The 238,084-nt window shown below is 39.4% G+C and overlaps 1 protein-coding gene and 1 long non-coding RNA gene across 7 annotated transcripts; one reads left to right on the top strand and one right to left on the bottom strand.

Annotated features, from left to right (window-relative positions):
• Nucleotides 1–26,596: 26,596 nt before the first annotated feature.
• On the bottom strand, nt 26,597–28,244 carry LOC118909907 (uncharacterized). The gene is made up of 3 exons (XR_005023768.2): nt 28,155–28,244; nt 27,846–28,047; nt 26,597–27,557 (listed from the first exon to the last, which is right to left on the bottom strand). It is a non-coding gene; the product is annotated as an uncharacterized LOC118909907 (long non-coding RNA).
• A 95-nt stretch (nt 28,245–28,339) lies between these two features.
• On the top strand, nt 28,340–211,923 carry ARHGAP28 (Rho GTPase activating protein 28). Of its 6 annotated transcripts, XM_036880677.2 has the most exons (21): nt 28,556–28,648; nt 131,693–131,810; nt 144,388–144,623; nt 150,427–150,644; nt 155,998–156,090; nt 160,071–160,163; nt 166,390–166,476; nt 169,661–169,745; nt 171,768–171,910; nt 174,220–174,385; nt 174,494–174,585; nt 177,229–177,306; nt 182,619–182,781; nt 187,146–187,228; nt 192,502–192,699; nt 193,041–193,154; nt 200,139–200,195; nt 201,831–201,955; nt 206,216–206,280; nt 208,226–210,818; nt 211,485–211,923. In XM_036880677.2, the coding sequence occupies exons 2-20, from the start codon at nt 131,803–131,805 to the stop codon at nt 208,318–208,320; spliced, it is 2,199 nt and encodes a 732-aa protein (XP_036736572.2). In that variant the 5' UTR covers nt 28,556–28,648; nt 131,693–131,802; the 3' UTR covers nt 208,321–210,818; nt 211,485–211,923. The 6 variants fall into 6 exon arrangements, with proteins under 6 accessions (XP_036736570.2, XP_036736569.2, XP_036736571.2 ...); XM_036880674.2 differs by lacking the exon at nt 131,693–131,810 and having other exon boundaries at nt 28,341–28,648; XM_036880679.2 differs by lacking the exons at nt 28,556–28,648; nt 131,693–131,810 and adding an exon at nt 87,786–89,503.
• Nucleotides 211,924–238,084: the final 26,161 nt, after the last annotated feature.

The following is a 238,084-nucleotide window of genomic DNA, read 5'->3' as shown; positions in this document are numbered from 1 at the left end:
GTCTTCTGGAAGTTGAAAGTTGCAAGGAAAGAGAAGACTGAGGGATGAGCCCCTCATTTACTAAGATGGAGAATACTAGGGAGTCAGCAGATTTGAGGTGTTGGAATGAATTTCTTTCCATGTTAACTTTGAGAGGTCCATTTGGTTGTCAAAAACAATTGTATCTGAGTCCAAATCTCAGTGGAAAAATCAGGCTTAGAGGTATGTATTTGACAGTTACGTCATAAGTGGAATCAAGGTATGGGACTGGGTGACATCTCCTAAAGATACAGACACAGAGAAGTTAAAGGGCCTAGAAGCCAACCCTGGTTCCACTATGAGTCAAGTAAAAGAAAGGTCTGCAAAGTAGACTGAGAAGGTGAGAAGAGGTTGTTTCCAGCTTTTTCAAGAGGGGAGGAGGATGAGTAGCAGTGTGAATGCCAGTGAGAGATTAAATGGATGACAGAGAAGTGCCTGTTAGATTTGCAGTATGGTGGCTGTGCGGACCAAAAACAGCACAAGTAGCATGGTGGAAATGGGCACCTTACTGACGAGTGCTGAAGAGAGAAGTGGAGGTGGCTGGTATAGACAAGTCTTCTACATTCTCCAGTGTGCTATGCTCCAGCCCATTGTGAGGCCATTGCCCAAGATTTCCTCTGCCTGGTATCTCCTTCCTCCTTACTATGCCCTCCCCCACCATTGGTCCTTGTTAATTCAGCATTAAACTCTTTTACTCAACTCATTCATTGAATGAATTAATAAATTAATGTCATCTTTTAATACCTTGAATGAATGATATGGTCTTGTGTTTTTTTGGGTTTTTTTTCTATAGTTCATTGTCTACATGTGATGTTTCGCAGCCATTCATGAAATAATACAAACCTCTATCAAAAACACTTCAATTAATAGGTAATAAACATTTTGACTTGAGAAGTAATTCAGTATCTTTTGCAACACATTATTGGTGAAGAGCTTTCTAAGTCAATTCATTGTTGACACTGAGGAGCTACATGCTGTTCCCAAAAGCTAGCATTCCCCAAAGCTAACAAAAAAGCTATTCTGAAAGTCTGAAATACATTCTTTGTGGTTCTTATTATTTACTGGTTGGGTCACATTGGGAGACCCCCTAAACTCTCTAGGTCTCAGTGTCTTTATCTATAAAATAGAGGTCATTGCCCTTATTTTGCCCACCAAACAGGATTGTTAGAGTCAAATGAAATTAAATATGTGAGAACCCTTTGAAAATTCTAAAGCACTAAGAAAATCTAAAGTATTATTACCATTATGATTCCTTTTCAACACAAATCCTGTTACTGAAATGGAAAGATGAAAATACCCTCGCTTGCTTTCCTCCCTTTTAAACTTGGTATCCTCTTAAGGCACTTGCAGTAAGAGTAGATGGCATTAAGCCTCTTATCACTGTTTCAGGAGCCAAGCTTTCTAATATTTTTACTTGGATCCTGTTTGTACTGTAAGGCATTATCTGTTCCCTTCGTTTACCTCTCATGGGAAGAAAACAAGTCATTTGTGGACTTGGATTCTGTAGACAGAAAATGTGCCCTTCTTGTCTGATCAGAAATAGAGAATCTAAAAACATGAAACTTGAGGTGTTTCTTCAAAGTGTTGTGGGATTTGAGATGAAGAATTTGAGAAATACCAGTATGTCACCTAACAAAGATCTGTAAATATGGAAATGTGTTTGTGCTGTAAGAAATTTTCTAATATATTTATATGGTATAGTAAATGTAGAGTGATTTTCACACACCATACAGAAGAATCCGTGTCATCACAGCTGTCCATTTCTAAGTGTATATACATATTAATACAGTACCTGGTGCAGTGATTAGAGGACAGACTGCAGAGATTCAAAGACCTTGGTGCAAGTTTCAGCTTTGCTGCTTGCTAACGTGTGGTTGTGTGCACGTTATTAACCTCTCTAATTTGTGATTTCTCCACTTTAAATGGGAATTTTCTCATATGATGTTATGAGGAATAAATGAAATAACACAGAAAACATAATTTAGCTTATGTTAAGTGGTCAGTGAAGATTTGTGTTATCATACCAGTATTATATATTTAATCATAAGATATTTATAATATATTTAGTTTAGTATAATTTTATTAGTCATATGTAATTATATCAATTAATATACATGTATTATATTTTAGCATTATTAAAATATAATTAATATATTCACATATTATTATGTATTTGTCTTATCTTGCTGTTGGGGTTGAATTGTGTCCCCAGTTCCTTGGTTGAAGTCCTAACATTCAATACCTCAGAATATGACTTTATTTGGAGATAATGTCTTTGCAGAGGTAATCAAGGTAAAATGAGATCAATTCAGTAGGACTGGTGTCTGTACAAAAAGGGGAAGTCAGAAGAATGGCACGCACACAGGGAGAAAACCGTGTGAAGAAGAAGGCAGAGATCAAGGTGGCGCCTCTACAAGCCTTGGATGAGGATGTGACCAGCAAGCCCCCAGGAGCTGGGCACGAGGCCTGAGCGGACTCTCCCTCGCAGCCCCTGGAAGGATCCAGGCCTGACAGGAGCCTCGATCTAGGACGTCTGGCCTCCAGAACCAGGAGACAATAAATTTCTGTTGCTTAAGCCATTTGTTCGTGGTACTTTGTTACGACATTACTAATACCCTTCCCACTGGGAAAGGAGTGAACAGTCAGATAGATTTTAGAGGCAGCCACTTGGAAGGACCAGGATGCTCTCCTGTCCTTTCTGTCACTGTCCCCTAGTGAAACCCTGCTTCCCATGCAGGTCCCCTCCAAAGCCATTTCCATCACAGCCTGTCCAAGCCCTCTGGTCAGAAACGATGGCCTCCCTTTTGTCTTCACAACACAGAGAGGCAAGTATATTCCCTTAGTTCAGCCTTTCCCTCTGCAGTTCATCCTGCCAGTAAAACCAGATTATCTCACGTAAGAATCCTGACAACCTAGTTAATTTTTCACGCCTGTCTCCTACCCTTTCAATTTGAAGGGTTTTGAGAAAAGGGTTGTCTTACTTATTTGGGGTATGTCAGTTGCATCCCCTACCAGCACAATGCCAGCATAGAATGTTTGTAGTGGATGCTCAGTAAATATTTGATAAATTGAACTGCTTTTCCCATTACTATTTCCTCATTTTAACTGCACTGTGAGAGGACCTTTCAGATAGGGAGGAACTGAAGTTCACTGGTGGCCAAAGGTAAGTACCTAAAATATGTTTGTTGAGGTTTGTGGAAAGGGAACCTGTGGCCAAAAAGCAGCCAGGGAATAGAGTTTAGGGCACAGAGCCAAGCAAACTAATTTAGTCCAGTTGAAGTCACAGATGGAATTGGATGTACAGCCTTGAGACAGTTCAGGGCTGGAGACTAAAGGTGGGTCAGGCTGGGAATCCTGGCTGTCACAGGGAAAGGAAGGTAAGGTCATGGTGCCAGAACAGACAAGGACTGGGGCTGCTCGGGTGTGCAGGAGGGTATGGGGGAAAGAACAGGGAACCAAAGGGTCACTTTCATGCAGCTCCTGGTCTGGAGGGAGGAACTGGGACCTCAGCAGGAGAGACCTGAGGCCTGGGTACAAATAAGTCTGATGACGTTTTTGAAGCCAAAAGTCAGAATATGTGATAAATGCAAATGAATATATCTTAATAATAATATAGAATACTTGAAACTGGAATGATTCAACTTCCATATATTCTCTATGGCTGCAACTGTTACAGAAATGATTGTTGGAGGAGGCCTGCTGATGGTCTTTCCTTTTTCCCAGCTTCTGCCCTCTTTTTCTGTGTAGCCTGAATACTGAACTGAAATACATTTTCATTATGTTTTTGTCTTTACAGCAGGTGAATTGCTTTTCTTTTTCTCTTTCTTAAAATGTTGATTAAATTAATTGGTTGTCCATACCTCGATGGACTTCTTTCCCACACTGCTTAAAATTTTCCTCCTTGCTCTAAGATTTCCTTTTTTTCTTTTTTTAACTTTAGTGTAAAAATCAATTTATTATACAGCAATTATATAGAATGCTTTTTATCTATCTACAAAGAAAAATGACTTCTCCTCTCTCCCTGTCCATCCCAGTCATGACATTATGTTCTTAAGATGTAAGTACTTTCAAAGGAAAACCAAGGAGTGGTATCTCTATTTTTCAAATGAGGAATCCCTTAGAAACATCATGAAATTATATAGAAATGTTGGAAAGTATTAAAATAAGTCTTTTACACACAAAGTACTGCTCTGTCCATCATAGTAAACATGATTTTGCCTTAAAAACAAGAAACACCTCTTCTGATGGGGGCGGAGAGAACCTTATCTCCCAATACGCCATGTAGTTCAATATATAATTTAGATGGGTTGAAATTTCTGTCTAATTCCATTAAAAATTCCTTTTGTTAGTTTAAAAAATTTGAGTTATTAACAGATATGCTTACAATATTAAGTGTGTTTTCATTTCTGTGAATGGGGATATTTGGGGAAAAATTACAATTTTTTTTTTTAGAAGATCATTCAGTAGTTTCTCTTTTACATTTTTTTTTTAGGAAAATCACATTTAAGTAAACATTTTGTTTTTTAAAATTGTAACACTTAATGTCAGGTTAAAATATTTACCTAATTCAGTTTTTATGGTTAGATTACATAGCTCTTCATATTTCTGCCAGCCCTTGAATGGTTTATGGTTATAAGTATTTTATTAAACTTCACTGGAATTACAGACCAGACTGGAAACAGGGATCCTGACATTTCTAACTCAATTGGGCTTATAAGTGTAAACTATCCAAGTTTTTCCCTTTGATCTGAGAGGTTGCAAGCTGCCTTGTACGTACAGCTGTTCATCTTTGACATTCTACTGAAGGATGGCTTCCCTCTTTGCTCTGCAGGTATGAAGCCCATGGAGGGACAGTGTTGAGCAGTGAGACTTCAGGGCCTCATTGACAATTACAAAAAAGCCAAGTACAGTGAATGACCAGTGATGTCTGTCTGCTCTGAATCTCATTTTTACCTGGAATGCACTTTGATAACAAATTTTAGCCCATGTTTGACACCTAAGACTAGAGTCTAGTTGTTCCAAGGGGCTTTCATCTTAGTCCAACTAGTGTTTTGTCTAACGGTGATCCTGGAACCTAGCTCTTATTTTAAAATGAGTTTCTGGGAGAGAACAATACTTATAACAACACAATTACAATGTTATAATGTGATGGGAGTGGTGGGTAAGCACCCTAGCACATGTCAGTTTTAGAAAACTATTTAGAAAAATAAGACCAAGGGTAAGGGCATCAGACAGATGTCTTTTCATAAAAACGGTTCGGCTAGTAGACAAGGGGATGTTCTTTACAGGGCACACACAGTCACTGTGCAGCTAGACTAGACCAGTCACCTTTCCAAAAGCGGACGGATCCTGAGGGGCAGTTCCAGGAAAGAAAAGTTAGGAAAAAGGGGGTGTGGCGTTAGTACAGTGTCAGCTCACAGGTTGTGGGTCTTTTTGAATAGGGAAAATAATTTTAAAAGTAGAGCTCAGGAAAAATGGTGAAAAGGAGGACAGAAAGGCACTGCCGACCAGACTGTAATGTGCTGGGGCCACGGTGACAATTTAAATTTCTTTTTATTATTTCTCAAGATCAAAAGAACGTCTACATTGCTTGGGAAACCCAAATCTATATTAATGTCTTAAGGAACTTTGCTCACCTCTTCTATTATTCTCAGAATGTCTGAATGAACAGGATTTGCAAAGACATTTTTTCACTGGATACTTCTATCTAATACAAGAATACGTATTTCTCTAATCCCCTGAGTTTAAATGAACTTCAATATATTTTTATTGTTAGGTAGTGCTGGTTGTCAGGAGTGAGGAGGAGAGCAGTACACAGGAAGAGGAGTGTGGGTCAGCCACAAAAAAGTGTCAGATACTGGCATTGTCACTGGGCCATTTTCTCAAACTGACTGTAAAATGGGCTAACCATAAGCATTAATTATATAGCTATATAACTTTGTCTCTAACATAATCTGTCTTCAAATGTATAGACTACAGTCATGTTATGTTTCACAGAATTTCGGCTATGGCATATTCACTGGCTTCCACATGTGTCACCTATGGGCACATACTGGCTGCGGGCTGGTTTCCACCTATGCACTTCCAAGACTGTCTGGAAGCAGAACTCCTTTAATACTCCAGAAGCCCACTGTGTGCTGTATCGAGGGTGGGAGAGTTTTTGCCAAACAAAGTGATATTCAGTCACCTTAATGGAAGAGAAAAGCAGGTAAATTTACAACTTTTTCTTTTAAACTAACGAGCATTTGCTATTATAATATGTAGTAGATTGAGAAATGTTTCCATTTTCCCCCTATATATTTTTTAGTAAATGAACATTTAGGGATCCATCTGTGAGCCATTGGAAAGTGCTATATATTTAATTCAAAGTACTTTTTATTCATAACTTCCCCTTGACCCTTGTTCTTGAAAACTGTCTTCTTTTTTGTGGATTTTAAGAACATGTTCAAAGATATTTTTACGACTGCCATATGCTTGAGTTGATTGATAGTTTAAAACAGTGACGTCTGTTGTATAGACAAAGCCTTTTCTGTGAGCTGTAGCTCAGCTGAAGTGTTGGATGAGTTTAATAGAGAGGCGGTGGAGTAGAGGGGTTAAACAGTCCAAGCCCACCAGTGCTGCCATTTACTAGCTGCAGGCCCCTGGACAATTTGTTTAATCTCCCTGTCCCTCTGTTTCTTCTTTGATGAAACTGGTAACATTAAACTACCTTATAGGTTTATGAGGTTAAATGAGTTAATATTTACAAAGTAATGAGAATAATGTCTAACATAGTGGATATCATATAAATATTAAGTAAAATTCTTCCCATAATTGGCAATAGAAACATTTTTGATGGAATTCAGCTGTGCATTTCCTTGGTTAGTTATTACTTAACTTCATTATCGTGTGGGTCCTTCTTAGGAAAATCTCTGGACCTTGTTTTTGGGCCTGGTCAATCGGAGATTATGAACCTGAGTAATGCACTTGGTCTGACAAGCTCTTTACATTCCCCAGGTCGGGTTTCAGCCAACAGCTGAGTGCTGCAGACCCTTGTTGCCTGAGAAGTTAGCTGAGAATTACTAGGAAAATTCTGACTGAGGGCAGTGGTAGAAGAACATTTCATTTCTGCTTTGGTGACTCAGAGTGAATCAAGGCATCAAGCTGTACTGCCCCTGAAGTTATGTGGTGTTGGGATGTGTGTATATATGGTAGGGAGGTGGATACAAGAAAAACGAAGATTTCAAAAAAAAACAGCAGATACAGCTTGATGCACTTTTCTCCACTCTGCTGTTTTCAGTTAAAATCTACCGTAGAGTTCTCTGCGTAGTGCTGTATGGAAGTCACCTTTCTTCGTTTTGCAGCTGCAGAGTTCTCCATATGGTTCAACCGGACAGCTGCTGAGGAACGCTGGAGTTGCACCTGTCCTTTGCTATTTCAAATAGTAGTATAAAGAATAGCCCTCTGCATGTATCATTCCATACTTTTGCCAGTTTATCTTTAGTTAGATTGTTAGATGTCAAATTGCTGAATTATGAGATAAATGCATATACAGTTCTGCTAGAATTGCCAAATTCTCCTCCAGAAGGGTTGTACCATTTTGAATTCACATTGGCAGTGTAGGAATACCTGTTTCTCCAAGGTCTTGTTAACATATTTCAGATTTTTTCAATTGTACATCTATTAGATAAGAGAGATCTGACTGTAGTTTAATTTGCATTTCTCTTATTATGGGTGAGAATGAGCATCTTTTTATGTAGTTAAGAACTATTTACATTACTTTCTGTGGTTTATCTGTTAATAGCTTTAGCTCATTTTTTGGAAAGGTGTTGGCTTATTTCCTCCCTATGTTTAGAAACTCTTTGTTTCAGACTATTATCCTGTTTTCTGTGCTAGAAATTGCAAATATTTCTTTCTCAGTTTGTCATCTGTCCTTTTACTTTATTCATGGTACATTTCCTATTTAAAAGTTTTCATTTTTAAGGTTTTATGTAATCAAATTTATTAATGTTTTCTCTTATTCATTCTGGATTTTGAATTATATTTAGGAATGTTTTTATCAACTAGATTAGAAAGGGATTCACACATTTTTTTCAAGTACATGTGTTGTTTAATTTTTTATGTTCAATGTCTGATCATTTTGGAACTTATCTCACACTGTAAGCCCCATACTGTGCTTTGGGCTGGCTGGGGAGTGGTAGGGGTGGACTACAGGTGGGCAACTGAGGGAAATGAAATGCAAGATTGTGTTATATCACCTCGCATTAAAGTGCTCTTACCAGAGGAATCAAAATGGCTCTTCAGATGAACTGAATAAATGGGCTCCAGGGGAATAAGTTAAGATAGAATGGTAAAGAAATCAGTTCTGTCTGTCCAAACGAATATAGTGATGTGCTTGAGGACACAAGGATATTCTTAGAAGAGAATGAGACAAATTCTGACAAATGCATTTACAGAATAAGGTGATACAAAAGAGCTTTATTTCATGGGATACTCAAGAAAAGAATCTCAGTGACATGGCACTGTAGCTGGATCTGAAAGGATGAGTAGGAAGTCACCAAGTGAAGGGAAAGAAGGAGGGGTCATAGTAAAGGGGACATTTGCATGGCATGAAAATACTTGTCATGTTCTTGAAAAGGTGGGCGAGTTCCCTTGACTTGGTCATCCGCTGCATATGTGGTGAGGAGCAAGAGATGAAAGAGAGGACTCAGCGATCCTGTTAGATCTCAGGTCAGGAAATGTTTTGTCAAAGGGCCATGCTGTAATATTTCAGGCTTGCAGACCTCTGCCACAATCACTGAATTCTTCTGATGTAGCCTGAAAGCTGCCATAGACAACATGAAAACAAGTGAGTCTGGCTGTATTTCAGCCGAATTTTATTTACAAAAACAGGTGGCAATCTGGATTTAGCCCATATGCCATGGTTTGTCTTTTCCTAGATTAAAAGATTAGGATTGGAGAGCAAGTGAGAATATGGGGTGTTGGAAGCACAGCAAAGCCTACGAAGTATAGGGAGAAAGTCAAAGCAACATCATTGTCTCTTTATTTTAGAAACCTCAAAGGGCTAAGACTTCATGCAGCTGTTATTCTGATTTATGGAAATTGTATATAAATTTTAAGTCAGAATTTTCTTGACCTTCTATATTGAAAAACATGAATTGTGCAAATCAGATAAGAATGATGATCTCATTTTGCCTTGCCCGAGTGGGAGCAGTAAAACCTAAATCTTCCAGAAACTAAGGTAATCTTACTCCAGTTACAAGCAAGTACAACCCTGTGCCAGAACTCTCAAAGTGGAGGAATTTTGACATTGGAAATCTGCCTCTAAGTGTGGTGATTAGGCAAGTGTGTCATTTTGATGATTAAACTTACAGAAAATTTGAAGTTTATTCAAGCATTATGTAAAATTCTGATGAATTAGATCTAAGAGCAAAAGGAAAACCTCTTGATTTCAGTGGGATGCCTACATTTGGGGATCTGAAGGTTTAGATGGTTTAGATGGTTTCCAAATGCTTTTCAGATTTGCAGATTCTACAGCTATAGGCAGCTCAATAACAGAACCTATAAGAGCATTTGTTTCTGACCAGCTGTTGAAAAATGGAGTTCATTTGTATAAATGCATTCCATTTTGGTAGTAGTACAAATCAATATTATGTATTTCAAATAAGCCATCAGTTTAAGTACAAATTTTATTAAGTCACAATGGTGATGAGTACACAAAAATTCTTATGAAGATTAAAAAAATCAGCTCTACATTTCTGAAGGAAAAAAATCTAATAATTATTAAAGTGAAAATGACAACTTTCATCAAGGAGCCAATGATGTTTCCGTAATTACTAGTTTACATACATGTTTAAGTCAATCATTATGTAAAGACTTTTTCATTTTTAGAATTCACTAGAGTGAAGACAGTTACTGAGCAGGATCATTATCAAGAATGCCAGTGGGAAAAGCAAATTACCTTTCAACAAGATGGAAGTTTCATGTCAATACTAAACGGAATTCTCCAGTGTATCACCATACATTATGACATATACTTTTGAAATATAAATATCTTGGACATTCACATGATTTCTTCTTGTTTGCTTGATTTGTCAGGAAGAAGCAGGCATGAAACGTGTTTTCCCTTTTTTTCCCTACTATTGCTCACTCTGCTTCCTGGGCTCTTCTGTCTTTTCCTCTCTTTACTACTCTCAACAAGGCTTTTCCATTGCAACAATACATATTTAAGCTCCTCAGTAATCAGTGGTCTGTGACCTAGATAATGACTTTGAAAGTGATCTCTTGCTTAAACCACCCATTATATTTGAAAGTTTGAATTTCACCTCCTGGGCTTCTACCTTGGGACTTACGATGATGGGGGTAGGGTTTGTGGAGGCAAGATTCAAGCAAAGGGATAGAAAGTGATTGTAAATTAAATATACACTATGTCCCAGGCACTATGTTAAATGTTTTCCACGTATGATTTCATTTAAGGAGGTCAGAGTCCTGTGGACATCGGAGGAATCATATTAAGATGTGTCTGACAAAACTATATAAATTGTTTACCCCCCTTGTTTTAATGCGTTGACCAGGACATCCAGGAAGATGTTGAACCTGTTTTATATCTCATTAAAAATGACTAAAGAGTTTATAAACAAAGTGATCATTTCCTACTATTGCCCAGGTCTTCCTCTCCATTCTCCACCACTCGCAGCCCCCACCACAACTGAATACCTAATAAAATGTGCTTACTGAAATTTCTTTACATCACTTCAAAAGCTAGCATATAAAAGGAGAGGAGAGGAGGCTGGACCTCTAAGTAGTGTCCAAGCTGCGGTGGAGGGGAAGGATGGGCCATGCCAATGAGCTTGTCAATAGGGACCAAGGGAAGGGCCTTTCTCAGGAGAGCAGCATGATCTGACCTGTGCTTCAGACACGTAGGGGTCGGATTCTGGGGAGCCAAGACTAGTGGCCAGCGAGAGTGGTGTGAAAGCTTTTGTAACGTTCACATCAGGAATGGTGTGGATTGCGGTAATTGAAACAATGGAGACGAGGATAGATTTGAGAATGGTTTAACCATTATTGTCTGTGGGGAAGAAAAAGAGAAAAGAGTCAACAATACCACCTAGATTTATGGATTGGATGACTAAGTAGAAGAAAGTGCCCTTAACTGAGGCAAAGAACACTTCCTGATTTATTAAACAAAGCAGTATTTTCAGAGTTCGACATGAGGCTTAATCTTGCATAGAGCAACACTGTCCAATATAAATACAATTCAAACCACAAATGTGAGCCACATATGTAATTTTAGGTTTCCTACAAGCCATAGAAAATAAAAAGAAACAGGTGAAGTTAATTTTAATAATATATTTTGTTTAACCCAATATATTAAAAATATTATCATTTAAATCTTAACTAATATAAAGTGAGCATCTTATATTTTATTTTCATAGAATTCTTCAAAATCTGGTGTGTATTTCACACTTACATATTCCATTTCACCCTAGAAACACGTCAAATGCTTAACAGCCACATGTGACTAGTGGCTACCGTACTGGACAATTCACCGGCAGGGCACCTGCGTATACTTAAATAAAGTGTTCTCTTCCATAAAGGAACCATCCAATTTCTGGAAAGTGACTAATAAACTAGTTCAGATAAACACTCAAACACAGCTCAAAAAGAAGGCGTTTCAGTTACAAGATAATAGAGAGATTAGCAGGAGATGTGATCTACTCTGGGTTCTAAAAGTGAAAGTTGTGTGATCTTTGGTAAGTCAATTTTTCTGCACCAGAGTGAATCTGTGTAGGACTCTTTACAGTTGACATTCTATACCTGAGTCAAGAAACTGACTATTTTGTCCTGCAGCAGCAATTATAGCAATCACAGCAGTGGTATGATCACAGCAGACTTTCCAGTGTGTGCCAGGTACTGTATTAAATACTTTGCACATATGTAACAACGAATCTCATGATCGCAACTACCCTGTGCAGTAGGTTCTATTGTCCTGTTCATTTCACAGGTGAGGAAACTGAAGTACCGAGAGGTTATCTAAACACACAACAGAGCCAGTGGGTTGCAGTTTTGGGTTTAAAATGCAGCTACTCTCATTCTCAGGGCCATATGTTTAACCACTGCATATGCGGTTTCCTTAAAAAGTAAAAAAATAAAAAAGCTGTTATTTGCTTTCAAACATCCATCTTTTTTAAGCTTCTAAAAATAATTTCAAAAGCAACGTTTGGGGTTGGCTTGGTTGGCACAGATAATGCAGTGCACGTCCTCATTCTTAAAAGCCACAGTAATTGAAAAGAAAATAGAAAGGTAATTATTGCCTTCTCTTTTATCATAATAGCCCTTAAGCCAAACTCCTTTCACACTACAGGAAATAACTGAGGACAACAGGCAGAGATCTGAAGTTGTATATTTCTCTATGTAAAAAGATAACTGTCCTCTCCAAGAGTAAAAACAAAATTAACAAAGTAATGAAAACTGGACCAATCCCTCTTTCCCTGAGAAACAGTCACAAGCAGTGGTATGTTGACAAATGTTTAACAACTGTCTCTCTGGAAAAAATGTATGTGTTCTATAAATAAATTTCTTATACATTTTATATATGGGATGTGTACCACACAGTTCATAAATAGTAAATACTCTATACTCTTTATTGTAAAGTCCATATGGTCCACTGATTCCCCTAAAATGCTTTTTTTTTTTTTTGCTGAACCTTTGCATCCATTGGTAACCTATTGTAGCAATTGATGAGTGAATATAGTTCAGAATCTTGGTTGATATTTTCATTTATGTTAACCAGGAAGAGAACAATGAAATGATCAAGACATATGTCAGAGCATCAGTCTTCTGTAGACTTGGGTTTTTGAACAATGGAAGATTATTTCCTCACTTATTTGTGTTATTGCAATGTAATGTTTTATTTACAACAACATACTTTTCAGTTTCATCTGTACCATGAACATTTTCTCCTTCGCTTTTTAAATTCAGGGCAATCAACAAACCAATCAAGCCATCATTTGTAGTAGTTTGCGAACTTGCGTAAATATCCCCAATTCCAGCTATTGACAGGATGTAACTGACTCCTGAGGGGGAAGAGATTCAGAGCACACACAATTCATCATATTGTATTTTTACTATACAGGAACAACAGATGTAAATAGCCTCAAAGGCATAAAAATAGTAAAATGTAATAAAATAATTAGGAAGTGTTTCTTACCTTTGTTTTAAATTTAACTTACTTGATTGAAAGTTTATATAACCTTAATAACAGCTGCGTCAAACAACTAGCTCACAAAATTCCTTAAAAGTTAATAACCAGTTTTTATGAGCCAGTACAAATCAGCCCCAGCACAGCACTGATACAAGTCCCAAGACCTTACATGCTGACTTACAAAGGAGAGTATGGAGGAAATCACATCCCCCAGCCTAGATACACAAGGGATTCAAAATCCCCATGAGCTGCTGCAGTTTGGAAAGATGATAGGGGACAGGAACTGGAGAAGCATAAATAAGTATAGTCCATTCAGTGTACTCATCCAAAAAAACCCCACAACAACCCCTTGCTACAATTTACCAGAATCTTGATTTTAATAACCAGTCAGGATCCTTGCAGAAAGGGATATTTAACTTAGATTTTCATGGAAATATCAAAAGCGTTTGTCAAGAATGACTAAGGCCATACTCTGTAATAAGATCTCTGTACAATTTAGAGTGTGTAAAAGTAACTACACAGAAATCAGAGTAATTTTTGTACAGGTGTCTGGTTCATCCTTGCTCAGGAATTGAGGACAGTGCTGTATCTGTCGTGACTGAATGGCTTGCCTGCCCCTCCACCTCTTCTGCTCCATGCCCCAAACAGCTGCCATAACTCAGATTTGCTCTGTCCTGAGATGTCTGCTTCTTGCTGCAAAGTCCTGGGTACAAAGTCAAGTCATTTCTCATGCATCTGCCTGAAGCCCACTCTGGGCTGTGAGGCTCATGTTTTCTGTCTTAGGAGCGACCGTGCAAGTCTCCAGCTCTTTGAGCCTTGCCCGAGGTGCTCCACGTGAACAGGGCCCCGTGCCTGGGATCTCACTAGGGCATGAGCATTCTCCTACATTGCAACTAGTTCTCAATGTCCAGTCTTAGAGTGTTTGAGAAGAAAATCCCTTCTTTTTTTTTTTTTTTTTTTAGATAATTATTTTTTATTGAAGGGTAGTTGACGCACAGTATTACATTACATTAGTTTCAAGTGTACAACACAGTGATAAAACATTTATATACATAATTCTAGGTTCCAGCTATCACCCTACCAAGCTGTTACAATATCTTGACTATATTCCTTATGCTATACATTACATATTACATCCCGGTTACTTATTTATTTTAACATTGGAAGTCTGCCCTTTTTTTTTTTTTTTGTGAGGGCATCTCTCATATTTATTGATCAATGGTTGTTAACGACAATAAAATTCTGTATAGGGGAGTCAATGCTCAATGCACAATCATTAATCCACCCCAAGCCTAATTTTCGTCAGTCTCCAATCTTCTGAGGCATAACAAACAAGTTCTTACATGGAGAACAAATTCTTACATAATGAATAAGTTACATAGTGAACAGTACAAGGGCAGTCATCACAGAAACTTTCGGTTTTGCTCATGCATTATGAACTATAAACAGTCAGTTCAAATATGAATACTCATTTGGTTTTTATACTTGATTTATATGTGGATACCACATTTCTCTCTTTATTATTATTATTTTTAATAAAATGCTGAAGTGGTAGGTAGATACAAGATAAAGGTAGAAAACATAGTTTAGTGTTGTAAGAGAGCAAATGTAGATGATCAGGTGTGTGCCTGTAGACTATGTGTTAATCCAAGCTAGACAAGGGCAATAAAACATCCACGTATGCAGAAGATTTCTCTCAGAACGGGGGGTGAGGTTCTAAGCCTCACCTCTGTTGATCCCCAATTTCTCACCTGATGGCCCCCCTGCGACTGTGCCTGTCTTAGGTTGTTCCTCCCTTGAGGAATCTTACCCGTCTCTGGCTAACCAGTCATCTTCTGGGGCCATACAGGGAAATGTGAAGTTGGTAAGTGAGAGGGAAGCCTTATTGTTTGAAAAGGTTAGCTTTTTACTTCTTTGCATATTTATGCCCTGTGGCTTCTATGCCCAGCATTTGTCTTGAGGTATCTTTACCACTTGGAAGAATTGGAAAATCCCTTCTTGACTGGGTTTGCTCTGACCACATATCAGCTACTGCTGGGAAAATTCCTGGGCAAAACCAACAAATGTACTATTTGAACCTTGCCCACCTCCATAACACATAAAATATAAATATGTAAAATACAAAGTAAAAATACAAATACATCATGTCATCACGTCATTACTGATATCAGGTGGGGTTTACTGGGTTAAAATATTACTGCAGTGCATCAGACATCAGTACTATTTAATTCATTTATTTATTTAATTTTGGAGTGGGATTTGGAGTAAGGCTATGATGATTTCAATATTATTTTAAAAACTTGTGAGACTTCGGTTTGCTCCCCCTCCTCATTTGTATTTCTTGACTGGCTTACCATCTTAGTATTTCTTTTCATAATGCTTCTTCCTCAGACTGGTTAATTATTTAGATTGTCTTTTGCTGGGCTTTCCTCCAGCTCTATTCTGTTTTTCTCAATTAACATCGTATTTCTACAGTAGGACATTAGCTCTTCTGGCCCCAGGCTTGATCCATTCTCACTTGAGCCCCCTCCCCTCCATTGGCCCAGTTTACAAGCAGGGGATGTGTTCATTCAAAAAATGTCTAGAACAGTCACATACAAAATTATAAGAGAGAAAACTCCTGGCTTTAATGCCTTGCCTTATAACACACCCTAGATTACAAGCTTCTTAAGGCAGGCATTTTATCTCATTCATCCACATGCAGTGGGTTTCACTTTTGTAATGTAGTCGCAATTGAGATGTACAGAAAGTGTACCTTTATTAATCTGTCTTTGAACTCAATTTAGCTCTTTTCTACCCCTTTAAAGACACTCAGTGTCTTCTGATTTAAAGAAGTCTTTTCCAGGAAATCCCTTAAGTTCAAGATTGAAGCTCAGACCATCAGAATCCCAGCTCCCCACCATGGTTCCTCTCGTTGGTGGCTGGTTCTTGGCTTCGGCCTGGTATCCTGAGACTGTATCCAGGCACAGGAGGCGTTATGTAACATTGGGTTGGGGAGCACTGTCTTCCAGACTGGGCTCCTCTGTTCTGCTCTTTGGGGTGGCTGTCCACATTGTTCACACTGCTTGTGGAGCTCCTTATTCACTCTGTGGGTGTTGGGGATGCTCCTCAGGAGCTCCCCATTTCCCCTGCTCATTAGGATCTCCCTGCTCCTGGGGACCCCTTGTGACCTGGCTTACCTACTCTCTCTGACTCTCCAGCTTGTTTTATCAGCCCTGAGGCCCTCTGCCACAAGGGTATTTCCTCTCAGCAGTCGTGATTCCTCTGAGAGCCTGCCAGTGACTTCTCTGGGGGACATGAGATTTTGTTGATCCCCTCCATGCCCTCCATGGTGGTTTCTGGGAGGCGTGGGTCATCTCAGGCTCTCTGCAGGGCTGTCTCATTCAGTTTCAGGTGAAGGTGGCATGTGAGCTTCTCCACCCTCAAATACTCAAGCCTATGGTTCATATTACCCTACATCCCAGAGATGTAACCCAGGAAGGGACAGATTAAATGGTACAGCTCCTCATGGGTAGGATTCTCTTCTCCCTCTCTTCCAGTGCCCTCTTTGTGGAAGCAATGCTCCTCTTCTGTCTGCATCACTATCTGCAGCTTTACTTGTCATGGTTTAAAAATCTCCACTTTCAGTCTTCTGAATCTTGTTTTTCATATTAATGAGAAGCTTTTAGAATTTAGGAAAGTCAAGTGCTGAGCTTCAATCATGGAAAACCTAGTTTTCTTGACTAATATATCTGGAATGTCTTTCAAGAGCCAATCTTGAAAGTGAAAAATTTTGAACTTTAAAGCTCAAGCCATTTCTCAACTCCAACTACAACAGGCTCTATCAATTTCTACACTTGCAAATGTAAAATGTAGTGCAGGACTGTTACCTTACTGTGACTCCCTCTAAAAAGTAGGAGGACTCAAAAGTCATAGATGAGCTATGCCAATGGGCCTCAGAACTTGAGAATGGGTGCTGTGTTACTTATGCCCTGGGAGCTGTGCCATGCAGCCCTGTTAGAGCGGATTCATAGATAGAGTGTAAGAATAAATTAAACAGTAGTTGTTGTAATAAAATTGGACAGAGAGGCCAATTCTGATCTCTGCTCTGTCACCTGCCTTGAGACAATGTCACACTTCTTTGGTCTGTTTGTGATTTTGCAATGGAGAATCCGCACGGATGCAGTTGTGACCTCTGGCTGAATGGGAGGAATATCGTGTTGGTGGATACAATAAAGTAGGCATATGAACAAATTTCTTGATGCTATTTCATTATGTTTGTAACCTCAGAACCCAGAATGGTGTTTGGCATATATACCCTTAATTTACCTTAAATTTATACGTTTATGTTTAATATGTAAATTGGGGAATAAATATATGACTGAATAGAACAACTGGAACTATATATAGTATCTAATCCACCCCAAATACTATAGTTTTATGGTTGGGGAAATAACTGGGGTGCTTTCCCCTTTGATAACTCCCTTGGAGGGACTCCACCCTGGAAGGCTCAGCCCCGGCATTCCTCTTCAGCAGGGGGACCTGGAGAAGCAAGCCTGCCAAGAAGAGGCAGCTTGTCCTGTGTCTGCAGAGAACAGATCCAAATAAGAATGGGGAAGCTGCAGGGGGAAAAAATCAAAGAAGCAGATTCTAGTGACTGCAGTTATCTGAAGGTGAATTGCTACTAATCAAATTACCCTTAGAATTACATGTCATTTGGATGAGATTTGTGATCTGTAGATAACAGGAACTCATCTAATTTAGGAAATATACCCCTTTTCTACCATTAGCAGTTGAAATGAGTTCATAACAAAGGGAGTCTAAATTCTTTGAAGCACTGTGGCAAAGGGCATAATAATTCTCTCAAGTATCTCATCATCTTCTGCCTCTTTTCAGTCACTTTGAGAGGATTTTTTAAAAAACAGCCAAGCCTCAAGTAACCATTTATTCCAACATATGATGGTGACAGGGACAGAACATAAGTCATCAGGGCCTAACTGTGGCTCATTCTTTCTTTGTGGAAAGGAACAAATTGTTACTTGTTTTTACGGAACGGACTATCATGATTCTTAGAACCCAGCTTTTATCCGAAATCCTCAAAGCCATTTGTAAGCATAAACTCATTTATTCCCACCCACCAAGCACTACTCAGAATGAAGGAAATGGAGGCAGTAGTGAAAGAATTACAAATACCACACTCGCTGCCATTTCCTGGGAGCAAACCTGATAAAATGCTGCATATTGACTCATTACACTGGAGGCTCAGACATGTTGAGTTGCTTGCCCAGGTTCAGTCTTAGTTAGTTGCCGGTGATAAGGAGGTAGCATGGTGAGGTTGCTCTATTCCTGGCCCCTGGTGCCAGCTTCCCTGGACTGAAACCCACCTGCACCACCACTCCTCAGGTTTGTGACCTTGGATGAGTCAACCTCCTTGGGTTCCCATTTCCCCTTTGCAAAGTGGAGAGGATGATAATAATGGCCTCTATTTCATGGGGGCTGTTGTGAGGATTGAGTCAGGGGCTTAGAACAGCGCATGACACCTAGTAAATGCCATGGAGTGCTGGCTGTTGTGATTAGTCTGTGGTGGCAAGTAATGAGAACCCAACCCCCAGTAGCTTAAGCAGCAAAAGATGGCAGTGACAGTATTTACTTCAGTCACGCCTTAGAAATGAGGTTCAAATGGTGCTGTCAGGAAGCTCCCTAGCACCTCAGCTGCTTCTCCTGGGCTTCAAGGTACGTCAAACCAGCTATGTGGTGGCAAGATGGCTGTCGGCAGCAGCAGGGCTGCATTATCCCTCCAGTGAAAGAAAAAATTGTTAGGAAAATCTGGCAGAGGTCACAGGGAAGTGACCCAGCTTTGGTCAAATACCCTCAGGCATGAGACAAGCACTGAGGCAGGAGGGCTGGTTGTGTCCAGCCCACATGGCCTGAGGAGGGCTCCTGGGTAAAGGCCCCCAGGGTGATGCCCAAAGGAAGGGATCAGGGAGCAACATCAGTGAATATTACATATATATATATATATTCTCAGGACCAGCAGGCGACATGACAGAGTGGAGATCAGAATCAGCCTGTCCCTCTAGCACAAGTTTTATTACAACAACTCTTGTTTAATTTAGCCTTACACTCCTGTCTTTGAAGCTGTTCGAACAGGGCTGCACAGCTCCCGGGGCATAAGTAACACGGCGCCCGTTCTTGAGTTCTGAGACCCGCAGCACTGCTCTCCTATGCCTTTGAAGTTGTCCCACTTTTGCTGAGAAAGGCTCAAGAAGGTAGTAGCCCTGGAATTCCTTTTACATTTGCGGTTGCAAAACAGGACCAAGCAGAAGATGTCTAATCCTACTTCTTACCAGATGCCACTCTAACTGTGCTAGCAGCCTTCTGAGAAACCAACCAGAAACGGCTGGTCTGCAATACCTGTGCTGTGAGTCAAGGCTTCCTCTTCCGGAGGCATGCCGATGTCCCGGCCGATGGACGCCAAGGCACTTAGGCCTTCTGTGACATTTTGGAGCTGGACAATAATCAGTAATAAGTAGGTTCATCACTGAAATGTGTTTCACCTGACAAGCATCAATTTCCTGCTGTCTACCTGTGCCTGCTCAGTTTCAAAGCAGGGCTCTGTTAACACAATCATGACCCCTTTTTGCAGAAATATTTATAGTCTTCAAAGTATTGAAATGTCTTTATTAGCTGACTAATAATGGTGGCTAGAGTTTATTGAATTCCCCTGGAACCTCAATAGGTATCAGTAATAAAGTAGAAGACCAAATAACAATTTCAGGAAAGCATAGCATAATAAAAGGAACATGTGTTTAGTTAGTATTATGTACACAGCAATTTTGGAAGTTATCCTTTCTAAATCCTGGCAAAAAAAATTGAAAAAATAAACTCTTTGTGGTTGATATTAGCATCTCATTTTATAGATGAGAAAAATTAGATCCAGAGAGATTAAGTAAAGGTGCACGAGTCCTACGGCATTAAATGGAAGAAACGGGGTTCACTTGTATGTCTGTCCTGCTTCGAACCCTGCCTTCCTTCCACCATTTTAACCCTTCCTTGCATAAACTTACTTTGAAGTTATGCTTTCAGTTTATACTTCTCTAGGCCCAGATTACTCAGCTCAGGTCCTGTAAGTCTTACTGAATGATGTGGTCTGAGCTGTATTTGAGGGCTGATTAGCCAATATGGATTTGAACCTTCCCAATCTCACAAAATCACAGGTCCGTTTGATTGCAAACTTCAGAAAATAAGACTTGCCTTATTCAGGGTCACATCTAGGCTAAACAGCAAGGCGGGCAAGTGTATCCTTTCTCAGAAGACCAGTTCTTCATTTTGCTCTAAGAGACCCTTCCCTTCCCAGTTCTTGGGTATCACTCACATTCATGACCCCACTGTGTTCCCTGGCCAGTGCTTTCCTGCCAACCCTGCCTCCCCAAAGCTTCACCAAACCTCGCTGTAGTGAACACTCAGCACTCCTTGACATCTCGGCATCCTCTCCTGCTGCCTAGCACCCAGATGTTAATTTAGGGACTTGCCCCCAGCACGGTGTGTGATCTCAGGGCCTGCCTTATCCTTACAGAAGGCAGGTGGTTGCCTGAATGCCTTGCCCATGAGACCATTTCTTTAACACCCAGGGACTGACAAGTGGAAGGTAAGCATGCAGATCAAGCACAACCAACCTGAGGCAAAGCTCTGGTGCTTTGCATCCTGAGGATGAGGCAAAGACACTTGAGAAGTTAAAATTGGTTCACTCTATAGGAAGCACCCTAGCCAGACAGCATCTGGTGGGATTGTGCTCTCCTTCCTGTTCTCATCTTTCTTCTTCAGCTTTGACCTTCAACCCTGTGATATTCCCACAATCTTTTTGAAATATTCTTCCTTGTTTCAGAATCAGAAAGTTTTGTTTTGAAACCAAAGAACTCTCATCATAAACCTTCCCTCCTTGCCAGTGGCCTTTCGTGGTACACCTCTCCCCGCTTTACTGTTTTTTCACAGCTCACTGCCATGTTTTTCGTTAACCAACTCAGGGGAATCCTAAGGTCTTCATTCACCCTTTTCTGGCTCACGTGGTCTGTACTGCTGGGCATGACTGTTGAAGAAGGGGGTAATTGATATGTTATGATGAGCTAGTGACAGAGAGAAGGGATGGGTAAGGTCCTTTTCTTGGCTTCCTTTTTGAGGAACTTTGCAGTTCATTAAGATGAACCCCTTCTCAACAGCTATTTGAAATCTATCTTGGACTTTGTCTTTGGATTCTATTTGGGGCTTAGCATCTGGCCATTTATAATTGGCTTTCTTCTTTCCCAGGCTCCAGTGGACACTCTTCTCAAAAGGAGACTAGGAAGCATAAGAGATGCAGCTCAGAAGAGCTGAATGCAGTACAGGTTGTGCAGAGCCTGGGGGTCCATCTAAAAGCACAAGTAGATCCAGGTTCTGCCCTGTTTGAGACCTACAGGGAATTTCCCATGTGAACTCAAGGATTGTTTAAACCCTTCATGTGACGGAAGTTCAGACCCCCCAGCTTCATCTCCAGTATCCTCGCCTTTGCGCCATATTCCCCAGCAAAGATAAACTAAGGATCCTTCCCTGTATGTGCCACTTTTTGTCTTTCCTCTGTGCCTTTTGTTTGGAATGCCCTTCCTCTCATCCCCTCCACTGCCCCCACCTACTCCTGAGCTAGCCAATTGTTACTCATCTTTTAAGATCCATTCCTACCATTATCTCTTCTGGGAAGTGTTCTTTGATGACCTACTCCAATGCCTTACTCCTACCCTTTTACAGAGACTGTTTTTTCAAATTCTCATTTATTTTTATATTCCTGGTGTTCAGCATTTTAAAGCTAATGATGATTATGAGGTCCTTAGGATGGATGGATGGTTGAATATAGCCCTTCTATAGTTGAAAAACATGGCAGCATAGGAAGTATTCCATGTGCATGTCTTTTTAGATCAAAGCTCCCTGTCTGTGGCTGATCTATTCCCTTCCCCCAGTCTGTCGGGGTCTATTAGTAGTGATTCATTTCCAATCAATCATGATTCAATTTATTTGTAGAAGTCACTTAAGTCACCCAGTTAGGTCACTTAAATGACTCAGTTACGCCCATGTAAATAACACCAGACTTGACCTTGCTGACAGGCTCTCATTGTGACATAGTCTACTTAACCTGATTACCAAATTGATTATCAAGCACAGAACAATTACTGAAGAAAAACAGGACCTGATATCTCTTTAAAAATAGATGCTAAGGAAGCCAAAGGAAAATTAGAGTAGTCTGAAATTTCTGTGTCATAATGACAGCGCTCATAAAATAAATTTGTATGATTTAATTAGTACCAGTAAGTTTTAAAAAACATTCCAGGGTAGCAATTGAAGATTTATCAGCTGACACAGTGATGGAGTTACACATATCTTTTTCATACTTTAAAAATACATGTCTCATTAAAGTATTTCCTCTTCATATAAATGCAATTTTGCATTCATTGCCCCGAATTCTACCCAATCTTTCTAGAGGATTTTGTAGAAGTGGTGAATGTATATACTATATAGTTTCAACAGAATTAACATGTTTCCTTAGGAAGGTAATAATTGTGCCTTCGTTTCCTGCAAGACAGGGCCAGTGACTAAGGGGCTTCAAGCCCTCTTGCCGAGAGAATGGCAGTCAGTGGCTGCACAGACACAGCTGCAGCTGTTTTCCTGTTCTGCTATGAAACCATTATCCCAGCAGCAGTTGGGCCAGATAAGCAGCCAAGGCCACCAAAGGCACTTTTTTTTTACATGTTAAGGTTTTTCGTAAATGCTTTGTTTTCTTGCCTTTCCTGGTGGATTGAATATGTTGGAATATCTCCATACTTTGTAACATTTACTGCTGTGTCCCTTACACAAGCAGTCCAGAATTTGTGAGACTTCCCCGGGTAAGTTTCATTTTATGAACTGAATTGGACTCATCTTTCAGTAAAGGTTACGAAATGCCTTTGGAATTCTTGAGGTCAAGTTGTTTACCCTTGAGGAGTAAACTCAAATGATGCTTCTAGAAGGGCTAAGGAAGAAGACAGGTGACAGGGAATAGTAAAAAAAAAAGACAAAGGAACCAAGATCTAGTGAGCATCTACAATATGCATGGCACTATGACTGTCTTTAAAGATGCTATCTCATTTTACCTTCCCATCGACCCTTTGAGGAGAGTCCCCACTTGTCAAATCAGGACACTGGAATAAAGAGAAATTAAGGTAACACAGACAACTACCAAAGTCGCAGTTGAGATTCAAACTCAACTCTGTTCAACCTTCTCTGGGCTATCAGTCTGCCTCCTCTCTTTATTTGGAAGAGGCAGAGTCTTTGTGCCCCTGCACTGCATAGATGTCGCTGGTCTCCAATGCCTTACTTATGTGCATCCACTGATAAATGTACAAGGCAGAATGTAATAATCAGTCTTCAATACATTCTAAGGGCAGTTAATGAACTATGAACTCTTGAACTACCTTAGTATTATGCATTGAAAATACGTGTAATTCCTTCTTCACTTCTTAATAGTTTCATCATCATTATATGCTAGTGTTCTCTCTCCTCTAATATGCTAAATAAGTTTGTGGAAAGCTGCCACAAAGAAACATAAATCTTACCCATGTCATTACCTTATGAATGAGGACTGTGTTTTGAATTTCAACAAACCTTTTATGAAAGAGTAATACACTACTTAAGAGCCTGGGTTCAGGAGCCAGATTCCCTGGGTTGTAATCCCAGCTTTGCCGTTTCCTGGCCTGTCACCTTGGGCAAGATGCAACAGCCAGTTTCTTTAACCATAAAATGAAGATGCTAACAGTAATTCTTATCTCAGAAGGCTGTGGTGAACATTTCATAAATTTGAGTTCCCATGCCTAGAACCAAACCAGGCACATGGTAAGTACTCAATAAATGCAGGCTGTTTCATTTCTTCTACACGTGAAGAAACAGGTTTGCAGCTCTAATTTCCTCGGGGCCCATGTTCTGTTGGTGACTGAGCTGCTGACACCTGGGTGCCCAGGACACTGCAGTGACATTCGGAGAAGTACTAGAACTTTCCCTCTACTGTTCTGCCTACTCCAAATAAACAGCCATTGCTACTTCTGTGCTCTGAATGTCCACTGTCTACTGAAGGCATGGGTGGAGAATTCTTTTCCCAGATGGGGAATCTTCCTCAGAGTCCCTGGTTCTCTGCTGCCAAGCCAGCTGTCCCTGTCTTGGCCATTCACACCAGCCCAGGGGCTCTCAGCACACCAAAATGTTATCAGACTCCACCAGGTCCATTATCTCACATCTATAATTCTGAAATCCAAAATGCTTTCAAATCTGAAAGCTCTTCTGTAACTCTTATGACTATAAACCTTGTTCAGACTTGAACCTATTTAGCAACAGGTCACCTGAATTGACATGATGCTGTTTATCCTTTGTATTTACTGCTCATGGTGTGTGTATTCACGGTGTACCGCAAACATACTAATGCTTTTGCTTACAGGATCCTGTCCCAGATCTCGGTGGGGATGCCTCTCAGTCAGGGTCTTGGCAAGAAGAGATGGGGCGCTCAGTCCAGGTGAATGACAGCTTAGTAAGGGAACTTCTGTGAAGGTGTGGGTGAGGGGAGGGGCCAACAGAGATGGTGCAAGAGGGATCACTGCTGCACCAGGAACCATCACCACCCCTAGTTCTGAAGGGCTAGATAGAGTTCCTGGAATCCAGAGAGAGTAGCCTGGGGCAGAGTGGCAGTGAGGAGCAATGGTCTTAGGTAGAAGGGGCCAGCTGGTAGCAAAGTAGCAAAGTCTGGGAAAGAAATCCTCAACCTGGATTTCCCCCCTGCCCCAGATCTCCTGCTGGTGCCTTTCTTTGGTAGCACCTACCTGAATCCAGAGGCAAGGGAGCTCATAGATGCAGACCAGAGGTGGGCCACCAGGACACTGAGCAGGGTGTTCGGGTGCAAGGAATACAGGAGGGCAAAAGAAAAGTATCCTGTGTGACATGTTCTGTAACACCCCATAGACATCACCTACTGTTCTTCTAAAACCTGAACACTCAAGGATGCTTGGCTCTATTTTATGAAATCAACAGCATGTCTACATTAAAAAAAAATTAATACATACACATGAAACCTTATTTAGTTTGCAGTTTTAGAGTGCCCCACAGACTTATGAACCATTTATAATTCCTTGGCTACTCTGAAAGATTGGAATTACTGCACTGAATAGTGCTATCTCATTCATTCACCTATTTATTCATTCATTCATTCACATGTTCGTTCATTCAGCAGTTATTCCTTACTGATTGCCTACTCTGCAAAACACTATGGGCTCTGGGGTACAGAGGCAAAAAGTGACACAAGCCCTTCCAGTAGTTTATGACTTAGTGAGAGGCATGAATTTGTTGGAAAACAGTAATACAATCCTAGGTTAGCAAACAGTTTGATCTCAAAGCTACCTTGCTCTTGCAGATTCTGTTTTGAGAAGGGTTTCTTGGACACAACTGGACTCAGAAAAAACCATTTGATCTATTAGCTGCACGTGACATGGGCCTAGAAGTGACCCCAGGACAGGGTGCAGTTTTGGCTGACTGCTTTCACTCCATGGCAGAATGAGCTTGTCCTTTAACAGAAGTAAGAGCAACTTCCAGAGGAGGGCAGAAAGAGGGGTTACTTTGAGTTAGGAACACCTGAGGCATCTCCATGGGGGTAGGTGGAGGGTTGTTAAGGATTTCCAGACAGGAAAATGGCAGGTAGGAGCAGAGGCAACGTCAATGTGCAGGACAGGCCAGTTGAAGTGGGCCACAGTGTCTTGGGACTGAAAAGGTATTAGGTGGCCAAAACAGTTTAATGAGAACCTAGTCTAAGGAGTTGGGATTTCATTTTATAGCAAGCGGGTCACAACTGAGGGCTGCTGAGAAAGGGAAGTGTTGTGTTTCAGGAAAACCACTCTACCAGCACTTTGAAGAGGGGAAGGATTTAAGAGGAAGGTGATCAAAAATAATCCATGTCAAGGAAGAGTTGCCATCACCTAGGCAAGAGATGGTGGTGTGAGACCAAAGACAATAGCTGTGGGAAGAGAAGGTGTTTTTGGCAGATATTTGGGGAAAGAAATGACAGATTTGGAAACTGATTGGAGGGAACAGTCCAAGTGACTTCAGGGTGATAAACATGTGAATGAATATACCAGAGAAGGAGGATGGCCACTGATGCTGGCCTGAGGGTACCCTACTGCAATTTTGGACCTCCTGAAGCAGTAGGGCCAAAACATTTACAAGTGGTATTTAAAATTGTTTATCTATAGCTTAGAAAAAAAGTGCTGATAAGAAATTCCATACCCAGAAAAAAATTCCAATACTAAAATTCCTTATGGTAATTCCAAAATTCATAAAGGTATAAAAATTACATATTTTTAAAAAGTTTGGTACCAAAATTTATTTGGTGACAAGTACTTGACCTGAATAAATGTGAGGCTATTCATAGATTTTATTTACCTCACTTAGAGTCCATTTTTTTTTGCTGAAGAATTGATGTGTTTGAATACAGAGTGCTGTCCCAAACTGTGCTGGATTGAGTGTGTTCTATATTAAATGAAGCATGCACCAAACTACCTTTTAAAAATTAAAAAACTTACAAATTTGGAAACATGTCTGGCTGGCCCTAAAATATTAGGTAAGGCATTGTGGACATGTATCAATGCCTACATCATTAAAGCACATTTTATGAATGTGGTATCTCAGTTTTGATGCATTTGGAATAAAACACAGTAGGTGCACAGATGCATCTTTGTATCTGAAATTTTTGGAGAGGCAGCCTTCTTTGTATGTGCCTTTTCCACACAGTTGCTTGATACGTTTTTTTATTCACAAAATTGGGAGAATACGACGACGGACCTCATACAGTTGTTTAAAGAGTTAATGTACAGGATCCAACACATAGAAAATATTTTAGTAAATGTTAGTCATTATAATTCTACCCTTTAATCTACACAATGTTTTCTAAAAAGCATTTTGGATGAAAATGATTTTGCTGTCCCAACCTCGGAAAGGGCTGAGAAGACAAACGTCTCCCTTCTTGATGAACGTGAAACAAGTAGCTTAGAGAACCAGTATTTCTTGAGAACCTGGCATGGACTTTTAACTCCACGAGGAAAATATCATTTCCCAGATGCAGCAACGGATTCTGAGATGTCAAGCAGTGTGACCCAGGTCACCCCTCACTGAGGGGTGCACTGACCTCTCTGGCCACTCCTAGCTCCTAGGGGAGCACAGCAGGTGAAACCCGGTGTCAGGGTGTGTAAGTGGGCCGGTGTGGTCCCCTTCTAGCACACTCCTGCTTCCCTTTTTAATTGGTGAAAACAATGCTGCCGGTCTTTCCATTTGCGCTCTTAGTTTTCTGTAGGTAAAGACATACTTCAGACTCAGAATCTCCGATTATGGCCCGTTTTACCTGCCTGCCTGGCACACTCTCCCCGCTAAATGAAGAACCTCTGGCTAGGGCACACATTCAGCCCATGATAATCACGGCTAACTCTCAGGCGACCCGAAAGCGCTATCTGTTCATGTGATCAGGATGGGGGGGAGGAAAGGGACTGGAGTGAGGTCAGAGTCTGGCTGCTGGGGCTTGTGGGGGGGCGGGTGGGGGGGGGGAGGAAGCGGTCTGCTTACTGTGAGGGGCGATTACCTGCCCCAAAGGAAACCAAGTTTATTGTAACTTGACCAAGTACACAGCGACGCAATCCGGCTCCTCGGTTCTTGATGTGGGGGCTTTGAATGAGACGGCGTCACAGTCTCTTCCCCTCTTCCCCAGACCCCACACTTAGCCCCGGCTCCCCTCCTTGCAGCCTCCTCTCCTTCCAGCCGGGCTCCCAGGCACGTTTCTTCTGCTGCCAGGCTGGAAAAGTTCCGGGCGACGGGATAAGCCTCCCGTTTGTGGGGGAGGCGGAGAGATGTGAAAAGGAAAAGAAACAGAAACAAAGCAAGAAAACTTTACCGGAGGAGTGAGCCCGAGCCCCGACGCTCCGCGGCCGGTGCCCAGCTTCCCGGAATCAGGGTCCTCCGCCCCCGCGTCCTCCTCGCCCCCATTCCTCCTCAGTACCCCCAGCCGCCCACTCTTCCCCCACCCCCGACCCCCATTCTTCCTCAGGCTCCCCGCCCCCCCGCGCCCGTGGGCGTGTCCTCCGTCCGGCGGTGGGGGTGGGGGCCGGCCGCGGGCGGGGCCGCCTCCCCGGGCGCTCCTGACAGCCGCGGGCGCGGGCCCCGGGCGCAGGACGGGCCGTGCCTCCGCGCGGGTGACGGGCCGGGGCGCCGGCCCAGCCTGGTCGCCGCCTTTGTTCTCCGGCCGGAGCGGAGCCATGCGCGGCTGACGATGGAGGTGGAGGACTCGGGCGGCGTGGTGCTGACCGCCTACCACTCGTACGCGCGCTCCCAGCCGCCCAGCTCCGAGCCGCGCTGCGCGCCCCGCGCCGCCAGCCACCCGGGCAGCAGGTACCCAGACGCTCCGGCGCGTGCGGGCGAGTCCCGGGCTGGGGCTCCTCTGTCAGCTGTGCCTCCGACAGGGCGTAAGAACCCCCATCTCTCGATTGCAGCCCCAGGTTTTGGTGGACAGGATGAGGGAGCTCCCGTTCTTTGTGTCGTGCTTGCCTGGAAGTGGGAAGTGCCCGAAGTCTCACCCGGCAGTGGCCAGAGGGGTTGGCCAGCGGAGGTTGGCTGCGGAGCTATGTTCTTGATGAATAGCCCTGTGCCTCATTTTTGCCAAATTCAACCCTTGAAATATTGGAGAATTAAAAAATACATGTATTTAAAATGAAGTTCAAGGAGAAAATGAAAAAAGAATTGAAGTACATTGTCCTAAATCCTGCAATACCGCCGACAGTTTCTTTGGTAACTGCTTGCCACCTGAGTTCAAATGTAGATGGAGCGATCCTCTAACAAGTAAATCTCAGTAGACTTAAAAACAATTTTATTTCCAGGTTTTAAAGACCTTTAACTGTATAAATACATTGGCATCATTATTTTATTATTACTAATGTTGACTCAGTGCTGTAAATGAAATTATACTTCATGTCTTTTGGGTCAAAAGAAACCGATAGCCATCTCATTGTGCATTTAGATTTAATAAATCAGGGATCTATGTAAATTAGTCTGTATCTCTGTGTCCATCTAGCTGATGCAAGATCAAGGCCAATGAGACTTCCATTAACTAAATGAAAATTCGTAGACGCTTAGGAAGTTTCCTTGGTGTATTACAGTAACAAACAGGATGGTTTGATATCTGACACATATTTGGGGGAAGTATTTTTATTTAAGTGTGGTTATTTATCTGCTATGGATCCGTTAATGAATGGTTTTCTTTATAAGTGGGGACTTGGAGGGGTGTGCTTTTTTGCATTGAGTTTATCATTTATTTTTTGTCATACTTTTATCTTTAGTTGTTTTATAATGATTATCTGTTTCCTAACTTAATTGATTTGTGAGGTTTTCAACAGATTGTGATTTTATTTCAAGGAGTACTCTTTTGGCTAGTATCCATCAGAAGAACAAACTTGGCATGAGATCTGTGTTAGGCTTGGCTAACAAAGACAATATTGTTTCTTCCAAAGAGAGCAAGTTGAGTGAAATCTTATTTCTATGTACAGACAGTGAGAAAATTAACATTTGTTTTCTAGCTTTAGAAACTGTGTATGTAATTTTAAAAAGCTATGTGAAGATAACTTGCATTTGTCTTTAGGTTATTTTCTAAACATAATCCTTAACTATCGTCACTCAGATTGTGAGTAATTAAATAGATGTAAGTGATTTGACGAGAAGCAGGGGCCTGGTTTGTACATTTTTAGATGGTCCTGGTTTAGCTGTCCTGTCTGTAATTCTCAGCAGCTGTCTAGGAGCAGTAGCTAGATTGTGCCATTTGGGCTCTCTGAAACGACATCCGTTTCCAAAGCAAACTGGAGGAGAAGTTCCATTAACTCAGCATGTGGGCTTGTGGAATGATACTACACTAGAGCAAAAGAGTTGGGCGGTGTCTTAGCTCGTGTTTTTTACCATATGGTTGCCAATTAGATTTATGTTGCACCAAGCTTGTATTTCTTGGTGACTGCCCTCCATCCTCTCTGTAGGAAACTTTGTGCCACTCACCCTCTGATGCAGGAGATCATTCCCCCAAAGTAAATCATGAGAGAATAGCTTAATTCCTTGGTTCCAGTAACTGCAATAAAAAAGAAGTTCCTGTGTTTACCAGGAGCCAGAGGACACCATCAATCATGAGTCTGATAACAGAAATAATCAGGCCCTGAGTTATTAACCTTTGACTCACTAACCTCTGATCAATACTTCCTTTCAAGCTAAGGAACCAGATCGCATTGTTCTCCTTATGAAGAAAGCACTCTCTCTTTTGAGAATAGCCTTTCCTTTAAATTGCTTACGTATGTGTAACACATTTGTGAAGTAGTGCCCAGCATGGCTCTAGGAAGCGTGGACTATTGTATCTGACTTTCTAAGGGTCATCACTCTGTAGCCCCGGTAGCATAGGTTCAATTCAAAGCAAGCTGTCCCCCTGTTTGCAAGTCTCCACTCCATCTGACCTTACGTGCTTTTGATTTTTTTTTTCAGCCTATTTATCCCACTAAAATATAATTTCTCCATCTCTTTTTCTCTCTCTGAAAGGAAAGGAGCGACACACAGCAGCAATTCACCGGAGAATTCCGCTTTATTGGGGAAAGGTGCTGGTTATATAGGAAGGGGCATGAGCTGATTGAAGTGTCACTTCTACGGGGCTGGTGGCTATTGGCTAGGTGCTGGGATTAGGGGGGCGAGGGGTGATTGGGCTTCAGATGGCACCGGTGGGAACCGAGGACCCGGAAGAGAAGCAGGAAGTTCGCCATCTTATTGGTGGGGGCCCTTCATTCCCCCCTTTCTCCTCTATGGGGTTGTGGATGTTGCTTTCTCTCTGACTGCTTCCTGCTGAATGGGGGTGGAGAAGGGAGTGAGGGCTTGAGGACTGGGAGGAAAGGGTTGATAGGACTCCCCACAGTAAGGACGAGTAGATGTGGACTTCTTCAGGTTGGAAATCAATGAAGGTTCCTTGTAACTATAGGTGGAGGACTTGTTGATTCCAATGGTGCCAAGAGGATACGGGTGCCAGGAGCCAGGCGTCTGCGGCCATTGTTTCCAAGAACAGTTTCCAGCGGAGAGAGGGGTCCATCTCAGCGTGTGGTGAGGAGGTTATGTGAGGGTGAGGGATCTTCTGTGGCTAAAAGCTGGTAGTTCCTGAGTAAAAGCTGGTTGAAAGTTTGATTAGAGATTTTACCAACTTGGGATTTGATAAACTTTACAAGGCAAGAAGAGACAGGCGAGAATGATTATTATAGGGCCTGCAATGGGCCAAAGCCAGGTAAGGAAGGGGTTTGTTAGTATTGAAGAGAATGGGTTGGAGGAGTAATACTGTGGGTACCGGGAGTTACCCATGTAGTGAATGATGCAAGACCTGTAGGGACATCCCCCATAGGTGTCTGGCCATCGCCTGCAACAGGCTTGTTTTTGGTCATAGAGGAAGCAGAGGTAGGGAGAGTAAAGGTAGCTGCTAGTGAACACTTCGGTGGAGGGAGGAAAGTGGAGGTATAAAGGCTCAGAGCAGCCTTTCAGAGGGCAGTCTGATGTGGCAACGAGGGCAGTAATTTTTGTTTGATGCTGTGTGTAAGTCTGTCTGACTTTGAATCGCCATACAAAGGAGGCTGGGGTGGCGGGGAAGACAATAGGAATGAGGGGAAAAAGCGAGAGAGAGCGAGAGAGCAGTAAAGGAGGAAAAAGTTATGATTCGGGTATGGATGGCAAAGGGGGTGAACGGGATTTTGGAAGAAAGAGGACAGTAAGGTCAGGAGTCTGGAGGGAGGGAGAGTCTGTAAACTTTTGTAGGTCAAGAGATCCTTTAGGTGATGTGGGGACAGAATGGTAAGGGGCGCCCCGAATGTCAGTTTATGAGCTTCCTTCTGCAAGAGCTGTCCAGCGGGTAATGCCCGTAGGCAGGGGGCCCATCCCCGAACTGTGGGGTCTAATTGCTTGGAAAGATAAGCTACTGGGGCAAAGGATGGGCCATAATGTTGACCTAGGACTCCTAGAGCTTGACTGGACCTCTCATGAATGTATAATGAGAAGGGCTTCGACAAATCAGGAAGATGGAGAGCTGGGGCTTCCACAAGGGCTCGACGGAGCTTAATGAAGGAGTGTCAGGGTGAGGAGGATAATGGTTCTTCAGGGGGGCCCTTGCTGAGGTCGTATAGGGGTCTTGCCAACCGGGAGAAGTTAGGGATCCACGCTTTAAAATACCCAGCAAGGCCTAGAAAGGAAAGGATTTCTGTCTTGGTTTTGGGAACGGGCAGGTCAGAGAGGAGCCATTGTCTGTAAAAAATCTTGGGAGGAGGGGTCCAGAGGGATAGAAAAAAAAATGTGTCCTTGAGATCTAGGACTGAGAACTGGGAGGCCGAGGCAGGGATCTGCGATAAAAGAGTGTATGGATTTGGAACTAAGGGATGGATAGGGACGATAGCCATGTTGATGAGGCAAAGGTCTTGGACGAGGCGGAAAGATCCGTTGGTTTTTTTAACAGCTAATATGGGGGTATTAAATGGGGAGTGAGTGGGTCTGAGGTAATTTTTGTTTAAAAGATCTTGAATGATAGGTTGGAGGCGTATGAGGGCTGAAGTGGTTAGGGGGTATTGGGCCTGACAGATATACTGAGAGGGGTCACGTAATTTGATAGAGGCAGGAGGACATAGAGCCGCAGAGGGGCTTGTAATGTCCCAAACTTTGGGATTTACAGGGTGTATGAGGGCGGAACTGGAGCTTTCATTGGGTAGAGGGGGGTCGTTGGCTATGAGGGCCATTAGAAAGGGAGTACTGGGGGCTGTGGGGGTGGATATAGTTATGGAAACATGGAGGAGAGAAAGGATGTCCCGTCCTAGTAAGGGGATGGGACACTGGGGCATAACCAGGAAGGAGTGGGAGAAAGGTATGGGATTGTCTTGGATTGTGCATAAAAAGGGGGGGTTTTAATGGGAAAATCTGTTTACCTCCTACCCCGACTATAGGAGTAATGGCAGGCATGGTAGGGCCCCGGTATTCCCGCCAAGACTGAGAAGGTGGCTCCTGTGTCTAGGAGGAAGGAGATGGGGCGACCGTCTACTATTAAAGTAACCCTGGGCTCCTGTTTGGTGATGGAAATGGTCAGGTGAGAAGTCCCCGGGCCCCGTCAATCTTCTTCTGCCAGCCCCACTACGGCGGGCTTAGGATGGGGGTTGTTCGTCCAGCCTCCCCTTTGGGGAGGCATCTGGACCATGGGGTGGTAGGAGATCTGGGGGAGGGGCATGCCCTTGACCAATGTCCTTCTTTTCCGCACTTGAAACAAGCTCCTGTGGGGGGCTTGTTTGTAGAAGGGCGCCCAGGTTGTGGTTTTATCAGCTGGGCCAACATTTGGAAATTGGCTTGATCAGCCTTTTGTTTACGGCGTTCTTTCTCCTCCTCCCGGTTATGGAAGACTTTAAAGGCCACTGTTAGAATCTCAGTCTGTGGGGTAGCGGGGCCCTGTTCTAACTTTTTGAGTTTAGCTTTAATGTCGGGGTAGCTTTGAGCCAGGAAGTATGTCATGAGGACATGTCTTCCGTCAGGCGTTTCTGGGTCCAGGCTGGTAAACTGTAATAGGGCTTGAGTGAGTCTGTCTAAGAACTCGGAGGGAGTTTCCTCCCTCCTTTGAATTATGTCTTGGAGCTTTTGAAAATTGACTACTTTACGAGCTGCCTTTTTCAGACCTGCTATTAAGCAGCAGGCGAAGATATCTCGAGAGCGGAGACCCACGGCGGTGGGAGACTGAAGGGTTCTGGCTCAGTCTGTGGGGGAGAAACAGGTGATGGGGGCAAAGACGGAGGAGGCTCCTGGGACTTAGTTAGAGGGGGGCTGAAAGGCTCAGGCTTGATCTGCAGGGGGGTGAGGTGGGGGAGGAGATGGTGGTGGAGGAAGGGGGAGGGGCTGTTGCAGGAGAGGAGGGGGAAGGGAGTGGGCGGGAGGCTTCTGCGGGAGAGACGGCTTGCAGGCTAGGAGAACTTGGGGTGAGGTGGGGGGAGGAGGAGGCAGCGGCGGCGAGGGGGGCGGAAGGAGGAGTTGGAAAGCTTCGGTATAGGGAATCTCCTTCCATTTTTTCAGGCGCTGGCAGTAGTTAAAGAGATCGTGAGTGATGTTAGGATCAAGAGTTCCCCCTGAGGGCCATTGGTTGTTATTGTCTAGGGGGTATGTCGGCCAATCTTGGGAGTAGTATTTACGGAGAAGTTTTGGTTTTATATCAGGCATTAGGGAGAGGGTGGCTAGATGCTTGAGCAGGCATTCAAGAGGTGAACCTCCAGGGAGGGTTGAGGAGGCTCCCATGGCTGAAGGACAGAGAAGGAGACAAACAGGGGAAGACGAACGGAGACCCTCGGACTGGGAGCAGACGGCAAGGAGACAAAGGGCGTCCCCGGTGATCCTTGGTGGTCTGCGGAAACTCGTATACGAGTCGGTTTCTTAGGAAGTGTGGGTCGTCACCCAGACTTCTCTAAGAAGGCAGAGTGCCGGAGTCCGAGGTACCTAGTACTAGGGATTTTAGGCGGAAGGAATTTTTGGCAGAAGGAACAGAAGGAGGGGGGGGAAGGGAGCGTTCTCATCCGCAAAGGAGCCACCTCGTTTATGGCTGTTGGAGGAGGGGCCTGAGAGTCCGCCGCAGCCGTGAAGGCCTAAGGTGGGGAGAGTTCCCTCCTCGTCCCCGAGCGTCAGGGCCTTGCCGGACGATCACGGTCAATGGCGCTGCTGGTGTCGGGGGAAGACAGGGCCCAGTTGAGGTGTCCCGTCTCCCGGGTTTCGGCACCAATGAAAGGAAAGGAGCGACACACAGCAGCAATTCACCGGAGAATTCCGCTTTATTAGGGAAAGGTGCTGGGTTATATAGGAAGGGGCATGAGCTGATTGAGGTGTCACTTCTACGGGGCTGGTGGCTATTGGCTAGGTGCTGGGATTAGGAGGGCGAGGGGTGATTGGGGTTCATGTGGCGCTGGCGGGAACCGAGGACCCGGAAGAGAAGCAGGAAGTTTGCCATCTTATGGGTGGGGGCCCTTCACTCTCTTCACTGTTCTCTTTTCTTTACTATTGTAATCCAAGAGCCTAGAGTAGTGTTTGGTAGGTTGTAGTAACTCAATATTTGTTAAATAAATTAATGAATTCCTACCAAGATTATAAAATGGCTAAGATAAAACGGCAGGAATTTCAGCAGCAGAAGTCAGCCTGTTTGCCGCACTACGTACGTGCCAGCAACATGTTAGCCATGAGGGACGCAAAGGTGAATCAGACAAAGTCCTTGCCTTGAGATGTGGCTCTTCACCTCTCAGACCAATAGGATTTTTAGGAAAAGCTTGAAGAAAGTAGCAATATTTTGAAATCAGGAGGCTTCAGATATAAATCTGGACTTCTGGCTTTCTAGTAAAAAGAAAAATGAAAGGATCCGGCAACTTGGACCCTGCTGCTGGCTACCAGCCCTGGCTGAAGCAGGGTAATGGCTGCCCCTTTACACGCCTCTCCCTGTAACTCTCCCACACTGAAGCTGCTGTCCTTGGCAATTTCTCTTGGGTCCTGCCCATTTTATTTTATGTTAAGTCGCCAGGATAAAGTGTACCTGCCAGTTACTCAGGCTTGGTGTCAGACATCTGGACTCCGCCCATCCCCTGCACTTACACCACGTATTACCACGTGTCTGGGCAACTTGCTTCAGCTTAGTCTTCCACGCCAAGGAAGCATCCGGTAATTGTTAGCTGTCTTATTCCTGCTTTCACTTTTAATCACCATTGTTGTTGATGTGAAGAGGCAAATAAAACATTTTTGGTACTTATCCCCAAAACTTACTCAGGCAGGGAAGAGACTTAAGAGTACTGTTTGTTGGGAGGAGGGAAAGTAATTCCTTATTTCACAGACCACTCTGTATTTACATTCTATTGCAAAGGATAGAAGACAATGAAGGATCATAAATTCTCAGTTCTGTTAAACCAATGACTTGAATTGTCTTTAGAATCATGTGATTTTTAGAGAGGCTAAGCCCCTAGACCCTTCTTCAAATCCCAGAGTGAAAATGGTGACGTACATATGAAATAATTTCATTTACGAAATGAGAGGTACTGAAGATAGATCTGGATATTGTGTTTTTCAAAGATTTCATATGAATAGTATGGACATTTTTTGGTGAAGATATAGTATAAAATGGCCGTGAGTGTTTCTGATGTTTGTCTCGTTATACCATAAACTTCCTGAGAAAGGAAATAAACAGAAGAAGAAAAGAACCAATTCTTCCTCAAAAACAAAGAAGCTAACCAAGGTTATCCTAGGAATTCTAATTCTACAGCAATGTTAAAGCTTTTGTAAAGGGAATATTGTTCCCTAATATTAAAACTGTTCATTCCAGTGGGAATGGCTTGATTAAAATGGAATTAATGATGATTACAAAGGAAAGATTTTATTTTCAGAAAAGGCTAAATTTAGCAACTTTCAGGGACATATTTATTGGTACCTTCCTGGACTGAAATTAATTAATTAGAAAGACATTTATTTCAGTGTGCTGACTCTTGCTCAGTTAAGCACTTATGTACACACATGTACACCCGATTCTGGGGCATAGTAGTTATACTTTATTTCCAGAGGACTTAGAAATAGTAATGAAGTAGGATTCTTAAAGAGAGCGTAAGATATTTATAAATCATTTTTTATGTAATGGTTGAAACCAGATTTGGTGTCTCTGGTTTCTTTTTACAGTGGGGGCCCTGCTGAGTGTAGGTGCCTCCATATGTAGAGCTGTTTGAGAACATCTGGCACATTTCCTTTGATCATGTCATTTGGCTAAACATTTGGCCATTTGCTCTGTCCATTTTAACGGGCTCAGTCCTCCCTGATCATTAATCCTTTAAGTATCTACAATAATTCAGGAAACTTTATAGAGTGTTGTAGAGTCACTTTCATGTGAATAAGGATAACTTTTTTATATTGATATAATACTAGACTTAGGGAAAACGTGGGAACGTAGTATGGAGAGCTCCCTGTAACCTTCACCCAGCTCCCCTTCATGTTGACATTTTGTATAACCAGCGTTCCATTATCAAAACTGAAGAATTAACACTGGTATGGTACTATGAACTAAACTGTACACTTTATCCTGATTGCAGCAGTTTTTCCCCAGCATTGGCATTTTTCTGTTGTCCAGTTGAATTTGGAATGCCACACTGACTTGAATCATGCCTCCCCTACCTCCTCCAGTCTGTGACTGTCTGCCCTTGTCTTTTATGACCGTGGCTCTTTTGAAGTACTGTTTTGTAGGAAGCCCCTCAGTTTGGGTTGGTCTGATGTCTTCGCATTATTAGTTTGAAGTTATGCATTTTGAGTGAGAATTCTACAGAATGATGTCAGTCCCTTCTCAGTGCATACATTATACAAGGAGTATGTGATGTCAGTATGTCTCATTAATGTTGACATTAGTCCCGATCACCTGGTTAAGGTAGTTCCTGCCAGTTGTCCCTGCTGTAAAATAACCCTTTGCCCCTGTTTAATTAATAAGTATCTTGGGGGAGGTACTTTGTAACTATGAAATACCCTGTTTCTCTTCAAGTTTTCTTTTTCCTCCAGGGTTTTTAGCATCCATTTATTAATCTTGCCAGGAATATTTACCATGATGTTCTAATGGTGATTTTCTTTTTTTCTCAATCCTTCTATGTTGATGTATTTTACATATAAAAAGTCACGTTGAGTACTCTCACTGATTTTATCATTTTTACCTCCTTTACCCTTAAAAAGCCAACCAACTATAAATATGTATCAATAGTCTATTTAACCTACTGTTCTCTTAACAATTTTGCTACAAATATGTAAAATGGTTTAATTTTATCTGAGTTCATGAAACCTATAATGATAAATTCCTTAATTTTCAACGTTACATGATTTCTTGGAAGCAGAAATTTTTATAGGCTTAAAACCAATCAGAAAGTTGCTAAATTAAATTCTGCATGAAGAGAAGGTAGTTGTTAAATCCCACTTTGCCTGAAGAGTGTTAGCAAGGCTCTGTTTTTATTTTCTTAGAACTATGTTTATATCTGACGGAAAACATTTTTCCCTTACCAGTGTTCCTGGGATGTTCCTTCAACATTTGCAAATGTATCGTAGCTTAAGTGAACATGCTAGTTTGCATATAAACAAATTTTCTTCTCAGTGCATCCTTAAACCAACCTTTTTCACTTTTGAAGTAATTGCCATCCTCAGGTTTCCTCAATCTGTGGTCCCTGAATATCTGCTCCAGCAAAGTAAAATGTTCCCTAGCAAAGCACAGGAAGGGAATAAAGTGTTTCTCAGAAGAAAATTTTGGAAATAAAATGTATCCATTTAAACAATAGACTTTGTTTTGTGTTTAAGTCTCTTTGGATACAACTATAAAGTCAAACATACCCTTAAGTAGTGCAGAAATGAAACTTCTTAATGACTCACCATTAAAACATTCTGATTATCCTGCTGTAGTAAAGACAGTCACTGAGGAGGGAGAATTTGCTTGCCTTCATAGTGAACGTTTTCAGGCAGCCCTGAAAGCCTTTAGCAGTACTTCCGTTCTTTCTAATACCGTTATTTTAACATGCTTTGTAATTTGCTTTTGATTAGGTAATCAAGCTTGTGAAAACTATAAAAAGAAAATGCTGTTCGAAGGGCTAAAATGTATAATCTAACAAAAGATTCTGATAGCATTTATTTGGGTTTCTTTGGTTTACTGTTTGCTTTCATCTTCTGGCTGTGTTCTGGTTTCCTGAGCTAATGGATTTTATATGAAGTATTATTCTTTATCACACAAAGTTCGTGTATCCATTTCTTTGTGCTTGTTAGAGGCTGTATGTCGGAACAAAATAATAATGTGCCCAAAAGCTTCAAGCTGCATTATTCTCTAAAGTGGGAACTAAAGGAGTAGATTGCTTTCTTCTCTATTAATCTTAATATTTGGGGTTTATGACACATTCTTTGGGTATCAAATCTATTACGGCACTGTTCAATAAATGCTCATTATAGATAAAACTATCCATGTGATGGACATTAAGAGCCAAGCCATCCCAGGGATGGGAGAACATACCTTAGTACACACTTATGTCACTTAGAGAACCAGCTGTGCTGTCTCATCTTACTCTGAAAATTAATTAAATCTGTGCATTCCATTCTGATCCTTAGATGAATAGATGATGACTGCATACAAACACTCAATACAGAGGACAGGAATGGGAAACTGGAAACCAAAGACGACTGAGTATGCAGGCTTTCTTTTAAATCGTCAGACACTTGAGATTGATTTCAGGGATTCCAAGTTGTGGTGATGACTGTCTTTTATGGATAAAAGATAAATCTTTATATTTAGGTGAAATTTTGTGGTAAGCCACGAAGTTTACTTCTGTATGTCTGTAATGTATACAGAACCTAATCCCTTTGAAGTTTTCTGTTAAGTATTCATTTATTAAAATCAACTTAGAAAACACTGGTTGGTCCATTTGCCTTTATACAAAGGTTCATCAGTATATTTATGGTTTATTATTTATGTTGACAGAGCTGTAGAGAAATCTGACAGGTGTTCAGAAAAAATGGTGAACATACAAAATGACATTATAACTGATGATATGATATTCGATCTCTTCCTCCTCCACTTTTCCCTACCCCTGTTATTACCACTCCTAAAAATTCATGAGTAGCCTAAGTTAACATGTCAGTGTTTGGGACTAAACCCATGTTTAAGTGGCAGGAGATTAAAAGCTAAACCAAGGCGAATAAATGTAGATAAAGAAGTAAGGACTAGATTTCCTTTCTGAAGATTTCCTTGATACTGGTAGCCCGATTTTCACCTGTCATAGTAATAACAGTCATTTGGTAATTAATCACTCACTGTCCTTTGATATCAGCCATTAAAAGAAAAGTCTAGTTTTATTGACCCTTATTTAGTTTGACATGCCTTACCTTGTCTAATCCTTGTAACAGTCCTATGACATAGGAAGAAACTGAGGCACAGAGAAGCAGCCCATGAACATAGTGAGTAATGACAGAGCCTGGATTCCCACCTGGTCTTTCCCAAACTGGTACTGTTAACCTGTTGTTTAAATCTTGAAACATTATTTAATATGTTGTGGCTTTTGTGTCTTTCTGCCTTAGTTTGGTTATAGGTTTTTTGAGAGCAGGGACAATATTAATTTATCTCCCTTAGCAAACCAAAAGTAGCAACTTTCAACATAGATGTTATACAAATATTCAGTTTGATATAGTCTTTCCTTTTGCAGTATTTTCTATTCTGTTTTAGTGAAATAAACATAGAGTGGGTTTGATGTGAATGGGTGCAAATAGTTTGAGAAATTTTGTTATCATTTGAAGGTAGTACAATATTAGGATTTTAAAATTTTAATTTAAAAGCTATATTCTTGCTCTTCATGCAGTTTTACTTAGGTAACAATATTTTAAAATAGACAGAATGTGCTGGAAAAGTCACTTAGCTTGACCAAGAAGGTTAAGTCCAAACAATCAGTAGCAGGAAATCCTCCTATGGTTTGTTTGGGCAAAGGGGGGCGGGCAATTTTTAATCCTTTATCCTTAGGATTATGTTCTTAGTAATTAGCTCTCAGAATTTTTCATTTCAATTTTGTCAATTGCTTTCTTGAACTACTAAGACAGATTTCTATGGTTAAAAACATATTTTTCACTGCATTCGTCGCACTATGGCTTAAAGCATAAGAGTTCCTAATGCAAATTGAGAACCGTGCTGCAGGAGAGACTTCAGGGGGCTTTCTCTTTTCTCTCCCCGTGTTCAGTCAAGTTTTCCCGTTATCCTGATTTGAAAACAACCGAGGGACCAATCTAGGTCTTGGACCATGCTTTTGTGAAGTTCAGTGCTGTTCTAAATCTTGCTGAAAAATTTAGGATAAGGTAAGATAGATTGTAGCAATTCAGACACCGAACGGGCCATCCCTAGACTTCCATAGCCTGGGAACAGCCCTTATCCATTAGCTACCTTGGAACAGACAATACTGGCCTAAATTGGGCTGCAAGGTTGTCTAATTCAAAAATGAACCCAGGGCCCATTGTAGTCTGGACTTGAGTCTTCTGGAGAGATCAGAATTAAAATGGTTTTCAGGCTCTTTATTTATTCTTCAAGGTATTCATTTTTATACCCTTTGATTCTTAAGACACCAGACTACAGAGACTGGACAGTCATTTTAGTTATATATGAACTGTGTGATCTTCACCCCTCTGTTAACTGCCATACCTTAAGTCTCCTCTAACTATTCTTAACCAGCCAGGGAGTTGAGAGTGTGTTACTAACAGGAGCTAAGCTTCTTGAAAGACTGGTGATGAGTAAGGACTACATGGAACAATCTCTGTGATACAACTGGAGAGCAAATTATGGCAAAGTATCTGGCCGAGATTCTCATAAGGAATTACCAGCGTGTTGAGCCAGACTCGATTTCATTCTGCTGACCCCTTGCCTCCCACTCAGACCACAACATGGACTAATGTGTTAGGGGAGTGGTCCAGTCAACAGCAAGGAAATCATGGAAGAGGGGAAATTGGCTCCCTGATGGGGAAACATGAGGGTATAGAACTAGGGAAAAGGTGGCCATGATTATGAGAATGGCATTTCCTTAGCTTCCTTTCAAACATGATTACAACTACTCATGTACCTTATCTCACTCGGTGTAACTTGGAGAGTCTCAAAACCATACTTGCTGCAACTTTTCATTGGCATCTTAAAGGAAAACATTTGCTGACCTCAATAGCATGAGCAATTAAATGGGGAAAGAGCTGACTTTTAAGCTTCCTCAGATTCTGTTTTGAAAAACAGAGGATAGGACGACTAGCCCTTGTGATTTATAACATACCACAATTTAACTTCTGTCCCTCCTCATTTAAAAAGCTCGGTGATTACAAGGGCAGCTTAGCCACTGTTTTTGTAAAGTGAATTGTGCTTAGTTGCAGAAAGCTCTGCTCTAGAGGACTCCCACCTCTGCCAGTTGCTGGAAACATGTAATTGGAAAAAGCAGGCGATGTTCTGTCTGTTTAAATCTGTGTCATCCTTTGTGGGGTAATGAGTCAACACCAGCTAAAACAACATGAGTCATTGCTCAGAGGAAGCCCAAATGAAACTGATTTTGGTTATATCCCTCCTAAACAAACATGATACTTCTCTTATCCAGACTTGAAAAAAGTTCCTATTATGAAAGTTCAAAAAAAAAATTTCAGTTAACTGAATTTTACCCTGGTTTATTCTCTCCTGCCTCTTCTTCTCCCATCCCCATCTTGCTCAGACCCAATTCAGATCATTGCTCTTTTAACCTGGTTGCAGAACTTTTGGGTTAAAATGCACAAAATCAAAATTGTACTCTCATAACTGCTTTTTCTGTTCCAGGTTCCCCCAATCTTTTGGGCTGGAGTATAAAAGATGGTTTTAAGGAGGACTGTGACTATGGGTAGAGAAATAATCTAGAAGGTGAATGCTGTTCTTCAAGTAGAGAAGAAAAGGGCCTAGACTAGGGTTATGGGAGTTCGGATGAAGGGGAGTAATGGGTTCTGTGGAGAAAAGCATGAAGTTGGTATGATTTGGTAATTAAAATTTTGCAGACCAGGAAAAAATAATTTGGGTTTCTGTTTTGAAGGGTTATGAACTTGAAATTGAAAATTCTAGTGAATGAGCTGATTGTGGGTGGGGAGGTGAGTTTAGCATATGAAATTTTGAGCTAATTGTGTATATGCCTGGCTGCTAGTTGGCTATACAAGTTGGAAACTTGGCAGGAGACCAGGGCTGAAAGTTCCAACCTATTTATTCTTCGGAGTCTTCAGCGTTTGGGGGATAGTGAAAAATGGGACTTAATGAGATCGGGCAGGAGGGAAGGGAGTGTCTGTAGGGACAACAGTGCCACAAAGATAGGAACCCGAGGAGCAAAGCCAGTAAGGAAAGGGAAGAGTACGGGGAGGCTCTGATGAAGAGCAGCAGGGTGAGTCCGTTCTGGAAGCCAGGGCGTCAGGCTCAGAATGAGCTCACTGCCACAGCAGCAAACACTAAATGACCAACAGAGACTGAAAACCGACCCCTGGATTCATCATGTGGCTCGCAAGGAAGATCTTTGCTGTGGCAGGTTTAGTGGCGTCATGGAGGTGGAAACCAGTTCGCTGCAGGCTGAGGAGTGAATGTGAGCTAAGAAATAAGAGGCAGCAAGTAGAACCTATTATGAAAGCCTAGCTTCTGGGATGGTGAAGAGAGAAAAGGCACACTAAAGGGGGGAGCTTTTAAAATTTACCAAAAATACTTGAAAATCTGGTCAAAGTCAAGAAGGAAACCTAATATTTCTAAAATGGAAGACTTAAACATATTAACCTCCTACTTAAAATCCTTTGATAATGATGTTTTTGCATATAGGATGAAACTTTATCCCTAACCCCATAATAATATATAAACACGGTTATGACAAAAACACTATTTTCTTAATAGCTGAGTCCTTAACTCCCTTCCCCGTCTCCCACCCAGGCCCTGGGACTCAGTAGTGTCTTAACAAATGGTTGCTGCACAAACATAGTGGAGGCTGAAATGTGGAAACATGACCTTTCCTTGGGGTGAGGATCACTACCTTTCAGAGGTCTTCCCTCGTTGCCCTCCGCCTCAAGCCAGGCTGGTCATATCTGTCTTCATGCCTTCTCTTTCTTGTACATTCTTCTTCTATTGCATCTATCCTACTAGTTATTAATAGTACTTATATTGTCCATCTTTTTAAAGCTCAGTTGCTTGTCGATGCCCAGGACCATACCTTACTCATCTCAGTATTCCTGTCCTAGTGCAGTGCAAGGTACATGTATGCTTACTGAGTAAATGAACAATTCATTCATTAAATAGTAGTGAAGGTAATAATCCTGTGAACTATATTGTATATTTTTCATAGTTTGCTAATATTTTTTGACCCTAGAAGTGTTAGAACTGTTATTGCTAGGGAATATACTGTTCTGACCCTACATACCTTACATACTACCTTTCCCAGAATCTGCTAAATTCACCTTTATTCATAGGATAACATAAACATTTGATAATATGCTATGACATGAAGAATAATTAATAAAAATAAAAGTTGGCAGCAATTGTAAATGAGCATGCTTGACACATAGAACTGAGAGCAGCATGGATAATTAATAAATAGGAGGTAAATATACCCTCCATTATTTTAAAGATTAAGTTTTGCTTAAGGGTCATTTTACTTATCAAAACAAGGAGAATTTAAACTCTGATTCTCACAGTAAAAATGAATTGAACAAATATCCTCTGTGCCTCTGTAGGCCATGCACTGGATCAGGTTGGGAGTGCTGGGGTTCTGTTCCCTGACCTCTGGAGTCTCTTCCAGCACTTGAATTCTGTTGTTCTTTAGCATGAAGTTGGAAATGAAGGTAATTAAGTAATCCAGGATCCTTAATCCAAACATAGTTTCTGCCCTGTACTAATTTTATAATGACACCTTTCCCCTTCTCATTTGCCTTTACTTGTTTACTCGGTCCCTCAGCTGTTGTCCTGTGTGGTGAGCACAAACTGTTGCCCAGTTATGTTATAATACCTTCAGTTACTCAAAGTGTGGTTTGGTTTCTTTCAGCCAGGCTGCCTAAATCAGGATAATAAGTCACTAAGGTGTGTTTGTCTTTCAGCTTTTCTTTGAAAAAGATAACCTATCCAATAACCTACCCATTATAATCTTTATGTTTCAGATGATTGTAAACTGGTGGCCTAATTAATAGGGATGTTGGTTGCTGTTTAAGAATGCCTCAGCCCTTCATTAATTTTTTTGGTTCAAGTTTGAAGTTAGCATTCATTAACAACATTTTTTTTTGAAAAATTAATTTTTTCAGTATCATTTATTCTAGATTTAATACTTCTATCATATTCATACAAAATTAGAATAAACTTAATATAATTTAAATAAAGCTGAGAATTCTAAGGGAAAAGGGAACATGCTCTTGAATATTTTCTCTGTTTTTTAAATAGCCCAACACACACACACACACACACACACACACACACACACACACACTCTAAGGGGAAAAAATCTATTTCATGTGTTCCCCTATTTTCTGCTTTTGAATTTTTTTTGAAAGACCAGGTCCCCAAACTGAGATAGCTGATGCCCTAAAGGAGGAATGTGTCTGTGCGAGGAGATGGACTTGGAGTCTTAGTAGGCATTTCCCCTCCACCAGGAAGCCCCCTCTCCCTCACTTTCTCCTTATCCATTACTGTGGAGAAAAAACTCTGTAATGGCAATGGTCCTAAAAATCTCCAATATTTGTGTAGACGTGTCCCAAACAAATTTTTTAAATCCTTTGTTTAGTTATTATAATAGTTACTTAAAAAAAAAAGAGGTATATTCAATATACAGTAAAAAAAAAAAAATCAATTCAGTGTTAAGGTGAACTTTGACCCCTGTAACTACCATCCAAAACAAGATATGGAACATTTTCATCACCCGAGAAATGCCCTTCATGCCCTTTTTTCTTCAGTTATCTCCTTCCTGCCAGTTTCTGCCTTCTATCACTGTTAGTATTGCCTATTCTTGGAAGTCATATAAGCAGAATACTACTGTATATATTATTTTGTGCCTGCCTTCCTTTGCTCAGAATAATGGCTTTTGAGATTCAAACATTGTTTCATCAGCATCCAAAAGCGGTAAGAATGTGGGTAGAGCCTTTGGCTGCTTTATATTCTTGTCCTACCTGATTGCCATCCAGCTGTCTTACAGGCATTGGCCTCTGCACAGAAGCGGGCCAGGGAGCAGCGAGCAGGTTTAGGTTAAAACCCATCACAGTATCAGAATCTAAACAGTGTCTCCATGGTGGATCCGGGCACAACTGGGATGTAAGAAGGCTTATTTTGGTGTCTGCTGGGTTCGCTTTGTCTTCCTGGAGCCTTCCATTTCCCCATGTAGGGATCGTGTGAATTCCTACCAAGGGACTACCTGCTTAACTTAAGGTGTGTTACTTTTCCAAAGCACATGTACAATTTTTAAGTCTTTAATGGTGAAATTCAAGATCTCATTCAGAAAACAGGATAATTCTTCAGGTGGGAAGTCACATACCTAAATACATGTCATTTAGACCACAGACTGGCAGAGTTTTTCTGCAAAGAGTCAATATTGTGGGCTTTTCTGGCCGTGTAATCTTTGTTGCAGCTCTGCTGTTCTTAGCACTAAAACAGCAATAGATAAACCATTAGACATGGCTGTGTTATGAAGCTTTATTTTATAACAGACAGTGGGCTGGACTGAGGCCTGTGGGGCATATTGCTCAGAACCCTGATGTCAATAGCTTCTTCTGTCTACCCACAAGCCTTCATAGTAAAATGCAGGGAATTAGTTCTCCAGAACATGCAAAGCTGGAGGGAACTGTTAAAACTTCTCATTTCTTGGTGAAGACACTGAATCCCAGAGTAGTAACTTTTCAGTGTCCCAAAGAGTCAGTGGAAGAGCCTGGACAATTCAGAACTCACAAGTCTGAACAACTAATATTCTTTGCCTGTTCAGTGTGGGGTGGATATGAGTCACATTACCTCTAACACACTATGTGATTGACATTTGGGGAACTATCTCAGCTCACATATTTTAAAGGAATAAAAGAGAGAAAAACAGGAATTTGGGCAGTAGTAGCCTTCTCAATACTGAAGCAAGGATTGGCCAGGAAAGGATGAGAGTTATACATTTAACAAAAGATTAACTAATGAAAAAAACCCCAGTATATTGAATACTTTATCAAAGCAATTGCTTTAACATTTTAAATATGTGCGAAAAGAAAAGAAACAGTTAACTGAGAAAATAGAGACCTCTAGATTCTCTGTTACTCAGTTCACCTATAGAGCTCTTCTTTTTCAGCAAACGTACTTTTTGAGTTCCTTCTCTTGAAGGCGCTGGGAGGAATCAAAGCTGAACAAGGTGCAGTTCTGTGCTGAGGGGCTTATAAGGGAGGCCGAGACAATTGGAGACCATGTCTTGTTTGCTTTGAAGCTCTGAAGAGAACCGAGGCTTGGTTCTTAGAAATGGTGTTTGAGTTAGGCACACGGATGTACTGTGTGATGTGAGTAAATTTTTGTATGTAGGAAGCCTGAGGCAAACAGAGGGCGTAAGAAGGGGCTAATAATGTAGTTTGAGTGTATTGAGGATTGGTGAGTGAACTAGCAGTAGATTCTAAACACCGATTTATAGGATTTTATTTGTGAGATGGATTGGCTCAATGAACAAGATGTCAGAAAGCAATTGTTCCAGCCAAATCAATGAAAATAAATTAATAAAAGTACCTTTCTTTGAGAGGGTGTCTTCAACTCTTTATAGATAATATTGTGGATTGATGTAAAACATTAATCTTGAAAGAATCAAACTCAGTCATAAACTCAGTTCTCTTAGAACTCTTGAAAAGTTTAAGTGGTCCCACCAAAGCAAAATAAAAGCAAATAATTGCTACAAACTAGCTTACACATTGGAAGTAGCTGGCTAAACAGTAATCATAAACATGTGCTAGAATCCTGGTAGTTTGGCCAAAGTCCCAGCAGCCTTGAGACCATACCAGGGCCACACATAGTTCTTGCCCTGTTACCTTGGCGTGCAGTTGGATGACACGGCAGGATATTGTGGAAGACAGTTTTCCTGGGGTGGTGTACCCAAGGGGTACAGAGCAGGCTGAGGGAGAAGCCTTCAGTGCAACACTAAAGAAACCCTGAACCTCACAGGCATTCAGGTAATTCCATGTAGGCAAGGGTGTTACTGATAGCAACAGATTTTAGAGGTCATCTCAAACTTGGTCAGCTGCAGTTAAGCCCATGGGCTGCCGGGGTTATGGAATACACCTCGATTGTTTTGGGGAAGTAGTGAAAGAGATTCAGTTACAGGTTTTTTGCCTTCCTGAAATGACCCTACTCCTAGAATAGAATTTTCCACATACCCAAGCATGACTAGACCTCAGATTCAGCAAATATTCTATTAAGTGATTCATTTTTACTGCATCAGTACCAATTTGGGGAAACTCTATTACATTCAGAATATATTTTTGTCTTTCCTGCTTTAGGATGAATTTATTTAAAGCCATATTACAAATTGTAATTATTTGTTGAACTGAATTATTGTTGAGTAATTTATAGCAATTGTCAAACTAAAAATTATTTGAACTATTGAAGCAAGATAACTTTTCACAAAGTGAACATGTACAGCAGATACTGTCTTTTATTTTGGAATTTATGTTCATTACTCCAAGGTACCCAAATGAAGGCAAAAAGTTACGTATTTTATATTTTATTGGTACTTGTAGCTTGGGGACCTGAGTTGTATTTTTACATACTGAAACAAGAAGATTGTTTTTCATCACGTAGTTCTCAGCTTTTTCGAGTCACAGAACTCTTTGGCAATCTAGTAAAAAAAGCTTTGGTGCTCTTAAAAAATATAAATTATTCATATGTATTTAAGTGTAAGTGTATGCATAATATATTTTATGCATAAATCAATATTTATGTTGTACAAATTAGCCTGCTTTTTCAGGTGATTCATGGACTACAGGTTAAGAAAATGTTGGTCAGCTTAGTATTTAAAATGTCCTCTTCTTTTTTCTCCATCTAGTATAGCTTCACATTTATAGCTACCATGACCATTTTATATGCCTTGAATTAAGAGTGTTTCCCTAGTACCTAGAAATTAGTTTTGAACAAATGTGGGACAAGTTCAAGGCTAGAATGCCTGCTGTGTTTGGAGGCTGCCATTCCGCTTTGTCTCCTTGTAAGCCGGACGCTTCTTGGAGGCCTTGCCATGATGAGTGACGTCTGTAACTCAGGCATTTCTGGTTAATGTGAGAGAGCTGACAGGCAGAGGCCAGGAGTGGCCTGGGCTAACGTGATAATACCTGTATGAATAGGATATTTCTGTTCTCAGAAGTGAAAAATGTTGGCAGTCGACATTTACAGAGATCAGAGCACAAGAACGTATTGAATTTAGCCACTTCTCAAGGAAGGTGTAGAGGAGACGGAAGCCTTTCAGTATTTCACACACGAGGGGTGGGAATTATGTGAATTGTTGTCTAATAGGAAGACTAGGGAAATTAATCCTCTTAACTCCACACCCACCATCCATGGCCCTTTTCCTTTCTGGGAGACTGCCCTGTGTTTCTAGTGCTTTCTTCAGGTCCCCATGCAGGTGTGCGACCCGTGCATGAGACCGCTGGTCCCTAGTCTTGTGCATCAAGACAGAAAGAAAAATGTTTGTTTATGCAAATGAGGTGTTTCTTAGATTAGGGATGAAGCTTCTAACGCATCTCCGACCAAAATAACCAGAACCACATGAGGCAAAAATGTTTGAACCAAAAGTCAACCTGAGCAAACAACTGATCTGACTGATCCATTGGCATGTTTTCCATTCAGGAGGCTGTAAACCATTGCAAATAGAGATTCAAGAAAAGTTGGCTGAAGTCTTGAGTACCTAGTAGCCTATCTTTATAGGAAAGGTAGAACTATAAAAGCCAGATACTGCTCTCTCCTTCAAACATTCCTTAGTAACATTATCTGACAAATTTCTGGATGGGACAGAAAACCTTCCTTGAGATCTTATATTCTGCCTGGATCCCACACAGCCTGTTCATTGAGCAGTCCTCACAGGACAGGCAGGAAATATAGCCTTATTTTTCCAGTGAGGAAACTAAGACGTTAAGGAAATTAAGCCTCCAATATTCCAGTATTTTTGTATGATTTATTTGTTGGAAGGATTCATCATACTTTCTGAGATTGTCCTCTTGTGGTTTCTTCATATAGCACGTGGCATCACGACATAACATTTCTCTGTCCACAGACTGACATGTGGTGTGTATGTGTGTGGCAGACGTGGGCTTCTGTAGGGATGTGTGGCACCAATGGCGTAGGAGCACAACCTCCGGTCCTGGGATAGGAGGCTCGTTTGGAGCAGTGTCATCAGCTTACCCTTTGAAAAGGGGAGGAAGGCAATTATTTTGCATTGTCAGGTTATTCTCAAGCAGTAGTTAAAGTGGAGGTGGCTTAAAGGACACACCCTTAGTGCATATTAAGGTTCAGGGAGGAAAACGTGACCTTCAGAATGTCATCTGTTTTCTTTTTATGTAATTATTTTTTTCCAGTTTTATTGAGATATGGTTGACATACAGCACTGTCTAAGCTTCAGGTGTCTAGCATAGTGATTAGGTTAACATATATATATATTGTGAAATGGTTACCTCTGTAAGTTCAGTTAACATCCATCATCTCACAGAGATACAGAAAAAGAAAAGAAAAGGCAGAAATGTTTTTTTTTAAATGTCATTTGTGATAACTTTCAGTGCAGTTCTCTTTTCTGGGTTCCTTTTTCTGTGTCCTGGACTTTTCCTCTGGGAGAAGGCAGCTTAGCCTGACCATGCCCTTTAAAGGTAGCCTGCCCTCCCTCACCCCTGGATCTGTATACTCACTCATCCCTGGGTCTGGATATACAGTAATAAATGCTAACACGTATTTAGCTCTTGCTATAAAGCAGGCATAAGTCCAAGTGCTTTCATGTGCATTAAACCCCACAAGTTTCTCCTAAGAGCTAGGTACTGTTTTGCTTCTCATTTTACAGATTGGGAAGTGATACAGTGGGTAAGTCATTTGTCCAAATGAGTAAAGCAGCCGCACTCCAAAACTATGCTGCTGCTTTTTAAAAATTATAGTAAAATATATGTAATATAAGAGTTGGGCTTTTTCACTGCCACATTTTGTGCCCTTTCTATGCATCCTACTTCCTTTGCCTGAAGAGCCTTGTCCTCAGTCTTCACCGGGTTAAGGCCCATTGTTCTTACGGATTAGGCCACAGTTTCTGTTGTCTAGAAAGCCTGCCCCAGCACCTCTTGTTCTTCTCTTCCAGTCTGTCTCCAGTTTACCTCCTCGTGTTCTCAGTGAACCCTGGGCAGCCCGCAGCCCAGTGATAATAGTGATGTTACTCTGTAGTTGCTCCCTGTCCCCACACTAGGCTGCAACCTCCCTAAGAGGATTTATCTTTGTATGTGAGTACCCAGCAACATGCCCTATAAATGTTTATGGAATGGAGGGAAATGGGCAATGTATGAATTTTGTTTTCCAAAATTGGAAAACTAAATAATTGACACTGGTGAAAATTTATCACAGAAGACAGTGTTGTACAATAAGAAATAGAAAAAGAAACATTGAAACACAAGGAAATGCTAATCAGGGTTAACTTCCACATGGTCAGTTACTTATATTTTCACTTTGTCAGATTTTATCTCTTATAAAGAAAAAAAGTCCCTGGGAGATGAATGAGAAAGGAAATGCTTTTGTTTTCAAACTGTAAAACTAGTTTCCATGACCTCACTGTGAGGTTGTCCCTCTTGGAGATAATACGTCCTCTATTAAAAGCAGCATTTAATTTATGGCTTGATAACTTGGGATAATTCAGAGAATGTCAGGGATAGCCATGAGGAATATACATGGGCATTGATATTTTGGGGGGTTGGAGCATAGAAAGGCAAAATGAGTTATGCCTACTGACTCAGCAAGAAGAAATATCCAACTGGTGGGTGCACACATCCTGTACTGGGGTGTCTGGTGCCTTCTGGTTCTCTGCTGGGGTGCTCCACCCCCAGATGCAGGAAGAGCAACAGCAGTAACATTCTAGCTTTTCTGTCCTTGACACTCTCTAGGGTTATGAAGTTAATTGACAATTGCTAAGACAAGAAACCAATTTTCCTATTATAAAAAAATAGCAAAGTCTTTTCCATTTTGAAGACACGCCTCCAAAACTTAAAAAAAAAAAAATCCAAGCATCTGGGAGAACCAACTTCATAAAATTGCATTTAATTAGAAAGAAAGGAAGCTACATTTGTAGAACAGACCAATTTGATTAAACTACTAGGTAGATTCATTTTCAGGGCAGTCAAACTTTATTATATTCATTTAATTGACATTAAATTATTCGAATTTAATTCTAGCTCCTTTTACAGATTGGCCAATGCCCATTCATCCTTGGCAGACTAGCAGATTTCTACTCAGCCATGCTTGTCATTAATTCTCATCACTACTCCTGAAGGAAAACGAGTGGGGCCAAATGGAATGCTTTTCCCTACTGAGTTCAACAGCCATAGTTTCTGGAACTGTTTCATAAGATTATCCTAAGTCACTGGGTCCTCAGACCCAAATTCAAACAATGAAGCAAAGCAGACCTTCCTACCTATTCTTATGGTATTATTGACATCTGAAGTCAATAAAGAACTAGTGCTTAACTTTCAAATTTCCATACGTGCTTCCCTGGATCCTCTTTCTCCAACTCTGTCTCTCACAATCTTCTCTGTCTATATCCGAGACCATCTGTGTTCACTTAATACAGACCTTATGCAGTTATAACAAAAGTTCCAGGCTCAGCAAAACAATTGCTAAGTTCACTTCAGCTGCCACACAAAGAGGAGACCATATGTCACCAGAAAGGACTGCTGTGAAATGGGCTCTAGAAGCTTCTCTTTGGGCATGAGGTCAGTTCTTAGCCTGGGATTGCTGTGTGGTGGCATGCAGGCTTTACTGCTTCTCAGCTACAGAGCACAGACAGGTAACAATGAGGACTTGTTCTTCTCAACCCTTCTTAATCATCTCTGGTCACAGTTCAGGAATGCAGACGTCAGGCTCCTAAGAAATGCAGTCAGTAACGTTGCACCAAGTTACGGGTTTATTTTTCCCTCTTTCTGTGCTCATAATCATTCTCTTTGCTTTTGCCTTTGATCCACTGGTTAACGATGATTTTTTCCCCCTGTTATTGCTATTAACACTATATAGAGGAATATTAGATGAGGTAAAAATAGAGCATCAAACTCTTCTAATAAATCAATAGTTTTTGTGTCTCACAGAAATGTTGCTTTTGTCAAGACTGAGTCTAGCCTATAATTTGGAAGGGGGCAGAGAAATAAGGGCTTCTAATATCTAGGGGCCCCGTGGGAAATGGTACCAGTGGGCTTATTTGGTAGGTATTTATTTTAAGGACAAATTCTTTGAAAGAGACTTTAAATATTTCTTAAATGCTTTTTAAAAAGGTATTCCTATTTGATCTAATGCAAAGTGACGGTAAAAACAGGTGTTGCATTTTCAATGAGACCAAATTGAAATCAACTATATATATTTTTTGTTTTCTGTCTCCTATCCGTATATGTGGTTCATGGGGATAATGCAATATTATGATTTCCTCTAGAACATATAATAAAGTTTCAGCTTATCCTACAATTGTAGTCCACATTTGGAAGAACAAACATAATATATAAAACCTCACATAGGATGGGGTTTGATTTGAGATTGACTTTTAAAAATTATTCTTAATAAAATGGATGTTTTAAAATTCAATGAAAGGATCATATTAAGAGAAATGGAACTGAGTTGAGACATCCTATTTTTGTTGCTGTTTTGAGTTTGATGGTGTAACCATGGGCATGGCCGCTGTACGTTTCTAACTCTTTAGTAGAGTTTCATCTTGAAACATTTCACGCTACGTTATACTGATTTTTGTCTTAGTAAATGTGGTCTCTGTCCATAACAGACAAACAGGTTGCCAGTATTCTTATAGGAGTATACTTGTTAAGCTGATACACAGAACAGTGCTCACTTTTCATAATTCGACAGGTCGAATTCTGGTCTTTATTAGCAAACTTATTGATGTGAATCAATAGCTCTAAAATATATGATTCAATTGCTTTTCTGTTTGCAATTATTTCATCTTTGTTCTAAATGTCTGCTTATCTCAAATAAGACCATTTTCATGAAGGAACAAGGTATCAGGTAATTAGGAAGAAACTACTATTTAAAACACTATTATAGAATGAAATATATAATTTAGCTTTGGTCATGTGACTCTGAAGCTGTAATTACTTCCCTTACATCTTTAATGAAGTTCAGTTCTTTCTATTAAATGTGACCTTCACACCTTATTGCAGTTCTTCCAAAAAGGTGCCACACATCCAAGCAGCTTTTACAGGGAACCCTTTAATGATGTGTCATTATCATAGTGAAATTAAACATGTCTTTGGATAACTGAGACCATCTAGTCATGCTACATCATGGTAGGAGAAGGTCTGTGATAGGGAAATTAAAGATGGGTACAGTTCTGTATTAGGTGTCATAATCAGGATATGTTTAAAGACTAAGATCTGAAGAACCATACTGGCTACGAAAGAGAGAACATTGTCAAAACTTTCAAATCACCAAGCAGGAGACATTGGGCAGGTGTCTGCCTCATGCTAATCCCATTGGCATGGAGAGCATTTCCAGAACTAGTGACTGACTGTACGCTCCAGCATCTGTAGTTCTGTGACTGAGACCAGAGTAAAGCGGCAAAATCTCCTGCTTCAGGACTTTGGGAAACTGGTCTACAAATTGAGGGCAGGGATTTCCTCCCTTGCCTCTGCAGGTTAGTTTCCAAAGGGACTTCACAAGCAATATGGTGAATGAGGCACGGGAGCTGAGAAGCTTTATTTGCCTGCTGTGTTTCCCAAGTAGACCCATATGTACATGTCAGTGGATGGACGAATGTGATCCAAGGGTAAGGAGGCCAGGGAGTTTGTGAAGGAGACTCAAAGAAAGGAGTTTCCCAGAACAATTACAAAGCAATATGGAGAAAGCACAGGTCTACCAAGGTAATGGCTGGGTTGGGGATATTATCAGAAGCTTAGTGTCAGACAGTGAAATTGAATTGTGGCTTTTTGCCAAAAAGTGACAGCGTAATTCCTTAAGCATAGAAATATCCTTAGACTGGTGGTTACTGACAAGGAAGACACCATGATTTGGCAAAAGGACTGGAGGGAAATGAAGTGATTGAAATGAGAGAAATGGGGAAAGGCACCACTGAGCTCATGATGGTAAAAACGACTGATTTTAGGATGAGGGAAATGAGAGTCAGAATTATTAAAACCAAATGGAGCACTTACCAGCTTTTATACAGATATTGATTCCAAGCAGATGATAAACGATCATTTAAAATTCACATCTGATGTACCAAATTCTGTAAAATGCTTGAGAAGGAAGATCAATAGAATGTTCACTTTTATGAGCATCTGTGATTATAAACTAGAATTTATGGAGACAACTTTATGTAGCTTTAGCTGCACAGGACGTTTTTTGTTATATATATTTTGAGGTAGGAGAGGTTGGTGTTTGTTTTATATTGATTTTGCCTTGTAGGAGTGATAGAGTTAATCAAAGGCACTAATGGATTTTATAGGTAGAAAAAAATGAAGTGAAAGATTCTTGTTAATAGAAAGCTTGGGGATGGGACCACACAAATGCTGGACAGAGAACAGCTATTGGTGGTGGTTGTCATAACCAGTGGTTTCTGGAGTTGCTGTAAAGAATGTCCTGAAACGAATTTGATAAAGAGATGGGAGCTAAATTTCATGCAATTTGGCTTGTGCCAGTTACACTGGTTGTGCATGTGAGATGAGTATTATATGTTACTATCCAAAATGGGACACCTTTTAAAGCAAAATGAGGTGCTATGCATTTATGCTTGAACAACAGGTATAAACTGAGATTCTTCTGAGCAAACCAGCATATGTGGTCACCCTATGCCTGAGTCCAAATACTATAAATTGCATTCCTAAAATGATTATCATTCCTGGACATTTGAGCCATTTCTTTATATTGTCAGTAAACATTAAGAATATCAGGTAAATTAGTTTATGTCTGAACTGCTACAGTTCATATATTGGTCACAAAAGAATCAGAGCATTTTGGTACTAAGTCACTGCTAATTTCACGTTCAGCCTCACCCATCGTAAAATGATAAACTTTGTTGGCTTTGAAAGAAGCAGATCAATGGTGAAGGGCAAGATTTCTGGAGCCAGACTCCTGGACTGGAATCCTGGCTCTTCTACAGGCTATGGAATACCAAGCATAAAATATTCTTTCTGACTTTTTGCAAAGAATATGTACTGTTTAACAGTTATCACAAATGAAAAATAGCCATATTTTTGGGGATCATGGAAACTCTTCAATGCAATGAGCTGTTCCTCTTTAACATGGGGAAGTTTGGGAAACAGGAGAAAGCCCTCTTCTGTATTCTGTGGAGCTGTGCAGAATGGGGAGTAGAGCAGGACTGAAAGACAGGAAGGGAAACAAATGGAGTAAAACCTAGAGAAGCAAAATGTCCCTAGAGAGATGGGTCAGAGGTAAACCTATGGAGAATAGAAACTTGGCCAGCATTACATTTGGGGGGACTGTATTTGAATTAGAAATTATAGGGACATACTGATGGTTAATACTAAGCTTGAGTTTACAACTATCTAGGAAAATATAATTCATACAGATTTAGTAAAGGAACATTTAAGTAGATGTTCATGTCCTACTTAACTAACCTATTGAATTAAGAATTCATTAATGACCAGGATATATGTTATTTTCCAAAATTTTGTGACTTCTCTCAAGTTTCTTCTCTCCATCATTTCGAAGTTGGTGAGATCTGTGACATATGAGACACAGGTACAGACTGAATAGACAATATTTTTGGCACCTTGAGCAAATTCTTTAAAATTAAATCTAGTTTTCACACTACAGTGCCCCAGAAGAAAAATTATGAGCTCTGCCTGTATCACCTGTCAAGTCAGGAGGCTTTGAGGTGGTTTCCTTGGACTAGTGATTCAGTGCCTGAGCTGTGAATTTTTGACCCTGAGGGCTATTTTCCAAGTACCTTTAGTCTGTCCTTTTTTCTTTTTTCCGAAGTTTTTCAGAAAAGGAGTTTGGAAACAAACTGTAGTTTGAGGAACTCTTCCTTTTTACATAGGTCACTGCATGGAATTACAGATTTTCTAGGAATATTATCTAGAAGATTCAAAGTAAGCAATTCCTGTGGCAGTCATACCATCCTTGCATCAGATGAGAGTGGGGAGAGTACTGGTTTAAAATCCAGGCAGCATCAAAAAGATGCTGTGTTCTTTGCTTTAGTGCATAGAGTCTGCTGTTGAGTCTGTTGCTTGCTTACAATATTGCACCAGAGAGCAGGAAGGGAAGGAAATGTAAATGTGAATTATCTAATTTTCCTCCTAGGTGGTTGGTCTAGTAAATGTTTGTAGCATATAGATCTGAAATTGAGATTTTACGGTATTGGTGACTTTTTTTTCCACTCTACGTATCCATATGTCCACTTATTTACCTTAAATAAATGAGAGTTGTGGTGTTTATTTATTTATTTATTTATTTATTTTTCACGTAAAAGTGATGTTTGTAACTTTTTTTATTTTGGTATCATTAATGTACAGTTAAATGAGCAACATTATGATTACTAGACTTCTCCAATTATCAATTCCCCACCACATACCCCCTTAGAGTCACTGTCCATCAGCGTAGTAATTGCTATTGCGTCACTACTTGTCTTCTCTGTGTTGTACTGCCTTCCTCATGCCACCCACTTACATTATGTGTGCTAATTGTAATGCCCCTTTTTCCCCCTTATCCCTCCCTTCCCACACATCCTCCCCAGTCTCTTTCCCTTTAGTAACTGTTAGTCCATTCTTGGGTTCTGTGAGTCTGTTGCTGTTTTGTTCCTTCAGTTTTTCCTTTGTTCTTATACTGCACAGATGAATGAAATCATTGGATACTTGTCTTTCTCTGCCTCGCTTATTTCACTGAGCATAATACTCTCTAGCTCCACCCATGTTGTTGCAAATGGTAGGATTTGTTTTCTTCTTATGGCTGAATAATACTTCATTGTGTATATGTACCACATATTCTTTATCCATTCATCTACAGATGGACACTTAGGTTGCTTCCATTTCTAGGCTGTTGTAAATTGTGCTGCGACAAACATAGGGGTGCATGTGTCTTTTTTCAAACTGGGCTTCTGCATTCTTAGGGTAAATACCTAGGACTGGAATTCCTGGGTCAAATGGTATTTCTATTTTGAATTTTTTGAGGAACCTCCATACTGCTTTCCACAATGGTCCAACTAATTTACATTCCCACCAGCAGTGTAGGAGGGGTCCCCTTTCTCCACATCCTCGCTAACATTTCTTGTTTGTCTTTTGAATGGTGGCCATCCTAACTGGTGTGAGGTGATATCTCAATGTGGTTTTAGTTTGCATTTCTCTGATGGTTAGCGATGTGGAGCATCTTTTCATGTGTCTGTTGCCCATCTGAATTTCTTCTTTGGAGAAGTGTCTGTTCAGATCCTCTGCCCACTTTTTAATTGGATTATTTGCTTTTATTTTGTTGAGGTGCGTGAACTCTTTATGTATTTTGGATGTCAACTCCATATTGGATCTGTCATTTATGAATATATTCTCCCATACTGTAGGATACCTTTTTGTTCTGTTGATGGTGTCCTTTGCTGTACAGAAACTTTTCAGCTTGATATAGTCCCACCTGTTCATTTTTGCTTTTGTTTCCCTTTCCCGGGGAGAAATGTTCATGAAGAAGTTGCTCATGTTTATGTCCAGAAGATTTTTGCCTATGTTTTTTCCTAAGAGTTTTATGGTTTCATTACTTACATTCAGGTCTTTGATCCATTCATAAATTACTTTTGTGTATGGGGTTAGACAGTGATCCAGTTTCATTCTCTTACATGTAGCTGTCCAGTTTTGCCAACACCAGCTGTTGAAGAGGCTGTCATTTCCCTGTTGTATATCCATGACTCTTTATCATATATTAATTGACCATATATGTTTGGGTTAATATCTGGACTTTCTATTCTGTTCCACTGGTCTGTGGGTCTGTTCTTGTGCCAGTACCAAATTGCCTTGATTACTGTGGCTTTGTAGTAGAGCTTGATGTTGGGAAACGAGATCCCCCCAGCTTTATTCTTCCTTCTCAGGATTGTTTTGGCTATTCGGGATCTTTTTTGGTTCCATATGAATTTTAGAACTATTTGTTCCAGTTCATTGAAGAATGCTGTTGGTATTGTGATAGGGATTGGATTGAAACTGTAGATTGCTTTAGGCAGGATGGCCATTTTGACAATATTATTTCTTCCTCCTCAAGAGCACGGGATGAATTTCCATTTATTACTGTCCTATTTAATTTCTTGTAAGAGTGTTTTGTACTTTTCAGGGTATGTGTCTTTCACTTCCTTGGTTAGGTTTATTCCTAGGTATTTTTTTCTTTTTGATGCAATTGGGAATGAAATTATTTTCCTGATTTCTCTTTCTGGTAGTTCATCATTAGTGTATAGGAAAGCAACAGATTTCAGTGTATTAATTTTGTATCCTGCAACTTTGCTGAATTCAGATATTAGTTCTAGTAGTTTTGGAATGCACACTTTAGGGTTTTTTATGTACAATATCATGTCATCCGCAAATAGTGACAGTTTGACTTCTTCCTTACCAGTCTGCATGCCTTGTATTTCTTTGTTTTGTCTGCTTGCCATGGCTAGTACTATGTTAAATAAAAGTGGGGAAAGTGGGCATCCCTGCTTTGTTCCTGATCTTAGGTGAAAAGCTTTCAGCTTCTTGCTGTTAAGTATGATGTTGGCTGTGGGTTTGTCATATATGGCCTTTATTATGTTGAGGTACTTGCCCTCTATGCCCATTTTGTTGAGAGTTTTTATCATGTATGGATGTTGAATTTTGTCAAATGCTTCTTCAACATCTATGGAGATGATCATGTGGTTTTTGTCCTTCTTTTTGTTGATGTGGGGAGTGATGTTGATGGATTTTCGAATGTTGTGCCATCCTTACATCCCTGAGATGAATCCCACTGGATCATCATGTATGATCCTCTTGATGTATTTTTGAATTTGGTTTGCTTCTATTTTGTTGAGTATTTTTGCATCTACGTTCATCAGGGATATAAGTCCATAATTCTTTTTTTGTGGTGTTTTTGCCTGGTTTTGTTATTAGAGTGATGCTGGCTTCATAGAATGAGTTTGGAAGTATTTCCTCTTCTGCTTTTTGGAAAACTTTAAGGAGAATGGGTATTATGTCTTCTTGAAATGTCTGATAAAATTCAGCAGTGAATCCATCTGGCCCGGGAATTTTGTTCTTGGATAGTTTTTTGATTACCAGTTCAATTTCATTGCTGGTAATTGGTCTGTTTAGGTTTCCTGTTTCTTCCTTGGTCAGTCTTGGAAGGTTGAATTTTTCTAGAAAGTTGTCCATTTCTTCTAGGTTATCCAGTTTGTTAGCATATAGATTTTCATAGTATTCTCTAATAATTCTTTGTATTTTTGTGGTGTCCGTCGTGATTTATTTTTTCTCATTTCTGCTTCTGTTTATGCATTTAGATTCTCTTTTTTTCTTAATAAGTCTGGCTAAGGGTTTAGCTATTTTGTTTATTTTCTCCAAGAACCAGATCTTGTTTTCATTGATTTTTTCTATTGTTTTATTCTTCTCAATTTTATTAATTTCTTCTCTGATCTTTATTATGTTCCTCCTTCTGCTAACTTGGAGCTTCCTTTGTTGTTCTTTTTCCAGTTTCAATAATTGTGACTTTAGAGTATTCATTTGGGATTGTTCTTCCTTCTTTAAAAAGCCTGGATTGCTATATACTTTACTCCTAGAACTGACTTTTGCTGCGTCCCACAGAAGTTGGGGCTTTGTACTGTTTTTTTAAATTTGTGTCCATATATTGCTTGATCTCTGTTTTAATTGGGTCATTGATCCATTGATTATTTAGGTGCATGTTGTTAAGCCTCCATGTGTTTGTGAGCCTTTTTGTTTTCTATGTGCAATCTATTTGTAGTTTTATACCTTTGTGATCTGAGAAGTTGGTTGGTATAATTTCAGTCTTTTTGAATTTGCTGAGGCTCTTTTTATGGCCTAGTATGTGGTCTATTCTAGAAAATCTTCTATGTGCACTTGAGAAGAATGTGTGTCCTGCTGCTTTTGGGTGTCGAGTTCTGTAGATGTCTGTTAGATCCATGTGTTCTAGTGTGTTGTTCAGTGCCTCTGTGTCCTTACTTGTTTTCTGTCTTGTTGATCTGTCCTTTGGTGTGAGTTTTGTGCTGCAGTCTCCTAAAATGAGTGCATTGCATTCTATTTTCTCCTTTAATTGTGTTAGTATTTGTTTCACATATGTCGGTGCTCCTGTGTTGAGTGCATAGATAGTTATAATGGTTATATCCTCTTGTTGGACTGACTCCTTTATCATTACGTAATGTCCTTTATCTCTTGTTACTTTCTTGGTTTGGAGTCTATTTTATTTGATACAAGTCCTGCAACCCCTGCTTTTTTCTCCCTATTGTTTGCATGAAATAACTTTTTCCATCCCTTCACGTTTAGTCTGTATGTCTTTGGTTTTGAGGTGAGTCTCTTGTAAGCAGCATATAGATGGGTCTTGCTTTTTTATCCATTCTAATACTCTGTGTCTTTTGATTGGTACATTCTGTCCATTTACATTTAAGGTGATTATTGATAGATATGTACTTACTACCATTGCAGGCTTTGGATTCATGGTTACCAGAGGTTCAAGGGTAGCTTCTTTACTATCTGTCTAGCTTTAACTCACTTATTACACTATTATAAACACAGTCTGATGATTCTTTATTTTTCTCCCTTCTTATTCTTCCTCCTCCAGTCTTTATATGTTAGGTGTTTTATTCTGTACTCTTTTGTGTTTCCCTTGACTGCTTTTGTGGATAGCTGATTTGATTTTTTGCCTTTAGTTAGTATTTGTTTGGTCTGCTTTCTTGGTGTGATTTTTTTCTCTGGTGACATCTATTTTGCCTTAGGAATACTTCCATCTAGAGCAGTCCCTTTAAAATACCCTGTAGAAGTGGTTTGTGGGAGGTAAATTCCCTCAGCTTTAGCTTATCTGGACATTGTTCAATCCCTCCTTCAAAGTTAAATGATAATATTGCTGGATGTAGTATTCTTATTTCAAGGCCCTCCTTTTCCTTTGCATTAAATATAACATACCATTCACTTCTGCCCTATAAGGTTTCAGTTGAGAAGTTTCATGATAGCCTGATGGGTTTTCCTTTGTAGGTGACCTTTTTTATCCTCTCTAGCTGCTTTTAATACCCTGTCCTTGTCTTTGATCTTTGCCATTTAATTATTATGTCTTGGTGTTTTCCTCCTTTGCTCCCTTGTTTTGGGAGATCTGTGGGCTTCCATAGTCTGAGAGACTATTTCTTCCCCAGTTTGGAAAAGTTTTCAGCAATTATTTCTTCAAAGACACTTTCTATCCCTTTTTCTCTCTCTTCTTCTTCTGGTACCCCTATTATGCGACTGTTGTTCCATTTGGATTGGTCACAGAGTTCTCTTAATATTCTTTCATTCCATAGATCCTTTTATCTCTCTCTGCCTCAGCTTTCTGTATTCCTGTTCTCTGTTTTCTATTCCATTAACACTCTCCTCACCTCATCCAGTCTGCTCTTAAGTCCTTCTATTGATTGTTTCATTTCTTTTATCTCCCTCCGGACTTCATCCCTTAGCTCTTACATATTTCTCTGCAAATCCATCAGCATGGTTATGACTTTTATTTTGAATTCTTTTTCAGGAAGATTGGTTATATCTCTCTCAGCAGGCCCTCTCTCTGTCATGATTTGAGTGATTTGGAGTGGAGCAGGTTCTTCTGCCTTTTCATTGCGATAGAAGTGATCGCCGGCAAGTGGCTTGTGTGTCAGCTGGTAGAGCAACGTCCCTCCCTGCTTGCTGGTTGCCTTGCTCTTCTCCACCTCCTGTGCTTATTACCCGCACACCCTGAGCTGCTGTGGGCAGGGCGGCCCTCAGAATGTCCTAGGGCACTGCAGAGGCTTGCCGGTGTGCCAAGTATGTTCTCCTGTGAGAATGGGGCCCCTTCATGCCTTTCGGATTTTGCCCCAGCTTCCTCTGACTGTGCCAGGCAGCTACGTGCTGGAGGCATCCTCTGGGTGTGGTCCAGTTAGCTGTGGGCTTGGAGAGGACTCCGCGTGGTTGCTGTGGGCGGAGTTGCTCTCTGGCTGCTCCGCAGCAACAGCAGGTCAGCCAGCTTGATCATAGTGCCCTTGGGGGGCGGGGGAATAAACGGCAGGCTGCCTGTCGCTGTGAGGGGCCTTGGAGGTGTGCCACCACCTGGGGGTTCAGGGTGCCTGAAGTTCCCCAAGATTCCTAGCCTGCTGGGCTGAGTGTATTGGGATGATTTTGTTCACCTGTTAAACCCTTGTCCCTTTAAGACTTTTAAAGCAGTGGCTTTTCTTTTGTCCCAGGGGAGCCGGCTGTGGGGACCTGCTTGCAGTCTCCGTTTCAGATTTTACTTTTCCATTTCTCTAATATCCACTACACCATGCAATGTGTGTCTGTGCTCCCACTGCAGATTACTAGGGCTGGTTATTTAGCAGTCCTGTGCTTCCACTCCCTCCCCACTCTGATTCTTTTCCTCCTGCCTGTGAGCTGGGGTGGGGGGAGTGCTCAGGTCCCGCTGGATCATGGTTTGTATCTTACCCTTTTCATGAGATGCTGAGTTCTCGCAGATGTAGATGTAGCCTAGCTGTTGTACTGCATCTTCTGGTCTCTCTTTTAGGAATAGTTGTATGTTGTATTTTCAAAAATATATATGGTTTTGGGAGGAGATTTATTCTGCCCTACTTATGCCACCATCTTGAGCGCCTCCTCAAGTTGTAGTTTTTAATCAGAGAAGATAAAAGGCAAAATAGGAAATAAGATTTTTTTATTGTAAGAGTGAGGTAAGGACATAAAACTGTCTCAGATTTGTTCTAAAGTAATGTGGAACTTGCTTTATTAAGTGGACTTTTATTAATGAGATCATTTTTTATCATACTCATTGCCCATATGCACTGTGTAATGTAAATTTGAATAAATACTGGTTAAAATCAGTTAAAATTTAATACTTAACAAGGTTGGGTTGGCTTTTACTTTTAAGTGCCTCTCTCTTTTCTTCTAATCTTTATTTCACCATTGATGCTTTGTAAAGAAACAAATTTAGATATCCTTGCATCTGGTGATCTAGTACTTACACTAATTAGTTTAGACACAATTAGCCAAGTTTCAGAAAGTTTTGTTGAAGACTTGGAGGCGAACTTGGAACCAAAGCAAGTTTTTTGAAAAGAAAAGCTTAGAAATGATTAAGGAAATTCTATTTCTTATTTAAAACATCTTATTAGTGATCAAAGCCCCATTTTGGGTAAAGTCTTTATTGTTTTGTGTAATAAATATAAAATTGGAATGGTCATCTTAATTCTGTAGTTCCCTAATTTATTACTAAAATGTTACTAATTTTTGCAAAGTTATTCTGCATGGTTGGTTAACATAAAAAAATATATATTTAGACCTTGAACTCAGCACCCAACAAGTTTAAAAATTGTAAAATAATGTAGAAATGCTGTGGATAAGTTTTAAATGAATGAAGGAGCTGACACCTGTAATTCATCTATGACAGGAAATAAATGCAGAGATTACATGAGCAGGAACAAAAAGTAAAGAGTATCTCTAGTTTGAACTTTCACAGATTCTTATCAATCTGACCTGGAAAAAGAATTAAAAATATAACAGAGAAACTAGGCTGTCACACCCAGCTGCAGAGTTGCCCTGCTAAAAAGTAGCCTCACTTTAAATTTCACAGAGAAGTGGCTACTTCCCACTGAGTGTAATGGCAGAGTGTCCTGCAGTCAAAATTTTGGTCACAGGTGGTTGAATCTTTTCTCAAAAGGAGATTGATTAAGGTTGTAATCAGTACCTTGTTTGGTTTAATGAGAAGGCTCTGCTAATTGTTAGCCCTTTTCTAGGAGAGAGACATGAAAATAAAATCAGGAATTTTGGGGGTTTAAGAGGAACTTATGATACAAACATTTGCAGTAGGAGTTCATACAAAGAATTCACTATGCTAAAAAATGATGTGAATCTTCTCTGAAATGGAATTACTTCCTAATCATGCATGCTTGCATAAGTCCAATCAAACAAAACTATTTTGGAGAACTACAATGAATAAATAAGTTTTCTTTTCCCCTTTACAAATGTTGGGCAACATTAAAAGTTTGATGGCAGGAATTTTGCAAACATGATTGTTTTTATCTTCCAGGAAAAATTGTTCCAGTTTTTTATACTGTGATTGAAAGCTAAAGTAATATAATTCATAGAAGAACTATCAGAGCCAAGATCCTCTTCTTCTAAAACTTAAACTATAATTCCCATCCCACTAAGGAATTCTTAGGTCCAAGTAAGAAACAAATAGGAATTCATCAAGTGCCATGTAAAAAATAGTATAATGAACATACCATAAAATATTGAAAGTTAAATGCACAACTTCTATGAAAACTGTTTTAGAAAATAATGTTTCGCACTAGTAAAAAAATTTATTTTTTACTGACATTTTTATTGTTTTAAAAACACTTCCTAAAGTCACTTTGAGTTCATTAGGAATGTGAAAGATTCTCAACTAGGAAAAGGGATTACTTTGATAAAGCAATAATTAGGATAGATTTCAAATTTATTATATCCACAGCTTATCTTAACTTGAAGCTACTGCAATAGAATTTGCCCTGTAAAACCTGTCTCACCATTACTATGGCTTTACACTGTAATCTTAAATTCATATGGAGGGATTTGTTACAGGTAGTCTGGGTGATTCAATCTGTTTAAAAGGAGGCAACACTGAAATGGGCCTGTTCCTTCCGGTATTGATTTCATGTTGCCCATTTTACCTGGGAAGACCTATGGATAGGTGCTATATATCCGTGTCAGGGATTGTACTTATGTCTCTGTTGACAACAATCCTTTCCTCCCTTGAGTTAAATTGCGGACTTGAAATGCATGCAGCCATACACAAAAGAGTGCATATACTGTACAATTCCATTCATATACTGTACAATAGTAGCCGAAATGAATCTATGGAATTAGAGTTAAAGACAGTGGTGCCCCTAGGGGTGGCGGTGGGGGTGGTTAGGGTGTGGAAGGGACCTGGCACCATGGCTAAGTTACAGTATTTCATTAGGGCTCAGCTTCCTTGTCTGTAGAAAGGGGTGTATATATAGTGTTCCTAGCAAACACTGTGTTAAATGGTAAGGGTTTAATAAGCAACAGATACTCTCAGTAACCAGTGGTCTACAGACAGCCCCATAGGTTTCTCAGATTCTGAAGGCCCAATTCTGACTGGTCACCTTCCTTCCCCATTATCCACCCACTCGCTGGTGACCTGGGAATCATTCTCCGTCCCCTGCCTCCCCTCCCCCATCAGTCACAGGGCCCACTAGCTAGCTTGCCAGCATGTATCAGCATCTTGCCTCCCCATGGCCTGACTCAAGCCATCAGCCTTTCTTACTTGTCTTCCTCCAAACTGCCTTCAAAAAACTTAACAATGCAGTTTTTTTTCTACAGGGGACTTCAGTTCACGCCACATATGTTCCCTATTTGAAATTCTACAGTAGTTTCCCTCTTCCCTTAGGATAAACTCCCAACTGCTTATTAATATTTAAACTACCTTACTAGGCCTTACGTGACCTGATTTGCCTCTCCTTCCCTCCCTAGCTTCAACTCTTGCTATTCCTCCTTTACAGTCTGTACTGCAAAAGGGTTAAATTTCATTCAGTTTCTCTTCAGCATGCGACACCCGACCCTTTCAGTTCACACATGTCATTAGCATGGCAATAGTAATAGGTGCAGTGAGGAAGCAAATTCTAATCTCTAATAGTAATAATAAATATAAATATGTATATAGCAATAATAAACAGGAATATTTCTGTTAGAAATTGTCCTCTCTCTGTGCCTTTCCCTTCCTCTCCCACTGTTATGGGCTGAATTGTGTTCCCCCAAAATTCCAGTGCTGAGGTCCCAACACCCAGTACCTCAGAGTGACTGTATTTGGAGATAGGGCCTTTAAAGGGTTAATTATGTTAAAGTGGGGTCATTAGGGTGGGCCCTAATCCCATCTGACTGATCTTATAAAAGGAGGAAATCAGGACCCATAGTGGCCCCAAGGGAAGACCTGTGAGGACACAGTGAGAAGAGAGCTGCCCACACGCCAAGGAGAGAGGCCTCAGAATGAAACCAAGCCAGCTGACCGACACCTCCGTCTCGGACTTCCAGCCTCTGGAACTGAGAAAATATGTTTCTGTGTTTAAGACATTTAGTCCATGGTGCACTGTTATGGCAGCTCTAGCGAACTAACACACCCACGGGGAATCCATCCCCGTTCTTCAGGCCTGAGACTCGACATCTCCGTCTGGGACGCTGGTGCCCCTCCGCAGGCACAGGCACGTCAGAGCTGCGCCCACCATTCCCCATGGGCCAGGCCCTGGCCACAGCGCGCTGCCGTCCATCATCTCACTTCATTCTCATAAAACCTTTATGAGGGAGGTAGTTTCAGCATCCTAAATTTGCTGATCATAAAACTGGGGAAAGAGAGGTTGCTAACCATACAATCCTGTACAATTGTCAAGGTAGAATGTTCTTCGACAAGTATTAGTGCTTGACTTCAGACTCGCCTTATGCACCTGACCATAGCATTCTTCCAAAGTGGTTGCAAATACTTGTTTGTCTCCTCTGCTCCTCTCTAAGCTCCGGGAGCCCAAAGTCTGTCCGGACTTTTCCCCAGCGATCTATCGGCTAGTGTCCAGTGCAGTGTGTGGCCCACAAATATCTGTTGGATGGTCCCAGCTCCAGTGCTGAGGCTGGCTGAGTCCTGGTTGCCTGCAGGTGGGGAAGGAGAGCAACACTGGGTGATCTTAAAGAAGAGAGGATGGAAGAGCAGGAGCATGGCTGGGAGGGCTCTGCCACCGTGGCCTCTCTTCTCTTCTCTCACATTGATTGTAGTTCTGTTTATTGCAGTCAGGGATGGAAAGAATTAAAGCAGACAAGTAACCATCAAGAAGTATGACATATCCAGTCTATATCCCTACATCTGGTTGGTCCTGTCTTGGATATTGTGTTCTACTGGAAATTTAAACAAAGACAGTTTTCTTTAGAAATTTAGGATATGGATAATAAAAATCTAATTCTGCACAATTTAAGTTGTTCATGGAAAGAATCCTCAGAGACATACAAGAATAAGACTGAATAAGTCAGTGAAACAAAGGGCAAACAACTCTATTGTTGCATTGCTGGATGATAGAAAAAAAAGAATGCAAGTTGGCACATTTTCTAGAATTTCACATGTACTTTTTATAATCCAGGCTCCATTAACATTGGCACACAGTCCCATGTCAAGATTGGGTGGCCACAGTGAGAGCTGGGCCAGGCTACTTCAGAATTAAAATTTTGAACTCAGAGAAGCTCTTAATTCATTAAATTTTTTGTGAGTTTTTATTAAGCACTTTATGTGTGCTGGACATTGCGGATATGAAGGTAATGGGACAATCTCTACCCTCAAAGGATTTTCTGTCTGGTGGAAGAGACAGACATGAGAGCAAATAAATGCAATGTAGGAGACAGGGTCTGGGGCAGAAATATGTTCAAGACCTGGGGACACAAAGGAGGCCATGGCCATCCCAGGGGGACAGGAGAACTTCATAGGAGCAGGCCAGTTCTGTGAGAGAAACCCTTGGAACAAATATCACTCCACTTAGAAATAAAACTAATTTTTTCAGACAAGTCTTCTGGCATATTACACAGAACTTTTCAGAAAAAAAGGATCATCACCAGAAGTGACTTTCAAAAAAATATGATACAGCCATAAATCACTAACTCTAGAGTTCTTTTTGTTTTGTACTTCGTGTGAGTCCATTATTAGCAGCATATATTTGGAATCCATTCAGAAATTCAATTCAACATTTACTGAACACTTAACTTTGTTCTAGGCACTGTTCTAGGCTCTGGCATACACAGATATGTCAGCAGTTCACAGTCTCATAAGGAGGCACATACAGAAATAAGTATTTTAGAATACCATTGTTAATGGCCTCCAGTAGTAAGTGTTCAACTCTTGAATTGTGAGGGGACTTGGTAAGATATCTTGGAGGTGGTACATCTGGATAGGGTTTTGGAAGATAAGTAAGATTTGGAATTTTCAGAAGAAACTGAAAATATGAGGACTGAGCATTACTTTTAAATGCAGTGTTATGGAGGATTTTCTGTGTATCATATCAAATGTAATTAATAAGTGTGTGTGCCGACCTTCTGTACTTATGTGCACTGCAACATATATGACAAAGGACATGCATATTTTATGTTTATAAAGAAACTGCAAAGAGCATAGTTTATTAATATTATCAGTATCATCTTAATCCAGATGTATGCAGATGAATAAAATGACAATTTCAGAAAGGCAATTAAGATTTTTTAATTTCCTGGGCCTGGGAGTGGGTTAACATCGCTGGTCAAAGTAGTTTTGTGTACCCACTGTTACACTGAATTTTGGTAGGACTTCATCACAGCACAGAAAATTGGTTCTTCCCATCAGGAATTTAGGATTAGAAAGCCACGACAGAGTATCATACTTTTGCTGATAAAAAAAAAAGACATGTAGTGTAGGTGAAATGCAGAGCAAATCTAAGTGTCAGGCAAAGAGAAAGCTTAACAGTATTTCCTTAACATGTGTGTTTGTAAAAGAAAGACTAATATCTTTTCATTTCCTATAAGACAGAGATAACTTCCTTTCCTTTCTAGGAATATAGATGCAATAAGGGAATTGAAATTCTAGTTTAACTTACCTACAAAGTGAGTGGCTTTCTAGAAAAAGAGCTTTTATACCTTTTTATTAACATCAATTATATGAACATTACCCAAGTCCTCTTATTATATTCCTGGCATGTATCACCAAGTATTTTTATATTCAGACTCCCACAATATTGAAATAATGATCTTTAATAAATTCAGGGCTTATATGCACCCACTACTCAACAAATATTTATTGAACCTATTAAGCATCAGGCCCTTCTCTCAGTATGGAGGGTATGTAAGTATACAGAACAAAACAAAATAATTTCTGCCCTCATGAAGTTTACATTCTAGTGGGTAGAAAAGAAAAGAAAAGAAATGAAATTTTTAGTTAGTATGTAGTGCATTGTGTTCGGTGTTATGGGGAACATAAATCTCTAGGGGTGCCAGAAAACTGGTTGAGGGGTTGCTGCAATTTTAAAATGGGGTGGGAAGGACTGATTCACCAAGAAAAGGATGCTTGAACTTAGACCTGAAGAAGACCTCTTCTGCTGGGGGAACAGCAAATGCAAAGGCCCTGGGGTCTCTATTGTTTCAAGAAACAGCAAGAAGACTGATGTTGCCGTAATGGAGAGACTAAGACAGGGGGTAGGAGGAGATGATGCAGGAGAGGTAGTGGCAGGTCAGATAACACTGGGTCTAGTCAACCATTTTAAGAACTTTTATTTATAAAACTTTAGTCTAGATAATCATCTGTTTATCAGACTGTATAGAATATCTAGTTTGTATCATGCATTATATGAAGTGCTGGATATATAATAGGCTTTACTACTTGCCTTCTGATGTACTACTTGCTTTCAAGTAGTTTATATTATAGCAGAGAGTTTTCTTAAAAGTAATATAAATCAAACGTGTTGGGCCCTTATGTGCCAGGCATTACCCTAAGGCTCCTCTCTGTGATGCTGTTACTATCACATGTGGCTGGGGACACCCGACACAACAAGGTCAAGTAGCTGGCACAGTTTGTATGGTTAGCCGTCAGCAGAGCTAGGCGTCAAAGGCAGGGAGTCTCAGCTCAGACCTCTGCCCTTGACCATGCTGCAGTCCAGCCTCTCAGAGCAGCCTGCCCCGTACAAGGATGCCCGTCTGAGGTTGGGTTGCCAGGCGAGCCATGCAGATGTGGCATGAGCTTTGAGGCCGACAGATCCAACGTGACACTCTGTTCTCCCTTTGAATTTGCTCGGGCAGTTTATATTGCTTGTACTTCAGTTTTTCTAATCCTTAGAAACAGGGGCAATAACATGTAACACCATAAATGCACCTAGAAGACATGTTGTCAAGATTTAATTAGATGAGATGGAAACAACATAGCACAATGTTTGACCCACCCTCAGGAAACATTTAGTTTTTCCCTCTCCCTTTCCACAGGTCCATAAACATCACCCGGCGATTGAATTTTCCTTGCAGGTCTTCTGTTTAGGTGAATACTTGAGCAAGTATGATTTTTTCTTGTCTCAGGGACAGGTTCTTTAGATAGATGTAGTATCCTTTTCTTGTTCCAAGACCTGGGGGTTAGGTTTGTTTTTAGAGCTGAACTGACTCTGTTTCCTTTGGGCCAGTGGAAGACAGGCATCTCTGCTGGGCACAGCTGTACCCTGCTTACCTTTCAATATAACACCTTCTCCAGCACTGTTACTAAGCTGTTTGCAAATGCTCTTGCAGCCTTTGCAGTGTGCTACTGTATTATTGAAAAGGCTTCGCTTCCTGACAAGCTGACCTGCTATTGCAAAGCTCACAGAGCCATATTATTGTTTCTATATTGTGCTATATTTTTCCTGATTCAGCTTAGTGTATCCATAGAGACAAAAAAATGTCATTCCCAGAAGTAGAGGACTTGTAAAAGTGTAAACGCCTGCAATGTGAAAGCAAAGGTAGTAACTGGCACACAGGAATTACTCTTCAGCTCATATAGCATCAGAGGCTAGCTCTGCGATCCTGGGCAAGCTGCTTAACCTCTCTGTGCCTCATACAGCATCCGAAGCCTAGCTGTGTAATCCTGGGTAATTCACTTAACCTTTGTGCCTCCATTTCTTCTTCTCCAAAATGGTGGTAATCATGGTACAACCTCATAAGGTGGTATTGAGGATGAGATTAGTTAATGTAAGTAAAGAGCTTAGAACACTAATAGGCACCTAGCAAACGTCTACCATGTTTTACCATTATTATTTCAAGCCTGGCATGACATCTTCATTGTATATGCCTCTCTATGAAAATATTAACTGCTGTTTGGCTTCCTAATATAAGAAACATAAACACTTGAGAAAAATAAAATGTTTTCATTTATTAATGATTACCGATGATCACATTTAAAGACATAACCTATCAGGTGAGGCAAATAACTTGTTTGACCTATACGTGGAGAATCACGCTTGATTTTGTTATTCTTCCCTTGTTGAGGGTGCATATGATTAGATAATTAAGGCTAAATAATACTCACAGGCTGCATAGTTTATTTCCTGTAGAAGAATTACCAAAGTTTATTATTGATAACCCAAGCTTAAGAGCTATTGGAAATGGACAGTAAGATCAAGTTTTAGAAGAAGAACAGCATAAAAGCAAGTTACCCTCTGACTTAATGCCCTTTGTATGCAGCTCAGTTAATCACTGGCACATAGCGGCTAATAGTCAAAGTGGTCTGTTCACAGCTTACCATAAACAAGAATTATTTGCTATCCTGGATTCAGAGCACATTTCCTCCATTTGCTTCTTTTATTCCCAGTAATCATTTGGGAACCATTTATGTTGTCAAGGAAGCAATAGTTTCACTTCAGACTTTTTTTATTGCAAAAAAGGGATGGGTTAAGACCTTGACATGTATTAAAAACCTGTTTGAAAACTTGCTTGTAAACGAAGGTATTAGCTAAGTATAATTTTTCCCTTATTATCCAAGTACTGTAACTTTAGTAATATATATTCACCCTTCATTTCCCCCTCCTGCTGTATGTGTTACTCTGAGATACTTTTTGGGTTTTTTACCCTTCCTGGCATAAGCACTTTTGAAAATAAAATTCTGTGAGCATTTTCCAGCTGAAAGAAGCTCGAGTTATAACACTGGTGAAGCTGATTTTTCTTTTGCCCATGAATAAATTACTGCCACATGGAAAGCACAATAAAATCATCAGTCAATATTCAAAATGTTATTAGAAGGACTTTACAAGAAGACAGAAAAGATTAAAGTGGTAAGTTTTGAGCAACAGCTAAATTTCCTTTGATCTCTTTGTCTCAGATGTTAAACTTGAAGTATGTTTAGAAATGACACTAGAATAATTATTTTCAGCAGAAACTGTCAAAATTTAATGATCAACCAAAATTGTACACATTTCTTCTTAGAACTGATGCCTTAACTGCCTCGTTTCCGATGGTAACTTGCTTCTTCCCTCTCCTGCTCCCTCCTTAATGTCACTTATTTTTTCTCATTTCCATGACACTTCTTATCTTCTTAAATTCCACATTATTTGCTTTTTTATTATCTTTATTATTATCTCCATCACTAGAATGAGGGTAAGGGTCTTTGTCTTGTTGCTTGATGAATCCCAAGTGCTGAGAATTGCGTCTGGCATATGGTAGAGTTAAATACCTGTCTGATGAATGAAAACTGTGACTAAGTTTTCTGTTTGTCCTGAGTGCAGACATTATTCCTGAACGTTCAGAGGGACTGTTCGAAATGTATACCGTATTGGAAGGCTCCCTGGGAGCCTTCCTGTTTTCATTCAGATTTCTTAGTATACTTTGTACAAGTAAAATTTTGAGGAGGGAATAATGAAATTGTGCTTAGAATGATCTTTAATGGCTTCTCATTGTTTACAGACAAGGACCAGAGGCCTGCACATGGCTCAAGGTCGGCATCTCCTGTCCTTTGTTCCACCTGTGCAAATACCCCTTTGTAACTGTCGTTATGTGACTGTTGTCCCTTCCAGGTGGTCATCTTGATAAGGGCCAAGAATGTCTGTCTTTGCTTCTCATTGCATCTCTCGTCTCCAACATGGGGCCTAGTACACCTGGTAGTTTCTCAAAAACATTTGTTGAATGAAGGAATTGCCTTTTTTAGGTCAAGATGAAGTGTGCTGTTTGCTGGCAGGCTCAGGATGAGTTTTCTTCCCCTCCAATGTCCCGTCTTAGCCTCTCTCTCTCTGCCTCTTGCCATCCATACCCTCATTGCTTAAAGCTTACTGAAAAATAGTATTATTTAGCTATTATTACCACTTAATAGACAGAGAGAGCAAAAAATATGGAAATCAATTGATTCAGAATTTCTGAAAAAAGGCACTTTATAAATTAAAGACTTGTATATTTTACATTTAACAAATGGGTCTTAGCCTCATTGGACAAGTGCAGGATCCTGATATTGAGATAAAAGCCTCCACAGTGTGGCAGTGACTTATACAGATAAAGTTCATTATTGAATCACTACAGTCTGGAATTGTTGCCACTATAGGAAGATTTTCCTTGTGCATAGCAACAAATGCCGTGGATAAAATAATTGGAATGGTGACTGGTTTTACCTTGATGTTCGTCATGATCAGTAACACTATTCTCCTTTAGTATTTTTCTTTTTAAAATACCCACTGTGTAGAAATCTAAATTGGCATTTATGGATTTAACCCATTTTGGCTTCACTGTGTTGACAGTTCTATGCAGGAGGTATTTTTTCATTTTGCAGGACCTCCATCATGCACACCTGACTAAGAGTGCAGAGAATAAAAGTAAAGAGAAAGTCAAGTTGTTCTCAGGAAATATTCTGGATAAATAAAGAGCTAGAGAGTCAAATCCTATGTTACTTTATATATATGTAGTGTAAACATGCCCACTCTGATATTTATAATGAACAGTGATGCTTAATCATTTCAGTAACTTTTTCATTAAGTGAAAAAAAGTAGGTGAAACTTGAAAGTGCAGCTAATTTGTGATACAAGCATAAGTAGAAGTGTAAGCTGCAAGGCAGCCATCCACCTGCGAGGCATTTTTGTATTCATGTAGATCTAAAGAAAGGTCTGCTATATAATCTATTATCTAATCTCCCACTGCTTCAACTGAATAGGAAAACAAAATTATTATTGACTATTATTAGCCATAAAGTGAGTTTGACTCACTGCAATAGCCATGTTTACTACTGTGCAAAGGGAAAATTGAAAATGATAGCAAGACTTCCACCATATATACAGATATGATAAAGAAGTCATTTTTATCCTCAAACTATCCCTAGTCACCACAAGAGTAGCTCAAGACAATAAACTTTATGTCTTAAGAGAGGCCTGTATGGCTGTGAGTTACAAGGAAGATGTCTTCTCTCTTTGCTGCAGTCCAGGGATGCCTCAGGCAGGGCTAAGTTGGCCTTGGCATTGCAGTAGCCCATCTTCAGGAGCATAAAGGCTCCACCTTCTGAGTCTGCTGTCTGCTGTTTGCCCTGTTGGATGTGAATGCTGTTGTAGCTAAGACCCTGAGACTCCATTTTCCATTTCTAAGCCTATCTTGGAACACAAATCAATTAAAACTTTTTGTAAGGTCATTCTGCATCCTCTCTCACCAGATTTTCTGTATTCTCAACAGGGCTAATTAAAGAATTCACTTTCAAAGAATCTCTTTGCTTAATCCTAGTCTGAGAATAGTTATGTGACTCATTGCACATTACACTTTGACCTAGGTGCTAAAAATATGGTAGCAGTAGAAACTGTAGTCAGTTGCTTTGTACCATTTTATTGCATCACCTTAGATAGTATAACAATGGGCTTAACCGGGAAGGCCGGCCTGTATTACTGAATTTAAATTAATGACCACTGCAAACATCAATCTTCATCACCTATAGAGGATATGAGAAAATATGACTCAATGGTAATTATTGCTATAGACTTTAGCAGTCAGACACAAGATGTCATCAGCTAGTACTGGACTTGATTTACTAATATTTTTGATTACTAATATTTTGTTGGGGGTTTATTGTCTTTCTTTTATTGATTTCTAAATGAATCCCCTGTAAACGTTTATGTTGATGAACAATGTTGGTCTGTAGGGTTTGTTCTTGTAATGTCTGTATGGTTTTCATATCATAGTAATTCTGATTGCTTACAATAAATCGACACGATTTCCCTCTACCTCGATTTTCTGTGCAGGTTTGATATTTTTTCATCCTTAAAGGTTTGATAGCATATCAGTGAGGCCATCTGGGCCTGCAGTTTTCTTAGTGGCAAAGTTTTAAATTATGGATTCAGTTTCTCTAGTAAACATGAGTAGATTCCATTTCTTTTGCTGTCATTTTTGGTAGTTACGACTTCTTGAGGAATTTGTCCATTTCATATAGGCTGCTGAACTTCTCAACATAGGTTGTTTATAATATTCCATTATTGTCCATTTGCTATCTATAGGATTTTTAGGAATGATCATCTTTTTTCTTTCTGAATACTGGTAATTTTGTCTTTTCTTGATGAAATAGCAACATATATATATATCAGTTTTATTCAACTTTTCCAAAACCCAGGTTTTAAAAAACTTACTTTCTCTGTTTTTCACCTGCTTACTCTTTCATTATTTTTCATTCTTATTTCTTTGATTTATTTTGAGCTTAAGTTGTTCTTCTTTTATTAGCTTCCTAAGATGGAGCTTAGATCATTGGTTATTCATCTCTCTTCTATTTTAATGTGTTGAATTCCCTTTAAGGATGCCTTAACAGCATTCCACAAATATTGATGTGTTGTTGTTTTCTTACTATTCAGTAAAAAATACTTTCTAATTTCCTTTAGGATTCCTTCTTTGATCTCTGGGCTATTTAAAATGTGTTGTTTATTTTCCAATATTTGGGGATTTTCTAGTTGTCTTTCTTTTATTGATTTCTAAATGAATCCCCTATGATCATACAATATACTTTTGTGGATAAAATTGCAACATTTCCAGAATATCTAGCCTGGCTTTGGTGCATTTGCATATCCTCAGGGGTGGAGAGAAGTTCATCTTCATGTCAATGAGTAATTACCTGGGCAACTGAGGGCGTGTCTGAACCTGAGAGGTTAAGGGGAGAGGCTTGCTTGCTTGCTTGTTTCTTTCAGAGCAGGGGAGGGAAATGGTGCTGGACTGCAGTTTGTAAGCAATAAAGGCATTTTAAACTTTATTTCTCCCTTTGACTGATTTTGGTTTTTAGAGGTATTTCACCCTGGGATTTCCTGTCCCTGGACTTACATCTGGCATAGTTGGCAGGATTCCTCTAAATTCGAAATCTGTCATAATGGGTGTGACCTTTGGGAGGGCTGCTCCTGCAGAGGGTGCTGCTTCACCTGTTACTCCCCCCCCACACACTGTGGGGCTTCCAATTTGGGAATGCCTGATGGGGAATTCGTCTAGGGTCAAGTACCTCCTAGAGGGGTGGGGCCTTCCCCAGAGCTGGGGAAGGGTGGAAACACCGAAAGCTGCAGAATTAGCCCTCTGTGAGTTGGAAGACTGCTTGGAGACCTTAGGGGGTCATGTAGCTGCTGGCATTGTAGGGTCTCTTTTCATCAAGGTAGTGGAAAATGTTATACAGCAGAGAGAGGGGGAGAGAGACGCACTTCAGCAATGATTGGAGGAGCTGGGTGATAACCTATGGGATGCTGTTAAAAAAGAGAGAGTTACTGAAAAGACAGGTTGTGTTTCTAGAAGACTCCTTAGTGGCAAGGGGGGAGGCAGCAAGAAAAGCTGTGTTGCAGGAGGCTGTGGGCGAGGCGGAGGAAAAAGTGGTGCCTTCAGCCCTGGAAATGGTGGAGGAGGAGCCGCTGGTAGAGGAGCCTGAGGGAGAAGAGGAGGAGGCGGGGCCATTGGTGCATCTGCTACCCAGGCCACTGCCAGAGGTACCATCTTCTCCTGTTTTAAATGCCTGTCCAGCCCAGCTGTAATTAAGAAAAACTAAACAACTGCGGGCTCCTCAGGGGGAGGGGCAGCCCCCTCCCCAGGTTGTGGAGCACTCCATGCTCTTCCCCTATACCCAGGATGAGCTGGTGGACATGAGTGTCTGGTATAGGCAGAGGCCATCAGAATCTTTGCCTACATGGCTTTTATGCCTCGGGGATATGGGGGTGGAGAAGGTTGTTATCTCGGATACTGAGATGAGCAGAATGGTTTCCCTGAAGACTCACCCTTCCCTCCAGCAGCAGTTGCAAAATGCCCATCACACCTCAGGGCATCAGACACTCCTGGAATGGCTGACAGCTGCCCTCAGGGTAGTTTGGCCTAATCAGGGCTGGTAGTTTTCCCAGTAGTTGGAAAACGTATGCAGAGCTTCAACAGGTACTGCGGGAATTGGGTATGAAAAATATCATCTATAATATGGACCCCCAGGGCCCTGATGAGGAGGTGTTCACTATAAGAATGAGAAACCTGGTGCTGCATACAGCTCCCACATCTCTCTTTGGGTCCCTAGTGAATACTCTTGTCCCCCACATAGGGCAACCCATAAGTGAGTCTACTTGTACTTTTGAAGATCTGGGGGAGGTTGAAACAATAAGGGCCCAGAGGGAAGTACGGGCCACGACTGAAAGGAGAAGTTTAGAAGGCCCATGACAGTCTTGAGGACCAGATGTGGGTTGATTTGATAAAGGCCGGGGTAGTGAAAGAAAAACTCGATGGGCAGCACAATAGAATCTTGTTAGAACTGTGGCACCAATTAAAGCCAGAGCAGCAGTTGCAGTCACTGAGGTCCAGGACACAGAAACCAGAGTCAAGGCCTCATGCCCGGCCTGTGTCCCTGCAAATCTTCGTGGGAGACAGTACTCAGGATTCGCCTGAGCCCTCACCTCCACAGCAGGACGATTGGGCATCATGGTTCAACTGAGGGGGTGTTCAAAGTCCCCACCTTGGGGGACATGGTGGGGACCAGAGGCCACATGTAGGATTAGCAACTCATTGATCCCCTGTGAATGTACAATGTGTCCTGGCGCTGGTGGACACAGGAGCTGAGTGTTCTCTGATTCCTGGCAACCATGAGTGGTTTCCTGGGACCCCTGCTGTGATGTATGGTTATGGGGTAAGGCAATTAGAGTGAAGAAAGCCCAAATCTCATTAGGGATAGTGTGTTTACCCCCAACGTAGTACTCCATGTACATTTCTCCCATCTCTGAATATACTTTGGGGTTAGATACCCTTCAGGGCCTGTGGTTATAGACCACTGCAGGTGAGTTCAGACTGAGAGTATGTGTGGTAAAGGCAGTTCTGAAGGGACATGCTAAGCACCCACTTATAGCTCTGCCTGTACCTTGGTGGGTGACAAATACTAAGCAGTATAAATTGCCCGGGGGGAACGAAGAAATTGGAGAAACTCTACAGAATTTGGAGAAGGTGGGCATCATGAAGCCCTCTCATAGTCCTTTTAATTCCCCAGTGTGGCCAGTGAGAAAGCCAGACAGCTCCTGGCATATGACTATAGATACAGGGAATTGAATAAAGTCACACACTCTGCATGCTGCTGTGCCCTCTATCGCAGATATTCTGGACACCCACGGCCATGAACTTGGAATGTATCATTATGTAGTAGACCTTGCTAATGCTCTCTTCTCTACTGACATAGCACAGGAGAGCCAGGAACCGTTTACCTTCACGTGGGAAGGCTGGCAGTGGACATTCACTGTCTTTCCACAGGGATACCTCCACAGTCCCACCATCTGTCATGGACTTGTAGCCCAGGACTTGGCCACATGGAAGAAACTGCCAACAGTGGGGTTGTATCACTGCATTGATGACATTATGCTCACATCTGATTGTTTTTCAGATTTAGAAGGGGCAGTTCCTAGACTGTTGCAACATCTACGGGAAAAAGCATGGGCTGTGAACAGCACCAAGGTTCAGGGACCTGGTTTGTCTGTGAAATTCTTGGGGGTTGTCTGGTTGGGTGAAGCTAAAGTTGTTCCTGAAGCAGTTACAGACAAGGTTCAGGCTTTCCCCACCCCTACCACTGGTGGCAGAATTATAAGAGTTTCTGGGTCTTTTGCACTACTGGCGAGTGTTTATCCCACACTTGGCACAGATTCTGAAGCCCTTATTCGGGTTGGTATGAAAGGGCATCAGGTGGGACTGGGATGAGACATGTGCAGCTGCTTCTACTGCTGCTAAGCAGGCAGTCAAGGCTGTACAGTCCTTGAATGTAATGGATTCATTAAGGCCCTGTGAGCTAGATGTTCATGTAGCCAAAGATGGTTATGGATGGGGTCTTGGGCAACAGCTTGAATGGACAAGCCAACCTATTGGATTCTGGTCACAACTGTGGAAAGGAGCAGAGGTCCAATACACCTTGCTTGATAGAGAAGCAACTGGCTGCTGTGTACCACACCTTGCTGGCTACAGAGCCCATTGCCAGAACAGCTCCAACTAAGGTAATAAGCACCTATCTCATCGCAGGGTGAGTGCGAGACTGGACCCAAAGGCCACGGAATGGCGTGGCACAGACACCTACACTGGCCAAAAGGGGTGCATATGTACAGCAGCTCAATGCCCTCTGTACTAGCCCCTTAAGTGGAGAACTCCAATGCTTATTGGATCCAGTGACCTATACCAGTGGAAAGCAGGAATAACTTGCTTTTGAGCCAATGGTAGCCAAGACAACTTATCAGGAGGGAAAAGCCCCTATACCTGAAGATGCTTGGTACACAGACAGCTCTAGTCATGGGCAGCCCGAGGGCTGTGGCTTTCCATCCTAAGACTGAGACAATATGGATGGAGGATGGAGAGGGAAAGAGCAGTTAATGGGCTGAGTTGCAGGCAGTATGGCTCATGATTACCGTGGAGCCTTCCCACACAGTCGTCAGCATTGTCAACTGAGCCGTCTATTGGGGCTTGACTCTGTGGCTACTGATATGATATCATGCCAACTGGCTGGTTGGTCACCAGCCCCCTTGGGGGCAAGAGTTGGGGCAAGACCTATGGGCCTCTGGTCAGACTAAGACTGTTACCGTATATAATGTGACTGGCCATTTGTCTTTGGCATCCCCAGGGAGTGATGAAGCAGACACATTGGCCCAGGTACACTGCCTAGAAGGAAAGCCTGCCTCTGATGTGGCCCGTTGACTACACCAGCGTTTATTGCATGTGGGGCAAAAGAAAATTGGGGCTGTAGCCTGTCAGTGGGGCTTGCCATTGACCTTTGAAGAAACAGCATCTCCCAGCAGGAGTGCCTTGTGTGCTCTAAGAGGGACTTACACTGAGTCCCACAGCAACGTGGGACAATAGTAAGGGGCAATACCCCTTGTCAGGTGGCAAAAGGACTATATTGGGCCTCTGCCTGTATCAGAAGGATATTGGTATGCCATGACTTGTGTGGACATGGTTGCTGGACTATTGGTTGCTTTTCATGCATGTTGTGCAGATCAGCAAACCACCAAGAGGTGCCTGGAGTGTCTCTTTGCAGCCTATGGCTGGCCACAGGTGACTGAGAGTGATCAAGGCACCCACTTTACTGGACATGTATTACAGGAATGGGTGGAGCAATCAGGAATAAAGTGGAAATTTCATGTACCATATAACCCTACCGGGGTAGGTATAATAGAGAGGTACAATGGTTTGTTGAAATCTGGCCTGAAGTCAGATACCAATAGTCTTTGGGGGTGGTCAGTTCCCCTATGGATAGTCCTTAGACGTTTGAATGAGAAGCCACATAAAGGAGTTTTGAGCCCTGTGGATATGCTCACACACCTTGCTGCCTCTCCTATACAATTGTACGTCCAAACCAAAGAAGAGCTATTGAAGCCAGGATATGGCCAGCAGAGCAATATCCTGCTGCGAGCCCCTACTGCACTGAGCCCTGGAGACACTGTTGAATGGATCTGGCCCTGGACATTTTGACACATGCACCAGTGATGGCTGGCCCTTCTGGCACCTTGGGGGAAAGGCCTGGAAGCTGGCCTCCTGTGTATTCCTGGAATAACAGCTGAATTGGCCTCCAAAGTTCCCGGTAGTGTATCCAAAACTTCCAGGAGGTAAGAGTGTCTTGCGGGGAAGTTTTGTTTTATCTTTATGGCCAGTGCATGTACCTCCCATAGCCCTATATATTGACCCATGTCTAACTCCCACAGGGAGTGGGGTGAAAGTCTGGCATACTAGACCAGGATGAGATCTCATTCCTGCCACTGTTTTATCACAGGACCACTCTCTTGAATGTATCCTACCTGATGGACAAGATTTGCTTATGCTGGTGTCATTAAAACATGTATCTTATCACTCTTAAGGTTATTTTCTCCTACAGTCCTTGTGGCCTGAATGTGCCCCGTGGCTGCAGCTCCCGCATGATGATTGCTCTGAACCCTCAGCTACTGCCTGCCTATGGAATGGGCGAGCTATGGACTTAATGTGCATAAGACTTTGAACCGAGCTGAATCTGGTTTGAGGATGGTCATGATTTTATTGCTGTTGCTATTGTTATGTCATTAGCATGGCCACCATGCTGTTTTCTCACCCAGGGACCATTGCGGAAGAAGGGGAACGAGTAGATTATAAGGCGATCTTTCTGAAGGGGTGGCCTGTGGGTAAAATTGTAACATTTCCAGAGAATATTTCACCTGGATTTGGTGCATTTGCATATCCTCAGGGATGGAGAGAAGTTCATCTCCATGTCAATGGGTAATTACCTGGGTAACCAAGGGCGTGTCTGACCCTGAGAAGTTAAGTGGAGGGGCTTGCTTGCTTCTTCTGGAGTCCAGCAGACGGCTCTAGACGGCAGTTTGTAAGCAATAAACGAGTTTTAAACTTTATTTCTCCCTTTGACTGATTTCGGTTTTTAGAGGTATTTTGTACCAGGATTTTCTTTCCCCAAGTTTACAACTTTGTATGAGTTAAATCCTTTAAAATTTATTGAGATTTGTTTTATGGCCAGGCATATGATTTATCTTGGTTATGTTCCCTGTGTACTTAAAAAGAATGTGCATTCTGGTCTTTTAGGTGGAAATATTCTTAAATATCCATTAAATTAATTAAGTTGATGCTGTTGAGTTTTCTGTATTTCCTGATTTTCTGTCTGCTTGTTCTCTCTATTGCTGAGAGAGGAGTGTTGACATCTCCAACTATAACTAGGAATTGTCCGTTCCTCCTTTAAGTTCTGAGAGTTTTAAAGTATTTTGAAGACGTGGTTCAGTGTATATACATATACATAGGTTCTTTTTATGAAATTAAACTTTTATCATTAATAAATTAATTTTTGTCCTTGGTCACATCCCTTCTTCTAAAGTTAGAGCAGCCAGAGTTGTCCTATTCAGACCTTCTTTTCAAAAAGTAGTATGCTTAGTTACACTATGAACTGCCACGCTTTTGGGATTGTGGCACATTCCCACTGTGTCTGTGCTCTCCCAGGGTGTTGCCAGCCCATAATTGAGGACAATGTGATACTAGAACTGGGCCATTTCTGCCCAATGCCGGGTCTTCTGATGGGCAGTGCCTGCTGGGGACTGGCCATCAGCCTGGCTGAGACTTTCCTGCACCTGCGCTGAAGTCTGAGGCTCTTCTGACTCAAATTTTTCTCTTCCTCTTCTTTACAGGTCTTCTGTCTTAAGGGCTTTCCCTGCCCAGCTCTGTTTCCTCTTGCCTTTATCTTTCACAAGTATTTCCCCCAATAAATCTCCTGAACCTCTGATTCAGTCTTGACATCTGATCTGCTTCCCTCAGGATCCAAACTGACACGGAAGTCTGCTTTGTCTGAATTAACGTGGCCATCCAAGCTTTTTTATGATTAATGTTTACATAGTAAACTTAGTCCATCCTTTTATTTTTACTATGTTCTTTACAATTAAAGTGTGTTTCTTGTTGGTAGCTTAGAGCTACAAAGCCTGCGGTTGGGTTTAATCTACTATCTTGCCACATGGTTTCTATTTATCCCATCTTCCCTCCTCCCGTTCTTCCTCTTACATGGCCTTCTTTTGGATAACCTCAGTATTTGTTTTTGCGTTCCATTTTTTTCTTTACTCTTGTATAATACAGCTGTTTGTTCACTATTTTTAGTGGTCACTCCAGAGTTAACAGGATGCCTCTTTATCTTATCCCATCCCACCTTCGAATAATATTGTATCACTTCATGTGTAATGTAAGAACCTTATGACTTTATGTTTTTATTTTCTCCTTCCTGTCCTTTGTGATATTGTTGTCACACATTTTATTTACTACATGTCAACAACTTTACAATACATACATTGTTTTTATTTTTATTTTAAATAAATTTAAAAAAAGGAAATGCTCTCTTTGTATGTACCCACATATTTACAGATTCTCACACTTTATTCTTCTGTGCAGGCCCAAGTTTCCATCTGTATTATTTTCTTTCTTCTTGAAAAGTTTGTGATGCTGATCTTCTGACTGTGAATTCTTTGTGATTTCATTCATTGATGATAGTATTTACTTAGTCTGCATTTGTGGAGGATATTTTCGCTGCATGTAGGCTTCTAAGATGACCTTTTTTTTCTTTCAGCACTTAAAAATGTCGTTCTGTTGCTTTTTGCTTGTGTTATTTTGATTAGAAGTTTACCGTCATTCATATTATTCTTCTTTTGTACATAATACCTGTTTTTTCCACTCTGGTGCTTTTGATATTTCCTGTTTATCTCTAGTTTTCAGCCATTGCATCATAATATGTATACCTGGCTGTAGGTTTCGCTGTATTATCTTTGTTGGGGTTCATTGAGTTTTTGGATTTCTGGTTGTTTGTTTTCATCAAATCTGGAAAAATTCAAATCCTACTTTCATTATTATTTTTACCCCTGAGCCTTATCCCAGGACTCCAACATGTATGTAGACTTCTTGTTACTGCCCACAAGTCCCCAATGCTCTATTGATTTTTTCAGTCTTTTTTCTCTCTTTCAGCTTGAGTATTTTCTGTATTCTCTTCAGATTTACTGATTGGTTCTTTTATAGTCAGTCAGTGTCCTGATAACCATAACCTCATCTAACGTGTTTTCCATTTTAAATATTTCAAATTTCATTTAAGATATTTCAAAAAAATTCAGATTTTTCATTTAATATTTTTGTTTCAAAGAATATCAAATTAGTCATTTCAAAATTTTCAAATAGTTCATTTCCAATTTTTTTATTTCAAAGTTTCCATTTCCATAGTGTCATTGTTTTTTAAATATTTCATTTGTCTCATATCTTTCTTTTAGAATCCTTAAGTACATGGAGCATATTTATAATTGGGTGTTAATTCCTCAGCTGTGTCATTTCTGAGTCTATTTCTGTCTCATTTTTCTCCTTCTTTGCATGTGTAGTAATTTTTATTGAATGCTAGATTTGTTATTTGTTTTTGTTTTGTTCAGTGCAAAGTTTTGTTGTCTTTCTCCTAAAAGGTGTGTTAGGGCAGATCTGAAGTAGTCTTTCCTCCAGGGCTGACTTAGCCCTACTGCTAAATTGGTACTTTAAAGTGTCATACTATCTGGAGTTGTGACCTAAAGCTCTAGGTGCTCAACAAAGACTTTGAATTTTGTCTAGTAAAAAACTCTCTTAGCTCTTTGCATGATCTGGAATCTGCTCATTTGTTTCTTGCCCAGCATTGTGAAGTTGACCCTGAGCATGTATAACTTACTATTCAGCAACAGACTGAAGGACAACCTTACAGGATTTTGTCAGCTCTTTGTCTGTATAGCTCCTTCCTCTCTAGTACTTTTCCTAGAAAATCCGTCTGCCTTAGCATCTGTGACCCCAGTGTTCTTGGGTTTCTGTTTTCACTGCTAGTCTGGAATGTGCATCCAGGCTGAAAACTGGGATAATTCTAAGATTCGCACTGGTTGTTCCCCTTCTCTCAAGGATCACATCTTGTGCTTCCTTTTGTTGAACACTTGTAAACAATTTTTTCACATATTTTATCCAGTTTTCCAATTGTTGAAGGTGGTAAGGCCAATCCAGTTCCAGTTAATCCATTGTGGACAGCAATACAAGTTTTAGTTTTTATGAATATTCTCCTAAATATTAAGGTAGGCTTTGAGACTATCTCTGTTACTGAGAGAGAAGCAACTTTGGGGGAAGGAGAAAAGAGACTCTAAGCCCATTTCCTGTGCCCTGGATTGGCACAGGCTGACATTAGACAAAGGACCATGGTTGGGTATCCCAGAAAAGAAAGGAGTATGACAACAGGGAGAAGAGGGGTGGCTGTAACACCTCTTCTTTCTCCAATCTTCTTTCACACTTAAGGGATATAAGTCAAGGAAATTCAGAGTATTCCAAGAAAGCGTTTCTTGGCTGAAAAATTCTGTATCCCTTACTTAATTTATGAGTGAAATTTTCTTCTCTTTTGAATGTCCATGGCAATTTAAGTATTTCTTTTAATCTTTTTCTTCTGCATCAGTGCTGTTTATTTATTGAGGACTTCCAAAAGTCAGGCACTCTGTTAAGGATTTGTATTCATAAAATCATCTAATTTTCACCTTGACCTAGGGAGTCAGGTACAATTATGATCTGTTTTATTCACAGGGAAAGCAAGGCTTAGAAGGACTAAGAAATGTGCCTATGGTCACACAGTGTGGAAGTGGCAAAGCCAGTTGAGCCTATGTTCTTCTCACCTCATGCCCTGCATTCTTGGTGTTAGGCTACATTTGCATTATACTTCTGGACTCGTCTTGCCAGTTCCTGATCTGAGAAGAGGCACCAAATGCTTACTCATCTTGTGTCTTCAAAGCACTTAGCAGAGCCCTTGCCTGTAGCAAGTTGTGAGGGATAAAAGGAGGGAGAAATACTATCTCCTTCATGTCTCATTTTGGGAAAGCAATAGCCCTCACCTCTTAGAATTAACTTGCTATCAAATTGCTTCCTTATTATTGAGATAAATCTTGTAATATAACTTTGCTTTACTTATTTTATTCCTAACAAATCAGAATTGCTAGAGACAGGAAATCAGCTGTCGTGTAAAACAACAGATGGCAAAAAGGAAAAATTCATTATTATTCTGTTGTGCATTGTACATACCTAAGTAATGGCAGACTTTGAGATAACGTGGTCTATGATATTTACTCCTTTTAGTCATGCCTATAAGTTACCTTCCCTTATGAGATTGATTTTTATGTTTTCTGTAGCATTAGGTAAACGTTTATTAAAATAAGATACATGGTCAAATAACGATAGGAGGAGCATAACCAGATAGTGGAATCAGTAACTTGAAGTCACCTTTTTATTTGCTGACCAAATGCACAGTGATATCTTGATCAAAGCCACCGGACAGGAAGTCAGCATCCCCAGGGGAGGATGTCAGAGCTTCTGGAGGGGTGCTTCCAAGGGTTCTTACATTAAGTGAAAAAGAAACTTGATGGAATGGCAGTTTCCACAGTTCATTTCCCCTCCTCCAGGGTCAAATGTGCATGTTCTGAGAGAGGCATTTAAGCCGCTTCTGATAACCCTCCTAGTTGAACTCACAAGCTCTGTGTCGACTGGTATTTGTCAGGCCAGAGGCTACAGTGTAAGGCGAGAAAGTCTTGTGGCTGGTAGCTGTCAAAAATCTATCTCAGAAACCTCTTTAGAATCTTAAGTTATTCACTTAAAAATGCCTCCAGCACTGGGGAAGCTGAACGAGAAGAGAAGGAATGTGCAGAACAACATTGTTACAATGTCTGAAACTTTGAGCTCAGAAAAAACAGAATAAATACTTGTAAGGCAATAAATTCTGTTTTTATTTGACCAGCATTCTCTTGTTCTTCAGAAATTCTTTTTTGTTGGCCAAAAGCTATAAAGCTTTCAGGTTCAATGATTATGAAATGCTTCCTCATATTTTGGAAGTAAAATGACTTCATTCAGAGTCAGCAACTTGAAATCTTTATCTTCCATTGTTAACACTTGTGAAAAGATCTGTAGTTGGAGAGCTCCTGTTTTGTCTGTAAAGTGGGAAGCTGAGAGAGAGGGCAGACGGGAAAGGAAGAGACATAGAAGGTCCTATTTATCAAGTGAAACAAGAAAAATCATTAGAAGTAAATTATTTTTCACATGATCTTTTAAGATTCGGGATCTTCCTTTCTTAGTAATTTTATAAAATGGACAAATATCCACTAAAGGCTCTTTCTTCTTTACACATCAGATTAATGAGCAGCCATCAAAGAATTGATTTTTAGTCTCTAGTGGCTTGAGCTTGCCTGAACTGCATTCAGGCAATGGTGTGAAGGCTCAAAACTAAATCAGTTGTTTCAGTTCCTAAGACTATCCTGTCTCCTGGCACATTGTTACGTTATATTAAACATGAGTAGTTGGATCTTAACAACCACAAGAGACCACCCATCTCTATCCGTCTTGTCTGGGTAATGTTCTTAGAAAAAAAATCAATGAGTCCTTATCAAATCCCAGTGCCAGCTTGCTGGCACTTAAAGGGCAACAGAGGAAAGAAAATTTCCATTTTTAACAGAAACAGGCTGAGATAAGATTTTAGGTACATTCTAAACTAAGCCAAATTTTTTTCAGTGAATTAATTCATATTGAATATTGTTCCTAATATCCATGCTGTAAGGAGTTTGTGTGCATTAACTATCTTAAAAATTGAACAAGGTGATCTAACAAAACATATAGTCATATTTATCTCAAATGTTTTTAAGAGGTCCATCTTGTCTTAAGATTCTAGTACATTGTATTTGCCTGGAATGTTTTTATATAGTAAAAGTTGTGGCTCACTCACTAATTCAATGAAGTATTTGTTACAGGCTTACTGTGTGTGGAACATTATGGGTGATTTTGTCTGAAATTATACATCTATCCATTTATTTATTGCATGTTAATATGTGCCAAGAACTGTTCTTGGTACTGGAAGTGTTGTTAAAGCAACATTACCAGTGAGGTCTCTGGCCCTCCTGCAACCTGGCTGTCAATGGGGAAGTAAGGCAATATACAAGCAAACAAGTGCAAATATAATATAATCTTGGAAAGGAGAGCACATGTATTGTCCAATATTATGTAATGGCAGCTGGGAAATTGGATCCCATGACATAATGCCAGCATGATCTTACTTTCCTATAGGGCAAAGTATGGAGTCATCTACAGTCATCTTAGTAACCTAAACACGTGAAGTATATATTCTTAGTCCCTTTTCTTCAGATGAAGAAACTGGGGCCCAAAGAGATTGGGTAGAATTTCTTTACCTCAAGCTAGTAAATGGCAAAGGTTTTGCAAATAAAAACTGTGCCTCTGACCTGAGGTCACATGGGTCACGTGGTTTTTCTCTGCATTATTACATGGTGTGTTTCAGATTATTCATCCAAAAATTCTTTCTTTCCTGCATTTCAATTTTAGGTTAAAAATCTTTAAGGAGTAGAAAACCTTTTACCAGATCCTGACAGTTACAGCTTTTGCTTTTGAATTGGAAAGTACTTTTGATAAAACCTCTTATCTGCCTAGTGGAGAACAGAAGGAAAGGGAGAAATTGTTATTAAAAACTATCCTTTCACACTGCATGGGTTTTCACAAATCTCAGCCTTCTCAAGGCTGATTACGCTCTGCAGTCTTCCTTAGGAAGTGGATGAAAATTTGAGCTGGTAACACAAACAGGAAGGCTCAGAGGCAGCGTTTGTCCTGCAGGCACCACCTCTTTAAATAGCTACTCTGCAGTGGGAATTAGCCCTCCACTTAGACAAGAAACTCCAAGGCCCTTTGTTTCTCTGGCCCCGCAGGGCTAGTGGCAGCCAGCACTGTCCTATCCCCGAGGGGGAGGCCCTGCTCAGCGGGTGCAAGGTGTGGAGCTGGGAGCTGGTGGATGTGGGCTCAGGGTGGCCTCCCCATCTCTGGGCCAGGAGGACACACAGTCACACAGATGTTTTGTGCTTCTCTCTTATGAATATCATCCTTAAGACGTTTAACTGCTGTAAGGTAAGGTTCAGAGCACTTTCTAAATCAATTACTTAGGCTCTGGGCTGCTTTCTGAAGACTGGTTCTTTTATTTAAAATAGGAAAGAAGAGAGCAAATAGTTGCTATAGCTTTTTAAAAAAATCCATTTTTAAGTGAGTTCATATCTGCGATATCGCATAGTTTTATTAGTAGGTTATAGATACATTATGTAAAGTGATAGTCAACTATAAATCTACTAACCTTTCAAAGAAGTTTTTGTTACTGCATGTAAGTTTTTAAAGCTGAAATGCAGAAGGAAAGTAGATAAGCCCTGTTACTAATATGGGGAAAGTAGTTAAAATGGGATCATTAATTAATAGATGCATAAAAATGAATGACTTAGAGATCTTTTTTTTCCAATTTTTGTTTTTGAGCAGGAGCCTTTAAACTGTCTAATCCAAGTTTTCCAGATAATCATCTGATTTTAGATACATCTACTGAGGTAGACTCTTTACCCAAGCAAGCGCTTCCACTCTTTAATGGCATTCATGTATTTCTCTGGTCAGGCTAGCAAGCCTTTCCTCTGATTTTCACAGGGTGCCAACCAGAAATGGCTGTGTTTACTGCCCTAGTGCTAGAGAAAACAGGTGAATAGGGAGAGAGTTCTCATTGTGTGTTGCCCTGCAGAAACATATTCTGCCTGGGATTTGTGTGACCTGCATCTGTGCATTTCTTCTCATCTTTTCCTGGCCCCTACCTCTCTTTTGCATCTTCAAGAAATTGAAGAAATCAAAGCCAAGGATTAACTTATTAGCAAGCAGAAGGTCTACAAACACAAATGCTTGCTCTTCCCAGAAAGGTTTCCATTAATACCTATTAAACTCCATTCATATTTAATTCTTAGAGCGCTGGTATCCGTACAGCCACTTTGGTAATGGCTCCTTAATTGTCTTTTGTTTTCTTCTTAGTCCTGTTCTTATCATTTGTGTTATCTTTCAGAGGCAAATGGATGTGTTAGGAAAGGGGTTTTGTTGTTTATTTGAATTTCGTTTCCTTTAAATTAGATTAAAAATTGTTTGGGGTTCTTCTTATTTAAGTAGGGTCATCTTTATATTTTTCAAGTATATTTATAATTTATTTATTGTTTTTAAGTTGTCTTACTAGTATAGTTTATAATCAAAGGTAAAATCTGCTCTGATCCCTGAGCTTTAAGAGTGTGGGGAGAAAGCCTGCTTAGAAGAAATACTGCTTTTCTTGTGTCATGTGTGGGGGCAGGGTTAGCATTGTGTTTATTTATTGTTTTGTGTGTGTATGTGTGTGTGTTTAGTTTCAGAGTGTGGTAAGCAAAACCAAGGTCGGTGATAGGGGATATTTCCATCGTAGTGTCTAGGATGTGGGAATAGTTCATGTGCTTTTTGTGAAAATAATTTTTCACATTTGTGCTTTGTAGATGATTACTAATAGGGATCTATCTTTATCTTTAAATGTTGTAAGTAATAAGGAATCCGCATTCTATTTAGAAATTGTTTTAGAGTTTCCCATTCTCTGGTTTCAGATGCTAGCCCCTCTAGCTCTGCATATATACCTGCCCCCTGCCCCACCCCCTCCATGCAGGTTCTTTTATCAACTTTGCAAGGCCCTTGTGAAACTCTAAGCCAAGATTAATTAAATATAGCAACTGGGCTAACCAAAGGTAAGTTAAACAAGAGAAGACTTGTGTTTAGATTGAAAATATAAACAAATGACGTTATTTTTATGATATGAAAGCCAAAGGGAAAAAAATTAACTTACCTAAGCAAGCAGAATCTTTACGGATAAGAAATTTCAAAGACAATGGGATAATAATGGAAGGCTTTATTAGCCAAGGTCCTGGCAGAAATTATAGGAAAAATAGCAAAATAGCTTGAGAGATGAGCTAAAAGGAAATCACTGCCCCCGCTGCAATAATGTAGAATGACAAAGCAAAGTAACATTTACTGGAAGGCCTCCTACTAACCCAGGTTGAGCTGAGCTCAGGAATGTGTTTCAGAACCTGTTTAAAACTCCAGCGGTGGTGTTTTGATTCAGTCTTGCTGACGTAAACACAGACTCTGCCTGGAAATTTTCCAAAAGCAGAGAGTGAAGGAGATGCGCAGTGTTATTACAGTGAAAACCTGGGGAAGCGATTCACCACCGCCTTGGGAGCAGAGCGCGACGTTTCTGCTCTCTCGGAAGGTGTACTGCGACCTGGCCATACGTCCGTTCCTGAAGAGAAGACTGAGACAGGGACTGTGCGTGTAGTCAGGGCAGGGTGAGGGCCTCTGGAAAAAGCAAGGCAGGATATTTATAGTCAGAGCAATGTAAGGAAACCCCCTATCAAAACTCTGTTAAACATACAGCTCTAGAGTCATTCTTCAGTGAGATTAGTTAATATTCCCCAGATAAAGAAGAGTAGCACATGTTTTTATTATGCTAATCATTTATAATCATGTGTAAGATTCACTTTAGCATGCTAAAAGGCCCAGGCCTATGTGCTGTCTTTCCTCCTTCAGATCTGATGAGGTGATTTGCAAACTGGGCAACTAATTTAGCATGCAGGCCCAGCCATAAACAACACCGTAAAAGGCAAGAAGGATTTCACCGTAAAGATAAGATTACATTTTAATACCCAAGAAGTTAAGAAGTTAGAAATTCCTAACTTACTCTTTAGCAAACAATACCTCAGCCAACCTTGGGGGCTGGGCAGGTGGCCGTGTTTCATATACCCCCAGACCAAGATGCTGGTATCTCAGGGAGAAATCATCAGAGCAGGAAGTTGCTTGTGTTAATTCTAAATATTCTGGGACCACTTAACAAGTCCACACCCCTAAGCTTTTTTACATATTCTCGAAAAATCCCCACCTGCCTATAAAACCTCTAGACTACACACCACCCCTGGACTGTCTTGTCCCCTCCTGGCATGAGCCAGGAGCTCTGTCCTTTTACTTTATCTCTAAATAAAAGCCTGTACCTTACTCTCCTACTTAAAGTGTTTGTGGAGCTCGTTCTTCGGTTTTGTGAACAAGAACCCCGGCATCAGTTGCACCAGGAACAATCTCCCCAGGTGCTTAGCCAAACAGAAGGAAGGGGAGATTGAGAACAAGGGAATTGTTTCTTAGTGATAGAGAAGCCTGTGGATTATTAGACTGGGGAAAAAAAAACAATCCAAAGGAGTGTTTGGACAACATTGAGTGCTGATGAGATGGACACTCATTGTTAGGTGACTTTAGTAACAAATAAATGATGGGTTTACACAGCTCAGGTACTAGACAAACTCAGGGTTTGTAACAGCAGAGTAAATAGCTATGAAGCTGAGTGCCATTCTCCATTTGTTAGATGTATTTATTTAGATGAACATAAAGACTTAAACATGTTTCTTTCTCTTATGAACATACATAGTAAAATGGGAGCCAGATATGTGAAATATACTTCCTGCTTAGGTCACCCTAGTTTAGATTTTCCAAGAATCCACCTTGGTATATCACAAAAATCACCATTTGGAACATGAAAAGTCCATTATTTTGCATGAAAGACTAGTCGAAGGAACACTATTTCAGTTATTTGTGAACTGAAGTGGTATTTAACTCTCTGAAACTTCCAAAGTAAGTAGATGACAATAGAGATGTTTTCACCCTGTTTTTTTCCCCTGTTCCACAACTTGCAGAGCACCTTCCACATAGTGCTTCCATAAACTTCGAAAACACTCCTGTGCATTACAGTCCTGCCTTGCCAGAGGGCAAGAGTTTCTAGAAAAAGCCGAAGTGGTTGACCAGAAGTCTTGGACACTAGGTTAGGACATCCACGGGAGTGGTGTGAATACCCAAGACGAAAAAAGAGCAAAAAATAAAGCATCATAATTAAAATGGAGGCCAACAGACCATTCACCTACTTCAAAATTTTTAAATAATAGAATATTATTTACAAGTTATTAATAAAACTTATTTTAAAATGATTAATGAAAATCAATTACATTAATATTTTAATAATCAAAATTGATCTAATATTAATAAAAATTGTTTAAAAATTAATTGCCTTTCATTCTTTGCCAACTGTAAATTACTCAGTAGGTATGAATCTTCTAGTATATTTTCAGTAAAGTGGGGCAGGACTTGTTCTATCTCTGGTGGTTGCTGCTAGTGCTCCCCCTTCTCCTTTTTTACCGAACACCCTAAAGCATAGTCTCTTTGAATTAAACAAGTCTGTGGATATCTCTTACCAATAAGCCAGTGCAATCCCTTCAAAACTACTTTCTAATCTATGAAACAGAAGAAACCAGAAAGGAATATTAGACAAGCCCATCCTGACCTTTTCCAGAAGTGGTATAATTTCCAAAGTATCAGAAGGGTCTGAGCTATCCACACATGTACCCCTAGAAATCTGTAGGTTTTGGTGGGAATGGCAGGCATGGAATTACAGAATGTGTGCAAGCATTTTACAAATACTGTTTCATTAATCTTTAAAAAACTCCATGCAGAAGTGGTTGTCCACTATTTACAGATAAGGAAAGTGAGGCACAGTGAGGCTAAGTGTCTTGTCCAAGGTTTTTATACAGCTGAGAAGTGTCAGGACAAGAATGTGAACCAAAGTTTGTTTGGCCCTGAGGCCTAGGTATTTCTGCCACACAATGCTGAGTGAGTGACACAGTTTCTTATCTGTGTTTTTCAGTCTGGTGGTAGTAGAAAAACTGAGATTTTATGGAAGTAGCGGCAGAATTTTGAACGATCCAGGGAGGAACAATTCATGTTCTCTATTCTCTGACTGTTTTTACTTCCTTTTCTGACCTACTCTCTTGAAGGAGAAGATTGTGTATCCATTCCTCTTTTCCAGTAATATGTAAATCTTGTGTGCATGCGTGTGTGTGTGTGTGTGTGTGTGTGTGTAGCAGGAAGTGAATCACATTATCCCTTACAAACTGCAAAACCTTGAGAAGGAATGTTATTGTGGAGAATTATTGTATGTTCTTAAACCCAATGTGGACTCACTGAGTATATGCAGCAATCTGTTTACAGTTCTGACTATTTACTGAAGATTTGTCTTTTTGGCAGTTACTTGACCACTTTGGATTTGTAAACTGGTTCATCTGTCAAAGTCCAGTTCAGATCTTCACCCTCTGCCCCCAGTTCCTTAAAGTATTCTCACCACTCCCCTTTCTGATATCTGCTCCAAATTCCCAAAGCCTAGGTTACCAGTATCTTTCCTTTAATATCTATATACGCCCATACTCAGCAAGGGGAGTATTCTTTCTGAAAGTGTTATCTTGTGTCTCTGGCTAGCCTGTAAGCCCCCGTTGAATACTGATTGTTTCCTTTACTCAGAAACATTCCTTCTTCCCATAACCAATACAGGGCTGCCTTTAGTAATAGTGGATTCATTGGTTAAATTATCCTCCTACTGGTTCTATTTTTGTATTGTGACTCTACACAGATTGTTCCTCCCAAGTCAGTTCTTAAAATATTTGAAGACAGTGATCAGGCTTCCCTGGAACCTTCTAGATAGCCTCAGTGTGTTCAACATTTTCACAAGTAGCGTGGCTTCTTGAGTCTCTTCATCCTTCCCTCTCTGAATTCAGTCTTGGCTCTCAGCATCCTTAATGTGGTGTCCAGAGCTGAATTCCAGTTCTGTTGCATTTGGGATAATAATCTTCCTTTTCTGTATGACATACTTCTATACTCCTATGCCACTTAAGATCCAGTTAGTGTGTTTGGCATCCATTTGATGTTGTTGGCTTGTACTGGCCTTGCATTTGACCAAAATATCTTCATCTTTTTCTCATGAACTGTCCTCATGCCAGGAAGTAATCATCCTAAACATGTACAGCTGAAATTTTTGAACATCATCCTCATTCCTATTAAATTTCATCCTGTTAGTTTTAGTCTGTTAGTCTTTCCAATGGAGATTTACTTTGTTTTTTGGATTACTGTCCAAAATAGACTATTAGACAAGTAAGGAAAATGATCTGAGAAAAAAAATTCCTAAGCTTTTAACTATTCTGGTTAAGTCTTTCCAAAGAATGTCTCTACTCAGGTTACCTCCTTGAGAAAACTTTTGAGGCTTTTCATCGCCTAGTGGTTAAAACCCAAAAGTGTCTTCTTGTGGTCGCTGAAGAATCATTACAACTCTGCCTTCTATTGCATCACTAGCCAAACCAGTTCTGCGCTGTTCCCTGACCCTCCCTGGCTGGGTGGCTTTCTCCACCCAGCACCTAAAATGCCTTCCATGCCTGTTCTTTCTCTGCCAGCTAGAATCCTGCACATCCTTCCTCTTGAGGTCTTCCCTGAACTTTAGTAAGGAGTAAATAATCTTTCTTTTGAGTTCCCAAAGCATCTTCTAAAATTCTCAGCATTTATGGAATTCTGCTTTATGTGAGCAGCATGGCATGGTGGTTGAGAGCAGAAACTCTGGGAATTGATAGCCTGTGTGCAAATCCAGGCTATACACTTAGTAATGATATAATCATAGGTTATGTGATTATACATATAACTGAGCCTAAGCCTCAGTTGTCACATCTGTACAATGGAAGTAGTAATACCTTTTAGGGTTACTGTGAGGACTGAACCAGTTAGTATATGTAAAGGGCTTAAAATTGTGTGTGGCACATAGTAACTCATAATAATTGTTTGCCATTTCTACAGGTACTTGTTAAATATGAATTTTACTGAGAAAGCTCAGAATTACTTATGGTCATGATTTTTTTGAATCCTCAAAGCATGGCTGTCAGAGGAGACATTCATGAATTTATGGAGAGAGACTATTGAAGAGTCGTAACATTTTCTTAAGGAGGCATTGTGATGTGGTCTCCAATGGAGGCCAGACTGACATGCTTTCTAATTTACAGGCAACATATTCATAAGCATTCTTCATGTTTACTCATATATGTAGGTAACCTGGAGAAATATGTCCTCCATGTTATAAACTGTGTTTATCAACATTGTAATTTCAGCACTTAATTGCTCAAAGCCTAATTGTCCATTGTGTGCCTCTGGAAACTTGTATTTTGTTTTGTATAGAGTGACAAAAGAAAAAATGATAAAACACTTTTTTCTCTTTCATGAAGTACAGATGACTGTTGAACAACGCAGGAGTTGAGAGTACCAACCCCCAGTGGGGTTGAGAATCCATGTATAACTTTTGACTCCCCAAAAACCAGACTACTGATAGCCTACTATTTAATTTTATGGTAGTAAATAATAAAGTAGACTAGTATCTACATATATTTTATGCATTGATGATATACTTGCCTTTCTCTTAATTTTTTTTGATATTTCTGGATTATGTGGTTCATCAGTTTTTTCAGATTGTTGCAAAATTTTCCAATATTTATTGGAAAAATATCTGTGTATAAGTGGACCCAAGCGGTTCAAACCCACATCAATCAAGGGTCAACTGTATTATCTTTTTTCCTTGAAAGAAATCTCATGGTCAGGCAATGTCAGAAACTCATGTTTATAACTTTTGGCATTTATCATGGAGATTAGCAATCTTTAGCCTGATAACACCCTCTGGCCTCAATATTTATTGAAGGTCTACCAATGATTTTGTGTTAGGCAATGTAGTGTTGAGCAGTTAAGAAATATAAGATGAAATTTCTGTACTTAGGCTTATTTGGAGATATAACACAGTAAATAAAGTAATAATATAAGGCACATGATATGAGAGTTCTGTACTCAGAATTACTAGAATTACTAAGTCAGTGGCATTAAAAAGTAGGTATTTACTGTAAGAGGCTCAATAAGAGTAGTTCTTAATTGCTGCCAACTATTTCAATTTCCTTTCCAAACTCTCACTTCAAGAACCTCTAGAGACTAAAGACTAAAACAATAATATATTTCTTCTCTAAAAATTTGCTCTACATTAAATAGTAGATATGGATATACCTAATGAAGAGGAGGTTGTAATGGCTAACACATTATCTTAATTAGTTTTGAAGCTAACCTTATGTTATTATCCCATTTTTTGAGACAAGGGGAAATCAGGTCTCAGTGGACGCATAAGTTATTATATCAGTAAAAGGTAAATATGTGATTTAATGACATTAGTCCAACTGAAAAAGAGCCTGTCTTAACCACTTGTCCCCAGTGATGCCTATTCAGCAGCCTACTGAAGGGATCTGTGATGAAATCATTATGAATGAACTTTATTGTGTATGATTAGAGTGGGGGATAGAGATGAGTCTGAAAGGTGAGCTAAGATAGGCTGTAAAGAAACTTTCGTACAAGCTAATGAGTTTAAATGATCCTGCCAACTATTAAAGATACCTTATCCACTCATTACTAAGAAGAGAATGGCATTATATAATTTTTGTTTGGTAGCATAATTCTTGCAAGTATGTGTAAAGGGATTAAATGGGAGGAGACAAGATAATGGGAGACAAGTTAAGTGGTGCAGTAGCCTAGATGTATCAGAGATTTGTACCCTGGACATACAATAAAATAAAAAAATATAGATTTGAGAGATGAGTCTGAGGTGGACTGGCCCAGATTTGTAGAACTGTCTGATAGGGAGGGCAGAGAAGGGGGAGGAGTGACAAGTGGCAGGTGTGTAGTGATGCTATTCTGAGGCAGGGGAAAAAGAGTGATTACAATTCAGAGGCAGCTGTGTTTGGGATATGAGGAGTTTCAGGTGAAGGAGAACATACTGAAGGCAATTTGACATCCTGAAGAGTCAGTTCCAGAGCAAGCAGGTCAAAGATTAGAGGCTCCTCACCCTGTCAGTGAAGCCATAGCAGTGGATAAGATCACGGGGAGGAGCTGGGGTACTCCGAGTAGAGTGAGACCGAAAGAGGAGGAAGGACAAAGCCAGGAAAGCCAGCAGCCCTGAAGGTATGGCCCTCCTGAGCACTGTTCCAGTCTGATGGCTACACTGTGGACTCTTTGGAAGTAGGTGTTTCCCAAGCTTCTGTCAACATGATTACAAGCTGTCCTTTAAAGTAGCTTCCTTAGACAGTGGCTAACCCATTAGCCATTGATTTTTATAAGTATCACTCTCAGGATTGACTCCACACCTGGGAAATAGTTTGCTCTCTGTAAATTAAGTAAGGGTTGATCTAGTGTCTTGCCAATGGGTTTCAGCCCCAGGCAATTTCGCTATGGATTCAATGTGTCCAAAGAAATTGACAGCAAAACGTTCTTTGGGGTGAAAGGGTTTATTACCCGGTTTTTTCTCCTTGTGGTAGGTGGAGCACTAGCGTCTCTGCCTCCACCCAGAGCACTGGGCCGAGCTCTCTATATAGCACAATAATAGCTTATTGCCTGAAGGTGTGGAAGCAGTAGCCTAGCAACAGGCCAGTTACATCATCAGGTGGTTTAAGTTCAGTGGGAATCCTGGCCTAGGAACCTCAACTTCCCCACATCTAGTCTGGAGTTATGTATAACTGACTCATAAATCAGCTATTAGGTGGCCCAGCTTTTCCTTAGGATATTTTTTTCATTAAGTTTGTGTGTTATATTTCTAGTTTTTAAGTAAAGTAGTTCAGTGATGGAATCCACACGAAGTGATTGTCAGTCCCTTAATGAGCTCCAGGTATCTTGTGAAATATCTTGGAAAATTTACTGACAGCTTTCTAGGTCTTAAATATGTATGAATTCTTTGATTTGACCAAGGTATGCTCTTTAAATAATGAGCAGAAACCTTTCTAAAAATTGGCCATGTTGTCCTTAAATGGCTGTTTAGCAATGACTAGTGAGAAGTAACAACCCTGTAAGTAGCCTATGGGATATACCCAAGGCACAGGGCAAAGAGTTCTGACTCTGAGGTCCTACCTACAGCATGAGTTGGAATCCTAAATCTTCTTACCAGCTGTGGGTCCTTGGGCCAGTGGCAGACTGTCTTACCTGAGGGGGATTGCCCCCGTGCAAGTTCACTCTGGATTCAGTGAGACTGAATAACAACAATAGAATGCTGGGAGTGAAAGGGTTTACACCAAATTTTATTCTCATGGTGGCAGGTCAAATGCTGGAATCACATCTGCCTCGGTTAAGTCCCCAATTTGTCTCCATCACTGGAAGGAACTCTTTATATAGTAACACCTGATAATAATGGCTCATTGCCAACAGATGTGTAAGCATTAGCCTACACAGTAGGCCAATTACACCATCAAGTAGATTAGGGTCAGGTGAGGATCCTGGCTGTAGGAACTTCATTTTTCCCACACAGATTCTCTTTAAGGCTTAGTTTCCTTGTCTCTAAAAAGAAATTGTAGTTGTATCTATAAATGTTTTCATAGAATTACTGAGGTAGTTTACCTAATGTTGGATTTTAGAGGGTGTTATGTATAATTACTAAGTATTAATGTGCATCAACTAGGGTCAATTTCTCACTTTTACTCTGTTTTAAATACCTTTATGAGTGCTTCATTATCTGGAAATGTTTTATCTGACTTTCCTGAATGTAACCTAGTTCCTAGCCACCTGGTACTGTGAATGAATAGATTCTCTGATGTTTGGGGATATATTGGACTATCATAGCAGTTCATTCTAATGGGTTTTGGAAGACTATACTTGTTCAGGGTATCCCTCCCTTCCTCTTACAGAATCATCATTTCACATCTGTAAGCAGAGAACTGGCCTAACTCTGCAGTTTAAGCAGGGGTCAGAACATCTGAAGCAACTGCTGCTGGTACTCTGGTATGTTCATTTCCTTTTTGCTCCAGTCTGGATGTCAGACAATGCTTGCTTGGATATCACGTCAGAAGTTTTTCCTTTCATCTCCATGGCATAGAATCGTGTGGACACAGAGCCCAGGCTTTTTTGTCAGCCATTAGAAAAATCAAAGTTAGTTCTGGTCCAGGTACTACTGAAGAGTGCACTGTGTACTGCATATAAAAACAGCCCTACGTCATGCTAGCTGGGAAATCCCCCCAAACTGCAGGATTAAGATAGATACAGAAGTTCTGCAGAGCAAGCAGAGTTGTCCCCCTTGGACTGTTGATCAGGGCTGTGGAATTTGCATGATAGAAAATGACTAATAGTGCTGGCACTCTAGACATTTGTAGGAATTGTGTACGTTTATCACGTTTCCCAGGGCAGAAGAAGATTGCAAGCAGCTTTATCACTGTGCCCACTCGGTTTTCACAAACTGAATGTGAACATTGGGTTAATATTCCAGGTCCTCCATATTATTTTCACCAGAATTTCATATAGCATCAGTGCATAACTCCTGGGGTACAGGTGTAACGTTATCCCCCAAATAGCTGTTTATGAGCAGTCGTTGCTCTGGTTCAAAGGCAAACGTCGCATGCAGTTGCTCATTAGTCCTTGTGGAGAGCAGAAACATTTGACTAAATATGCATAGCAATTTATACATCATCCTCATTATCAGAAAAGATGTGTTACTTAATTGTGAAAACCCACTTGTCAAGACTTGGTGCAGACCTCTGGCAATATTTTATTGCTTCAAAATTACTCTGGCCTTTGGAAGTCTTTCTAACAAATGTCTGGCAGAAATTCAGGCATCCTGCCACAAAAATAAATTGAACAGAACACAAAATGTCACTGAACTGAAACCCAGGAGTCCCTAGCTTATATAAAAGAGATCCTTATGAACTGAAATAGTTTGGGAAACTTCAGGGGAAGTAGGAAGCTGTAGCAAGATGCTGGCAAGTGGGAATGAGCAGCAGGGTTCCTGAGAGCAGCCGAGCTGGTAGCCTTGCTGAATGTGTGCGAGCAGGACTTGCCTGCACATGTCACCTCTCAGGTAGAAGAAGTGAGTTCCTGCATAGGCTTAGGTGCTCCAAGCAGGGCTTCTGCTCGAAGAACATGGGCTGGATCTGTCAGGCCATCCTAGCTCTGAATCAGAGCTCCTGTAAGATCAAGGTCAACCAGTTGGCCAACCAAAATTTGCTTCTCCGTCATTTGCAGAAGTCAGACCACTGCACCGCTGCTTCTGTGTAGAATTTGACTTTAACTGAATATTCACATAAAACATTTAAGCAATGGAAGCTGAGAAAAATCAATCAGTCTTGTAATGCACATGAATTTCACAGTCACAGAATATAATTTTCTACATTTCTGGCAGCAAAATTTATATTCTAACTCTAATCCCCATTTCTGACAGACAGCCATAGGCAGTCTGCTCTTCCAGTTTAGGGCTTTCTGAGTTGCTTCTTAGTTAAGATTTGGGAATATTTAGGATTCTTGCCTCCACCCTCCTCTTTTCCTTCCCTGTTGTTGCTTTAAGGAATGTCCCCGTACGGCAGTCCGGGGACTGAGTTCTGGACTCAGCCTCCTCTCCCCCAACTTCTCAGCGTTCCAAAAGACCAGTTACCACAGTGGGGTTTGATGCTCTGCTCCTGGGAAGCAAAGGTGGATCTGTGGGCATGCTTGTGGTTCTCCCAGGCTCCCTGCTCTGAACTACCCACTTGGCAGCCCTGGCTTTCAGGACCCTTACCTCCAGCCATGATTGTCTGTCAGGGAGAAATCAATTTATGTCCTTCTCTTTCTCTCTCTCAACTGAAATCAGCCCCTCTGAGGCAAGGCAGGGAACTCCTGACCCCCTGTGCCGTAGCCCACCAAGCTCATCTCTACCCATTCTTCCAGCCATACCCCTTCCAGACATGGGATGTCTCTGCAGCTGCTTCCCTTAATAATTAAAAAAGAGAAGCAGGAAGCAAGCATCCTCCCAGAGTCTCCCAAACATCTTGGGGAAATCTGTGTGGACCCCAACTCCCATCCTGATACCTCAGGCTTTCCTCTGGGGGTGGGACACTGAATGCTTGGCCTCTAATCACTTTATAATGCTTTTTCCTCTCCACATTTTTACCCTTCTTCCCAGTTTGGAATGGAGTGGTAAAAAAAACTCGTTCTGCCAGTTCATCTCTTTTCAGAACTATTTTTGTCTCTCATTTGAACTAGAGCCAAGAATGTAGAATCTTTGTTTGCTGGGTTGTATTTGTTCCCCTGACAGTTCCTCCTGAGGCAGGGGTGTACTGGTTAGCCTGCACCATTTGGAATATGGACTGAGGGATGTGGTGGAGGTGGTGAAGAGAGGACACATCAGGCAGCATTACAGCACATCGTCTTGTTAAAGGTCTCCAAATCCAACTCGCTGGTCAAGGCCCAGATTGGGTTCTCACTGCCCTGACATTCCTGCCATTTTTGGCTGCCTTCCAGCCCTGGTAAGGTTGCTTAGCACTGCTTCCACTGTTGCTGATGAAGAGCATGGCACATCCCTCAGGGTGGTGAGGTGATACTATTTCTAGGGTGAAAGATACTTGTTTATAAGATGTTGACAACTCAAATATGAGGATTTTGCTCTTTTGATTTTGATGTTTTCCTAAGAGCCTCGATTAGAGTTCTAATGAGGAGTCTAATGTGGTTGTGTACACACACACACAATTATGATCATGTTTTTCTAGCCAACTCTGGTGTAACTCCAGGGGGGATAATATGTTCCCAGCCTGGGGCAAGTTATCTTTGAAGCCGAAATCAGTCAAAGGAAGAAATAAAGTGGAAGAAACCCATTTATTGCTTACAAGCAGTCATCCACTTCTGCTCTCCTGTGTCTCTTGTGACTCAGCTTACTCGGGTCCAGATATGCCCTTGGTTCCCCCTTGTAATCACCTACTGATATGGACATGGACTACTTTTCTCCACTCCTTGGAAACACCTGTTGTCAGGAAGATGCACTGAGGCCAGGAGAGAGACTCTGGAAATATTGCAACTTTACCCACATCTGGGTAGGTATTTTAAGATTTGGTGCTCACTGTGTCTAGGTTTCCTTGGGTCTGCTTTGTTCCCCAAATCTTGGAAACCCACCAGTGATGATAGTGCATTTAAATTCTGAAAAGAAGTTGGAAGGCTTTAGGCAAAATACTTCTGAGATGGAAGTGAAGGCTGATCTTGCCTGCTCCCAGCCTGACCTGTAGGCCTGTTCCTCCAAAAGATCCATGGGGGCCACTCTGCTGAACTTCCCCTACTGGTGTTTTACTGGCCTCCCAGCATTTCCTGTGCCTTTGCCTCAAGCATTCAGCTTGTTTTTCTTTTATCATTAAAGCTGCCCCTACCTACCAAACCCCTTGGGGTTCCTTTCTTCTTAAAGATTGCCTTAAAGAAACAACACAGATGCATGGCATCTTTTTGCATTTAGCTCCCTTAGACAAGTTCAGGATCTTTCTGTTTTAAGCGTATTTACTTTTGACCACAGGAAATAGTAAATTGCTAAATTGGTCACAATTTGACTGTTGGATAGCTCCCACACCCTCAGGGTCTCCTTCTGTCTTGTGTGCTCTGGCTCTCGGGCTCCTGGGGAAGCTCCCTTGCCCTCCAGGTCTCAGCTGGGGGTGGCAAATGGAAGGCACTGGAGGGGAGCAGTAGGTGGGAAGGCAGTGAGCCTGGGGTATTCTTCCATCCCCCAGCCCTTCTTAGGACCTGCCTGTGTACCTCTCCTCAGGATCCCAGACATACATCTCTTTTCACAACCCTGTCCTGATGTTCCTGTTCAGCTGCAGAGTTCTTTGGTTCTGGTGACCTCTCCCTCCTCTTGCCCCTTTTGGTCTGAGTCTGGTGATGGCTCACCTCCCCTAGGTGCTAGCCGTAAGGTCCTTAATGGCTTTCTTTCTGGCGTCCCCTAATGGTGGCCTGAGTTTGCCGCCTGCTTCCTCACAGGACCCCCGTGGAGTCTAGGCGGACACAGATACATTGAGAACAGGTCCAGGGGCAGTCTTCTACTCGAAGTGTATCTAACTGTGGACCAGCAGTATTTGTAACCCCTGAGATATTTGTTGGAAATGCACACTCTTCGATTATGCCCCAGACGTCCTGAATCAGAAGCTGACGTTTAATAAGATTCCCAGGTGATCCCTGTGTACCTTAAAGGTTGAGAAGCTCTGCTCTCAAGGTCAGCTTCCTTCTCTGGGAGTCAGGGCCCAGAAGCCCTTTGGGTTAAACTTGCTTCTCTGAAGGTAATCTCTTTCATTTCTAGGGAAAGCCCACACCTCCCTTTGCTTCTCAGGCCCTGCTTCCAACTGCACCCCCATTCCACCCTCCTCCCAAGAACAAACCTCACAGCCCTCTCACCCCTCTCTTATGTGTCAACACGATGGATTACTGAATGCATTCTAAAACCCCTATCCTGTTGTACGTGTTAGGGAAACAGAGAGTAAGGCTACATGTCCTCCGCTGGATTTAGTGAAGGTATGACAACAGGTCCATAGTCAGTGTCCAGTCAGCAGGAGGTACATGCTCTAACAGGGATAGGGACAAAATGAAAAGGAAACAAAGGCCAAAGTTATCAGAATCAAAGTTACTTTCCTTGATGAATGTGAGGAGGCTCCTTTGTAAAGTCCTGTGAAAAACATTATGTTTTCATTGCGCAGTCACATTTGAAAGTCTTGAATATAAAGAGACCTGACTGTAGTCCCCTGGCTTCAGGCCTCATCCTAACATCACATTTAACAAATCGTGTCTCCCCCAGGAACAGCTGGCTGCCTGGAGTCAGAGCTGTTCACTTTGAGGCAGCTGCTGAGCAGCCCAGCACCTATGGCAGCCAGAGCCCTAAAGAAATTCAGGAGCTGATTTTTTCTGAAAGGTAATGGGTGGAGGAAAAAAACCACTCATCACTTCCTAAACTCTTTGAAAATGATTTCAGTGCCTGTTAAAGAATCTAAAGCCCTCCTCCAGAAAGGCTCTCATCTGAGTCCTGGTTAGGCTCCCATCTTTTGTCCCCTGTAAGCAACACTCCCATTCAAGTCTCTGCAGAGTTCACGTAAGTGAAAGAACACGGATTTGAAAATACCCAAGCAAAATTGGTGAGGGGTGGCAGTTTTACATACTGTTATAATTAAAAAAAATAGGGCTATGAATATTGATTTAACCATTCATTCATTCATTCATTTGGACCAAATGTGTCATTGAAAACGTACTCTGCTCACAGTTCTGCTGCCTCTCCCTGGCACTAGAACTGAGTGTTAGAGAAAGATGTCTTCATCATTCTGGTTTCTTGAGTGTCACCTCTCCCTTCTTTGGCTCAGATGATGCCTTAGACCAGCATGTGTTGCATCCTCTGCTTCCTCTGCTTGCGAGCAGCTGGAACCTGGGTTAACTTCTGTCAATACTCCTAGAAGGTGATGCCCTGACTGTGACTGTTATTCTTATACCCCTGGCATGTCATGGTTCTTACTGTAAGGGAAATGACTGAACCAATCTGCAGGTTCTGAGAATTCCAGAGAAGTGGAGAGTGTTAAAAACCTGAGGAAGGGCGTTAGTGTCTAGAATCTATAAATGAGCTCTCATGTAGTGTGTGCATGAGGCTGAGATGGGAACCTGCATCATTTTCCAACTACTAATACTATGGAGTAGTAGGTTATGAAGTCAGTTTAGTAGGTCACTATCAGCATTTGAAAAGCTAGAATAGAAGAGGAATACATCACAGTATATCACACACAATGAGACTTTCTTTAAATGTGTTGGATATATGATTTATGTGTCTATCAGATAGAGGCATAAATTGTATTTCTTAATATGGTTGAAGGTGAAACCTTTTTGTAAAACACTCCCCTTGGAGATACACAGTGTTTGAAATAAGGAGAAGTTTCAGTAGAGTGGGGGAGGATTGGGCGGAAGGTGCTTATCTTTAAATGGAGGGATGAAAAGTTGAACAAAACAGTATTTTGAAACCAAGTGACCCAGATAATGGTTTTTAAGCACTGTTCATTTATGCCAGCTAAGTCGCGCTATTCACCACTATTGCCCACATGCTTATGAATTACCATGTTTACCATTTCATTTTCTCTGCCCCACTTTTCTTTTAGTTCTTAGTAGAGTATTTTTTGAAAAATTATCCTGTTGTATATACCTAAGGGAAATTTAAGAGACTCTTCCTAACTATCCCAGAGTCTAAAATGGTGAGGTGAGCGCATATACCCAAGTCGGGGTTCAGCTGGACAATGAGGGTAAAGGTGTGAGACCCCCAAAGGAGGACAGCAGCCCCGGGAATGGAGAGGTGGACCTCAGCTCACCTGGCTGGTCTCATTTGCCAGCTCGGTGTCCACAGTGACCTTCCCACTGCACACTCACCAGGGTGCCTTCTCAGGGTGACTGAAGTAATTCTTCATTCCTTAAAACCATAATCCCAATGTTCCTGCTCTTGATAGGTGAAGCCCTGAAAAATTATGTAAGAGTGTACCATTTAAAATGTGATTAAAAGGATTAAAATGAGTTCTCCCCACAGCAAAAACAGCCATTCAAGCTATTAAAATTGCTCTCTGGGGGAAAACGTTCTGTAAAATTGCAGATTTTCTTTTTAGAGCTCAGTTACTTACCATAAAATTTTTTATTCTCCAGGTTTTTTCTTTTGACCTAAATACACTGAAATATGATATTGGAATATAGTAATCCAATATGATCATTCAGATTTGAATTTTGTATTGAAATGTATTTTGATAATAGGAAAAAAGATAATTTGAAGTAAAACTTAGTATCGCTCGAGTGAAGAAACTTCTTTAAGCCACATCATTCTTCTTTGATATTAAAAGCATATCATTTTCTCTCACTTTCTAGGAATAGCAATTAACAATGACAGTCATTAACAATCACAATGACAAAGATTCACAATGACAATAATCATGAAGATGCCTATTTCTTTCTTGGAATGCTGTCTACAATTGGGGAAAACTTTTTTTCATGTAAATCAGTGATTCTCAACAGTGGGAGCTTTTAAAAATTACTAATACCTGGGCCCCACTTCCTGAGATTCTGATTCAGTTGATGCAGAATGTGGCCCAGGCATGAAGATTTTAAAAACTTGTGATGTGCAAACTGTTGGTACCTTGAATATTAATCTGGTGTCTCAGCTTCCCATAGGTATTCCTTTGGGCACCTTGTTCTGCTACTTAAAAACACAGTTTTAACCAAAGTTCTGATTCTTTATTCAAAGTGTTAGACATAATTCTCAAAGACGTCTATGTTTTAAATACACAGGCACAAGAGATTTGTCTTTTCTAATAATCTCCAACAGTTATCAATCACTGCTTAATCCAGCTGTCATTTCCTCTTTAACTTGAGTAGTTGAGCTTCTTTCAATACATTCTGGTTCCTTCTGCCTTTTGTCTGGTCAGAAACTACTGTTCAGCTTCAGTTTCTCCAAGCCAGCTGTGTATCTGGGGTGCTTGCTGATTTTCTTTCTACAACTTTGGGCCCCATACATTAATTTGGTCATTCATCAAATAATTTCTGAGTGCCTTGTTGTACACCAGACTTTGTATCATAACTCAGAATACAAAGATGACTAAGACATGGTGTTTTCCAGAAAGAGGAATTCTTGGGGCAATTTCTCTCTATGCCAAGAGATAAGTGTGAACAGAATATCCACAGAAGTATTTGGAAGGAGAGTGTAAATGTCTCTCAGCACTGTCAGCAAAAGCTTCAGAGATGTAATGGAATTTGGATTAAGTCTTAAAGGATAAATATGTTACTTGACCTAGCAGCAAAAGGGAAAAAGAACATTCTTGTCAAAGAAAACAGCCTTGCAAAAAATGCCACAGTCCACAGTTTGTTTTAGCAAAGGTTGTTGGGAAGGAATTGCAGGGGATGAAGCTGAGAAAACATTTGAAAGGCTATCTGACCTTTTCATGGTGTGCTTATGCCTTTGCCCCTCAACCTTTGCACGGGAGGGAGCTGGCAGAAAGGCAATTCGATGAACAGATCCATCTTTGAAAAGATTCATCTCATAGCAGCATGAAGGATGGACTGAAGGGAACCGATCAGGAGGCAGGGGAGGTCCAGTAAGAGGCTGAGGTCTCATACAGGCACTATTAACAAGATTTGAAAAGGACTTAAATAATGACTATTAGTCTGGAAGAAAACAGAAAAAAATGTTGAGTAAAATATGAATGATCTAGAATCTTTTCACCAGAGATAACCACCATGAATGATTTGGTCTGTTTTCCCTGCATATTTTATATGGTTAAGATAATTTTAGGTCCTGATTTTTTATTTGAAAGTATGAAAACCATTTCTTCTTATAATAAGATGCTCCATTAGCATATTTTTAATGACTACAAATCACTCTTGCATACATGCACAATAAAAATACCAAACCACTCTCTTTTGGTTGTTTCTAAATATTCACAAATAACATCTTTGTGCATAAAGTTGTCTAAAACTAGTATTTTCATAGGCTATGTGAAGAGAATTAATGAGTTAAACTACAGTTAACAGTAAGACTAAGGCTGCCTACTGTATTTTAGAAAAAGTGTAAAAACTTGTGCTTTTGATTTTAAAAAGATTAAAATATAGGATAATTTGTTTGGATTTGCTGAATAATTGCTTTGGGAGAGTCAGAAATGATGAACTGGTTTAAAATGATTTCAGTTTTCTTATCTGGCTGACTTAGTAAATCTTATCACCACTGACCAAGGGAAAGAAGAACATAGGAGGAGCAGACTTTGCAGGGAAGATAATGAGTTTTGGACTTGCTGCGTTTGACATACTGCACTGGTGGAAAATCTAAGTCATGCACCATGGGCAAGTGAAAATGTGGTGTGAAATTCTGCAGAAGAGGGGAACTCAAGGTCTGGATTGGAGAGCAGTTTGGCAAGAAAGTGTTAGTTGAAATCCTAGAAGCAGGAAGGAAAGGGAAATCAGGCAGTGTGGAGGGCTGGGACATGGAACTCTGGGGGCACTGCTGCCTTTCAGAGTTGGGAACAAGAGGAGCCAGTGAATAGACTGAGTGTTCGGGAGAACCAGCAGGTAGCATTGTCATGGCAGCCAGGAGTGAGAGATGTTCCAGAGAAGAAAGAGTGGCCCACAGCCCTGGCTGTCAGTCCGATCAGACACATTGTCTCTGTTACCATCCCAAAATGATATTTATAGATATATAACTACAGCCTATCTATATATATAATTAAAAATATATATAATGCCCCAATTGTAATACAAAGGGAAAAAATACAAAGAAAGTATATTTTATAGACTAAATATTTCAGTATATAAACATTGGGACAGGACTGAATGATATGACATGGTGAAGATCAGATGGCTGCTCTACTGTGTGGAATTACCATGGATTGGGGGCTGCAAGTGGAGGCTGGTCCACGTGAGCTGTATCATGACTTGAATTTCCAGAATGGTGACTGTTGTGTAACAAAACAAAGTATGATTTTCCTGAAACTTGCATTGTAATCATGTTGCTGGAAAATTCAGTGTATATAAAAAATACTTTGTATTAAGTCTAAAATCAAATCAGTCTCTAGATTACAAGAGGTATGAACAGGTTGCTGACTGCTGGTGAATATGCAGCAGGCTATTTGAAACTGTGTGGCACAGGACAATTCTTTCTTGGTCCAGTACTGTCCACTCTGTTGTAGTACCCCTAGCATTACTGGTCCTGCTGATTCAATACCAGCAAGGCACCCTGGTCATCAGGACGATCAAGAGCATTCTCAGAGCATTGCAGAGGAGTCCTGTGGAGTGACACGCTGCAAGAGGAAAGCACGGACTCACAGGGTCAAATGCCCCTCCTTAGTCTTTAGTGTTCTTGAGCCTTCAGAGCTCTGGCCAACCAAGAAATGGAAGGGAGATGACAGAATGGTGTGGTAATTGTGACCTCTGCAGAATTCTGCAGTTCTCCCTCCCTATTCAGAGAATAAGAGTTTTTCCTCTGTCTACATAAATTGTTCCAATCCCTTCCTTACTCCCTCAACCATAGGGTTCTTACGTTAATGCATTAGACACACAAATATTGCAATTCTGCTTAGCAATGGTTGTAGTCTAGTCAGTTTCCAGCCCACTTACAAATAAAATCTGTTTCTTAAAGCTGCTTCCAGGCTGATAGTTACAATGACCTAGTTCAAAATTGTATTTTAAATATTAAACCACATAATGATCTTGAAAGTAATGCCTCAGTTATTCTAGGTGAGCTGTGTGGCATTTATACTGATCAGATTGGGTATTATCGCATTTGCGCCTTGTGGCGGTGACGACAGCGATACGTACACAGACCTGGTTCACTTCAGTTCTTTATTGTTGCTCGGAAGGTCAGGAGAAGGTGAGTGAGAAGAAGCAGCAGCCGAGGGAGCGAGTGAGAGGAAGAACGAATGAGAGGAGAGAGAGAGAGCTTCTCTTTCCTGCTTATGCCTTATGTAAAGGAAGCTGGCCTGTGGTGATCAAGATCATGTGTGACCTTTAAGCTGATTGGTAGCATGCCTTCTGCATGAGTTGAGCACGAGCGCAGAGGCATGGGGCAAGCCTATAGGAGCAACTTCCTTATGCTAATGCCACCAAACCAGGAAGGGTGGCGCCCAGAAAGCGGGCGCCATCTTAGGGCGTTGGTCAGCTACAGTGGAAGGGTGGTGTTCAGCCATAGTGGGACTCAGCCTCGGCCGTAGGCCGGCCCCTACAGGGTATAAAAGCTTTTCACATTTCTTCCCCAAAAGACCAGTCTACTTCAAGTCATGTGACCTTAGACAAGTCACTTACACATCTGGAACTTCAATTGCTTCATAATTAAAAAGCTTATGAGATAATGATAAATGTGAAACCCTAAAATGCTGTGAGGCATGTGGTATATGGTTGTTATGGACCATAGTTAAACATAGAAGACCTTGTCATGTAAGAGTAGGTAAGGTCTTTTTATGCTCAGAATAAGGACAAATGAGGAAAACTGCTTCTCCAGTATTTCTTTAAACTGTAGTTTTTAAGTATTCGGACCGTGGTTGCTCTCCTTCCATACACCTGTTTCATTTCATCTTCATTTTTCCCTCTTCTTTTCTCCCTGCCCAAAGGAAATGGGCACATTTGAGGTGGAGAGTAACAGTGTGAAAGAAAGGAATTAAATACAGTGCTCTGGAGGTTATGTCCAAGCGGGAGAGAATGAAGACTTGCAGTTGGTTTTCAGGGGACTGTTAGCATGTCTTTCCCGACTCCCCTTCCTCCCCCACTGCAGTTCCGTGAGTGAGGTCAAACCGTGAACTGAAAGCGCCGTGTGTGTTTCTTGGCAGTGACATTTAAAAGCTGGTAGGTTACCCTCTGTTTGCTTTACCTGGAAGGGATGTATATTGGCTTCCAATATGCTGAGGATTTGATTTAGACTCGTCATTCGTTCCAGGAGACCCATGAAGGTCAAGAGTAATCAAGAAAGACATCAGAAGACGTAATTCACAATATGAATGTAAAGTTTTACACCCAAACTCATCCATCAATATGAGAGTGTTCTGGACTACTTGCTCAAGGCTTTATTCAATCATTCCTGCAACAAGAATGAAGGGGAAAGAGAGGTTATACTTTGTAAATTCTATACAATGATGAAAGTAATTTTATTAACCCTTCATGCATTTTCAGTTAGGAAAAGCAAAAATATTAGATAACAGCCCAAAACAATACACAGATTTGATGCAATCCCTATTGAATTACCAACAGCATTCTTCAATGAACTACAACAAATAGTTCAAAAATTCATATGGAAACACCAAAGACCCTGAATAGCTAAAGCAATCCTGAGAAGGAAAAATAAAGTGGGGGGGATCTCACTCCCCAACTTCAAGCTCTACTACAAAGCCACAGTAATTAAGACAATTTGGTACTGGCACAAGAACAGAGCCACAGACCAGAGGAACAGAATAGAGACTCCAAACATTAACCCAAACATATATGATCAATTAATATTCGATAAAGGAGCCATGGACATATAATGGGGAAATGACAGTCTCTTCAACAGATGGTGCTGCAAAACTGGACAGCTATATGTAAGAGAATGAAATTGGATCACTGTCTAACCCCATACACAAAAGTAAATTCGAAATGGATCAAAGACTTGAATGTAAGTCATGAAACCATAAAACTCTTAGAAAAAAACATAGGCAAAAATCTCTTAGACATAAACATGAGTGACCTCTTCTTGAACATATCTTCCCAGGCAAGGGAAACAAAAGCAAAAATGAATAAGTGGGACTATATCAAGCTGAAAAAGCTTCTGTACAGCAAAGGACAACATCAATAGAACAAAAAGGTATCCTACAGTATGGGAGAACATATTCATAAATGACAGATCTGATAAAGGATTGACATCCAAAATATATAAAGAGCTCACATGCCTTAACAAAAAGAAAGCAAATAATCCAATTAAAAAATGGGCAGAGGTGCTGAATTGACAGTTCTCTAAAGAAGAAATCCAGATGGCCAACAGGCACATGAAATGATGCTCCACATCGCTGATCATCAGAGAAATGCAAATTAAAACCACAATGAGATATCACCTCACACCAGTAAGGATCGCCATCATCAAAAAGACAAACAACGACAAATGCTGGCGAGGTTGTGGAGAAAGGGGAACCCTCCTACACTGCTGGTGGGAATGTAAACTAGTTCAACCATTGTGGAAAGCAGTATGGAGGTTCCTCAGAATGCTCAAAATAGAAATACCATTTGACCCAGGAATTCCACTTCTAGAAATTTACCCTAAGAATGCAGGAGCCCAGTTTGAAAAAGATGCACCCCTATGTTTATCGCAGCATTATTTACAATAGCCAAGAAATGGAAGCAACCTAAGTGTCCATCCGTAGATGAATGGATAAAGAAGATGTGGTACATATACATAATGAAATAATATTCAGCCATAAGAAGAAAACAAATCCTACCATTTGCAACAACATGGGTGGAGCTAGAGAGTATTATGTTCAGTGAAATAAGCCAGGCAGAGAAAAACAAGTACCAAATGATTTCACTCATCTGTGGAGTAAAGAAAAACTGAAGGAACAAAACAGCAGCAGAATCACAGAACCCAAGAATGGACTAACAGTTACCAAAAGGAAAGGGACTGGGGAGGATGGGTGGGAAGGGAGGGATAAGGGTGGGGAAAAAGGGGGCATCACGATTAGCATGTATAGTGTTGTGGGGCAGGGGTGCGGGGAGGGCTGTGCAACACAGAGAAGACAGGAGGTGATTATACAGCATCTTGCTACGCTGATGGACAATGACTGTAGTGGGGTGTTGGGGGGGGACTTGGTGAGGGGGGAGCCTGGTAAACAGTGTTCTTCATGTTATTTTAGATTAATGATAGCAAAAATAAAATAAATTAAAAAAAATAAAAAGATCTGAGCATTAATATATATATATATATATATATATATATATATTAGATAACAAACACTGTTAAGCTGTTTTTCCATTTACAGTTCACCAGTATTTCTGTTTAAGAGAATACACACAATATGCAATCTTAGACTTAAGGTGTTATAAAATAGATACACAGAAAATTGTGCTTAAAAGAGTTGCCAAATTTGTTCAGTGTTTCTGCAGCGTATCTCAGATAAATGCTCCTCTCCCAACCCCTTCTGATCCTCCCCACAAATTCAGATTCATAATAGACTAACAAGTTTTCTTTGACTTTTCCATAATCCTTTTTTTCCTGCATGATGTGATAATTGCATTGGCTTTTGTTTGATGTGTTTGCATGACTTCAAAAACACTGGAGAAATTTGTCACTTTTTAAAATGGGCTCATGACCTTGGGTATATCATAGTAAAGTGTAGCAACTATCCTGTGAATTGCAGAAAGGTCTGGGAACTGGCTGCTTCTGCCAGGAGGCACTTGACCTTCCCTGGCCAGTGACATCATGGTGCTCTGATAATTTTGTGTTAAAGTGCATTGTCTTCCTTAACTTGTGATGTGAAAAAGTCCCTGTGGTTTTCAGTTTTTCTAATACATTCTTTAGATTCCCTAGTAGTTTTAAAGCTTTTATTTTAGATCTTGCTTTGTGTTTATCCAACTGAACTTGAGCCTTTGAATTTTAAATTCACGTGATCAATGTAACTCTTCAATTACAGCTTTCCCTGGATGCACAAAGGAACATTACACAGGGTTAAACAGGCTTTCTGAAGAAATCAATGGAAATATTGGCATTTTATTTTTATAGGCTGCTATTAGAGTATTTTCCTGCATATTTGTTTTATCGAAGACTAGTTTTCTAAATCCAAGAGTGGAATTCAGAGCACTATGTTCTCTAGATGAGTGGACGTTTGTACAGATACACAAGCAGGTTGCAGTTGAGCAGCATCCCATTCTGCCTGAGGTCCAGCAAGGAGAGGCGAGTCTTCGAGTTTCTCGGTGCTGCAGGAAGGTTGTGCTCCTGGGGGAGACATGGGAGAGGTGATGTTCTAACAGCCATATGCTCCTCTGGTAGGTGTTTGTTCTCTTAATCTGGAAAAGGGAGAGGATTGCCGTGCATGTGTCCTAGGCAGGCATGCAGTAGCAGCCTGTGTCCCACACACATTCTTTTCCTCTGGGTCAGCAAACCTCCTTTAGAAGACCTGCTGTAAGTATTTTCGGCTCTGTGGTCTGTAAGATCTCTGTCGCAACTATTCGGCTCCCCCATTGCAGTACGAACGCAGTGTAGACTGGCCTTAAACAAGTGGGGGAGGCTATCAGGAAAGCAGTATTTGCAAAAAGCCAGCCACAGACTGGATTTGTTCACCTGTAGTTCGCTGACACTTGCTCTAGCTCACGTCCCATCTTCTTACTGGGTTAACTGCGTTTAGCCCCACCGTTAATGTGAGAGAAGGCACCCAGAGGCCTGGCTCCCATAGCATAAACAGTGACCAGGTATTTAGAGATTAAGCCTTCCTAAGCATCTGTGATACCCAGGCCACTGCCTAGAGCATACCAAGGAACATTTTAAAACATACAGCTAAATAATAGTTATACCCTTGCATTGTACATTGGAGTCTAAACTCAAACTATAGCAGGTGGCAGAGCCAGACTGTCCTATTGAAGGCCTACAGTTTTTTCCTGGGTTTGGGGACAGTGTGGTCAATGGATGGAAAGAAGCATTGAACAGAATGTATAGCAGCATGCAAGGGGCATTCTGAATATTTCATAACTCTTAGAAAGACCCAGGTACCTACCAAGAGCAACAGGCCCTACTGGTAGCCAGCCAGGCTCTACAGGCAAGCACTCACTGGAAAGTTCTCAAATGGTAGCAGAGCACTTACCTGCACATATCCATGTGTATGTGAAAATATGTACACATACATGCACACATTTTTTCAGAGGATATCAAGACCACATGGGCTTGCCTTTGTCCATTACAAATCTTTATCTTCTTTTTATTCCTGATTGAGAAAGCAGGACTTCTGCTGAGCTTGAACCCCTACCTTCCTGCCTCTTGGTGGTCCTGATCAGGCCCCACTGTCCCCTCCCTTCAGATCAATCTTTCCTTTGCTAAAAGCTTCCTGTCTCTCCTCCAAAGATGCTCACATCTTCCTCAGTCTAAATTAATCACCACTTACTTGAATATAACATTTTCTATTTGACTCATTAGTCGTTTTCTTCAGAAAAAGTAACTGGTCACGCAGGCTAAGAAATTCAGCGGGAACCAATTTACTGCACTCTTTTAAAAAGCTGATCTTGCTGTCTCTTTCTCTCTTTTTCCCCTCTGAATTCTAAGTTCAGCTTTGTTGTGGTGTTCCAGAAATACTACATGACAGCATCCTATAGGTCTTATAAATAATGCAATTGGCAATTTAACCTATTTAACCAAGTCCCATCAAACCTCCAGGGAACAAAAGGAGCTAAGTCCTGTGTTAGTCTAAAACTACCTATCTCTGTTTCTCCTTTTTATGAGTATATAGACAGACACACACACACACACACACACACACACACAACACACACACACTCTTCTGTGATTTTATATTTCATTCAAAATGAATTAAAAGTTTAAATTAACAAAGGAGAAGTGGAAAATGAGAAATAAACATTAGGGTGGCTGGTTGGTAAAGAGCTCTGGAAATTGGTGGTGGTGATAAAACAAGTTTTATCTAGGTTAACTTCAGAGCTCCCCAGAGGGGGGGAATTTATTTCTGTGTTCAGTAAAATTTATTGATAACAAATAGACTTTGCTGTTTGTCTGTTCCTGCTCAGGTGTTATGTAAGGGTAACTTTCTATTATTAGATGTATGCACTTTCTGAGTCTGTCCTTGAAAGCAGCCTTTAATCTTCCCCTTTGGCATCAGTAGGCCCACCTGAAGCAAGATGCTAGAAATGGAAAAAAACCTAGATCATTCTGGTGTTTTTTTGGGGTTTGTTCCCTGTCATGTTGAGACTGGGAAAGCAAAGATGGCTGTCAACCAGCAGACTCCTGCCCTCTGGAAGCTATTGTAGCCGAGGCATCTGCCTTTGCTTCAGAATGTTGTCTGAGGCCAGAATCATCCCGGCAGTTGTCTCTGGGTCAATATGTACAACTTAAGGACTCTGGATTTCCACGGGAGTTTCTGTGGTATTTCTTCTGCCTCCCTCTCCCCAGTCTCTGTTTTCCTTTTTTCTTCCATAATAGCATAGTTTTATTATCTTTTGGAGCTGGTGCTGCCTGGAACAGATTTCTACCAACTTGGAGATCTATGAGAGAATGGAAATTAGAGAAGAGTGATTAACTTCAGATAATGGTTTTTAAAAACAAGTTTGTGTGTTTTTTAAAAAAATTAAATCTTGAGTTTAAAAGAAAAGCATTAAACTTGGAAGGAAGAGAAAGATAGGTATTTATTTAATAATATTCAAATTTTTCTAGATATGTAAAAAAGAACAAAAAAGAAATTATGAAATGATTACACCTGAAACATATTTCTTTAATACAATATTCACTTAAAAAGAATTTCTATATGTATTTACAATTCATCTATCTTTATGCATTTAATATTTAGTCCTGTGACATCATGCAGGACCTGTAATAGCCTGAGGGATGTCAAAATAAGTATAATATAATTTCTAATTTCAAGTAGTTTAAAATCTAATAGTTGAGGTGAGTCATATCTTCAAGTCGTTGTAATACAATATGGTCAGTGGCATATATAGTAAGGTTATTTTGATCTGGTAAGATCAGGGTCAATATCTTAGAGACAGTGGTACTTTAATTCTTGGTTTGTACAATATCTCATTTTTCTCTCAACATGTGTTACTTTTCTTCTTTGGTAAAGTGTTCAAATCTGTAGCCCACTTAAAAAATTCAGTTGTTTGTTTTATTATTGAATTTTGAAAGTTCTTTAAATATTCTGGGTATAAGGACTTAATTGTATATATGATTTTCAAATATTGTCTTGTAGTCTATGGCTTACCTTGTCATTCTTTTAGTGGTGTTTTTGAAGGGCAGATTTTTAAGTCCACTTTATAAATATTTTATTTTATGGGTCATGTTTTTTGTGTCCCATCTTTGAAGCCTTTGCCTAACCCAAGGTTACAAAGATTTTCTCTTATGTTTTTCTTTTAGAGATTTTAAAAGGTTTTAGGTATTACACTTAGGTCAATGACCCATTTTGAGTTAACTTTTGTATATGGTATAAGATAGGGACAGAAGCTCTTGGTGTTTTACATTTTATTTTCTGCATATGGATCTTCAGTTGTTCCAGCGCTACTTAAAAAAAGAGGTTATTCTTTCCCTACAGAATTGCCTTTGCACCTTTGTTGAAAACCAGTTGACAGCATATGTGTTGGGTATATTTTTGGACCTTATTCAGTTGATCTGTGTGTCTATTTGATGGCAATACTATATTGCTTTCTACTGCAGCTTTATAGTAAGTCTTGAACTTGGATAATATAAGTGTTCTGATTTTCTTTTTTTCCCCCACAGTTGTTTTGACTATTCTAGGTTCTTTGTATTTCCATATGAACTTTAGAAAGCTTGTGAGTTTCTACAAAGAAAGTCTGCTGGGATTTTGATTGAGATAACATTAACTCTATAGATAAATTTGGGGAGAATTGACATCTTAAAGTATTCAATCTTCCAATCCATATATAAGTTATATTTTTCCATTTATTTAGGTTTTCTTTAATTTCTCTTTGCAGTATTTGTACTTTGTAGTGTACAGGTCTTGCCCATCTTTTGTCACATTTATTTCCCTAAGTAGTTCACATGTTTAATGCTATTTTAAACAGTGCTTTTAAATGTTGATTTCTTATTTCTCACTGTTAGCATATAGGAATACAACTGTTCTTTGTATATTGATCTTTATCTTCTAACCTTGTTAAACATACTTACTACTTTTAGTAGCTTTTTGTCTTTATTCTATAGGACTTTCTACATAGACAATCAATCATGATGTCTGCACATAAAGATAGTTCATTTCTCTCTTTCTAATCTGGATGCCTTTCTTCTTGCTTGATTGCACTGGTTAGACTCTCCAATATAATACTGAGTAAAAGTGGTGAGAGCTGCCATCCAAGTCTTGTTCTTGATCTTAAAGGGGAAACCTCAGTATTTCACCGTTAAATATATGAGCTGATTCTCCTAGATGTCCTTTAGAAGGTGAGATAGTTCTATTCCTAATTTTCTAAGAGGTTTTTTTTTTACAGGAATGGATGCTTGATTTTGTCAAATACTTTTTCCTCATATTTCAGTGATCATGTGGTTTTTATTTTTTACTCTGTTAATGTGGTAAATTAAATAATAATAATTAAATATGGTGAATTAGAATTAACAATTTTCAAATGTTTAATTATCCCTGCTGTCCCAGGATCAACCCCATTTAGTCATGATATATTATCCTTTTTAGATGCTCTTGGATCTGCTTTGCTACAGTTTGTTAAGAATGTTTGTATGTAAAGTAGAGACTCTGTGGCATCTGACTACACTGATGAACAGTGACTGAAATGGGGTGTGGGAGGGACTTTGATAATAAGGGTGAATGTAATAACCACATTGTTTTTCTTGTGAAACCTTCATAAGAGTGTATATCAATGATACCTTAATAAAAATAAGTAAATAAAATAATTAATATAAGAAAAATAATATTTGTATATATGTACATGGGGACATTGAGCTGTGATGTTTTCCTTGCCATGCCTGTCTCATTTTAGAATTTGGGTAATGCTGGCCTCAGAATGAGTTAGTAAATATTCTATTTAATTTTCTGTAATAATTTGTGTAAAATTGGTATTATTTTTTCTTTAGGTGTTTGCTGCAATTCTTTGGTGAAGGCATCTGAAGTTTCCCTTGTAGGAAGGTGTTTAACTATAAATTCAATTTCTTTAACAGATAAAGGGCTACTGATGCTGTCTATTTCTACTTGAGTGAGCTTTTGGTATTCTGGTATTTTATAAGAAATTTCTCTTTTACATATGTGTTGTTGAACATATTGGCATAAAGTTGTGTATAATATTCCCGTACTATTCTTTTAATATCTGTAAAACTTGCAGGGATGTTGCCCTGTTCATTACTGATATTGTTAATTTGTGTTTTCTCTCTTTTTTCCCTAATCTGTCTAGATAGTTTATTATTTTTATTGATTTCTTTTTTAAAGAACAAGCATGTGTTTTCATTGATTTGCTCTATCGTTTTTCTGTTTTCTATTTCATTGTTTTTAGTTATGATATTTGTTATTTATTGTTTTCTGCTTGCTTGGGTTTAATTTGCTCTTTTTCTGGTTATTTATTTATTTATTTGTCATTAATATACAATTACATGAGCAATATTGTGGTTACTGTATTCCCCCCATTATCAAGTCCCCACTGCCATACCCCATTACAGTCACTGTCAATCAGTGTAGTAAGATGCTGTAGAGTCACTGCTTGTCTTCTCTGTGTTATACTGCTTTCCCCGTGGCCCCCTCTGCATCATGTGTGCTAATCGTGATGCTCCTTTTCCTCTTATCCCTCCCTTCCACCCACCCTCCCCAGTCCCTTTCCCTTTGGTAACTGTTAGTCCATTCTTGGGTTCTGTGAGTCTGTTGCTGTTTTGTTCCTTCAGTTTTTCCTTTGTTCTTATACTCCACAGATGAGTGAAATCATTTGGTACTTGTCTTTCTCTGCCTGGCTTATTTCACTGAGCATAATACTCTCTAGCTCCACCCATGTTGTTGCAAATGGTAGGATTTGTTTTCTTCTTATGGGTGAATAACACTTCATTGTGTATATGTACCACATATTCTTTATCCATTCATCTACGGATGGACACTTAGGTTGCTTCCATTTCTTGGCTATTGTAAATAGTGCTGTGATAAGCATAGGGATGCATATGTCTTTTTCAAACTGGGCTCCTGCATTCTTAGGGTAAATTCCTAGAAGTGGAATTCCTGGGTCAAATGGTATTTCTATTTTGAACTTTTTGAGGAACCTCCATACTGCTTTCCACAATGGTTGAACTAATTTACATTCCCACCAGCAGTGTAGAAGGGTTCCCCTTTCTCCACAACCTCACCAACATTTGTTGTTGTTTGTCTTTTGGACATTGGCCATTCTAACTAGTGTGAGGTGATATCTCATTGTGGTTTTAATTTCCATTTCTCCGATGATTAGTGATGTGGAGCATCTTCTCACGTGTCTGTTGGCCATCTGAATTTCTTCTTTGGAGAAGAGTCTGTTCAACTCTGCACATTTTTGATTGGCTTATTTGCTTTTTGTTTGTTGAGGCACGTGAGCTCTTTTATATATTTTGGATGTAAACCCCATATCGGATATGTCATTTATGAACATATTCTCCCATACTGTAGAATGCCTTTTTCTTCTACTGATGGTGTCCTTTGCTGTACACAAGGTTTTTAGTTTGATAGAGTCTCACTTATTCGTTTTTGCTTTTGTTTCCCTTGCCTGGGGAGATATGTTCATGAAGAAGTTGCTCATGTTTATATTCAAGAGAATTTTGCCAATGTTTTCTTCTAAGAGTTTTATGGTTTCATGACTTACATTCAGGTCTTTGATCTACTTAGAGTTTACTTTTGTGTATGGAGTTAGATAGTAATCCAGTTTCATTCTCTTACAAGTAGCTGTCCAGTTTTGCCAACACCAACTGTTGAAGAGACTGTCATTTTCCCATTGTATATCCACGGCTCCTTTATCATATATTAATTGACCATGTATGCTTGGGTTAATATCTGGACTCTCTAGTTTGTTCCACTGGTCTATGAGTCTGTTCTTGTGCCAGTACCAAATTCTCTTGATTACTATGGCTTTGTAATAGAGCTTGAAGTTGGAAAGTGAAATCCCCCCTGCTTTATTCTTCCTTCTCAGGATTGCTTTGGCTATTTGTGGTCTTTTGTGGTTCCATATGAATTTTAGAACTATTTTTTCCAGTTTGTGGAAGAATGCTATTGGTATTATGATAGGGACTGCATTGAATCTGTAGATTGCTTTAGGCAGAATGGCCTTTTTGGCAATATTAATTCTTCCTACCCAAGAGCATGGGATGAATTTCTATTATGAGTGTCCTCTTTGATTTCTCTTAAGAATGTCTTGTAGTTTTCAGGGTATAGGTCTTTCACTTCTTTGGTTAGGTTTATTCCTAGGTATTTTATTCTTTTTGATGCAATTGTGGATAGAATTGTTTTCCTGATTTCTCTTTCTGCTAGTTCATCATTAGTGTATAGGAAAGCAACAGATTTCTGTGTATTAATGTTGTATCCTGCAACTTTGCTTAATTCAGATATTAATTCTAATAGTTTGGGAGTGGATTCTTTAGGGATTTTTATGTACAATATCATGGCATCTGCAAACAGTGACAGTTTGACTTCTTCCTTACCAATTTGGATGCCTTTTATTTCTTTGTGTTGTCCGATTGCTGTGGCTAGGACCTCCATTACTATGTTGAGTAAAAGCTGGAGAGTGGGCATCCTTGTCTTATTACTGATCTTAGAGGAAAAGGTTTCAGCTTTTCACTGTTAAGTATAATGTTGACTTTAGGTTTTTCATGTATGGCCTTTATTCTGTTGAGGTACTTGCCCTCTATACCCATTCTGTTGAGAGTTTTTATCATGAATGGATGTTGAATTTTGTTGAGTGCTTTTTCAGCATCTATGGAGATGATCATGTGGTGTTTTTCCTTCTTTTTGTTGATGTGGTGGATGATGTTGATGGATTTTCGAATGTTGTACCATCCTTGCATCCCTGGCATAAATCCTACTTGATCATGATGGATGATCTTTTTTATGTATTTTTGAATTCGGTTTGCTAATATTTTGTTGAGCATTTTTGCATCTATGTTCATCAGGGATATTGGTCTGTAGTCTTCCTTTTTTGTGCTGTCTTTGCCTGGTTTTGGTACTAGAGTGATGCTGGCTTCATAGAATAAGTTTGGAAGTATTCCCTCCTCTTCTATTTTTTGGAGAACTTTAAGGAGAATGGGTATTATGTGTTCTCTGAATGTCTGATAAAATTTAGTGGTGAATCTCTCTGGTCTGGGGGTTTTGTTCTTGGGTAGTTTTTGTTTACCAATTCAATTTCATTGCTGGTAATTGGTCTGTTTAAATTTTCTGTTTCTTTCTGGGTAAGTCTTGGAAGGTTGTATTTTTCTAGAAAGTTGTCCATTTCTTCAAGGTTATCCAGTTTGCTAGCATGTAGTTTTTCATAGTAGTCTCTAATAATTCTTTGTATTTCTGTGGTGTCTGTAGTGATTTTTCCTTTCTCATTCTGATTATGTTGATGTGTGTAGATTCTCTTTTTCTCTTCATAAGATTGGCTAGGGGCTTATCTATTTTGTTTATTTTCTCAAAGAACCAGCTCTTGGTTTCATTGATTTTTTTTCCATTGTTTTATTCTTCTCAATTTTATTTATTTCTAACCTGATCTTTATTATATCCCTCCTTCTGCTGACTTTGGGCTTCCTTTGTTCTTCTTTATCCAGTTTCAATAATTGTGAATTTACACTATTCATTTGGGGATTGTTTTTCATTCTTTAAATAGGCCTATATTGCTATATACTTTCCTCTTAAAACTGCCTTTGCTGCGTCCCAGAGAAGATGGGGCATGGTGCTGTTGTTTTCATTTGTCTCCATATATTGCTTGATCTCTGTTTTAATTTGGTCATTGATCTATTGATTATTTAGGAGCATGTTGTTAAGCCTCTGTGTGTTTGTGAGCCTTTCTGTTATCTTTGTACAGTCTATTTCTAGTTTTATACCTTTGTGATCTGAGAAGTTAGTTGGTACAATTTCAATGTTTTTTCAATTTACTGAGGCTCTTTTTGTGGCCTAGTATGTGGTCTGTTCTGGAAAATATTTCATGTGCACTTGAGAAGAATGTGCATCCTGCTGCTTTTGGGAGGAATGTTCTATAGATGTCTGTTAGGTCCATCTGTTCTAGTGTGTTGTTCAGTGCCTCTGTGTCCTTACTTATTTTCTGTCTGGTTGATCTGCCCTTTGGAGTGAGTGTTGTGTTGAAGTCTCCTAAAATGAATGCATTGTATTCTATTTCCTCCTTTAATTCTGTTAGTATTTTTCTGGTTTCTTAAGGTGACAGCTGAACTGATTTGTTGGATGGCTTTCTTCTTCACTAATTAAGGTGGTTAGTGCTATAATTTTCTCTCCAACCAACACTTTGTCTGTATCCCACAGCTTTTTCATACTGTATTTTTAATGCTTTCATACTTTCTAATTTCATCTTGCTTTCTTTTTTGGCCCATTGTTTATTTAGAAGTGTGTTATTTAGTATCACAATTTTCCAAAATTTTCCACATATGTTTTTGCTATAGATTTATTTTAATCCCATTGTAATCAGTGAAAATGTTCCTATGATTTTAGTTCTTTTAAATTTGGCACTTGTATCAGCCAAATATTATCTATATTGGTAAATATTCTGTGTACACTTGAAAAGAATATGCATTCTGCTATTTGTGGGTGATGTGTCCTGTAAATGTGAAGTAAACTGTCCTTTATATATTTACTGACTTACTGTCTTCTTGTTCTATAAATTCTTGAAGAAGGATTTTGAAATATCTTACTATAACTATAATTTTTGTCTGTTTTCTCTTGTCAGTTTTTGCTTTCTATGTTTTGAAGTTCTGTTGTTTGTTGTATAAAAGTTTGATCGTTATTTCTTCTTGATTCACCTTTTTGTTATTATAAAATGATTTTATTAATCACTAGTGATTGTTTTGCTCTGTAATCAACTTTTTCTGATATTAATATAGCCACACATTTTATTTATTTTTTGCATGGCATGTTTTTCTTTTTTCTTTTTACCTACTTATGTCTTCAGACTTAATGTGGATTTCTTGTTAAAGGTGCTTTTTTGGTGTTTTGCTTTTTAATCTAATCTAACAATCTGCCTTTTAATTGGGAGGTTTAAACTATTTATACTTAAATGTGATATGATTGGGTGGAAACATACTGTTTAGAGGTATATATTTACTAAATATGTGGTATTTGTCTTTGTTGATCCTCTTTGTCTTCCTCTTTGGGGGATTCTTTTAGACAAGTTGAATATTTTTCACTTAAAAGTTTTGTTGTGCTACTTAGTGATTGCTTTATGCTGCATATTTTCATCTTTACTTCATTGTAGTCTACCTTCAAGTAATAAATATTATTACCTAATAATATACATAATAGAGTAACAATATTATTATATGAAGTAATAGTTTCATTTTAAATAATCATTTATCCTTTAAGGACTTAAGTAATAAGATAAAGCTTTTATCTTATGTAGTTGCCATTTCATATGCTCTTCATTCCTTTTTATAGATCTGTATTCCATCTGGTGTCATTTTCCTTTGCTTTAAGGATTTATTTTACCAATTCTTGTATGAAGTGTCTGTTGCTAATGAATCTTTCAATGTTATTATGACTGAAAAAAACTTTATTTCTCTTCATTTTTGAAAGATGTTTTCACTGAGTATGTAATTCCAGGTTGATAGGTTTTTCTTAAGGTATTTAAAAGATTTTGCTCTATGTTTTGTATTTCATTGTTTTTGACATGAGATCTGATATACTTTTATTTGTTCCTCTGTACATAAGGTTTTTGTGTTTTCCTGTGACTGATTTTTTAGGATTTTTTTCTTTATCACTGGTTTAATAATTTGATTATGTGTCACAGTATAATTTTCCAAGTGTTTCTCATTCTTTGAGTTTATTGAGCTCCTTGAAACTAGTTTTAGGGTTTTCATTAACTTTGGGTATTCTGTTTGGTCTTCTAAAAATCTTCCATGTGTTTACTTAAGTTGTCACTTTTTCCTCTAGCTTTTTGAATATACAGAATAAAGGTGTAATAACTATTTTAGTGTCCTATTAATGCTATAGAATAGGTATGGTACTATAGAATATTATAGTGTGTCATTTCTAGGTCTTTGTGTTGATTGAGTTTTCTCATTAATCCTTTGTTTGCCTGGCAAATTGTTTTTTAGAATTAATGTGGGGCTGGAAATTTTATCTTGTTGGGGCTGGAAATTTTTTATTTAGAAATACTTTTGAATTATTTTTTGAGAGTTTGGTTTGACCCTGTTGTGTCTTGCTTTTAAGAGTTAGTGGGTATGACCAGAGTAGCATTTAGTAACATTTAGGAAAAGTCTTCCCTACTCTAAAGGTAAAATGCTCTGAAATACTTTTTCTGAGGTCCTTTAAATTGTGAGCTTTTCCACTTTGGCTGGTGGAAACAAATTATTCCTGGCCCTATGTGATTACCGGGGATCATTTTCTTTAACCTTCTGGTGAGTTTCCCCTGGCCTAGGATAATTTCCATATGAGTTTGCGTATCAGTACTCACCTGAAGACTTGAAAGGATCCTCTGAGAATCTCCAGCATGCTCTCTCCTTGGCGATGTCTGCTGTTCAGTGCCCTGCTCTGTGAGCTCCATAGCTTCCTTGGCTTCCATCTGCATCTCTTAAACTCAGAGAGATGCACAGGCTCAGCTGGGTTCCCTGTCACTGCACCATGGCCTGGAAGCTCTCTCTAGGCCTTAAGGTGGGGCCATTGTAGGACTGACTTGTTTGTTTTCTCTCTCTCTCAAGGATCACACTTTTTAGTCTCCTGTCATTCAGTAATCTTGAGAGTATTTTAATTTTAATATAATGTGTGTGTGTGTGTGTGTGTGTGTGTGTGTGTTTATTTCAGGTGGGAGGTAAATCTGGTTCCTGTTACTTCATCTTAGTTGGAAGTTGACACATTTATTAGACCAACTGACAAGCTCCTATTGGTCACAGAGGCTCTGTTTATTATGTTTCAATCTTTTAAAAATCTATGTACTTCTTTTTATGCTGTTGATATTAATGTGCCTTCAAGTTCACTGATTTTTCTCTCCTGTGTCTAATCTGCTATTAGTTCTACCCAGTGAATGCTTTATTTCACATATTATGTAATTTATGAATGCTTTATTTCACATATTATGTAACTTATATTTAGAAATTTCATCTTTTATAGCTGTTATTTCTTTCTGTGTTATATTCACGTTTTAAGTCCTTAAATATTTTAAGTATTTTCATTAAAGCTGTTAAAAAATTTTTTTTGCTAAATTCCCCAATTCCATGTCCATTCCTGGAGCATGTTTAGATCCTGCCATTTTGGTACTGTGACCAGCAAATTATAGCAGTCTCAACCTTCCTGAGATTTGATGTCTGCTACTTCACCTCAGTGAGAATGCTGGGTTCTGTTCACAGTCTCTTTCTCTGTGTTCTATTCTGGAAATTGCCTCCAAGTAAATAGCCATGTCCATTGGAAGACTTGCCTCATTTGTTTCCTTTTTCCCTGGCATCACAGTCCTGCACTACCTGCTAAGTTTAAAAATAGTTGCTTCCTTTATTTATCCAGATTTCTAGTTGTTTACGGTGGGAGGATAATTCTGAGCCCTGTTGGTCTCTCACTGTGGGAAACAGAAAGTCATTTGATTAATTTTTAATTACGTATCTGCATGCATGAATATATACAATATTTGTCTTGGTTCTATTTGCTCTTATTAGAATGAAAGCTCAGTAAAGTCTAAGCTATGTTTACAGTACCTAGAATAGTGTCTGGTTCTGTTCCTAGAGCCTTGAACCTCAGACCTACCACTAGTAGGTACTCAGTAAATATTTATGAAATTCTTCAATGTCATTATCATCATATTGTAGTCAGTAAGTTTCTTCAGAAATAGATTTCTATCCTTTTTTGCACATGATTCCTAATTCACCTTTACATCTAAATGCCCTCAGATTAAGTTCTTAGCTGCAGATACTTTGCAGAAATCTAGTTTTCTCTTTTTTAAAAGCTACAAAGCCAAAATTTTGGCTGATTATTGAGAAAGTTGGAGCTGAGTAGAGGAAGTATGTGCATTTAATGGCCTATTATCTTCATGCAGATTCTAAAATATTCACATACAAATTGATTTTATGTCTTTAATGGAGATACCAGTAAGTGCATTGGCAGAAGTATGATCAAAATTCCATCAGCCCATGTTGAAAGGAATGCAGAATAAGTATGAGGAGTTCTTTCTTTTAGGAGAGTCCACCTAAATGGGATCTCAAATTAAGTCAGAATGGGAGGGAAGATTCCAAGCACAGGAAAGCATGAGCAAAGGCATCCAGTCTTTCATCTGCGGAATGTTGAGGAACTGCATGCATTCTCTTGAAGTCTCATTGCAGCATCCAGATAGACATGTCCAGTGTGCTGTTGGATGAGTCATAGGGATTAGTCAAGAAGGCAGCTAAGGACTGGGCCAGCATATAGGTTAAAGCTAAACTCTGACATAGGAAGAGCTTTTTTGTGTGTGGAGGGGGTCTGTGTAGATATAGAGAGAGAGAGTATGAAGAGCTGTATGCTAAAAGTGGATCCTTGAGAGAGACACTAATCTATAAGGGTTGGTGGGTAAAGAGGATTCAAAAAGCAGACCTAGAAGCACTGGTCAGAGAGGTTTAGTGAGAATCAGGGGAGAGTGGACTATTGTTAAAAGACATATTGTTGGTCTCAAAGCATGATTCACAAATAAGTGGCCCTAGAATTACTTGGCATAGGCAATAAGTAGTGCTTATAAAAAGACATGTATTTGGGCCTTCACCAAATCTTCTGGAGTGTAAAGTTTCTGTGAGTAGGAACCAAGGAATTTTTCAGAAAAATAAAATTATTAGCCCTGGATAAGAGTTTCAAGAAGAAAACTTATCAACTCAGTTAAATATAAAAGAAAGCACTAGTTTAATTGGACTGTAAAAGTATGTCCAATTCTGGACATTCCAAGGATATTCCTAGATCTTCTTTCTGTTGCAACTAGGGTTGCCTTTTGCCAAATTTCTTCAAAACTCATTAATATGTTAACATAATGAACATTCATTGAATGAGTGAATAAATCATTTTAAAAATGAAAGATTCTGAATATTATAATAACTAATTTGATATATTAGGAAGAAGAAAAAGCTTAAAGGAAGGAGAGAGAGAGGGGCAAGAACCATCTTTGGGCCAGCTCATTTTCATTCTTTGAATTTGCTGATGATCATGCAGTCACTCCTCAAAAGTAGAAATGAACCTGGCCTCCATTCCTTTGCAAAATCTGTTCAGTTCATTCAGTAAACATTTTCTAAGGGTTTTCTATGTGTAGAAATTAGTCTTTATAATTATTATTATAAAGTCTACTAATTATTAGTCTTTTAATATTGTCTATTAAGTATATCCAAGTATACTTCTAAATACAGTAGAATTTACCTATCTGTGCTTATTATGTTCAGAAGTTCAGAGGTGTGTAGGAGACGCTCAGGGGTATTACACTTACTATCCTCCTGGAGGTTTTAACACTGCAGATCTATTTTTTTTTTTCTATTACACTATATATTTTTTCTGTCAAGGATAATAAAAACCAATAAATATTTTGGGAAAGAGCATATTTCTCATAAGGTTACTCAAATAACCATAGATAATATTCATAACCTTTCCCATATTTTCTCTTTAATGAATTAGTATAAATCCACACTTACTAAATAATTAATAAAACTTATTTTTTTTGTAAAATGTGTGATTTCAAAAGTTTGGCTGGAAACTGACATTTTCCTAGAATAATTCTATACTGGAAATAAATGGGAAACTTTGAGTCGTTTAGTAGAATTCAGTGTCAACAGATTTAGTTGTATAGGTTGTTTATGGACTAAGAATACCAAAGGGTCAAGTTGGGGTACAGATTTAACCTTGCTCCTTTACCCAAACCGCATTTATCCAGCAGAAATTTCCTTTATTGAATTCATACAAAGATGCTATACAGGCTAGCTATCTGTCACCATACTAAGTTATATAATATTATTAATAAATGGACAGACATACCATGTTCATGGATTGAAATAATTAATATTATTTAATGTCCACAGTACCCAAAGCAACCATTAGATTCAGTGCAGTCTCTATCAAAATATCAAGCATTTTTTGTTGAACTAGAACAAATAATCCTAAATTGTGTATGGAACCACGAAAGATAATGAATCACCAAAAAAGTCTTGAGAAAGAAGAACCAAGTTGGAGGTATCACACTCTCATGAATCAAATTATACTGCAATGCTGTAATAATCAAAATAGCATGACACAGGCACCAAAATAGACACATAGATCAATGGAATGGTTATTTGATTCTCTTTTGATGGAATTTATAGCTTTTGTATTCCCAAAGTTCACATTTAACATAGGCATTCAGGTTACTGGTCCATAGCTTTCTTTGTCTTCCTGTGAGAGGGATTTTGAGTTCCCTAATTCTGACAGTTGCTTTTTATGGCATTTTTAGAGTGTGAAGCAGCAGTCTGACTGCTAACTCTTATGGTTTGCTTAAGGAATTTATCTGAGAATGAACAGTGTTTCAAGTAAGTTGGAGAGGGTGATGTTGAGAACTAATTTAAAATACCTTCAATTTAATGATCATGATGATGATGACTGCCAATAGCAACAGTAACAAAAAATGAATTTATAGTTCATTATTTTATTTTAATCTGGCTATGATCCTTGGCTCTACATAACATAAGGAATATTGAGTAAAATGGAATTCTTAGCTTCTATTCTCTTGGATGGTTATAAAATAGAAGACATGAATTGCTGGTGTTATTTCAAGAAATTCGAAAACATTATACTCTGCCAACTGTGGATAAATTAAAAATGTGATTTATGTTTTATAGTGCTAATAGATCTGATAAATAGCAGTTGTTTTTTTTTTGAGAGGGCATCTCTCATATTTATTGATCAAATGGTTGTTAACAACAATAAAATTCTGTATAGGGGACTCAATGCACAATCATTAATCAACTCCAAGCCTAATTCTCAACAGTCTCCAAATTTCTGAAGCATAACGAACAAGTTCTTACATGGTGAACAGTGCAAGGGGAGCCATCACAGAAACTTTCGGTTTTGATCATGCATTACGAACTATAAACAATCAGGTCAAATATGAATATTCGTTTGATTTTTATACTTGATTTATATGTGAATCCCACATTTCTCCCTTATTATTATTATTATTATTTTTTTTAAATAAAATGCTGAAGTGGTAGGTAGATGCAAGATAAAGGTAGAAAACATAGTTTAGTGCTGTAAGAGAGCAAATGTAGATGATCAGGTGTGTGCCTGTAGACTATGTGTTAATCCAAGCTAGACAAGGGCAACAAAACATCCACGGATGCAGAAGATTTCTCTCAAAACAGGGGGGGTGAGGTTCTAAGCCTCACCTCTGTTGATCCCCAATTTCTCACCTGATGGCCCCCCTGTGACTGTGCCTGTCTTAGGTTGTTCCTCCCTTGAGAAATCTTACCTGTCTCTGGCTAACCAGCAGTTGTTTTTTAATATGAAGTATTTGTCTACATTTTATATACAACTTGTATAGCCAGTGGTTTTTGTCAGCTACACTTGCCAATTTTATTAGTTCATTTTAGGATTTTTGGAGAACTTTGTATTAAAAAAATATGTACGTTGGGGGATAGTTTTGCATATACCTTTCTTTGTTATTTAATGAAAACTTGCCTAGGGATGTAAGTTCCAACATACATTATTATAAAAATATGATCCATTTGATTATTTCAACATGAGCTTTTTAAGAAATAAATTAAGGGAAAAAAGAGGATAATCTCTAGTGCAGAAGTTTGAAGCTTCATATTTTTGGGTGAGTGAGGGAAGGATATAAAATGTAAATGGATCAGGAGACTGGTGAGCCAGGGGAAAAAGAATATGGAATTAGGCATCAGGAGACCAAGTTCATAGTTCTGGTTCTCAGTAACTAGCCATGTGACCTTAGATGAGTCACTTAACTTCTCTGAGCTTCATTTTTCTTATCTGTAAAATGTGGTGATTTATTTGGGCATTTCTCAGCTCTCCAATTCTAGAATCCTGTGTTTCACTGGAAATCCTAGTTACGGCTTTCCAGTTCAAAGCTGTTTGTGTGGCAGCTAGGAAGCAGCCATCTTAAAGTTAGCCAATGAAAACTAATGGAATAAAAGATGGTTGTTGCTCAAGTGGACCCTCCAGATTTAAAACTATCATGAAATAAGTGTGACTGTGGAAAAAGTATATTGTGAGAAAAGAAAAATCAAGGAATGTTGATATTTATTCATCCAAATGGCCCACTTACTCCTGTCAGGATTTAATAAGTTGTAATTTTATTTCATTTTAGATTTCATACTGCATAGTTTAAAGCTGAGCTGATGGCATTTCCTTGTGAGAAAGAAGGGGAATGCCTTGACAGGATGGACCAAGGACCTTTTTAAGGCCCGTCATGTGAGAATGACCAGGTGGAACAGCAGGCGGAGACATTGCCTGGCAATCCCTTTGCTTTTCTTTCTGATTCTGTCCTGCTATTATTGCATTTTTGGAGCTAAAGATGGGCAACAGAGAAAACAAATCAAAAAGCAAGACAAGGATGCAATAGAAGAGGTTTTCACATTTCCTGGCTCAGCATTTAATGACTGGGTAATAATGACAATAAAAAGACCAGAGATGGGAAGAAACAGGATACATGGCTGCATTCCAACAAATCATCACAGCACCAGACAGGCAGACATGGAGCTAGAAAACCAAGGCAAACCCTCAGATGACACTAGAATGGGGAACTCATCTGGTTAGTTACTTTGAAAGTCATGCATAGCTATAACAGCCACAGCAAGCCCCTCAAAACCACATAATAAAAAATACACTGCAACTTGGTACTAAACAGTAGACAGAATATGTAACTTACATTTGAAATAAAAGACAATCTTTTAAAAATGATTTTTTCAGATTACTTGAAGAAGAAGAATTTCAGAAGTACCAAACGTAGATCACCAACACTTTTAAAGTAACTTGTGTCACTGAATAGATAAAGGATATAATTCTACTAAAGTACAAGAGAAAGCTGCTTTTTGCTCACATTCTCTGTTACAGATTCTCTCCTGGGTATATCCTAACTGAATAAAAAGTATGAGCAATCAGTAGGTGTCACAAAACTAGTTTTCCATCATAGTTTTAATGTATCTTTGGGGGTAGTGTGTTGGGTGACTTGTAGAATTGACTGAGCCATGTCAAAATCATGTACTTGGTCTAGCTCATAAGCTGCATGTTAGTATTAGGACAGACAGAACATAAAATACTCACACTTGGTAATATCTTTTGCCTGCAAAGCAAACATTTGGCCTGTCACATGTTTAGATGATTTTTAGTTGAGCAGGTAAGACCATTTCCCATCTGTGACTGTTACCATTTGCTCAGAGCAGTCAGTAGCCTATCAATGAAGTAGCTATCTTTCTAAATCCATGCCCCATTTTGAAAATTTGATTATTTTTTTGCCTTTTCTTAAGTTATTTGAAATCCTAAAGTGCTTTTCTAAAAAAAGATTTTATCTTTTAGAGCTGAGTTAGGTTCAGCAAAATTGAGGGCAAGGTCCATGGATTTCCCATATACCTCTTGCCGTTCCCTCCCCCACAGCCTTCCCCCATTATCAGCATCCCCCACCACAGTAGTACATTTGTTACAGTGATGACCTTACATTAACACGTCATAATCAACAAACTTCATAGTTTACATTAGGGTTCAGCCTTCATATTGTACATTCTGTGGGTTTGGACAAATGTGTAATGATACGGTGTTACACAAAATAGTTTCACTGCCCTTAAAATTCTCTATGTGCTCTACCCCTTTCTTCCCCTTCTTCAGCCGCTGATCTTTTTGCTATCTCCATAGTTTTGCTTTTTCCAGCATATCATATAGTTACCCTTATGTACAGGAGTCAAACAGCATGTTGCCTTTTCAAATTGGCTTCTCTCACTTAGTAATAAGCATTTAAGTTTCCTCTGTGTCTTTTCATGGCTTGATAATTCATTTCTTTTTAGTGATGAATAATATTACATTGTCTGGATGTACCAGTTTATTTATCCATTCACCTAACTAAAGGACATCTTGGTTGCTTCCAAGTTTTGGAAATTACTAATAAAGCTGCTATAAATATCCATGTGCAGGTTTTTGTGTAGACCTAAGTTTTCAACTCCTTTTGGTAAAGGCTGAGGACAGTGATTGCTAGATTGCATGTTAAGGGTGTATTTAGTTTAATAAGCTGCCAAAACTGTCTTCCAAAGTAGCTGTACCGTTTTTCAAACCCTCCAGCAATGAATGAGAATTCTTGCTTCACTCCCTCACCAGCATTTGGGTGTCATCAGTGTCAAAGCACTTTTAATTGTAAAAAAAAAAAAAAGAAAAAGAAAACTAAAGAAAGGCAATTTTCTTCTCATACAATTTTTAATGAAATATAATTGGCATAATAAAATTCACCCTTTTAAAGTGTGCAATTCGGTTTTTAGTATATTCACATTAATTCCAGAACATTTTCATCATTTCAGAAAGAACCCCCCTACCTATTAGCAATCTCTCTCCATTTCAATGTCCCCTCAGTCAAAGTAGGGGAAATTTAAGAAACAGATATTTTGATTTTATCTTGTGGGTATTTATGCATACTCATGTAAGTGCTGTATTTTAATGACATGGTAACTATACAAGCATTGATTCTGTTTAGTGGCCCTTTCCAGGTAGAGCAGTAGGGAGACATAGCATAGATTACCTTCAATGTCAGTAAGATGAGTTGTTTTTATTTCATTACTATATGTACAAAAAACATGCCAACTCCCTTCTCCGACCCTCAGAAAAAGAGTGTGTCATTCTGACTGTCAGCAGAGCTTGCTGCCCCATTTGAGCCCCCTTCTTTGTGTAAATTGCTGGGGTTCAGTGTATATGGTTGGAAATTGTTCTTTTCTCATTGCCACCTTTTCCATTTCTGGCCCAGTGCTTTTGCTTGGAGGTGATAACACAAATGCAGTAAGAATTTAACTGATGATTAAATTTCACCTCAATTGGTGAGAAAAAAATCCAGCTTTCAAAACTATTTTGAATATTCCCTGTTGAGTGACTGAGATCTGTTTGGTGCTTTAAGCCTCCCCTAAGCTACACATTTTTCTGTATCTTTTTCAGCCAACAGAAAGGTTCAGACAGATGTGTTTACCTTTTGGTGGAATAGCTTCATTAGCTTTCTCCTTGTTCTCCTAAGAGGGGTGGTGCAGGCCAGGAAAGGGACAGAGAAGATTAGGATGCCAGGATGCCAGGATGATACTGCAAGCCGGAGCTGAGGAACCTGGGAAAGAGAGTGGGAAACCTCCTCTGTGTGCTTGCTTCTGCTAGTCTGAAACTATAGCTTCTTTTAGTCACCATTGCCTTTCAAGTGCTTTTTGTGAGACAGATGATCTGAGTTAAGCTTGTTTATAAGCATGTTAGAGCCCAAGATTACTGAGAAGCTGAGCATAAAAACAAGGGATTTATCCTCTACTTTATCTGAATGGCCTCCTGAGGAAGTTAAGAGGGCAAACAGCTGCGTTACTGGGGCTGGGCCCAGGGGCCCCACAGAGAACTATTTATCTTGCAAAAGCCCTGCTACAGATGTCCACTGTGGTCAGGGTCTGAGATGATCTCTCTAAAAGGCCACACTGTGCTACCACCAGCATCATTCAAAGACAGCGGCAATAGGGGATTCAGTCCTTCCCTTCTTTCAGAAAAAGAAGGGAGATCTTTGACTTTTGGTATATTTTTCTTAAAACTCTTGGAATGTGTTTGAGAGCAATGTGAATATATCACCTGTATATTTAGGCAGGAATGTCTTTAGCAGGAAAATGTTTAACTCCGGTAGCTGATGAAGACTGACTAAGATATGGGGTGAAGCTAATAATTTGGCAGCCCTTAAAGTTGAAAACATTAAGTAGACCCCACATTCCTTTAAAAGACAGGTAATTGACTAGGTCTATTCTTACTTTGATATTCCTTTTTTAGAGGGTATCTCACCCTACCCCAAATGACTTATTAAAGTATTCCTTACAATTATGTCAGTTAGGAATCATTTGGGATGCAGGTAACAACAACAACAAAAATTAGAGTAGGGTTTTTTAAAATAGGAGTTTATTGTTCTTACATTTCTGGAAGTCCAAAGATAGGCAGCTTCTGATGTTATTTCTGAGACTCAATAGTATCAAAGCTGATCACTGCAATATTTTTGGCTTTTCTCTCATGCTTGCAAGATGGCTGCTAAAGCACCAGACATCTTATCTATATTCTAAGATGAGAGAGGAAGGAAAAGAAAGGGATAGCACCTATATCAGGAAAACAAAAGATTTCACTGATACCACAGAGAGGAATTTTTCTTACTGACTTTGGTTAGAATTGTGTCAGATGACTATTTCTGACATAAAGGAGTTGGGAAAATGGCGTGGAAATGGGGTTGTGTCAGAGAGGATAAATGCAGTTTTATTTATCTCCTTACATTTCTAGTGATATTTTAGTGCCCCAATGATAATTAGCAACTATTGTAGTCTAACCCTACATGCTAACTAACAAATTAGCTGTGGGCATGCTAACAAATTAGTTAAATTATAGTTTACTATGGGTTTATTATATGCCATGCATTTTACATGTATTAACTCACTTAATCTTCATTATAACCCCAGGATATTATTTGATTAATATTTCCATTTTACAGATTGGGAAATGGAGGCACAGAGGTTCAGTAACTTGCTCAAAGTCATAGATCTAGGAAGTGGCAGAGCCCACATTCAAACCTGGGCCACCTGGCTTCAGTTTTTTTCTAAATCACCATGTTTTATTTCTTTTGTGATATGAAAATATGTATAGCTTTAAACAGATACATAAATACCTGAGGGGACTTCTGAAATCAGAAAGATTACTGTAGGGAAAGCATATGGACAGAATTGAAGAGGTTTGAGTTCATATTGTTGCTCTCCTGTCACTAGCCATTCATTCAGCAAATATTTCAGAGTTCCTGTTATTGGCTGGATACTGTGTAAACCAGAAAGACAGGGTTCCTCTATATTCTGGTGGAGAGAATAGTTCTTAAAAAATGAAGTAAGTGAGTAGATGAAGTGTGTATTGTTGATGAAAGAGAAGAAGGAAATGCAGACGCTGAGATGGTGGACAACTAGTGGAATGTTTGGGTGGCCAGAAGATGCCCTGAGGAGATGACATTTACGCTGGGTGATGAATGATGAGAAGCATCTCGCTGTGCAAACAGCAGGAGAATGTTCCTGGCGGAAAAAAAACAGAAAAATTCCTAAGGAAGAAAGAGTTGGCTTTTTAAAGAAACCGAGAAAAGATTAGCATGCCAATCTCACACCAGGACAGAGTGATATAAGGTACAGCTGGAGAAGTTTGAGGACCAGCTGGGGGCATAAAGTCACAGGGAAGAGCTTGCATCTTACTGGACCTGCAGTGGAAAACTCCGGGTCCCACTTTGTTCTCAGGACCCATTATCCCTCTTTGTGCCATGAGATGTTTAACACTTGCTTTGGCTACTTTATGGGGTTAATATAAGGAGCAAATGATGTAATGTGTGTGATAATAACTTGTTATATAGAAATTCTTCATAAAATAATAAGTAATAAAGGCCCATAGAGTAAATATTTCTTAGCAAGAAGTATGTTTTAAAAACAGTATTCTATGGAATGTCCTCAGAACAGTTGAACTTGTGATTAGACAGAATAAGCAGTTCATTAGCAAATACAATGTTAAAAAACAGCATGAGGTGTTTACAGGGTTCTGTGGGAGTTTCACTTCCAGTTCCAGCTTTGACTAGGTTGTGGCCAACAATCTTTTCCTCTGTAACAACTGGAGAAAAGTGGATAAGTGTAAAAATCACATGGTCTAAAAACCATAGTGGAAAGCTATAGATACAAGGGAATCTAAAGGACCTAAATTTCCAGGGAGGGGAGAACTCTTCCTAGGTGAGCAGAGCCCAGTGGTTGTCTCCCTCCCTGGCCATTCAGCCCTCCCTGAGTCTGTGCTCTGCCTGGCAGAAGATCACACCTGGCTGGACAGAGGACCCTGCTGGGCGAGGAAACACCGCTGGAGCTGTTGATGGCCGCCTGCACTAGCACAACAGATTAGAAACTGCTGAAGGCCCACATACAGAGCTAATTCTCTGCAACTGACAATTCTTTTTTTTGGGTGGGGGCGTGATTTTTGTTGAGAGCCCAACAATGTAGGAGGCTGGGGACAAGGCTCTAAAGCAGAGAGATTTCTGTAGTTCCATGGTGTTTATCCCAAGCCCTCCTTAAGGGAGAGACCTGTAATATACACAGGACAGACCACCCCTTAAAGCATTTGGAACCTGAGGTAACCCCCAAATCTAATTGAAGTTGCAACCCAGACCAGATCCAGCTCACCCCTGAGTGGATTAAAGTGATATGTGCCTCGCCCTTACTACTAGATAGAGGAAAAGGCTTTTCCTTCTGGGAGAAATTACTATTTACTCCAGTTTTCTAGAGTTCTTTCAGAAAAAGTGTCTGCCATATAACAAAAAATGTTACAATATTTATAAAAGAAAATGAAAATGTGACCCATAAACAATTGACTGCTTTTTGATGAACATTACCAGACACAGTGATGGCAGAGTTTTTGGTATTAAGAGATAAGAACTTTCAAATAACAATGATAAATATGTTAAAGAAATTGAGGAAAAGAAGGACAGAATGGATAAAGGATGAAAAAATGTCAACAAAGAAATGAAATTCCTAAAAAGAAATAATTGGACGTTCTTGATATGAAAAGACACAATATCAGAATTGAAGTATTCCTTGGACAGACTTAACAACAGATTAGACACATCGAAGAAATCAAGAGTGAACCTGAAGACAGGGTAATAGAAATTATTTAAACTGAAGCAAAAAGAAAAACATGACAGTGGTAGGCAAAGCAGACATTTGAGACAATATTAAATGGTCCAACAGTTGTGTTATTGGAGTTCCAGAAGAGAGAGAGAGAGAACAGGACAGAAGAAATATTTGATGAGAAAATGGATAAGATTGGTGAATTACATTGACTCATAAATTCAAGAAGCTCAGTAAACCTCAAACAGGATAAAAACAAAGAAAGCCACAATCTAGACATTTCATAATGAAACTACTAAAAGCAGAACATATAGAGAAAAATCTATTAACAGTGGCTAGTGAAAAAGGACATTATATTTAGAAGAATGTCAATAAGAATTTTAATTTACTTCTTATCAGAATCAAGAGCCCAGAAGACAATAGAATGACATATTTAAAAACATTAAAAACTGCCACCTTAGGTGCTGGCAAAACTGGACAGCTATGTGTAAGAGAATGAAACTGGATCACTGTCTAACCCCATACACAAAAGTAAATTCGAAATGGATCAAAGACTTGAATGTAAGTCATGAAACCATAAAACTCTTAGAAAAAAGCATAGGCAAAAATCTCTTAGACATAAACATGAGTGACCTCTTCTTGAACATATCTCCCCGGGCAAGAGAAACAAACGCAAAAATGAACAAATGGGACTATATCAAGCTGAAAAGCTTCTGTACAGCAAAGGACACCATCAATAGAACAAAAAGGTATCCTACAGTATGGGAGAATATATTCGTAAATGACAGATCCGATAAAGGGTTGACATCCAAAATATATAAAGAGCTCACACACCTCAACAAACAAAAAGCAAATAATCCAATTAAAAAATGGGCAGAGGAGCTGAATAGACAGTTCTCTAAAGAAGAAATTCAGATGGCCAACAGACACATGAAAAGATGCTCCACATTGCTTGTCATCAGAGAAATGCAAATTAAAACCACAATAAGCTATCATCTCACACCAGTAAGGATGGCTACCATCCAAAAGACAAACAACAACAAATGTTGGCGAGGTTGTGGAGAAAGGGGAACCCTCTTACACTGCTGGTGGGAATGTAAATTAGTTCAACCATTATGAAAAGCAGTATGGAGGTTCCTCAAAATGCTCAAAATAGAAATACCATTTGACCCAGGAATTCCACTTCTAGGAATTTACCCCAAGAATGCACCACTCCAGTTTGAAAAAGACAGATGCACCCCTATGTTTATCACTGCACTATTTACAATAGCCAAGATATGGCAGCAACCTAAATGTCCATCAGTAGATGAATGGATAAAGAAGATGTGGTACATATACACAATGGAATATTACTCAGCTATAAGAAAAAACAGATCCTACCATTTGCAACAACATGGATGGAGCTAGAGGGTATTATACTCAGTGAAATAAGCCAGGCAGAGAAAGACAAGTACCAAATGATTTCACTCATATGTGGAGTATAAGAACAAAAGAAAACTGAAGGAACAAAACAGCAGCAGAAGCACAGAGCCCAAGTATGGACTAACAGTTTCCAAAGGGAAAGGGAATAGGGAGGATGGTGGGAAGGGAGGGATAAGGGCAGGAAAAAAGAAAGGGGGCATTACGATTAGCATGTATAGTGCGTGGGGGACACGAGGAGGGCTGTGCAACACAGAGAAGACAAGTAGTGATTTTACAGCATCTTACTATGCTGATGGACAGTGACTGTGAACGGGGATGTGGAGGGGACTTGGTGAAGGGGGGAGCCTAGTAAACATAATGTCCTTCATGTAATTGTAGATTAATGATACCAAAATAAAATTAAAAAAAGAAAACTGCCATCTTAGAGTTCTATGCCCAGTAAACATTCATCAAAACTGAAAATGAATTAAAGACATATTCAGAAAGAAATCTAAGGGAATGTGTTGCCAGCAGGTCCACAGTACAGAAATGCAGAGGAAAAAGAAGAAATGCCAGAGGAAGTTGTCAAAGCTGATTGCAAATGAGTTGTTATGGATACATGGGTGTGGAGGAAGGAATAAAGAGCACCAAAAAGGATAAATAGAAAAGACTACAGCTGATGTGGAATGAAGTGGGGATTAGGGATTCCAAAACCCCTGCACAGTTGAAAATCCACGTAAAACTTTTGCCCCCAAAACTTAAACCTTTACTACTTATACCAATAACATCATTAGTTAGCATATTTTGTTTCTTATATATGCTGTGTTCTTATAATAAAGTAAGCTAAAGAAAACAAAATGTTATTAAAATCATAAGGAAAATACATTTACAGTACTGTGCTTTATTTAAAAAGTCTGCATGAAAGTGAACCCACACACTTAAAACCCACGTTGGTCAAGGGCTAACCATTCTTAATTTTAAACAAGATTATTGACTTTTTAAAGGCAATAACAATAATAACTACTGTGGGATGTAAATGTGAAATGGCAACATATATGACAGTAGTAATATAAAGGGTAAAGGGAGAATTATGCCCATGTAAGTTTTTTACACTGTTTTGTAGCTGTGAAATACTAATTCCAGATAGAGAATAGTAAGTTATGTATCTGCAGTAGCCATTAAGATGTAATACAAGTTATTTCTAAAGAGATAATGGAGGGAAAAAATGATATAATAAAATCCTTTTTTTTTTGTAATGGCACTTTGAACTAGCAGTAATTACCATGCATTTAAAATCTAATTTTAAACGTAATGGTGTTTTCCCAACCAAAGTTGCTGTGTAATATAATTGCATTCTGTGTGTCATGTAATGTTTTCCTGGCATTATTCTGGAATAAAAAGACAAAAACAGCTGATGACGCGTAAGCTCTATTTATCCTAATATGGTGAGGTATGAAACTGCAGTTTAAGACTGAGTCAACATGTCGGATGAGCATGAGGATCACAATCATGTAATACTTTAAAGGCAGGCAGGTCATGGTCCCTACTCCACCCTGGGATGAAGGGGGGAAATATTTGGACCTCCAACTAAAAAAGTGGGAACTTTTCCAAATATGCTTGTCCCAGAAATGCTGTCTGACTTCTTTGCCAAAAAAAACAGCCTATCATTGCAGTGAAAGAATTCTTTGGGTGGATTGTCTCAGATGAAACCAGCACGTTAGATGCCTATGATCTCGATTTTACATCTGATCCCAGTGCCCCCAGCGGAATTTTGTGATGATCTCTTCTTTGAGATTCCACCAATATACCCTTTGCATGACTAAGAAACCATGTTAGGTAACTAAAATCATTATTAGCCCTAAATATAACTGCTGCTCATCTTCTAAGATTCACTTACCATTTCCCAAATTTCTCACTTCTTCAAACATTTTCACTGCCTTATTATTTTTTAAAACTTGGTCCATGTCTAAGACTGTAAATTTTTCATAAGTCAAGCATATTCATTTTTTGAAGAAGTAAACCTAAAAATATCCAGAACTAGAGAACGTTTTGGACATCTGTCTACTTTTCCTGACTCTGGTAGGTGGACGGCGGTAGGCCGTGTGAGCAGTGGTAACAGGATAATCTTACAAGAAGTAGATGTTTATGTACTAGAATTCTATGAATTTGTTAGTGGTTTTCAGTATTGATCTTTTAAAAGGAAAAGCCTTAAACACCTAAAGTAATGAAGGGAGCAATAACTGTCTAAATACCTGTGTCAATTTCCTATGTATTTCAACCACTAGAATGTGTCTGCTTTGTCAAAACACTTGGGTGAAAACTCTTATCAGCCAGTTATCAAACAGAGCTGCCAAACATTCTTATCACACAGCACAGCATAAAAAAATATAAGTGAACATTTCATATTTTACTGAAATGCTTTGAGTTTTAAAAATAAATTGGCTAACTCACTGCCAGTTAATGTTCAAAAGTAGAACTACTCACAGTTTTCTAGTCTCTGGATCAGTGAAAAAATTCCAGAAAGTCCTACTAAAGGTGATTTAGAAATCAAGAATTCCTAGAGGTGTAGACAATATGAGCATGGAAAACTTCTTACTCTCCTCTTTGGTACTTTTTTGCATATTGGGTTCTTTACATATGCTGTACAGGACGCAGCTAAACTTGATAGCTGTCCACTGCTGCTGTGCTTATCGAGTCTGTGTAATTGTCCTAATGAAGCTGTAATAGCACAGTTGGACATGGCTTTGCCATTGCTCTGCTCTGGTTACCTCTTTCCATCCGGGACTCCTTGTTTTGGGTACAATAGCTCAAACCTTACTTTGGTTAGGAGGTCGTTTCAGTCTTTTGGTTCAATTCCACTTGAACCTAAGGAGAAGAAGGCTGGAAGATTTCTCTGAAAGGAATTGCATACTCCAAATTAGAAAATAAAATATATATATATATATATATATATATAAGAACAAAGCAGGAGACTGTATTGCATAAAGTAACCTAGTTAATCTTCATGGCTGGGGTCCCAGGTCTTTCAGTTAATCAGACATTCTGTTCCTAAGAAATGTAGTGTTTGTCAATCATATCATGGAAGTCAAATATTTTTTGAAGTCTTTCCAGCTTTACTGAGATGTAATTGACATGCAGCTTTAGATCAATTTAAGGTATGCCTTAAATTGTAATGTGATGATTTGATACACGTATGTATTGTGAAATGATTCCCACAATAAGGTTAGGATTGTGGGATAAATAAAATATTTTATTTTAATTTTATGTAAATCTCTAAAATCTCTCAGAATTCCAGCATTTGGCATCTGTCTCCCATACCGTGTCTCTTGTTTTTTAAGCTAACATTTGTCAGATGTTTTTGTGTTCTAAATACTTTACCATGTGCAAATTCATTTAGTCCTTGCAGCGGCCTCAGAGGAAAGTGCTCCATGAAGCTATCCCGTGCAGGTTTTGCTCAGCTGTTTATGTTCTAGACGGGCAGTGGTCTGACTGGGTGGTGAGAGAGGAGCCTGCACTCCCTCTCAGCAGTTGGGCCTGACCCTTAGCGCTGATCTAGTTCTCCTTGTGCTGAGTTTCCATGCTCCAGGTCAGTGCCCCACTTCCCCATCAAATGTAGGGGTTTTCCATTTGATATAGACTATTTCCTTTCACTATCTCATCTCAAAAGCCAACTTTAAAAAACTTTATTCTTTGATTTTTTTGTTCAATTTTTTTAAAACTCTGGTAAAACACACATAAAATAAAATTTACCATCCTAACCATTTTTAAGCTCACAGCTCAGTGGTATCAACACATCCTCATTGCGGTGCAGCAGTCTCCACCATCTGTCTCCTCAACTCTTTTCATCTTGTAAAACTGAAATTCAGGACCCATTAAGCAATCATTCCCCATGCCTTCCTCCTTCAGCCCCTGCGACCACCATTCTACCTCCTGTCCCTGCACATTTGGCTACTCTGGGTCTTTTATATAATTGGAATCATACAGAATTTGTTCTTCTGTGACTGGCTTATTTCACTTAGCATGACGTCCTCAAGGTTCATCCATGCTGTAAGTGGTGTCAGAATGTCCTTCCTTTTTAAGGCTGAATAATATTTCATACCACATTTTGCTTACCCATTCATCTATCAGGGGACACTTAAGTTACTTCTACCTTGTGGATATTGTGAATAAGACTGCTGTGAACATGGGTGTAAGGCTATCTTTTTGAGATACTGCTTTCAGTTCTTTGGGGTATATATCTACAAGTGGGATTGCTGAATCATATGGTAATTTTATGTTTAATTTTTTGAGGAACCTCCATACTGTTTTCCACAGAGGCTGTACCATTTTACATTCCCACCAGTGGTGAACAAGGGTTCCAATTTCTCCACAACCTTGCCAACACTTGTTTTCTCTATTTTTTTTTTTTGTTTTTTGCTAGTAGCTGTTCTAATGGGTATGAGCAGACAACTTTTTACACTCTTCTCTGTCATCATCTTATCTATTTTACAGAGGCAAACTTTTACTGTCTATGTTTTGACTAATACAAATAACTTCCTACTGTATGAATGTGTGAAAATTATAAAAAAGTATTTTCATAGCAATTCTTACATGGCCATAGAGTCATTATAAATTATAGAGAATAAACAAGAAGGGCGACCATCAAATAGAAATTATTCCCCAACCCCTCTTTATCACACTAACACTATTTTTCCATTGATTTTTAAGCTTAAATTTAATGGGGTGACTTGAAGCGTTAAAGACACTGATTTTCACTAACAGAAAATTATCATTTCTTTAGAAAATCCATTCCTCGCTGCCGAAGAATGAACAGGATGCTCTCCAGTGAATCCTTCCATTCTTCTGCATTCAGCCGCTCTAACTCACAAGCCTCCGTAGACAGCGCTTCCATAGACAGCGCCTCCATGGAGGACTTCTGGAGGGAAATAGAAAGCATTAAAGAGAACCATGCGGGACAACAGGGAGGACAGGAAGAGCAGGAAGAGCAGACGCCCGCCGAGGTCAAGCCTGTGGATGGTAGGGTGCTAGGTTTGTTTTCCTCTGTGCTGACTATATGCTCTCTTGTTCTGTTGGCAGGTAGAAATCATCCCACTAGTAGTTTAACAAACGAGTCTATACAATTTGACATGTCAGTTGCCTGCTCCCACTGACTGGTATCTACCAGATTTGGGAAGGGTGGCTTCAGTATAAGGTGACATGACCTGAATGAGAGCTGTCAACAAAACTCAAATTGATCCCTTCATATCATGACTCAGGGATGCTGTACTTCCTGTTGATTTGGTTCCTTATCATCCAGCAGATGATTATTCTGATTCTGATGGCTTTGCCATTTGTATACTTGGCTATTAATCACTGCCCCCCCCCCAAAAAAAAGAGACAGAAAATAATTGCCAGTATAGTTTTGGGGGAATATACTTGACTTTGAAGTACTTACTAGTTTTAATGTATTTAGGGAATGGATTATCTTACATTTCACAAAATAAGAGCCATGCCGAATATATCAAAAAAGACTAGTTTTCAGTGAAACTTAACAGAAGGATAATTGTTCTTAATTTTTAAAAAGAGCAAAATTACCTGGGATTAAAAGCATAGGTCATCTCCTGCAGGTGCTGCTATCAACAAGTACATCCAAGAAAGACTGAGGTAGTTTAGTAAATAGCCACCTAAAAATGTTTCCATTAGCCAGTGATGGACCTCAAGAACACTATTCAGACAAATGGAAACTTTAAAAGCCTTTTTCATTCTTCATTCCCTTTCCTACAAGTCTGTCCTTCTTAGTTCTGAAAAATAATAGGTTAGGCATACCACAATTAGTGTATTTCACATACTATTAGAAATAAAAGGCCCTTTCACACATTTAATGGAATCCATTCAGGGGACCCATCCTCCAAGTACATTCTTAGACCTTCTGCTTGCATCTGTCCATTGTGCCTTTTCAGATCCAGAAGACAGAAAGCCACACAAAGGAAAATACTCCTTATTCTCCACCCTTTTTCTCACCACCTAGTGAGCTATCTATATTAAAAATTATGAGTTCTACTGATAACCTCCAATTCTGATCTGACACCAATCACATGGTTAGATGTTGTCTTCCCTTTTTATATCATGTAACTCTCTTCTACAACAATGAGAAAACTGGCTCTGATTTTCCTCCCTGTATAGTCTTTCATTTACACAGACCTAGAGTACACAGAAAATATGTTCAAGTTTGCTAACCTAAACTTCTATAAAAAGCATACCTACTAACTTGAGTTTAATGTTTATTTACAGATTTTTTTTCCCTTGGTGTATATGCACAGATATAACTTCTATTCAGTCAGGTTTGACAAATGCTAACTTTTATAACCTTTTGCTAATCAAGATAGATAACATTTCCATCAACCCAGAAAATCTCAAGCTTGTTCCTAGTCTCCTCACTCCCATGACTTGCTGTCCCTGGCCAGAGACAGCCATGGTTCTGATGTTTTTACATCATAGATTGGTTTTGGTCTTGAGAGTTTTGTATCTTCACCTTATATTTTATGACCTTTCTAAATTCATTTTCTAGTAGTTCTCTACTGCTAGATTTCTTAGGATCTTTTTACACTAACAGAGATCATTGGTGAATAGACACAGTTTAACTTTTTCCTGTCTGATTTTTATGCTTTCTTTCTTTACTTTGCCTAATTATACTAGGGCCTCCTGTACAAGCTGAAAAGAAGTGACAGCTCACATCCTTGCTGTGCTCCCAGTTTTTCAGGTGGTTGGTACATTGGATCAAATCTTCTGTGTCCGTACTAATTATTTTCTGATTTTTCTATCAGTTACTGTGAGAAGGTTATTAAAATCTTAACTCTGATGATTGTGCATTTGTCTACTTTTTTTCTCTCTCACACACATATATGTGTTCATATATACACACATACATGTATGTGCTTATATGTATATAATATATGCATAGGTACACACATATACATACATTTATATCTGTTTCTATAACTAAAGACATAGAAATACATGAGTTCATACCTATAGTTTCAATTCCAATCTAATTACACTAGGTTCACTCTATTCTTCTCCTTTTCTGTATTTGTGACTTTCTTTTTAGACAGTGAGAAAACTGGCTCCCATTATCTTATATGTATTTCTTTGATCAATTCCCCTGTCCATTACCATTTTCCTTTTCCTTTTCCTTTTCCTGGTTGCTCTCATCCCACTTGGGGCTCCAATATCCTTGTTCAGACTGCTCCTCTGCATAAATGCCTGCCTCTCTTTGTGCCAACAGATGGTTTTAGGCACTGAGACTGAATTTTGGGGGAAGAGAAAGTGGCCACATGTCTTTTAAAGAAATAATATCCCCATTTTAACATTTCCAGTACTTTTATGTCTATCTAATATCCATCTGCTATCTTTTCCCTTAACCTAAAAAGCTTCCTTCCACATATCTTACAGAGCAAGTTTGCTGGTGATAAATGTTCTCAGTTTTTATTGACCTGATAGTGACTTTATTTCACCTTCATTCTTGAAAGATATTTCTGCTGTATATGTAATTATTGGTTGACAAGGTTTTTTTTTCTTTCTTTCAGGATTTGTGTTATTGTGTCATCTTACTGTGTTCTGACCTTTGTTTCTGATTTGAAGACAATGCCTTAATATTATTGTTACCCTTTATATGGTGTATTGTCTTTTCTCTGCTTTCAAATTTTCTTTCTATATTTTGTTTTCAGCAGTTTGACTTTAAGATATCTAACTATAGTTTCTTTTATATTTAACCTACCTGGTATTAGCTGAGCTAGTTCACTTTTTCAGCAGATTTGGAAAACTTTGGACATTATTTCTTCAAATAATTTTTTTTCCGCACCACTCTCTTTTCTGACATTCAAATTACACATACATTACATGACTTAACATTGCCAGCAGATCACTGGGGCTCTGTTTTAAATATTTTTAAATATTTTTCTCTCTGTCTTTGGACTGGATAACTTACGTAGATTTAACTTTCAACTTTACTTGCCCTATCTTTTAGAGTCTCTAATAAAGTCCAGAAGTTTTTTTACTCAATATATTTTAATTTGAAATTCTATAATTTGCATTTTAGTTATTTTAGTTTCATTTTTTTATATTTTATATGTCTTTACTGAAATTCTTTGCCCACTCATAAATATCTCTTCCTTTAGGTCCTTGGGCATAGGTATAATTAACAGCTGTTTTAAAGTCCTTGCCCAAAATCAGAGTCATCTCAGAGTCACTTTACATTGGCTACCTTTTCTCTCAATGAATTAGTCCATTATTTGTTTTCTTTCTTTATTATATCCTAGCTATTGAACATTATTGTTAATGTAATGTTGTAACACTATTGATATGTTTGAGAGAATTTTATGCCATTATCTTCCTGTGAAGGGATTAATTTCAGTTCTAGCAGTTAACTTGGCTGGGTTCATACCTCCAGCTCTGTCTTCCCTGCTCTGTGCAGTGACTGTAACCTTGCTCTTTATTTTAGCCCTTTAGCTGCTACTTCTTGATAGGATGCTTAAGGCCCCCATATACTTTTTTAGTTCAAGGTTTTGCAAAGATTTGGTCAGAGTTCATGCACGGCTTTTGGAGCTGTCTCCTATGTGGCCCCCAGATAGCAGGAGTCCCTCACTCTCTGGGTGCTTAGTAATCCCATACACTACCCTCTGTCTCTTCAAATTAGTAAAACTGGTTTTCTATTTGTGTTCTAGCCACCCTGTAGTGTAGGAATGGGAAAGTGACCTCTGTTAAAAAGTTGTATAAATGTGAATCTCACCCAGTACATTTCTTTGTATTAAAATTGAATTGTTTTTCAGTTCCTGCCTATACTTGGTTCCTCTTTATTACCCCCAAATAGTTATTTTATATTCTCAGTTCAGAGTTTATAATTGTTATACACAGGACTGTTATCTGTATACAAGCTATGCTACTTTTACTGGGAAGGTTTATTCCCTGTTTGATATGTTTCCCCAGCAAACTTACTAAGCTGGTGGATTTTAAGTAATTGTATGTATGATAGCTACACTCATTTTTAAAAGTTGATGTTTGGTATTCATCAGTTCCTGACTAAAAATAATTCCTTAATTATATATTTCAACTGAAATTTAATTAGTTAATTCAACAAATATGTGCACCTGCTCTTTGTAGACACTCTGCAAGACCTTGGTGTTAGAATTATAAACAAAAGCAGTAATGTTTCCTTTTCTCATGGAGTTTATATTCTAGTGAAAGAGAAAGTAATTATTATTTAGGGGGAATAATTATTTTGGGTATATATATTTTGGGGATAATGACATATTTTGGGGAATATTATCAGAAGGAGAAAGAAACCCAGCAGTATTGAGATAGCAGATAAAATATATGCTTAGCTATGAAATGGGGACTGTAAAGCACATTAGAAGGCTTTGTTCATATACCAGTGATGCAAGCATGTAAGCTGAGTCCAAGGATCCTAGAGTGATGGTGTGACAGGCTGTTTACAAATCAGTCTAACCTGCTCTTTAAATAAACTGCATTCAGGTAATACCTGTTTAGTGTAGTTTACAGAAATGCACACGTAGTGGATTTCTTGTTACCACAATAAAACTAGTTAGCTGAATTCTTTATTATTTCTGCACATCCAATTTACAATAATAATTGATTCTCATTATGACAACTTTTAAGTTTTTTAGTTGCCTTTTGAAAAAAGAAAATGTTGCTCAATGTTCAGAATAAGGAGAAGAGTAAGAGAGTGAATATCTACTGAGTACATACTGTGTTCTACATTCTTTGCTAGCTGTCATAAATTGAAAAAGCAATCCTTATAGCCCCCTAATATTTTTGTTACTATTACCTTCTTTTTGCCATGATGACACGGAGGCCTAGAAAGATCTCAAAACATTCCAGTTATTCAACTAGTAAATGGTGGCACTGGGATTTGAACCCACATTTGAATAGCTTAAAAGTCCTTTTGTGTGCCATTAAGCCATTCTTTTTCTATTATGGTTTTAGTCTAAATATTCACATTTTATCTTTTTTTTTTTAATTGGCAGACCAATATGGCTTATATATTTAGTTCTCTGGCAGAGAAAATTACCTTACCAAATCTGCCCATTAACCTTACTCTACTAGAAAATACTTTAAAATTTGACTTACTTAAAAAACACCAAACAGACTTCAATCATTCTTATAGGCCTTTCCCATAATGATTTTGGGGAAAGAAAGGATTTATCTAAAAATTAAGGTATAATTGACATGCAACATTATATTAGTTTCAGGTACACACATAATGATTTGATATTTATCACTATTGCTAAATGATCACCACAGTAAGACGAGTTAATATCTATCACCACACATAGTTACAGAATATTTTTTCTTTTGATGAGAACTTTTAAGATTTATTCTCTTACTAACTTTCAAATATGTAATATGGTATTATTAACTATAGTCACCATGCTGTACATTACATTCCCATGATGTATTTATTTTAAGTTTGTACCTTCTGACCCCCTTCACTCATTTTGCTCACCCCATCTTCCCCCCTGCCTCTGGCAACCACCAATCTCATCACCTAATCTGTGCTTTGTATCTATGATCTTGGTTTGTTTGTTTGTTTGTTTTAGGTTCCACATAAACATGAAAACATATGATATTTTCTTTCTCTCTCTGATTTATTTCACTTAGAATAATGCCCTCTAGGACCAGGATGGCCTTAATATTTTATGTACCGATATTTATTATTCACTGATACACACAGAACTACAGATATACAGGGAATCCAGTCAGACAGAGAATGTCCTAACCATCTCTTGGTAATGTTGGTGATGACATCTCTTGGTAATTACAGAAGGAGAACTTGAAGCAGAGTGGTTGCAAGATGTGGGTTTATCAACCCTCATCTCAGGTGATGAAGAGGAGGATGGCAAAGCCTTGCTCTCCACATTGACTCGAACCCAAGCAGCTGCAGTGAAGAAGAGATACAATACTTACACTCAAACCATGAGAAAAAAGAATAAGCAATCTGTCAGGGATGTCAGAGACATCTTTGGAGTCAGCGAATCTCCTGTAAGTAATGAATATGGCTCAAAAGGTTTGGTGTGACTGGGGGAGGAGAGCAGAATGTGGGAGAAGTATCAGAAAAGGCTGGTAATCCTCCAACTGGTAAAGAAAACTAAAGCAGATGGCACAGTGCAAAACTGTACAAATTCAAAACTTGACTGATCATTCCTTATCTGCCTTACAGCAGTCTCCCTTAGCACTAAATGTCTTCCCTTTGTTGAAGCTGGAGAATAACTTATTTGGTTAATGGAGCAAGTCTTTGTGGATGGGTACCTACAGAGCCTTTACTTACATCCGAGCACTGATTAGAAACTCTCTGACCAGGCAAAGGAGCCCCAGAGAAGTGGACCCAAGGATTATAAGCAAGTCCTGGTGGTTTGTTTTAAATGGGTGGGGATAGGGGGATGGGTAGTGTAGCCTTTATGTTCAAATAAATGGAAATGGTAAAAAGTGAAAGATACTACCATTAAGGGGGCAAGGGAGTGATTCAGAAAACTGTAAGGGAGTATCACATGTTTTCTGAGATATGCTGGCTGAAATTCTGGCTTATCCTCAGCAATTCCATGACCACAATTTTACTCCTGAGGCTGTTTGGTAATGTTCTCCTATTTCTGTGTCTGTTTTACTGCTAGCTGGCATTCATTCATTCATTCATTCATTGCACTGTTGCAATGTTGCATTGATGTAATTGCATCATTCCTGCCATAATACTTAATTGGATACATTCTCTGAACAAGGCCCTATCTTATGTTCCATGCAAATAGTATTCTTGTACCTTTGGGAGTAATTAGTATATAGACAAAGGAAACTTGATATTCTGTTGCAGTTCATATAAAGTTGCTTGGGGTAGGTTAGTTGGGTGCTCTGATTAGGTTTCTTAGCTGTTTAATTGTAATATTAATAATGATATAAATTAAACTTCAAGGATATTGTGGGGCAAGCATTGTTGGAGACAGTCTCCAATTTGAGTTATTTTAAGTTGTCTGTAAATTATATCTTCTCTTCAATATATTAGTCACACTGGGTAGTTGCAGAGCAACTCACATGTACCAAGTTAACGTTTGCATTTATGCTAATAGTGTTCTGGAATAGCACTGTCCTTCAGAACTTTCTGTGATAAATGGTCCCTTTCTGTGCTGTCCAGTACAGACACATGTGGCACTGGCTCTTGAAATGGAGCTAGTGTTAGGAACTGAACTTCTAATTTTATTTAATCTTAATTGATTTAAGTCTAAATAGTCACATGTGGCTTGTAGTTAATATGTTGACGTTCTAGAATCTTCTGTGGTATACCACTGTATACCTGAGGTACGAGCATTTTTAGTGACACGCTGTTTGAACTTTTAACCTAGCAGTAACCTGTGTCTTTCTGGATGGTGAGATTTTCTGTAGCTCTAGCTGAGTAAAGGTGATGCCCTCAGCTTTAGGCAAGGACTCCAGTCATGAGTCCTGGCCAAGATGCCTATCAGAGAAAAGGCTCTCCCATGGGTCATTTCTTCTGTTCTATCCCACATCTTGAGGGAGTCCTGGAAACTTGGCCTACATGCTTTCTTCCCATTTCTGTTTCCAGCCACTCCAGACTAAGATTTTTGCTTTTCCCCAGCAAACTGCAAAATCAGAAAGGGTCTGTAGCTTCTCCTGAATCCTCCAGTTACTCAAGAAAATGCATAACTCACCTCAATATGGTCCCTAAATTTGGGTCTCTGGTCACACAGGAATAGTGTTCCTTCTGCTGCTTTCACTTAGATCCCAGAGGACCGTAAAGGGGGGCTCCCTCGCTGGGCCTGTGAGGGTGCAAAGAAATGAAGAGTCATTTGCTAATGTAGGCACAGTGAACTGTAGGCTTGTAACTCCAGCAAAGGCAGAGAGAGGGCCACACTTGTGGCAGGTGAGGGGACCGGCCAGGGGCTTCTGCTGGCCACCTTCCAGTCTCGCTGCTAAAGTGCCAGTTCCGGAGCGAAGCGAGAACGAGGCAGGTGGAAGCAAGACCCTCTGTTCCAGGGAGTGGAGGTCTTGTACTACCTTGGGAAATGGGGCTTCTGCAGGGCAGTGAGCGCCTGGCATCCTGTACACTGCTTAAACATTCAGATTGCTCTTTATCAAAAATGCGGAAAAGCCATATAGCACTAGCTTTTTAAAAAGTATGGTATACTTACAATGTATGAGGTCTAATAAACATCTTCACAAATTTTTTTTCTTAACAAATTCACCATCTGCTTCTGCAAGTAGATTTGGAAGTTTCTTGGGAATGTACCTAAATGTTTAAGTTTCTTATTTGAATTCGATAGCATAAATACCAGTGCCTCCTCCCCTCTCTCTTGCTCCAAGTGTGTCCGTCCTGGCGTGTGCTCCCCCTCTCCCTCCCTTCGTCCCGTCCCTGCCCTCTCTTCTTCTCTGCCTCTCTCTCTGCCTTCCTCCATTATCCTCTCCTACTCTCTTTCTTTCTGTCAGCAGTTAACTACATTAATAGAACAGTTACCTAAAGTTTCCATTTCAGTTCCTTAATGAAAATTTAACATCATAAATTTCATAAGGTAGTTTTGCACTAATCTTAAATGTATGAATCAGATTTGGTGTACTTAACTAACTAGTGAAGATATAATTTCAGTAATTTAAGATATAGATGTGTAGATTATATGAGTGCTTTTCCTAAATTTCTGCACCTAGTATCCTGTGCTCAAAATCAGTTTCCTTCAGCATTTTGAAGATACTGGCCTGTTATCTTCCATGCCCCACTGCTCTGGGGAAGCATGGTATCTATATTAAACTCCATTGTATCCAAATGTGGGTGCTTTTGAATTTTATTTTTATCATGGGAACCTTGAAGTTTTACCAGTTTTACTTTTCTAAGAAGACATTCATCCTGGTCACTGCTGAGTGAGCTCTTTCACTCTGAGAAATCATTCATTCTTCCGGGTCTGTGTATTTTCCTCTAACATATTTATTCCCTTCATTTTTCTCTTCAGTTCCTGCCACTCCTGTTAGATGATGGCTACATTGTTTGGACTGAGTCTCAGTGTGTCTTAAATGTTCTCTTACATTTTCCAAGCTGTTTGTGGGAGTGTTTGTTCTGCATTCTTGGCTACCCTTTCAACTTCATTTTTCACAGCCATTGTTGTATTAATACTTCTGCATTTCATTAATTTTTAAAATTTAATAATCATACTGTTAATTTACTAAAGCCTCTCTTTTCCTCTGATTTCCTCTTTTATTTGATTGATCTCTTCTTATTTCTTGGTTGCAAAACCCTCTCAGTTCTCTGAAGGTACTAAATAACTCTTAAATCCCAAGGTTCTCTTCTTTTCCTTGAATTATCCTTGAAATTTCCTTCAGAGTCATTTGTTTATTTTGGGCATCATTACATTGCTACTGTTAATTGATTTTGATCCTTGGTTGTTAATTCATATTTATTAATGAAGGGACTAGACTGATTGATTAGTAGAGGTTATGGTTGTGTATTTCCTATGCAGTTAAGCAGACCAGTTTTCTCCCAGAAACTCACCTGTGAATAGGAGTCTGGGCCTGTTGAGTGGTAGACTGTGTCAGTGTCAGCTATCACACTTCACTTTAAGACACATAAATATGGAACCAATGCTAAAATAATGAGAATCCTGAAGAATCATAATTTATTTCCTTTTCAGGCAAACGTAACTTCCTGTCTATACCCATTTAGAAGGTCCCAGTGAAGGGCAATTCAGCTCTCCTTGTTCAGGACTGCTCACACTGGGCCAACCACTGTCTCCCCCAAGGCAGGTGGTCACTCTGTCACCAAGAGGGCACTTGTTGGATTTATCTTGGACTCACATTGAGCTGCTGCCCACTGTTCCAAGTTAGAGGGAAGAAAGGTCTCCTGGCCTATTTGTTCAGAAAAATCTTCTTGAGTCACTTTGGCAATTGTCTTTGGAATTGGGGGATACTTTCCTGCTCTTTTTTATTCACATTCCTGGAATGTGCTTTTTCTGGATCAGCACATTTTATTCTTGTAACTTTTTTCAGGCTCAGGTTTTTCTCTACCCGTATCAAATCATTCTTGCTTGCTTTTTATCTTCCAGGAACATCCAATAGTCTATGTTCTGCTAATAGAAATCTTTAGTGGTTCCTAGACCTACTCTTTAAAAAAGACATCTTTGTTGACGCTTTGAATGATCTGCAGTGGGGGAAGAAAGTGGTATTTGCATTTTGCTATCTTGATCCAAATTTCTTAATGTTTGTTCCTTTCAAAAAAAATGTTTTTTCCTTATAAAAGTAATACATAATTGTTACTGGAACCTTAGAAAATATGGACAAGCAAGGTGAAAAGTGACTTTTTCTATGGAGACCAATAAAGTTTATCATTTAACTAAGTATCCAATAACTTTACTTTCCTTGGAATTTTAACCATAAAGGAATAGAATATTTAACCCTCATTTTAGTAGAGCTACTATACGCTAAATCACGAATACTAAATCAACCTCTGGGTGCATAATACAAGGTCTATAGTTCTATTCATCATGAGCAGAACTGCAGTGTCCAAATGTATTTTTTTCTAATACTCAGATAATGTGACTCATTAATGCACCTAATTAGCAAAATAGTCAATCTAATTTATTTCTAATGTCACAATTTATAAACAGCTAGTTAAAGGTGGGACTGGCTTATAATTGTATAAATATAGTCATAGGCCATTTTAAAAACATGATGATTTCTATTCATTTGACTGCATGTAATACAAAATCTAAGAAATTATGAGTTAAACAAATGTGGATTTGTTTTTCTCTCTTTAAGAAGAAGCTGAAGGTAGGTATTCCTTTGCTTTGGCATGGCTCCAGCTCCCTTCTGCCTTCCCATTGTGTCTTCCACGTGCAGTCTTCATCCTTTTGCTTACAAGTTGGCTGGGCCATTCCTGGGACCATATCCATATTCCTGGCAGTTCCTGGAACTTACACCAACTGACTCTGTCCCTCTGACTTTAGTTTCCTGGAAATAGTACTTGGTAAAGTTCCAGTTACTCCTCATTGCCCAGTAATATTATGTGATCATTTGTAGCTGCAGAAAAGCCTGAGAAATAGGTGTTTTTTAGTTGGACAGAGAAGTTCCTGAAAGAAAATCAGGATCCTTTTAAGATAGACAGGCAGCTGGGTTTGGGGTAAGCAATTGATAATGTCTTTCATAGAGACCACTGTCTATCATGCTTGGCCTGCACTCGGCTCTCAGTACTGGCTGAAAAAATGGGTGAAAGCAGAGCACAGGGGTCACCTCTATGGGCATCCCCACACACCTCTGTGAATGTACACAGAGTATGCATCACACGTGATTGAATGCACACTTATCCTTGGAAGAATGCGCCTGAGTAAAAATGCACTCTCATTTTTCTCAATAGCCAGATGATTATTGTTGTATCCCAACTCCTCTTTTGGATGAGACCCTGGATGAAGAAGGGATATCAGCAATTCCCTGCAGAAATGGTCAACTGGTAAGATCAAGCAAGTGGGATAGAGAGTGAGATTAGACAAAGTCATTATTTCAAGGCAGTCAGGAAAACTTGGAAAAAAAATGCTCATTTACCTTGTAACAAGAAAGAAAAAAGAGACTCTTCAACTCAGCAGTGAATAATTAAATAGTCAAACCCACAAATAATTATGCGGCTTACCCATATAGACCAGAACAAAAACAGCCACAGCTGCAGCTCACCAAGAGTCCCAGTGTCAGAGAGGTGGCCCGCTGAACTTTTGGTCTCTGCTCAATGCATAATGGGAAATCTTCTCCCCACCATGCATCTTTAAATATTAATTTAATTATTATGAGACTTATTTTGACATTGTAGTTATTTTCAAAATGTAAATATCTCATGGGGACAACAATGCAGCTTCTTAAATGTGTAACAATGAATGGGGTAAAGTGCACCATCTGGCACAGGGGGAGACACATTTCATTAGAGCCCACCGTGGCCATTTTAGTTCAAAGCTTAAGAGTGCTAATTTGGCTTCCCAACTGCCACTGAAGATTTCTCAGGAGACTTTATTTTGTGCAGTGAATCCCATGCCATGACTTGTACAGTTGGCATGAGGCATGGGTCCTCTTGAGGCAGTGCACCCTGAGCAGGGGACACAGAGGTAGGTGGGTTTCTGTGGCTCCACTGGGACTCACGGCAGTGGATTTACAGAGCCTTCTTGTTATGTTTCAGTATCCTTTGCCTTAGCTGTGCTTTTTTCTCCTTCCTACCAGAGGACGAGGTTATTCTTGCTGTTCTAAGAATAACCCCTGTACCGTCCTTGATCTGATAAAGATAAGGACAACAATAATGTTTAGTTGCTGTAACATTTATTTTCATCTTGCATGTATTTTATGGGGGATGCTCTATCTGAATCTTGCAATTGTCCTAGCAGAGGCGTTGTCTCTTCTCAAGTTCTGCCCAAGGCTTTTGGATGTGGCCAGTTCGTGCTCCGGCTGCTCTGCTATTGCCTGAGGGTAGGCCAAGGTCTGGAGGTGGCCTGTGGTCAGCTGGGGCTGTGAGCAGTCCTGTTTTGCAGATTTGGGCTCTAATTTTTTCTCTATTTTCATTATGTTTTTCATAAGAATGTTCACTCCATCTAGTTAGAGGTCTTTACATTTTCTGTTCTCGGCAGCAGGTGTCCTCAGATTTTGTTCCCTCAGTGCCTTTAGGTGTCATTCGTCGCTGACACTCCCACCCTAGCCATGGACTCTCATGATTCATCTGGGCTTCTTTTATTTCTTTTCTCTTTTATTACTGTCCCTTTTCATCAATTCTTTGAAGATTCATCTGGGCTTCTTTTATTTCTTTTCTCTTTTATTACTGTCCCTTTTCATCAATTCTTTGAAGGTTTATCACCCTTTAAAGGTTCATCAACGGGCAAGTGTGGTGCTAAACCCATGCCGGAATCTCTCACTGAGATGGAAAAGCACATTAAAGTCTCACTGCAGCCTCTCCTGTGAGCTCCTCACCAGATTACAGAATGAGAAGCAAGCACTGTTCTTTGCCCGAGAGGATGACTAGGGTAGCTGAACAGAATAACAGAGAATAGTAAAGATGCTAATTTAGCATAATCACATATATTACATCTCCTTAGCAGATTGCACCTTTTATCCTTTGAGCAAATCTGGGAAGAAATATCTCTGGTAAATAAGGTTTCATATCCAAAGGCTTAAATCCTAAATTGGTAAGTATCAAAATGCTAGGCCCAGTTTGATTTTTTAACTTGGTAATCATACTATTAATTCATAAGGACTCCTTTTTTTATCTGATTTCCCCTTTATTGTTCTAAGTAGTCCTGGTTTATGGTTGCTGTAGCCTCTCTAATATCTCTGAAATTATTACTTTATTATAAGCATTTTTCTCTTCCACCAGTTCTCTGTTTTACCAATATGTTTATCACTATACTTTTCTATGATGTTGATTATCTCCAATGGCCGATGATCCATGGTGACTTATTTGTGTTTATTAATGGACTAGGTTGGCTACTTCATGACTTCGGATTCATTGTTGCAATATATTTCTCTGCTGTTACATAGATACTTTCCCAAAGGAGAATAAGGGGGCTGACTTTGAGTTCTGTATAAGTCAGCAAGATTTGTGAATAGTGTGTGAGTGGAAGTTACTTGAACAGCACATGAGAGTGAGTACACACACATGCATGCATGCACACACACACAACACACAGGCACATACATTCAACCCCAAAGGGAGAGTGATGAATGACTTCATTCTCTCCCTCCAGACAGAGCTGATGTTTTCCTTTGTCCCTCCAGACAGAGCTGATGTTTTCCTTTGTTCTACCATCCATGTCTTTCATGGAGGTCCAGAGTGACTGATATTGGGGTGCCAACCTTGGACATCTTCTGGGCAGGTAGTTCACTGGGTTCAGTGTGCTTTTCTTGGGGCCATACGTACCTACTGCCTGTTGTTCAGTGTATCATCATGGGAGCTGGTGGGAGGCCTGGCTGGCCCCTCCATTGAGGAAATGCTTTACAATAAAGTATCCTGGCCATTGCCCCCGGGACCCCCTCCTGCCCTTTGTATTTTTCACTCAGCTGGGTTCATTGTCTGTTTGCTTTTTGTGGATTTGTCCTTTCCTTGTCAGTAATGTTGCCTTATACTGTTCTTAGGTTGAAAATTTCTCTACAGTTATAAGATAAATTATTTACTTTTTATTTTCCAGGAATTTCTAACAATTTCTCATCTGTTATTAGAACAGTTTGTTGGCTTCCAGTGCCATTTGGACTGTTCTTGTAGACACTTTCCCTCATTTTGAGTGGTTGCGAGCGGTGTGCGCTCAGTCCTCCATCCTGACTTAAGTTTTCTTATGTTGACTCTTTAGGATTGTTTCAAAATAGATGCGTGTTTTTCTTATTCAAATAGTACATATGCTTTTGGGGAAAGTCGGAAAACACGGAAAAGCAAAATGAAATAAACAGTTCCTATAGTCTCATGTAATAGTTTATGATTTCATTAATATCTAATATGTCTAATTTTGCAAAAGTGCATTTTCAATCATGGAATAAAAACATATGCAACTTATTTGGGGAATGCCATTGTATTGCAAATGCTGCCAAAAATCTTAGAACATGTGCACAAGGCCTACGATGCAGCCCATTATAATCAGAATACTCTCCAAGTACACTTGCTGCATAATGAAAATCAGAGCTTTCCCAGTACTTGGTGAATGGGAATGAAATACTTGTTTCAGTCTTGGGTGTCTGTAAGGTAATCAGTCTAATTAATTTCCAACTTCATAATTGAAAAACACTGACTATTCTTGCTATTAATTTGTAGATCATTGCAAATGCAGTTGGTCCGATTTTAAAGTAGGATAGTTTTGTCACTAATCTATATAACTTAGACAATTAGAGTTTATTTTCCCTACAAAATAAGAAGTCTGAGGCTGTTACAGCTAATATCCCTAGTGTGATCCACCAACTTCTTCATCTTTCCATTTGGCTCTACTTAGCATACAGGCTACTATTAATGTTCATAGTCTGTCTGGGTTTCACAGGCACCCTGTCCATATTCTGGAAGAAGTATCAACCAGCTGATTCCATCCATATTTCTTTAATAAGAAAATAGTGGCCTTCCTGGATGTTCTACCAAGTAGGCTTCAACTTGTATCTTTTCATTGGATAGCACATGAGTTAGATACATAGCATCTTGGAGCACAGTCATGATATTCACTAGTTAAAGAAGAAAATTGGATTTTGGCCCACAATTAAGCAGTGTCTGCTTTTGAGACCCATTTCTATTATAATGCATGACATTTATAAGTATCAGTTAATTCTGGAAAAATTGGTGAATGCTGTTACCATTGCACAGGTAGTCGTTAAATCTGGGTGTCTCCACATGGCTGCACATTATACAGATTCTAGTGTAGTGTGTAATTAAATAAGCAATCACTTTGGGAAAGATGTGCTTGGATAAAAATGACTGATTTACTTCATTAGCCAGGTGATTCCTGTGACCACCTTACTTCTCAGTTGGATGGCACCGAGGAGGAAAAAGAGCTGCCGGGAGTTATCAAAGCAAGTGTTTCCTTGGTAAGTTACAGTAGCACTGGGGGGCAGGGATGAAAGGAGGAGCCATTTCTTTAACACAGTTGTGCAAAACATCAAAGCAGTGTAATGTAATTCAGATGGCTGGACCACCGCAGCTGTCAACACACCTGTCCATCTTTAATCGATTTGTAGGAAAACATCCAGCAGTAAATGAACCCAAGTTTAATGGTTAAGTCCATAAATAACTGCAGGGTCCAAAAACACAGAAACATGTCCAGAAAACCAAGGATTTGTAGGCATTTCTTTTTGACAGATTTACTCCTTTACCTATTTTTCTTTTCTTTTAAAACATTCTCATAGGAGTGTTAGTTTCACTGAGTCACAGGTCCACCTGCTGGGGCAGCAAAAGGCATCCACAATTTTCTATTGTTTCCCCAGTGTGGGTGAACATCAGGCACCCTACTTCTGACCACACTGTCAACGCTGAGTGCCCTGTGTCCCTGTCCCTTCCCTGCCGCCCTGCTTTTCCCAGAGCCACTTCTGCTCCCCACTTCCTCAGGAGGGCCACAGCAGCAACCTGAACAGCATGATCATGCTTCTGTCATTTACAGCCAGGGACGGCTGTCTAGTTGTGGTTCAGCCCAGAGCTGCTTCTCACATCTGCTGCTGCTTGCACTTTCTCTCTCCCATGCTATCTTTTCTCTCCCTGTGTAGCTTAGTCTGTTTTTCTTTCCATTTTTACATCCTCATATTCACTTTCCTAACTTCTTCCCAGACCAAGAAAAGCAAAATGGTGAATCCCCGCATGTCCTCTCCCTCCTGCCGCAGCGGCCCTGGGGCTTAGCTGGAAGGTAGGCATCGCTGGGACCCAGGTGTGGACACTCATACCTTCAGTCACTTCCCCTCATAACTTGGAGGAGAAAGTAGTTGTCTTTCAAATTTTTCTCCATTTGCTTTCTTCCTTGATGCTGCTTGGATGGGGAGGGAGGTGAATTTTGGAAAAGAATTTGCATTATTCCTGGACTACCTCTGACCACAAATTGTGGGAATGCTGGGATTCTTTTTTTCCTATTTTTTAAGGATGTTCTGTTGACTCTACTAGGTTTTCAGAGAGAGAAGCTCAGTCATATTTGGTATTTCCAAACTTTGGTTTCCTTGACTTAACCACCCAGATCCTCTACTTTTGAAAGCAAAATCAACTTTCTCTGTCAAGAACATCCCTGAGTTATCCCATGCTAAAATTTTGTTGTCTTCTTTAGTCTTTTAAAATGGGCAAAGATTTGAATAGATGCTTCACCAGAGAAGATAAATGGATAATAAATAATCTCATGAAAGGTATCATTACTGATTATGGAAATGCAAATAAACCTACAATGAGAAATCTCTACATAACCCTGTAAAATGACTAAAATTAAAGAGACTGACCATACCTACTGGTGCTAAGGATTTCAGCAGCTGAAACTCTCAATGCACTGCTGGTGGGAATGTAAAATAAAATGGTCCATCCATTTTGACACATAATTGGGCAGCTGCTTAAATTGTTAAGCCTTTACCTACCTTAGACTCAGCCATTCCACGCATAAATAATATATATTCATCCAAAGATTTATCCACAAATGTTTGTAGGGTAGTAGCCCCAAACTGGAAACCACCCAATTTTATCTATTAGTAAATGCATGAACAGACTGTAGTATAGCCACACAGTGGAATATTGCTCAGCAACAAAAAGCAGTGGCCTGCAGCACAGATGGATTTCAAAATGATTTTGCCATGTGAAAGAAGCCAGACAAAAAGGATTCAGTTTATATAAAATTACAAGAAATGTAAAGGAACCTTTAGGGAAGGAAAGAAGATCAGTGATTGCCTGGGGACCTGGGGATTGTCGAGGGGTGGGGTAGGAGGGATGATGAAAGGGCATGAGGACATTTTTGGAGGTGGTGGTTTTGTTCATTATCTTAACTGAGGTGATGGTTTCACAGATGTATATATTTTTCAAAACTCATCAAATTGTGTACTTTATACTCTTTAAATATTGTCAGTTGTCAGTGCTGTTGTCAGTTATACCTCTTTTAAAAAGAGTCCATGTAATATCATTTCATTAATATCCAACATGTTTATTTTTCCATAAGCTACTTACAAAAAAGGAAGAGTCTATTCATGTAGTGCTTGACCCTTGACTCTAAATCACAAACACCACTAAATTTGGGCATTAAGAAAAAGGCTTACAGTCCAATCTATAATCATCAACCTACTCTACAAATCACTCCTTGTATACATCAAAGAAGATATTTTCCTTATGTGCAGTTCTCATAAATGAATTAGTCATTTGAGGTATTAGTTTGTTCAAACAGCTAACTAGCCAATCTAGTTTATTTCCAATGTCTTAAGTGAAAATCAAGTAGCTATATTTTATATTAATTCACAATTCACTGTAAATACAATCATACCATCTGTTCAAAATTATGAGTTGCATCTGTGTTTGCTTCATAGAAAAGAAAATTTAGAGAAACTTGACTTAAACAAGCAGGAGTTTGTTTTAATCACAAAAACAAGTCACTAAAATGTAGACCAAGATTCTTTCAACTTTAGTATGAACTTCTCTTTCCTTTACCACTGCCACTATAGCATGCAGATTTAATCTCTATAAGATGGCGAGCAAACTGGATACCATGTTGACATTCCTATTAGAAATGTGTGCCACTGACCATTATTAACAGAAAACCAGAGCTTTCCTGGAAAAACCTGTGCAGTAGGATTTCCCTTATGGGTTCACTGACTGACTGTTACACATTTATATGACATTATTTGTTTATTTTCTTATTTTAGTTGCCTGAGTCTCATTCCTTTATGAATAAACTTTTGTGTTTGTTTACCCTCTCTGCAACTTTTTTGAATTTTGAATGTATTTTGTATTTGTTGCTGGAGTTCCAAACTTTCACGAGGACCTGCCCTTTATTTCATGCATCTTGGTCACTGCTCAGTGAGATGGTCGCTTTCCATCTGAAAGCTGTTTCTTTCTTCAGTTACGGACATTGTCTTCCATTAGGTCTTAAATTATTTCTCCTCCCCATTTTCTGTATCCCCACACCATCTAGAACCCATATGGCTTTGCTTGAGATGAATTTCAGTATCTCCTAAATTTTCTCTCATGTTTGTCTGTTTGCTCTGATTTCTTCATCTTTATGTTCCAGATTAGTAACTTTTTGTTCATGATTGTACTGTGTTTTTAGCTTGTCTCACTCTTTTTGTAAACTTCAGCAAACATATATTTTCCAAGAGCAACATTTTTCTCTCTGATTTACCCACTATTGTAGCTGTAGGTTCTTGATTCATAGCAGCAGTAGCCCCTTAAATCACTCTGAAAATAAGAATTAAGTTATTTTTAAGGAATCAAACTATTTTTGTGGTTTTTATTGAGGTATAATTTGCAAGCAACAAATGCATACATTTTAGGTGTATAATTCAATTACTTTTAACAAATGTTTTCATCCATGTAACCATACTCAGTCAAAATAGAAACCTTTCCAACACCCTGGAAGTTTCTCTCTGGCCCTATCTAGTTGATTTGTCCTTCCACTCCTCCACAGGCAAGCCCCACTGTGATTCCTAATACCTTAGGTTGGTTTCACCTGTCATATAAATGGAATTATAAATATTTAATGAACTCTTGTGTCTGACTTCTTTCAGTCAAAATCATCTTTAGGTTCATCCATTTGTTGGATATATAAGAAGCTTGATCCTTTTATTATTAATAAGAATCCATTGCATAAATATACCATTGGCTTATCTATTCAACTGATGATAGACATTTTGGGTTCTTTCAAGTTTTGAGCTATGATATATATAATGCCATGAACATTCATGGGGTATAATGGAGGTGTATTCTCATTTCTCTTGGATAAAGATGCAACATAAATCAGATTATTGGCAAATAAGCCACCCACAGCCCCATCACATTTGCTCTTAAACTCAGCAAGGGACGTTTTAATAGGTAAATAAAAAATAACTAAATTCTATATTTAAAAAAAGCATCTATAGAAACAACAACAAAAACTAATTTTTGTATGTGTGTATCCAAAGTGGACGATGTCTACTTAATCTTGGTTCTCATGGGTGACCTCATACAGAAAAATTAAACTACCCTATAAATATTTTTTCAGTATCTCTCAGTATCAGCTAAAATATAAATAGTTTCTTCCAATTATTTTCCAAATATAAACATCTTGAGTGGAGAACATGTTAGCTTTAGGGATGTGTGCCCGTAAGTTACACAGTGAAGTCTGCCCAGGTGTGAGTACCAGCTGGTCAGGGAATTGCACATTTCCCATTGGGTAACAGCTAGTGTCCTCTGGTTTTAGGTGTTGCCTCCATTGCTAGGGAGTTTCTGACCAAGACTGTGGATCCTGGGTGTTTCTTTCCTGTCTAGCTCCACAGTCCCTCCCCACACCCCTGTCTATTGCAATCTTGTCACAGCACAGTGGTGAGATGATCCACCATAGGCTCCAGCCAAAGAAACGTGGGATGGGCAGTGTTCCACAAGGCAGAAGATGCCAGCACACTTCTGGGCAGCACTGCAGCCCTCTGGGCCCTAGTGTTCTCTGCAGAGCCGTAGTGCAGGACTTTATTGACTTTTGATTTATTAGTGTAGGAAATCGCTGTGTATTTCCTCTGCAATCGAGTAGATCAGTTTTCCCCAAAAGCCACAGTTGTTTGTGTGTTCTTGTAAGTGAGTGGGTATACTTAACTTTAAGGTATGTAGAGGGGGCAAGTAGGTTAGGAAACACTCTCCCCAAAAGCAAAGCCAATGGAGGGCATGAAGAAATCTAATTTATTACTTCCAGGCAAAGCTCATTTCAGTTTTCAGTCTCCATCTGTCTTTCGTTTTGTCCTCCTGACTTCTGGCCCTTTTACCCCTAAATCCACCTTAGGAACCCAGCCACCCCCACGGCAGCTAGTTCATTTGATTTAGACTGCATTTGGGTTTGTTTACCTAGTGTTATAATTAGGGGCTGTCCACATATTTAAGGCTGGGGGTGGTCTACTTGGTTCCTACTTTGTAAACATTTCTTAACTCTTTGCCCATGACCCTTCCTATGCTTTGTACATTCTACATTATCTGTTTTTCACTTCCCTCTTTAGAATTTTCTTTTATGCTGCTTTTAGGTAGGGGTTTTTATTTTATCAAACCAATTTGTTCTACTTTCCATCTAGAAATTTCTGTCACTTGATCTACAATGAAATTCTTTGCTGGTTTCCAATACTGTTAAAAATCTGTTCCTTAAAAAAACATATATGTTTTCTGCCATTTTTAGTGATTTGGGAAGTGAGGGAAGGTAGATGATTGCCAGTTCACTGTCTTGATTTAAATTTGCAATGCTATTTCTTATGTTTTCTGCTTCTTCTAAAAAAGAGTCCTTTATTTTCTAAAGTAATGCATACCGCCTACAGAAAATTCAAAAAGTATGGTAAAGCAAGATGAATAGCAGTTTTTTAAAATACAAAATGTTGTATGTTTTCATAAGTATCAAATATATTCAGTTTTGCAATAAGGGTCTTTTAGTAAAGAAAAGAATGTTCATGTCTTAAATTTCAGTAAAGCTGTTTTGCGTAGGGTGGTTAAAAATTACACTAGACAAGCTGAGTTTCTGTTTGGGTGCATGTAATAGAAAGGTAGGAGCTGTTTTGCTTCACATGGAGATGCTTGAGAAAGGTAGCCAGGTCTGACAGGGCAGCCACATGGTGTGCCTTAGCTCAAACCCCAACCAGGCTCGATCTTCCATCTCTGCCTTCCGTCACTGTGGTCATCCTTATTCAAACAAGATGCCTGGAAACTTGGCTGTCATCTCATATATCAGCTGATCCTATTCTTTTTGGTCCTTAAAGCCTTAGCTTTTCTGGAAGAACTCTTGTTAAAATTACACTTACACCTCATTGACCACACTTGTCACATGATAACTCTGAGCTACAAAGAAGCCTGGACATCAACTTCTTTGGTTTAACACCTCACACCCTGGAACAAAACCAAAATACATCAAGGAAAATGGTGTTTGGGGCAGACAATAGCAGGGTCCCTATCTGTCAGAGGGCCTGGCATTTCATCGGCTCACAGTAACCATCCCTGGAGGGCCGGATGCAATTGTCTGTGCCCAGGCAGTCTCAACTTTGTATATCACTACCCATATCCAAATATGTACACATAGTGGAAGATATGAACACATCAGAAAGTATTTGCCTGAATAAGAATGGTATTTTTTATTTCTCCGTTTAGCCAGATGATGCTTCTCTCAACAGTACCACCCTGTCAGATGGGTCCCAGGATGAAGGAAGTTGTGCAGTCCCCAGGAGTGGGTCTTTGGTAAGTCATCACATGACAAGACAATCGCATGTCAGGGCAGAATTGCAAGAACAAGGCAAGAAGCAGCAGTTTCTTCACAACAGAGAAGAACTTAAGCTAAGATCGCAAGGAAACCATAGCTGCTACCACCTTGGAGCAATTAGGAGGAGACCCAAACCTGAGGAATGAATAGATGTCATTTAAAAGAGGACTCCCTAAAGTAATAAGACAGCTGTCAGAAACCGAAAGGTGTTCTTTGCATGTATCAAGCCTGGAGGCATTTGTTAACTTGAGTCATCTTGGCCGAATTCACACAGATGACCTGGCCTAACTCTACCATCTTAACCCAGAGGTTCTTTTACTGCAGAATGAATGAAAAACCCCTCATCCTGATATTGAAGGCTCTGCACTGTTGCCTGCATTTCCAGTCTTAGAGCTCAGGACTCACACACACAAACTTTCTACTTCAGACAAATTCACTCATCTTGGCCTTGAGTAACAGAACTTGTACATTTCTTTGTCAGAAATTCATCATGCTCCCTTTCCCCACTAGGAATCCTCACTTGGTGTCTGTGGCAGGGCCTCTGGCAGGGGTGATAGAATGGACCAGAAGGAGGAGACCTTGTTACATGAGGGGGTGGCTGTCTAATGGCAAGTTGATGGAAGGCAGCAGAGGGCACAGCAGACCGGCAGGTGGAGAGACACATTCAGTAGTTTCTCATCTGTTGTCCAGTTTGAGGCATAGGATAGTTGACATTCACATGTGTAACACTCCCTGAATAGTCTTATTATTGAGGGAGATAATGCTATTAGACCCATGTGAATGAACTTTTCTGTTGTGTTTTAAATTTCTGGTTATGAGATTGTTTTGTTGCACAGTGATCATATAAGAAGCATAAAGTAATGTGAGTGAATCTTGTCAATGAGTAACTTTCTAATAGCCCTAAAGGTTATGGGACAGATAGGGTAAGGGTTACCTATGATGTCCGACCTACTGGCTATAAATTAAACTTTACTTTACCATTTAAGACTGTGATTGGAATACAAATAAGGAAGAATGTCTCTATTTTAGAGATAATCTCCAGTCTACCCCACTTATTGATGAAAACAGGGTAAGTCACTAATAAACTCTGGTACCTGGGAGGAAGGGAGAGAAGTCATCTACCCTAGACCTTACACAGTTGTATTGTACCCCTGTGACTGGGCGCTTCTGTTCTAAGGTCTTGCCTGGGATCCTTTATATTCTGTCTCACATGGTTGTGCCCTTGTGCCGAAGATTCATCCCTAAATGTTAGCCTTAACTCCGTCTTCCCTCTCCCATCTACATGCCCATCTCTGAGACTGATGGATTTTACCTTGTCAATAGTTTTAGAATATTTCTACTCCCTTCTTTTCCTACAACTCCCTTAGTACATAAACTCATCATCTTCCTATTTTACTGAAGTAGCCCCTAAGTGATCTCCCTAACTTTAGCTTATACCCCTCAAACTCATTCTTCCCATAGCTGCAAGTCATTGATCTAAAATGCAAGCTTAATGCCTTCAGTGGTTCCCCCTCACAGTCTAATTAGCATGAAAGCTCCTGATGCCATGGGACCCCTCTCTAGCTGACTTTACCACTCCAGGCATCTTGTACAAGCCAACAACTTTGCAGAAGTAAACATCTGTTGCTAGAGCACATGGCCAGGGCACGATAGTGCCAGCTTGATGGGCAAGGTGATCTTCTTGGCAGGGGGCTGCATGGCTTTAGCCACTGCCATTAAGAGCCACAGCAGGAGTTCATGCCTCAAGGGCTTCACAGAGCTGTTGAGATCAGCAAGGAGCCACCTTGCCCAGGCCCAGCTCTCTCAGACGGTACTCACCCTAGGTATTTGCCATAGTTGCTTCCTCATATGTTTTTATTGATAAGCTCCCAGCTATCAATAACATAAGCTACTGAGTGCTTATCAGTGAGAACAGATGAGATAATGACATCCTGACCCATCTGACTTCATTATTATATCAAAACAACTGTTTTCTTTCTTTGTCATGAACAAGTGGATTTGATATCATATCAAATCAATACACAACAAAGTGTGTCATCTCCTTTAAAATAGAATAAGAAAAAGAGAAGAGAACACAGGGGCCAAACTTCAAGACTCCCTTATGCAAGTTGTAGCACACGACATAAAGGGTCCTTCATGAAACAGGTATTTGGTTATTGCCAAATAAATATGAGAATAAAAGAGAACAAGACCAGGCTCTAGGAGAAAAAAAAAGGACAGCCTTTATACGTGAATAGTACCTAAAAGATTATTGACGTAATAGTAGGTTTTACCCTCACACATATTCACAGATAACTCCCACATTAATATTTGTATTGGTAGAAATAATAGGATTTGTGTGTAAATTTTGTACTACTACCCATCCAGACTGAGTAGTCACTTGCTTCAGGAGTCTCTAAAAAGATAGCTACTCAAGTTTTGCTAACATTGCATGGAGTGCAGTACTTGGGCAGGATCTCAGTGAAGAAAGTAACTAATTAAGAGAGGAAACTGAACTAGAAAACATACTTAATTTTTGGGTAGTTATCATTCTGTATTTTGTAATGAAGGAATTAATATGTTACTATAGTAATAGTAGCTAACCCTCATATTGTGATCACTGAGTACCAGATATTTGTAGATGTCATTTGTATGTCATTTAAAATAATAACTCTGAAATATGTTCTCTTATCATCTTCATTTTATAGATTAGGGGACTAAGCAATAGAGAATTCTAGTAACTTGCTCCAAGTGGCACAGCCTGGATTAGAATTCAAGCAATCTGGCTCCACAGTTCTTTTGCTAGACAGACCGCTATGCCGTCACTTAAGAGTTTAGGACTATATGTATGACCCACTGCATCAAGAATAAATAATAGTCAAACTGTGTGTCTTCAAGTACTGTAATGTCTACATCTTAGGAAAGGTAGGAGCAACAAATACTGAAGAGCTAAGAAGGCATGGTTACTTTGACCTTGACACCATTCTCTTTTGAGGAGCCTGTGTGAGCTGCATAGGCCTGAGCTGCAGAAACCGGACATCAGATGCAGGTCCTGTATGAAATCAAGCATTGCTCTGTGTGAAAAGAACTCTTGTATACCCTAGAACTAAATCCAATTGGAACATGAAGGAGACTGTATTTATATGGTAAAATGTTTTCTGTTCCTCTTCCCTTGCTTCACAGTCTACTGTTGAGACTATTCCAGATATATCAGTTCATCCCAATGGATCACCAGACCCTGTACAGTCAGTGCAGAATGCAGTGAGTGGTAAGTTTTACCACCCCCCATTGAACTGGAGCTGTGTCATCTCGCTTTTCTTCTGGCACTCAATGCAGGTAGCAGGGGCCTTTCCCCGGGCACAGTGTAAGTGCGTTTTCCTCCCTCTCCTCCCCCCACCTCCAAACACCTCATTCTGTGGCACTAGACAAAATTTATTGAGCCACATTGGAAGTAGAATCCTTTCCTCCTTCACTACCACCACATCATTTAGCAACTACTCACTTGGGTAGTGTCTTTTGATTTGGAGCCTCTTTCACACATAATCTGGATCTGGTTAACCATTGCAAGCAGGCCAGAAAGTAGGCCACTTCCAAGAATTTCTAATTTTGCTCAAGTGTATAGCACTACAGCAGCTTGTGACATGCAAGGTTGTAGGGTCTGCTTTTAACTGGGCCTCTTTCACTTGAGGGGCGGGCATGCTACCTGAGCTCAGTACAGAATCGCAAGTCCTCCATATGGGAAATAAGCTCCTTGAAGCCATACTTTTGTGATTCTTGGAAGTTTTCCCTAAATTTGCACACCCTTCTCTACACAACAGAGCCCCAGACTTTCAGCATTAGCTCCAAAATGCAAATAAGTTGGGCTGGTGAAAATGTTTTAAACTTGATTGTGGTGATACTTACACAACTTGGTGAGTATGCTAAAAGCCATTGACTTGTATACTTTAAATGAATGGATTATAAACACATGGATTATATCTTGATAAAGTAGTTATCAAAAGAAAAAACTCAAAGAGAAAGGGTTTGCCAGAAATTATGCCACATCATTCTATTTGCTGCTTTACTTTTATTCAGTTGAAATCATACTACTAAAAGATAAAAGACTACATGGGGTGTCTGGTGGTTTGGAGCATCGACCTGTATAATTGCTGTTCTCCCAAGAATTTGCCTGTAGGTTCCTTACGAAGTTAGAGTATTATTTAATATTTAATCTTCTTCTGCTCTGAACACAAGCCTCTGTGTGATGGGTAAATCCTAACTCTCCCTTTGCAGTTTCCTAAGTTCTCACTGGATCCATTTATTGTGTTTTTGATTAGTGTTCCTGGCCACAATTTTAAAGTCTGTTAATCTACATACGTCTCCATGTAACTTTTAAGTAAGGTTAAGTAGGTCTTCTATCATCTCTAGTTTTTGTCCCTTCTGTTCTATTTGGTTGTCCTTTAGTCACTGTGTATGGAGGAGGGTAAAAGTTGAGTTCTCTCTTTATAATAAAATAATTCTTCTCATTGCCTATGAACAATTTTGCCAGGCAATGAAACAAGATGGCAAGCCAAAATTTTAGTCAGAAATCAGAGTTTAGGATTACTCAGAAGATTTCTGGATTCACTTGCTTTTGGTCAAGGAATCTATTGTCTTAATTTCAGATTTCTTGGAGGAAATCATTTACCTGGGACATTACTTGTCTCCCATGCAGCTCTTTCTCAGTAAACATCATACAGAGTGAGGTAACCAATATCAGATCACAAGAATTTGGATTAATTCACCTGGCCAAACTTAGCAGTTAGGTCCAAACTTAATCTGAACAAATCTTAAGAGGCAAACATTCTATAGTTTAGGGTAAGAAAACCAAGAGGAGTGAATAGAGGCAGGAATTCCCATGGGAATACCACCCTTCCTCCCTTGGCCTTAAGCTCTGCTTCCCCAGTAGCAGCAACATTGGGTCTAGGTGGACTTAATTTTAGTATCATAAGAAAATACAGAAATACCTTATTTGTGGACTTTCCTCTTGTAATCTTCAGTGCTGTTCATGAGACAGAGAAATCCAAAATTAAAAGCATCAGATTAAATAGAAAGTTTGTTAAGTAATGATTACAGAAGTTCATTCATATGGAAGTCTGATGACACCACATTAGTGTTTAATGAAAATCCTCTGCCTGAGTCTGATGCATTTCCTTGGATGTAAACATTCTAATGGCTTTCTAACATGTAAATATTTTGTGCTTATTGCACAGTAAATGGTATTGATTGATTTAACGGCATATTAGACAGTCTGCATCCTTTGTTTTCTTAGGTGATGATTATCTGGAAAAAAACATTCCCCCAGAAACTGAAGAGCTGTCCTTTGAAGTATCTTATTCAGAAATGGTTACAGAGGCTCCAAAAAGAAATAAATTTAAGAAGTCAGATTTTAAGAAAGAAGACTATGCTTTAACTGTAAGTAAAACCTTTCATAATTATTCCAGTAACTTTCTGTTACTTCTCCATGGGCCAAACTAGGATTAAAAAAAAATTCTGTGTGTGGGGAGAGGTTAAGCATCTGCATTTCATAACACCGGGGCACAATTTTTTGTGTGTGCAGTGCACAGCCTGCGTGGCCATACCTGGCAGCCCTGGGTTGATGAAGAGTTGTGAGGGTGTATGCTTGAATCCCATTGTACAGAAGAAAAAGGATTTTCTGGCTTGTGTGCTTTCCTTACTTTGCTTGTAGGTTAATGCAGATTCTAACTATGTAATTACTTGTACCTCTAGAAGCCACATGCCAGCAGGGGGTACTGCAGAAAATCACAGTCCTTATAACAAGAAGTGAGCAATTAGAAGAGAGACACAAAAATTCATCAAAAATAAACTCATGAATTTATAATATTATTGTGGAATGGGCAAGTAGAGTTACATACTTCATTACCCTGAAAACCTCAGTATGTTTTTGTTTGTGTGTGTGTGTGTGTGTGTGTGTGTGTGTGTGTGTGTGTGTATACACATATCAGGAATAATATATCCTGAAAGCCTGCCACAGGAACAAGGCTGCACTGATCTATTTGCTACTCAGTTGATGCATTTGTGAGCAGGACTCATAATGTGTAGCCCTGAATATTCTGTGCTGAACAGGGCCGAAGGCATGATGAGCAGGGCTCAGGGACTCTCAGAGCTGAAGGAATGAGGCATAGAGAAGCAGACAGCCTTTGCCCAAGGTGGTGCATCATTCCCACCCCCTGAGGGAGGGGAGGGAGGAAGGGCAGGAGCTGTAAGACTCCCTGAGTGCCTTCCTTCTACTGGCCTGATGCTGCACTGGGTGTCTCCGCAGTCAACCCCTGATGGCTACTCCCATCTTACAGCCAAGGAAACTGAGGCCCAAAGAAGGTAGTAACAAATCCAAAGCCCCACAGCCAGTAAGAGGCAGACAGTGGGTTTAAACCTACGTGTGTCAAATTCAAAAACCCCTCCTTGTCCCTAAGCGGTCTCTGTGTTGGAGAGTACCTTGGAATTCCCGGGCAAAAGAGGGAATCCAGTAAGACTCTGGTTCCATGGGGGTCCCTCTTAATCTTCTGAGAGAGGATGCTGGTCCAAATGCCCCTCACTCAAGCTGTCTCCTCCTGAAATTTGGTCAGCCTCCCATAGATGCAGGTCAGCCTTGCATTTGCATAGGATTTAGCAAGTGGTAACTAACTCAATACATGATTACAATCCTTGTTTATATTGTTGTTATGTGGGGCCATGGTCTCAGAAAGAAGGTAATATACCCAGCTTTTTATAGCACAAGATGCACCCCAAAACCCATTTTAACATTTTGTTGTTAAATCCTTGAAGTCCCAGGAACACTTGTTGAATGAGTGAATGAATGGGTGGATGGTTTTCAAAGCCCAAGGAACTCTACCTAGGGAACTGTGGTGGAGAACGTGTACTTAAAGCTTTGTAATTTAAACAACTTTGGGCTTTTCTTTAACTTAAGCATTTTTTTTTCAATAGCAGATTTTCTGAGAGCCAAGCATATCTGTGGATAATATATAAGAACGATCTCTTTCGCAAGAGGTCTTACTTCTTACAGGCTTCACTGTATTTTTGGATTGTTGAAGGGTTTTTTGTTATTACTTTAGTGTATTTTGTTTCCTAGTGTGAAACTGAAGAACATAATAATATCATTGTCTTCAAAATGATACTTGGATTTTTTTGGTACTTTTTATGCATTTTTCTTTTTTTAGGAATATTTGGAATCATCTCAATTTGACTTTTAAGGTAGAATAACTGCTATCTCTGCAAGCATGTGCAATCAGTTTTAGTTGGGACAATACTTAGTCTTTTAAAGTATGCAGAAGAGAACAGATAATGCCTGTTTTAAGGATTTATAGTCCCCACAAAAAAGATATTTCGGGAGCCCTCCTGGGAGTACCAAGCTGGTGTGTCTTATATGCATGTGTCACCTGTGCCATGTTAGGTACATTCCATGTGGTACCTGGATCTGTGGTTGATAATACAGGGTGTTCCTTAGAAGAAAGCAGTTCGCACATTTGTGATGGCAATGTTATCATATACTGCAGACCCTTGGTTTGCTTCTAATTTAGCATAGTAGAGAACTGCACATGTTCTAAAAGTCACATTCATTTCTATTAACACAGCATGCACATCAGAGATTTTTCACAAATAGCACATTTTGTGGTACAGATTTAGAATGTCCAGGTAGCATTTGAATGAAAAGGTAATAATTTTCCTTTGCCATAAGTAAAAAATATCCCCAATATGTATTTTAGAGATTCATTGTTCAGAAAACCAGATTTGGCCTAACTGAAGCAGAAGATCTATCTGCTGAAGACATGAAGAAAATCCGCCATCTCTCTCTGATTGAATTGACGGCCTTTTTTGATGCCTTTGGAATTCAACTGAAAAGAAACAAAACAGAGAAAGTAAAAGGGCGAGGTAATTGAGAAGTCTAACGCTTTTCTGATTTTAACGCTTTGACACGCTGGGATAAGAGTGCTTTTCTGATTCTTTTTTTCTTTCTCTCTAAACTATTTCATGATGAAGACAATGGGATTTTTGGAGTTCCTCTGGCAGCCCTCCTGGACAGTGACCGAAAGAAGGACCCTGGAGCCAAAGTCCCCCTGGTGTTACAGAAGGTGCGCAGAATATAAGCGGAATATACAGAGCTTCCTGCTTGCAGTTTGGTATTTGTAAAGTCACTAGTGAATTTTCTTTTGTATCTAAAGACACTAAAGCCCTCTTAGGGCTGGGCCCTGGTGACTTCCAGCTTTCTTGCCTGCATCTCCCCAACACCCCACAGTGCTGGGGCTTCGTACCTGTCAGACTGTCCCACCCTGATGCCTCAGGGAATGGGCGCAGATGCTGTTCCATGGCTTCCTGCAGTTACATTTTTTCCAATATTTCAAAAATGTTATTTGTGGGTACTGTGTGTGTGTGTGTGTGTGTGTGTGTGTGTGTGTGTTCATGATTCTAACTAGGATAAAAGATGACCATTAATTATTAGCTATACATTTACTGATCATATAAGTTTTTGTTGAGGTGTATCACAGGTTGGGTGCTTTTAAACATGTAATTATTTAAATAAGTTGTTCCAAACAAAGCTAAATAAAATCTAAAAATGACCTTTTCTAGAGGTTTTTCAGGTAGACTGGGAAGATAGGATACATTTGGACAAAGAACTTTGGTGGAAGAGAGTTTTGAAAAATGATATTATCTGAGCTATCATATGCTAATATCTCTGTGCCCGTCACTGCTGCATAGCTGATTTGGTTTTAAGTCATGTTTTTTATAGCGACAATTTACATGGGTTTTTACCTAAATATGCATTTATTCAACAGTGACATCCAGTGGCACATTTAAAATTTCAAGTCTTATCAACACAAATCTTGTTGAATTTTAAAATGAGTTATTAAGTGCTGTATAAAAATACTGACTCAGGAAGGATAATCGCCTTACTTGATTCACAGTCACAATTCTCTTTCCTATATATGGTCTTTGTATATTTTGCTATCAGTGCCTCAAATTGAGCTGCTCCTTAAATCAGGTGTTTGATTGGCTGCTGACTAGAGCAGGGAGGGTGGCAAGAGGGAGCCAGAGGGTGTGAGCGACATGCCAGCGTGCCCAGGTGCGGTCTGTGGGGCATCTCCCCTGTACAGGGGCAAGGACATCCACATCCCATCCCATCAAGTCAGCACCGAGCAGCCCAAGGAGGCTGGAATTGCCACCTTCTACTGCTGAGGCATGTGAGGCTTAGCAGTGAGGTAACCTCACCCAACAATACACAGCCGGCAAGATGTAAATGCGAAATTCAGCAGTACAGTGTACACCCAAGGCCAAAGTCCTTGGAGATTTTCTTGCCTTCCTTGAATTAGGACCACGATTAATGCCCTTTGTCCTCCATGTCAAGGGCAGAGTTTGAAGAAAATGCATACGATTTAGAAGATTCAACGTGGAATTTATATGATTATGTCAATGCCAAACTTAGTGCAAAGCTTAGCGTTTTTGTGCACAGAAAAGTGCTAGTTAACTAAATCTGGATTAACAACTCAAGAAAGAAATGTTAGCTATTCTTACTGCTGATGTTAAGTGCTCCTCATTTAAGACAGCTGGGGTATTATTTACACTTCCACTCCTCTGGGAGAGTCTTTTCTTAGGGACACATTTCTTCCTCCTAAATACCTGTATCTCTTCATACCTATAAGAACTCCCTTAGTTCCAAGCACATCACTTCTTAAAGGGAAAATAGTAGAGACCCTGGATCCTCCCTTTGCTCTGTGCCCTTGGGCAGCTCATTTATCCTTTCCATGCCTCAGACCCCAGCAGTAGAATGGAGATGCTTATGGTGGGGATTATACAATAAGGTTAGCACAATAAATGTTAGTTTTTACTATTGTTATTATTTTAATGCCACCATCATCACCACAAAAGCTCACAAGAGCTATAAAACCTTACAATATCTACCTCCTTGATTAGATTTCTAGGATTCCCATAGTTTCTTAGCCAGGGTGGTTGCAACTACTGATGGTAAATTTAGAATCTTTCCTTATTCATCAATCTGCCAAAAGAGGTGTAGCGATCAGATAAATGGTTGAGTAGCAGCATACTTTAGTGGTTGAGGGCACATACCTGAGAGAGTCAGTACCATCACATCTGACGTTGACCGTGGGAGAGTGATGTAACAGCTGTAAGTCTCCATTTCTTCATCTGCAAACTGGAGACTAATGTTGACCTCATAGTGTGGTTGTGAACATTTAAAAAGCATTCAAGCAAGACATGTATATATGCTTGGTAATTTTTCAACTGTTGTTATCATCATTACTATTATAGATGTTTGGACTCACATGGAGGTATTTATTTTATTTTTATTGACTTTAATATATCAACTTTTTGTATTGAAGTATCTTTGATAGACAATCATATGTTGGTTTCAGATCCATAACATAGTGGTTCAACATTTACTCATATTTTATCAAGTCCTTGCCCCCACCAGTGCAGTCACTGTCTATCAACGTAGTACAATGTTACAGAATCATTCATTGTTTCCTCCATGCTGTACTGCCATCCCATTGACCAACCTATATTGTGATTGAGAATTACTGTGCCCCTCAATTCCCTTCCCCCTCCCCTCTATCCTCTCCATCCTCTCCCCTTTGGTAACCACTAGGCCCCTCTCAGTGTCTATGAGTCTACTGTTATTTTGTTTCTTCTGTTTTGCTTTGTTTTTATACAAGGCATAAAACCTTGTATATTTATTTCTATAATGTATCCTTGCTTTCTAGTTTTTTGAGAAAGTTGAGGAATCGGGTCTGGAGTCTGAAGGAATTTTCCGACTTTCAGGATGTACTGCCAAGGTCAAGGTACCAAATGCTTTCTCTCTTCCAGTTAGAACCCTTAAGCTGGCCAGACGCTGCCACTCAAGCTGCAGGTATTGAGTCCTGTGTTGTTTTCGATACTATTACTTGGCCCTTACTAGTACTACAGTACTTATTCCCTGATCCAGAGTTGTTTATCCTGTTAAATTAAAACAACAATAATAAAACCACCCACAACCAAAGAACACATCAATCCACCATCAAAAACTGCTGCTCATTTTTAGTTTGGAGAAGTTGGAATGTCCCATCATTATTATTTGGGTCGAACCCTTTAGTTTGCTGTGTTCTCTCAGTCATGGGATTCATTAAACCAATATTATATGAACCCTTATGTTCACTATCAGTTGCTCTAACCTTGGAAATACTCTTTGGCTCTCCTTTTAATGAATGTCCTTATAAGAATGTAGGAGTGGCCACTAGAATAGTCACTCAGCACTTCTAAAACCCAACTCCATGTAAGGTCATGTTGGTTTCTACATATAAAATCACCCATGCAATGTGAATCCTTTTACTCTGCTTTCTTACTTCAGTAAAAGGAAGAGTCATTAGAAAAGAAGAGCTTTTCTCATAAATTCCCAGTCAGATATGGTGGGCATATGGTGCGCATACATGATGAAGCGTTCCTCCCTGCTCCCAGCGGACATGGAAACCTGTGTGCAGTTCCAAATGATGAGCCCTTAAGAAAAAAAAAGTCTCAGGGTGAGGGGAAAATGAAGTTGGTTGCATTTAGAACTATTAAAAGGAAACATGGAGAGGTGGAAAGCATGTCTATATTAATTCATCTCAGTAAATGTTTTGGGAAATTATAATTGTAACAGAAGTCCCAGAGTTTTTATATAGAAATATGATGAGATGTTTTCTAAGTAGAAATGGAGAATAAATAGGCTGACTCTATTGGAAGTTCTGGAAAGCAGATGCTGGGACCCAGTCAGGAGCAGAAGAGGAGTACTGGGGTTAGAGCTCTTGAAGGATGAAGAGGGGGAAGCAGGAGTCAGGCTGAGCCTGAGAAAGAGGTCTGAGAGTTGGGCCTGGGGAGCAGCCTGCAGAGCCTCCGCCCCAGCACAGCACCCAGCTAGGGCTGGGACTTGAGGAAGAAGGGGCTAACAGCTGGGGAGTCAGCTGCCTGGGTTTTGTGCAGTTACTGTTTGAAGAGAGGTCTGAGAGGGGCCCCACCATCCTCCAATGGCAGAAGGGGTCGGGGCTTTGGGGCTATGACTTCCCTGGGAACAGAAATGCTCAAGTGCTGGTACAAGTCCCTGAAAGGCAGGAGAATTCCTAATGGCTCCTTCAGGTTTATGTTTCCTAAATTGAGTCTGCTTTTTGTCTCAGGTTCTCAAAGATATGGTTGTATACTACTCTAATGTGAGGATGAAAGCTAGCACTAATTTTGGTTAAATCTGTAGTCAGAGAACCAAAATGAAGGGTCAGGAAGACACATTTCCTGAACAGAATTAGACTCCATCCCTTTAAGCCTTCTTCCATAACTGAGAAACTGAATTTGCACATTTTATTCCTGGCTTCAGTGTGTGTCTATGTGTAAAGCATAATGAAGATGATTTAAAATTTTCTTTTTCAAAACAATAGAAAGAAAACAAACATTACATAACATTCTATGTGTGCATAAAGTTTAATATCATGGCAGAAGTTATTTTTCATTAGCTAGTATTGGCTTGAAAATGCTTATTGAAGGCTAATAATTCCTTATAGGCACATGCCTTCATGAACCACATTTAGGTAAAGTCCCTTTTCTTCCCTAATGTACTTCATTTATTTTCAGCCTGTTTATTCTATCTCTTGCTAGTCTGAAAAAATGCAATCCAGATGTTTTCATGGTTTGACCTCCAGGAAAACCACTGTGAAAGAAATCTGGGCCAGTGAGCAGAAACGGGAATATTTCTGTTAGAAAGACATTGTAACTTGATATATTAAAGGGATCTCTATTTCTCTCCTTTGTTCAAACTTTAAGCTACTTTATTTATTTATTTACTTGTAATTTCATCTGTTAGGCTATTTTTTCTAGGAATGTGCTTGGAGAAAGACAGTTAAAAAAAACCATTGTAATTATCTTCAAATTGTGCCAAGTGGATGACACTAACACTAATGTATCATTATGAACAATCCAGCCCAGGTTTGTGCTTTCAAGGCCTGGTAAGACTAATGCAACACAGCCCTGAGGGGAGGCAGCTAGTTTTAGCCACACAGGGCTTACAACATTCCTGTACTTGAGGCTGCAGATCATTTGGAACCAATTTAATACTTTGGTGTTTCCAATGATTTTCTTTTCCAAAAATGACAGAAATTTGAGCCAAACGCTGGGGAATATATTTTATGGAAGAAGGCAGACTGTTTGACATGCAAGGTTTTCTCTTTTGACTAGTTTCAATTATTCTGAGGCTGCTGTAAATGTTTTGTGATTATGTTACCTGGTCTGCTGGTTTCCTTTTCTGAACGGGTGTTTGAAGTGAAAGGCAGGTCATTTGCATTTTATAAAACTATCTCAGAAATGAAAGTTTGTAGATGTGCTCAGAGCAGATTTAAGGACATGGCTTCTACTCTTGCCTAGTGTTCTCTTTAACACTGGACAGAAAACATGACTTCTTTAATCTGTAAATGCTTCCTGTCTGTGGCAAGGTAAATTCAACACTTGGTTTATATGGTTCACGTTTAGGGCCACCACAGAAGTATCAGCTCTGCCCTTACCTTCTAGTCTGCTCTGGTCAGAACCAAAAGCAGACATTCTTCCTCTCAGTGTTATTTCATACTGGCCGTCCAGAAAGCAGAAGTGATTTGATTACCCAAATACCCACACCACATATGCCTGGATTTCCCCTAGTAACACTACTGGAAGTTATACTCGACCAACCAGAGCGGGGTGGGTGAGCAGCCAGCCTTGACCGAGTGCTCACCAGTGGGGCGGACCCTGCCCTCTGACCTTTACATCGTATTTTCTGACTTAATCTCTGTGAGGTCATTTTAAGATCGCTGTGACACAGTGAAAAACTTGAGGCACAGGTCACGTAACTAGTCAGCTGTGGAGCTGGGATAAAAACCTGAAGGATCTGGTTATAGGACCTGCTCTTGACCCTGGAGCCACAGTGCCTCTTAAGTGACAGGGAACCATTGACAAGTTAGAATGAAGGTCACGTTCTGTTTCAGATAGCTTCCTACAGCAGAGGTATGTTGGAAATGAATTTGAATTATTCTGCCCTCGCTGGGGCTTCCTGCCCACTTGAGAACAGTCTCTCTCTTGCTTCACAGCAGTGATATCAGGCAGCCATGGAAGCCATTTGCTTCTCCTCCTCTTTCCTATAACAGCACCTCCACCTGCCTGTGACTCCAGCTAATGCTCTGAAAATTGTCTTGGACTCTTATTTCTCCCTGTGAGTCTCATAGTTAATCCATCACTGACTCTTGAGAGTTTTCTCTTTTAGGCATTTCTTGAACGTCACCTCTCCTGCTGTCTAACGCCAGCTTATGCCTGTTAGTCTGGTTATGCAGAAATGGTGCTGTGGCCCAATTGCTTCCCTTTAGCCTGCTTCCCAACCAGCGCTGAGCTCCAAACTCCACCAAATCACTTTTCCATCTGGCTGTCAGAAAAGATAAATCTCACCTTGTCTTTCTCTTGCTTGGACATGTTCCATGTTGCGTCACTGCCTACAGAATGCAGTCCGGTCCCCTTAGGGTTGGCCGTGCTCTGTTCCCCCATCCCTGGTTCCTCCCTCCTCTCCTCCTTGCCCACGATGTTCCAGCAACACTGCACTAGTTGGAGTTCCGCAGAAACACTGGATCTGCTTGCATCTGTGTCACTGCTTGCCCAGTTTCTTCTGTCCAGGGCGCCCTTCTGTGTCTTCTTCCCCTGACAAGCTCCTTACCAGTCTTCAGGACTTGGCCCCAGCAGAGTCTGATATTCCTTGTTCATGGTGGCATATCACACAGCATAAAACTTTTTTTTTTATAGCATTTACCACCTTGAATTAGCCTTATGAGTTCATGAAGTAGTTGCATTCACTGGACTACGAGATGCCTACAAGCAAAAAAAAAAAATCCTTCTCCTCCAGAGCCTAGTCTATGACCTGTCTCTTATTCTACAAAGGGCTTTATATGTATGCTTCAGTGCTCTACAAAGTGTACTTGTTAGCAAAAGATTGCTTGATTAGTTGTATTATTCCTATTAAATTGAGAGCTTCTTAAGGACAAGAAGAAAAAGCTCTCCTTTTGGTGTCATCAGTAGGGGCTAATGGGTGGCTTGGAATCATGTCTGTTTCTCTGTAAGAGATGGGTCCTGCCAGGGTGCCCTGTTTTGCAGGCTCCAGGTGCCAAGAGAGCATTGATGTCTGGGCTGGTTAATAAACTGCAGCTTGGGAGGAAAAAATCAGATGTACAAACTAACTGTAGCTGTGCACATTTAAGCCTGGAAAACAGGCTTCTCATGGGAATAAAGCAGACTCTTAAAAGAAAGTGAGGGTATTCCAAGTTATCTTGCTAAGTATCCTTTTTAGAATGGTTAACGTCAGTTGGGAAACTGACTATAACTGTCTGTTATTAATAGGCAAACTCTGTAGTTCAAAGGAGTAATCGAAAATGAGTTTGATTCTGAAAACTAAACTTGGAGAATGGTGGCACTGATACCCAAATGAACTGATAGTGTAAAATGTATAACCCAAGTAGAACTGATGGAGGCTTAGTCATTTCTCTGAAGTATTTACACAGTGTTCCAAACCTTATGAAGGATTGGGCAAGCATGCAAACATGTGGAAGACATGTGTACGTCTTGGCATAAAACTTTGCTGTAACTGCTCCAGGAAGATGTCATTGTTCTGCATGTTGCAATGAGGTCAGAGTTCCTTCATTGGGATCTTTCTCATTCTGTATGTGAGCTAGCTGAGAAACATATATTCTTGATTTAATTTAGAAATACAGAACAGGATGAGAGAAGGAAGGGATTATGAAAAAAAAGGGAAATGGAGGCTTTGTCAAAATCTAGCAGTACATTTATCATGTGGGGATAGTTGGTATTCTGCCAAAACCACAGAAGTGAAATGAGGATCTGAATAAAGAATTTTATAGTTGTGTAGAATTAGCAAATTATTTCAAGATTAACATCATTCCTAAGTGACTTAGGGAAAACTCATTTCAGAAATAGCTATTTCAATTATTTAATCATTTTGAGTTAGGCTTTGTAGATATTGGCTTTCCAATCTATTTATAAAAAGAGTGTACCTGACAGTTTTCAAAGGGGTAATGGGGCTCAGGTGGTGACAACTCATTGAATATTTACTGTTTTCCTTCATTTTCAGCAATACCGTGAAGAACTGGATGCCAAGTTTAATGCTGATAAATTTAAGTGGGACAGAATGTGCCATAGAGAAGCTGCAGTAATGCTGAAAGCATTTTTCAGAGAACTCCCCACCTCTCTCTTCCCTGTGGAATATATACCTGCCTTCATCACCCTAATGGAAAGTAGGTGGAGGAAGAGTGAATGGACTAACATATAAGGTCAATAAAGTAAAACAGAGTGAAGGAAAGATGCATTATCAAACATGGTCATAAATGTACAGATGTGCAGTTCCCTGGCAGTGCTTGGTAAAATATTGAATTTAATGATAAACAGTCATCTCTTTACATATTTATATATACAAGTCTGGATGATATGATTTAGAGGGTTATATAATCATTAAAAGGCAGAGGCGACTGCAGAAAGACCAGGCTCTTGAGATTTGAATTCCTGTTCAACCCTCTGTTATCTGTGTGATAAACCCTTCTGAGCTTCATTGCTGCACCTGTAAATTAAAGATAATGAGTACTGGTCAGAGTCTTTGTGGGTATTGAATGAAGACATCCAGAGTAGTTCCTGGTGTGTAATAGTCCCTCAACAAATGTAAGATCTCTCTCTTTGCATCTGAGGCCTTGGGTCTGATGATGTAGCACACAATAAATGCTGCACAGAAGTTGCTTTGTCTCTGAAAATATCAATACTACATAGCATCTCAGAAAATTACAAGGTTACATAGATTAGACCTTAAGTGCAGTGCTTGGATAAAAGCATAGAAAATGGAAAGTGTGTGTTGTATTGACAGTGAGAAAATAATTTGCCATTATTTCAACCTAAGGGCTGAGTATTGTGCAGGGTATGATGAAAGGAATTTTATAAAGTGGAATAAGGGTACATAGTGGGGTTTTGACTGTTAACCTAAGGAATTCAGGGATCACAAGCCTAAATATGCACAAGGATGTTAAGTAAATGGTGATTCTACATGGACAGAAAAGGGCCATGGCCAATTTGAGTGGACACAGTCTATGTAAATACATTGCCCACTACTCAGCTCTAGATAATGGTTGCCATGCAGGTGAGGGAGCCAAAATGAAGCTTTAAAGGGAATACTTTTAGCTTGAAAATATCAGCCAGAAATCCTAATTTTGAAACATTATAGGAGCCAAAAAAGTGATATCTGTATTTGCCAATTTACAACATTCTGCAAGTTGACCAGAACTATGAAATCCTTAAAACGGAAGAAAGTAGTAGATGCTAAGTTGCGTGGCAAAATTTGTCCTAAAAATTAAGAGATTCCAAATCTTTAAAATTTTTAACTAAACCTGATTCATAAAACAATCCTTCATGTCTTCAGAAAAGAGAACATATAGGGAAGATAGTCCTTTTTAAGGTATAATTCACTTGCCATCTATGACCAGTGTCTCTTTTCTTGTAAGATGTAGTGTTTTTGTTTCATGAGAGAAACTTGTAAATAGAGAATTCTTTTTTTGATTTAAGATATTATATTTTTTCCACTCTAGAATTTCCAGTTGGTGGTTTTTAAGTATATTGTTTGTCTGCTGAGATGGCCTATCTTTTCATTCATTATAAGCATATTTTCCTTAATACCACTGAACACAGTTATGATAACTGCTCCAAAGTCCTTGTTAGTTCCAACATCTGGGTCATCTCAGGATTGGTCTCTGTTGATAGTCTTTTCCCTTGAGAATGGGTCACTTTCATATGTCAAGTAAGTTTGAACTATATCCTGAACATTGTGAATATTGTGTTTTGGAGACTGCATTCTGTAATATTTCTCCAAAGAGAAGGCTTTTTTGTTTTGTTTTGGTCTGTGTTTGTATTTAAGCAGGCAGTTTGGTTGAACTCAAATTGCCAGTGGTCTTTGGGCAGCAGCTCACCCCTCAGTTCTGTTTTTGAATCCTTACTTGTGCTACTGCACACATGCCTGTGTCAGCCAAAATTTGGGTGGATCTTACAGCAGAATCAGGGCCTTCCCCCATAAATTCCCTGTGACTGTGATCATCCAAAACCCCATCCTCTATCTGTTCAGGATAGAAAGACAGGTTGTTTTCTTTTTTGGAGTTTTAGCCACCTCATGCAGCACCAACTGAGACCTGACCTCAGACTAAACACCAGAAAAATGGGATACTCTCCCTGTGCCATTCCCTCATTCCAAGCGTCCCTTCTCCTCCTAAATGTGCCTGCACTTGTTCATTCTCCCTGGCCTCAGGAGAGTTTATAGTTATCTTCAAAAGGATTGATCAGAAAGGAGCGCACTCAGCCATACCAGAGAAACCCCTCCCTGTAAGTTGTAAGTCCAAAACACACAGTATTTTCTGTAAAGTGTGTGCTCTTGACAAGTGGCTGAAGAAGTACTAGCTTCACCTTGATCTGTGGTGTCCAAACAACCTAGTGCCACAGAGGATGGTGTTTGGTTGGTGTTATGAAATTAGGTAAGGAGGAGTCCCACCTCTGATCTGCTGACAGAACCACATGTAAGAAAGGCCAACACAACATTTAGCTTTCCTTTAACTGCACTGTTCCCTATCTGACTGCAGCCAGTGTACTTAACTGAAGGGAGAAAATCTCAAAAGTACGCTGAAAAGGTTCACAAAGGAGTGCACGTTTCTTCATATAACTTTGAAAGTGAAAAATACTATATTACAATGATTGATTGATACCTGCCAGCCCTGCAGGAAACCCAGAGTTCTGGGCTGCTAGCAGCAGGGAAAAGGGCCTTTTTGCCACCTAGAGTAAGTGCTAGTTGTAATGAGATTTCCTGACAGGAAGAATTGTGGACATACACGTGTCTGTGTTTAAGCTGCCCAGTTTGGGGAATGTGGAATCTTAGCGTAATTACTTTCTCTTTTGTTTTCACACTTGGCCACCAAATTGTTCACAAAATTAAAAGACTAATTTATCCATCCAACCTTAGATGCTTTTCATAGGAAGTGTAATAATTTTCTGGGAAAATAATACCCTTAGGGAAAAAAATGCACTAAGTGAATTAACTATGAAGCTATTAACCACAAAACAGCGTATGACCAAGTAAATGGCCAAAGTAAAATGAAAATGGATCATTTGCCAGTTTAGATTTTTAATCTTAAAGGGAACTTTGTAATTTCTCTGGAATTGATGGAAATACAGAGCCCACATCAGCATCTCTTGTTCTCCCTGCCACAGGTTCTTGGATTGCACTGGAAGATTATAGACAATCCTGAGCCTACAGTTAATGCATTAAAATAATGTCTTGCTTGTCCCTAAGTACTCTGTACTGAGATGTGCTCTCGCTAGTTCCTGGTATCCAGGCCAACTCACATCAGTGTGCATCAGCCACTTCCAAAAACATCCTGGACCTGTGTCATTTCTTTGTACAAATTTGACATTAATTTCTAAAAATCCACATGGGGATTGTGCTGAGATAATATGATACAATCCTATAAATACTCCTTGCAACTGTCCCTTTGTTACATAGTTATATGCATTAGTCATGTACTCCTAACTCAGGTGCACACTGCCAGTAAGCTAGTAGCTGGTCACAAGAGTGTTCCACCTACTAAAAGCTAAGTAACTTTACAGCAGGTGACGGCCTTTCATCCATTGAATATAGTAGATTTTCCTTCAACCCAAGAACTCCCCAGGAATTCTAGGAAATAATGCTTCCCTCCAGGCACTCCTCACCACGATACCATTGTGGGGAGAATACAGAGAGACAAAGCAAAGCCTGGATGCTCTGCTATACTCTACATTTTCAGCCCAGCTGGTTGTGTATTATCCAGATGTGGATGGAATCCCTAAAATCCGCTCCCTAAAATGGGCAAAGAGCCAGCATTAAGAAGACAAGTATAAATGCCAACTCTCTGGCGCCATCTTCTGTCATTGTCGAGGAAAAAATTCTCAGTCTCCAGGACCCAACTAGTCACCTTCCCTAAATGTGCATTTAAGAGCTAGAATAGGTGTCATTAATCAAAAGCAAACACAGAGGTAACTGTACAGATACTGATATAAACACTATACACATAACTCATTCAGTCTTTATAGCATCCCAGTGAGGTAGGTATGATGTCTACTTCCATTTTACAGGTGATAAAATAATAGCAATGAGGAGTTAAATAGCCTGCCCAAGGTCACTCAGTGACTAAGTAGTAGAAGCAGGATTTGAACCTGCTCCCAGAATCTATGCTAATATTAATTATATATTACTGCTTCATTATATGGAAGCAAGATTTATTTTCTCTTTGAATTGAGCTTCAAGCCTTCTGTTTATAGCAGAAAAGTAAAGCCAAGTCTGTGAAAGTACTTCGAAAAGAGAAATGATATAAAATCCAGAATTATTTTGAGGCTCTCCTTGGCTACCTGCCTTTACAATGGTATTGTGGGACCTGAAGGAGGAGCTTGTAGTCAGTCCCCTGCTCAAACGCACACAAAACCTGAGTCTTTACCCCTGAAAAGCTGGCAGGAGCCCTCCTCTGCCACCAGATGTTAGCAAGAAATGATGTCAGAATGCATCACTGTTGTTGAAAATGTGTGGTTATTTCTGTTTTGTTGTTAGGAGGGCCTCACATCAAAGTACAATTTCAAGCCTTACACCTCATGGTCATGGCACTGCCTGATGCCAACAGGGACACAGCCCAGGTATGTTGCATCAGCCTCATGGTCTGTCTCAGCTCTTATGGGTCAGAGGAAATGGCTCAGGTGGAAGTAAAAACCAGAACGCAACTTACTAAGCCAGCTGGCGTGCTGCCAGCCTGTCGCCTTTCCACAGCCCCACTGCTTTTCTCCTGAAGACAGGAAAGAATGTAAATCCTAGAACCTTCTTTGAATATTTTAATTTCATTCATTTGATCTGTTAAGAGATACTGAGTGTCCACCAAGTGCCAGGCACTGGGTTAGGGTTAGCCATAGGAGAAGCAAAGATGGAAGACTTAAATGGAATAATGTCACAAGTCACATTATTAATGTCACATTGTGTAAGTTGCAGAATATAAAGCTGTGTAATTGTTGATCCTCAGCTGCTCATGTCCATCTAGTGGCAAAAGATCTGAGGAGTTTCTCTGGGGAGGAAATTTGAAATCTTTCAGTTCAATGGAACTTTTACAATCTTCATGTCTTACAATTTATGAAGGCAATTCAATTTAAATAATCTTAGAATTTCAGAATTTTAGGGATCACCTGATAGGATCTTGTCATTTAGCAGATAAGGAAAATCAAGCTCAGAAAAGTGACTTGTCCATTAATGTATGATAGAACTTTGATAGAATAATTTTCCATAGTTCTTCTCCCAAATTCTCCTTCCTTTGAATTACTCCTATTTCAAACTAATTTCTTTGCTGCAGGTTGACAAAATCAATTTCTCTTGCTTGATAATGATTCTGTACACAATAGGAAATGTGTTACAAGTACAACAGGTGTTTGGAATCTTCAGAAATCAGGGAAAGGATGAGTTGGAAAGAGCCCTTAATTTCAGAGGCCAGTAAGCCAAGATGATTCTTAGTGCGAGCTCTTACCAGCAATTTCAATGTGATGATGACCTTTCCTTCTAACATAGTATAAATATCTGTGTCAGTTATATCATATCCTCAGCTCAAAGATGGGGATTGGCTATGGCATAAGAACATCTGTTCCTAATATTATCTAGCAATTTTTCAAAAGCTGAAAATTTATTAGTTTTCTTTTGGCATTGAGTAAACAGTGCTCTTTTACAAAAAAAAATACAACTAGTGTCAGCTATCTGGGAAAATGTCATCTACACTTTCATGCAATTGAGGATGCAGCAATTATCCAATAATTGAATGCATTTTTAATGATATCCTCAAAAACATTATGGGACTAATGAAGATGGTACACACACACAAATGTTTTTCATTCTACATTGTGAGTGGAATTAAGATTGAAGCTAGTGTGGTGCAGAGATTAAGAGATCTGGCTTAAGAATCAGGTTCCTCTGTTCAGATCTTGGCTTTGCCACTTGAACTGATGCTGGACAGATCTACTTCATCCTTCTCCACCTTAGCATCATCTGTAAAACAATATTAATTATAGTACCTACTACACAGAGCTTGGAATGATGATACAATCCATGGATTTATAAAAAGTACTAAGAATAATGCCTGGCTCACAATCAATCCTTAAATAAATATTAACATTATTGCAAGGTGCTGTCCACCTTCTCTTTACAAATACTGTAGCAGAATTCAAACTTGCCCAGCTAAAGAGCATCTCCCTTTTAGGGTTTCAGCCCTCTTGGCAAATTTCAAGTTCTGCTAAGTGTCTAAACTTAGGGGCGTGGGCTGGCTTGAGGAACACGAGCAGGCTGGGATGTTACTACAGCTGTTCTCCTGTCTTCCCATGGGTCCTCAGTGGGCACCTGTCATGCATTTAAGAGGTCTCACTGTGTTGCTAGGACTTGATGGATGTCCTGTGCTGTATGTGAGTGTTGGCAGCTTGCAGACTGAGCTACTGCACAGTCTCCATGTTCATGAGCACAGACTTGCAGGGGTCATTGTCCATGTTCTCCTCCAGGACCAAGGAATTCATCTTGATATTCCTTTCGAGCAAGCTGTACAGACGGATGAATCCCTACCTGAGCTGCTCACTAAAGATGAGTATTTGCTCAAAGAGGAACGTGGGCCTCTCCTTGGTCCAGACTGCATGCCTGCATCCAGCTTGATCACATAGAGCATGTCCTGCTGCAACAGTATCTTGAAAAGGAAGCCTAGAAAATGGGAGAAAATATTTGCCAATCATGTATTAGGTAAATGGCTAATATCCAAAATATATAAAGAAGTTGTATAACTCCACAGCAAACATACAACGTGATGAAAAAATGGGCAGAGAAACTAGACATTTTTCCAAAGAAAACATCCAAATGGCCAAGAGTATGTGAAAAGGTGCTTAACATCACTAATGACCAGGGAAATGCAAATCAAAACTACAGTGCATATCACCTCATATCAGTTAGAATGGCTGACATCCAGAAGACAAGAGATAACAAGTGTTGGTGAGGATGTGAAGAAAGGGGAACTCTGGTACACTGTCCATTAGGATGTTAATGGGTGCAGCCACTATGGAAAATAGTATGGAAATTCCTCAGAAAATTAAAAGTAGAATTACTATACGTCCCAGCCATTCCACTTCTGGATATACACCAGTGGAAATAGAGATACACACACTCCCATGTTTATTGTAGCATTATTCACAGTAGCCAAGATATGGGAACAACCTAAGTGCCTGTCAATGGATTAAGATGTGGTCTGTACAATGGAATGTTACTCAGCCACAAGAAAGGAGGAAATCCTGCCACATACAACAACAAGGGTGGACCTTGAAAACATGGTGAGTGAGATAAGTGAGACAGACAAAAGCAAATAACATACGCTATCACTTATTTGTAGCATCTAAAAAAGCCAGATTCATAAAAATGTAGTAAAATGGTGGTTGCCGAGGGCTGGAGGCTGGGGGAAGAGTGGAGATGTTTCTTAAGAGTACAAACTTGCAACTAGTGTATACAAGTAAGTCCTGGAGATCTAATACACAGTATAGTGAATGTAGACAACAATGTAGTAATCATCATACTTGCTAAGAAACTAGATCTTAATTATTCCCACCACAAAAAAATAATTATGTGATGTGGCAGAGGTCTATCACTACAATGACAATTAGTTGAATCAACATGTTGTAGGCTTTAAGTTTATGCAATGTGTTATGTCAAATATATTTCAATAAAAAAGGTTGGCTTACTTTCACCTGTCAACCATGTAGCAGTGTCTGGCTCATGATAGATGTTTAACTATAAGTAGTACAAACATCTCTCTCCAGCCAGATTTCTTTGCTTCTTGAATTGGATAGCAAGGAATTTATCAGAAAATTTACCTTAATTAAATTCAAATTCCCCCCAAAAAAGTTCCAGGATTTTAAAAAAATGGTTCACAAAACAGAAAACAGGAGCCAGTTGATGGAGAAGGGAAGAAAAAGCTCAGGCTAGGAGCTGAGAGGGTGGTGTTGGCCCTGGACCACTTTCCCTTGCAAACTGGATTTTGCTTTGAGACAATTTTTGTGGTGGTGGTGGTTGTGGTGAATAGGTGGTAGTTTCTAGGAAGAAGCAAATGTTTCCTGAAAGCCAAAGCAGATGGTGGGGAAGACGCTAAATACAGAGGTCCAACAGGAAAGACTCAATGTGGGGTGGGGCTGGTGGGCTGTACCCTGAGGCCTGAGATAGTACTGCACCACAAAGAGCAAGGCCAGGCAGCAGGCAGCCAGAGTGCTTAGGATGCTCGTGTATTTCTAGAATCTTATCTCCTACATGGTGGACAGGGGCAAGGGTGAAGCTCTGGCCAGTGTACAGGGCTGCAGGGCTGGGGGAGCACAGGTAAGGAGGAAGTCACATAGCTTCTGCACCAGGGCCTTGGTACCCCTGAGGAAGGCCACAGAGATCATGAGCAGGCTGATGATGAAGCAGGCCTAGTACAGTTTCTTGATGGGGTGGCTGCACAGCCCTCCCACCACGCCCTGCTAGGTGGCCTGGCCAGCCCACTGGTCAAGAAGACCAAGGAGACCAGCTCTGATGGGAAGCCAGGGCCACCCACCCACCTTGTGGAAGGCCCAGGGGAGACTGAGCAGACCAGCCCCCAGCACAGATTTCAGGAGCATGAAGACGGTTCCCAGCAGGGACAGACGGGCTGGCAGCCGCAGGGCAGGCTCCTCTGAAAGGCTGAGCTGGGTGTATGGCGCCCCCAGATCTCCACTCTCTCCCTCTCCCACGTTTCTTCCTTCCAGACCTGAACAGGAAGACTTTCAGTACAGGAGTGAACACAAAACCACTGAGTTTCAGGAAGCCACAGTGGCAATTTTAAAATGCCAGAGCTTTAGAAAAGAAAGCTAGCTCTAGCTTCCCTTTGGCTTGGCCTTTCCATCAGCCTGGGGTAACTTCTTTCCAAAGCATTGTCTCAGCTCCATCAAGTAGGTAAAATGAGCCTTTTGCATACACACACACACATGCACGTACAACCCGTGAACACACATCTTAGCTGGAGAAGCTGGAGAAAATGAGATGGGGTGGGTCTTCCAGTGCCTGAGAGACATGAATGTAAAACTATCAGGAGGTGGAAATTCCTTTCTAAAGTTTCTCTGTAAAAGGGGTTGGGGAAAACTCTTGCTATGTAATTTTGCCTTTAAATACAGTGGTGTACTTTTATACATGGGATTGTGGTCTTTTATCAAGACTGTGGAAATAAATGTTCTGGGAATTTTTTTTTTAGCCAAACTTCTATTAAGTTTTCTCAAAAAAAAATTTGTTTTTCCAATGCTGAGAACAGCTGCATGTAAGCATTTCCTTTTGGTCCACTGAAGATGCCAAAATTGAAAAGCAATTAAAAAATGACACTAAAAAAGTAAAAGTTTTAAATACTTCAGTTGAGTTTAATTTGGACTTAGGAATGAGGTACTTGCATTTTCTTAAATACGTTTTCCTTCCCCAAAGAAACAGTTTTCAATAGTAATGCTTTAAATTAAGGAAGTTTTTAGAATTACTTTTCTTCCACAATAAAACTGCATATCGTGTTTATTTGAGCTGTGGTGTTTTCTCTTCTTAGATTACCACTTAATTTTAATCTGTCAAACTTGTTTAGGACAAAAGAAAGTAAGAAAGTACAAACTATTATTTATAGAAATAACAGTATAATAAACCCCATAGAAATGGAGCTACTTTTATGAGCCAGAGAACTGAATAAAACGGTTCCCATTTCTCGTAGCACTTTTCAGCAATCAAAGGGGAAATATGACACACTTAGCCATTCTGTAGTCCTGCAGTTTTCCAGAGGCACAGTGAACGGGTATAGAAATGAGTGATAGCAACCAGTGGTGCCTTCTGATGGTTTACAGTAGTGTCACACAATGCTGTTTCTTGTTAGGCCCTCATGACATTCTTCAATAAAGTGATTGCCAACGAATCAAAAAACCGAATGAGTGTATGGAACATTTCTACTGTAATGGCACCAAACCTTTTCTTCAGCAGAAGCAAACATTCTGATTATGAAGAATTACTGTTAGCCAACACCGCAGCCCACATCATCCGCCTGATGCTTAAGTACCAGAAAATTTTGTGGAAGGTGAGTAATGGTGTGGTGACTGTGTGGTCACTCCAGAGGTCCGCCGGGGCCCGGGAAGTGTCAGGGCCCCCGGAGCAAGCAGCCCCTTAGTCACAGGGAGGATGTGTGAGAAGACAGTCCCGTGGCATCTTCATACATTCTTTAAGGGCTGCTTCTGAACATGTTTTTCCTCTTAAACAGAATCCTAACCGTTTTCTCTAATCTTGACGAGGACAAATGCCATCATTCCTGGTTCCAGGATGCTGAGTGGCTGGAAGGAGTTAGCATATCTGAAGGCAACATCTACCAGGCAGGTTGAATTCGAGTGTTTTCCTTCTAGTCAAGCTATGTTTCTTCTCCAGGTTCCATCTTTCTTAATTACTCAAGTCAGAAGAATGAATGAAGCCACCATGTTGTTAAAGAAACAGCTGCCTAGTGTCAAAAAGCTGCTCAGGAGGAAAACCATAGAGCGAGAGGTAATGACAGCAAACGGAGGCGGGAATAGTGTTGCTTTCTCAAAGCACAGCACAGAGGAGTTTGTGATTTAGAACTGAAACTTCATATCCTCACAAAGTATCAGTCTTGTGATTATAAACACTATGGAAATTTTATCCATAGCAGAGTAGGGTGGTCTTTCCTTTTTGTCGAATTATATGCTTTTTGGTTAAAGTTCTTCAAATATCTCTATCATGAAGATTACTTAGTATTCTATTAAGCACGTAAGGCTAAAATACAAAGGCTGAAAGTCAACATTTTAGTGCCTGTGAACTAGATTTAAGGGTAATCTAGTTTACAGTATGTCTGATGTTAGAGGACAATTTCTTTGGTGATTGTTATAAAATATTACCAAATTCTTGGGTTATTTTGTGTAAATTCATTGCATTCTAAAACTTTTGCTTTAACACAGTTTATGTGGAGGTGCTGAATGGAAACAGGTTTTAGAATAATTTTCTTTACTGCTTAAATTCGAGGGTGATCATGAATGTCAGGCATTTCATTTGACCTTTAGGATGCAGAGCTACATGAAATTCACTTTGCTCTTAAAGGAACTTACACACTAATGTGGGAGACAAATGTATACAAGAACCATGAATATGCATTAAGTGCTAGACTAGTAGCTCAAAGTGCCAGAACCACACAGAGGAGAAAGAAACAAGCTCCAATAGGGGGAATTGTGGACAACTTCATGGAGGAAGTGACATTTGAACTACATCTTGAGGGATTGATAGCATTTTGAAGGAGCATGGAGGGGAAAGATCATCCAGGGAAAGGAATAGTAAATGTCAGGGCAGTAAGGTGGGAGTATTGCTAATTGATTTATCACAATCATAATGAATGCCTGTGCTCCTTTATTGATTAAAGGCAAAGAGTATATTCACAGTGTTGTGTAACCATCACCACTAATTCCAGAATATTTTCACCATCCCTAAAATATACCCCATACACCCAGTTAAGCACTCACTCCCCAATACCCCCTCCCCACAGCCCTTGACAAACACTAATCTACTTTTGTCTCCATTCTGGGCGTTTCACATAAATGGACTCATAGAATATGTGGCCTTTTGTGTCTGACATCTTTCACTCGTGCATGTTGTCAAATTTCATCTGTATTGTAGCATGTATCAGTGCTTCATTCTTTTTTTAAAATTTGTTCTTACATCCCTCATTTTTTAAAAAACTTTATTGTATTGAGAATGTAGGACATATGGTAAAATTTATCTATTTAAAGTATAAACTGCAGTGTTTTTTAGTATATTCACAGATATATACAACCATCGATGCAGTCAAGTTTAGAACATTTTCTTCACCTCAAAAATATTGGCCCCTTTGGCTTTTATCCTCCTAAACCACCTCAAGCCATTTCTTCCCACCAGTCCTAAGCAACAGCTTATCTAATTTCTAACTCTCGAGTTCCCTACTCTGGACTTTCAATGAATGAACTCATGTAATATGTGGTGTTTTGTGACTTGCTTATTTATATTCTCTTAGCATTATATTTTTCTGGTACATCCAGGTTGTAGTATGTATTGGTACTTCTTTCTTTTATATGGCCAAATAATATTCCATTATGTAGATTTCCACATACTGTTTATCCATTCATCCACTCACAGATATTCAGGTTGTTTACATTTTTGCTTATTAAGAATAATGCTGCTATAAACATTAATATACAAGTTTTTCTATGGACATGTGTTCACTTCTCTTGGGTATATGCTGTGTCATAAAGCAACTTCATATTGAATCATATGAGGAACTGCCAGACTTTTCCAAAGCAGCTGCACTATTTTTACATTTCCAGAGGCAGTGTGTGAAGATCCAGATTCCTCATTATCCTCACCAAAACTTGTTATTATCAGAATTCTTATTGTAGTCATATTGTGGATATAAAGCGAAATCTCATGTGGTTTTGATTTGCATTTCCCTGATGACTAATGGTGTTGAGCTTCTTTTCATGTGCTTATTGGCCGTTTGTGTATCTTCCTTGGAGAAATGTCTGTTCAGTTCCTTTATCCATTTTTGACTGGGTTGGCATTTTATTATTAAGTTGTAAGAGTTCTTCATATATTCTAGATACAGATCCTTTATCAGACGTATGATTTTAAAACATTTTTCCCATTCTGTGTGTTGTCTTTCCAATTTCTTGATTGTGTCCTTTGATACACAGATGTTTTTTATTATGAAAAAAATGTATCTACTATTTCTTTTGTTGTTCATGTTTTTGTTGTCATTAAGAATCCTTTGTCAAATTCAAAATCATGAAGATTTAGCTCAGTGTTTTCTCCTAAGAGTTTTATAATTTAAATCTTATATTTACCTCTTTGTTCCATTTTGAGTTATATTTAGTATATAATATGAGATGTCATTCTTTTGCACATGGCAATCCAGTTATCCCAGCATCATTTGTTGAAAACACTACTTTTCCCAGTGAATGATCTTGGCCCTCTTGTAAAAAATTGACCATAGATGTATAACTTTATTTCTAGACTCTTAATTATTTTCTAGTGGCCTATATGTCTTCCCTTATGACAGCACCGCACTATTTTTCTTACTGTAGCTTCCTTGCAAGTTTTGAAATTGAAAAATGTGAATTCTCCAACTCTTTTTTTCAAGTAAATTTGGTTATTTTAGGTCACATAATTTCTGTATAAATTTTACGATCAGCTTTCCTAATTCTGCAAAAAAGTAGTTGGAATTTCAGTAGGGATTGCATTGAAAATGTATATTGATTGGGAGGTATTGCCATCCTAATAATATGAAGTTTTCTATTCCATTGAAACGGATTATGTTTCCACTTATTTAGGTTTTCTATAATTTCTTTCAACAATCTTTTAAAGTTTTCATTGCACAAGTCTTGCACTTGCTTGATTATATTTACTTCCAAGTATTTTATTCCATTGTAAATGGAATTGTTTTCTTTATTTCATTTTTGGAAGACTAATGCGTAGAGCATGGAAATACAACTAATTTTTATATATTGATTTGCACCCTGCAGTTTTTCTGGAGTCATTTATTAGCTGTAAAAGATTGGTTTTGTATGTGTAGATTCTTTAAGATTTTCTATATATAATGTAATGTTATCTGTTAAAAGAATTTTCCTTCTTCCTTCCCAATCTGGATAACTTTTATTTATTTTCATTTATTTGTTTGCTTAATTTTCCCAGCTAGAATTCCAATAGAATATTAAATAAGAAGGCAAGAGCAGAGATCCTGATCTTCAGAGGAAAACTTTCCATTTTTCACCATATTATTATATGTGGATTTTTCTTATCTGTTCTTTTTATTATTTGTTCATTCCGTTTATTTAAACTAAAAACAAAAATAATTCACCCATTTCTCCCTCCCCACCCCCTGCGTATGGCAACCACCAATCTGTTCTCTGTATCTATTAGCTTGATTTTATATATGTGTATATAGATTCTACATGTAAGAGAGATAATGTAGCATTTGCCTTTCTCTGTCTGACTTATTTCACTTAGCATAATGCCCTTGAAATCTTGCCATTTATGACAACATGGATGGGCCTTGAGAAAACTCCAATCTGTTCTTAGTTTGTTGGTTTCTATCATGAAAAGGTATTCAATTTTGTGAAATGCTTTTTCTCTATCGAGATTATCATTTCTTTGTTCATTCTATTAATAGGCTTTATGACACTGATTCATTTTTCATATGCTGAATTAACCCTACATTCTTGGAATTATTCCTACTTGGCCAAGTTATATAATCCTTTTAGTATTGTGCTGGACAGGTTGCTAGTATTTTGTTGTGGATTTTTGCATCAGCATTCATAAGGGCTATTGATTTGTAGTTTTTATTTCTTGTATCTTCATCTGGCTTTGGTGTAAGGGTAATACTAGCTTTATGGAATGAGTTAGGAAGTATTCCTTCCTCTTCTATTTTTTATAGACAAGTTTAAGAATAAGTGGTATTAAAACTTTAAATGTGTAGTAGAATTCACCAGTAAACCACCTGGTTCTGGAATTTTCTTTATATGAATCTTTTTGAGTACTGACTCAATAGCTTTACTTGTTACAGTTCCATTCAGATTTCTATTTATTCTTGAGCCAGTATTGATAGTTTGTGTGTTTTTAGGGTTTTGTGTGTTTCATCTAGATTATCTAATTTGTTGACATACAAATCATTAATATTATTCCCTATCATCCTTTTTATTTCTGTAAGATTGGTAGTAATGTCCCCACTTAACTTAATTTTTAATTAGTATAATTAATTAAACTTGATCCCCACTTGATTAATAATTAGAATCTTCTCTTTTTTCTTGGTCAGTCTAGCTGAAGGTTTGTCAATTTTGTTGATCTTTTCAAAGCGCATACTTTTGTTTCACTGATTTTTCTCTATTGTTTTTCTATTCTCTGGTCCTCATTAAAATTCTAATTTTAATTATTTCCTTCCTTATACTTGTTTTGAGTTTATTGGCCTTGTTTTAGTTTCCTAATATGATAGGTTAGGTTCTTGATTTGAGATATTTCTTTTTTAATGTAGGTATTTACAGCTATACATTTTCCTCTGAGCACTACTTTTACTCTATCTTACAAATTTTGGCATTTTGTGTTTCATTTTTGTTCATCTCAGAGTGTTTCCTAATTTCTCCTTGACCCATTGGTTATTTAAGAGTATGTTAATTCTCAAATATTTATGAATCTTCCAAATTTCCTTCTTTTGCTGTTTTCTAATTTCATTCCATTGTGGTTGAAGAATATATTCTGTATTATTTTAATATTTTTAAATTCAGTGAGACTTTTTTGTGGCTGAACATACTGTCTATCCTGGACAATGTTCTATGTGTAATTTAGAAGAACGGATTCTGCTGTTGAGTAGAGTGTTCCATAGATATATGTTACGTCTAGTTTATAGTGTTGTTCAAATTTTCTTTTTTCTTTCTGATCTCCTGACTAGTCATTTTATCATTTATTACAATAAGGTACTGAAGTCTCATAACTGTTGCAGAACTATTTCTGCCTTGAATCCTTTTTTCTATATGTCTCATCTGTGTTTTTTGTTCCTCATTGCCTCCATTACTGCCTTTATTTGTGTAGAATACTTTCTAGTGTACCATTTTATTTTACTGTTATTTTTGTTGAAAGAAACAGATGTTTATTTTACTATATATTTTTTAATCATCTCCTTAGTGGTTGCTCTGGGTATTACAAGTATCCTAATTTATAACAATCTAGTTCATATTAGTTCTACCTTAAAATCAATAGTATAGAAAAACTTCCTACATATGTACCTGCACCAACCCTTCTTTAGGTTACTATAGCTAAAAATTACATCTTTATATATTGTATACCCATTAAGATACATTAATAATTCTTGCTTATGCACTTGTCTTTTAACTTAGATAGAAAAAAACAGTCGAGTTATAAACAAATAAAAAAACCACATTAGTACTGCCTTTTGTAATTACTTATGCAGTTACCTCTTCTGGTTTTCTTTATTTCTTCATGTGGATTTGAGTAGGTCTAGTATCCTTTCTTCAGCCTGAAAGGCTATCTGTAGCAACTCTTGTAGAGCAGGTCTGCTTGCAATGAGCTCTCACAGTTTATCTGGGAATGTCTTAATTTCTTCTTCATTTTTTGTGGTTTAAGTTTTTATTTCATAATGATAAACTTGGCAATCCAGCCAGACTTGGAGGGGGATAAGGAAAATATGGGACCCAAATAACTACAGTAAGAGCACAAAGATTATGGGATGTTTCAAGAGAGGGGGTGAAGGGGTGTTCTTTTAAGCTGTAGGAGAAATAGTCTAGGGGTTAAGATAAAACACCAGTCAAATGTATTAGATTTGTCAAAAGTTAGCAATGGTGATCTTCTTGCTAGTCTTGCCATTCTTGGACCCAAAGCACTTCGTGGCTTCCACAATATTCATGCCCTCTTTAAACTTGCCGAAAAGCACATTCTTGCCATCCAATCACTCAGTCCTGGCAGAGCAAATGAAAACCTGGAAGCTGTGTTCAGTCCAGTATTTGCCATGGACAAGATGCCAGTACCCACATACTTCATAATGAAATTCTTATTATCAAATTTCTCTCCATAGATGTGCTTGCTACCATACGACATCACCATCCTAGCACATAAATCCCAGAATAGTTCTGTGCAAGCAGGAAACTTTATAAGCAAATCCTTTCTCCCCAGCGTTCAGAGCACAAAAGTTTTCTTTGTCTTTGGAACTTTGCAAACAGCTTGTAGGAGACATAACCTAAGGGTCCTTTGGCCAGGCTAAGGCCAGATTGGTCAATTGAAACCTAAAGTGTCAGGGTGGGGGGTCTTATCTAAGAGGCACACAAGGGGAAGACCCTGGGATATGGAAGAGACAGTTGATCACAGGGCTCTTGGGGAAGTCATATCAGGATCTTACATTTGCTTCTGACTCTGTGGCTGCCTTCTGGGGCATGCACGTGCAGGAGGGGGCTAGTGTTAGTTTAGGGCCCCTGCAGGTCCCTTGACCAAACAAAATGTATGCTGGGGCAGCAGTACCATAGAGTAGCTTAGCTAAACTGTCTACCAGTGTTCTTCGCCTTTTTCACATGAATGATAACATAAATGAAACACTGTCCTGTGTCTTGCTTTACAGACTTAAGAAAATATGGGATGATTCCATATGAGTCTGTAAAGCCTTCTTTGCCTCTTTAATGGCATTCTGTAGACACATTGTAATTGATTTAAGCAATCCCATATTGTTTAACAGATTGTGTCAAATCTTTCATTATTAAGATTTATGCATCAGTGAAAAAACTTACAGATGTATTATTTCTCACAAAGGAAGTATATTTACAGAATAAATTTATAAATGTGGAATCGTTGGGTTAAAGTGTATATGCATTTTATAATTTGATGAATATTGCCAAAATGTTTTCCATAAAGACTGTACCAGTTTATACTTCCAACAGCAACATACACTTATTTCCCAATATTAATCCTAAGGACTAAATGTGTTTTATTTAGGTTACAAGTCCCAAAGTTTCGAAGGTACTACAAAAATCACCCTCTTCAAGAAGACTGGTAAGAAAACAATTTCCTTTTCTACCTAATTATTAACTCCCTACATAGTATTCCCTGGCTACATCCACCATTATCTGTGTATAATTTTGGTCATAATATATCCTTCAAACTTGACATTTTCAGGGTGGTCCATGAAAGAGGTTGTTGCAGCTCAAATAACTGATGACTCAAAATGTGCAGTCAGCATTCTGGACACAAGTGTGAATACTATAGGAAGTTATAGGGAAAATGGGATTAATATGATCACTGGTTCAATAATGGCAGGACTATGGAATTTATCTTACAGAAGGTTCTAGAGAGCTGGAAGTAGAAGGACATAAGATGCCCAAAAGAGCATTTTAAGAATGTGGTCTTGGCTGCAGTGAACCCAGGGGTGCTCTGCCCCCAAGTCCAAATCCCTCAATATCTATTCCCTGGCATGCTTTCCTGTCTTGTGTGTAATAGTAGAAACGTCTGTAAGAATTGACATTGATTTAAAATACTTTGTATTAGTTTCCTAGTGCTTGTATAACAAAATACCACAAAGTAGATGGCTTAAAACAATAGAAATGTATTCTCTCACAGTTTCAGAGGCTAAAAATCCAAAATCAATGTATCAGCCTGGTTGTTTCCTTCTAAGGATCTGTTCCTGACATCATTCCTAGCCTTTGGTGATGCCAGCAATTCTTGGTGTTCCTTAGCTTGTCGATGCACCACTCCAGTCTCTGCCTCCATCTGTACATGGCATTCACTGTGTATGTGCGTCTGAGTCTTTCCTCATATGAGGACACCAGCCATATTGGATACAGTATGACCTCCAGTAAGACCTTATCTTAGTTACATCTGCAATGACCCGGTTTCCAAATAAGATTATTTCTCAGGTCCTGAGAGATAAGACTTTAACATATCATTTTGGGGAACACAATTCAACCCATGATGCGTTCCTTCCAAGATATGTATTTAGTTGATCCACATAAACCTTCTACATCAGCAATTCCATCCTTTAAGAATGTTCAAACTGAAAATGATTGTAAAGAGTAGCCATATTCCCAAATAGAAATTTATTTCTGTTCATCTCTAGATAGAGGATTAATTTTTAAAATGTTCAAAATCTTGAAACAAAAGGAATTTTCCAGTCAATCCTGATAAAATAGAAAGTCCTGTTAATTAAATAGCACTGTTCTTTGAAAATTTCACTTAACAAGAGCCTCAAGTCCCCAGGCCAATCTTGTCCTATGAAAGCAGAGAAATTCAGTTTGGGCCAACCATTCATTGTCACTGACTAAACAAAAAAGGATATTTGAAAAGCCATATTTTTTAACCGATCCTTAAAATTTTCATTCGATTGATCTCTCAACATATATTGAAATACAGATTTCTGCTTAAAGTAGGCTTACATTGTTCAAGAAAATGCATTGATAGAAACATTAGGTTTTTGTCACAACCCAGATTTACTTCTGTCATTATTGGAAAGCATTATAGTAAAAGCCCAGATTAGGATAGTCATTAGTGAATCTCCTGATAAAAAGAAAACAGGGTTTCATTCTGGTTAAATACTGGTCAGAATAACACGGGCTTCACGTCTCTTAAGTGGAATCATTGAACTGCTCTTCACCCTAGTCTGACAGAATGAACTGCCTTTTTCCTCATTCTCAGTCTGATGTGCCGGAAGGAGTCATAAGGGTCCACGCTCCACTTCTCTCTAAGGTGTCCATGGCCATTCAACTCAATAGTCAAACCAAAGCCAAAGACATACTGGCGAAATTTCAATATGAGAACAGGTAAGTAAAAGTAAATATAGGTCTCTGTACAAGGAAGATGAACTTCTTTTAGATGAGCAAGTTACCAGGCATTTAGAAATTTGGCCTTTTTGAAAAATTAAAATCTGTTAATTTGGAGACTTTACCAGCAGATGAAAAGTCAAAAGTAGAGAAAGAAGTTAAGTAGTCCATAGAATTGTTAGTAACAGAGAAGTTGTTGTGGGTTTTTTTTAAGGAATTTCTACAAATAAGATTCTTAATAAGTATCTTCCCTCTAGGTGGCTACTGAGTTTTATTTTATTTAAAATATATATATATAACAAGTTAGTTTTGTAGATATCTTGATAGAGGAATATCATTATCCCAGTGTCTTTTGTGGTTTAAGCTGCCATATAAGACAGAGTTTATGTAGTTAAATGGATATTGTAGCTCTTGCTTTCCTACTCATGCTACTAAATAAGTATTTTGATCAAAATACTTCTGCATGTCTGCCATAAGTCACCTTAAAACAACATAAGTCATGATAATTATTGTTTAGACATGCTTATTCAAGCATAAAGTTTGCCCTGAGATTTTCAAAAGATGAGAACCACTAGTTTAAATCTATTCATTAGACAACTGGTACAGTTTGACGGGCTTTGGTAAAACTCTGACAGATACCCTTAAAAAGAAGCTGTCCAGTCATATTAAAAAAGGAAAGCCATGTCGGGAAAAAAAATTGCAGAAATTTACATACTGTAAGACTCCATTTAATAACACTTTGAAATGACAAAATTTTAGATAGACTATAGATTTGTGGTTGCCAGAGGTTGGGGAGGGCTGATCATGGGAGGAGGATGGGACCAATTACGAAAGGATAACAGAAAGGACCTTCTGGTGGTGGAACTGGTCTGTATCTTGATTGTAGTGGTCAGTGAAAGAACCTCCACGTAATTGTATTGCACTTAATATACACAAATGAGTGTAAATGAAATAAGAAATCTGAATTAAATGGGTGGATTGTATCAATGTCAGTATCCTCACTGTGACATTATACTATAGTTTCCCAAAATGTTACTATTGGGGAGAACTGGGCAAAGAGTACAAGGAATCTCTGTTTTATTTCTTAAAACTACATGTGAATCTACAATTATCTCAAAAAAAATTCCAATTATAAAAAAAGAGCAGCCAATAAAAGAAATATATGGTGCTAGAAGCAAGGATGGTGGCTTTCTCTGAGGGCAGAGGGATAACTGACTGAGAAGGTGTGACTAGTGACTTCTAAGAAGTTCCTTTTTTAGATAGGGGGACTGCTGAATGGGGTATTCACTGTGAAAATTCAAGGTGTATATTTATGATATGTGCATGATATGTTTTAAATATATGTTATATATATATGAGATTATATATATTCGTATATAATATACATAAACTATATTTTATATATAAAATTTATAGCTTATATATATGTATATACAAATATATATTTCTATACATATAAAATTTATATATAATGTAAATATATAAAATCAAAGCTTACGTAAAGTAGAAGGCCACAGGAGCCCTGAACATTTACTCCTCTCTGCTGCTGGTTCCTCACAACTGAGACACTAAATAGTTGCCACTAGGCAGTAGTAAGAGACTGGAAAGTCCTTTGGAGGGATTTGGACATCCAACAGCTTCCTAGTTATATGTGTTGCAAACTGTGTGTGTACTCTCATGTAGACCTTTAGTAGAAAGAAGATGTTTCTAATAAAAATAAGTTAGAACCAATGACTGCAAACCACTTAAATCCTTGTATCAGTTTCATCAAAAGATCTTGTCCTGTCCACTTTCTTACTAGTTAGAACTGAGGCCTTTTCCAGTTTAAAAGTTGTAACCTGGTCCATTTTTGCCTGTTTCACTAGAGACTTATTTTCTGGCTGACTGCTTATCACCTCTTGTGTCTGTGTAATGAAAGGGGAGCGGCATCTCATTCCTCCCAGGTCCTCCCTCTCACAGCTGAGAAACCTTGGACGTAACAGAACAGTAAGGCTCTGGAAGGTAGAAAAATGAGTGAGTGCGGACGGCCTGGAGACATGGGGCCTCATGGAATCCCATCGTAGTGATTTCCTGGGCTTCCTTCCAGCCTCCAGTATCCCTGGCAGCACGCTACGGAGACCTCCAGCCTGGTACAGGCACAGATGGAAAACCGGCTCCAAGGAAAGCTTGCTCCCTCTAGCCAAAATCCTGGAGAAAGGGTGGCTTGCCTTCCAAAAACATTTTGGCAATACCTACCCTATTTCACCAAACACCAAGAGAAATAAAACAGACTGCCACCCCTTTGGTTTCAGTGGGACCAAGAGGGCCACTGACCTACTGTGCCCCACCCAACAGAACCAGGTGGTGATCCAGTAGTGCCCTGACTCGAGCTGAGTCTCCACCGCCGCCCAACAGCAGACTGAGCAAGGTAATGCAAGGCAGTCCTTTGACCATCAGGATCCCTTCCTCCCACAGAGCCAGGAAGGCCCAGGAGGAGCTGAGCTCACCCAGCAGAACAGAGCTATGAGGCAACCGTCTGTTTCTCCCCTGCTCCCTGGTAGCAGCAGAGCCCAGCAGGGGTCTCAACTGACACCCCCAATCAAAGGCAGTGAAACAGTGCTGGGTGGTGCCCCACTTCCCCGGGCAGATGGCAGTGAGGCCCAGCAAAGAGCTGGAATACACACCCACCCAGACCTCTTGCTAAACCTCAGCAGGAGGACTGCCTACCAAAAAATGAAGATTAAATAAGATCTGGGGTCTCATGATAGCCAGAATGTCCATGATATGATACAAAATCCCTCATTATACTTAAACCAGGAAAATCAGGAATGAGCAAAGACAATCAACGCTAAATTGTCTACCAACACTAAACTGAATCAAATGTTAGAATTGTCTGACAATGATTATATGGCATCCATCCAAAAAAGCAAGCAATTTCAAATTCCCTTGAAACCAGTGAAAAGTAGAACATCTCAGCAAAGAAATAGAAGTTACAGAAAAGAATGAAATGGAAATTATAGAACTGAACGATACAATAACTGAAATTAAAAACCCATTAGATAGGCTTAATAGTGGAGTGGAGACGACAGAGGATGTAATTGGTAAATTCAAGGACATATCAATGGCATTATCTATTCTGAACAACAGAATGAAAACAGACCAAAAATAATGAATAGTCTCGGGGATTCTCAGACCTGTAACAAGAGAGCTAACACTTGTATCATTGGTGTGCCCGAAGGAGAGAAAACAGAGTGGGACTGAAGAAGTATTTGAATAAATAATGACTGAAAACTTCCCAAATTAGCAAAAGGCATAAACTTACATATTCAAGAAACTAAGTGAACCCAAATAGGACAAACCAAAGAAATCCATGCCAAAACAATATTAATATAAACTCATAAAAATTAAAGACAGAAACCTTGAAAGCATCTAGAGAGAAGCAATTCATTTCAATTCAAATTATAGTGAATTTTTCATCTGAAACTGTGGAGGCCACATGGAAGTTGCATAACATTTGTTGAAGTACTAAAGAAAAGAACTGTAGCCTTGAACTCTATATCCAGCAAAAAATATTCTTCTAGTGGAAAGGGGAAATATGTATATTCTTGGACAAAGGAAAATTAAGGAATTTTTGTCACTCGCGAATCTACCCATAAAGAATAGCTAAAGGAAGTTCTCTCAACAGAAAGAAAATGATAGCAAAGGCTTGGAACATCAGAAAGGAAAGTAGAACATCAGATTGTGTAATATTTGGGGAGTTATTTTTGGTGATTTGTTTTTATTATTGGACAGAGACATTCAATGAAGTCAACGTCACACAGTTTGCAGAGTATTAGGCAAGCTCAGAAATAAGGATGTGGGCTGAGGAGAGAATCTCATTCAATCTCACTCAACCTGACTTCTCTTGAACTGAGAGTCATGTGACCAATGACAGGGCAACATTAAACATCCAGCTGCTCCTTGGCGAGCCTGTATGTGTCAGTAACAGTTTGCTTTATTAAATGGAACCAACAGTTGTAGATACAAGGGCTCCGGGCTGAGCACAGCAGACCGTCTTGGTTTGGAAAGTCCCATCCTCTCTGTGCCTCAGATGATTGTCTGTGTCAAAATAAAAACCAGTTGTTTTTATAAAAACTTCAGTCATAACAATTATTTCTGAGGTGTATTTTCCTCCAGGGAGAATGAACTGTTTTGTTGCCATAGTTATATAATCCACAGATTTACTTCCGATCATGGAAGAGGGTTTAAATTATATTGCTATATTGCTTCTCCTTTTTTCAGTCATGGTTCATCAGAACGCATTAAGATTCAGAACCAAAGGTTATATGAGATTGGAGGAAATATAGGTAAGCATTCTTTAATAATGTTTATTCCTACATTCTCTGATTTCTCTAAAAGAAACCACTGTAATTTAGAGTTGGAAAGTCCTTCAGAAGATTCATGCAAAATAAAGGAGAGAACATCATGGAACTTTCAGAAGCATGACACCATTTTTGTTTAACTTACGTGCTTTCACTCTCAGCTCAAGTTCATTCTTCCTATTTCCCTGAACGGGAACAAAAAAGAGTCTAAAGAAAATTCCCTCTGCTTGCAACTGTGTCCTTACCTTCTGTGGCCATGTCTTCTGGTTGTCCTGCTCCTAGTCCAGCTGACCTGCCCACGCTTCTCTTTAAGGCCAGCACCTCCACACTTGGGTCCCCTCCTGCCTGATGAGGACGCTGCTCCAGTCACACACACACACACCCGCCACTCTCTCCTGCACCATCAGCTTTTCCTCCCAACTTCATCATTCCTATCTGCATTAAAAATGTGGTAATTTCTCTCATCTTTACAAAACTCTCTTGGCCCCCTTGAAGTCTACTCCCATCTCTCAGTTCCACTTTACAATAGAAACTCCTTGAATCAGTTGTCTGTACTCCAGTTTCTTCCTCTTGTTCCCTCTTGAAACCACTCGAGTCAAGTTTTACCCCTCAACACTTCACTAAAATCGCTCCCTTGTTGAGGTCACCAGAGAATGCTCACGTTGTGAAATCCCATCATTCATCTGTCTTTATAACTGCCTGAGTTGATCTTTCCCTTCCTTGAGGAAGCATTCTCTTCACCTGGTTTCAGCCTCTGGCTTGCCTCCCCCTTCACGGGCTGCTCCTCTGAGTCTCTTGCCTGGTACTTCTCAGCCTCTTAACATTGGAGAGCTTTAGGGCTGTTGTTGGGACTCTTCTCTGTCTGTAACTTCCTTGGTGAGCTCACTCGACCCCATTGCATTAAATATACCTGTGTGCTGATGCCTCTCAAATTTATATCCAGACTTCCCCTCAGCACCAACTCTGCATATCCTGTCACCAGGCACCGTGCCTTGGGGCCTTTGCATTTGCTCTGACTCATGCTTCAGATGCTCTCCTCTAGGGTGCTCATTCTCACTCACCTCTTCCAGGTGCTTGCCACTCTGTCACCTTCCCCATGAGACCTTCCTGGATCATACCCTCTCCAGGTGCCTTCCCAGCTTTGTTGTTCTCTATTGTTCTTACCAACATGAGACTGCCTTCATTTTACACTTGCTTATTTGCCAGCTGCTTTGTGCCATTTTTAGAATGTAAGCAACCTGAGGGCAATTAATTTTGACTGTCTGATGGATTGCTGTAGCCCCAGCCCCTAGACTAGTGCCTGGCACATAACTCTCAAGAAATATTTGATGAATGAAGCAAGCAAGCAAGTAATCAAATATTGTGGTTTTGTTTGAGGCTTCAGTATACATTTCAAACACACTATACATAAAGATATTCAAACATATTCACCCCGTGGAATGATCTTTTGGTATCATTACCAGATCCCCTGCCTATGGGCATTGCATTCATAGTAAAGAAATGAAATGAGAATCCTAATAAGAACTTAATTTTACTCTTCTCTAGTCCTGGTCAAGTCATTACTCCATAAAACCATCAGAGGACATGTATTATCATAGAAATGATCTGATTATACCCAAAACTATTCTTCCTGTATTTTTCTATGATGTGGTATTTCAATTTGCATGTGATTGGTATGTGTTTCTCTACAATTTCACATTGGGTTTATTTGAAGTCATTCAGTCAGAAAGGAAGGAAGAAAGTAGGGAAGGAAGAAGGAAGACAGGAAGGAATGTTGGCTTTGCTAAGAAACTTTAAATGTATCTACTTACTTTTGCCTGAGCAAGCTTTATTGATCCTATTCAAACCTCACAAACACATACGCACACACATGCATGTGCACGCACAGATGTGTGCACTCTCAAAAACATTCTTTCATTTTCTCTTTTAGGGCAGCATTGTTTGGATCCAGATGCTTATATGTTGGATGTGTACCATGTAAATCCTCAAGCAGAATGGGTGATTAAACCCAAATCAAGTTTTTGAAGTACCTTCCCCGATGGCAGCTATCATGTGTTATATACCAAGAAGACCCTCCGTTTGGTAGGGGAGAAGCCACATTGCTTTTTGACGTGTTTGTTCCTATAACCCTCTTGGTGTTTCTCAGCCCAAATGGTGTCTTCCTGCATTGTCAGCATGAACTTTGGAAGAGGACCTGGTTGACTGTGAGCTGATGCTGTCTCATGATGGTTCCGTAAAATGAGTGAAGGAAAGAAGATTTGATCTTTCCAGAAGAAAGACTAATCTTGAACATGCAAGTCTAATCATTTCTGGCACTTTGACTTCACAGCAGAAATGAACTTGGTCCTATGCCTGGAGATAAGAAACACTTCTTTGCGTAGCAAATGCTACCAAATGTAAGAGGTGGAAAAGACTTTGTTTTAAATACTTATAGACATATATTGACCTTTCTGAACAAGAATGCCAGAAATATCAGTAATTTCTGCTCTGTAAAATAATTCAGATCTACTCTCCAAAGGGATTCGCTTTCTTAAGTTGCACATACAATATTTATGCTCTGACCTAACTTCTGCTTAAAGAACACTGTGTTGTTATGTTTGCCATCCTGTATTATCACTGTCACCATTCTGATGCAAATGGTCATTTCTTCATCTTGAACTATTGAAAACTGTATTTGTAAGGCTTATTCTCTTATGATCACAGGTCACCATGGGGAAGGTTAGTTTGACAAAGAGTGTTCTTATGCTTCCATAACCTTCTGTATACGTAGTAGTCACAGAGCCTCTATTTTCGTATCATGATTTTGGTGCTCAATGAATTGCTTTACATGTGCCAGACACAGATTTCCTTTCCTGATCAAATACATCATTTTTAAAAATATTTTGCAACTGTCAGTAGTCACTTCTGCAGCCCCAATTGAAAAATACAAAACCTTCTTTATCCAACTGTTCTTTATCCAAGAATGCTGAAAAATACTGTTATATTCAAATTGTACATGCTGTAAAAGCAGATATTGTTCTGTTCATCAATCATGGACATGACCAAGCCCAGAGGATTAGCATTAGGCTTTAAAATCACATGCATATTTGGTAAACTGAAACCTGTCATGCTATTGAGAGCCTGCAGAGCCATTTTCCAGACCTGCAATTATCAAGAACACAGTTCTCCACAATTCTAATCGAGAGCAAATCTAAAACATGCTGAGGTGTCAGTTCTGCCTTGTATCTTGAGACCTCAGATACTGTCCCTCTAGGATTTCCTGGAAATGGGAAAAGAGGTCTCATTTATTCCAAGTGTGTGCTTTGGATTAGAATCCACAGGTTGAGATTTTGATAAATTTATACTGGTTTTAATGAGATTTAACACCCAAATGACTCTCTTGCAATTCAAACAGTAGACAAAATTGCCCACAAATGCAGAAAAAATCTTATCTGCTTACCAGTCTCAAAACATAATGTGGTAATAATTTAAGCCTATATATATAAGAAAAATTTTGTATGCTGCATTATGCCTAGATATGTTAAAAACATTAGTTATATTTAACATGTATAATTGTATTTCCTGCCATTAGGATTTTGTTTTGTTTTTATAGAAAACTGAAGTATTCATTTTATTTGCTTGTTTGAGAATTTTTATTTCCTTTGACTGAAAACCCATTGGAAGGTAAATGTGTCTTAAAGATTTATATTTAAACATATTCTTACATTTCATCATTTTTGCAATGTATGGCTAACTGATAGCACATGAATTTGCATGATGAATTTTGAGAGTCTGAAAAATTACTTTTTTGTTTTTACAATTCAATCAACAGAGGTAAACATTTTACTTTATGTAGTTGTTAGGTTGCAAGACATAAAGTGGCACTAATTATGCCCACACACAAAGAAGAAATTCTTCAAATTAGCTACCTTACACTTCTATGAATATATGAAACCATAACTGATTTTTCTCATGGTAGTTCCTATCATTTAGAGTAGTTAAATGCTGATGTGTTTATGTATAAAACTCACAGATCTACTCATTTAATTTTTATTTGGGAATTTTCATTTCATCTGACTGAGAACACAGTAGGACCTCATACATAAATTCTAAGGGTTTAAGCTTTATTCCACTTGTCATCAGTTTTAAATAAATGGCTAACAGATGGCAGGTAAAAAAAAATAGGCTTCTGGGTTTCTTACCCAGTTCTATGTGGTTTTGGATGTCAAAGATATAGTTGAGTCAATAACTTTAGATTAATCACTTCAATATATTCAAGGATGTGACAACTTTCAAGTAACTATATAACATGGAAGGCCATGTCAATCCCAGTATCAATGGATATAACTTTTATTCTTAGTTTTTTCAATAGGAGAGTTTTCAGTAGGGAGACTAATTTGTGTGTGGGTAATGAGGTTCTTTTTACTAATTTTTACCCTTAAAGAATAAATAAACCCCTACAATTAAAATTCAAAAATGCCTGTTCACGAAGTACTGAAGAAAGCTATTTTTGCCTTAGCAAGAGTTGTTATAGAAGACTTACAGTAATCTGAAAAAGAGTGTTATTATTTGCAAATAAAAGAACTAGGCCTCTAAATTCTATTCTTAACAGCTTCCCACTCTACCTAGAGCCAAGTACTCTGGGTATACAGTTAGGAAAAAAATATTCAGGAAAGTATTAGAGAAAATTAATATTTGGGGAATACTTATTCAGAAACAACCTGAGAACTGGTGCATTTTTTTCTTCATTCTGCAAAAGAGGATCCCTTTGTTAAGCAGCTCACTTGGGGATGTGATTCCTGGAATCAATCATCTTCAAACCAACTGGAATATCAATTTCTTTACAATGTATATACAGCATAAACTACCTCACTTGCCTTTATTGGGGAAAAATAATGGACCTTAACAATTTTTGTTACAAACTGTCCCTGAGTCTTATTATTTAAGTCATTCAGTTAGGTTTCAATGTACATTTAATAATATTCCTTTAATAATGTAAAATATTTCTGGCAAAAGCTTTCAAGTCAAAAATGCTCTGTAACTGTGATCTGTGGTAGACTCTGAGAGAATTTGTGTCCTTCAGTCATTGTCTTGTGTGTTTAGCCATACTGAAGTGCAGGTTCTCAAAGGTGGGAATAATATTCATCTTTTCTTTCAGGCATTTTTCAACCATTTTCATTGCATCGCACTTAACTGAAAAGTAACATGAGATGAAAATGTCCCTTCTTTCTGTCAAGCACATTTCAACAGTTCTTCACAAATCTATCACACGCCTGAAAAGAATATATACAATGGGATTGAATATTTTACAGTTTCTGACAGGCCTTCTCAACTGTTTTCCATAAATATGTCACTTAATGAAAAATAACATGACATGGGTTAAAATGTTTCTTTCAAGTATTTTCAACAGTTTTACATACACGCACATACACACACACCTTAGTTTAAAAATAACATCTTTTCTTCCATTTTTCCAGCAATTTTCTAAAACTGTGATTCGTTTGAAAAAAATCACATAATGCCAATGTTTTATGTTGTCTCCCACCTCAAACTTAATGTTGATTCTTTTGCCCCATCAGCTTTCATTGTTAAGTATAATATGTACGTTGCATTTTATCCATAAAAATAAAGAGAGAAAAACTAACAGCATTTGTCATGAGAATTATTACATTCAGATAGTCTAAGGGCACCGGGGTGCTGGCGGGAGGGCTGGAAAAGGTTTGTGTGTGAGCCCCGTCTCCGTCACTTACAGCCAAAAATGGTCTTGACCAAAAACTGTGTAACACTATGGTAAAGATGGATGGTTGTAAGCAGGGGGGTGTAAATTGAATAAACAAGCGCTATTTCCTAAATTCTTTCTGATGTGGCACTTTGTCCTAACAGGTTTTTAATATGTACTTTAAAAAATCAAACTTTCAATAGATACAGAAAAGACATTTGACAAAATTCCATGCCCATTAAAGTTTTTTTAAAAGTTCAATATTTTACTGTGTCTTGTACAAAAGACAAGATGAAGAAATAAAAGGCATAAAGACTAGAAGAGAAGAAATAAGGTGGCCTGTATTCACAAATAATATGAGTGTGTAGAAAAGCTTAAGGTGGGTATCTTCAACTATTAGAACTAATAATTTAACAAAGCCATGGCATAAAAGATTATTAAATAAAAATCAGTTGTGTTTTTTCTATTGGCAGCAAACATGGAAAATAAGTTTTTTAACTTTCATTTACTATAATTGTAGAAAAATATAAAATACTTATGAATACATTTAACAAAATATATGCAAAATGTGTGCTAAAAACTACAAATATTTTTGGTAGAAATTAAAGAAGAGCTAAAACAAATGTACAGATATACCATATTTCTGAATGGGAGGAGATGGATGGAAGTACATTGGCAAAATGTCACTTCTAAACAAGTAGATCTGTGGACAGTGCAATTCCAATCACAATGTCAGTAGGCTTTTTGCATAGAAATTGATGAACTAATTATAAAATATAAGATGTACAAGGATCTGAAATATCTAAATCTTACAAGTTAAAAAAAGAAGTTTTTAGAATGAGTGATTTCAAGACTTACTATATAGCTACAGCTATTAAGACAATATGAAACAGAGCAAATATCAACACTTAATATATATTGAAACAAAATAGCACAGAGATAAGTGCCCACTTGTATGGTCATTTGATTCACAACACTAGTCTGAACTGAGATGTGTTCTACTTGTTTTTGATTTTGAACACTTAATAGGAAAGAATGTAAAATATCTCATTGGTAATATTATTACATGTTAAATTATAACATTTTAGATAATTGGTAATTATATTGGTAAATTTCAGCAGTTTCTTTTTACTTTTTTAATGTGGCTACTAGAAAATTCTAAATTATAGATGTGGCTTGCATTTTATTTCTGTGGGACAGTACTGTTTTGCATTTTGACAAAAGCCTGAGTTACACAGATCTTTGCATTTGTCAAAACGCAGGGAATGTTCACTTAAGATTTCTGCATTTCATCATGTAAACGTTACCTCAAAAGAAAAAATTTGCAAATAATATAGAAATATTGAACTTTAGGTAATGATACACATATGATGTATTTAGGGTGAAGTGCGATGGTGTCTGTAACTTATTTTGAAATGTGCTTAAAAATAATATAGATGGATAGATATCCACCAGGCCAAATACAGTAAAATTTATGGTAGAAAGGTAGTGGGTATATGCCAGAATTTAATGTAACATTCTTTATGCTTGAAATTTTCCATTGTAGAATTTTGAAAAAAGAATCCTTGCAGTTAACATCATACTGGTGATATACTGAACATTTTCTTAACACCTCCATCCTCAGTGGGAATGATTTTGTGCCCTGGGGGATATTTGGCAATGTCTGCGGACATTTCTGTTTGTCACCTGTGGGGAACGAGAAGACACAATTAGACTCTAGTGGGTGAGAAGCCTGGATACTGCTACTCATGCTATAATGCTCAGGACAGCCCCATAACAAAGAATTATCGTGACCCAAATTTTAATAGTGCTAAGGTTGATGAGCCCTACTATAAAATAATATCACAGACAAGCAAAGGGTGCCTGCTTTTGCTATTTCCACTCAACATATATAGGAGATCTTAGCTAGTATAGTAAGTCCAGAAAAGGTAAAGGCAAAGAGTTTCAAAAGAGGAGGTAACACTGTTTAATTTGCAGACATATGAGCACATGCTTATAGCAAGAAAATCCAAAGGCATCTATTAACATTGCTTAGAATTTATAAGTACATTTAGCAAGGTTACGGGATCAAGGTAAATCACAAACACTAATTGTGTTCTATATATTGGCCAAAGATAACTGGAAAATAAAATGATAAAAGCAATACCATTTATAATATCTTAAGAAATATAAAATACCTAAAAGTAAATTTAATTAAACATGCAGGCCCTACTTAGTGAAAACCACAAACACTGCCAAGAGAAACTAAAGAACTAAATATAGGGAGAGAGAGTCTACATTCATGGATTGAAAGACTCAACATTTTAAAGATGTAAATTATCTCCAGATAGGCCTGTTGATACAAATAAATCCCAACCAAAATCCCACCACCTTTTTTCCTGTAGAAATTGAGAAAATTTGATGGAAATTCAAAGGATTTATAATAATCACAGTCTTGAGAAAGAACAATAAAGTTGGAGGACTTATATGTTTCAAGAATTATTACAAAGTTACAGTAATCAGTACCTTATAGTATTGGCTTAAGGATAAACAGAAAGATCAGTAGAGCAGACTAGAATTCAGAAGTAGGTGTTTATATAGACAGTTGAGTTTTGACAAATAGCCTAGCAATCCAGTGGGGAATGGAAAGACTTTTTAAAACAGTGCTATAACAAGTGGGGAAAAAATGAACTTTGACCTGTATTTCACAAAATATAAAATATTAATTCAAGTTGGATCTGAGACATAAATGTGAAGGCTAAAGGTCTAAGTCTTCTAGAAGAAAACTTTGGAGAATCTCTTCATGATGTGCTAAGCAAAGAATTCTCAGGCAATATTGCAGGACATTTTCTCAATTCCAAAGATTTCTTCAAAATATTATCTGTTTGACAACAAACATAAAAGTAAATTAGAGAGAATTGGAGTTTGGACACTGCTTGGGTTCCCCTTAGATGTTTGTCTTCCCCACAGTAAAATATATTTTGTCTAAATATCTTCAGACAGAAGTTGGGTAGGGGCTAGGAGGTAGGGGAATGGACAGAATATGTTATTGACAAGTTTTACCTGAGATGCATTGACTAGGAAGCATGTGTGCATTCTTAGAATTTCTTTATGAACTTGTAGCTAACAAGAATTCATTCTGAGTGTTTGCTCTATGATCTTATCACATTTTTTCTCACTCTGAAGATGTGGGCCAGGAATGGAGCATAGCTGGTATTCATAGATGGCAGACACTTCTCTATCTTCAGTGGTCCTCTCTCACTCTGTCCCCTCTCCCACACTGCCCCAGAGCTCCAACCCAATGTCCTAACAACAATCTGGACATGCAAGCACCAAAAATCAATGAAACATACCTATTAATAATAGTCAGTGAATTCACCTAATAATCTATTGCCAAATAGGGTGGTGGAAGTTACTTTCTAGTTTCATAAGTCTTTCAGTGCTTCAACAAGTTATCTTAAATAATCAGCTAGGTTTAAACAGCAGATGTTTTGGGAAGAGTTACAAAGTGACCTAGTTCTAATAAGTGATCCAGTTATTCTCTTCTCACTTATATTATCAGTTATATAACCTCTAACCCTACTCTTGATTCAGCAATGCAGTAGTTCAAGAAGTATGGATACATATTATCTTATATGTATATATGCCCAAAATGTACTTAACATAAAAATTTAACATCCTCCAGTTTAGCAAGTTAACATCACACAATGCCATTCTGTCCATAGCTGTAAGCAAAAGGTTCACAAACAAAACATCTCAGGGTGCCTGTGTGGCATTCTTAGCCACCTCTACTGGAAGGAGTGTAAGAATTTACAAATTGAATGATTTCTCTTGATTACAAACAACACCAAGTAGGAACAACTTACTCATCTTTGGGACACCATGAATATTCAGTATGCAAAGATTCTGAAGAGCTCATGAAGGAGCAAAGCAGGCCCAGGTGTTTCTCTGAGGTTGAAGTCTTCCTCAGCAATTCATACAGAGGGATCAGTCTGGGGAATTACTCCGTTTGGTCCTTCTGTACCCACCAGAGCCAGAACCATTTATGAATACATGGTGCTACCCATAAAGTTGAGGAAAGGGTTTTCTGTTTCAGGAAAAAAAGGTTACAAGGTTCACAGGTTATAAGCAAAGATCTGCATCATAAGATCTGCCTTTCTTTTACTAAAAGCTATGCTTCCAGCATAGCTGACATGTCCAGAAGTTAACCTAAGGTCAGATTTCCAAAAAGATGGAAAAAAGGTCATGTCAACCCTTCATTTATAGGTTCTCCACTCATGACCTGTGTTCAACCCACTTAACATACACATATACAGAGTAATATTCAAATGATCATTAGGATTTGACTTTTTCTATAGGACATCATATTCCTGTCACCTCTTGACTAATCCATTTATTATATGTCCAGTTACTCTTAATAAAACCACAATATCTTTGTCCTGCAGACCAGAAGCATGTTTGTATCAAGTAATAGTACATAACAGGTTAACACATCAAATCAGTACACCACAATTTCTATTGAGCTTAATAAGTGTCCCCTCTTAAACACTGCAAACATAGCATGTGAATTTTTAAATCTTTATGCTAAAATTCATTTTACCCATGGTCGTTTTTTGTTGTTGTTTTAAATCTAAGTTAAAAGCAACTTTATCTGTGTAGTTCCTCTTATAAAAACTGTAGGATTCCCTTGCCTCCATTCTGCCCTAGCCCACATCAACTCTGGGAAGCCATGGGGGTGATCACATTTGAGAGCAGACATATCACAGTCACAAAGAAGGCCCAGGTCCTTTGGGCTTGAACTTTTAAACATTTAGATTCTGTCACTTTTTAAATAACCTGTCATTAATTATCCTAGGGAACTTTGTCCAACTTCACTGGTGTCTGTCACATGCAGGCTGATGAGGACATGGGCTCTGTCCCAGTGTTGGTCACAGTCTGAGCCGTGCAGGGTGCTTGTGGTTGTGGCAGCATCGCTGTCCTCTTGTGTTGCAACTCTCCAATGGACAGTTCTTCGGATTGTCCCCTACATGGGGATGAGGGGCGGGAGGCCTTTAAAGCTCTGCCCCTGCCACCACGGCTGCTGTGGAAGCCAGGTCCCGGCTGGGTGATGGGGAGACAGGCAGCCAGTGGCTTCCTGGCACCCCTTCCCTGCAGCTCAGGTGTGCCCTCGGCTGGCACGAGATGCCCCACTGCTATTCCTGGCCTCCCCTGGGGTGGGCACAGGGCTCCAGGCCCCCAGGTGCAGAAGGAGCCTGAGTGGGGCAGGCAGTGCCCCTGTGGCTCACCTCCTAGACTCGAGTTCTACACACGGGACCAAGCGGTTCCAGAAGTGCTAGCTTCTGTCCCTTGCAACACAAAGGGCCTTGTGGACTTCATCGACTTCTTTCAAGGTGGGATGAGCAGGCCATCTCTTTTTGAGTCCCTCTCCTGGGACTCTACACAAATATGACTTCAGTCCAGGTTCATTCGCTCCCTTGAATGTAGCTCCTGGCCTTTGGCACAGAGAATGGACACTGATAACCAAGCAGATGTGCCTCCCTCACCCCTTCTTGTTCTTGGTGCATCTGTTTGGTTATGTGTTTGGAAGACTAATCGAAATTATGATCCCCTGACAGTTTCTTAGCCTGTTCCAAGAAGGCATGTTTTCTGCTCTGTAGGTAATGAAGCTGCCATTCCTAGGCACCCAGGAAGTCACTTCAAGGGCACATTTAGGTTATCTATTCCCGTGGTCTTAACTAGGGAGTATATGATATCCTCTGTTGGCCATCCTGGAAGGTTCTTATCCTGAGCCCAATTACTGAGCAATCTCTTCCACTGGATGGATTTGAATTCTGCTGGCTATACCAAGGGACCCAGAGCATTATCTCAGTCTCAGAGATTGCTGAAAATGTGATTTGACAGCAAAGTATACAAGAGGTTGAAAAGAATCAGGAGTTCCAGGGGTGCTGGGAGCTCCCCTAAGACATGTTTCCATGTTTCTTTTATCTTCCCAGTGGTAAATTACACATTTTTCTGACAGTCCAGACAGAAAGTGGAAAATGGAGGAGGCATACTTAATAAGTGCATCTGAGTTTTATTAACTAACAATCACATGTACACTCTTCAGATTGTCATCGTATGAACTTTTATAACAGATCATTCTCAGCAGTTCCTCTGCATTTGTATAACATTTTAATTGCTGCACAGCAGTGGACATTGTGGCAGTCCTTAGCTCCGTGTCCTTAAATGACAGATTGAGAACAGGCATCTCGTCCACACAGCCCTCGCCATGTCACACTACTTCAGAAGCAAAACCTGAGCAACTGAGCTATAGAAGGCAATAAATTGGGTCTAAACTATTTTAAATTTCTGTTCAGAAATACCATTAAAAGGCAAGCCACAGATTTGGAAGAAATGTCTGTGTGTGTGTTATACAGAGAATATATAAAGAACTCTAACAACTCCAAAAGACATCTTATTTTTTTCCTAATGGGCAAAAGATTTGAACTAACATTCCACCCAAGTACAGAAATGGGCAATATACATGAAAAGGTACTTAACATCATCAGTCATTGAGGGAACATTAACTAAACCACAATGTGGTAGCACAACATAGACCCAAGAGTACCCCAAATTAATGCTAGCCAAAATTAAAAAGAGTAGCAATACCAAGCATTGGCAAGAATGTGGAGTAACTGGCATTATCATACACTGCTTGCTACTGAGAATGTAAAATGGAAGAACCACTTTGGAAAGATGGCAGAATAGTATGAAGTTAACCATACACCTTCCCTGTAGCCTAGGAATTCAACTTTACATACATGTAAATTTCAAAAAAAAAAAATGTTGAATGAAGAAAGAAAATCAAGCATGAAAGAGTACATATGACGTGATTCCATTTATAAGAAATTCAACAGCAGGAAAAACTAATCTACAGTGATAAGATGTCAGAAAAGTGGTGGCTTCTTCTAGAAGGAATTGACTAGAACTGGGTGTGAAGTAATTTTGTTGGGTTCTTCATAATCAGGCCGGACTTACTTTCCTATCTCTCCTCTCCCATTACTCCACCCCAGGGCCCTCATTTCTCCCCGGCAGCTTAGCCCTGTCACGTCCCCATACCACCCACCCCATCCCCAACAGTCCCATTGTCACAGTGAAATGGAAACACTTTGCAAACTGGGTTGCAATTCTCCAAGTACTAACATTACACTTCCTGCAAGGCCTGCTTTCTTAAAGCCTTCCCATGCCCTCCCACCCTGTTGAGCCACAATTTCATCTTGGATTGTATAGTGTTTTAGGTGCACTATGCCTTTTGATCTGAGCAATTTTAATAGAGCATTGTCTCCATCTCATCATCCAGTTCAAGTGCTAAGTTAGCACTTAACTGGTATTAATAATGTTCAACATCGTTATGTATCATCCCTAAATACCATGAATTATATTGGGGACAGATGCATAGACCAAATGGAAAATGAACGTCTTATTAGAGAAGACCTATTAGGCTCTATCCTCCAGGTCAAAAAGGAACAGTCTGTTTTCAGGTGCTTAACACAATGAAGTTATACCTGGCCATGCCAGTGATATTCCTTGAGACCCATTCAAGGGATTTACAATAGAAGGGCCTAAGAAAACTGTAATTGAATACAAGTTCTTTGCTGCTCTGGCCATTTTGAAATGTGGGTGATTGCCACCTACTAGCACCCTTTTCATGTGTGATACATTTCACCTCCAAGAGCTTATGAGAAAACAGCCAACCTGCTTTGTAATGTCAGGGATAAAATGAAAATAAAGTTAAAACTTCATGGAAATTGCAAGAAAAACTGGAAAAATCAACGAAGATGTAGTGGCGAATAAAAGGGGTACAATTAGAATCAGTCATATTTTTGCTATAACTGATGAATTCAACCAACTAGTGTTTTATTGAGGTCCAAATGTAAAACTGGTCTACAATTATCTTACCTCGTTTTGGCCTTGTTGAATGGGTGGAGTAGCTTTCCTACTTTTTGACCTCAGCTTTGAAACCGTGTGTTAAGTGTTTAAGGGAGGATTGGACAGGACAGATTGCAAAGGGACATGAGGAGACTTGTCCATCATCTGGAGTGTGATAATGCATGTAGGGATCCATAAGCTAAAACTCATCGTGCTGTATGCTTTAAATATGTGAAGTTTATTGTATGTCAATTATACCTCAATAAAGCTGTAAAAAATATAAAGCTTAGGACAGGGCTCTGGCCCCTGGGATTGGGCTCCAAAATGTGGTGACTGGTTTCTGAATTCCCATGCTGATTGGACCCTGGGAGAGAGCTATGCTTTGCCTGCAGCCATTGCCTGAGAAAAGAACATCAGAAAGGGTCACCGTGTAGAAAACATTAGCATCATCAGACTGTCAAGAGGGACAATCAGGAATATCTCCTGTGCAAAATGATAATTTCCACTGGAACAATTTCTGGAAAGAAACTGGGTCTTTACATGCTCTTTCACAGGGTTTCGCACAGCCCAAGATTCCTTTAGCTAACAACTTCCGAGGCCGACTGAAGGGAAGCATGTTCCTTTCACAATGCTTCTTCAGAATGCACTGCCACAGTTGGGATTACAGAAGCCAGGCTACTCTCTCTCCCATTACTCCACCCCAGGGCCCTCATTTCTCCCCAGCAGCTTAGCCCTGTCTAACTGTTAACACTGGATGGTAGTGACAATGGACATGACTGGAGGTGGCTTGTAGATTCCTTGGGCACACAGTCTGTTGGGACATGCCAGGGAAAAAAAGAGGGCTTTACTTCAGCCTTCCCTGGGGTTCCAGATGGATGTGTCATCTGTCATTCCTATTAGGAACTCTGAATGGACCTGAAATCACAAAGTTGACCTTCTTTAAGAAGGAGTTACCTCAACCAGCTTTCAGTAATCTCCTTCCAAAATGATTCCGTGTTCAATGTAGACCCCAAAGAACGCTGTTCCCAGCCACCACCACAGCAGGCCAAGGAGGAGGACAACTTAAACCGCCTGCACAGACTTCAGTCCCCAAGAAGGAAAAGTTTCAAGACGTTTCCCTGGCAAAAATCAGCATACTTTTAAAAAGCCCTAAAATTAAGAAAGAAAGGGCAAGTGGGAATGAAACTTGAAGCAACAGACATTTTCTGAGCTTCTGTGCAACTACTGGTGGGGCTAAAGGAAGTAAGTTTCTATTACATTTGATGGCTACAGAGGAGAGTTTGGTTATTGTCACAAGTACAATTCTTGAGATATTTTTCTAGTTGGGTAATGACACTTAACAGATGTCTTACAACCATCATAAAACAATGTTGCCTTTACAGAAGTTATACAACATCATAATCTCCTTCCAAAATGATTCTGTGTTCAATGTAGACCCCAAAGAACACTGTTCCCAGCCACCACCACAGAAGGCCAAGGAGCAGGACAACTTAAACCGCCTGCACAGACTTCAGTCCCCAAGAAGGAAAAGTTTCAAGATGTTTCCCTGGCAAAAATCAGCATACTTTTAAAAAGCCCTAAAATTAAGAAAGGGCAAGAGTCTTCCTTTTTGTATTCTCCTACATCTCAGCTTGTGTAAAGTTGCTAGAGAGCCCAGGGCCTTCCATGTGGTAGAGAATGACATTGCGAGACAACTGCAGTGATGTCTGCAGTCTGTGTCTCTGGAAACACAGCCAGAAACTCTGGAGCTCAGCTCTATTGGAAGGGACCCCCGCAGCTCCCCACGCGTGCTGGCCAGACCCTGAGGGTGGGGCGCCCTGGCAGGTGGATTGTGGGGAAAATACTCTGTCCACCTTCCTTTAGTGAGTAACATCTTCAAGATAAAATGACAAAAATAAATCAGCAAGAGAAGACATACCAGGGAACAGAAGCTCCGAATGACATTCTCAGAAGCCCTCACCTTATGCCAGTTCTCTCTCCCCTGAGCACACCACAACAGAGCTATCTACACAGAGGCAGGAGTGTTGTCTTATGTGGAAATGACAGGCTCACATGCCTGAAGAGCAAAGGCTCTTTGAAAAACCCACTCAGGCAACCAGCTAACTCTCCAAGCCCTGCCTGGAGAAACTCCAAAATCTCTTACTTTATGAAGGAATTCTCTGCAGCCTGGGTCAGCTACCTCAAGCTCACTGATGTGTACCAAGGACAAGGAACTGAAGACCCCAAATCCACACACAGAGGAGAACTGAAGTCCCAAGGCAATGCTCGGACCTGACCCCAGTGCCCTGAAACAGCATCCCACCAGGACGTCCACAACGGCCTGCAGGTGAAGCAGCTCCTCAAACTTGGGCGCCACTGGAAAGGCTCTTCAGTGGACCCGAAATTAGCAGAGGTTCTTCTGTGCCTGAGGGGTTGGTCTGAGGATGAAATATGTGAGACTGAAGCTAAGGCCAGTATTAGAGCTCAGTCACCCCGACAGACGGCAACCTTCCGTCTGCTCAGACAGCGCGCCCTTTCAGGCATACTGACGCCTTCCTAACTTAAAAGTGCATTCGTTGCCCTTGGCTGTCTTCTTTGAGCAGAGGTTCCCTGGAAAACTGTAAGACTGACATTACAATCCACTTCTCTAAAAACTACCAAAATTATAAGTATTAACATACTCAGATTGGTTGTTCTCAGTATCTTCTAATTTTTTTAATTGCAAAGTTCACAAATACACTTTATTCAAGAAACTGGGAATATTTGTATTGATTTTCATAAATACTACATATAGAACTAAGTACTTACATAAAGAACAACTTACATGTAGAATGCTCCAAAGAGTAAAATATCAGGCATCTACAATTCCTATAAGTAAATCCAGAAAAATGTGACCTTAGAAGAAAAAGATGTAAGTAAATCATGGTTCCTAAACCTGACACTGTTGATATTTGGGGTCAGACAATTCTGTGTTGCAAGAGAAGTTCTGGGTTTGGTAGGAAGTTCAACAGCATCTCTGGCCTCTACCCACTAGAAGCCAATAGCACTTCCCCTTCATCCTCACTGTGACAACCCAAAATATTTCCAGATGGATGTCCTTGGGGGCAAAATTTCCCATTTGACAACGACTGAACTAGATGTATCATCTCTTTCACAAATGTTTTATCAGCCTCATGCTATAATATTCTATTCATTTTCTATTTGTTTCCAAAAAGGGAATACCCATATATAGTACTTTCCCACTGTTATTATTCTGTATTCTTTTTTTTTTTAAGAGAAAGCTTATAAACTTTTGGGGGGAAAGAAACATCAAAGAAAAGAAACTTAAGTTTGCCTGAGTTCAGAGCCTCTGCCAGGAGGATGGAAAATCTAAAGGCAGGTCTTTCTACCTTATGTTTTTGGAAAGGTTAAAGGGGAAGGTACATTTGCAAAGTATTTTTCACAAGTATCTTTGTGAGCAGCTATAACAATGAACGCCTCAGATGCTATTAAATGAAGGGCAGGTCTTAAAGATCGATCCTGTGAAAACTCAAAAGCAATTTCTATTTTAGAAAAAAAAATAGGTAACTTCAGTGTCTGGAGACCTCATAGATCTAATGACTGTCTTGCAGGCCACTGTGTAAAATAGTAGAAGAAACTTCCTAGTTCCCTCTGGCAGCTTAGGGCCCCAAATGGGCTGAGGTCATATCTAATCTTTCAGTGTCCTGCTCTCTTCCTTTGCGGGCTACTGACTCACTCAGCAGAAGGGCGTTCACGGGCACTGGCACTGGTTCTGGACAGCCTGTTCTCCCTAACGGGGTAACCTGAGGTTCTCTTTCTGCCTCCACCAGGGTCGGGGCTTCCCAGCAGGGGCAGGGGTAGGACACTGCTCTTCTGCAATCCAAGTCACTGAAGGTGTTTCTTTATCAGCTCTGCACTGTGCTTAGACCTTTCCTGCTCCATCAGAGGGGAGAACCGGCAGTTGGTGATAGGTGTGAATAGGTTTCTAACTACTCTGTTACCAACACTGAGGAGAAGAAATCATGGATATTAGGCCCCTACCTTGCCATTTACCATCTCTAATCCAGTGGCTTCCATCTTGGTGCTGCTGATCCCCAGGAAGACACCATTCTCTGAGGAGGCATAAAAACTCCAGTGTGTTTACATCTGATTGAACTTTGTAGCCCTCTGACTGAAAAACACAAGGATACCCAGTGTTAGGGGGTAGGCGCTACTTGGCTCAAGAAGGCCCCAGCTCAGAGAGGCCATGGGCTGGGTTCCCTGGCTGTGCGTTCTTGCTCCTCAGTGATGTTCAGAAGGCCTGGCTCTAGTTTTTTTTCTGCATCCAGCTTCATCACCACTAGCAAGTCACCTCTGCCCTCAGCCTACACATCTGCAAGCAGAAGCAGCGATATTAAAGAAGATACACACAATCAGCAGGGCTAAGCCAGACTAGAGCAAGACTGGCATTCCTGTCATCTATTGCCAGGTAAGCATTTGGTAGCTGAGAGGGGCTGCATTTTTGACACGTGCCAATCTTGAGTTCTCTGACAGTGCTATTCAAAGTGTGGTCTGTGGTCTGGTGCCAGGTGGCAAACGGTTACTGGTCTAAGACAAGAGAAAGAGAAATAACAAGAGGAAGCTTTGAGAAACATAAGTGTAATAATCTGACATTTCCCCAAAGCCCAAGCACATGATCAGTGAACTTGTCTCAGTGAACAGGGTGTAGAGCAGTGTGGGTGTGGCGGAAGTGGAATGGGTGAGTGCCACGTGACACTGCCTGGGAACCTCTGGGACAGAGGACCACCTCCTTACATTGTGTGTCATTTCCAGGTGGGTCAGCTACAACCCAACACTGTATAATCTGAATGCACTGATGATTCATTTATAATTTATTGTTTTTATAATCATTTTTACTCTTAATTAAGACTTAAAATACACACACATATTTGGTAGCTGTATCAGGCAAGTGAATTTGAATGCCAAAGTGCTAAAACCATAGTGTGATTTATGGAAAAGTACTAATGAAGCCATGAACTAAACCATTACTAAAGCGACATTTACTTACCAAAGAAACTCAAAACGAAAAGAATTATTTGAGAGTTTTGAATTAAAAGGCTGACAGAGGCAGATGCTCAGTATCATACATATAAACATTAAAGCTTCTGGGGGCTTCACAGAGAATTTCTCCTCAAATTGCTAAGACTAAACATCCATGTATAACTGCTGAGAGATTAGCCAAAGATTGCACTGGTGATGTTTGCTTGGAAACATTGTGTGAAACACAGGAAAAATAGGGCCTAAACAGTACCTTCCAATCTGATGTGTTCAGGAATGGGCAATTAAGATTTAAGATCAACTCAAAGAACATATAATGCTACCTATTTCTCATTACAACTTGGCAACTGCACAGATATTGCCAAAATGAATGTAATTTGAACAGGATAAGGATTTTTTTTCTGTCTTTGTTGCTGACAAATACAACTGGCTATCAACTGAAAAAAACTATGAAGGATCACATTGCCAACAGAGTGCTTTGGAATTTAAGTTTTGAGTAGGACTGTGTTCTGATGGCACAACTGCAATGAGAGAAAAGCATTTTGGAAGAGGTGCCCAGATGGAGAGCTTGCAACTGACTATAATCAGTTTACAATTTCTTTCATGGAGAGAAGTCTTGCTATGAAGTATGTCAGCTAAACTAAAAAGTATGTGACACAGCCAAACCCAATGGGGCAAATTCAAGATCATTCCTTTTATAATATAACAATATGGAACCTGAATCATAACTGGTACTACATACTGAGTTAGGATCTTTATGGAGCAGAAAAGTTGTGTCAGTGTCTGAACAGTGAGAAAAATTCTTCATGTTTCTATAAAATAAGCTAGTTTGATTCTAATTTTTTAAAGTGTAAACTGGACAGTCTTCCTTATTTGTCTGCTCTCTTCAACATTTAAAAAAATTTTAGACTTGTATGCAAGTAGGCATTGAAACATGTTTGCCAAGGAATTTCTGGTAGAAGGGGAAAATAAAAGGAGCTTGGAAGAACAGAGGTTTACAGATTTTTAACATGTTCCATAATTTAATGACCGTCAACAAAGTAGGTTATGCTTTTAATACTGTCAATCTGAAAAGGTATAAACATCTTATTTGACAGATGCTTCAAATTTTATTTTTTATTCATAAAAGATCCATATGTAGGGAAATCATGGCTCTGTCTTTTATTGAAAGATAATTTCAATAAAAGGTACATGAAATAGAACTATAATTTTACTAGATAAATTGTTGAATTAGCTGCTGATGGATTAAAATGAATTTTGAAAATACAGCATTACTTGTTTCATTTTGGATCAAGTTAAAAATGAATATTTTGAACTTGCTGAAACTACTAAAAAATCTCCTCTTATACTATAATTAGCATACCTCTATGAGACTAGTTCCTCTAAGAGTTTTTAAAATGAAACAGAGTTCATTTAGATATACCTTAGTCCCTGCAAGTAGTATCATAAACCTAAAGGACATTAACAAAAATGAACACATTTGTGGAATGACACAATGTTATAATAGGGATTCTCTATATTAATCACCTATATACTTTCAATGAATATGTATTGATTCTTTTTTCTCTATATTTATTCTACCGATGGCTTATAAAATGCAGATTCATTCTTTCAAAGACTGGGTTTGTATTATGTCTGTTTTTTCATTTCATTTTTCTAGTAAATGATTTTTTCTAGAATTTTGCAAAACCATCTGTCCATAATGGATAGGAAATTTTTTTTTTAATGGTCCTTCTGTATAGACAATTTGAGAAGTACTAGTTGAGAGGCAAATCATTTAAAATTACCTCCTCACACAACTCTCCTCCGTGTTCTTTTTATTCAGGTCAAGTTTTCATCTGCGTGTTTGTTACTAGGCACCTTCTCTTAATCTTTACATGTTGGTAGAATTCCTTCATAGATAAAAAAGCTTTTTTTTAAGGCTCACAGAAAGTAAGCTATAATAACAAAAGGCTTGTTGGTAGAGTTTATTATTGGAATCAGCAAATCTTACTTTTGGACTCAGAAGAAACAGTTCTGTATCTTGCCCAAATTTGGAATTGTTTCTATAATATACTAAGAACAAAAGAAACTTCAGATTTAGATCCTAAAGTGCAGTGTTGAGAGAATAGGGTCTGGACACAGTCTGCAAATGCAAGCCTTGATTCTGCTCCTACCTATGATTCAACTTGGCAAATTACTTCTCTGAGCCCTAGTAACCATAGTTTCTTCATTTGTAAAGTGAGGATAATAACCATAACACCTACCACAAGGAGCTGATGTGAGCATTAAATAAGACTAAGTGGAGAGCCCTTTAAATAGTACTGGAATGGGAGTAATAATTGTTAGCTTTTCTTGTTATTACTGTGCAAAGCATTTTCATATGCTGCTATGAAATTCAACCTCTGCCCTAGTTTATGAGGTAGCAGGGAGAATGTTACCAGCATTTCAGAAGTGAGGAAATACAGGCTTGGGGAATTAAATGACCAGCTCAAAACTATAAGGAGAGAGACTTATTTTCCAAAGCCATGCTCTTTCCACTATAAAGCTCGGCCTTCCTGGTAAATGATTGCCTGACCCCAGGAATGGGTAGTTTACCATTTCTGGCAGCTGAATACTTACCTTCAATCAAGTCTAAACTGGCTTCCCTGTTGCTTCCATCTGTTGGGTCTGGCCGTGCTCTCTGGAGCAAGAAAATAAAAAAGGTGTATGACAACCTCAAATCCATAAGAGAACCTGCTCTTTCCCAACTCCACATTAAAAGGTCTGAGCCTCCCCCAGCCCCCACCATTCTCAAGTGCCTGGGCTTCCTCTTGTTGCCCACCCCTCTCCCCACGTTCCTGAGTCTAGGGAACTCCAGTTAGGAGCTCATCAGAGGGCCTCCATCAGTTGTCCCAGGTAAGCTGCCTGGCCCATTCCAGCGCTGCCCTCATTAAGAGCACATACTCCCTTACCCTCCTGTTGGCTTACCTTCCCAAGTCCACTCTGGATAAATGGATTATTTTACTCCGGTTTACTAAAAGTGAGACTATGAAAGATGATCCCTCACTTCACTAGAAATGCCTGCTGGCTCCTCACGAACACTTTGGCATCTGTAGGTGCCAACCCACTGTTCCCAGCTTCTCTCCCCACCTCTCTTGCCCAACAGTGGCCTGCTCTGTCTTCACAGAATAACCACGTTGGGGCAGATGTTCATTCCAGCCTGTGATGCCCACGGTTTTCTGCCTTCTACAGAGCTGGACACAGCGTAGGTATGAATGACCCTGCCCCAGGCCCAAGACCACACCTCCCAACTCTTCCCAACTGCCACCCCAACCGCCACCTACCGCTCCACCGAAAACAGGAGGCTGGCCCAGCCCACGCCCGGCCCTCCTGAACCCGCCCCCTTGCTGCGCATCCAGCCGCCCTCTAGACCCAACCGCCAAGCCCGCGGCCAGGCTGACCCCCACTGAGTCCTCTCCACTGCTCTCCAACCCAGCCCCTTTGCTGCAGGTTGACTCCGCCCACTGACCCAACTGCCACACCTAGGCGCCTGGGACAGCCGCGTCCTGACAAGTGATCTCCGCCATTCTCAGGCCACACCCCTTGACACGCAGCCCTGTCCTGGTCCTCAGGTGCAGGCCGGTGCAGATTTTCCCACTGCGTCCAGCCTGACCACCAGCAGCGGCAGGCTGGGCCTGAGAGTCAATGTGTCTATCCCGCCTCACTATATTGACCCAGATGGCATGGCTTTGAAGAACTTTGCCCCTAGTTTCCCCACTCTGAGGAAAGGGAATGGGCAGAGGGAACTGTGAAAATGCCCAATCGGCGAAGCCAAGTATTCCGTCGAGGTCAATAAGGCCGCCTGTGTGTGGGTGTTCCACAGCGCCGTCAGGTCTCTCCTGCAGCAGCACAGACCAGCTGGACCTGTGACTCTTGTGACTCACTGTTCGGATGAGCAGGCCTGAATCTGCTGCAGGATGGGCCTGACGCACTTGGGGCCACTCCGGCATCTTTTCCTCACCGCCAGCCGGGGCTGTTTTCTCATCCCGTTTGTCATTCCCTTCAAGGGTAAACTGATACCCGTTCCCCATTGAAATAACCTAGAATCATGGCCAGAGATCCAGGCTGGGCTGGAGGCAGAAACAGACTGAGGATCTGAGAGGCAGACCGAACTCCAGGCACTGAGGCTTTTAGGTGAGATTCCACATGAACGAATCAAACCAGGCAGAAGCAGGGCTGCTTCATTGGCTGAGTGGGGCTACTCCTAGAGTGGCCAGCAGCCTGAGCAGGTCAAGAGAAAGCATTCCTGAAGACACACAGGTGTCTGCAGTAGGATCAGGTAGGCATGAGAGTGCCTAGGGTGCAGGATGAGGCGTCAACAGCCTCTGCTCCAGACTGACAGCTGGGTGCTGCCCAGTGTGGAAATAGAGAGAAGTGACCACTAGATTCCCATCGTGGCCTAAGCTGATAACCTTAATACCTGAACCTGTGGATATGGAAACTCAAATGAAGTTAAGTTGGAGAAAGGGAGTTGGGAAGTGACAGCTACCAGAACAACTTTGACATTTCTTAGGATGTGATATGCTCCTCCCTGCTACTCCATTTCAGAACCTTTGCACTACCTATTTCTTCTGCCTAGACGTTTTACTCTTCCCCCTACTCCTGACCTCCAACACCAGGCCTAATACTGTTACCAGCTAAGATGCTGTTTTTCCTAGGATCACGTCTCAGAGGCAACAAAGAGCGGAGCCAGCAGACAAGAGTACAGAGCAACCTGCAAAGCTCTATTAATGAGTGAAAAAAGAAAGTTCCTGCTAATCAGAAGGGGCTCTAAGAGAGGTTGTTGTCAGGCTGTGGGGTCTGCGATTTATGTTGCCTCCTGAGAGGAGGAAGTCCCTTGCCCTTGGACATAATAGAGAACTACTAGTAACACCACAACCCACTCTTGATTGGCTCAAAGTAAATGTTTCATTTGCATAGGGCATAACCAACCAAGAGCTACGGTCTATCTAAGTATACTTTCGAATGGCTGAGTTGGATTGGAGCTTTTATTTTATTTTATTTTTTGAAACTTACAAGCTCCCTGAAGCTTCCTGAAATAAGGGTCTTGAAATTTACAGGGGTCCTGAACTCTACCTGCCTGCACCCCTCTCTCACCTGCCTTAGTACTTCCTGCTCAACTTTCAGATCCCTGTCCTGACACCACTTTCTCAAGCTTGCTCTGTCCCGCTAGAGTACCAGGTTAGACCAGGTCAACCCCTCATAGGCTAGCACAGCACTTGTCTTAGTCCCTTCAGACTGGTGTGCCAAAAATGCCATAGATGGGATGGCTTATAACAGAAATTTTTTTTTCACAGTTTTGGAGGTTGAAGTCTGAGACCCAGATGGAAGCATTGTTAGGTGATATCCCCCTTCTGGGTGGCAGACTTCTCATATCCTTATGTGGTAGAAGGGGACAAGGGAGCTCTTTGGGACTTCCTTTATAAGAACACTAATCCCATTGATGAGGGCTCCACCTTCATGACCTAATCACCTCCCAAAGGCCCCACCTTCTAATACCATTCCCTTGGGAGATAGCTTTAAACTTTTATGAATTGTGTGGGGACATATTCAAAACATAGCAGCACTCAATTCTTCTTAGGGCTTTTTAAAGTTTGTAACACTTAAGATTTCCTTTTAAAACGTGATGTATATCTCACTCATCCCACTTCCTACACTCTGCATAGTAAACTCTGAGGATGGGGATGAATACCTGTTTTGCTTGCCAGGGATCCCTAACATCTAACACAGTGGTTGGCATGTAGTTGGCATGTGGTAGTTGCTTAATAAATATTTATTGAATGAATGAATGTTGTCTCTAGCACCTTGGAAGTATAATATCTTGTGGCTGCTTTCTTTTTTCTGTTATCTACCTGAGAGCAATTTATGTAATAAAACTCCATCAGGATTATCTTTATTACTTTTGCCTAAAATACTCCCCTATGGATTACCTTTGCTTTAAATTATTCAGGAAAAATTTTGCATGTCAGGTCAGTGCTGCCATTCAAGAACTAGGTAGCTGTTTCCAAAGGATTTAGAACAACAATCAAGATTACTTGTCTACCCTGTTGTTTATTAGGTGTGAAACATCTTATAAAGGATTTTGGCACTCTGAGCCTCAACGTTCTCCTCTGTAGGATTCTTACCTATGCCTTACGTTTATTCTGTCTGCTGCAGGAGATGATGATGGTAAAATGTGATTATTTATGTAAGAGCACTGTGAAAATTCTAAAGCTCTGTTTAGAACTCTAAAACTCTAGGCACATAAAGAAATATTTTCATTATTATTGCTTTTCAGCAACTGATCCAGGCCCCACCTCTCCACTTTATGGTTTGTATACAGCTCACTTTCCCCATATGGAAATATGAAAATACATCCTTTGCTCCCCTCCCCTTTAAACTTATACTTAGTTGCTTCTTAGAAGTAATTACAGATGCAATTAATCATTTAATTGTCTATGCAGGAGCTAAGCTCCATAATGTTTTATTTGCATCCTATCTTATGGACTTTTTCTCACCTTTTCCTTCTGTCTATGTCTAATGAACTACAAGTTGGTATATACAATCTTATTAATAGCCCCCAAACATACTAGCTCTTACAAAGTCAAAAAATATTTTACTTTTTGTTCTATTCAGGTCCCCTGAACATTAAGGAAAACAATCTGCTTTACTCAGTCTATTTAAATGGTTTTTTTTTAACAAAACAAAGTTTTTATTTGATAGCCAATTACCATTTGTATGCTTTACAGTTTTATTTTAATATACCTTTAATAGGTTCTAAGCTATTTTTTTTGCACAGAGAATAAAACTTTTTATTCCCACATTACAAACTTCTTTCAACAGCCAGTCCAACACTTAAATGTGAACTGATGCAAGGAATGACAGTTCATGACAGTGTGTTTAGGTTCAGTTGAAGAGGGGGTTAACTTAATCTTAAAAAGAGGGTCATTTTCCTTCCCCCCTATGTTATAATGTTGGTGGTTTTAATCCATATTTCTTTGCAATTTCTGTTTGGGCATGGTGACCAAACAGGGTGAGTATGATGAACCATCTCCATTTCTGATCTGTCCACATTAATAAAATTTGTTGAACATGTCAATAGCCTTCTCCATATTTCCTCTTTGAACTTCAATAGTTCCCATGATTTCATATGCAATATAACATTTATTGTCTATTTCAATAGCTTTGCTGGATTACTGTCAAACTCCGTACACAGAAGTAAACTTGAAATGGATCAAAGACCTGAATGTAAGATATGAACCCATAAAACTCTTAGAAGAAAACATAGGCAAAAATCTCTTGAATGTAAGCATGAGCAATTTTTTCCTTGTCATGTTTCCTCAGGCAAGGGAAACAAAATAAAAAATGAACAAGTGGGACTACATCAAACTATAAAGCTTCTGTAGCAAAGGACATGAGTAGCAGAACAAAAATGCAACCTACAGGATGGGAGAATATATTCATAAATGATTTATCCAATAAGGGGTTAACATCCAAAATATATAAAGAACTCGTGTACACCTCAACACCAAAAAAACAAAAAACCCAATTAAAAAATGGGCAGAGGACCTGAATGACATTTTTCCAAAGAAGAAATACAGATGGCCAACAGACCCATGAAAAAATACTCAAAATTACTAATCATGAGGGAAATACAAATCAAAACCACAATGAGATATCACCTCACAACAGTTGGAATGGCCACTATCCAAAAGACAAGAAGTAACAAATGTTGGCAATGATGTGAAGAAAAGGGAACCCTTTATACTGTCTGTGGGAATGTAAATTGGTGTGGCCATTGTGGAAAGAAGCATGAAGGTTCCTCAAAAAACTAAAAATAGAAATATCATATGCCCCAGCAATTCCAGTTCTAGGAATTTATCTGAAGAAAAGAAAATCCCTGATTCAAAAAGATATATTCACCTCTATAATTATAGCTAAGTTATTTACAATAGCCAAGTTATGACTAGATATAGAAAATGTAGTATACAATGGAATATTATTCAGCCATAAAAAAAAAATCCTGCCATTTGCAACAACATGGATGTACCTAGAGGGTATTATGCTAAGTGAAATAAGCCAGATGGAGAAAGACAAATACCATATGATTTCACTTATTTGTGGAATATGAAAACAAAACAAAACAAAATGAATAGCAGTAGACTCATAGACACTGAGAAGTGACTGGTGGTTACCATGGGGGAGGGGCTCAGGTGGGTGAGTGGGCAGGTGAGGGTGATAAAGAGGTACAAAAATTCTCAATCATAATATAAATTGGTCACGGGGATAGTAGTACAGCATGGAGAATATAGACAACGATTCTGTAACATCTTCCTATGTTGACAGTAACTGCACTAGTGGGGGTGAGGATTTAATAATATGGGTAACTGTTGAGCCACAGTGTTGTATACTTGAAACCAATATAAGATTGTATATTGGTGATATTTCAGTAATTAAAAAAAAGACACTTTGCCAGAACTAATGATTCCTAAAAGAAGGAGTCCTTCCAAATTCTTGCAATCAGATACACTGCATCAAGTATTGTTAATTAAGAAGCACTGCTTAAGATGGGGGCAAAGACAAATGTTTATAGGTAAATAACAATGCAATTGATAAGAAGCTCTTGCAATGTGAAATGCCCTAGGGTAAAGTATGATTAATTGCCAGACTTATGTCATGAAATAATTCAGAAGTGGAAGAGAAAGGTAGAAGTGGGCTGGGAAGAATTCATAGAAGAGGGAGAAGTTAGAATTTCATATGCAGAGATGAGAGGAATAAATTACAGATGGAAAAGTAGAACTAGCAAGAGTAATGAAGTGGGAATGAGCCAAGAGGTATTCATGAACAGCAACGAGCCCTATTTGACTGAGACAGAGGATTCAGAGGTAGGGAGTTTGAAAAGGTCCTCTACAGTCTGTAGGGGACTGGAACTACAGGAGGGTGGGATTTATTTTGTAGAGCCCCCTGAGAGACTAGAGGAGGGATAGTGATATGATCAAAGGAGCGTTTTAGTAGCGTGAGCTGGCTGCATTGAGCAGAGAGCCCTGAGCTGAAAAGGACGGATGAAGTCATGAGAGCATGACTTGATTTGTTTTGTTCACTGAGTAGCACCAAGAATAGCACCTTTCATATAGTTGGTGCTCAATATTTATTTACTGAATGAGTGAAAAAAGACATAAACCAGCAATGGCAAAAAGTTGCAATGCAAACAACATTCCAAAGGAAAAAGCAGTAATACTGAGTAGCTGATTGGATATGAGTATCAAGATTTTTCTAACATTTCTAACAAGGGGAGAATTTATAATCTAGTGGGAGAATGCTGGTGGCACCATTGAGTAGGGAAATCCAGACATGAAGCCAATTGGGTTGGCTGGTTGAGGGAAGGATATAGATATGTTTAGACAAGGTGAGTTTGAGGTGCTGGGTGACATATGCAAGTGGAAATGCCTAGTAGACAACAGCAACTGGATGTTGAAAGTAGGGACTGTGGATATTGGTTTTTTTAGTCTCTTGGAATCCTTTGCACTTAGGTTATATTTCCAACCTTTGCGGTAGATGGAATCCAAGTTATAGACAGGAGAAACAGAAAAAGTCAATACTGGAAATTTGGGGAGCATCCACATTTAGTGGAAATGAAATATATTGAAATTTGAGAAAAATACACACTGAACATCTGCAGAGGGTTGTCACAGCAAAAATGGAATTTTAGTATTTATTCTATACATGACCAAAAACATAATATTGAGAGTGACAGTGATTGATGACCTGAAATGACTGAAATGAGTTCTCAATGATTTATGGACAGACTGGTGGGAGAAAAAATATATAAGTAAAATCAAGAACTGTATTATATTTTCAAATGGAAAATGCCCACAAAGCAGCACTCTCTTAGCTGGCCTTATATTCATTCCCTTTTCAGTCCCACTCCTTCCAGAATCCTCAAGATTCATTTCCTGGCATGTTCTCCTGGTTTCCGCGTGGACCTATTAGGCAAGTCCAGGAAGAAATGTATTTATTTTTAAAAATTTGCTTCCAGAGTGTTTTGGGTCAAATCACTGAAGCCTTCTATCTGTCCTTACTTGCTGTTTGTACAGGTTTAAAATGACTACCCTGAGGCCTAACTCAGGGTAGCTCCTCAATTAAAAATTCATTTCTCATCACTTCACTGACAGCAAATTAATTGGAGAAATTGGAAATACATGAAAATTTGTGGTTAAAACTGACATAAACAGACATTTCAATTACCTTGGCAGCAGCAATCACAGAATACTTCACTTAATGGAGAATTACAAAGCCCCCAGGTCACTGGTCAGTCATGTCATGTGAGAGCAGAGACAGTCTCTTCCCTGAAGGAATGTTCACACTTCACTCTGCACATTGCTATCAGTATGCTTTGAAGTATCAAGTTCAAATGCCCAAGGGCAATTCAGATTGGGCCTCTCAACAGGTATGGGACTAAAGAGGGGGATTTGGGGAAGTCACATTTCTTAATAGATTTTTTTTACAACTTTATTGAGGTATATTAAGTACAGTTAAATAGCAGATCTTCAAAATGATTGGTTTTGATATATGTACACTCCAGTGAAGCCATCACCACAACTCGATAGTCAGCAGTCATCCCTCCAAAAAATTTCCTCATGCCCGCTTGTAATCTACGCCTATTCATTCACCCTGATCCCAGGTATTTTCCAGAATTTTATATATATCATACAGTATATATTTTTGTTAGGCTTTTTTCGTTCAGCATGTATCTGAGATTCATCCATGTTGATGTCTCAATAGTTTATTCCTTGTTATTTCTATGTGTTCCATTCTATGAATATACTACAGTTTATTCTTTTATTAATGGGCATCTGGGATTTACAGATATTGGCTACTACAAATAAAGCCCCTAAGAACATTTACTTACAAGTCTTTGTAGGGACATATGTTTTTATTTCTCTTTGATAAATAGCAAGAATAGAATAGCTGGGACCATAGTAGGTGTGTATTTAACTTTTTAAAAAATAACTAGTCTTCCAAAGTGGTTGTATCATTTTACATTCCCACCAGTAATGCACAAGAGCTCTAGTTGCAGGACATCTTGCCAACACTTTTAGCCATTCTAGAGAATGGGTAGTTGGATCTCCTTGTGGTTTTTAATTTGCACTTCTCTAATGACTGATGATGGTGATGAGCATCTTTTCTTCTGCGTTGGCCATTCATATTTCTTTTGTGAAATATGTTTAAATCTTTTGCTTATTTTTAACTGAGATGTTTATATTATTAGTGAGTAATAAGAGTTCATTGTATGCTCTGGGCACAAGAGCAGGCCTGCTCCTGATGAATTATCTTTGTTTTCTTTCATCTACGGATATCTTTATTTCACTTTTATTACTGAAAGATATTTTCATATTTCTACTGGATTTTGAATTCCAGGTTGATAAGCTCTTTTCTTTTAATGATTTAAAAGATGTGGTCCTGCTGTCTTCCAGCCTTCATAGTTTCTCCTGAGAAATTCATGGATATTTGAATCATTGTTATCCTGTAGGTAATGAGTGCTTTTTCTTTCTAACTGCTTTAAGTAATTCTTTAGTTATTTTTGGATTTTAGAAGTTTAATTATTATGTGCTGAGTCATTGTTTTCTTTGTGTTTATTCTGCCTGGAGATAGCTAAGTATCTTGAATTTGTGAATTCACATCTTTCAAGTAAATTTTGGGTCTTTTTGCCATTCTTGCTGAAAATATTTTTTCACTCCAATCTCTTTATCATCTCCCTATAGAACTTTAATCATACAATGTTAGATCTTTAGATGTTATCTATAGGTACCTGACACTGGGTTTATTATTTTTTTCAATCTTTTACCTTTTATTTGGTAAGGTGGGTAATTTTTACTGTTCTATCTTCAAGCTTACTGATCCTTTATTTTATCACCTTCATTTTGATATTGAGTACATCAGTGATTTTTTTTCACTTCAGATATTGTATTTTTTAGTTCAATAGTTTTCAATTGGTTTCTTTTTCTATTTTCCATTTCTCTATTGAGAATTTGTATTATTTCACTCATTTCAAATGTGTTTTCTGTGACCTTATAAAGCATAGCTATAATAGTGGCTTTATGGTCTTTTTCTGATAATTCCATTTCTGAGATGGGCATTTATTGAATTTTTTTTCCTTTAAGAACTGGCTCTATTTTCTAGTTGTATATATGTTGAGAGATTTTGAGTTGTATCCTGGACATTGTGAATGTTACATATGATAGACTCTGGGTCTGGCTATATGCATCTGAAGATCTGATGATGTTTTCTGTTTTCATAAGAAATCAACTGAATTATATTCAGACCACAAGTTCTATCCCATTTTCTGTTGTTACAACACTGAAACAATAAGAGTAACAATAAAAAAACACATACATATATATATAACTTTCCCTTTGACTTTGAGAATTGTCATAAGAATCAGTAATAATTAATTGATTTGCCTAGTCACTTTACCAGTTTAGGATTCCTCTCTTCCTCTTATCCCTCTCAATTTACTCAATTCCAGCATAACACTTAATGAAAGGAGGAAAAATTGGTCTTGCGAAGACATGCTTTCTTTGATTCACTGCTTATCTTACCTATAAGATGGAAACTTTCCAAGGTCTTCCAAGTTGGAACATTTTTTTCCAGCCACACTTAATGAATGACTTTAGCCACCAGATAATTTTCTTCTTTTACTTTTTCCCTTCTCATTCATATTTCTTCTTAAATCCCATGTTCAATTTAATCAAAGTTTCAGGGGACAGTATTACACTTAAGTCATATAGTATTAACCAGACTCACTAACTTCCACCCATAAATCCTGCTTACCTTTCTAGTCTGGTTGCAAGGCCCCAAATATAACCTCACAAGGTCCCATCTGTTCCCTTGACTGATGTTCTTTCCCTAGTTTTTCTCTTCTGACCACCTAATGGGGACACAGCTCAGCATCCTTCAATTTTTTCAAAGCTTTTACTGTTTTTCATTCCTAACAGACCATCACATTTGGGTTTTGAACACATGCTAAAAATTAGATTATTGATGAAATGCTTGATGCTTATAGTGGTTCTGGCTAAAACAAACTGCCATAAAATTTACTCTTTCACAGCTATGAAATTCCTCTAATTATGCTGTTCTTCAATATTTAAACTGGAGTTTTATTTTAATGCTTTGTAATTAAGTATTACC

This window comes from Manis pentadactyla, chromosome 6 (assembly GCF_030020395.1).
Source record: "Manis pentadactyla isolate mManPen7 chromosome 6, mManPen7.hap1, whole genome shotgun sequence".
Classification (NCBI taxonomy): domain Eukaryota; kingdom Metazoa; phylum Chordata; class Mammalia; order Pholidota; family Manidae; genus Manis; species Manis pentadactyla.
Note: the sequence above shows the minus strand (reverse complement) of the source record. Positions and strands in the feature narration are given on the sequence as shown.

Bases quoted from the DNA above. Each gene is read 5' to 3' on its own strand.
- ARHGAP28 (XM_036880674.2), top strand. From the start codon at position 28,530: ATGGAGGTGGAGGACTCGGGCGGCGTGGTGCTGACCGCCTACCACTCG. The intron at 150,645-155,997 runs GTAAGTAATGAA...TTTTCTCAATAG, and splicing joins TTGGAGTCAGCGAATCTCCT to CCAGATGATTATTGTTGTAT. The intron at 174,386-174,493 runs GTAATTGAGAAG...TTCATGATGAAG, and splicing joins AGAGAAAGTAAAAGGGCGAG to ACAATGGGATTTTTGGAGTT.